We start from the raw sequence: 288,358 nt of genomic DNA, 5'->3' as shown, positions 1-288,358 counted from the left end.
CTAAAGTAACTCTGGCATCTCTGAATCACATAACTGAGCCCAAGAGGACCAATTCTGGTCTCAGAACCACAGCCAAATGTTAAGTAGCAAAGCAAAAGATATCTAGAATTGCTTGTTTGCTTTTGTTTTTTTAAATCAGATGTGCAGATTTTTTACTTCCTCAGTAAAAGCAAGCGATTGTTCACAGTTACTCATTCAAAAAACATTCACTCCAAACTATTTAGAGATGCTGCTCAGTGCCATCTCTGACAGACTTCAAAAACATTGGAAGTCTGAGAATCCAAATCCAGTTTTGGCTTTTTTTCCTAGTGAAGAGAAGAAACCCACACAATGTGCCCGAAAGGCAAAGTAGTTCTGCTGAGCATTATTTAATCCAAACTATAGTGGCCACCAAGGTACTGTCTCCACACAGCAAGCTGCCTGCTTAGACTCACTGCTGAGAGCCAGTAATTTCAAACAGAACCATGGAAGGCTGCTTCACTTTTGCTTGTTCTTTGTCACAAATTAAACTTCTTTCACCAAGTTTCACAGATTTGGCAAAATGGAAGGTTCTGTAGCAGCAGGCTTATAGCCACTCCCTCTTTGATTTTGTCCACACTACAACTTTTAATAGAACCAGTTAATGGCATGACTGACTCTAAACATGATTTGTGTCCTTACTATGCATGGTTAAAATTCAGTTAGTAACTGTAGCAGCTAACAGTGTTTCATGCCTGCCAGTTGCCTCATCCAGAATGATTGATTTCCTGTAAATGAAGAACCTTTTTTTCACTATGTAGACAGTACTCCTAAACTATGTCTGTTTAGTGATTAGGTAGTCCTCTTCCTTCCAGCTCTTTATCTGGTAGGACATCCTCCATTGCATGCTCCCCTTGCTGCTCTGTGTACATGTCCTGCCTATTGAGACAGTAAGGAATTGTTCCAGAATGCACTGATATAAATAAAACTGGGCAGTGTGGATGTCTGGGGGCATTGTTTGCAGACGATGTCTTATGCTTTTTGGACACGTTGCCAGAATGCTGCAAGACATTCTGGTGAACACAATTTTCTGGGTGGCTTGTGATATCCAGGATAAAATTCCACTAACTGAGGGGTGGAGGCGGTCCAGAGGGAGGCCCCCTATTATGTGTGTACATCAAGTCTGCTCTGACATTGGACTCTTGGCCCATCAAGCCCTTGCTACCACACAGGAATGGATCAAATGGCAAACAATCGCTATGGCCAACCATTCAGCTAAGCATGGAAGAACTGTGAATGTACAAGTGTGGCTGTGACACAAATGGAACCATATTTCTTGCAACTCATCAAGGGCACTGTATCTCTACCTGTTTATAACACCACAGTTGTGGTTGTGTGGACAAAGCCTTTGCACCTATGTGAGAGGGTATCAAATCTCATGGGCTGTTAAGTGTATAATATTTGACAATTAAAGGGAATGAATAGAAATGATACCGCCATCAACCATGGATGAAAAAAGTTGCCCAAATACTGCATTCATGTACATCTGTATAAACCCAGAGCAATTCCAGTGTTCTCAATGAGATGACTCCAGAATGACACTGAGAGCACAGACTCCAAAATGACATGTGAGAGCACAAGCTGACCTAATATTTTTAATGCCCTTTCCCTGGAATCACATGACTCAAAACCCAAAGAGCTTCTAACTGTAGTATTATTGTTGCAACCAAGCAACCTGAAATAAAAGGCTTTTGTCCAGTCATATAAAATATCTTTAGATAGAGAGAGAATTAGTTCACTCCTCTTTTTCCCTTTATCTTTTTTTTGTCCTAGTTCAAATATTTCTTTTTCTATAAATTTCTTACTCTCCTTGGGCCTGTATAGACATTCAGAATTATTGAAGATCCATAAAACAGGATAAAAATGTACAAGGGATATAAATCCATATACACAGGGCATAAACCAATCATTAATCAAAAGAAATTAGTCAGACTTTTCACCTACCAGAAGGTTATTCCAGAACTGTCCATTACAGAATTTCTTGCATCTTCTTCTGAAACATCTCTTACTGGCCAGTGTCAGAGACAAAATATCACACTAGATGAAACTACTGATTCGATACAGTCTGGCTGTTCCTATGTTAAGCACAGTCATAACATTTTTGCACAGTTCCTGTATCATAGAGGCATAGTATCCATTCATAATATTTTATGTTTATAAAATAATTCTAGAGGGATCACAAACTGCTTGATAATTAGTACACATACAGTAAGCACCTCTGAAAAGCTACCTCCATTAGGGAGCAAGACAACAGCTAACTGATGCTAGTAAATGGAGCACACTCCTTTACAATAAAAAGGAGGGGCAATTCTGGCCAAAAACGTGGGGCAAACTCTAACTCATACAAAAATGGACACCAGATTGTTAGTATTCATTCATAGTAGACGTCACTTCAGCTCTCGTCTGGGAGGCAGACCCCCTATACAGTAAACTGAAGGGGATGCAAGTTATCTACCTTTGAAGGATGAAAAGCTGAGTTTATAGCTAAAGGCATGTATCATAAACCTAGTCCCAGATTTGGACCTTAGCGTCCAAAATATGGGGGTTAGCATGAAAACCTTCAAGCTTAGTTACCAGCTTGGACCTGGTAAAGCTGCCACCACCCAAAAAATTAGAGTGTTTTAGGGCACTCTGGTCCCCCCAAACCTTCCCTGGGGACCCCAAGACCCAAATCCCTTGAGTCTCACAACAAAGGGAAATAAACCTTTTCCCTTCCCCCCTCCAGGTGTTCCTGGAGAGACACACAGAAGCAAGCTCCGTGAATCTAAACAGAGGGATTCCACCCTCCCCGTTTCCAGCCTTGGAAAACAGAAGTACCGAGACCTAATCTCTCTTTCCCCCTCACCCAGAGGGAATGCCAAGTCAGGCTAGTAAATCTAACACACACAGATTTTCCCCTGACTTCTTCCTCCCACCAATTCCCTGGTGAGCACAGACTCAATTCCCTGGAGTTCCCCACTAAAGAAAAACTCCAACAGGTCTTAAAAAGAAAGCTTTATGTAAAAAAAAAGAAAAATACATAAAAAATGGTTTCTCTGTATTAAGGTGACAAATACAGGGTCAATTACTTAAAAGAAATATGAATAAACAGCCTTATTCAAAAAGAATACAATTTAAAACACTTCAGCAACTATACCCAGGTAAATACAAAAGAAAACAATAGAAACCTTACTGCCTTACTATATTTGTACTTACAACTTGGAAACAGAAGATTAGAAAGCAGGAAACAGAAATCCTTTTATAGCCGAGAGAGAGAGAGACAGACAGAAGACCCCAGAACAAAAGACTCACACACAAACTTCCCTCCACCCAGATCTGAAGAAATCTGGTTTCCTGATTGGTCCTCCGGTCAGGTGTTTCAGGTACTTCTTTCCAGGTGTAAAAGACATTAATCCTTAGCTATCTGTTTATAACAGCATGTATTCACATCCTGAAGTCATGGAGAATTTGTGACTGCTGTAACAAAGCTGCTGCTGCTGCAACTGAGAGCTGGTGCAATAAGACTATAGCTGAAAGAAAGAGGAGTGTGGAGGGTATAAAATTGCAGAGCTAAGTTCAGATGTATTTGAGGATCAGATCTATCTTCTTATATCAGCGCCCATAAGATAGTATCTGCTCTTCCTGTTTAACCCCACGGAAGGCTCAAATACTTGCAATAGTATATTTAGTAAAGGAATGGTGGAAAGGATAACTTAAGCATTGGGCACTTTTAATGAACTGTTATTTGCTGGTTTGGGATTTGTTTGTTTGTTTGTTTGTTTGTTTGTTTGGCCAGAAATCAGGTGTTTATCACCAGCCTCAAGCCAAGTTACCCGAAAACAGCCAGAACTGCAATCTGGCTAGGATAACTTAATACAAAAACCTTACTCACAAGCCTTTTCTGTTTTACTACTGATTTTATGATTTTCCCTGCTTTCAAGCAGAGCAGGTAGAGTATTTAACTAGAGATGGATCTGAACCAACCTCCACTTCTGAACATTTCCAAATGTACTATTCACCCAACTATCCTTATCTGTATAATTGTTTTCAGGTTCTTGTTCAACTGTCATATCAATTATAATTCAACTCAGATCTGTCGTGTTCTGTCTCTCATCTTTGCTTCAGAACCCAATTGTAACATTTGACTAATTGTCTGAGGGGCCTAATTTTCAGAGACATCATGTCTACAGCACAATATATATGCTTGGAATTTACAGAATACATTGACGCTGAACAGTTTGCATTCTCCTTAAAATAATGTGATGCATAGGACAACAGTTTAGGCACAAGAAAGTGCAGAGACATTGTTGGTGAAGAGATCTCAGGGAGATTTTTTTTTCTTTGCAGACAAGGAGTGTTTTAAGGAGAGATTTGAAGGAGATGAATGGTATTTGTGGCCAGGAAGTGGAGTGGGCATGGAAGAAAGTGCAAAGTCACATGTGAGAAAAAAAGACAATTTAGCAGAGAACACATGGAGGAGCTCAGGGATGATGAGTCATATGGCTCACAAGTCTCAGTCTTTACTTCACTGGAGAGCTGTCATAGAAATCTCTTTGTCATATGGATAAGGGACTCCTACATTCAGCCTGCACAACTAACTTCTCTTCCTTCCCTCCCAATTTTCTGCCATGAAAATCTCAAATCCTCTCCCTTGCACAAAACCCAAATACATGAGCTTTGCACAGGGAAGTACTGCAGTGGGAAACTGCTGTACCTTCTCTTATATGTAGGGCCATTGGGGTTGGCCAGGATATCCATGCATTTATGTATTAATTGACCATATACCCTAGCAACCACCAACCTCTCTTGGCTACTATAGATGGAATCCCTGAAGAGTACAGATCCGGAGCACCTGGTGCAGGAGGGAATCGTATTCCCACTCACTGCATGGGCACACAGGGAATGTCCACACTGCAATTAAACACTCACAGCTGGCCCATGTCAGCTGACTCAGGCTTGTGCTATGGGGCTGTTTAATGGTGATATAGAGTTCAGGCTCAGGCTTGAGCCCAGGCTCTGGGACCCTGTGGGGGGTGGGAGGGTTCAGCCTAAACCCAAACATCTACACAGCAATTAAACAGCCCCATAGCCTGACCCAGCTGACATGGGATAGCTGCAGGTGTTTAAGTGCAGTGTAGACATACCTTCAGTGGCCAGCTCGGCATCCTCCCATGCACAATAGCCACAGTGATTCTGTTGCCTTTTAGACTTCATGTGCCCTTAGAGGTGTATCACATTTGGGTATTTAGAAAAAGAAGGTAAGGCAGTTGCAGTAGAGTTCTTAAATTAAACTTTGTACAGCCTGAAAACTTTGACATCTACCAGAATGCAGTGCTTGTTTATTCAACCTCTGTTTACATCTACTTCAGATCTAGCCATCTGCTACACTTCAGCTGTTGTGTTTTGATGCCAACCTTCTTGTAAGCAGTCTTACATTGATTAGATTCCATCCAGCATTCTAGCTCCCTTTCTGTGAAAGGTTACCTTACTGTTCCCTTACTTCCCCCATGTACACATAAGATTGCTATTCTTATCAGGAATCAAAGTGGCATTCCAATATCTATCAGTTGCCCATATCCATTCTGATGGATCCATTCGATCATAGAAAATTCATACTATATTCCTTCATCTTTCTATGCCAGTTACATTGCTTCAGAGTATCATGGTAGGAACATTCAATACGTGTATGTGTATAATAGATTTAGCAACTAGGAATGCAACCAATGTGTACTTTCTTGCGTCTTTCACTGGCATCCATTATAACCTATGTAGAGAAGTCATTTGGTAAATTAGGCCTTTATTATAGAATTACTTTTATTGTTTGTACAGAGTTAAAAATGAACTAATGAAGACATAGAAATGTGAATTGTTTTCATTTTTCCCCTTTGTTTTTTCAGCTCTAGTTCTTTTTATACAGAGAGATTTTAAACATGTTAAAAAGTCAGTAAATATATGGCCAGTCCAAGAACATTATTGTGTAGGCCATAAAAAAATCATGCAAAGAATTTGAATGAAGGGGAAGAAGAAAGGATAGAAGACTTGAAAGAGGAGATGGGTATAAGAAGAGAAGAGCTGTATGAGTGAAAATACATACTTTTGATATTCTCCATGAGAAAGGAATGATCCCTACAAACAAACACATTTTTCATTCATACAGTCATAAAAATTTCTTAAATACTCCTTGTAGTTTATATACATCACATAACAGAAACCATTCAGACATACCAGGTATTCTAGGACTGGAAATACATTCAGCTTTCTTTTATACACTTTATCCATCTCACCCCGTCAGCCATTTAATGTGTTCTTTGTCAGCTCTGCACTGCGGTGTGTGTGTGTTCTTAGCATTTAGCATTTTGTGGACCCATCCATAAAACAAGTAAATGGTACTAATGGGCCAGATTCGGCTACTGTTATTCACACTGAGTAGCACCTACTCATCAAGTTATGATTTCAATGGGCCTAAAACCCCAAACCTGCAAACACTTACGCACATGCTTAACTTTACTACTCTGAGAAGTCTCATTGAAATCAGTGGGGCTACCCACAGTTGTTAAACATTTGAATAAGTGTTTGCAGGATCAGGGCCTAGGTGAACAGAAAAATACTGCTCACTTGGCATAAAGGTGGCAGAATATGGGCCAATATGATGGTAATAGGCAGATCCACAGATGATTGATGTCAGAGTAAGAGAGTTTAGGGGAAAGGATGATGCCAGGATTAGAGATGTAAAGGGGGGCAATGGAGATGGGAGTTCTCGGTTACCAGCCTTCAGGCAGGATATGAATGAGGAGAGGTAATGGCCTTGTGGCAAAGGAACAACAAAGATAAGGAGCAATTGGCCTAAGCGGTGGGACCTCCCAACCCATTAAGGGGATGCTCACAGCTAGGAGGATTGGATATACAAAGGTCAATGCAGACTCAGGATTAATGAAGCTATTCGGTGGATTTCCTGGAGGGTCTGGGTGAGGGAGACAAAAATGAGCATCCCCCTGGCTCTTCCCTTCCCCCTCTCACCTTCTTGCACAGAAAGCCCAGACCCACCATGGGAGCTCCACAGTGTCTAGAGGCCAGCTGAGGTATGGTACTATTTGCAGTATTGGGACAAGTGGGTTTAGGCCTACTAAAAACTAAAGGCCTGACCCTCAGCTAAAGGGGAGGAACCACTAAGGCCAGGCCACATTTAAGTACTGGAGACAGTGGAGGAGAAAACAGGAACAGAAATGAGGTGGGGTGGGGCACGGTGCTTGGGGACTAAGAATATCTGCATGCAGAAGGTGACCTAAGCTCACAGAGCCTGGAGGAATAAATCCCCCTTCCCCCTATCCTTTGTATCTTCCCCCATAGTGCACATCCTGCGTTTCAGCTGAAGGACTGAGAGGAATGTAATGCAACATTGCAACTGATTCAGTGGGATTTACAGTTTCTCAAACAGATTCAAAACTGTAATCCCAGCAATTTTTCAGTTAGCACTCCCTGACTGCAAAAATCTATTGGCAGAGTTTTCACACAAACATTGCCTTTAAATGTCTACATCTAGACATAAAAAAGGCATTTTGCCAAAAAGAAATTGAAAATGGCCAAATTAGCATCGCGTGATCTTAGCTTTAAAATGACCTCAGTACTTCATAAACAAGATTATGCAAGTGTTCAGAGGTATGTGAAGCAGTTTAATAGTGCCATCTTGAGGGAGGCTCCTAAATGCTACATGTGATGTGAGAACAGAGTAGCTTTTTGAAGGTTTGCCCATAAACCTTGATTAAGTGGAAATTAACCACGGTGACATACCAAAAGAAACAGTAGATTCAGAAACACATTACAATGTCCCCTTATTTAGCAGAAAAACAAACCAAAATCAACACTAACAAACTTCCCTTACTATGGAAATTCTAGCAAGGAGAATAATACTGAAATAATGATCTGCACTTCTGTCAGTCTCAAAGCCATTTACAAATATTAATTTAAGCCTCACAAAACTTCTGTGATATAGGTTAGTATTGTTACCTTAATTTCACAGATGAGGAAACTAACCTCTGTGCCTTATGTCCAAAGGTCCCACAGGAATTCTCTGGCAGTTAGGAATAGAAGCCTGATATCCTGGCTCTTAGTCTGATGATTTAATCTTTCTCCCTTCACATCTGTACATTTTTGTAATCTGTATTCTCATCTGGTATGCTGAATTGGATCTGTTTACTCCTGTCTGATTTTCAGTACAATTTTAAACTGTAGCTTGCATTTGAACTAGGTTAGTTTACAATATAACAGATGAACAAGACAGGCAAAGAGCATCCTTACAATAAAATTACTATCAGCTTTATTTTCCACTGAGAAGCATTTTCCCTATAGAACTGGTCTGTATATGCTACACAACAATCAATAACTCATGGTCTGTAAATATCAAAAGTGACTTTCATCTTTCAGCTCAACCAGTTGGTGATAACTGGCATGACTTAGAGGTTATGCAGATTGCTTACTGGGAATGCACTTTGTTTACTTCACGGAATTCCCATCAGCACGAGGATCCCTTAGCAAAGCCACAGGTGGTGGCATGTCGTGGTTAGTAGTGTAGTTTCCTTTGAATTTCTTTATTTGGTTTCCTTCTTTTTGGGGCAAACAGATGGAATTTTCTTGCAATTACTATGAATTTGGGATAATAGCTCTTAAGTCAGCACTGAGGAGGTGAAAGACACAGTAACAAACACACAATCTGTAACAGTAACAAACACGCAATCTGTAACAGTCTGGACACTGATGTAGACATGTGACTTGACACATCTGACATGCAGAATGACCAGAACTGGCACATGATTTATTGATTATATCCTGTGATAAGATAGGCCAGTGAAATGGCTCATACTTTCAAAAACATTTTGACATTTTTTTAAGTATCAATAGTAATGTAGCAATATCCAACATGTGACTCTACAGCCAAATACAATTGCTCTGGGCTCTGTACCCTATTTCTTGTGGAATCCTAGTGCTCCCATGTGAGGCAGCATAGGCCACTGCCCTAAACATGTAAGTCCAAACCTCTGTGAGTTTTCAAGCAACCCAGGGGCATGAGCTCCAAGATGCTGACCATCTTCATCTTCAACTGACTTCAGTGGCAATTAAAGGCATTCAGGACCTTCCACAAGATGCTAAAACACCTAGCAGGATTGGGCCTCAGGAAGGAAAGAGAAATAGGGAAAGAGTGTGAGAAGAAACACCCTTTTCCCAAGAAACAAGGAAGGGGCAGACAAAGGAATGAATATGTTACTGAATGGCGTTGCTGATAGTCACAAAACAAATGCAGAGTGGTGTCCTGACACTGCATTGTGATATCCGTGTCACAGCACTGTGTTTATATGTTGTGACAGTGCAAATGCCATCTAAATGCAGTGACAGGACAGCTCTCTGATTAGTGTGTGTCTCTCTGAAGCTCCATTTGATAAGGTATGGCTCCTTAGCTCTGCATGGTAGGGTATATTATTATATCAATACAGCGTGTAATAAATCAGTCAGTAAATGATAAAGTATGTAATTATGTACTACACATGATCTGACTGTGAGTAAATAAATAAACATCAGATATTCATGAGTAAAAGAACATAAAACTAAAAACTGGAAAAAAAGATTAAAAACTGCTTGTAAGCTTGCATCAATGAATTTCCCTGGGAAAGCAGAATAATACTTTTGTGTAAAGCCTTCTGAGAGTTTGTACCAGGTATGCTGCACAAAAAACAGTTAGATTGTATTCCTGGAAGAATTAATTTTAAAGTAACTGCTGGACTGAGCCTTTAACTAAAACTTGCACACACAGGCCCAGATCCACAAAGGGATTTAGGCATTGTGACACACAGCATCTCAACACCTAACTTTTAGGCCTCGTCTACACTTAATAATTAGATCAACTTAGATATGTCACTCAGAGCTGTAAACATTTTGCAGTGTAGTTAGGCTGACCTAACCCCAACTGCAGACATGGCTAATCCTTCTGTCAACCTAGTTACTACCTCTTGGAGTGGTGGATTACCTACATCAATAACCCCTTCCGCTGATGTAAGAAGTGTCTAAAGCAGTGGTCCCCAACGTGGTGCCCAAGGGCATCATGGCGCCCACCAGGGCATTTATGTGCGCCCGCCTAGTGCCCAGCAGGGGAGAGAAGCCGCAGCCCCGAACCTGATGGGGATATAGAACTCAGACTGCGAGCATGGTGTTCTCTGTTCCCAGCAGACGTGGGGCCCCCTAGTGCCCAGCAGGGGAGACAAGCCGCTGCCCCGTGCCTGACAGGGACAGAGAACTCCAGGGCTGCAGGCTGTGGGCGCCAGTGTTATCTGTCCTCGCGGCTCTCCTCTGGCTTCTCTTTGGATTCATATATTATGTTATATTAAATATGATGTTTTTCGTATTATTTAATGTACAAATACAAAACAAGCCTTGAAAAATTGTTGGCGCCCGCCATACTCTTCTGAAAACATGAATGTGCTACTGGCCACAAAAAGGTTGGGGACCACTGGTCTACAGTACAGTGCTTCAGGAAAATAACAGAAACAATTGCAATCCACACAGCCTGAGTTATTGTATAGGAAGCCTAGTCTTCCTATACAATGAAGGGGGAGAAATGGGTGACTTAGCCCTGGTCTACATTATGGGGTTAGGTCGAATTTAGCTGTGTTAGGTTGATTTTAAAATGAATGCATCCACACAACCAACCCCATTCCGTCAACCTAAAGGGCTCTTAAAATCAGCTTCTGTACTCCTCCCTGGCAAGGGGAGTAGCACTAAATTTGACCTTGCTGGGTCGAATTTGGGGTAGTGCAGATTGATACAATTCAATGGTATTGGCCTCTGGGGGCTATCCCAGAGTGCTCCAATGTGACCGCTTTGGACAGCACTTTCAACTCCGATGCACTAGCCAGGTACACAGGAAAAGCCCCAGGAAATTTTGAATTTCATTTCCTGTTTGGTCAGCGTAGTGAGCTCAGCAGCACAGGTGACCATGTAGTCCCCCCAGAATTGCAAACGAGCTCCAGCATGGACTGAACACGACACACTGGATCTGGTTGCTGTATGGGGAGAAGAATCTGTGCAGGCCAAACTCCGATCAAAAAGAAGAAATGCTAATATATATGCCAAAATCGCACAGGGCATGGTGGAGAGAGGCTACAACAGGGACACGTAGCTGTGCTTCATGAAAGTAAAGGAGCTCAGGCAAGCCTACCAAAAGACAAAGGAGGCAAATTGTTGTTCCGGGTCAGAGCCCCATACATGTCACTTCTATGATCAGCTGCATGGCATTCTAGGTGGGACCCTACCACTACCCCACCACTGTCCCTGGACATCTGCAAGAGGGGAGTCTCACGCAACCGGGAGAAGGATTTTGTGGATGAGGAAGAGGAGGAGGAGGAGAATGAACAGCAAGCAACTGGTGAATCCGTTCTTCCTGGCAGCCAGGACCTTTTCATCACCCAGGAGCCAATACCCTCCCAAGGCAGGATCCCTGACCCTGAAGCCGGAGAAGGCACCTCTGGTGAGTGCACATGTGTAACTACAGTACAGGGTTTTAAATCAATAGTGTTTAATTTTGATTTGTCCTGAAGAATTGGGATGCATTTGTGGCCAGTACAGCTACTGGAAAAGTCTGTTAACGTGTCTGGGGATGGAGCGGGAATCCTCCAGGGACATATCTATGAAGCTCTCCTGGAGGTACTCTGAAAATCTTTGCAGAAGGTTTCTGGGGAGGGCTGCCTTATTTCGTCCTCTACAGTAGGACACTTTACCACGGCAAGCCAGTAGCAAGGAGTCTGGAATCATTGCAGCACAAAGCATGGCAGTGAATGGTCCTGGGTTTTGGTCGCACTCAAGCAACATTTGGCCTATATCTTTCTGTGTTAGCCTCAGGAGAGTGAGTTGAAAGCAGCTATCAAATCCCCCTTCATTCTTCTCTTATGCAGACTAAACAATCCCAGTTCCCTCAGCCTCTCCTCATAAGTCATGTGCTCCAGCCCCCTAATCATTTTTGTTGCCCTCCGCTGGACTCTTTCCAATTTTTCCACATCCTTCTTGTAGTGTGGGGCCCAAAACTGGACACAGTACTCCAGATGAGGCCTTACCAATGTCGAATAGAGGGGAATGATCACGTCCCTTGATCTACTGGCAATGCCCCTACTTATACAGCCTGTAGTGGGGTAGTTCCCTGCTCCTGCCGTGCGGGGCTTGAAACAGCCCAGGAGAGGGCTGTGGCTGGGGCAAGAAACCTGGGCTGATTGGGGAAAAGTAGGCTCAGCTGGGACTATGCCCCAATCAGGCCCAGCTGGCCCTCTATAAAAGGCTGTGAGCCAGAGGCCCAGACAGTCTCCCTCGGCCTGTAGAGGGAGAACAGCCTGGTTGCAAGGTGCCAAGCAGGGAACCTAGATTGGAGCAGGGCATAGCCCGATTGGGGTGATGGGCATGAGTGAGTGAGTGTGCGGAAAGGCCAAGGGAGCTGGGGAGCTCTTGCCTAGGAAAGCCCCAAGCTGCAGGCCTGGTAAGGCCTATTAGCTACTGGGTTGCAGGGTAAGCAGAGGCAGCAGGTCTGAACCCCCTTTGCCTATGATGAGTGGCATACACTGCAGTCCACCCCAGTGAGTGGGGGCAAGATGGGGACTGGAGGTAGCCTAACACTGAGGCGAAATGGGGATAGTGGGTGGGGGTTCCCCTGGGAGGGGGAGACCCTGAGGCTGTGAGGGGTTACTGCCAGAGGGTCAGTGCCCCAGGTAAAAGGGGAGCAGGGTCCTGGGAGGGACACAGGCCAGCGGTAATGCAGATCACTGGCCTGTAGAGGGCGCTCCGGACACTGGAAGAGCTAATTCCCCGAGACAACCAGCAGGAGGCGCTGCAGGGGTAAGTCCGCATTGCTACACAGCTCAAAATGCCATTGGCCTTCTTGGCTGTTGACTCATATCCAGCTTCTCATCCACTGTAATCCCTAGGTCCTTTTCTGCAGAACTGCTGCCTAGCCATTAGGTCTCTAGTCTGTAGCAGTGCATGGGATTCTTCCATCCTAAGTGCTGCACGTGTCCCTGTTGAACCTCATCAGGTTTCTTTTGGTCCAGTCCTCTAATTTTTCTAGGTCCCTCTGTATCCTATCTCTGCCCTCCAGCATATCTACCACTCCTCCCAGTTTAGTGTCATCTGCAAACTTGCTGAGAGTGCAGTCCACGCCATCCTCCAGATCATTAATGAAGATATTGAACAAAATCAGCCCCAGGACCGACCCTTTGGGCACTCCGCTTGATACCAGCTGCCAATTAGACATGGAGCCATTGATCACTACCCATTGGCCCGATGATCTAGCCAGCTTTCTATCCACCTTATAGGCCATTCATCCAGCCCATACTTCTTTAACTTGCCGGCAAAAATACTGTGGGAGACCATGTCAAGGTTCCTTCCCCACTCTGAACTTTAAGGTACAGATGTGGGGACCTGCATGGACACTTTTAAGCTTAATTACTAGCTTAGATTTGGTATCGCTGCCACCATCCAGAATTTTCAGTGTCTGGATCACTCCCCGTTCCCCCAAAACCTTCCCCTCCCTGGGTAGCCTTGAGAGACTCCTTCACCAATTCCCTGGTGAGTCCAGATCCAATCCCTTGGATCTTAAAACAAGAAGAAATTAACCATCCCCCCTCCTTTCTCCCGCCAATTCCTGGTGGATCCAGATCCAACCCCCTTGGATCTAAAAACAAGGAAAAAATCAATTAGCTATTAAGAAAAAGGCTTTTAATTAAAGAAAAGAAAGGTAAAAGAAAACTCTCTGGGAGAGATTAGCATACCAGCTACTCTCACAGATAACAGATTTCAAACACAGAGGATGTTCCCCTGGGCACAAATTTAGTTACACAAAAAAAATACCCAAATACACAATTTGATTCTACCTCTAATTGCATAAGACAAGTTACAAAGAAATAAACATAAACCTATTTATTCCTTTCTAAAACTTACTACTCTGATAAGAGGCTGGTTCCTTGATCTTTTTCACTCCGGCTGAAACTGAAACTCTAAACAAAGGAAAAACTTCCCTCCTTTCTTTTGAAACCCCCATTGGTTCCTCTGGTCAGGTGTTAGCTAGGCTAGGTAAACTTTTTAACCGTTTACAGGTAAAAGAGGCATTAACCCTTAACCATCTGTTTATGACAGACCGTATCAAAAGCTTTGCAAAAGTCAAGGAATAACACATCCACTGCTTTCCCCTCATCCACAGACCCAGTTAGCTCCTCATAGAAGGCAATTAGGTTAGTCAGGCATGACGTGCCCTTGGTGAATCCATGCTGACTGTTCCTGATCACTTTCCTCTCCTCTAAGTGCTTCAGAATTGATTCCTTGAGGACCTGCTCCATGATTTTTCCAGGGATTGAGGTGAGGCTGACTGGCTTTTAGTTCCCTGGATTCTCCTCCTTCCCTTTTTTAAAGGTGGGCACTACACTAACCTTTTTCCAGTCATCCAGGACCTCCCCCAATCGTGATGAGTTTTCAAAGATAATGGCCAATGGCTCTGCAATCACGTCTGCCAACTTCTTTAGCACTCTTGGGTGCAGCACATCTGGCCTCATGGATTTGTACTCATCCTGCTTTTCTAAATAGTCCTTAACCACTTCTTTCTCCACAGAGGGCTGGTCACCTCCTCCCCATGTTGTGCTGCCCAGTGCAGCAGTCTGGGAGCTGATCTTGTTCGTGAAGACAGGCAAAAAAAGCATTGAGTACACTAGCTTTTTCCACATCTTCTGTCACTAGGTTGCCTCCCTCATTCAGTAAGAGGCAGGGCCGGTGCAACCTATTAGGTGACCTAGGCGGTCGCCTAGGGCACTAGGATTGGGGGACAGCATTTTCTTCCCCAGCTACGGCTGCCCCAGTCACCGCCGGCATTTAAGCAGAGGGAGCTGGGGCAGGGGGCGTGGGGAGGGCTGCCTGTAGCAGTGGGGCGGGGGCAGCACTCAGGGGAACTCCCCGCCCCAGCTCACCCCTGCTCTGCCTCCTCCCTGGAGGATGGGGGGAGCTGCTGCAGGGGGGTGCCTCAGGGCAGGGGCTCGGGGACAGGGGAGGGCACAAGGTGGAAGTTTCGCCTAGAGCACGAAACATCCTTGCACCGGTCCTGGTAAGGGGCCCACACTTTCCTTGACTTTCTTCTTGTTGCTAACATACCTGAAGAAACTCTTCATGTTACTCTTAACATCTCTTGCTAGCTGCAACTCCAAATGTGATTTGGCCTTCCTGATTTCACTCCTGCATGCCTGAGCAATATCTTTATACTCCTCCCTGGTCATTTGTCCAATCTTCCTCTTCTTGTAACCTTCTTTTTTGTGTTTAAGATCAGCAAGGATTTCACTGTTAAGCCAAGTTGGTTGCCTGCCATATTTACTATTCTTTCTACAGACTGGGATGGTTTGTTCCTGCAATCTCAATAAGGATTCTTTAAAATACAGCCAGCTCTCCTGGACTCCTTTGCCTCTCATGTTATTCTCCCAGGGGATCCTGCCCATCAGTTCCCTGAGGGAGTCAAAGTCTGCTTTTCTGAAGTCCAGGGCCTGTATTCTGTTGCTCTCCTTTCTTCCTTGTGTCAGGATCCTGCACTCGACCATCTCATGGTCACTGCCTCCCAGGTTCCCATGGACTTTTGTTTCCCCTACTAATTCTTCCCGGTTTGTGAGCAGCAGGTCAAGAAGAGCTCTGCCCCTAGTTGGTTCCTCCAGCACTTGCACCAGGAAATTGTCCCCTACACTTTCCAAAAACTTCCAAAAACTGGGGGAAGATAGGTATTCTTCCGCCTAAGTCATGTGCAGAGTCTGAGCCAGTAAGCATGCTTAGATGCCACCTAACTCCACACAAAAAGTCAAGGTGAGGGGGAAGGAGGAGGATATTCCTTTAGCCCACTGGTTAGGGTACTCACCCGCGATGTGGGAGACCCCAGTTCAACTCCCACCCCCGCATACTGAGGAGAAAGGATTTGAACCCCTTTCAGGTTAGTGCTCTAACCGCTGTGTTATGGAGTGAGTTTCATTCTTTGTCTGGCCCAATATAATTATTTAAAGTGGAACGACATCAACAGGAGAGATTGAGGGAGATCCAAATCAGAATATCCTATAGTTCAGCACATGCCACCATGAGGAGAGGGGTTCCCACTTGAGGATTACTAGCAGAGATAGGTATCTATAGCCACAAGAGGGATGGAGCTAAGGACACATGCCTCCTATTGGTATCTTCCACTGGCTAGCTTAAATGGCTCTCCCACACAGTGTGCTGGCTTTTGTGCTTCCCATTCTGGGGCACCTCTCTCTCCCCATTCATTGTATAGGAGTATAGGCACATAATTTAGGCTTTGCAGTGTCACAGTATTGTTCCTATGATTTCCTAGGCTCCCAGAAATGAGGCACTGTGACACTCACCTTTGCAATGCCAAGTCGTTTTGCGGATCTGGACCTCTATGGGTATGTCTATACTGCAATTAGATACCTGCAGCTGGCCCGTGCCAGTTGGCTCGGGCTCACAGGGCTCAGGCTAAGGGGCTGTTTAGCTGCAGTGTAAACATTCAGGCTCGAGCTGCAGCCCAAGCTTTGGGCCCCTCCCATCTTGCAAGGTCTTAGAGTCTGGACTCTAGGCCAAGCCCAAATGTTGCCACCACAATTAAACAACCCCTTAGCACAAGTCCCATGAGTCTGAGTCAACTGGCATGGGCTAGCCACAGGCTTTTAATTGCAGTGTAGACATATCCTTAGGCTAAACTCAGACCTGCTGGGATAAACACAGTGGATTGCAGGGAAACTGCAAGCCTACACCCCAGTCTGGAGGAAGAGGGCTGCAGGTCCCCACCCATCGAGGTAATGGTTGGGAGCATGAAACCTAAATTGGCACCCTTAAGCAGACCACTGAGGGGACAGAGATACAGTTAACCCCAGAAATGTGACCGATCACAGTGCAGACCAGAAACTTCCCAGCACAGCTGTGAGAAATATCTGTAACAAACTCTGATTTTTTTTTGCTTTTCCATATGGAAATAAGTGTATCTGAGAAAAGTGTCATGAATGGTTCTCGGCTCTCTGCCCACAAAAGATGCTGCGTCCTTCAGCTGAAGCTAAGGCCGTTACATCCCGGTGACTAGCACCCCACCCCACCACCATCTGCCCATTCAGCCATGGCCTCCAGCTCTGAGTTCGCCTGCATCTACGCCGTGCTTATCCTGCATGACGATGAAGTCACCGTCACAGAGGACAAAATGAATGCAGTTATTAAAACAGCTGGAGTAAATGTTGAACCTTTCTGGCCAGGCCTGTTCGCCAAGGCTCCAGCTAACATTGACATTGGAAGCTTGATCTGTAATGTAGGAGCTGGTGGTGCTCCAGCTGCTGCTGCTCCTTCTGGGGGTTCTGCGCCTGATGGTGGGGCTGCCCCTGCTGAGGAGAGAAAAGAAAGAAGAATCTGAGGAATCTGATGATAACATGGGTTTTGGTCTCTTTGACTAAACTGACTTTTTGTATCATGAATATACATAATATTTCTGAGTCAAAATGAGTCCAGTTTTCAAGCAAAAATGGTTTTTGTCTTAAACGTGTGAAAATTCAAATGTTTCACACATTTTCATTCCAAAGACAAGTAGTTCCATCAAAAATGCAAACAGAACAACACTTGGGTTGGACAGGGAAATGTTTCAAAATAAAGTTAGAAATATTTTCATACAGAAATAAACAGAACAAAATTGTATGTTTTGAAAGAGCTATCCTTCAGTTTACATGGGTTCCTCCAACAACATCCCCCCCTTCCATACTGCCCTGTTGAAAATGAGCAACATTATACCCATTCATACTAACAAGAGACTAACACATTTGACTTTCATGTCAAATTTTCTTTTTCTTCCATTTCCAAATTTATCAGTCCATAGTTTAGCTGTTTCATTCTGCTACAGTTCTCAACCTCTCCAGCAAAGCTAGTAGTAGAAATAGATCTTACAAGAGCAGCAGGCTTTGTGTACATCAGCTCCCTAGGGGGGTCCTGTTTACCCTTCCATTATAATTTATTTGTAGTTTGAAAATTCCACTTACAAGAGCAGTGGTTGGAGCGTGAATGAGCAGCTCTTAGCCTCTGTAGACTGATTTCACATGAATTCAATAGCTAGTGTCTCAGAGTTCAATTGTGTGTCTGAGAGTTCACTTGTTAGTGGTTTAAAAACTGTCTGGGTCTCACTGACCCGCATGCCATAATCACTGCATGAATGCCAGTGGTCATGTGATTTATAATTTAGGTGCTACTAACACAGCACTATCTCTCAACCGCAAGTTCTGTAATTATTTTAATTTCTTTAGGCACCAAAATCTGCATTATTACATGAATAAATCATCTGAACAAAAAATAATCAGGCACTAATTCTATCGTAGAGAGAAATATTTTTAAGTCGAGGATTAATGCAGAAAAATCATTTCAGGCTAGATTCACCCTTAGTTTATGCCTGGGCTGTATTCCCAGTTCTGCTATAGATTTCCCATGTGACACCGCAGAAGTCACTATTTCTTTCCATGGCTCAATTCACCATCTGCAATATGGCTATAATAATACTTACCAAATTCACAGAGATGTTTTATGACTTAATTAATATTTATAACAAGCTCTGAGATCCTACTGTAGGATAGAAAGCATGATACAAGTATTGAACTGAACTGGCTTGTGTGAACGGGTACTGCTGCTCTTCTCTGGACAGCATCAGAAGAGCTCAGCTATATGTTTTAGGGCTTATATTGCTGCTAGAGATGATCTATTAGCCCAGATGGTAGGAGGATCTATTAGCTTCGGAAGTAGGAGGATCATCTCATAGAATCATAGACTTTAAGGTCAGAAGGGACCGTTATGATCATCTACTCTGACCTCCTGCACAATGCAGCCACAGAATCTCACCCACCCACTCCTGTATCAAACCAGTGTCTGAGCCACTGAAGTCCTCAAATCATGGTTTAAAGACTTCAAGGTGCACAGAATCTTTCAGCAAGTGACCCATGCCCAAGGCTGCAGAGGAAGGCAAAAAACTCCTAGGGCTTCTGCCAATCTGCCCTGGAGGAAAATTCCTTCCAAATATGGTGATCAGCTAATCCCTGAGCTTGTGGACAAGACTCACCAGCCAGACACCCAGAAGAGAATTCTCTGTAGTAACTCAGATCCCACCCCATCTGACATCCCATCACAAGCCATTGGGCATATTTACCGCTAGTAGTCAAAGACAAATTAATTGCCAAAATTAGGCTATCCTGTTATACCATCCCCTCCATAAATTTATCAAGCTTAGTCTTGAAACTAGATATGTCTTTTTCCCCCCATTACTCCCCTTGAAAGGCTGTTCCAGAACTTCATTACTCTGATGGTTAGAAATCTTCATCTAATTTCAAGTCTAAATTTCCTGATAGCCAGTTTATATCCACTTGTTCTTGTGTCCACATTGGTACTGAGCTTAAATAATTCCTCTCCCTCCATGGTATTTATCCCTCTGATATATTTATAGAGAGCAATCATATCTCCCCTCAGCCTTTTGGTTAGGCTAAACAAGTCAAGCTCTTTGAGTCTCCTTTCATATGACAGGTTTTCCGTTCCTCGGATCATCCTAGTAGCCCTTCTCTGTACCTGTTCCAGTTTGAATTCATCCTTCTTAAACATGGGACACCGGAACTGCACACAGTATTCCAGATGAGGTCTCACCAGTGTCTTGTATAATGATACTAACACCTCCTTATCTCTACTGGAAATACCTCGCCTGATGCATCCCAAGACTGCATTAGCTTTTTTAACAGCCATATCACATTGGCGGCTCATAGTCATTCTGTGATCAACCAATACTCCGAGGTCCTTCTCCTCCTCTGTTACTTCAAAGTGATGTGTACCCAATTTACAACTAAAATTCTTGTTATTAATCCCTAAATGCATGACCTTGCACTTCTCACTATTAAATTTCATCCTATTACTATTACTCCAGTTTACAAGGTCATCCAGATCTTCCTGTAGAATATCCCAGTTCATCTCTGTATTGGCAATACCGCCCAGCTTTGTGTCATCTGCCAACTTTATTAGCACATTCCCACTTTTTGTGCCAAAGTCAGTAATAAGAAGATTAAATAAGATTGGTCCCAAAACCAATCCCTGAGGAACTCCACTAGTAACCTCCCTCCAGCCTGACAATTCACCTTTCAGTATGACCCGTTGTAGTCTCCCCTTTAACCAGTTCCTTATCCACCTTTCAATTTTCATATTGATCCCCATCTTTTCCAATTTAGCTAATAATTCCCCATGTGGAACAGTATCAAATGCCTTACTGAAATCGAAGTAGATTAGATCCACTGCATTTCCTTTGTCTAAAAAATCTGTTACCTTCTCAAAGAAGGAGATCAGGTTGGTTTGGTACGATCTATCTTTTGTAAAACCATATTGTATTTTGTCACAATTACCATTGACCTCAATATCCTTGACTACTTTTTCCTTCAAATTTTTTTCCAAGACTTTGCATACTACAGATATTAAACTAACAGGCCTGTAGTTGCCTGGATCACCTTTTTCCCTTTCTTAAAAATAGGAACTATGTTAGCAATTCTCCAGTCATATGGTACAACCCCTGAGTTTACAGATTCATTAAAAATTCTTGCTAATGAGCTTGCAATTTCATGTGCCAGTTCCTGTAATATTCTTGGATGAAGATTATCTGGGCCCCCTGATTTCGCCCCATTAAGCTGTTCGAATCTGGCTTCTACCTTGGATGTGGTAATATCTACCTCCATATCCTCATTCCTATTTGTCATCCTACCATTATCCCTAAGCTCCTCGTTAGCCTCATTAAAGACTGAGGCAAAGTATTTGTTTAGATATTGGGCCATGCCTAGATTATCCTTAACCTCCACTCCATCCTTAGTGTTTAGAGGTCCCACTTGTTCCTTCTTTATTTTCTTCTTATTTATATGGCTATAGTACCTTTTACTATTGGTTTTAATTCCCTTTGCAAGGGAAAACTCTACATGGCTTTCTAACTTTATCCCTACATGTTCTGATCTCAATAAGGCAAATTTCCTTGCTGATCAGTCCCATCTTCCATTCCTTGTAGGCTTTCTGCTTTTTCTTAATCACCTCTCTGAGATGCTTGCTCACCCAGCTTCGTCTACAATTCCTGCGTATGATTTTTTCCCCCTTTCTTGGGATGCAGGCTTCTGATGGTTTCTGCAACTTTGACTTGAAGTAACTCCAGGCTTCCTCCATCTTTAGATCCCCAAGTTCTTCAGTCCAATCCACTTGCCTAATTAATTTCCTTAATTCTTTAAAATTAGCCCTTTTGAAATAAAAAATCCTAGTCAAAGATCTATTTTTGTTTATCTTTCCATTTAGTTTAAACTGAATTAGCTCACGATTGCTCGAACTAAGGTTGCCCCCTACAACCATTTCTTCTATGAGATCCTCACTACTCACCAAAACCAAATCTAAAATGGCATCCCCTTTTGTTGGTTCAGCAACTACTTGGTGAAGGAACCCATCAGCTATTGCATCCAGGAAAATCTGAGCCTGATTGTTATAACTTGCACTTGTCCTCCAGTCTATATCTGGGAAGTTAAAATCTCCCACGATTACACAATTCCCATTAGTATTTACTTCATTAAAAACATTAAAAAGGTCTTGATCCATATCCAGATCAGATCCTGGCGGTCTATAGTACACCCAAAGCACTATCTCAGGGGAGGCTCTAGTAGCTTTCTTCTCCAATGTGATTTATGCACAGACAGACTCTGTCTTATCCATTCCATCTCTTCTTATTTCTTTACAGTTTACCTCATCACTGATATACAATGCTACTCCACCAACTTTGCCTTTATTTCTGTCGTTCCTATACAGCACATAGCCTTCAATACCTGTATTCCAGTCATGACTACTACTCCACCATGTTTCTGTTTTGCCTCTAATATCTGGTTTCCCTTCCTGCACCAGTAACTCTAGTTCCTCTGTTTTGTTACCTAGGCTCCTCACATTGGTGTACAAACATCTTAATTCTTGCCATTTGGCTTCACTCACATTCTTTACCCAATTAGGCTCAGACATTCTACTGCCAGTATCACCTATTAGAATTGTATCTACACTACCCTTCCTCCGTATGTCCATTCTCCTACCCACAACAGTATCCTTTCTTGCTTTGTTTTCTTCCCTCTCAATGTTAAAATCCGGCATGGAGATTACCTGGACATCTCCCAACCATCTCTCTCCAATTCCTAGTTTAGAGCTCTCTTAATTAGTTGTGCCAGCCTCCATCCTAGAAGTCTATTTCCCTCCCTACTCAGGTGAAGTCCATCCCGAGAGAACAGTCTTCTGTCCATGAACGCCTCCCAGTGGCCACACATCCCAAAGCCTTCCTTATAGCACTACTGCCTGAGCCATCTGTTGATCGCCATAATCTTGTCACACCTTTGTTGTCCTTCTCTAGGAACAGGCAGAATCCCAATGAAGATCCCCTGAGCCTCTATTTCCTTAAGGGTCTTCCCCAGCCTGGCATAGTCTCCCTTGATACATTCCAGCGAGAATCTAGCCGTATCATTCGTTCCCACATGAAGGACAATCAGTGGATTCCTTCCTGCTCTCGTTAGGATCCTCTTCATCTTCAGGTCCACATCCAATATCTTAGCACTGGGCAGACAGCACATTCTTCTGTTCTCTGGATCAGCTCTGGTTACAGGCCTGTCTATTCTTCTCAGTCCCCAATCATGTAGACCTGCCTTTTCCTGGTGACGGTGCGATTCTCTGGTCTATACCCTGTTCCCTCTGGCTGAAAGTCCTCTCGATTACTGTTCACCCTTGCAATCCTCTGCAACCCATCCAATATCCTCCTGGGGCTCATGTTTGGTGTCATCTCCATTGACTCATCCCCTCTCCTTATAGGGCTAGCTGTTCTTCTCTTCTTCCTTGCCCTCTCACCTTCAGTGACCACCTGCTGTGCCCTTTCTTCATTTTCCAACTCCGCAAACCTGTTCCTGAGTTCTATTGCTCCTTCACTAGCCCGTCTTTTCCTCTGCCTTGTTCGTTTAGTCACATGCTTCCACTGTCCACTTTCCTAACCTAGCAGTCTCCCCTCAGAGTTCTTTGGTCCTGCTTCCATCTGCAAGTCTGAGCTTTTCCCTTCAGCCTCATCATGTCTTTGCTCCATCATCCGCTCAAACTCCCTTCTAAACTGGACCAGAGTTTCCACCTGCATCTCCAATCCTCGGATCTTTTCTTCCGTCAGCTCTATCAGACGGCACTTCATGCAGACAAAACTCTTTCCAGGTACCCCCTCCACATCTAGTCATCTTCATTGTGTCTTCCACTGCTTGGGTCACTACAACTGCTGCCTCTGTATCTGTCATAGGCTTCCCACCTAAATCCTGTAAATCTGAGAAACACAAACCACCCAAAACACCACCACCCACAGCAAAACAAACCCCCAACAAGCACCAGGACACTGCTTGCACACTCCCTTCGGTAGCCTGTGTGTTCCTCTGCCTGCCTCTCTTAGTCTTCTCCCAAACTCCCCTTGCAAACTCCCATTCAAACTCCCCTGTTTACAGCTCTCTTTGCTGGTTCCTGTGCCACTGCAGCTGTCTGTGATGTTCCAAGCAGCCAAGGTGTACATTGCTGTAACAGTCATAATGTTTCTACAGGTGACCTCAGATTTATTATTTTAACCAACCCTCCAAACTCTTTTTGTAATCTAGAAGAATTTTGTTATCTACAACAGAAAAAAGCTATTGTAAAGTTGTATTAGGACCTCCCTTTTCCTCCCAAAAGAGAACAGAATTCCAGCTAGCACTGTCAATCCGTGCATTTCCATTATTATTTTTTTGCCTATTGGGCAAAAATTCATGCTCAGTAAGCAGGAAATTCACTTCCTTGTGTTGTTGTGCATTGCAAATCATCACTGCAGTGTAATTCTGACTTTCCCCTAAGCCTAGATAGCAGATAGCTTGCTTTAGAATGTCTGTTTCCATAGAAGTCTAGTTTCCCCAGCCCTTGCCAGTACTGTGCTTTACAACCATTCAGAAAAAGAACTGGGAGCAGATTTCAGAACTGCACTGTAATCTGAACCCTGCTATGTACTTTGTTCCCAATGAAGTAAGCAGCACCTGAATGACCAGGACAACTTCTCAGGTCCTCACTTGTGTCACACTGTATCTGCAAAAAACACAAGCTTCAAAAGATTTTCTTTGTATCCCTAACAACATTTATGAAGAGACATCATGACTCACTGTAGGGAACATAGTCTACAATGGTGTATATAAATCTGAACAGCAAAATTACACCTGAAGACTGAAGACTTAATTAGACAGTGTTAACTATGTGTGAAATACAGTATGTATTTGATTTGTGACTGGATTTTAACATCAGTTATTTTTGACTCTACCTACATTAGAGCCTTACTCATTCATGACTGGTGGCAAACTGGTAAATGTCAATGTTGACTACTTTCACAAAATCTAAGAAAATGGTGCCATAGTCCTTATTTGCGCTTCTAGAGGCTACCATATGATGAATCATAATAGAAAGTTGTATTCTTTTATATCAGAGGGCACCAAGGTGTATTCAAGAGACAGAAAGGGGCGCATGGCAGAGAGCTGGTAATCTCCCCATCTGTGTCTTTTTTCATTTCCCTCTCAGCTGCTTTCAGAAGCAGAGGAGAGCATTTGTGAAGCGTGTGGCTAAGTAACTGGAAAGCTGCTTTGTATACCTGGGTAAAGTGAGTCACCTAGCCTGACTGCAGAGATACTCCCCACGTGTTAGTCCAAGCTGGCTGCTCCAACAGAAACACAAGACTGTGCTGTCACATGGAGACCTTAATGCAGATCCTCCACTGGTATAAATTGGCATCACTCCACTGGCTGCAGCGGCAGATCTGATCCCTTATATTTGCTCTTTTCTTTCTTTACTCTTTCCGTCTGTCTAAGTTGTCCAGACCGAAAGTAACTTGTTCTTTGATTATGGAATAAACAACAAATAGTACTATTTACCTTTGAAGACAAGGTCCTTCCTAGCTAATAGGATGCGGGTACCCAGATAAACTGAAGTGACAGGTTAGAATGCAAAAGATTGTTTTAAATGAAAAAGCCACCAGGCATCAAAACAAAGTTATAGCAAAATCCACACTACAATTCATTATTTTTTTGTGACAGACTGATTGGTATGTAACATGTGGATTTTGATCAATCCCCTCCTGGTAAATATTGACCTTAGACCTTGGTCAATATAGTTTCAGTTACTACATCTGGGAATTGACCAAAAAGTCCACATTAAATCATAGGCGTCAGAGTCAGAAAAGACCCAATAAGACCCATCCATTCTCATGCAAATGCAGGATTATTCCCTACTATCTATGATTAATCCATGCAATCTAGTTGTAACTGTCTCAGGCGAGTGGGCACTCGCCACTTTCTCCTGTTATAATTTTTTCATACTGCACATCATCTACCTCAGTTCATTAATTCAACCACATTTTCTCATCTCCCTTTTAAATCAAAATTGCAGCACTCATATGTCAAGCTGCATAAGTTATTTTTCTAACAGTAACATCTGTTTTTGAAAGGCACTATGGGCAGTTGGCAGCAGCTTAACAGTTCCCTGTCTATGTAAATGATCAAGCGCTGATGGCTACCAAAGCTATGTTTGCTAGGAAACAAAGTCACTTTTCCTTTACTTGATTTAACTGTAAGGATGTTTATGTCTACTTTGGGGAAACTTGCATGGTGAGCAAATTTACTTGTTTTCACTATGGTAGCTGGCACCGCTCCACCTGCCTTGCCCGCAAGAGGTAGGGAGTCCCAGAGGGGGCATTAGAGCATGAGCCTACTCCTGACTCACCCCACAGTAACTCTTGTCCCGAAGCTTCCCCCATGCCAGCCCATTGGCTCTCACCCAGGAAACAGGCAGGGTCCTTCTTCCAAAATGGTCTGCTCCTGACCCTGGGTTGGTTTTGTGTGTATGCGTGTGTGTTTGGAGGGGGGATGTTGGGTTTCTCCCAGTGGTTGGGAGCCCCCATGCAAGTGCACCAAGTGCACATTGGTTAATCTGGGCCTGTGCTCAGCCCTTCTCAGTATTCAGCCCTGAAGTCACAATAAGGCTGTCTGCATTCCCAGGATCAGCCCCTAAATGCTGTGATGTTTTACACCAGCATAGAAGGTAGCTGAGTGTGAAAGGTGGCAGGAGCATTTGTAGTTCTCCAATGAGCAACTCCAACAATTCTGTGATATGCTTTGGTTTCTTTGTTCACAAAATGCAAAAGCTGATCTATCACCAGAGTAGACCAGAATCCAGCCATCCCCAGTCTATGCAATTCAGAAAGCCACAGAGACATTATGCTGATTAGGAATCTAAAATGTAGTATTGTCACATTCACACTAAAAAATAAACGTCTTTTAAAAATTAGCTTTTTGGCAAGTTATTTTAAAATGTTATAATCACTTTGGTGAAGGGAGAAATATCAGTGTACAGGTAGTCTGAGTACTTTAAAAAAAATTAACAGGTCTGGCTTAAAAAAAAATCAAGCAATGTTTACTCCTAGGGGAATTCTGCACCACTGCACAATGCAGAATTTTGCAGAAATTAATGTTGTGCGCACAGCATTTCCATTCCTCCCACACACCCCCCACAGAAATGGGCTGCAGAATGTTGGCCACCACTAGGGGCCATTGGACCCGACAGAGCCCAGCTCACAAATAGAAGACAAGGCTGGGGGAAGGTGGAGGGAACTGTAGGGTTCCCGGTGGCTGTAGTTCCCAACATCCCCTGAAGGAAGGAGGCGGCAGCACATAGGAAACTCCATGCAAGCCTGGGACCCAGCGTCAGGCTGTTTCTCCCTCTGGATTCCTGGGCTCTGGGTGGGGAGGTAGAGGTTGTGAGTGTCTTGGCTAGGGGCCCTCCCCAACTGGCCTCTGAGGGGTAGGGAATGTGAGTATCTGGGCTGGAAGGGATCATGGCTGGGCTCTGATGGGAAGGTGGTGTGTGAGTGTCTGGGCTGGGGAGGTCATGGCTGGGCTCTGGGGAATGTGAGTGTCTGGTCCTTCGGCTGGGCCCTGGGGGCAGAGAAACAGGAACTGGATTGTCAAAGGGGTTTCTTTAACTGTCTACTCCTGGGGGAATTTTTGTGTGTCTCTATTGTTACAGACATATTTGCTGACAGGTATTTTGAAATAAATTAACAAAATAATATAAATTATTATATAGTGTTATTTTGACAAATACAATTTGCAGAATTTTAAAATATTGTGTGCAGAATTTTTAATTTTTGGTGCAGAATTGCCCCAGGAGTAAATGTTATTTAATAAACTAAATGATATATCAGTATGATATGACCACCAGAGTAATAGATGTTGGTAGTGATGGACTCAGACAAACAACAGAAACCACCAACCCAGCACTAAACTCTAGGTCAGAGTCCAGGCTCAGATTTGAGTTTGCAGCAAATGGTTCTCTAAAGAGGGCTAATTTGAACACCGTGAAATCTGGGAAAGTTCAGACCCTAATGTGGAATTAAAATCTTCAAGTGTGAGAGGATTTTGATCTGGAGTTTCAGCTTGCCCTACTATAAATATAGAAAATTTGGTCTGTATCTAGATCTCAGGTCTGGAGCTCTGTTTTGGCTCAGTCTAATTCTCAATTTCATATTCAGTCCCCAATGCACTAAATATGCAGAAAATAGGTTTGTTTGCTTGTTTTTGAAAACTGGTAAACTTCATTAAGGGAGAGCTCCTGCAAAATGCTGAGTGCCCTCAACTGTGAGGACTTCAGTGGGTGTTGAGGGTGCTCAACATCTCGCAGGATAGGGCCCTAAATATGTTTGCCATAATTAGTTCATCTCTTCAAATGAAGTGCTGCTAATTTCTCTCTTTTCCTTATAGCCTAGGAGAGCAGAGTGCCGCAGCTGTGCACATGGGGAGAATATTAACCATTGCAGTGGGAACTATTTCCACCTGTTTACATCACTGTTCCCCTCTTAATGCCATTTTAAACTATGCTGAACAATGGAGGGAACATGCTGTGCCTACTGTTGTGAGAAAGGAGAAAAGAATGAGCAGGAGGACAGGAGGAAGCTGAAGGATGTGTGAAAACCAGAATATGACTAAGTGACTTACCATTCAAATAGCCTTTCACCAAATGCACGTAATCAATTCAAGCGCAATGGGGGTGTTTATCATTACAAAGGGTCTAATCAGGGATTTGTCCAATATCATCTTTTCCAAGCAGTAGCCTGAGATGTCTGAAAATCATATTCATGAATTTAGTAACAAAGAGTTGAGGTTGGACCACTTTGTCTTTATAGAATGATGTGTATTCCAGATTTGAGGTGTCCCTGCCGTGGTGATTGGGTTCACAGGGAGCAAGTGACTTCTCAATACTGACAAAGCTATGCCTGTGAATTTGACCGAATACAGTACTTTGCCACAGCTGGGATAACGATACTAAATGAATGTCATGTTTTTTCATATTTGAGTTTTATACAGAATGTAAAACAATGATATTCTCAGTATGTTCCGAAAGGAAATAAAACAAAATTTGGAAAAGCCACTTTGAAAATACACTATTGCTTTTCAAATAAATTCATTTCCTTTGCAAACATGTATAGGAAAGGGAACTGCTTACATTTTTAGCAAAGAGGCCATACCTGCAGTGCTACCAGGTATTCCTGCACCCCTCCTATAGATTAATGGATTCCAAGGCCAGAAGGGACTATTGTGATTATCTAGTCTGATCTCCTTTGTAACACAGGCCACAGAACATCCCCAAAATTATATCCAGAGCATAATTTTTAGCAAAATATCCAAACTTGATTGAAAAGTTATCACTAATGGACAATTCTCCACAACCCTTGATAAATTATTCCAGTGGTTAATTTACCTCACTGTTAAAAATGTATGCCTTATTTCCAGTCTGAATTTGTCTAGCTTCAACTCCCAGCCAGTGGATCATGCTATACCTTTCTCTGCTAGACTGAAGAGCCTGTTACTAAATATTTGTTCCTCATGTAGGTACTGATAGACTGTAACCAAGTCACCCCTTAACCTTCTCTTTGTTAAGCTAAATAGATTGAGCTCCTTGAGTCTAACGCTATAATGCAGGTTTTCTAATTCTTTAATCATTCTTGTGGCTCTTCTCTGAACCCTCTTGTATTTATCAACATCATTCTTGAATTGTGGACCCACCATTCCAGCAGCAGCCATCCCAGTGCCAAATACAGAGATAAAACAAATGTTCTCTTCCTCCTTGAGATTCCCCAGTTTATGCTACCCAGGACATGGATGTATGGCCTGATTTTCAAAGGTGCTGAACACCTACAGCTCCCATCAACTTTAATGGGAGCTATAAGTGCCCATCATCCCTGAAAAAGAAACCATCAGGCTCTAGTAAACCAGTGCAGAAAACAAATTCTAGAACTGAGAGCCCTCCACAGAGGGCTTCTCCCACTAACCCACTCACAATCTAGGTATAATTAGCTGGGGTACCTTAGTTGGTGTAAGTGAGACAAGAATTAGGCCCTCGTAGCATAAAGTTCAAGACATCATCATACAAAGACATTTAGAGGAGAACCAAAAATATAAATGTGGTAGGTGTAGAACCAGAAAGAACTAACATAAGAACAAAAACAAGCCTAACAACAACCAAAGAAGCATGAGGATAGTGTCACAAAACCAACCTAATAATGTCAAGTGCAGGAAGTTGTTCAGTAATAGTAATGGAATAGGTGCAGGGATACAATCTGATCCTGGGTGAGCAGAGAGTTAATATCAGCTCAACTTTCCCCTCTCCTTGTTCTGGGGGAAGAATGATATGACTGAGAGATAGACAACAGATCCTTGGCAAATTCCCTGTCAATGACTAGCTGCCTTCTTCTGAGGAAGCTGATATAGAAGCAAACAAAAAACAGCCTCTGGCATCACCTGTTAGCTGCCAATATCCTAGATCCTTCTCACTCAGACTTCAGGACAAGGCATGGTACAGAAACAGCACTTGTTGCTTTGCTGGATGACCTCCTTCTGTCCACATGCAACAACTACTGTCATGAGCTGTCACTGGAGCTTGAATATGGGGCTTCCAGCACTAAAAGCATGAACCTCCACCAAACAAGTTAAAAGAACAAAAGCTTCCTAGTGGTAGCAGACATATTTTCTGTGGACCAGTCACTAGAAGGGATACATGTAACATTCACTGAAAATTTTTACAAATAAAACAAAAGTATAATTGTGCTTCCTGGTGACCAAAACGTAACCCAACAGGCTACAGTCCTTGACTAAGATGAGCAACCTTTCAGTGTCACCCAGTCCATATAGGTGGGGATCCACCATTCATGGACTGCAAAAAGCATTGACCTCTTTTTGCCCTCAGTGATGGATAAGAGCGGTTTTTTCCCCACATTCTTCTTATAGTCCAGTAAACCTTTGAAATGTGTTCTTCTGAAATGTATCCCCAGATAAAGTTCTTCTTTCCTGCTGTTTTTGCTCCAGTGAGCTGATGCCGGGCTGTTTTCTTATTCTCCCAATAACTTGCTTTTTCTGTTGACTTAAAATGCAAATGAAGCATCTTTTGTGTTGGTTTCACTATACTTGATTCACAACAGATATCTAGACATATCTAGGTAAATTGACATTCCTTGATGTGGGGAAGACTTGTTTATCAACCCTGCTTGGTTACATGGTTTCAAATGTATTTTAGTACTGTAACCCTGTAACCTCCGAGCAGAGCAACATATATTAGTGGCTTTCAGCTTCAAATTGCTGCCTCAAGGCATCCCTGATCCTTATGGCCCTGCAGTGCACCCATCCAATAGCCCTGGTCTCTGGCTGTTCAAATTCAGCCTCCAAGGGCTGAGCCTCAGTGGTCCATCCTTGAGTGAAGCTTTCACCCTTCTCTTCACAAATATTACGGAGTGTACAGCACATGGTTATAAGCATAGGAATATTGTCATCGGCCAGGTCCAGCTTCCTATAGAGGCAGCACCAGCAGGCCAGAAGCACACTTGCTCAGCCTGTTGTTGAACTGCTCCTTACTGCTATCAAGATGCCCGATGAGTGGTTTAATAAGCCACAGCATTAAGGGGTAGGTGGGGTCTCCCAGAATCACAGTGGGCATTTTGACTTCCCCTACAGTGATCTTCTGGTCTGGAAAGAAAGTCCCTGCTTGCAGCTTCCTGAACAGGTCAGCGTTCTGAAAGATGCATGCCTCATGCACCTTTCTGCAACCTCCTCTACTTTCCCACAACTCTTAGCAGCAGAAGAGGAAGAGATGCTCTGTGGGATAGAGCCCAGAGTGCACCGCTCCGAATACAGCTGCAAGTGCTGCAAGTGTGAACACGCTGTTGCACAGGCAGCTGTCAGTGTGAACACACAACAGCGGTTTCCCTTCAGTGCTCTCTGAGTGGCACTGTAACTGCTGGTGTTGTAACTCTGTCAATGTAGACATATCCTTAGACTCATCAATGATATCAGAGCCAAATAGCCACAGCAGCAAAAAAACACCCAAAATGCTGACTTCCATCTGTGATAGGACAGCTGATTGAACCATAGACCTGGAGATGGTAGACCATGCATTTGTGATTTCTACACTTGATTAAGTACCTAGTTAGACAGAACAGATGGAAGCCCTATAAGAAGATGGGATCCACACTAGAGCTGAACAAAAAATGTGGTATTGTTTTTTTAAAATAAAAAAAAAAGTGGACTTTTTGGTGTTTCAATGAAAAGAAAATTTTCTGCGGAAAGCAGAAGTTTTCTATGAAAATTTTTATTTAATCAAATCCCCAATTTTCCATTGGAAAACAGTTTCAATGTGAACATTTTCAACTGCGCACTCTTATCATGGGACTGTCTTGAATTCCTGCAACTGGAAGATTTTTGTATACTTTCTTATTACATTAACTTATTTGAATTCTACTCCTTGAAGAATAGACCTTGCAGACTGCATCTGTTCTTTTTCTGCTGCATCATTCCACCAACCTATTGGAGTTGAAAATGAGATAGGCAGGACTTGCCAAGCAATGAAAGAGCTGCATATGATCATTCTGCCTACTGATTGCTAAGTATGCAGAAGAAAAAGTGTTTTAGAAATAAGCTATTTTTTTTAATGCAAAAAGTAATGAGGTTGACTGGCCATAAAGAATATGTACATGGTAAAGGCTGATTTATATGAAACTTAAAATTTTAAAAATTTTTGCCCATGCACTCTGAATTAGACTCATTGGACTTTACATTTTATCAGCATCAGTCTAGATCAATTCCAATGAAGTTAATGGCATCAAAATGAGAGCAAAATTTGAGAGCAGTCTCCAGGATTGCTTCTGAGTTTCAGCACTTGCCACCAGCAATAAACTCAGTGATCACAGCTCTCTTACAACAGTTTAAAATAAATGCAGTGCAAACTCTTATTTGCAGTTGCCTTAATAATTTCCAAGAATGGGGAAAAAATTAAAAGGATCTTGAGCTCCTTTTATGTAACCCTAATATTACCCTTCCTTTCATTACCCTAAATATGCTACTTTCCATTGGTGCACTACAAAAGAAAACTTATTTAGACAGCTCACTGCTGACTACTTCCTTTATCTGTAGATGCACTCAATGACTTGTTCACATATCTTCTTTTTTTTTCCCCAAGAAAAATAATCTTATATAGTCTCAATGAACCTGACAGTGGAAAGCAGTAAAGCACGACTGCACAGGGTCAGATCACAGCTTATTGAGAAGCATACAGCCTCCAAGTGGAGATAAAATGCAGGCAGCACACAGGTCTAGGATGGCTCCTGCTTTAGTCCTGCCTGGAGGTAGCATCTCACAAGTACCCAATTCCTTTCCATTTCAGTAAGCTGCCTTTGTATAATATACTTTTTGTTTACTACCATCAAGTAATGCATGCAGCCCTCATCCCATTACTATTTTAGCCCCTGGTGAAGGCTTATTTTTCTTATCTACAAATAAGATATTAGGAAGCAGAATACATAACTCTCCATAGGTTTATTTTGTGTTAGCCCAACGCCCTGTCAATCATGCCATTTCTGTTTTGTTATCATATTTTTTAGTTTAGCTCCATCACCTCAGGCTGTGATCTCATCAGATCTCACAAGCTAAGTAAGGTCAGGCCAGGTCAGGATTTGGATGGGAAACTTCCAAGGAAAACTCAGATGGCTGCAGGAAGGGGTAGTACTTTTTCAGTAGGTGACATACTTTTCAGTCTCAGTCTATGGTACACAACTAATGCCCAAGAACAGGGTTGGGACTACTGCTCTGTCGTCTTTCAGATAAGATACAAAACTGTGAACCTGACAACTTGTAGTCAAATATTCCATGGCTGTTTGGGTAGGAACCGAAAAGTTAACCCCAATATCCTAGTTCTCATAGACTTTAGGGTCAGAAGGGACCAATATGATCATCTAGTCTGACCTCCTGCACAAAGCAGGCCACAGAACCCTACCCATCCACTTCTATAACAAACTCCTAACCTATGTCCGAGTTATTGAAGTCTTCAAATTGTGGTTTGAAGACCTCAAGCTGCAGAGAATCCACCAGCAAGTGACCCATGCCCCACGCTGCAGAGGAAGGCGAAAAACCTCCAGGGCCTCTGCCAATCTGCCCTGGAGGAAAATTCCTTCCCGACCCCAAATATGGCGATCAGTTAAACCCTGAGCATGTTGGCAAGACTCACCAGCCAGCACTCAGGAAAGAATTCTCTGCAGTAACTTAGATCCCATCCCATCCAACATCCCATCACAGACCACTGGGCATACTTATCCGCCGATAATCAAAGATCAATTGCCAAAATTAAGCTATCCCATCATACCATCCCTTCCATAAACTTATCAAGCTTAGCCTTAAAGCCAGATATGTCTTTTGCCTCCACTACTCGCCTTGGAAGGCTGTTCCAGAACTTCACTCCTCTATGGTTAGAAACCTTCGTCTAATTTCAAGTCTAAACTTCCTAGTGTCCAGTTTATACCCATTTGTTCTTGTGTCTACATTGGTACTAAGCTTAAATAATTCCTCTCCCTCCCTAATATTAATCCCTCTGATATATTTATAAAGAGCAAGCATATCCCCCCTCAGCCTTCTTTTGGCTAGGCTAAACAAGACAAGTTCTTTGAGTCTTCTTTCATAAGACAGGTTTTCCATTCCTCGGATAATCCTAATAGCCCTTCTCTGAACCTGTTCCAGTTTGAATTATTCCTTCTTAAACATGGGAGACCAGAACTGCACACAGTATTCCAGATGAGGTCTCACCAGTGCCTTATATAACGGTACTAACACCTCCTTATCTTTGTTGGAAATACCTCGCCTGATGCATCCTAAAACTGCATTAGCTTTTTTAAAGGCCACATCACATTGGCGGCTCATAGTCATCCTGTGATCAACCAATACTCCGAGGTCCTTCTCCTCCTCTGTTGCTTCCAACTGATGTGTCCCGAATGTATATCTAAAATTCTTATTATTAATCCCTAAATGCATGACCTTGCACTTTTCACTATTAAATTTCATCTTATTACTATTACTCCAGTTTACAAGGTCATCCAGATCTTCCTGTATGATATCCCGGTCCTTTGTGTTAGCAATACCCCCCAGCTTTGTGTCATCCGCACATTATTAGCACATTCCCGCTTTTTGTGCCAAGGTCAGTAATAAAAAGGTTAAATAAGATTGGTCCCAAAACTGATCCTTGAGGAACTCCACTAGTAACCTCCTTCCAGCCTGACTGTTCACCCTTCAGTATGACCCGTTGGACTCTCCCCTTTAACCAGTTCCTTATCCACCTTTCAATTTTCATATTGATCCCCATCTTTTCCAATTTAACTAATAATTCCCCATGTGGAAGCGTGTCAAATGCTTTACTGAAATCGAGGTAAATTAGATCTACTGCATTTCCTTTGTCTAAATAATCTGTCACCTTCTCAAAGAAGGAGATCAGGTTGGTTTGGCATGATCCACCTTTAGTAAAACCACGTTGTAATTTGTCCCAATTACCATTGACCTCAATGTCCTCAACTACTTTCTCCTTCAAAATTTTTTCCAAGACCTTACATATTACAGATGTCAAACTAACAGGCCTATAGTTACTTGGATCATTTTTTTCCCCTTTCTTAAAGATAGGAACTATGTTAGCAATTCTCCAGTCGTGCAGTACAACCCCTGAGTTTACCGATTCATTAAAAATTCTTGCTAATGGGCTTGCAATTTCATGCTCCAGTTCCTTTAATATTCTTGCATGAAGATTATCTGGGCCCTCCGATTTTGTCCCATTAAGCTGTTCAAGTTTGGCTTCTGCCTCAGATGTGGTAATATCCACCTCCATATCCTCATTCTCATTTGTCATCCTTCCATTATCCCTAAGCTCCTCATTAGCCTTATTAAAGACTGAGGCAAAATACTTATTTAGATATTGGGCCATGCCTAGGTTATCCTTAACCTCCATTCTCTCCTCAGTGTTTAGTGGACCCACTTCTTCTTTCTTTGTTTTCTTCTTATTTATATGGCTATAGAACCTTTTACTATTGGTTTTAATTCCCTTTGCAAGGTCCAACTCTACATGGCTTTTAGCCTTTCTCACTTTATCCCTACATGTTCTGATCTCACTAAGGTAGCTTTCCTTGCTAATCCCACCCTTCTTCCACTCCTTGTAGGCTTTCTGTTTTTTCTTAATCACCTCTCTGAGATGCTTGCTCATCCAGCTTGGTCTACAACTCCTGCCTTTGGTTTTTTTCCCTTTTCTTGGGATGCAGGCTTTTGATAGTTTCTGCAGCTGTGACTTAAAGTAATTCCAGGCCTCTTCCGCATTTAGATCCACAAGTTCTTCAGTCCAATCCACTTCCCTAACTAATTTCCTTAATTCTTTAAAGTTAGCCCTTGAGAAGTCAAAAACCCTAGTCCCAGATCTATTTTTGTTTATCCTTCCATCTAGTTTGAACTGAATTAGCTCATGATCACTCGAACCAAGGCTCCCCTACAACCATTTCTTCTATGAGGTCCTCACTACTCACCAAAACCAAATCTCAAATGGCATCCCCTCTTGTTGGTTCTTCAACTACTTGGTGAAGAAATCCATCTGCTATCACATCCAGAAAAATCGGAGCCCTATTATTCTTGCTGGCACTTGTCCTCCAGTCTATATCTGTGAAGTTAAAGTCTCCCATGATCACACAATTCCCATTAGTGTTTACTTCATTAAAAATATTAAAGAGGTCTCTATCCATATCCAAATCAGATCCGGCGGTCTGTAGCACACCCCAAGCACTATCTCAGGGGAGGCTCTAGTAGCTTTCTTTCCCAGTGTGATTTTTGCCCAGACAGACTCTGTCTTGTCCATTCCATCACTTCTTATTTCTTTACAGTTAACCTCATCATTGATATACAATGCTACTCCACCACCTTTGCCTTTATTTCTGTCTTTCCTAAACAGCACATAGCCTTCAATACCTGTACTCCAATTATGACTACTATTCCACCATGTTTCTGTTATCCCTATAATATCCGGTTTCACTTCCTGCACCAGTAGCTCTAGTTCCTCCATTTTGTTACCTAGGCTCCTCGCATTAGTGTACAGACATCTTAATTTTTGCCGTTTCTCTTCACTGACATTCTTTACCCTGTTAGGCACAGACATTCTACCACCAGCATCACCTGTTAGACTACCCTTCCTCCTTACGTCAATTCTTCTGTCCACGGCTGTATCCCCTCTTACTTTGTTTTCTTCCCTCTCAAGGTTAAATTCCGGCGTGGAGATCTCCTGGACATCTCCCAACCATCTTCCCCAAATTCCTAGTTTAAAGCTCTCTTAATCAGTTGGGCAAGCCTCCATCCTAGGAGTCTATTTCCCTTCTTACTCAGGTGAAGTCCATCCCGAGAGAACAGTCTTCTGTTCATAAATGCTTCCCAGTGGCCGTACATCCCAAAGCCGTACTTATAGCACCACTGCCTGAGCCATCTGTTGATCGCCATAATCTTGTCACACCTTTGTTGCCCTTCTCTAGGAAATGGCAGAATCCCACTGAAGATCACCTGAGCCTCAATTTCCTTAAGCGTCTTCCCCAGTCTGGCACAGTCTCCCTTGATACGTTCCAACGAGAATCTAGCCGTATCATTCGTTCTCACATGAAGGACAATCAACGGATTCTTTCCTGCTCCCACTAGGATCCTTTTCAGCCTCAGGTCCACATCCTGTATCTTAGCACCCGGCAGACAGCACACCCTTCTGTTCTCCCGATCAGCTCTAGTTACAGGCCTGTCTATTCTTCTCAGTAAGGAGTCTCCAATCACGTAGATCTGCCTTTTCCTGGTGACAGTGTGATTCTCCGGTCTATCCCCTGCACCCACTGGCTGCAAGTCCTCTCGATTCCTATTCACCCTTGCAATCCTCCTGGGGCTTCTATTTGGTGTTGCCTCCCTTGACTCCGCCCCTCCTCCTGTAGGACTAACAGCTCTTCTCTTTTTCCTTGCCCTCTCTCCTTCAGCAACCATTCTAGCAAAAACCACTGCTGTTATTTCAATGGGACATTTTATTCTTCACTTCCTGTCACTAACTAGTATTGCGTTGCTTTGAATTGTTAAACAGCTGCCAAGTCCCACCTCTGCAGTGTCTGCATTTCTATGGTAAAGAAAGTAATTCCCACAGAAGTACTCTGTAAAATAACTAAGTAGGGACCCTTCTGAATATAAGGCAAATACATTTTTATAGACATTAGTTTAACTGTAACACTTTTTGCTTTGTGACTGTAAGTTACTTTTCTCATCTATGTAATGTTTTACTAGGTGAGGGCCCCACTGCATGATTGAGTGAAATCAATAAATCATGTGCCTTTCCTGGGAATTACAAATATCAAACTCTATCTCTATATTTCACTCTTCTGGCTGTAACAGTGTTTGCTTCCTCAGCAGCAATAATTTAAGAGATGTTACGGTTTGGTCATTCTGTCTGAAGGAACCTATGGGGGAACCATGAGAAAATCACTAGTTAAACTGCTGCTGTTACACCATTTACAAGATTGCTAAGGCATCTTGTGAACAGGGAGCTTGGTCACAGAAAATCAACTGCCTTCACAGTTAGCACTCCACATGGCATATTGGCAAGGCCAGTCAGCTGACCAGATGACCAACTGAAAAGCTAAGGACATTGTTGACATTTTTAGCAGCAGGTTCTCTCTTTATATTACTCTCAAAGAGCAGTATTTTATTCTGCCAGTTATCCCACTGAAATCAATGGGAGTACTCAGGCAGTAAGATACTATTCAACATGAATAGGCCCTCATGTACATCAAAATTCCCAAAATCTTATAGGGTCATGCCACGGAACAGGGGTTGGCTGACCCTTAGTCCCTACTACCTTTAAAGAACACAGACCAGCCCTGTTACTTCTAGTGATTAGAACAGGGAACTGGGAGTCAAGACACTAGGGTTTTTTCTTGATTATTTAACCAGCTTCTTGTGTCTCCCTGGGTGAGTCACTAAGAGTCAGATTGTGAACCCTTTACTCCCATTGGTGATCAGTTACTCGCAAGTAGTCACTCATGAGTAATTGCGCACCAGTCAAATATACTACCAACCACTTGATCAGGATGGTGATGGTGACTGTGAAATGTTCAGGGAGATGAGAGAGGCTACAAAAACAGAAAATTCAATAATAATGGGGATTTCAGCTATCCCCATATTGATTAGGTATATGTCACTTCAGTACAGGAAGCACAGATAAAATTTCTAGACGCCATTAACAACTACTTCTTGGAGCAATGAGTCCTGGAACCCACGAGGGGAGAGGCAATTCTTGATTTAGTTGTAAGTGGCACACAGGATCTGGCCCATGAAGTGAATGTAATGGAACTACTCGGTAATAGCAACCAAAATGTAGTGGGGAAAATACCAAAGAAACGAACCACAGTAGAATTTAACTTCAAAAAGGGGTACTTCACACAGTGAGGAAGCTAGTTAAAAAGGAGATTAAAAAGGAACAGTCACAAGAGTGAAGTGCCTGCAAGCTGCATGGAAACAATTTTAAAAAACAACATAATAGAGGCTCAAATTAAATATATACCCCAAATTAAATAAAATAGTAATAATAATAATAAAAAACAGTAAGAGGACCAAAAATAAAAATTGCCACCAGGGCTACACAGCAGAGTAAAAGAGGTGGTTAGAGACAAAAAGAAATATATTAAAAACTGTAAGTTAAATCCAACAGAGGAAAACAAAAAGGAGCAAAAATTGTGGCAAGTCAAGTGTAAAAGTATAATTAGGCGGGCAAAAAAGAATTTAAAGAGCAACTAGCAAAAGACATAAAAACTAATAGGAAAGAAAAACCCATTAAGTTTTTCTGAGACAGGAAGCCTGCCAAATTATCAGTGGGGCCACTGGACAACTGAAGTGCTAAAGGAGCACTCAAGGAAGACAAGGCCATTGTTGAAAAGCTAAATGAATTCTTTGCATCAGTCTTCATTGCAGAGGATGTGAGGGAGATTCCCAAATCTGAGCCATTCTTCTTAGGTGACAAATCTGAGGAACTGTCCCAGATTAAGGTATCAATATAAGAGGCATTGGAACAAATTGATAAACTAAATTGATAGTCACCCATGAGTTCTGAAGGAACTTAAATATGAAACTACAAACTGTGGTATGTAATCTATTGCTTACATCAGCCACTGTACTGAGTGACTGGAGGATAGCTAGTATAACACTAAGTTTTTTAAAAGACTCCAGAGGCAATTGTGGCAATTACAGGCTGGTAAAGTTAACTTCAGTACCAGGCAAAATGGTTGAAACTATAGTAAAGAACAGAATTATCAGACACATAGATAAACATGATATGTTGGGGATGAGTCAACCTGGCTTTTATAAAATGCCTCATCAATCCTATTAGAATTCTTTGGGGGCATCAACTAACATGTGGACAAGGATGATCCAGTGGCTATAGTGTACTTGAACTCTCAGAAAACCTTTGACAAAGTCTCTCACCATGGGCTCTTAAGCAAAGTAAGCAGTCATAAGATAAGAGGATCAGAAACTTGTTATAAAATAGGAAACAAAGGGGAGGAATAAATTATCCATTTTCACGTGGAGAGAGGTAACTAGCAGGTTCCCCCAAGGATCTGGATTGGGACCAGTGCTGTTCAACATATTCATAAATGATCCGGAAAAAGGAGTAAACAGTGAGGTGACAAAGTTTGCAGATGATACAAAATTACTCAGGATAATTAAGTTCAAAGCAGACTGTGTAGAGTTGCCAAGGGATCTTACAAAACTGGATGACTAGGCAACAAAATGGCAGATGAAATTCAGTGTTCATAAGTGCAAAGTGATGCACATTGGCAAATATAATCCCAACTATACATATAAAATGATAGGGTCTAAGTTAGCTGTTACCACTCAAGAAAAATATCTTGGAGTCATTGCGGATAGTTCTCTGAAAACATCTGCTCAATGTACAGTGGCAGTCAAAAAAACCAGCATATGAGAAAATATTTAAAAAAGGATAGATAATTAGACTGTAAATATCATGCCACTAAATCAACTCATGATATGCCCCAAATTGAATACTGAGTACAGTTTTGGTCATCACATCTCAAAAAAAGATATATTAAAATTGTAAAAAGTACGGAGAGGGCAGCACAAATATTTATGGATATGGAACAGCTTCCATATGAGAAGAGATTAAAAAGACTGGACCTGTTTAGCTTAGAAAAGAGACATCTAATTGGGGGGGGGGGGATGATAGATGGCTATAAAATTATAAATGGCATGGAGAAAGTGAATAAGGTGGTGTTATTTACCCTGTCACATAACACAAGCCCAGGGGTCACCTGATGAAATTTATAGGTAGCAGGTTTAAAAACAAACATCAGGAAGTACTTCTTCACATAATGCCCAGGCAGCCTGTGGAACTCATTGCAAGGGGATGTTGTGAAGGCCAAAATTATAACTGGGTTCAAAAAAGAATTAGATAGGTTCCAGCTATCAATGGTTATTAGTCCAGATGGCCAGGGTCACAACGCCATGCTCTGGGAGTCATAGAATCATAGAATATCAGGGTTGGAAGGGACCTCAGGAAGTCATCTAGTCCAACCCCCTGCTCAGAGCAGGACCAATCCCCAGACAGATTTTTACCCCAGTTCCCTAAATGGCCCCCTCAAGAGTCCCTAAGTCTCTGACTGCCAGAAGCTGGGACTGGACAACAGGGAATGGATCACTTGATAATTGTCCTGTTCTGTTCTTTCTCTCTGATGCATCTGACACCAGCCACTGTCAGAAGACAGGATACTATACTGGGCTAGATGGACCATTGGTCTGACCCTGTATGGCTATTCTAATGTGCTTAGTGGGAGTAAGGGGTTCACTATCCGTGACAGTGATTGGGATGTGGGCAGTCATGTGTAGTGGTTAGATCACAAGTCACGTCAGGCATAGTGGTTCGATCAGGAGTCAGTAGCCAGGAATAGTAGCATAGGGTCAGAGCCAGAGTCAGGAGCCAGGCACCAGAGCCAAGGTTAACAGCTGGAGTCAAAAGTCAAGAATCAGCACCAAAGGTCACAGCCGGGTTATCTGGAGTGAGAGAAGGCAGGAGCAGGGCTGGGTCCAAGGCTGGGAACAAGCAGGCACAGGAGCTATCACAGCCATAAGCAAATATTTTGAATAGCCACTGAACTGCTGCTGCTGCTGGACTTAAGAGCCAGTCTGTTGACTCTTCCAGCCAATCAGGCGGCATAGCCAATCAGGCAGCCTGCTACATACCAGCTGCATTTGTGAGGTTGCCAAAGACTGGCTCTGCTGCATACCCTGATTCCTGCCATTCTGGCCCATAGGGCTCAATACTGTCACCTTTACTCATGAAGAGTAGTACTTCTATTGATTCAAGAGAGATATTAATGGGGTAACATAGCTACTCATTGTGAATAAGGGTGGCTGTCAAGGTTTTTTTCTCCACTTTGAACTTTAGCGTCCAAAAAGGGGGGACCTGCATGGACCCTTCTAAGCTTAATTCCTAGCTTAGATCTGGTAACGCTGCCACCAGCCAAAAATATAGTGTTTGGCACACTTTCTGTTCCCCCAAAGCCTTCCCGGGGGGAACACAAATCCAAACCCATTGGATCTGAACACAAGGAGAAATTAACCTTCCCTCTCTCCTTTCCCTCCACCAATCCCTTGTGAGTTCAAACTCAATCCCTTGGATTTTAAAACAAGGAAAAAATCAATCAGGTTCTTAAAAAAGAAAGCTTTTAATTAAAGAAAGAAAAAGTAAAAATTATCTCTGTAAAGTCAGGATGGAAAATGCTTTACAGGGTACTCAGATTTATATAGACTAGAGGGACCTCCCCCACAAGCCTTAGATTCAAAGTTACAGCAAACAGAGGTAAAAATCCTTCCAGCAAAAGGAAAAGCATTCACAAGTTGAAAGAAAACAAACATAAGACTAATCCGCCTTGCCTGGCTATACTTACAATTTTGAAACATGAAAGACTGATTCAGAAAGATTTAGAGAGCCTGGTTGTACGTCTGGTCCCTCTTTGTCCCAAGAGCAAACAACGAACAAAAACAAACAACACAAACAAAGACTTCCCTCCACCAAGATTTGAAAGTATCTTGTTCCCCCATTGGTCCTCTGGTCAGGTGTCAGCCAGGTTCATTGAGCTTCTTAACCCTTTACAGGTAAAAGAGACATTAACTCTTAACCATCTGTTTATGACAGTGGCAAAATCAGGCTCTTAAACTTTCTGTGCCTCAGTTACCCCCATCTATAAAATGAGGCTAACAAAACACCTTTGCAAAATGCTTTGAATTCCTCAGACTTCAGGTGCTATGTGGCCTGGTTTGTAAGTATATTATACCCTCGTTGAGTAGAATCTTATCCTTTGAACATCCTCGTTGATTTCAGCTGAAAGAAAGTGGGCTTCCATGCAGAGTAAGGTTCTATTTAAATGTGCAAAAATTAGACCAAAGAGATTAAGTAACTTGCTCAAGGTCACACAGAGTCAATGGCAGAGCTGGGAACAGAAGCAAGAGTTCCTTGATCTAAACACTAGACGCTCTCCTTTCCTTTGAAGTTCATTTGTTTGATTAATTTTCTTTTTCTTGACTGTGCAGTGAAGCTATATTGCTGAAGTTTCTTCAGTGTACAAATCCCACCTAAGATTTGGTAGCCTATTTACGATATGTTTTTGACCAAAATAATGGAACTTTGCAATACAAATGACAATAGCATTAAGAGACACAGAAAGAAATGCCTTGGTTGGGATTTACAACTATCATAAATTGTTAATTACAAGTCAGTTTCAGAATGAACATATCAACTTTTATCTATTAATAACTGTTGACTATTAAAAGGTGTCACAGCTGCTGGCAGCTTGCATGTTGCAAACATGCTTCCTCCTTTCACTGAGAAACTGTTCTAGATAAGAACATGTGGCAGATTACTCTGTTTCTCCTGTTCCTTCATCCTTTCTATTATTGATCTCAGTGTGTAACCTTCATCTCTTTACAGCATTTCATAAGATCCTCTATGTGATGCAGAATTCTCACTTTACATGGAATAAACTACCCCATGACAATCCTCGAGGGACAAAATTCTCATCAGTTGACAACACTTAAATGTGAGATGCAGAATGGAAAAACTAATACAGCTCCTGTCTTATTTTCACAGCTGGATTCTTATGATTTTTTGACCTTAGTGTGTTAGACTTTAACAGGACTGGTTTTTTATTCAGAGTTTAAGCTTCACTTTGACTTTTTATTCTCACTGCCTGATGACTACTATCTCTCATCACACTATGAAAGTTTACCAGTCGCAAATCTCCATAATATGGAACCTTTACAATGCTTTGATTTACATTAATCTGGTCTACCAACAAATGGACTCACCTGTTTTATTCTGACAAACCTGATTTATGTTGATTTTTGCACGGCATTTCCTTTATCAGGTGTCTGCCTTTGTGTCAGCTGGATGATGCTCTTTTGTGCGCTCTCTCTCTCTCTCTTCTTCTTTTTTTTCCCAGGGAGCTATTTCAGAGGGTATTTTTAAATTGGTGCCTACTCCTGCCCCACTGATGTTAATGGAAGATTTGCCCTTAACTTCATTAAGAACAGGATGAGATCCTTTATTATTTTTCTAAAATACTAATGGCTTAATTCTCCTCCCATTTATACTGGTGTAAATCAGTAATAACTCTACTGAACTAACTTATTAGAATTAAACCAGTGTAAAACTGGTGCATTAGAGAAAACCAGTGACTAATTATTCTAAAACATTTTGGGGGTAAACACAGGTGTTAAGTGGAGAGAAGAGTATTAGCACTCTACTCATAAACCACATTCACAATCCCAGCATGCCAGACCGGTCACACCCACCTTGTCAGGTCCTCTTATGCTTATTAGACACATAGCAAGTCTTGCAAACTGAACTTATGTAAGTAGTCCTATAGAAGACTAAGATGAGCAAGATTTGGACCATGGCATATTATGAAAACAAATAGTTGAACACAGCACACATTAATTTCAGACATGAAGTGGTGAGTGGAGAATGTATAGACCCGAAAGTATAAAATAAAGTTTTTTAAGCAATCAAATGCAGCAAATGAGTATTTATGGTAAAGAGTTCTACTGTTTTAAACATTACAACAGGATATGTAGAAGATAAAACTTTATACAAAGAGGGAAAATATAAATTGGTGCAACTGATATTCAGTGCCCATTGCTTGTAAATATAAAATAAAACATTTGCATTTGTTCAGCTTCTCTAAATATAGTCTTCCCTTCCTGTTTCCCACTATAGATATCCCTGAGCCTCTTCAACACTTTCGTGTGTCCTGTTGTCTGGCTCTGCTCCATGCACACAGTCCCCTCCCTTGCACAGTTCATACCCCATCTCGCCAGCCCTTCCCATATGCACATTGAAAACTAGCTTGATTCTGTTGAACATCTCACTCAGAAGTCATGTGGCATCACTGGTTGGTTAGTGTGAGTAAGGCCTGCGATACTGTGTACTGTCTGCTCCTCTTCCCCTCCATGGACATTTGTATATCCCCACCCACATCACCAGATGCCTTTCCTTGAATGGCTCATAATGACATAGTGCCTTGTTTTTTCTACACATTAGTTTATTCTCTATCCATCTCATTGCTCATCCCAACAGACAAACTCTTTCTCTTCTCAGTTGTGCAATTGTGGAAAGGTAGAATTATTCGTTGGTATCTTTTATATCAGAATAGAACTTGGTCTGTCAAGTAGATGTCACAGAATTGCTGCTGCAGTTAGATTATATTGTGCCTGGAGACAGCTGGCAAAGCCTATTTTCCTATGTGACCCTCTCTCCAAATTTCACTTTGGACCGTACCCTTCAATAACAGTAGCTCAGCATTTTATCACCGTTATTGAAATGTCCTCTGTTGACTATCTGACTCCTTTCTCTTTTCCCTGTGTCTCTTCGCCATATGGCATTTATCTGTCTAGGCATTCTTTATTTGAAGGCACTTAATACAGTGGAGTGATTAGTTGCTAGGTGCTCTTTCATAACACATTGCTGCCAGTTAGCAAAAGTATCAAATCCCTTCTCTTCTAGCCTGTTGCTGGCTGGATTTCAGCCAACTGGTGATGAAGATGTTTAGTTTCATCATCTTCCCAATTAATGTTATGATTCCTGCACTCTCCTTATTCCTGGAACACCCTCCTTATTCTGTGCCCCAAAGATCTTCCTTAAAATGCACTTCTGCAAAGCCTATCAGTGTGAATCCACTTCAGAACTGAAAGTTATGTGACATATATTAGAAAGACATTTACATCAGCAGGCTCATACTGGACTATTGGACAACGGGGCATTTGCTTGAAGGGCCTGTCTCAGGAATGTACTACAGAACTGGTGCTGAGCCCTTCTACATAAGGGCAACGGAAAGCTGCACCTCTGCTGGTACAGCACAGTACTCTAACAGCAGAGCAGGATCGTGTCTCAACTCTTCTTTCTCGTTAATGGTGAAACCAAAACCAACTGGGGTCCTCCTTCCCACCTCCTTGCCAACTGTGATGGCAACAAGCCTTGAGCAATTCCACCCCCCTGCCCCTCCTTCTGCTGCTGTAGCCACTGCTACTGGGAAATCCACCAGACTCAGCCCTGGAAGCCCTTTCAGCCTCATTTTCTGCTGCTGCTAGGGGAGAGGGCCAGGAGGATGGAGGGAGCACGAAAGGAAATGATATTAGAAACCTCAGATAGTTCTGTGCTATGTTAATAGCCCTTTAGCAATGGTAAGGCAGAGACATCACAGGGAGCTGTGCTCTAGCATTAGTGACCTACTCCTTGGTCTCAGCTGCCCAGCAAGGAAAGGTGCCTGAGGCAAGGTCCTTTAGAGGACCATGCCCCAATATTAGTCATACTGAGTAGAAGACTATGAAGAAAGCAGATCAGAGACCTGTACTCTGTCATCACCCAGGCAGCATGAAGTTGGTGTGGCAGAAACTTCATAGAGGCATGTATGCTGACATCAGCCCTGCAGGGAAGTGAATGCATGTTGCCAGGTTTTCGACTGGAAGTGGCGGCTCCGATCAGCACTGCCGACCACGCTGTAAAAGTCTGATCGGCAGGGCAGCAGGGCTAAGGCAGGCTCCCTGCCTGCCCTGATTCTGCGCAGCACTCTGAAAGAAGCCAGCATGTCCCTGCAGCGCCTAGACACAGGCACGATCAGGGAAGCTGTGCACGCTGCCCCTGCCCCCAGATCCAGCTCTGCAGCTCCTATTAGCCAGGAACCGTGGCCAATGGGAGCTGCAGGGACAATGCCTCCAGGCACAGGAAGTGCACACTGTGCAGAGCTGCCTGGCCACACCTCCACCTAGGGGCCGGACATGAAAACCACTTCTGGGAGAAGTGCAGAGCCAGGGCAGGCAGTGGGCCTGCCTTAGCCCCACTGCACCATCAACCAGGAGCTGTCTTTGATAAGTGCCACCAGGCTGAAGCCTGCACTCTAACTCCCTCCCAGCCACCATACCCAAACGCCCTACTCCAGCCCCTCACCCCCTCATGTACCCAAACTCCCTCCCGGAGCCTGCACCCCTTCCTGCACCCTAACCTCCCTGCCCCAGGTTAGAACCCCTTCCCGCACCCTAACTCCCTCTCAGCACTCACACCCTGTGTCATAAACAGATAGTGAAGGGTTAATGTCTCTCTTACCTGTAAAGGGTTAACAAACAGTGACCTGCAAACACCTGACCAGAGGACCAATCAGAAGACAAGATACTTTCAAATATCATGGGAGGGAAGCCTTTGTTTGTGGGGTTTGGGTTTGGCTTTGTTCTCTCTGACTCCTGGACCGGGCTAGAGGTGTAACCAGGTTTCTGACAATCTCCCTGCTACAGTCTCTTATCTGTTGAGAATTGTAAGTAGAAAAGGTGGCCATAGTCTTTTAATTTGTTTTCTTTTTCATTTCCATATGTGTACTTGCTGGAAGTAGCTTAAATTGTGTTTCTGCTGGAGAAAGTTTGTTTCTTTCTATTTTTTATAAGTTGAAAGACCCTGTAACTTTTTACCATCTAAAGTGCAGAGATAAACCTGTTACTTTTTTCTTTCTTTTTTTATTAAAAGCTTTGCTTTAAGACCTGTATGAGTGTTTTCTCCTAGTTAAGGCTCAAAGAAGCTTGAGTCTGTATTGCCTGAGGGAGGGAATGGTAAAGTTCCTCTTTGTGTTAGAGTCACGGAGTTGAATCAGGTGATCTCCTAGTGTTCCCAGGGTGGGAAGGAGCTGGGGAGGAAGGAGGGAGGGAGAAGGAAATGGTTTATTCCCCTTTGTTGTGAGACTCAGGGAATTTGGGTCTTGGGACCCCCAGGGAAGGTTTTTGGGGGAGACTAGAGTCGATCAGGCGCTCTACTCTAAGTCCTGATTGGTGGCAGCCTATCAGATCTAAGCTGGTAATTAAGCTTAGGGGAATTCATGCTAATACCCATATTTTGGACGCTAAGGTACAGAATTGGGAATTATATTATGACACCCTGCACCCAATCCCGCATCCTAACCCCCTACCCTAGCCCTGAGCCCCTTTCTGCACCACAAACCCCTCATCCTGAGCTCTGCCACACAGCCTGCACCTCCAGCTGGAGCCCTTACCCCCTCTGGTACCCCACCTCCCTGCTCCAGCTCTGACCCCTCTCCCGCACTCCAAAGCTCTTGAACCCAGCCAGGAGCCCCCTCCCGCACCCTGAACCCCTCATTTCTGGCCCCATCACAGAGCCCCCCCCCCAACTGCCTGCCCCAGCCTAGTGAAAGTAAGTAGGGGTGGGGAAGAGTGAGCAACAGCGGGAGGGCGGCTGGAGTGAGTGGGGGATGGGGCCTCAGAGAAGGGGTGGGATAGGGGCTGGGCAATCATAAGTGGATGAGGCACAAATACCACAAACGTGCATGGGTGCCTGATGCCAATGTAGAAGTGAGTGAGGCAAAGAACTGGCAGGGACCCTTTAGAATTAAGATAGGTGAGGGAGGAAGTTGACAGAAGCCTCTGTTCTCAATAGCATGGTGCACACATCTTCCTAGAGCTGGGTGACTGACTAGTGAAGTACAGAAAAAACTGAGTGCTTGTACTCTGTGATGGTAGAGGGAAGCTAATGTTGATGGCAGCAAAAGAAAAGGTGTTTTTCCAAAAACCTTGTGAGGGCTGTTGGAAGAACAGTTCATAGGCACTTTTCAGACACAGCCAACAAAGACTATGAACAAGTTTTCAATCAATGATTTATTGAGAAGCAACTTCGATTAAAAGGGTGGTACTGCACTTCAGGGAGACAGAAAAGACTGTTGTTCTGTCAAGTTATAATAAAGTTCTACCTACACGCAATTGGATAGTGAATAGGATAAATTTCTGCTTGGCAGAAAAAGATGGCCCAAGTTACATTTGTGGAAAAAAGAGCCGTTAACTGTGGCTAATGAAGAGGTGAGGGTGTTGTGGTCAGGTAGTCCTTCCCTCAGGCACCTAGAAGAACAAGTTAAACTTCTTCCAACACTGCATAGAGATGGTATAAGGTTTAAATTCACTAGACAGTGGTCCCCAAACTTTTTCTGTTGTGCCCCCGCTGACCTATAATGGAATCTGTCTATGCCCACCCCTATCCCGAGAGCTGTGGGCAGGAGCAGGGGCCAGGAGCAGAGCTGTGTCCAGGACTGGGCTCAGGAGCCAGAGCTGGGATCTGTAGCCAGGTTGGGGCCAGAGTTGGGAGCCAGGGTTGGGGCTGGGGCCAGCAGTGGGTCTGTGACTGGAAGCGAAGCCAGGGCTGGGAGCCAAAGCTGTGACTGGGGTTGCAGCTAGAGCCATGAGCGGAGCTGAGGCAAGGAGTCAAGGGCTGGGGCTGGAGCAGAGCTGGGGACAAAGTGGGGCTGGGTAGTGCTTCCTCCCTATCCCACATGAGGGCTTGTTCTTTTTTCAGACACTTGTTCTTGTTTCCCTTTACTGGGTTAGTGACCCCTTATTCCTAGGGACATAGCAGAGACCCACTTACAATTTGTTTGCATTTGGATGGGAAGGTTGGAAGTTTTGGCTTAGCACCTTGAGTAAAATCCTTCTGCAGTGTAGTCAGTGGTCTGGGCTCCCCTCCTGGGGGAAAAGGGATGTGCAGCAAAATGAAGAAGAAATGATAGTCACAACTCATAGGACTAAGAAAATATTATCAGAAAGAGTATAACACATCAGGACAAAATGCTACCATTTTAGGTGACTGTTTCTTTATGCATTTTAGATTTTGAGATATTTTGGAGATTTTCCAGTGTGCTAAATTTTCAGGAAAATAACAAGCCTTGTGAAGGTTTCAGAGCAGAGATTTTAAAACCAAAGTACATAAGTGTAACAAATACTACTTTTATTAGGGTGATCCCACCTTTTATCTATAACACTACCTATGCTGTTCATCATAAAACTGCTTCAAACAAAAGAAAGAACAGCTCATAAATCAGAGAGCGTAGAGAACCTAAAACATGTATAAAACATAGGCTGCAATTCTGAGGGTAAGTGTGCCATCTAGTGTTTGAAACTGTTATTAAGGGGGAAAAAACATAAAATATAACTTTAAAAACATTACTAATGAAGTATTTATCAGCCTATGTCTGTTAGGCATGTTATTGTTTGACTGATTATATTAGTCACTAACATTAGACACAGGACTAAATTCAACCATCATTTCCCCCATCCTAAACCAGTATCCAACGCTCTCAACAATGGAAAGTCAGGGGAAGTTTATATCTCCACAAAACTGCCAGTGAAGGAAGGGGAATGCTCTGCAAAAGAGGAGCACTAGTCAACAGGTAAGTGACACTGCACAAGAAAGAGATGTTGCCAGGACAGACACTCTGAAGCCTCCTTTGGTGGGGTTCCTAATATTTTCCATGTTGTTTCCCTTTAAGGCTCTTAGGCTGATTTAATAGTTAGCCTTCCCCACTAGTGAGAGCATCATTTATATTGTCAGGGAGAATTGCGTGGACCTAAACATCTAAGTTAGAACTGAAGTCTTTGCTAAAGCTAGATTTTCTTCTGCCCTCATCTTTCCCTCCCACCCTCCCAGGTAGAACATGCAGGAGTGGGCTAAGGGAAAGGAAATCTCTGTAATGCTTCTTGGGGCTCCATGGAGCCAGTGGGGAACTGTGCATCCCCAGTTTTGTCAATTCTATCTTATCACTAGTCTTGCAACTTTTCAGTGTCCTTCTTAAAGCACCAGCTCAGTTCCTGGAATCAATAGATTGTTAGAGGATTTTGACTTTCATTTAAAAAAAAAAAAGCAAGTTTCTACTCTTGATGTTTCAGAGAAAACTTGAAAATGTGAAACAAGCACAACCCAAAGGCTTAGAAACCAGGAGGCAACAATAAAGAACCCACAATTTATTACCTTTTAAAAATCTCATGACTTTTAACACAGCCTTATAATTTGGGAGGACTGACATGATTTTTGAATGCTTAGGGTTGACATTACTGCATCCGCCACTAATCCTACCCACACTTAACAGGCCACCAACTCCCTGCCCTGCCCCTGCCAAACTCCTCCCTTTGGATTCTAACCCCATGAAATAGTCTCTGCAGGGTCCTATGGAGCAGCACAGATAATGCCATGGAGACAGCTGTCTCACACATCCCACCGCACCTCTTTTCCACACAGGAGGGGTAAGATCTGAACACAGAGGGTTTGCAATGGATTGGGTAGGGGAGAATGATCTGGCACTCAGTTATTAATTGTGTGCCAAGGGGAGTTTTGCGTAAAGGACCAAATAAAGACTTTGGGATTTGCCCCTGTATGACAGCTGCAACTTTTACTTAACACAGAGTTCTGTTTGCCATGTTTAAAAGAAGTGTTCATTCATGAAAGTTTGTTTCCCTTGTTCGATTGCACATTTATCTGTACAATGCTTTTTAAGCTTATTATATATTATATCATTGACAACTAGAGCTCGCTGAATAGCCAAAATATGGATTAGCAAATATTTTCATAGATAAAAGTGACATTCATTTCATTATGTGTAGTAGTGTGGTGTGAGCAGTACCCCTTTTGGGCCTTTCTAGGTATCTTGACAGGGGTTGGGTAAAGAAATCTCTATCTTCAGTGGCCACTCTACAGGGCTCCAGCCCACCAGCTAATTGTCCCTTCAGTCTTATCCCCATTTGAGGGGGTTGTAGGTGCTCAGCCTCAAAAAGCCCCAAAACAAAAAGCAAACCCAACTAGATACTTGGGTCATCCTCCCTCGCCCCCACCCAGTCTTCCAATGGGGTGCCCATTCATTCCATTCAGGCTTGTCTCCCAAACAGTCTCTCACACGTGAGTTGATCATTCCTGGAATCTAACTGCTCCTCCTGTCCCCATGGGCTGCTCCAGTCTGTGCAACTCTGCAAATAAATTTCCCATCAGGCAGAGAGGAAGAGTTCACCCTCCTTCTTGGCCAGCCAGCCCTCAAATGAACCATGCTCTCTCCTTTTATTTCCCCTCAAGTATAGCAGGACAGGGCTAACTGTGCCTATAGGCTCTCCTTAACCCCTTTCTCTGACGGCCTGAGGCCATCACACTATGGTTCATGGAATCATGTTCTTGTAGCACATTTGGGTAGGCACAAAAATATTCATAAGTCCTGAATGTTTCACAGATTTTAGCACGAATGATTATTCATCTGAAAATTTGCATTCAGAGTTCACTATTCATTAAGCTATCTAAAAATTTCAGTCAACCAGTCAGGGAGCAGAGGAGACATAATGTAACTTAAGGTGAGAAACTACAACGAGTGAACAGTGTAATTGAACAATTTATGAAGAACTCACTGAAAATTATTCATCCAAAATATTGGCTAGACACACACACAAGACCAACCAACCAAACAAAAAACCATTCTAAGAACTTTAGGCTTAGTTTACAAGCAATTTACTAACCCATAAAGGAACTTAAATAATGATGAATACTTCAATTAAATCTGGTCAAAACTTACCATAGCAAACAAACCTTTTTTCAAAAAGGTTGTTTTAAAAAAGTTTTTCTCAAGTTTTCTGATATTAGGCTATTTTTCCATTTCACTTTTGCAGCTTGCTGGTCTGACCTCTTAGACATCATTCCAACTCACCACTGACAGAGGTGTTTTCATTTTGACCACTCTCCAGTACAAGATATATTTCCATTAATGCCAATTTTGGAATATTTCGAAGCTTGACACATTCAGAACTTAATTCTAATTCAGTAAACTAAAATACCTCCTACTGTGGCTGCAAATAATTAGTTCTAGCTTTTTTCTACTTCTCACTTTCTCCTTACACAGATTTAGATTTTCTTCCTGAATGTGCCAGTGTTGATTTCAGATAGGAATAAGCAACAGTAATAAAGATGCAGTTCTCTTACAGTATGTACTTGATTCTCCTCTTACAGTAATGCAAATCAGGAGTAACTCAACTGAAGTCAGTGGAACTGCTCTGGTGGAAAACTGGTGAAAATGTGAAGAGAATCAGGTCTTTTTTCATTATACTCCCATCTCTACACTATTATCCATGTTGTCCGCCTCATATCCAATGTCTTCACTATCTTTGTTGACTCAGGCACCAGTTTCAGCTCATTTAAATCCCTCCTTAAAGACTCGCCCCTTTTATGTTATCCATAAGAAGTGAATTATCTTATTTAAAATGAAATGATAAATGTAATGGAAACAACAAGATGTGCACATACCAAAAGTGAATAACTATGATACTATCATTGTAACTCCTGATCTCTACCCATTCCCCATCTATTGTATGTTACTTTTTTTGTTGCATCATATCTAAAAGTAGATTGTAAATTCTGGGGGCCATGGTCTATGTCATGTTTTTCAGTTTGTTCTGTATAGTACCTAGCACATTTCTGTCCCCTAATAATGCAGGAAAGTGTGACATTTGAGCAGGACAGAAAGCAAGACAGGTATTCAGTAATCACAGACATAAAAGAGGCTGTCCATAAAAAACATACTGACAGTATTACCACAGGCACTTCTAATGCTCTCATCATTTGGATATGGATGTACTTACCAAAAATAGAAATTAAAACTAAAGCTGGTTGCAACATGGGAAGGTGGAGAAATTAATGAATATTTTATCACAACTTATCCTGTTTGTTGTTTTGTTTTAATTTTGAAGTTCAAAATGTTGTTGAAATTTTAAAAATTTTTTACTAGGTCTAATTAGGACCTTGCATCAAGTTTGTTCAAAAAGTCTTTGCTTTTGACCAGGCCTATGTTTACATGCTTTTAAGTGATTTCCTGTCACCATCACCTTTTTTCCCATCCTGCATTATTGTGGGAAGGCTTTCATGGAGAGCAGTTTCTTACTGTGCCCTGAAAATTGTCCTGTTAGAGTTCACTTAGATTTCCTCACTGGGGATTTGTAGTGAATGCCTTGCACTGAGAATTTGAGACAGGGCCCTTGCCAGCTTTAGTAATCCCATTGAGGCCCATTGGCCCGGGGGGCATAGATCAAATGTGTACTGCCCTTAATTAAAAAAAGAACAGGATGTAACCAGAGGTTTTGAAGATTATTCTTATATTTTAGCCATTCAAAAATTGGCTGACAATCCTTGGGTGACGATAGGGGCAGTTAATCAACTCTTTGATCATAGGACCTAACCACATCAGCCACACCATCAGGGGCTCGTTCACCTGCACATCTACCAATGTGATATATGCCATCATGTGCTAGCATTGCCCCTCTGCCATGTACATTGGCCAAATTGGACAGTCTCTACGCAAAAGAATAAATGGACACAAACCTGACATCAGGAATTATAACATTCAAAAACCAGTAGGCAAACACTTCAGTCTCCCTGGTCACTCAATAACAGACCTAAAAGTGGCAATTCTTCAACAAAAAAACTTCAAAAATAGACTCCAAAGTGAAATTGCAGAACAGGAATTAATTTGCAAACTGGACACCATCAAATTAGGCCTGAATAAAGACTGGGAGTGGTTGGGTCATTACAAAACCTAAACCTAATTTCCCCCATACTAATTTTCCTCTACTGTTACTCACACCGTCTTGTCAACTCTTTGAAATGGGTCATTCTCATTACCACTGCAAAAGTTATTTTTCCTCCCTTGGTATCCTACTGTTAAGTGAATTGTCTCGCTAGACTGACCTCACACTAGACTGAACTCCCATCTTTTCATGTATTTATACTGCTCCTGTATTTTCCACACTATGCATCTGATGAAGTGGGTTCTAGTCCACAAAAGCTTGTGCCCAAATACATTTGTTAGTCTCTAAGGTGCCGCAAGGACTCCTCATTGTTTTTCCTTTGATTCTGTAGATACGTGGCTGATTTTAGGTTCTACTAGTGTTGAATAAGGTTTAAAATTGTACAGATTTTTATGAGTTTATTAGAATAAGCCTTATCAGCCTTCCTTTTATTACGTCACTGCATAAGGCTCTGACCAAACTCAGGAAAAAATGCTTTCAGTGGCCCAGAAATTCAGGTTCTAGCCTCAGCTCTGCTACTCACTTGCTATGTGACCATCATCCAGTTATTCAGGCCTAGATTTTTTTTTTAAGAAATATGTGCTTAAAGATATCCTCCTAAACCCATCATTTCAAAATGACTGAAATACATGGGATTTCTAGCAGTAGGAGGACTTGAGTGCTCAGCACTTTTAAAAACTGGAGCACTTAAATAAATGCCTGTAGCCTAGTGCAGTCCCAGAGCATGCCCTGTCATGGCATATTGTGGCAGTCCTTCCTGGTTCCCTCAGTAAGTCATTCACAGCACAGAGAACATAAATAGCATTAAATAGCATCTCCCCTTTGGGATCTAATTATGACTTTAAAGAATGCAGTCATCCTTGGCCTTTCAGGCCCAAACTCTTCCTTCTTAGGGTTTCTAATTCACCCTTGTTCCAGGACTTCAGGTCCTAGCTCTCCCCCAATCCCCTTGTTCCCTCTGAGTCAGAATACTCTGCCAGTAGTCCTCCTAAACTCTCTGGACAGTCCTTTCTATAGGCCTCCTTCTGCCTTAATCCCTGACCTTGCAAACTTCTTCCCTTTGATTCAGGGACCATAAAGGCCTTCTTCCTGGGGTGAGGCTGTGGTTAAGGCAGGTTTCTCTAGCTTACCAGCATCCAGGTTCTGGTTCTGCTCCATTCTCCCAGAACACAGCTCCTTCTAAACAAGTGAGTTCTGCCAGTCACACTGCAGCCCCTGGCCTTTCCTGAGGGTCCTTTCTTTAGGTCTCCTAAACTCCTTTCCCATGGTTCAGGGGCTCCACAACCCTCCTTCCTGGGACTGTTTACAATTCAGGTAGCTTTTCCACTCTCTCAAGCATCCAGGTTCTGATACCACTCCAAGGCGCCTGCCTTGCTCTATCGGGTCACAAACTACTGCCGTTTAGCTCTGGGACTGTGCTGTAATTCATAGCAAGCTTCCTCAACAACCAGCATCTGATCCTCATCCCAGGGAACCTCTCTCCTAACTCTACTTCCTACAGCTTTCACTCTCCAGCCCATTGGCCTAGGAGTCACTTTAACTGCTGGATTCCTTTCCCCGTTCTAGGATCTATCACAGAAGCCTATGAGAGTTGCCAAACATGGGCATGGAAGACTAGCTTTAGGCAGTTATTTAAAAAAAAATCTTGGCATTAAGCCTTTTTGTGCCTCAGTATGCCCATCTGTAAAATGAGCATAACAACAACAAGAGGGTTTGTGAAATAAAATTTACTTGCAAAGTGCTTTGAAATTCTAAAATACAGGACACTATGTGAGAACAAAGTGTTAGTGAATGGATATCAGATATATGACTTAAACAAGCCTAAAAGTTTGTACCAGGACAGTAAAAATGTAATTTGACCTATCAGTACTAACATAATATCCATGTTTCAAATCAAGAGAGAAAAGAGAGACATTGTTTTGAACACACAGGCAATACACTTTGAAATGAAAAGGCTCATTTTGTTCAATTAAAATCAAAGCAGAGACATTTAAACTTTAATTGTCTCACTACAAAACATTTTTTTGTTCATTTTAATATGTGAGTAACTTTGTCACAGCCTGCAGAATGATATTTTTTAACATAGCATTTGGAGAATAGTGCAGTGCTTGTCTTGCGAGGCGGTTTCTCCAATGTAGAGCAAAAAAATGTTGACTTTCTATTTAAGGTTGTTCTCAGAACTACTCATAAGACTGCATCTGAGGCTGAATGTAATTGGAAACACTGGGAGGCACTGAGTTTGCAATGAGACCCTCTTGATTCCAAAAAATACTTCTTTAAGGTAAGCTAGGAAAGCAGCTACACTAATGGAAATAGTCAACCCCATTCTCCTACTGGAGGGGAGCCCAAATTGGTTCCTGAGTGGATTGGAAGTTTCCGTGTATCCATTTCTCAGCAGTGGTCCAGTTCTGAGTTCAGTTCTTTCAACAAGCCTGAATGCTAAGGTCATGTAGTTGGTGCAGAACAATTTGCAATGTACTCCCAGCAAACATTTTTTGAAGCAAGCTACAGCAGGACAGTTCCTAGAGCAGCATACCTCCTGTAGAAAGCAGGCTTTGCAGAGTTTGAGGTACAATAGGTCATTCCTCGTATTTCCATATCTCCTCTCCCCACCTCCTCCGTGCCTCAATTTCACTACCACTAATCACAGGAATAATTCAGAGTGCAAACAGAAAATCCATTTGCACTGGATATTAATGTAGGTGTAACAGATATAACCTACCAGGAGCAGTTTTCTTAAAATGAAGCTGTAAGGGGGAAGATCTTGGAAATAAATCAAGTCTAACTGCACAGCTTCATGCATTCTGCTGAATAGGTGACTTGGAAAGATGTAGCTGAGGATACCAAAAGAAAATATGTGACTCTTCCCTTTTATGAATTTGGGGTTTGTGAAAGATGCTAGATTGACTGAAGTCTGAAACCCTCTTTTTATCCGAAGAATAGGTACAGTATAAGATCAGAACAAGACTCTTCAGAGTGCCTTGTCAACATCCCTTAACATTTTATTGGAGGGACCATGTCAAGTTTTAGAAAGTAGTTCCTTCTCCATGCCATTCAGCAGCTGCAAGCAAGGCTTCCAGTTGCTGCAAAATATAGCCATGTATTTTGTAGTGGGACTTGTCCACTAGACATAAGACTAAGACCATGTAACAGCTATCTGATGGTAGTAACCAAAGGTTATCATAGACATATGCCTATAGAGAATTTGGCCCTAACTCTGTTGAAATCCTGGAGTTCTGTGAGCAGAGAATTTTACTGATAGACTGGATTCACAGTGATCTAAAAGTAAAAGGCTTTATAAAGCCCATTACCAATTCTCTGTATCATTTAGCTTTTCCACAAATTTTTTTTTGATCAAACATGTGACTACCTGAGCTAGATTTATTCACTATTTGAATTTTCATTTAATGAACCTTGTTCATGCAACAAACGTTTCATTGTAACTGACATTTCAAAATCACATAAATACCCAGAAGCTCATCTGGTTGCCATTTTATGTATGGATCCTTTAAGAAGCATAATCCACTTTTTCCTGTCAAAAAACTCTGAAGCTCCCTTTCTTTCATTTGTTCTATTTTGATGAGTGCTTCATGTCCACTCGATTACAGTCATGCTTAATGGCATTGCAATGAAAGAAATGACACCTTACAGAATTAGGACCCAGAGTAGCATCCCTTGGAGGCTGAGTTTCAGATCATTATTTCTACTGACACTGTGCAGCTGTTGCTGAATTTTTCTCTAGGAGCAACTTCGATTTCTATTTTTTTAATTTTTTTGCACCACAGAAGTCTTTAGTGGGAATAGGAAGGCATGGCTTGTTTGAGCTGTGATGTAACACCCGTTGACAGGTGGGTTTCAGGGAACTCTCTAGGGCCATGGCCTCTTTAGTGGTTTCACCACTCTAAACTCAATTACAGTGGAGTTTCACGCTCCATAGCAAACTCCAGTCCTTTTTTGATAAAAACTCTACAAAGTAAATAAGTCATGACGATGATATGGGTCTACCATTTAATATTCATTGAAGTACATATGTTTGGAAATTGGAAGCAGAGTTTAATCCATTTTCATATTTATATCAACATGAAGCTTTAAAAAGGATATCTCCCCTTTTCTCAGAGAATCTTGTCAATTTCTCCTCTGACAAGATAAATAAAGATGTATACGTCTGACTCTGAATATAAGGAGAGGACCCAAGGAGATTTGAAACAAATATTGAAGTATGCATCCTGAATCTGTGTATTTTCATGTGGGGAGCAGGTTTCTTGCTTCTGGTTGTAGTTTGTGTGTTACTGGAATATCACAAAGTACTTTTAAGACTTGGTAATTCTTTATAGTATTTGTGCAATTTGATTTTACCTATCTATCTTACTGGATACTGCATTGGTGGAAGAACATAATATGTTAAAAAGACAGCCTTTGAAGAACGGCTGTCAAATTAAGGACCAATTCTGCTCTCATTTACACTGGTATTAAACTAGCATAACTTCCTCATTTTCAGCTGAGTAACTCAGTATTTACTTTAGTGTAACTGATCAGACTTTGGCCCTAAGTAAAAGTATAACAGCCAAAAGACTGTGTAAATTGACGACACCATCTAAACAAATTTACACACACACACGCGCGCACGCACCCCAACCTCCTTCCCAGGTACTTTCACAAAATAACTAAAACAAAATGGTAAGGTAATTTCTGTCGGTTATGTTATTTAAAAACCTCTCTAATTTAGAAAAGCTCATAAAGCATTAAATTTAGATCATCATATTATAATATCAGGCAGTAAAGTGACAAATAAGATACAGCAAAGTTTTCTTTGTCCCTGAGAGTTCTATTTCAGATCACTAAAACATAAATGAACCTGGTAAAAAAGAGTTAACATAATGATGTAGTCTTTTATTTGACTGAATGCTTAAGCATGGTGGTATGGCTGATGGCATCTTGTTTAATAATGCAGCACACAGCTTCCTAAGGGGACAGGGCTTGATTTGAAAACTGAATATGGTGCACTCTAATTTTCTTCCCTGAGGAAGGCTGACTAACTGATAAGTGCCATGAGCTAGCATGGGGACTGATTCTGTCAAATCAAGCTCAAATAGAAGGCACAATGTAGAATCTTCTCAAGTCTTACTGAGGTAATCTGAGCAGACATTTGTGACATTAGACAGTGCATCAGCTATGGAATGCTGTAAAAGTTCACTGTCTTACTACAAGGTGGTCTTTAGATGACAGGATAAAGAAATCAGTGCAAATTTGTTAATGTAACAACTTGGAAAAGCATGCTAAAAATGTCACTCTATTGGGATATGTGGTAAAATGTGTAAGGAAGCAATGGCCATTTGTGTACGCTTGTGAAACCTTTATTCGAATTTCATGTAAAGGGTATAACAAAAACAGAAGGGGAACATAAAAAACACAATTTCTAGTTTTTGCATTAAATTAATATCACCTGATAGCAGTTAACCCCCTACCCTGATTTTTCCTGAGCTAGACAAATCCAGTAGACAGCTGGAGCAGGCTTAAAGTCTCAAGACTCTTCCTTCCTAACATGTGATTCCTCTAATCCCATTATTTAGCTATTTATTTTCATTTGTTTTTCTGTTGCGGATTAAGGAGTAATTCTTTAGGAACTACAGTTCTAATCTTGAGCCCCAAACCTGTCCTGAAGTCACTGGACAGTTCATCTGAAAATTGATAGAGGATCAGGCTCTTCATTGAGAACATAGGATGAGGGCATATGAATCTTTCATTTTAATAGTTTTAATCAACATATTAATCATGTTGCATAACTGGAATATCATGCCAGGTTTTAGGGCCAGAGGTGGTGAAGTGCTAAAGTCAAAATTTCAACAAGAGTTAAACTAGTCACTTAGCACCTTGCAGAAGCAGCTCAGAACATTGCAGGATCAGACCCTTCATTTCTAGTTCATTTCCTTTGGTTTAGGCACATGTTCTGACACTTTTCTTGGTACTATTAATGTTGAATTGAATTTGGCTCAGAAAACGGAACTTACATCTCTGAGCTTAGCTTCGTCCCTCCACACAGTGATATTTTTATGAGTGAAGAAACATGTTTATCTATCTCTTCTTGAACAACTCACATTTATCTTTTCATTTATAGCTCATTTTATCTGTGGGTGTGTGGAGTTCTTTAACACCATTTTTACAGGCGAGGCCTCTGAGAGAAAGTGGCATGACGATACAATCAGCGTATGGGGATAGGAGTGTGGGTTGGGAGCCCAGTAGATTAGACACTTTAAGATGCCTTCTAGCACTCCATTTCTATGATTCTAGGTAAGACTATTGGCACAGTACTTTAATAATCTTACATTTAAAAACTGTGGTTGGGAATTTCAAAAGCACCCATCACTTACTCTGCTTACTCTGTTGTCAGCGGTACTGTATTACTTTTCATCTCCCAAAAGCCTAGGGCCAGATCCTCAGGCCCTTTGTGCTGTAGGAGTGGCACAAAGAGGCAGGAATGCTGCCATAGTGGGGCACTTTGGGACTCTTCTTCCACAGGGCCATCTCAAGTCTTAACTCTTGGAACTGTAAAACTTTTACAAACCTGTGCCATGCAACAATATCTATTTCTCACCCCTCTAATACTTCTGATTTACCAAGGAAAAGAATGACAAGATCGCACATTTCCTTTGAGCCCTGGTTCCAGTCCACCAATTTAGCCATTATCTTAGCAGCAGCTAGTTACCTTGGTGTACTGCCACATTCATTCAAATATGCTAAAAAAAAAAAAAGGAGTGATCAGCTAGTTGAGTAAGGCCATTAAAAATCTAGCCTGAAAAGCCTTCAGTACTGATGTTCCTAGATAGCAAATTGACATGCAAGGAGAGTAGTTTAATGAACCCAGATAAAGTGAGTCTCTTCAGATAAAGAAATCTATATTAATGATGAACTGCAAAACACTTTTTGTTACTTATATATATATTCCTTTGCTTTCATTTCATGAGAAGAGTTCAGTTGTCAAAGCATTTTCAAGATTCCCGTGGATTCAGCAAATACCGTGATTGAATTATTGCTCTTAGAAAACTACAATTAAAATACCTTAATCATCATAACAAAAGACCCTTATTGAAACTGATAAAGATAATTAAATCTGATAAATAATTAGCCTTGTTAATCTTTAAAGAGAATTAAACTGCTAACAAGTTAAAACATGATCTTCAAAATAAGTCTTGTTAATAGTGAGTCAGTTTTCTTTGCTCTCAAAGTTTATTCTCTTAATGAAATATTTGCGAAAGGGTAGGAGCACGGAAGTGCAGCAGCAGGTAATCAAAATACCATATCCTATTTAAGGACAGTTCAAGCAAATATGGGACATCTACAAATCCATGGCAAGGGTCACTAGTGCAAGGGTCACTAGACTGTGGATTCTTTTGTTATGGATTTTGGTCTAGCTCTCTTGTTGAAACCAGTCCATGTTAATTAAATATTAATTCAGCCAGAGACTGAGTCTCTAGTCCAGTGGTTAGGACACTCACCTGAGAAGTGGGAGATCCCTGTTCAAACCCTTCTCAGCTGGTAGAGGGAGGAATTGAATCACAGTCTTTCACATCCTGAGTTAGTACACTAATTACTGAGCTCAAACTCCTACCTCCACCCCTGGCCAGGGCTGGCTCCAGGCCCCAATGTGCCAAGTGCGTGCTTGGGGCTGCATGCCACGGGGGGCGCTCTGCCGGTTGCCAGGAGGGCAGCAGGCAGCTCCGGTGGACCTCCCGCAGGCGTGCCTGCAGAGGGTCCGCTGGTCCCGCGGCTCCGGTGGAGCATCCGCAGGGACGCCTGCGGGAGGTCCACCGGAGCCGCGGGACCGGCGAGCGGCAGAGCGCTCCCCGTGGCGGGCCTCCGTGCTTGGGGCGGCAAAATGGCTAGAGCCGGCCCTGCTCCTGGCAGGCTAGTGCATGGAGTTAGGTGGCTTCTTAGTAAGCCTATCAGATCAGGCCCTGCAGGCAAGATAGGTCATGGAAACGCCCTTCCCCTGGTTTCAGGATCCCACTGGGGGATAGACGTAACATAGGCTAAGCCCCAGGCACCTAGAGTTAGGCAACAAAGCACATGCCCAGAGTAAAACACTCAGAGACCTTCTACAGTGAAAATTTAGGCCCCAAGTGCATTAGAGGCCTACAGAATGAGGCTGCAATGAAGAGAGGGTTTTGTGGATTGCAGTGGCACCTAAAACTGGGACTTAGGCACCTAAGTATCTTTGTGGTTCTGGCCTTATTCAACACCATGAGATTCTGGATCATGAGCAGGGAATACCACTACAGCCTTTCAACATCTCACTGATGGGGTGGGGATCCCATGCCCATATTCTGCAATGGCCCAGTGTTTAAGACCACACATTTTCCTATACCTGAAAGGCTGGTGGAGTAAATGATTAAATGGACATTGACCTTATTTTTAAGACTATAGAAACCAATGCTCTGTAAAATGTATTCTGATAAGCAGGGAAAGTTTGGAAGTAAGTCAGACCTGATTGTAAACAGGCCCCTATTCATGGTTGATTTTTTTAAATTCATTGTCTCCGAATAATGCATAACACGGTGTTGATGCATGAGGAGTTCAATGCTAATGTTCAAATTTAAAGATAAACATGGCATTTAAGGTTGGTCATTCAGATTTACAGCTCCAATGAAAAATAAAGCACTATATTACCAGAGTGCTGCAAGACAGAAAATAGATCATCCCATTACCTTATATCTGAGCTTCCAATGTCTTTTAGTGACATTAGAAAGTTCACAGTGGGACAGTGATATTGTTAGTGTTCCATTTGGGAAGTCTACATGTAAATATTTCTTTGTAAATGGACTACTTTGTCCCACTGGAAATAAAACATGTCTAGCTCAAATAAGTGACATTATAAATTATGAAAAATATGAATTATTAAACCATAAAATAAGCAATCATGGCACAATAAGGCACATTTGTAAAAGACACATTTATCATTTGTTTGGGACAATTGCAGAATATATTAAATATGAAGATGAAGGAAAAAAACCCTGTTATGCTTGTAGAGTAGAAAATCCCATATAGTTCAGGTAGAATTTTAAAGCTCCAAAGTGTAAGCGCTAAATACTTTACATACAATGGCTAGATTCACCCCTTTGGATACCATTCCCATAGGTGTAGCTGTGCCAGAGCAGGAATACACCGTTAGGATATGGCAAGCAATGCTGCCAATGCTGCCCTTCAAGAGGGAAGGGCTGCTTTGAACTTTGGCTACTTCAAATTCTATTCTGGCCGATTCTGGTTTTGCTCGAGCACAGAATTACAGGTTCCCGATGCTGCTGTGATTCAGGCTATGCCTAAGGCTACGTTTTAGTCACAGGTATTTTTAGTAAAAGTCATCACATGTAGTAAACAAAAATTCATGGCCTGTGAGCTGTCCATGATTTGTACTATATACCCCTGACTAAATCTTGGGTGCTCTGGGGCACAAGGGGGGCAGCCGAGGAGTGCTGCGAGTGCTCCGGGGTGGGTGCAGTGGAGCACAGCCTGAGATTCCCACTGGTGCTGGGGTGGGGGTGTGTGATGCAGTAGGGACTGTCTGTGTGGGGGATGGGAGAGCAGGGGATGTCTTTAGGTGAGGGACAGGATCTAAGCCTGTAACCTGAGCCAAGTAGAGGGGGAGGGGTGTCAGCACCTTTGCCCCGGAAGCTGGACAAAGGAAGGGGCCGGCTGGAGGGAGTTCAGTTCAGTTTCAGTTTTGGGCTGGGTGATTGGAATTCAGGGAATCCGAAGCTGGGGACTAAGCTTCCTGAACCCCCAGAAGGACTTGATTGAGGGGTCCTGGTTGAGCCTCCAAGCTCTGCTGTAACCTGCATTCCTGTTGTCCAATAAACCTTCTGTTTTACTGGCTGGCTGAGAGTCACTGTGAGTCCCAGGAAGAGGGGTGCAGGACTGGACTCCCCCATACTCTGTGACAGGGTGGCAGTGCATTCCCCAGGACCCCCACTGGTGCTAGGGGGAAGGGGCAGCATGCAACAGTGCATGGCCAGCGACCTCTGTTGCTGCTGGGGGGATACAGGGGACGTGGTGGCCCGAGACCCCCGCTACTACTGGGGGGGGGGCGGGGTAGTGTGTGGCCTGAGACTGCCCCAGCAGTGGCTGGTGCGGCTGGCCCAGGGGCTGCCCAAGCTGCCTGGGCAGCCCCGGGCCAGACTCAGTAGCTGCTGCAGAAATCACGCTGTGACTTCTGTGACCTCCATGACAGACTCGCAGCCATAGCTATGCCTACATTTAAAGTGCTACTGTAGCATAGCTGCAGCACTGCAGCTATGCACTTCAGTGTAGACCCCACAATGATGGGAGGGGATCTCCCCTCGCTGAAGGTAATCTACCTCCCTGAAGGGTGGGAGTTAGGTTGCTGTGTACACCAGGGGCTGGTGCAGCTTAACTATGTCTCTCAGGGGTGTAGATTTTTCACAGCTGAGGGCTGTAGCTATGTGTGACATAGCGTTTAAGCATAGACCAGCTCTTAGCTTTGTGAGGAATTTCCTTCACAGGAGACCTGGATAGAAGCCGATAGAACCTAGGCGATGAATGTATGATCCTGCACGCTGAGCTAAATGTGTAGATATCCATTGAAGTTTACAGGGCTCCACGTGGATCTAGGAATCTGTCCACACAGATCAGCTGCCAAGTTTAGGGCCTAACCATCTCAGATCTGTGAGATATTGTTTATAGTGGATTATACTATGAGGTTCCTTTCTCTTCTGAGGACTGTTTATTGTTCAGACAGATTGTAAGGCCTTTTAATATCTCACAAATTATCTTTCCTCACCTTTTGTTTCTGTCCACTTATATTAACACAACTGAAGACTAACAGTAAGGAGAAAATATTTGTATTGCTTTTCATCTATCACACTAACATTATTTTGTAAGTATAAGAATATATGTTGTTTTTTTAAACAGTGCTCTGACCGGTTATGATAATACATACAAGGCGTAATTTTTTACACGTGGATGCAGATTTTTAACAGTGAGGGTAATTAGCCATTTGAACAGATTAAATTCACCATAACTTGTAGCCTTTTAATTGAGATTGGATGACTTTCTAAAATATATGCTTTAGTTCAACTACAAGTTATGAGCATGATGCGCTGTGTGAAATTCTGTGGCCTGTGTTATGCAGGATGTTAGATCAGACAGTCATAATGATCCCTTCTGGCCTTAGACTTTATGAAACCTGAAGTGAGATTTTTGGAAGATGTCCTAAATGTCCACCTAGACTGCTGAACTATAGTGTTTCTATCACATCTCAAACATAGGAGGAGGCTGCAGCAGTTACATTAGCCGTGTAATAACTTTTTCCTGTTGCTTTCAGCTACTGATTTGATGACACTGTGGGTGGTTTTAGGGAATTCTCAAATTGGGCACTGAAGAGTTGAGGCATACCAAAATAAAAATAAGAATCTATGATTCCTCTTGAAAATCTGACATTATTATCTCTGTGCTTCAGTTTTCCCATTTATAAAATGTGGACAATACTTGCTTACATTACCAAGATATTGTGAAGCTAAATGTATTATTGTTTGTAAAGTGCATTTGGAGCCTCAAATGGAAAGGGCTATAGAAATGCAAATCAGAAGTGCAAGAGTCTCCTGTAGCTACTATCCTCAGACAATTGTTCATCTGGGAAGTCTGATGTACTGCTCTTGCATTTATATAAAGAGGAATACTGATTTTAAAAAAATACAAAGAAAACTGCTTATGGCCATTAACCACTAAATAATATGATGCCCTCACAAAAGTCAGTTTTTGCAAACAAACAATAAGAAATTAAATTGAAACAACAACAGTTACAACTACAGTGGGCCTCTACTAAGATGTGCCTGCACAGAATACTTTCATCACATTGACATCTGTTACTTTATCACAGGACCACATGTTGTCTACTCTTCTTGGCAGTAAAATATGTATAAGCTTTTAAAGGGTTTTATAAAAATGCACAAGTTACAGCAAAGAACAAAACAGCACAAGACATTATCTGCTGGCTTTTTATTTCTGATATCTGGGTTTGAATTCTTTACAGAATCATAGATATGTAGGGTTGGAAGAGACTTTGAGAAGTCATTTAGTCCAGGCCCCTGTCCTGAGCCAGGACCAAGTAAACCTAAACCATCCCTGACAGGTGATTGTGCAACCTGTTCTTAAAAACTTCCAATGATTGGGATACTTTACAACCTCTCTTGGAAGCCTATTCCAGAGTTTAACTACCCTTATAGTTAGAAAGTTTTTCCTAATATATAACTTAAAGCTCCCTTGCTGCATACTTATTACCTCTGGTTCTAGCCAGGGCCGGCTCCAGGCCACAGCACGCCAAGTGCCTTCTTGGGGCGGCATGCCGCGAGGGGCGCTCTGCCGGTTGCTGGGAGGGCAGCAGGCAGCTCCGGTGGAGCTCTCGCAGGCATGCCTGCGGAGGGTCCGCTGGTCCCGCGGCTCCGGTGGAGCATCCACAGGCATGCCTGCAGGAGGTCCACTGGAGCCACGGGACCACCGGACCCCCCACAGGGAAGCCTGCAGGAGGTGCACCGGAGCCGAGGGACCGGCGAGCGGCAGAGCGCCCCCCGCGGCGTGCTGCTGTGCTTGGGGCGGCAAAATTGCTAGAGCCGGCCCTGGTTCTAGCTCAGTGAATGTGGAGAACAATGGATCCCCCACCTCCTTATAATAGTCCTTAACATTTTTGAAGACTTATCAGGTCCTCCCTCAGTTTTTTTTCCTCTCAAGATTCAACATGCCCAGTTTTTTTAATCTTTCCTCACAGGTCAGGTTTTCTAACTCTTTCATCATTTTTGTTGCCTCTGCTGGACTCTCTCTAATTTGCACACATCTTTCCTAAACTCTGGCACCCAGAATTGGACACAGTACTCCAGTTGAGGCCTTACCACTGCTAAGTTCAGGGGATAATTACCCTCCATGTCTTATGACACTCCTGTTAATACACCCCAGAATAACATTAGCCTTTGGTGCAACCATATCCCATTGTTGACTCATACTCCATTTGTGATCCACTATTACCCCAACATCCTTTTCAGTAGTACTGCCACCTAGATAGTTATTCCTTATTTTGTATTTGTGCATTTGATTTTTCTTTTGTAAGTGAGGTATTTTGTACTTGCCTTTTTGAATTTCATCTTATTGATTTCAGACCAATTCTCCAATTTGTTACGGTCATTCTGAATTCTAATCCCAGCCTCAAAGGGCTTGCAATGCCTCCCAGCTTGCTGTCATCTGCACATTTAATAAGCATCATATCTACTCCATTATCCAAGTCATTAATGAAAACACTGAACAGAATCAGACTCAGGAATGACCCATGGGACCTCACTAGATACATCCTCCTCATTTGACAGTGAACTATTGATAACTACTCTTTGATTACAGTATTTCAACCAGCTGTGTACTCCCATAGTAATTTCAGCTAGACCACATTTCCCTATTTTGTTTATGAGAATGTCATGTGGGACTGTGTCAAAAGCCTAATTAACATCAAGATATAGCATGTCTACTGCTTCCTCCATCCACTATGCCAATGTAACTTGCATTGGCAATAGTCTGTAGAGTAGACATGGCCTTTGTCTATTCCTAACTATTCCTTCTTTCACATTACCCTGCACACCTGTCAACCTTTTCATTAATGTTCACCAAGTGCCTTCACTCTGTTTCAAAAAGTCTCTTGAAGAACCATCTGTTCCAGAAAGTATACCAGTGTAGACCCCACTTTTTTGTGTGTTCTGTACTGTACTGACTCATACCAACAGGATTTATGACCTCTGGGGCAGGAACACTGTATGCTTCTGTCCATTATACCACACCATGAACTTCCTTAATGCTATATAAATAAATAATTATGCTCTAGTGCATAATAACATACTAAAGCTAAGCCATATCTAGCTATTGCTGTTTGAAGTAAAGAAAGAAAAACAATATACTTAAACTCAAAGATTAATCATCTTAATGATCCGATATTTATTGAAATGACCTACAATACTATTCATTATTGACAAGAGGATTGGATAACTCAGAGTCTGTTACCCATTACCTATCACCTCTGGATTACTGCGTAAGATCTGGTCCAGGTTTAATATGGACTAGAAATGGGTCTAAGTCATAGTGTTGCTATCTGGACTTGAATTCACATTTAAAATTTTGGGGTGTTCCAGTTCAGGCTCCCTGTAGAGCAACATTAGGACCAAACTGAAAAGTTCACATCCAGACTAGGTCAGGATCCAGACCTAGAGCTTCCCCATGGTTCAGAGCTGGTGGTTTTGGATCCAATGTTCCAAGCCAGGCTTTTCTCTAGGTATAACCAAAATATTTTAGTAGCCCTGGTACATTTCCATCTGGGCACGTATCTATGCCATAAGAAAGAAGCCTGTCTCCTCTCCGCATGCCTCTTCTTCCCTCAATTTGGTGCCTACCTTGGCAAACTGAGAAAAGCCACAAACTAGCATAGAGGCTGAAATAACTCTTTCCCCTTAGAAATGGTGTCTCCAGAGCAAGAGGTACATTGACAGATAAACTTACTCTAAGGGCCAACTTTGAGAAACATAGATCATATATGCACTTACCAGATTTGCAAATGCAGGGCCATAGTTTCATATGCAGCTGACTGCACAAGCAGATACATATTTTGATGCAAAACTCTGAAGTCATTTTTTGAAAATTCGGCCCTTTAAAACAATTTAAAAATTATAACAGTTTCTGTACCTAATTTAAGTCAAAGTCTTGTCTTCATCAGATTCCTTAATATTCTGTAGAACTTCTAAATGATACATTTTGCTTGAATAAAATCAATGAACTATACAAAGTATAATACTGAAAAAGCACTCTATCACATTAATTGTTGACATGTGATTTGTAAGTAAAAAGAGGAGATATTTTTCCTGCAACTGCACTGATTTGTTCCCCCCTTTGGCAAAGAAGCTAATCATAGAAAGTTCACAAGCTGATGTAAGGAGTCAGGATGAGCTTTACCCTGACATCTGGTGGTGAATTGTGGCAAATTGTGGAAAAGAACTTCAGGGGCTGATCTTCTTTGCATCGGCACCCCCACCCCGCCTAGCATGAGCCCAAATGGTCACTTTGGCTGCTGTGGGATCCCCAGTTTCTCTGTTATTGGGACAGGAAGAATAAAGTGTTTCCACCCTGATTATGTGAATTAAGGACAATGAAACTGTTTTATGACAGAGGGAATCATCATCAACTAAGTAGCACTCACTAGACAAGGAACATGGGTTCCAAAACCTAGTGAATTGAGAGAGAGGCTGGGGACAGGTATTCGTACCTGATAGTATGGGCCCTTTTTGAGGGCCTGAAATACCAATTACTGCCCCCTCCCCTGTGGAATATCAGAGCTAATTTTAATTCCATTAGGAGTCTAGTTACAGGCTGCTGGGCTGAATTCTCTTTGGACCAATGATGTACCAGAACTGAGGCTCCCCTACAACAAGCTGAAAACACTAAAGAGTTAAAATTACTGAGAGTTGAAATCACTGAGTGCTGGGGGCAGGGGCTGAAGATATATTGCTGAGCAGCTGGCGGAGCAGAGCAGTTTGCGGGATGACTGGAGTGGCTTGTGGACAGATAGGGGTGGGTCTTTTGCTCATGGTTTGTGTTATGAATCCTGTTTGTGGTGTTTCCCCAACATAATGCAGCATTGTTTCCCTCCTTTATTAAAAGGATTTTGCTACACTCAGACTCCATGCTTGTGGAAGGGGAAAGTATTGCCTCTTAGAGGCACCCAGGGGGTGGTATGTAATTGCCCCAGGTCACTGGATGGGGACTCGAGCCGGTTTTGCATTGCGTTATTGAAATGGAACCCCTAGATACTGAACCTGGCCCTTGTTGCTGCCAACTCAGACGCGCAGAAGGGTTACACTTGCAATTTGCCCCCTAGGTTTGCTGTCCTGTGGGGGTCTGAACATAGCTATTAGGCTTGCAAATGAACCCGGGGGAGATGGGGAAAGAAAACAAACCTTGGAAATTGCACAACTGGAAATTCAATCTTTTTTAAGGCCAGTAAGCAGCAGTGGTGCTGAAATGACAACAGGGAAATTGACTAAGTCCCAAAGTAACCTCATTTTAAAAAACAACAACAGTGGACTAAAGGCCACAGAGCCCATATATATACCACTCTGAATAGCATAGTTAATGTTTAACAGGATGAGCAGAAAGCCTATGCTGTTGATCTGATGGTATTCTTCTCTACTTGCCACACAAGTATCCATTTTTCTAGATCTAAAACTTTTGCTCACTCATCTGTCCAGAAGGGAGGAAGGCAATCAAAAGTTGAAATTTACACCCAAGTCTTCAGTTACTTGTCTGAACAACCCAGACCAATTTAGTGAGCATGAATTAATGTGAATAACGTGTTTATGAATTTGCATAAATCCTGATCTAGATTGGGCCTCTAGATGCTACTATAATACAAATAATAAAGAATAATATAAAAGCTGTCTCGCTGCATGTATTTAGTTTATTGTTATATGTACATAAGAACATAAGAATGGCCATACTAGGTCAAACTAATGGTCCATCTGGCCTAGTATCCTGTCTTTTGACAGTGGTCAATGCCAGATGCTTCAGAAGGAATGAACAGAACAAGTAAACATCAAGTGATCCATCCCATCACCCATTCCCAGCTTCTAGCAAACAGAAGCTAGGGACACCATCCCTGCCCATCCTGGCTAGTAGCCATTGGTGGTCCTATCCTCCATGAATTTATCTAGTTCTTTTTTAATCTTGGGCCTCACAACATCCTCTGGCAAGGAGTTACATAGGTTGACTGGCGTTGTGTGAAGAAATACTTCCTTTTGTTTGTTTTAAACCTGATGCCTATTAATTTCACTTGGTGACTCCTAGTTCTTGTGTTGTAGGCAGGAGAAAATAACACTTCCTCATTTACTTTCTCCACACCAGTCATGATTGGACCATAATCATTTCTGCATCTTTTCCAATTCCAATATATCTTTTTTGAGACGGGGTGACCACATCTGCACGCAGTATTCAAAACGTAGGCATACCATAGATTTACATAGAGGCAATATGGTATTTTCTGTCTTATTATCTATCCTTTTCCTAATGATTCCCCCAACATTTTGTTAGCATTTTTGACTGCTGCTGCGCATTGAGTGAATGTTTTCAGAGCACTATCCATAATGACTCCAAGATCTCTTTCTTGAGTGATAAGAGCTAATGTAGACCTCATCATTTCATATGTCTAGTATTGTTTTATATGTATATGTACAAATCAATTATTCACAAAAAAAAAAGTACTACTCTGGGCCATAATTTCTAAGACTGAGTCTATAAACTTATGAATGTCTTACTTTAATCTATATATGTATTTTTAATTTAGATATAAATATATAAGATATAAATACATATTAAAAATCTTCATTTTACTTATTTCTTAAGTGAGCATCATAGGATGGAAATACTATAGAATGTTCTGAACTCTGTGCTATAGAAAGAAGATGGCTACGCTGTTTGAATCTATCCATTTCATTCAAATACTGTTACAGTAAAAGCTTTGTTCTCCAGCATGTTGGGGAAATGGGGAGTGCTGGTAAGTGAAAAATTCCAGTTAACTAAGAGGGAGGGGGTCTGGATGTGGGAGGGGGCTCAGGGCTGGAGGTTGAGGCATTGGAGGGGGTGCAGGGCACAGGTTCTGGGAGGGAGAGACTTGGGGCAGGGGGTTGGAGTGTGGGATCCGGCTGCCGCTCACCTCGGGCAGCTCCCCCCAAGCAGCGACATGTCAGCCCCCAGGTGCCACACCCACAGCTCTCATTATATAAAAATTAGATCAACCTAACTACATTACTCAGGGTTGTGAAAAACTATCAGTGGAAGAATTCTTCCATCAAGATAACTACCATCTCTCGGAGAGATGGAGATTAACTACATCAACAGAAAAGACCCTTCCATCAATGTAGGAAGAGATTACACTACAGAGCTACAACAGCACAGCTGCAGTGCTGTAGTTGTGCGGTTGGAGCTGCTGTAGTATAGATGTACCCAGAGAGAGGCTTTTATTGGCTACTGAAACGGCTTAAGAAATCAACATCTACTGATGAATAGGGTGGCAAGGGTGATAATTTAATTCAATAATAGCTGTTCTGTTCATGTTCTTATATTATGCCCATTACCAAGGGGTGTGCAGGAGTGTGTCCTTTTCTCTCCCCTCTATTGAGAGGCCACTTAAATGAGCTGGCAGCAAAAGTACCAAAAAATTAATGTGTGATAGATGGAATTCTTTCTGATTGATACTGCAGATATGTCCTCTCCAGAGTCCTCCATTTCAGGAATTAGTACGGAAGCCAATAGAAAAATCAGAAGAAAAATGAGAGTGGCACCCAGAGGCCAAAACACACTGTACAAACATGTAGTGAGATCAGTCCTTTCCCCGAAGAGCTTACATTTTAAATAGAAAAGACTGACAGGAGGTGGGAAGGGAAAACTAGCTCTGGCTCAAGGACTTCACTAGCTGAGTTGAGAAAGATTCTTTAGTTCTCTCTCTTTGCTATAACTGATCACTTCCAGTTCTCTGACATCCCAGCTCTCACTCATCCACTAAAATCTGGCTAGCCAGCAAGTCCAAAATCAAACACCTTTCCAAAATTCACACTTATATTTGTGTCAATGAAGACCCATCTGCAGAGTACATTCAGTACCAGCTGTGTTACTTATGACACGTTTGGGAAGGGGAGTCCTTTAAAGAGAGAGGTGCTGAACACCAATTAAAGAAATCTAGTTTTCTTTTGTTGTTTTGCTCTCCAATAAATCTCTTCTATAGTCCTCATTTTTGTGTGGCATGGTTGGGCAATAAAGGCTGATGAAACCTTATATGGTCCAACCGCAGGCCCTCATTTTTGCATAATTAACTTGGCACCATACCAGTACTTAAGAGCCTTAGTGTTCTTGAGGCCTAAATAAAAGGCCAGGAAATGGCAATAATAGCCAAAATGTTTGTGGTTTTGGTTTTGTCTGTGTTAATATTCGCACTTCCTCTCTCTTTCCCTCCCCCATGCTGTTTAGGTTACATTTCTCTTGGCCATGGGAAAGAAGATTATGTCTGAGCTGGGAACTGAAGGGAATACAGTAAAGTATTCTAAAAGGGAAGGGAGAATATTTACGTCCCTGCTGGTTAAAGCAAGCAGCAATTGACCAAACATGCTTGTCATCTATACTCAGCTGTTACAGGATGGGTGAAAGACCCTTGATCCTCCTCTCTTGCCTCATTGCATTTCCCACATGACATTCCCTTTCCTTCACAGATTCTATCCCTTGCCTTAATTATGACTGTCATCTGGTCCCTCAGGCTGCTCTCCGGACTACATCCAATTGATCGACTACTTGTTTTTCTTTTCTTTCTGGCTGCTCTGCTGTTGTATTTTTCTTCGCACTATTAATCCTATGGAGGGTTCACAAAATATCAACCTAAGTTCAGGAAAAGTTAAATTAATAAAAAATTACCATTGCAAACTAGGTGAATTTTTCCAGAATTTCTCAGCTTTACTTTTAGTCTACTTTAATGTTATTAAGCATTACGTCTCTCTTTTTTCCCCCAGTAGCGCTGGATGACAGTGACTTTCAACCTCAGTGGCATCTGCTGCAAAGAGTAAGTCAGGTAGCAACTGGTTTCAGCTGCAGTCTACAGTGATTCCTGCTGGCATTGCAAAGCTTCCTTTAATTCACATGGGGCTTAAAAAGCACTGAGATGGCAGAGATTGTTGTGGCAGAAACAACTGGAAAATGTCCTGAGACTGAAACACAGACATATTAACATCACCCTTGTGGATGCTAATGACTTGCACTTTAAAATGCCAGAGGCTCATACTGCCAGCTAAAACAAAGAAAAAACACATTTTTAGTCTCCAAAGACCTTAGATCTTTCCAAACTCTCAGGGCAAATTCAGCCATAATGTATTTTTGCAGTAGAACAGGGCAGCTCATGCATGCCACTGGGGGAATCATTGCCCAGAGTTGCTGTAGGCAGTGTATTCGGTATAGCTAAATAAAACAGCAGCTGAAAACCTTTGAGAGGTTAAACTAGTAATGATGCATTCTATAATGCAATGCAATCAAATCTAAACAGTTTCAAGGCAGGAAGCTTATCTTACTGACATTAGGCAACCCTCATCTTTCTCACTGTAACGTATTTAAGTGGTCAAATCAACAAAAGGATTTCCAAGGGAGCTTTGCAATTTACATTGACAGATAATTAGAAAAATAATTTTAATCTGTTGATAAATTAATAGTGTCTCATATGGAGACTTCCAGAAGAGAAATTAAAAGAAAGAGGCATAGTGGTAGCAGCACATTGGAGGCTTTCTAAAATTGTAAAAATGTAAAGAGCACAGAAGAGAAACAGGAAGAGGTAAAGGGAGGTAGGAGAGGAAGAAAGAAGAAAGCAGAGAATGTAAAGAAGAGCAGTGTAAGAATTGGAAGCAAATTTATGGAGCAAAAGGAAAGAGATTGGATTGAGTGGGAATAGAGAATTAGGGGTGGGGAATACACATAGACCAAATTCATCCCTGGTGCAAATCCCGTGAAATTTAAATGTGATTGTCAAAGGTTAGAAAATGTGAGTTTGTGCCCTTTTTTGCTTCTTGATAATGTATAAAAAGAGGCCTACAAGGATTTAAAAAATAAAATTAACATGGCTGCTTGGTATTTTATATTAAAAATGCAAGTCACAACAACTCTGTTCTTCCTGAAAGACACTATGGATGACTGGAGAACTTGCAGGATTATATCAGTTACCATTCAGGTGAAATCTGATTAATTTAGAAAGGGGAAATGATTTACATTCAGAGTGTTTAAAACAATTTGTTTTTTTGTTAGCACTTATTCAATATGGAGGCCTGAGGAATACGTAGGAGAAAAGATTTTACATTTCATTCATCAAATTCAAGGGATGGGAAAATTTGCAATCCACATTTGAGACCTCCACAAGGAGACCGCTATAAAAATAATAAATACATGATTTGATGCTCCTGACCCTTCTGTGAGGAAAGGGGGAAGAAATAGGAAAAACACCTCCTTAAAAACTAAAAAAACATAAAAACAAAAAGAACTCTCCCACACAAATAGACACTACCACAAAACAAAAATAATAATAAAAATAAAAAAACACCAAACACCCAAAGCCCTTTCAGATATTCTTTACCATAAAGAAGTAAAAAAAAAAAAAAAAAAAGTCCAAACTCATAATTTTTCTTTACACTTAAGGCACATGGTCCTTTGATAGAATGTGTATGCAGTCAAGTGGGAAGAGATGGTAAAAACAAAGGGGCACAGAAGATAAAAATGGAGAGAGATCTAGGAAAATGTGTTATATAAAGTTTGTCTGTCTGCAAATATTCATAAATAAAGTAGGTTTTTTAATAAGGCAAAGGAAGTTACTCAAGGAACATCTAGGCTTTTATCCTACAAACATTTATACGTATGTTTAACTTTATACACTTGAGTAGTGCTGGTACAGTTAAGCACAAGTATGTCTGCAGGATAGTCACCAAAATTATCAAGAGGCTGGGCAGAAGAGAGGAAAATGCCATATAAAGTTTATAGTCAAATGTTAGAATGCCCCTCCAGCCCCCGCCCCAAAACTACTAAAATAACATATTGAACATGTTAAAGGATAAAAAGAAAAAAACCTAACTCTTCTTGACACATATGCAAGTAGCAAACAGACAGACAAGGAGACAGTAGGGCTGCTGAAGGCTGATATTTGGAAAATAAATGAAAAAGATGACTTTGCTGGGACCATAACTGCAATATGCTGGCTGGGTTCTTCTGCTGATCTATCCCATTATGGTATTGGAACCTGTGACATTGCTCTCTATATGATTTTAAGAAAGTATGCTGATAAGCGTGAATATAATGTAACTAAAATATGCTTCGTGCAAAAGGTCTCTTGTAAGGTATCATTACAGAGCTTATAATCTACTGAGTGTGGTCATCCTATTTGTATAAATGTACCACTCTTGTATCTGAAACTAGAAATATTAAATATAACTCTGAGAGCCTATTGTAATTATGCAAATATGGGCTGTTAATGGTGGTTTGGAATCTTAATGGCTCCCATTAACCAGGACAATTGACTGTAGATGGCTCTGTTTTACTCATAAGTTTTCCTGTACATGTGTGTGTGCTGGCAAGTGGGTAATGAAGTCTTACAGTGACATGTGTACCTGGTACATTTTCATTGAGGACGGCTGAGAACCCAGAAGAACAAAGGATTCCTGCCTTATGCAAAAGATATATAAGTGGGTGGAACAGAATAAAAGGGGTGGCCATCATGAGAAATCCCCTGGCTACCACCTGATCTGGAACAAGGGCTTTACCAGGGGAAAGGATTGTGGCCAGACTAGGAAGGCATCCAGTCTGTGATAGAAACTTATTGAAACATCTCTGAGGGTGAGATTTTATCTGTATTCAGTTTTATTACTGTACTAGGTTTAGACTTGCATGTTTTATTTTATTTTGCTTGGTAATTCACTTAGTTCTGTCTATTACTATTTGGAACCACTTAAATCCTACTTTCTGTATTTAATAAAATCACTTTTTACTTATTAATTAACCAAGAGTGTGTATTAATACCTGGGGGGGGGGGTAAGCAGCTGTGCATGTCTATCAGTGTTATAGAGGGCAAACAATTTATGAGTTAATCCTGTATAACAGTGTTTCTCAAACTGGGGTCGCCTCTTGTGTAGAGAAAGCCCCTGGCGGGCCAGGCCGGTTTGTTTACCTCCCCGATCGCAGCTCCCACTGGCTGCGATTCGCTGCTGCAGGCCAATGGGAGCTGCTGGAAGTGGTGGCCAGTATGTCCCTTGGCCTGCGCCGCTTCCAGCACCTCCCATTGGCTTGGAACAGCAAACCGCGGCCAGTGGGAGCCGCGATTGGCCAGACCTGTGGACAGGGCAGGTAAACAAACTGGCCCGGCCCGTCAGGGGCTTTCCCTATACAAGCGGTGACCCCAGTTTGAGAAACAGGGTAAAACGGATTTATTTGGGGTTTGCACCCCATTGGGGGTTGGGCATCTGAGTGTTAAAGACAGGAACACTTCTTAAGTTGCTTTCAGTTAACCTTGCAGCTTGTGGGGGATGTGGTCCAGACCCTGGGTCTGTGTTGGAGCAGACTGGCATGTCTGGCTCAACAGGACAGAGTGCTGGAGTCCCAAGCTGGCAGGGAAAGCAGGAGCAGAACTAGTCTTGGCACATGGGTTGGCAGCCCCAGGGGGACTTCTGTGATCCAACCCATCACAGAACCCTACTGGGAAATCCTAATTTATTCCTGTTGATTCAGTGTGAGAGTTGTAGCTGAACTCCACTCTGCATGTAAAAGGAGTGGAAATGTCCCTCTAAGTAGAAGGAAGTAGTTACTCTTAAGGGAAGGATAACTGCTAAGTCAGCAAAGGTGAGTTGAGTTGGAATTTGCTTCATGTATAAATAGGTTGTTAATTAGGTCAAATTCCAGGAAAAGGGTGAGTTCTGACTATACAATGGGTGCTATGGTTCAATTAGGATGGAAACACCATGTGTTCACACAAATATCATTTCTATTTGTCTTCAAATAAGAAATATACCCTGCTATCCAAGACTGAAATACATCTTTGCTGGACAAAATTAAATACTGTATGATTTTACTATTGAACTGGAGCAAGTGTACTAGTTTAGACAACTGTAAATATTAATAACCTGATCCCTGTATTCCTTGCATACCCTGAACTACCCACTGACTTTATCTTCAAGTCAAAGCAGATCAACATGTGCCCAAAACACAGCACTAGGCCCAAACATAAGAGCTTGTCTACACATGAAAGTTTTTCCATAATAAAGACAGGGTACAAATTTAAAGTGGAATAGCTTTTCTGGAATCATTCCGAGTGTGGACATTAATTCTGGAATCAAAGTGCCTTTTTTCCAGTTTAGTTTAATTCACTTCCAACAACTATTCCAGAATAACTCATATAGACAAGCCCTAATGTACCAGTCTCAAATGAATTGCATTCCAGATTCTGTAGGAAGTAGAATAAAGAATTAGCTATTGGCAAAGATTTTGATGGGTCACTAAGAGTATGTCTATGCTGCAGCTGGGAGCAAGCCTCCCAGCCCAGATAGATAGACTCATACTAGTTCTACTCGAGCTAGCATGCTACAAATAGCAGTGTGGATATTGCAGCTTGGGCATTCAAGCCTACCTGATGCACTGGATCTGAATTCAGGTGGCTAGCCTGAGCTGTCTCCCAAGCCGCTACATCTACACTCCTATTTTTAAAGTGCTGGCTTGAGCAGAGCTAGCTTAAGTCAGTCTACCCATGCTGAGAGACTTGCCTCTAGCTGCATGCAGGCAAAAACTAAAGGAATAGGCAGTTGTTATCCCTTTTCAACCTGCGTGGCTAGTCAAAGTTTGGGGCCCAAGGGATGTTCCGGTTGGGAGTAGGCATTGATGTTGGAGGCTGATATTTTCTTTGATGCAATCTTGTTTATTTACAAGGAATGTATGAAGTTCTGCTTCTCCGAATGCAGAAGGAGCCAAAGGAAAAGGGAGTGAGGCCTAGAACCGCAAAAATATTTAGGCTCCTTTCAAGGGAAGTTAGGAGCCTAAATATCTTTGTGGATCTGGACTTAGTTTCTTAGCTTACAGGCCCAACCTTCCTTGCAGCCAGCACTCCTGATCTAGAACCTCTCTAAATTTCTCTCAGGGTCACATCCTGTTTACAGACTTTTGCTTTTTCTCTCTCTGGTCTCTCTCATCCCCTCCCCCTTCCGCTTTCCCAAACAATATTCAGCAAAAACCTCTCCTCAACACATTGTCCAATACTCCCGGGCAGGTTCACACAAAATAATCCTTTTGTGTTTGGTGGGGGACTGCAATTAATTTATCCTTCCTGTTCACACCCATCAATCTCAAAGAGATTTTAACTAGAGATGTCAATTAATTGCAGTTAATTCACGCGATTAACTCAAAAAATTGTGATTAAAAATTAATTGTGATTAATCACACTGTTAAATAATAGAATATGAAGTGAAATTTATTAAATATTTTTGGATGTTTTTCTACATTTTCAAATATATTGATTTCTGCTACAACACAGAATATGAAGTGTACAGTGCTCACTTTATATTATTTTTATTACAAATATTTGTACTGTATAAATGATAAACAAAAGAAATAGTATTTTTCAATTAACCTCATACAAGTACTCTAGTGCAATCTCTTTAACGTGAAAGCGTAACTTACAGATGCAGATTTTTTTTTGTTACATAACTGCTCTCAAAACCAAAACAATGTAAAACTTTAGAGCCTACAAGTCCACTCAGTCCTACTTCTTGTTCAGCTTATCGCTTAAACAAAAAAGTTTGTTTACACTTACAGGAGATGCTGCTGCCTGCTTCTTATTTACAACGTCACCTGAAAGTGAGAACAGACGTTTGCATGGCTCTTTTGTAGCCAGCATTGCAAGGTATTTACATGACAGATATGCTAAACATTTGTATGCCCCGTCATGCTTCGGCCACCATTCCAGAGGACATGCTTCCATGCTGATTATGCTTGTTAAAAAATAATGCGTTAATTAAATTTGTGACTGAACTCCTTGAGGGAGAACTGTATGTCTTCGGCTCTAATTTACCTGCATTCTGTCATATATTTCATGTTATAGCAGTCTTGGATGATGACCCAATACATGTTCGTTTTAAGAACACTTTCACAGCAGATTTGACAAAATACAAAGATACCAATATGAGATTTCTAAAACAGTTGTAGCACTCGACCCAAGGTTTAAGAATCAGAATGCTTTCCAAAATCTGAGAGGGACGAGGTATGGAGCATTCTTCAGAAGTCTTAAAACAGCAACACTCAGACACGGAAACTATAGAACCTGAACTACCACAAAAGAAAATCAACCTTCTCCTCGTGGCATCTGACTCAGATGATGAAAATGAACATGCATTGGTTCGCTCTGCTTTGGATCGTTATCGAGCAGAACCCATCATCAGCATGGATGCATGTCCTCTGGAATGGTGGTTGAAGATGAAGGGACATATGAATCTTTACTGCATTTGGCACATAAATATCTTATGATGCTGGCTACAACAATGCCATGCGCACACCTGTTCTCACTTTCAGGTGACATTGTAAACAAGACGTGGGCAGCATTATCTCCTATAAATTATAACCAAATTTGGTTGTCTGAGCGATTGGCTGAAGTAGGACTGAGTGTACTTGTAGGCTCTGAAGTTTTACATTGTTTTATTTTTCAATGCAGTTATTGTTTGTACATAATTCTACATTTGTAAGTTCAATTTTCAGGATAAAGAGATTGCACTACAGTACCTGTATGAGGTGAATTGAAAAATACTATTTATTTTGGTCTTTAAAATGGGCAAATATTTGTAATAAAAAATAAATATAGAATGAGTGCTGTACACTTTTGTATTCTATTATAATTGAAATAAATATATTTGAAAATGTAGAAAACATCCAAAATATTTAAATAAATGGTATTCTCTTATTGTATAACAGCACAATTAATTGCTCGATTAATTACGATTAATTTTTTTAATCGCTTGTCAGCCCTACTTATTTTTAAAAGACAGCATCCCACAAGGTTTTATTCAGTGTACAAAATAATAATATTTTGTAGTGCATCATATAATCTTTTGTTTGATTTACTGCTGAAATATAGGATTTGAATAGGCACCAAATAAGCAGCATTTTCTCTGATGCCTCATATCCCTGATCAAGTCACATTTTATCCCGTATTTCAGCAATAATAAAGGATCCTACAGTGTGTCATACTATCTTTGTGCTTACTTCTGATTTTGATTAACCTATTTTTTAACGTCATGGCCTAATCACGGGCAGCTCCAGGCACCAGCGCAGCAAGCGCATGCATGGGGCGACCTGCCAGTCACTGTGAGGGTGGCAGGCGGGCGGCTTTTGGCGGCGCACCTGCAGGAGGTCCGCCAATCCCCCGGCTTTGGCGGCGGGGATGCCGATGGCGTGGCACCAGCGGACCGCCCACAGCCATGCCGCCAAATCTGCGTGACCAGGGGACCGCCTGCAGGCACACCACCAAAAGCTGCCAGCCTGCTGTGCTTGGGGAGGCAAAAAACATAGAGCCATCCCTGGGCCTAATGATAAAAAAAAATTAAGTATACCCTTGTGTCTTTAATTGGCATAAAATACTGTATTAAAATACTTTTGTAGTAGTTTATTCAGCAGGTTGAAAAACAAAAACAACATTTTCCCTCTCTGCTTTCCTAGGATAACTTGAGAAGGGCATTGGAAATCAAATTATGTTTGGCTGCTATTTTATCTTGATTTATCTGGACACAATCTGCCCTATAGGAAACACTTAAACTTCCCAGCCTTCACACATTGCAGCATGGGGAAAATACCAGCAACACAACTCATGTTTCTGGAACAGGTGATTCTCTCAAGTCTGATGACACCCACTCTTGTCTTTCACTAGAAAGCTGGAGATTGTGAGCTTATGAAAGAATGGTTTGATAGGTCACTGCAGTGTTTAACAATCACTTGTCTTACAATAAATTCATGCTTAACTGGTAATAAGAATCTGAAGGATACACAGAAACCAAAAAAGAGCCTGATCTGCTTGTTTAGAGAGTTTAGAATTCCACACAGTTAAACTTGATGTAAAAAATACAATCACAGAAGGTGTAAGACTGATTCATCAGACATGCTTTTTTGAGAAGACACATACGCAGCCTGATTTAAAATTAAACATGAAAATCAAAGCTTTAAAAAAAAAAATCATGGCTCTGACACAAACTGAGAAAGGCCAGGAAATTGAAAGTTAAGGCTGACACCCTGCCCCTAAATGATATTGTTGTGTGTGTGGTTTGGGGGCAGGGCACAAACAGGAAAGGACCACCACTACTACTCTTCTAGAAAGACAAACAGTTTTTCATGGAAGAGTATGAAAATCATATATATTCAGAGCAACAAGGAGAAAGCCATTCCAGAGCCTACTGTATGGTAAATACATCTTCTATTTATTTCTCTGACTTGACAGCCCTGGGGGCTGGATAAAAGGAAACTCCAAGGAACAGTTCTGGGCAGCAGCAATGCAAGCTTTCCCCCATATTATCCTACTACTAGGCCTACACTTCGAAGGACAAACTCTAGTTCTGGGATGATTGCTCCATTTCTGTAAACACTCTTTATGGGTGTAATTCACACACATAGACTCATAGACTTTAAGGTCAGAAGGGACCATTATGATCTTCCAGTCTGACCTCCTGCACAACGCAGGCCACAGAATCTCACCCACCCATTCCTGTAACAAATCCCTGACCTATATCTAAGCTACTGAAGTCCTCAACTTGTGGTTTAAATACTTCAAGGTGCAGAGAATTTTCCAGCAAGTGACCCGTGCCCCATGCTGCAGAGGAAGGCAAAACCTCCCCAGGGCTTCTGCCAATCTGCCCTGGAGGAAAATTCCTTCCCGACCCCAAATATGACAATCGGCTAAACCCTGAGCATGTGGGCAAGACTCACCAGCCAGACACCCAGGAGAGAATTCTCTGTAGTAACTCAGATCCCACCTCGTCTAGTGTCCCATCACAGGCCATTGGGCATATTTACCACTAATAGTCAAAGATCAATTAAATGCCAAAATTAGGCTATCCCATCATACCATCCCTTCCATAAACTTATCCAGCTTAGTCTTGAAGCCAGATATGTCTTTTGCCTCCACTTCTCCCCTTGGAAGGCTATTCCAGAACTTCACTTCTCTGATGGTGAGAAACCTTCGTTTAATTTCAAGTCTAAACTTCCTGATGGCCAGTTTATATCCACTTGTTCTTGTGTCCATATTGGTATTGAGCTTAAATAATTCCTCTCCCTCCATAGTATTTATCCCTCTGATATATTTATAGAAAACAAACATATCTCCCCTCAACCTTCTTTTGGTTAGGCTAAACAAGCCAAGCTCTTTGAGTCTCCTTTCATAAGACAGGTTTTCCATTTCTCGGATCATCCTATAGCCCTTCTCTGTACCTATTCCAGTTTGAATTCATCCTTTTTAAACATGGGAGACCAGAACTGCACACAATATTCCAGATGAGGTCTCACCAGTGCCTTGTATAATGGTACTAACACCTGCTTATCTCTACTGGAAATACCTCGCTTGATGCTTCCCAAGACCGCATTCGCTTTTTTCACAGCCATATAACATTGGCAGCTCATAGTCATCCTGTGATCAACCAATACTCCGAGGTTCTTCTCCTCCTCTGTTACTTCAAAGTGATGTGTCCCCAATTTATAACTAAAATTCTTGTTATTAATCCCTATATGCATGACCTTGCACTTTTCACTATTAAATTTCATCCTATTACTATTACTTCAGTTTACAAGGTCATCCAGATCTTCCTGTAGAATATCCCAGTCCCTCTCTGTATTGGCAATACCTCCCAGTTTTGTGTCATCTGTAAACTTTATTAGCACATTCCCACTTTTTATGCCAAGGTAGTAATAAAAAGATTAAATAAGATTGGTCCCAAAACCAATCCCTGAGGAACTCCACTAGTAACCTCCTTCCAGCCTGACAGTTCCCCTTTCAGTATGACCCATTGTAGTCTCCCCTTTAACCAGTTCCTTATCCACCTTACAATTTTCATACTGATCCCCATCTTTTCCAATTTAGCTAATAATTCCCCATGTGGAATCATATCAAATGCTTTACTGAAATTGAAGTAAATGAGATCCACTGTGTTTCCTTTATCTAAAAAATCTGTTACCTTCTCAAAGAAGGAGATCAGGTTGGTTTGGCATGATCTACCTTTTGTAAAAGCATGTTGTATTTTGTCCCAATTACCATTGACCTCAATGTCCTTCACTACTTTTCCCTTCAATTTTTTTTCCAAGACCTTGCATACTACAGATGTCAAACTAACAGGCCTGCAGTTACCTGGATCATCTTTTTTTCCTTTCTTAAAAACAGAAACGATGTTAGTAATTCTCCAATCATATGGTACAACCCCTGAGTTTACAGATTCATGAAAAATTCTTGCTAATGGGCTTGCAATTTCATGTGCCAGTTCCTGTAATATTCTTGGATGAAGATTATCTGGGCTCCCCAATTTAGTCCCATTAAGCTGCTCGAGTTGGCTTCTACCTCGGATGTGGTAATATCTACCTCCATATCCTCATTCCCATTTGTCATCCTACCATAATCCCTAAGCTCCTAGTTAGCCTCATTAAAGACCGAGGCAAAGTATTTGTTTAGATATTGGGCCATGCCTAAATTATCCTTAGCCTCCACTCCCTCCTCAGTGTTTAGTGGCCCCATTTCTTCTTTCTTTCTTTGTTTTCTTCTTATTTATATGGCTATAGAACCTTTTATTATTGGGTTGAATTCCTTTTGCAAGGTCCAACTCTATATGGCTTTTGGCTTTTCTCACTTTATCCCTATATATTCTGACCTCAGTAAGATAGCTTTCCTTGCTGATCCCTCCCATCTTCCATTTCTTATAGGCTCTCTGAGATGCTTGCTTATCCACCTTGGTCTACAATTCCTGCCTATGAGTTTTTTCCCCTTTCTTGGGATGCAGGCTTCTGAAACCTTGACTTGAAGTAAATCCAGACCTCCTCTGCCTTTAGATCCACAAGTTCTTCAGTCCAATCTACTTCCCTAACTAATTTCCTTAATTTTTTTAAAGTTAGCCCTTTTGAAATAAAAAACCCAGTCACAGATCTATTTTTTAATTATCCTTCCATTTAGTTTGAACTGAATTAGCTTATGATCGCTCGAACCAAGGTTGCCCCTACAACCATTTCTACTATGAGGTCCTCACTGCTCACCAAAACCAAATCTAAAATGGCATCCCGTCTTGCTGGTTCAGCAACTACTTGGTGAAGGAATCCATCAGCTATCGCATCAAGGAAAATCTGAGCCCTATTATTACTACTAGCACTTGTCCTCCAATCTATATCTGGGAAGTTAAAGTCTCCCATGATCACACAATTCCCATTAGTATTTACTTCATTAAAAACATTAACGAGGTCTCTATCCATATCCGAATCGGATCCTGGCGGTCTGTAGCACACCCCAAGCATTACCTCAGGGAAGGCTCTAGTAGCTTTCTTCCACAATGTGATTTTTACACAGACAGACTCTGTCTTATCCATTCCATCCCTTCTTATTTCTTTACTGTCTACCTCATCACTGACATACAATGCTACTCTACACCTTTGCCTTTATTTTTATCTTTCCTAAACAGCACATAGCCTTCAATACCTGTACTCCAGTCATGACTACTATTCCACCATGTTTCTGTTATCCCTAAAATATCTGGTTTCACTTCCTGCACCAATAGCTCTAGTTCCTCCATTTTGTTACCTAGGCTCCTTGCATTAGTGTAAAAACATCTTAATTTTTGCCGTTTGGCTTCCCTCACATTATTTACCCAATTAGGCACAGACATTCTACCTCCAGTATCACCTTTTAAACTGGTATCTACACCACCCTTCCTCCATATGTCCATTCTCCTACCCACGGTTGTATCCTTTCTTACTTCATTTTCTTCCCTCTCAATGTTAAAATCTGGCATGGAGATTACCTGGACATCTCCCAACCATCTCCCCCAAATTCCTAATTTAAAGCTCTTTTAATCAGTTGTGCCAGCCTTCATTCTAGAAGTCTATTTTCCTTCCTAATCAGGTGAAGTCCATCCCAAAAGAACAGTCCTCTGTCCATGAATGCCTCCCAAAGCCCTCCTTATAGCACCACTGCCTGAGCCATCGGCTGATTATCACAATCTTGTCACACTTTTGTTGTCCTTCTCTAGGAATAGGCAGAATCCCACTGAAGATCACCTGAGCCTCGATTTCCTTAAGCACTGATATGTGTAACCATATAAAGCAAAAGTAAGCTGAATTTGTGCAGAGGAACTACATAGAGCTATATTGATCATAGTTAAGCTGTATGAGCATTCACACAGCAGCCCTGGACTGTGCATTGTACCTAAATTAAGACTCAGATCCATAAAAGGACTTAGGGGACCTAACTCCATACTTTAGGCACCTTAGTCCAAAATGTAGGCACCACCAAATCCTCCAAACCCCTGCTTAGTTGCCACCTAATCCTGTATGTGGCTAAAATTCCTCTGCACCTACATTTTTGCTGTAAAAGCGAGTTTTAACTAGATCCGCTAAATCGCCCCCCGCTGGATCAATTGCAGCAGCGTCGATCCATGGTAAATGTAAACATGCCCAAAGTGTCCAGATGCCTATCTCACAATTAAGTCCCAGTGGGATCCTCAAACTAGGTGGAAATAGACATTCTCCTGCCTATCTTAACTGAGGGGCCAGATCCAGTAGGCTGGAGGAGGATGGGGTGGGAGGTGGTTAAAGTGGGGAATTAGGCACCTACATCCTTTTATGGATCTGTGCTTTAGTATCTATTTTGACTCCAGTGGGCTTTGGATCAGGTTGATACAAAGCATTTATCACTGCAATATCTGAATGCCTAAAATAAATTTTCAAGTGGGCTATGTTTGAATCTGTGTTAACTAGAGAGGTGTTAAACAATTTGAATGATAGCCTTAAACTTGAGGTTCCAAGTTATCTCTAGGTTTGTCTTAAATCCAAACTTTTTAACAGGCCTTCATGGCTACAGGGGAACACATATTTGGCAGAAAAAATCTGCTGGAGTGCTGGTTGAGTGTAGACATATCAACATATTAGAACTATTGCCCCAGAGCAAATGCAAGTTTGCAAATCAGTTTAAGTTATAATTCTTTTTCTTGCTAAACTCACAATTTTCCAATTTTATTTTCCTTTGGGTCTGAAATATTCTGTGCTTGATCTCTGCAAAAAGGGGAAGGGTGTGTTAAAGCTTGAAGAAAATCTATTACCTGTTGAATTACAGATGGCTGAGAAAAAGGTTTTGAAACTGGTAAAACTATATCATCTTACTATTGCTAGACAAATTGTTGGACTTTGAAACATGGCACTCCTCCTAGTAAAGCATATCCACAATTAAGTTTGTAAAACAATAGCAGGATAATAGAAAAGTAATGTGATCAGAAATCTCTTCCAAGCATGATCAATAAACATAGCACAAAACTCTTAGGAGAACTGAAACTTCAAAACGGGGTAGTGCTTTGTATAGACATCCAGTTTTAAAAAGTGAATGAAGTTCATATTCTGCCCAGTTTGGTAAACCAAGGGCTGCTTCTCTTGGATGACACAGGCACAATGAGAATAAAGGTAGTTGTAAATGTCTCACTGAAACACACAAAGCATAGCCCTCCCAAATTCCACTGCATTATCTTCATAAGCAGGTACAAATTGTGGATGTAAAAATTGTGGATTGTGTGATTACTGGGGAGTAGGTAGGGGGGAGTCAACTTTTGGTTTGTGTAATGTTCTGTATGTCGATCTTTCACTTAAGAAAAGATTTCCACTTCACTTAAGAAAACTTTCCAGTTCGGTTGCTATTGACATCAATGAATTGCATGAGTGTGTATTTGGCTCTTACTTCCAAGGTCGTGCAAATTGATAGTTACAATTTCAAAAGATCCATTTATTTGAATGCTCACATTTTTCTATTTCAAATTAAAATATTAAATACTTCAGATTATTCTTTATTTAAAAGGAATAGCTTCAAGCCACTGCAGGGATGCTGTACAATTACTGACTTGCAGCTGCACAGTAGTTTTTAGTAACAGTACAATATATAAATCCCCAAACTTTGATTAACTACTGCTCTAAGAATACTATCCAACAAAAATGTCCACCTAAACAACTCATTTTATCCAACTGAGAGAAAAGGAAAAAATTCAAACGTGACCCAGTTATGTCACAAAAAAATTTACATTTTCATTCTTTTCTGAAAAGTAACTACGTAAAAATGGAGATTTCTTAGGCATATATGTCACTCCCAGTGGGAATCCAGAATCATATCTGCTTACTTAGTCATATAAAATCACTTTACAGCCCCCCCCCCTTTTAAAGTATTTGTGTTAGCCCTGCAAAGCTAACATCTGAGAGAGAGATTTTACTGAATTTTCAACTGAATTGTTCACTAAATTACAATCAGCAAACCCACTGAAGTCACAAAGGTGCTCACGTGTACCTGAAGCTATAATCTAAAGATCTGGGGGTTGAACAAGTGGAACTGAGAGCCTAAATTGGGACTCCACAACCTTAATTGCTGGTGGTGATATATGAGAAGGAAGAAACACAACTTCTCTTTCATTAGCAACTAAATTGTGGTTACAGGGCTGGCAGCCAGAAAACAAAAACATGTGTTTATGCTTAAACTGAGCACTCTTGATATGGAAATCACAGAGAATCTCGAATGGCTTTTTCAGCTCAAAACTGCACTCGCACATTGGATATTGCTCACCTTTATGCCCTCCCTGGGGTTTGCCTTTTATTTTGAACTTAACCAAGAAGAAACCTAGAACTTTGCTTAAGTTTTCTCCTACAGTTAGCTGTTCCTGTGCTTTTTGCTGATAAGCTCCTTTCTGGTATCACTTATCTGACTGTATCTCTGTACAGGAACTTAGAATACAGAAAGACAATCTGCAATATTGCCAAACCCAAAGCATTCAAAAATCAGCATTAACATCATGAAACCTTCAAAATCAATAATACGTTTGTAGAGTTTTTCCTTTAGCATTTGGAGATGGTTTGAGCCTTTAGCAGGAAGCTATGCATCCCTAGTGTGTGAGCCTCTGAAGTTCAAAATTCAACCTTAAATATGCATGAAAAAGTTTTGGACCTTTTTACTTGTTCCTTGGAAGGGGATTCCTCTTACTTTTCTCTTATGTCTGGGATGGGGAGTTGCCATTTTGTCCTTAACCATTCCCCTCTTTTTACACCCCCATTTGGTCTCCTCCTCACGTTCCCCTTCGTCACCTCTGATCCCACACATTTCCTTTGTCTCTCTTTTGTGCCCTACATTCTTCTGCCTTTTTCCTTGAGCTCTCTGCTGCACCTCTTCAGCCTCTCATTTGCTCCATACCTTGTATACTATCTAATCTACTAAACTCACCTTCCCAGAGGGAACCTGGCTTCAGTCTCATTGAACGTAAGGGTAACTGCAGGGTATCTTGGGAAAACTGTGTTCTGTGCTGTGGGGAGGGGGATATCACAAGGGGTCACAGACCCACCCAAAAAAATAAACCAAACTGGATTGTTTAGGGGCACCCTTTAGGTATCATCTTACCAAAGCTGCTGCTGCTGCTCCACATCCCAGTTTCCACTCCAGCATGGGCACTGGCCTGGTCACCTCAACATCATATACATAGAGGAGGAACTGCACCACTACCCAACCCCACCCATCTCTCTTTGCTACCTCTCTGCCCACAGCCAGAGGGAGGGCTGCAAGCCTAGTCAGAATCTGATTGGCTGGTTATTTGGGAGCAGGCTAGACTGGGCTCAAATTGTAGGGGTTTCAGTCCTGGGGAAGGGTTAGTGGGCTGACAAGGGTGTGTCCCTAAGGTCAGGGAGAAGCACCCACCTCTGTCAGACAAGAGCAGGGGCAAGGAGGATCAGTGCTTAATGCAGGGGTTCTGACAACAAAATTGTTGGTGGCCTCAGAGTGTGGTATGAACTCTTGCTAGTGGATCTCTGACAAATTTTCCTAAAATACTTAAATAACTTTAGGAAAAACAAATACATATGCACATATACATGTCCAAATCACTGTAATGTATTTATGTAGATTTTTATTTTCCCCCAGACTCAATGATAAAAGTAATGTACAATTGTATTTTGGTGCCCCTGGCCCTTGCTGCCTCCCTCTCCCCCCCCCCACCTATTCCCTGTAGTCTCCGTTGCCTCCTGCTGCCTCCCCTGGCCCCCCATGGATCTCCTGGCCCCCCACTGCGTTCCCCAGCCCCCCGATGCCTCCCCCAACCTCCCACTGCCCCTCTGGGCTCCACAACACCTCCCAAGCCCTGTTCCTTGCCTCTTGACCATGGTGCCTGGTAAGGCTGGCCCTGCTGAAATCCTGCCGCCCTGGGATGAAGCCAACAGCCAGAGCCCCATGGCTGGAGCTGGGGGTGCGGGGGGAAGGGCCTGAAGCCCAGAGCCCTGCCATCATGGGGGTTGAAGTCTAGAGCCCTGAGCCCCTGAGCCCTGAGCTGAAGCTGGGGGAGCAGGGGGCTGAAGCCCACTGCTGGAGCCCTACAACTGAAGTGGAGGGGGCAGAGGGTGAGCCTATAGTTGAAGCCGGGGGTGGGGGGTGACAGGCAGGTGAAGCCCACTGTCAGAGCCAGGGGCGGCTCTAGGTATTTTGCCACTCCAAGCACGGCAGGAGGTCCCCGGTCCCATGGATTCGGTGGCATGCCTGCGGGAGGTCGGCCGAAGCCGTGGGACCAGCGGACCCTCTGCTGGCATGCCGCCGAAGGCAACCTGCCTGCCGCCCTCGGGGTGACCGGCAGAGCACCCCCCATGGCTTGGCACCCCAGGTACGCGCTTGGCATGCTGGTGCCTGGAGCCGCCCCTGGTCAGAGCCTCTGACTGAACCAGGCAAGGGGGGCTGAAGCCCACCTCCAGAGCCCTGCAGCTGAAGTGGGGGGGAGGAGCTGAAGCCAGCCCCCCCAGAGTGTCCATCTCAATCAGGGGATGGGGCTGGAGTCCTGGCAACTGAGGATTGGGGTCGGGGATGAAACCCTCCCACAGAGCCCTTGGGTGCTGTAGGGAGGGGCCGCTTCTTTGCCTCTTTCCCTCTCTCTCCCCAGGAGGCTGTCCTGGCTGCAGGAAAACCCCTGTTGGCCATATGCAGGCACAGTGGCTGCATTTAAGAAATGCTGACTTAAAGCATGTGGGGTTGAAGACCTGGGGAAAAAATTCTAAGATTGGTGCCAGGACACAATCGATGTGGGGAATAGGATTGTTTTGGGGGTAGAATTAATTGCTGGCCAGCAGGCAAGCAGATGTAGGAGTAATGAACTTCTTTCAGGCTACCTGAAGCAGCAGCTGCCTACCGCCTGTGGAGAGACATTGGCCATCTTGCCAGGCTTCAGACACAGTGAAATAGTGGGAGATGGTGACCATTTGGGATTCAGGAAATTTTGCAAGAAGGCAGGAATAGGGGAATTGCAATATGGCTAACCTCAAGCATTCAGAAAACATTAGTTAGACTGTAAAAACATGATTCTATCTTAAGTAAATCACTGTTAAGAAATGAATGTTCGCGGTTTTTCATTTGTCGGGGTTTTTTTTGGCCTTATAGTGTCTGAGTCTTTAGGGGACAGATCAGGTTTTCAAGCTTTTCTCTGCAAGTAAATGGGCTAGAAACTTTAAAACATTAAAAAAAAATTAGGCTGGGATTGTCACATTCACATGACTCCAGGAGCTTCGGATCATCATCACAAGTTTTATTATAAAATTTTGAGATTTGGCAACAAGACCCTGCTATGAGTCCTTTACAGCTAAATGCTTTTGTCGCAGTAAAACCCATGGGGTGGAGGAGGGGTGTTAAAAGTGGACAGAAAACTCAGCAAGTGAAAATCTGCAGAGTTAGGGCCAGATTCTCTCTTCTGAAAATAAGGGGGACTAGGATTATATATCTATTTAGGAAGACATCTGCACCAATTTTAATTCCTGGTCTTCACTACCCTTAGCAGCACATACCCCTCCTGAACTTTGTTACTACTGGCCCTTTTACTACGGTTGAGCTTCATCCTAATCCTAGCAGGGTCAAGGTAAGGAACAAAAGTTAATGCTGCAGAGGTACTTCTACCAGATGAATCTCTATCAGTTTTGGAGGGGAATAAGTAATGTAACAGGGCACTTCCTTGCTGCCCTGTCATGTCCTCTGCAGACTCATTGAGCCACACCAAGCATGCAATAATGTCACAAAACATCTGTGAACTCCTTAAGTAAGTGAAGCATGTAGCACAGCTGTTGCTCTTTCACTTCCTGTTGGTTTTGGGCAGGACAGGATTAACTTTTTGTGGGCCCGGCACCAAACATATTTGTGGGCCCCCATTGGGGAAATGGGGCATGTGATGGGAGGCAGCCCACAGAGCAAGGGGCCGGTTGGGGGCAATGAGGCACAGTGGGAGTGACCCCACTCAGCCCAGCACAAGGGCACTGTTTACAAACCCAGAACTGCTAGATGCACACTGGTCCACCCAGCCCTGTGCTGCCAGCGTGCCCCTTCCACTCTGCCCCCATGCCCAGTGTCCTGCCCTTATGCCAGCGCCCCCTCACCCAGAGACTTCCCCCACAGATCCCTATGCCCAGCACCCCCTGCCTAGAGACCCCTCCTGCTCACTTCCCACCACAACTGCACAGCACCCTGCACACCATATCCCCTGCCCAGCTGCCCCACCCACAGACCCCCTACTGTCCAGCACCCCCTTCACACTCCCACTATCGCAAGTGTACAGTGCCCCATATTCCTAAGGGAATTCTGCATCACATTCTGTGCATAATATTTTAAAATTCTAAATTTTTTTTATAATAAATGTGGAAGCTCCACCATGGCTGGGAGGAGCACAGGCCACTGGCTGCATGGAGGCAGCAGAATACCCTGCTGCCTCCCCTGCCCACCTGGGACAGGGACTTGGAAGTGAGACTGAACCTGACCCTGACACCGCACAAGAGCCGGGCCTGCCACAGAAACACCCTGGGGCCCTGCCCCTTTTGCACCAGGCACACCAGATGTGGGCAGGGAGGCTCAGCCCAGCAGCAGTATCCAAGTGCAGAGGGACTTAGTGTGGGGGTATCCAGATGGGGCTGAGAGAGTTCTGTGGGGGGCAGTCTGGGTGCAGGCAGCTCAGTGGGGGATCTGGATGCACACGAAGGTGCCAGGAGCAGGGGCAACGGGAGTCTGCAAGGGGGACCAAGTGAAAGTGGTTGGAGCTCAGTGGCGCGGGGGAGTCTGGGTGCAGGGGAGGTGGGGTTGTTTACTTAAAGTACTGCACGGGATCTTTTCAGGGGGAATAAGGCAAACGCCACATTCATTGGTAATACATGCATCAATCAACACTGAATCATATGCATATGATCTATATAGCACTCGCATACACACAAACACACTCTGTCTTGTTGTTACCAACTAGTTGCTCCCCTTAACTTCACTGGACAGGTGAGTTAGATAGGGGATGGGTGGACCCGCGCTTCTGCTAATCCAGCTCAATGGTCCGATGTTGACAAGACAAGACCCGGGGTCCTCTGCAAGACACCTCAGATTTATAGCAGCTTCCCTCTGTATCAGATTCAAAATCTGTGTCTGGCCATGTCTACATCTAAAATTTTGCAGCGCTGGTTGTTACAGCTGTATTAGTACAGCTGTATAGGGCCAGCACTGCAGAGTGGCCACACTTACAGCAACCAGCGCTGCAAGTGGTGTTAGATGTGGCCACACTGCAGCGCTGTTGGGCAGCTTCAAGGGGGGTTCGGGGAACGCGAGAGCAAACCGGGAAAGGAGACCAGCTTCGCCGCGGTTTGCTCTCGCGTTCCCCGAACCACCCTGCAAACCGCAGGGAAGGAGACCTGCTTGCTCGGGGGTTCCGGGAACGCGAGAGCAAACCGGAAAAGGAGACCAGCTTCGCCGCGGTTTGCTCTCGCGTTCCCGGAACCACCCAGCAAACCGCAGGGAAGGAGACCTGCTTGCTCGGGGTTCGGGGAACGAGAGAGCAAACCGGGGAAGGAGACCAGCTTCGCCGCGGTTTGCTCTCGCGTTCCCCGAACCACCCTGCAAACCGTAGGGAAGGAGACCTGCTTGTTCGGGGAACGCGATAGCAAACCGGGGAAGGAGACCAGCTTCGCCGCGGTTTGCTCTCGCGTTCCCGGAACCACCCTGCAAACCGTAGGGAAGGAGACCTGCTTGTTCAGGGAACGCGATAGCAAACTGGGGAAGGAGACCAGCTTCGCCGCGGTTTGCTCTCGCGTTCCCGGAACCACCCAGCAAACCTCAGGGAAGGAGACCTGCTTGCTCGGGGTTCGGGGAACGCGAGAGCAAGCTGGGGAAGGAGACCAGTTTGATTACCAGAGGCTTCCTTGGTGATGCTGGGATACCTGCTTATTCCACGGAGGTCAAGAAAAGCGCTGGTAAGTGTCTATACTTGATTACCAGCGCTGGATCCTCTACACCCGAGACAAAACGGGAGTACGGCCAGCGCTGCAAACAGGGAGTTGCAGCGCTGGTGATGCCCTGCAGATGTGTACACCTCCTAAGTTGCAGCGCTGTAACTCCCTCACCAGCGCTGCAACTTTCTGATGTAGACAAGCCCTCTGTGTCAGTTGGCCTTTATGCTGCTTCCTTCTGGGTGTTGTCCCACTGCTGTTCAAAGGGGGTGTTTCCAAAAGAAGGTGTTTGCTTCTAACCCCTCCTCCCCTGAGGTCGTCAATATGTCTGCTCTTCTTTAGTGAGTCCACTTGACAAGTTTTATTGTCCTTGGGTCTGGCTTCCATCCCCTCTCCAACTAGCTGTCTGGGGGTGCTTGCCTTCCATGCCTTGCTCATTCACACCTCATTCATTCAACAGGGCAACTGATTAAGGTGGGGAGAGAGAGAGATCTTATTCTACTCCTAGCACAAAGACATATTTTTTCTACTTTAACTATCCTTAAGGGCTATACCATTATACCAAGGCTTAACACAAAGTTTTCTATAAGTTTTTCTACATAGGGATCTGATACAAAGTTCCTATATCAAAGGACTTGATACCAAGTTGTATGAAAATAGCTTAACACAGGGTTATATGAAGAGGCATAATACAAAGTAATATGAAAGTTAGAGGTTATATATGGATAGGCTGAATACAAGGTTATATGAAGAGGCATAATACAAAGTCATATGAAGGTTATGTGAAGATGCTTAATACAGAGATTTATCTACAGGGTTCATTTGGGTGGGGGTCTAGGTGTAGGTGGTTGGGGCTCAGTAGGGAGGGTGTCGGGGGCTCATCGGGGTGGTACAGATGCAGGGGAGGTGGGGCTTGTCAGAGTGAGGGTTTGATGGGCCTGATTAACAGGGGAGCCCCAGCTGCTGCCAAGGGGCTACACATGCTGGGCCCCCGTTTCCCCTATCCCAGGGATCGGCAGCCTTCTGCAAGTGGCCCACCGGGGTAAGCCCCCTGGCAGGCCGGTCCAGTTTGTTTACTTGCCGCATCTGCAGGTTTGGCCAATCGCAGCTCCCACTGGCTGTGGTTTGCTGCTCCAGGTCAATGGGGGCTGCAAGAAGCCGCGGCCAGCACATCCCTCATCCTGCAGCCCCCCATTGGCCTGGAGCGGCGAACCGTGGTCAGTGGGAGCCAGCCGCGTTCAGCCGAACCTGGAGACGTGGTAGGTGAACAAACTGTCCTAGCCCACCAGGGAGCTTACCCTGGCAGGCCGCATGCCAAAGGTTGCAGATCCCTGCCCTATCCTCTTTTCATGCCCCTTCCCCACCACTTCATCTCCTCCCCATCCCACCCCCTTCTTTCCCCACTGTCTCTTTCTCCCTGCCCCTGCTTCCCCTATCCCCTTCTCTTCCCCATCCCAGGCCCCTTCCCCACCACTCCATCTCCTTCCCATCCCACCCCTTCCTTCCCCACTGCCTCTGTCCCCCTGCTCTGCCTGCCCCACCACAGGCACTCACTGTTGTACAAGATGAAGGATGGCTCCCAGCACTCAGAAGGGAGCTCAACCAGTGCTAGAACCCAGAAGGTGGTGTCCAGCTGAGCAGCACCTTCTTTTTTCAGCCTGGCTGTGCAGTTCTGCAGTTAGAGTAGGTGTGCTCATTCCACCCTCCTCCCCAAGGCCCCACCCTGCATCTTCTCTGTCTCCTCTCCCCAGGTGAGCATGCTGTGGCCGGCCCTCCTGCCGGCAAACAAACAGCTGATCAGCTGCAGAGAGGTGGAGGGCGGGAAAAGAGCAAGCTGTGAGAGAAGACAGATGAGGAGGAGTCTGGCTGACCTACTGCAGCAGGAGCCTCAATGCCAGGAGCACCAAGCTTCTGCCCCCCACAGGAGAGAGTGGGACGCGGAGAAGAGTGGCCCTGGCTGGGTTCCCCCTGGAGTCTGGGCCCGGCGCCAAGAGGCTAGTGGTTCCATGGCAAATCTGTTGCTGGTTTTGGGGTGTTTATGACATAACTTACATTCATTGGCTCCACAATTTTTCCAGTGTTTGGTTTGGGGGGAAGATTTAAAGTTGAACTTTATATTTGGAATTTTCAGGCTCTCCAAACATTAGGGTTTTTGTTTTTTAGTTTTAAGTTTCTCCAAAAGTTCTGTTACATCTGCTGAACTCAAATTCCAGCTTTGGAAGTTTCCAGGTCATAAATTACTTTAAGTTTTAAAGAATCATTAAGAATGGCTTATTGATAAGACTACCTGTGGAATTTCCAGTGACTCCAGCAGAGCTTGCAAAACCACATAAAATGGACTCCTCCAAGTGTGTGTATAGCTCTTTCAGTACCCCCTTATTTGGGTCTCAGTTCTGATCCATTTACCCCCAGCACTGCTCCTCAGATGCCCTGCTAAATCTGAGAAATATGCATTTTTTTAGGCTAAATCCCAGGAAGAGTGTTAGAAATCTAGCTGGCAGTGAAGAGGCAATCAAGTGCAGTTAAATCTAGTCTGGCTAAGAACAAAAGATGGTTTGGGTTTTCCTCAGGTGAGGGAGAAACAGGGGTTTGATTATATTTTGCTTACGATAGGTCCTTCTACAATTCTTCTCTCAAGCTACCTTTGTCATGCCACAATCATGTTTCGCCAGACTGCTTCCTTTCTCCCATTTTTTTGTCTCCTGTGTGCACTCTCGGGGGAATTTTGCAACAAAAAAATAAAAATTCTGCACAAAACATTTTAAAATTCTGCATATTTTATTTGTCAAAAAAAACACAATATGATCACACCAGTTTCAATTATTCTTGGTCATTTATTTCAAAATACCTGTCAGCAAGTATGTTTGTAACACTACAGACAACAAAAAAAGATGCAGGAAATATTTTTTGACAAACAGATTCTTTACTAGGCATATTAATACAGAACTCTGAGTAATAAGTCATTTAAACTACAATACAGAACCATATTTCCCACACTCCTCAGAAGCAGTGCAAAGGCTTGGGGAAGTCAGGGGTAATGGAGGAGCCGAGGGAGAGGGAATTAAATTGCTGGGAAGGAGCCTGCATGTGAACTTGGAGGGTTGTTGGATATGGATGTAAAAAGTATGGAAGACACTATTGGGGGGGGGGCAGGGAGGGATTGTTAGGGAGCTTCCCCATGCAGACCGTGGCTGAACCTAGCCTCTCCCATTCAGTCAGGAACATCTGCCCCTTTCCCCATGTGTTCCTGCACCCCCATGTGTCCTTGCATCCACTGTCCCTCCACACACACTCAGACACCCACTGCCCCCATCCCCATGCCGCTCTGCACCACCTCCCCATCTCTATGTGGCTCTGTACCTAAGTTCTCTGTCAGCTGTGTGGCTGGGCAGCTGCCCAACAGGCTATCAAGTGCCTCACAGTTCAGGTATACCTTCCCCCCTACTGCTGTGTTGCTCCTGCCCTGTGCCTTGGAGCTGCTCCCAGGAGCTTCCTGCTTGCTGTGCAGAGCAGGGGGAAGAGTGGTGCTGATGTCAGGGTGTCCTCCCCTGCACCCCATCTCCACAGAGCAGGAGAGACAGGACAGGACAGGGCTCAGGACAGAGGGAGCTTGCTGGCAGCTGCTGCTGTCTCAGAACTTGCTGATCTACTTAAAAAGGCAGTGCACTTAAAGTGGGGTCAGTGTATTTAAAAGGGCAATGCACCTCTCAATCTGTCTCTCTCTCACACACACAGTATGTGTCTCTGTCTCTCACACACACACACACAGTCTTTCACACTCACCTCACATACTTTGTATTGTTGTTACTTCTTGATACTTCTTTCAAAGTGTGTTATTTTAGTTTTTTTTTAAAATATATATTATATCTCGGTTTTTGGTTTCTATTGGTGGCACATATCCACACTACCTTGATATGGTGCATATAACAAAATTCATTCCACACACTGAAGGGTTAAAATTCATGTGCATTTTATATAACAAGCTGGTATATGGATTGTGCCAGCTCTTTTCCAGACCAAGGTCCAGAGTATGGTCAAAAGACCAGAGGCCTAGCAAACAGTGATTAGCTAAGAGAAAAGCAGAATAAACAAGGTAACATTGCCTTTGCTAAAGATATGGTTGGTCAGTAGAAATGCCACATGTTGAAGCAACAGCTGAATAATTATATTTCAAACTAAACAAAGGATCCCTGTTCCTATTGTGTTAGTCTCTTCTGTAGGGAGATGTTCTTCCCACAGATCCAACCTTGAGTTTATGGAAAATTGGCACATGTCAGTTAAGACATGGCATCCTTCCACCTCCCTTCCTAGAGACCAATGCCCTCCTGCCTTAAGACAAAGGAGACAATCTTTATTGCCATATATTTTCCACTGTTTCTTTGCTTTAACCCTAGGAATGTACCTGTTGGACAATCAAAGGAGTTGCTCCATTCCTATGGACGCCAAATCAGAATTCAACATATATATTTTCTACTAATAACATTTTATCAAAGTATTAATTGAATGTGAACTTGCTAACTTGAGATCATGGGTGGACACATTATGTAACCTGTTAACCACTGGCTAATGTGCTATTTTGTCTTGCTGCAAAACCTATCCCGAGGGGTGGAACTGCCTACCCCTGTCACTTTCCCCAGCCCATGCAAAATCTATATATTCTATTGCAATCAATTGATTGACAGTGTCTCTGAGCCTAATAAGCAAGGTGACACTCTGCCAGAGCTGTGTGTAATAAACTCCTAAGCTTGACCTCTACATGGTGTGGATTTATGTCCTTCACACATGGATGGAAAAAATTAGAGGCAACTCTTCTCTGTACTCCCACCCCCTGTCCCCATATGTCTATGTGCCCCCACCCTGCCACACCTTGTCCCTGTATAGCTCTGCAACCCCTCCCTATCCCCATGAGCCTCTGCACCTCCCTCCCCCATGACCCTCTGCCTCCACTCCCATTCAGCCCCTGCCCCAGTCTGTCCTCCCACACTAGCTCTTATGAGCTCCTGTATGACACCCCCCAGCATCCCATGCTGTCTGTCTCCCCATAGTCCCTGTCTCCTGACCTGGACCTCTGCGCAGAAGGCAGCTTTCTCTCTTCCCTCGCTGGCCAGGAGCTGATGCTTTGTTCTATCGCCACAACGCCATCTGGTGGGAAAAGGGGGGAACTGTAGAAGTTATTTTCTACTCGGAGCTGCAGCTATTCTTGCACCACAGCATCCTCTGGTGGGCAAACAGCAGAACTGCAGCAACATTTTGGCAGAAACTTTTATTCTGCACAAAAAATTTAAAATATGTGGGGCTCGTTAATTATGCACGCACGCAATAGCGCACAATTCCACCAGGAGTGTGTGACTCTTTCCTGCACCTCCTATACTGGCCCACCTTCCTCCCTCTCTGACCACATGGTTCCCTACCTGCAGCTCCAATCCATTATCATCTAGGCTATACAGACTTTGAAATACTAGAAAACTGTTGTTAACAAGTAAACAGTTCTCTTTCCCACACCAAAATCAGTCTTTGGTATCAAACAACACATTAAAATAAAAGTACAGTCCCCAGACCATGCAATTTTGAAGATGTGACAAACCAAAAAATGTCCTGGAAGCAAAACCTACCTCATTGTTTGACCTGTCATAACACCCAAAAAGCTTGTCTGCTTTGCCCCAAGCTTTCAATAAAAACTGTACTGGGTTCTATGACTCTGCATGTGACATTTCTGGCAGATCACTTTGGTTTTTGGTAAATTTAATGGGTGAGGGGAGGGCCTGAAACTGGTCTTATGAAGGAAAGTTTTGTAGAAACTAGAAAATCTATGTAATACAAACTTTGGTTGTGCAAAACCAACTCTGTATGAGAATGAGAGTCAAGTCATCCCATGCTGAACTTATTGAGTGTGTTGCTATATACTTCAGTAGGAATAGGATTATGCCTCCAATTATATTTTCTGATAAAAATAGTTGTGGGCAACGTTTTAGTTGGATGTGATTTGCTATAGATAACTATATTTAGTGGACAATATCAGTTTCACACACAATCACACTGGCCTGGATCCATAAAGGGACTTGGACATTTCAATGATGGGCAATGGAAAGCCTAACTTTTAGATATCTTGACAGCTACTGTAATCCACAAAGCCTGGGTGAGGTGCTATGACAGGATCCTTGGGGTACAACCTGGAACTGGGGTACCACTGTGCTCCCTTAACTCTGTAGCTTGGGCTGTCTCTCACAAAGCTTTGCTAGGGACAAGCAGTAAACCCCTCCAGACACTCAGACCACTCGATACAACAGCATGTAGAGCCTGACACCCAGCTAATTTGAATGCATGTTCTCTGAGACACTCACAAATCACACAGAGAAAGGTGCCTGCAAATCTCCAAAGCCCTCAGCCTTGCACTCCCAGAATATACCAATATATGTCTAACCAGTATAAGTTATTGCCCAGTCTGCCCCTCCCTTGATGTGGAGAGGACACACATTAGCCTTTGTAAACTGAGCTGTGATTTCCCAAGCACTTCAAGCAAAACACACTGTTTTAGGTGAAATAAAAAAGAGATTTATTAACTACAGAAAGATAGATTTTAAGTTACTATATGTGGTAGGCACAAAAGGTCGGAAATAGTTACCAAAGAAAATAAAAGGTAAGTGCAAAGTCTAAATCTTAAACCTTATTACACTAGGCAGTATTTGGATCAAGCAGTTTTTCTCACCCCACTGGATGTTGTAGTTAGGTTAAAGTTCCTAATACACAGGCTTCCCCCTTTAAGCTTGGGATCAGTCTCCTCAGTTCAAGACTGTCTTCACAGCATTCTTGTTGATTCCAGCATCAGTGGGGGAGGAGAAAGGCCAGAGAATGACACCACTGTCCCCTATTTTATATCCCCAGTCCACGTTCCTGGAAAACACTAGCCCAGACAGGTCCTGTTGGGCTTTGCTGGGTCACAGGGTTGAGCAATCCCCCACTGTGTGGTGCTTCTCTTACAGAATTGTAAATCCCTTGTTTATGATTCCCCTTTTGGTCACTTAAAACTCTCCTGGGAGTGGAGGGTATCACTGGGGAACTAGCAGTAGAGATTCTCAAATTTAAAACTTATTTCAGTGACAAGCATACAGCAAAACCTCATAACTTCATACACACTAACAATATACATATTTGAACTGAACAATAGGCATCAGCAGATCAAGACTTTTAATATATTTTATATGGCATGTTTTGTATGAAATATAACTATATGACAGGTGTGAATATGGGGGTTCCAGGGTGCTGCTTTGAGGTACAGAGTGCCACAGGTTCCTAAGCTCCCTATATAATGAATGGAGAGAGATGAGTGCCTGAGAATGGGATCCACAAAAGGTGGGTGGGAAGGTGCTAGGTGGGAAGATGCTTAAGCTAGTCAATGGGAGATGCTGATAAGGGTACATCTACACAGGGACAGAGGACTCGCAGCTGGACTGGATCAACTGCAGAGATAAAAATTGTTGAGGCTGGAACCCGAGCATCTACACATAGATTTTTCAGTCCTGCAATCCAAGCCACGTGTGCCTAAGTCAGCTGACCCAGGCCAGCTCCAGGCTTTTTATTCCTGTGTAGACACAGCATAAGTAGGGTTGCCAACTGTCTAATTGCACAAACCCAGACACACTTGCCCCACCGCCTTCCCTGAGGCCATGCTCCTTCCTCACCCTGTCTCCGAGGCACTGCCCCTGCAGCTCCCATTGGCACAGTTCCCAGCCAATGGGAGCTGTGGAGTTGTCCATCACATGCAGAGACTCTCTGGCCGCCGTGCTCCTAGGAGCCAGAGAGACATGCTGGTCACTTCCAGGAGCCGTTCAGAGCCAGGGCAGGTAGGGAGCCTGCCTTAGCCCCACTGCGCCAGTGGCTGGACTTTTAGCAACCTATTAAAATCTCCTGGATTGCTTTCAAGAGCCCCTGGGAGATTGATTGTGATTCCAGGAGACTCCACGCCAATCCAGGAGAGTTGGCAACCCTAAAAAGGTTCCAAACTCTGTCTCTCTCTCAGAGGAGTTAGGCACCTAAGTCCAGGTTGCAGGGAAGCACCGTACTCAGCTTGTGATTTACAGCTGAGTACCCCTCTTCTGCAGTAAGGTGACTAAACTATTTGTGCAGCAGATGCTGATGCCTCCCTTGTATCTTTTAGTCCAGTGGTTAGAGCACTGACCTGGGATGCGGGAGACCCAGCTTCAGTCCTCCTCTCTGCCTCATGGAAAAGATCTGAATGAGGATCTTGTACTTAACAGCAGAATATCCTAACTACTGGGCTATGGGATATTCTGATGTGAGACTCTCTGAAGTTGAAGCTATTCCATATTGGATAACTTATAGTGGCGCAGCAGCGCCACTTTAGTTACAGTCGTATCACAACATCTATTTAAAGGTAGACCTTTCTACATCTTCTAAAATTGATATACTTAGTTACATTTTGTTGAAATCTGATGCGCCTTATTAGGGTGAAGGATATGGGTTAGTCACCCAGATCTGGAGTCCTTTGAGAGGTTCTGGCCATATAAGCCCTGAAAAAAAGAGTCATTTTTTAAAAAAAAGTTTCCAGGTGGGCTTTTTCGGTTGTTTTGTTTGTTTGGAGTATTTTGCACAGAGATAGAGATTAAACTATTGATGTTATGGGGGTCAAAATGGTCTCAGCCTATCAAGTTTTACCCAAGGTAGTGCATGGCACCTACTAAATCTTTGGGGGACTCAAACTGAGAACAATATTTAAGAAAATGTACATTTTTACACTGTACATGCACCAATATAGAAAAATGCCAGTGTACCTCAATCCCTCTGCATCCCATAGCTCTGCCAATACCCTGAAACCTTCCTGCACCCCATAGCTCTGACAATGCACCCAAACCCCCATGCACCCCTCAGCTCTGCAAGTGAACCTCAACCCCCTGTACCACACCGCTCTGCCAGTGCATCTCAACCCCCCTGCACCGCATAGCTCTGCCAATGCACTGAACCCCCCTGCACCCTATAGCTCTGCCAATGCACTGAAACCCCCTGCACCCTATAGCTCTGCCAATGCACTGAAACCTCCCTGCATCCCATAGCTCTGACAATGAACCCCAATGCCTGTGCACCCCACATCTCTGCCAGTGAACCTCAACCCCCGTACCACACAGCTCCGCCAGTGCACCTCAACCCCCCTGCACCCCATAGCTCTGCCAATGCACTGAAACCCCCTGCACCCATTAGCTCTGCCAATGCACTGAAACCTCCCTGCATCCCATAGCTCTGACAATGCACCCCAATGCCTGTGCACCCCACATCTCTGCCAGTGAACCTCAACCCCCGTACCACACAGCTCCGCCAGTGCACCTCAACCCCCCTGCACCCCGTAGCTCTGCCAATACCCTGAAACCCTCCTGCACCCCATAGCTCTGACAATGCACCCCAACACCCATGCACCCCTCAGCTCTGCAAGTGTATCCCAAACCTCCTTCACCCTCCAAAGTCTTTGGGGGGCAATCAGATATGTGAATTCTTCCTAGGAAAGGAGACACGTTAGGGCCTGGAGGAGTATAGGGAGAGGAGTTTGGGGCTTCAGTGAGTGGAGGGGTAAATAGGGATGGGCAGCAGGGGATGGGAGGCAGCTTGAGGGCTTAGGTGAGGGAGGCTGGGGGGTGTAGGGAGACATGGGGTGAATGGAAGGGAACTAGGAAGAAGGCTTGGGGGTGTAGGGAGACATGGGGTGAATGGAAGGGAACTAGGAAGGAGGGAAACATGTTAGCCCCACATTCTTCCCTCTTGTATGTGTATGCCTCGAGCTTGGGCACTATAGCTCCTTTTGGAGGGGAGAGGGTCTGAACCACCCTCCCTGCCCCTTTTATATGAGCTAGGCTGTGGGGGCCTTACCCCTCTGGAGCTGTCAGAGCTCATCTCACTACCCCTGTGATCTGGGAAGCCATGACCACCTGCAGACACTGGACCTTCTCCTGCTCATGTGTGCCAAGCTTGCTCTTTTGGGAGGGCCTGAGACTCCCTTCTTTCCCCCCATGTGAGCCAGGATCTGGGGAAGTCCTGCCCCTTTGGGTGGGGAGCTGATAATGGTATACTTCATGCATAGCATAAGCTCTAAACGCACTCAGGAGGGGGGGATGGGAACAGCCCTTGAGATGAGTGGAGTATATCTCAGAGCAATTTTTCACACTGCATTCATCTCCATGGGTTGAAATTCAATGTTGATAAATGCAAAGTAATGCACATTGGAAAACATAATTCCAACTATACAAACAATATGATGGGGTCTAAATTAGTTGTTACCATTCTAGAAAAAGAGATCTTGGTGTCATTGAAAACATCTGCTCAATGTGCAGCGACAGTCAAAAATGCTAACAGAATGTTATGCACTGTTAGGAAAGGGATAGATAATAAGACAGAAAACATCATGCCAGTATATAAATCTATGGTACTCCTACACTTTGAATACAACGTGCAGTTATAGTCGCCTCATCTCAAAAGAATTGGAAAAAGTACAGAGAAGGGCAACAAAAATGGTTAGGGGTACGGAAAAGCTTCCATTTCAGAAGAGATTAAAAAGACTGGACCGTTCATCTTGGAAAAGATACAGTTAAGTGAGGATACGACAGATTTATAAAATAATGAGTGGCGTGAAGAAAGGTAATAAGGAATCATAGAATATCAGGGTTGGAAGGGACCTCAGGAGGTCACCTAGTCCAACCCCCTGCTCAAAGCACGGCCAATCCCCAGACAGATTTGTACCCCAGTTCCCTAAAGGGCCCCCTCAAGGATTAAATTTACAACCCTGGGGTTAGCAAGCCAAGTGTTATTTACCCTTCACATGACAAGAACCAGGGGTCACCCAATGAAATTAATAGGCAGCAGCTTTAAAACAATCAAAAGGAAGTACTTCTTCACGCAATGCACAATCAACCCATGAAACTTGTTGCAGGGGGTGTTGTAAAGGCCAAAAGTATAACTGTGTTCAAAAAAGAATTAGGTAAGTTCATGGAGGATAGGTCCATCCAGGGATATTAGCCAAAATGGTCAGGGATGCAATCCCATGCTCTAGGTGTCCCTAAGCATCTGACTGCCAGATGCTGGGACTGGACAACAGGGTATAGATCATTTGATGACTGCCTTCTGTTCATTCCCTTTGAGGCATCTGGCATTAGCCACTATCAGTAGAAAATGAACTGGACTAGATGGACGGTTGGTCTGACTCAGTATGGCCATTCTTATGCTCTCAGTCAGTTGAGAACATCAAATTGAAATAAATTAGCCATTTCATACTTTTCAGAGCCTCCTGTACTGTAAATGGATATGTAGAGGAGGAGCCCTTTTCCTCCACCATCCCTCTATCCTTCTTGTTTAAAGGATGATGCTTCTAAGTGCTCTAACATCCACATGCTTACATGGAGTTTCTTGCAATTGGCTATGCTCGGTGGGTGTACGGAGTAGGGTTAGTGACCCACATTTGGGGTCATTTGAGCCAGAGACTCCAGAAATAAAAGCTCTAAAAAAAATAGTTTTCCAAAGTTTCTAGGTGATTTTTTCTGTGATGTGGGTCAAAATGATCTCAGTCAATTTTTACCTCAAACAGTGCACAGTTCACACTAAATCTTAAGGGTACCCAAATTGCGAATGGTATTTCAGAACTTTTTCACTTGTGTCGACGTGCAGTCTAAAAGGGTTACTGTGCACATGCACCACTAAAGAAAAACAAAGAAACCAGGAGATGGTTTCTATACAACAACTTTATGATTGCCTGGGTAGTTCCAGGGAAAAGTGTCAAAGCCATAGCCCCTTGTAAACATCCTGCCCCTGATATTTCTAGTCTGAACTTTGTAAACCTATCCAATAAAGATTTAATAACCGATTGCTACAAGTTGTCTCTGTTATACTATAACATTTTATTTTACAGGAACATCTACTGTAAACAGAATAGTCAGCAGCTCATCTAACCAAAATGTTTGTCATACTGGGTGGGGATGATCTGGAGACAGCAGACGTGCGTGTGTGTGGGCGAGATGTGGGGACAAGGAGAGAGGGATTCAGCAATGCAGATGGGTAGTAAGCAAGCCTTGCATTGGCTGTTTGAGAAAATATGTATTTCACTAGCACTGGGCAAGGTGGGGGCATGGGAAGTGGCTACTTCCTGACCTTTGGGCAGATTAATGTGGTGTTTCCAAAGACAGGCAGCACGTAAGGAACTGGCACTGTCATTTCCAAACCTGACTGCTGAGGGGAAAGAAATATGTGCATTGCCAGGGTTGCCAATGTGTAGGCTTCTGGGCCATTCCTAGACCATGAAATTGCAGAAGTTTATGGGAGAGTAAGAAGTATACCACGACACAGAGATTGCTGACTCCAGTCTGGTTCGGTATGTTAAGTGTAGGACATGATGTGTATGGCTGCCTAAATGACTACTAACATAACACCTTTTCCTGTTAAAAGTACTAGGAAATTCAATGGCAAAAAAACTACATTAACACAGAGCTAGGGTTGCTTGGTTGTAGGTCATCCTTTTCCAGAATGCTGAACAAAACCCAAACTTCAGAAAACCAGGGCGTGCAGAGTTAAGGTCGCCCAGGCAAACTTAACTGCACTCTTTCAGCAGTGCCCCACTATGCCCCATTAACACACATGCCTTTACTCTGCCAACCCTACACTTGCTAAAATGTGCAAGCCTTTCACCTCCTTTTACAACCCATCCACTCTCATCTATAGGATTCCATCTAATGGTATTGAAGGTCAATGACTCTTTTGTCTGGTGGTTAGAGCACCCATGTCTGCGATGGGAGACCCAGGGTCCAGGCCCCCTGTTCCAATCACTGCTTCATTAAACCATAATGGAACTACTTCGACAGGAAAGACTGAGGAGCCCTCTTCAGAATATCCCATAGCCCAGAGGTTAGTGCACTCTCTTAAGTGGTGGGGGGCTCCTGTTCAAATTATTTCTCCCGCTCTGGTAGAGAAGGGAGAATTGAATCTGGGTCTCCCACATTCCAGGTGCGTGCTCCAACTACTGGGCTAAAAGTTACAAGGTGCGAGGTAGTGGTGATTCCTCTTACTGTCATTTTGGGTGAAGCAAAGAAAGCACCTAACTCATTCCTGCAAGAAAGGCCTTAGGCACCCAAACGACCTGAGTCCAGATGGTTGGTTCCCATTTGTGGATTGCTAAGAAGAGACAGTCACTTATGTTGGTGAGGGGCAGGACTCAGGCCACATCCCTCTTGTCAGCAGCTCCCATTGTCTACCTGAGCTTTTGTGGATTCCATTCTTAGCTGCCTATTGCTCCCTATTCATTGTATAGGAAGTGTAGCTTGACTTTATGGATTGCAGTGTTGTTCCTGTGACTTTCCAGGCACCTAAAAGTTAGGCACTGTGACGCTCAGCATTGCAAAGCCTAAGCCGCTTCATGGATCTTGTCATAACTATAAAGGGAAGGGAACTTATTACTGTACAGCATAACAGATAATGGCTGATTGTTAATCAAAAGACAGGATTGTAATTGATTTGATAAATTCAATCTGCCCCCGGAGTCGTTACAACACATGACACATGGTGAAGATAATTATAAGTATTTCTATGAAAATAGTCATTTAAACTTAGTTAGACGTGTACTTTCTTGTCTAAGTCGGTAGTTTATAGTTAAATCCCAGAACTAGCTTTAACATGCAAAACTATAATACAGGAAGTGCAATGTATTAGATGCAAAATTATACCATGGAACAGAAGCCTAGTTACAATCTTTTTCAACTGTTCTAGGTTTTTGCAGGAGTCAGGAGTGGTTTGGTAGGTCATCCTAGATGCTATCAGGTTTTGCTACTGCATCCTGGAATCCCAGATGGTTCCTACTGGAGCAGGGATTGTGATTTGTTTGTACAGCCTAGCATAGGAGTGGGCAAACTTTTTGGCCTGGGGGCCACATCTGGGTAGGGAAATTGCATTCAGGGCCATGAATGTAGGGCTGGGGTAGGGGTGCAGGAGAGGGCTCAGGGCAAGAGGTTGGGGTGCGAGAGGGGATACGGCATGGGGATCAGGGCAGGGGGTTGGAGTGTGGGGTGCAGGAGGGGTTTGGGTGAGGGCTCCAGCCCCTTCTGCCCTGGCCCCATGCCACTCCCAGAAGTGGCCAGCACCACATCCCTACAGCCCCTGGGGGGGGGCAGAGGGGTCCACGCACTGCCCTTGCCTGTGAGTACCTCCCCCAAAGCTCCCAATGGCCGCAGCTCCCCATTCCCAGCCAATGGGAGCTGTGGGGGGTTAGTGCCTGCAGGCAAGGGCAGCACACAGAGCCCCCCACGGGCTGCAGGGACGTGGTGCCGGCTGCTTTCAGGAGCGGCATGAGGCCTGCGATGCCACAAGGGTGGCAATCCCACAGGCCGGATCCAAAGCCCTGATGGGCCAGATCCAGTCTGTGGGCTGTAGTTTGCCCACCACTGCCCTAACACACTTCAGGTACTATCAAAATAATTAATGAATACAACCCTTGAAGAGCCAGATCCTGATCTCACACCATTCTTGGAGAAGTGAAACTTTTCTATTGTCTTTGGAGTTACTCCTGATTTAACTATGTTCAGTACCAGGCCATAAATGAAAACCTTTAAAAATCAAAACAAACTATCTACAGCAGAACCTCAGAGTTACAAACACCAGAGTTACGGACTGGTCAACCACACACTTGGAACTGGAAGTATGCAATCAGGCAGCAGCAGAGATAAAAAAAAAAAAGCAAATACAGTACAGTACTGTATTAAATGAACTACAAAAGGAAAGCTTAAGAAAAAGATTTGACAAGGTAAGGCAACTGTTTCTTTGCTTATGTTAAAGTAAGAGGGTTAAAAGCAGCATTTTTCTTCTGCCTAGTAAAGACATAAAGCTGTGTTAAGTCAATGTTCAATTGTAAACTTTTGAAAGAACCGCTATAACTTTTGGTTCAGCATTACAAACCTCCATTCCCAAGGTGTTGGTAATGCTGAGGTTCTACTGTACGATTTTGCTCTACTCAGTCCACACACGCTGGACCACACTGTGTTATGTAACATGGTTTGACCACAGTGGACTCTAACAACAGGTTTCCAAGTTGGCAACTTTTCTAGACAGACTCCTTTAAACATAGGAGGAAATATTTTTAAGCAGAATCTGTGCCACAGCCAGGGCAGATAATTCTTTGGGGGGAGGGCGCACAAGAGGAGCGCATTTTAATCTTTTAAAAATTACCTTGACTGATCTATCCTAGCTCATGCCTGCAAGAATGTGCACTAGTTTCCCAGACCCGAAGGGGGCTGTGTAAACGCAAAGCCGCCTCTCTCTCAACCTCCCGCCGCATTGCTCTGCTGCTCTGGCACTGGCAGGGCTCCCACACCGCTGCCTGTAACTCTCATTAGTCTGAGCCACCACCCGGGCTCCCGCGGGCCGCTCACACGGAGTCGCGCGCTCGGGGGGGGGCGGGGCAGTGACAGCTCCGGGTCCCGCGCACAGTCCGGGCCCACGCCTCGGTGAGACTTCTCTGCACGCGCCCGGCGCCGCGGGGTCTCCGAGCCCCGCCCTCAGCCACGCGCCTACCGCCAAGCTCCGCCCAGCGGGGGGCGGGGGCCGAGAGAGCCGCGCTGATGGGCGAGACCGCTGGCTCGCGTAGTGTTGGCGGATCAGGCTACAGACACGTGACGTCCTTTCTCAGGCGCGCGAGGACAGACCGAGACTGGGGCCTGGTCCCGCTATGGGCCGACCACCAATCGTCCCGAAATCAACTGCGGAGGCTGAGGGAGCGTCCGTCCGCCCGCCCAGCGCGGCGCGTTCTCCCTCGGCATCCCGTTCTCCTCTTGCCCTCGCCAGGGTCTCTGCTTGCCTTTCGCCGCTGGGCCTTGGCTCAGAAAACTTCGGGCTTGTTTCTGGCCGGCCCGGCGAACTATTCTAACCCAGGGTTAAGGTGTACCGCGCGCCGCCGTGCTGGGGCTGTGCCATTTGGGAGGAGGGGGGAGCAGGCTCGACCAACAGAAAATTGACACCATGGGAGCCAATTATAGAGAGCCTGACACGGTCACGCCCCTGAGGTTAGTGGTTTCTCCTTGCGGGATGGGTTGGCCCGAGGGGCGTGCCCTCTTCCACCCCCCCCACCGCCGGCTCAGCGTGGTTGAGTCTGGAGTGGTCACGTGCCCCTCCTGTCCGCTGCGTGTGTGAGGATAATGGCTGCGCTGTTGAACTCGGCCTGCCGGCTCCGGCCTCTTTGCTCCCACCTCCTCCTGCGGCTGCCGCGGGGAGCCGCCGCCCACCACCACTCCGCGCCCCGCGCCGCAGGGCTGGTGGGAGCCCCTGGCAGGTGAGTGCCCGGGCTCGGCGCGGCCCGCGGGGGAGCGCGTGGGCCCGGTCAGACCTGCAGCTCTGCCCCCTTCTCTGCCTATCCCTGGGCCTTGGGACCGCGACCCCGGTTCCCTCCACGCCGGGCCCTGCGGCAGCCCAGCCCCTTCCCCCGGGCAGCGCTGTCGAGCCCCTGTGCCCGCTCCTCGTCCCTTCCTTCGGGCAGGGCAGCCCTTGTCTCGCCCTGCATGGGCGCTGCCGCATGGGGTTCCCCGAGCCCCCGCAAGCCCCTTTGTGGTTGTAAAGAGCTGGTCAAGGACGGAGGGACCAGCCACGTTCTGCATGGTGACCTTCCTCAGAGCCAAGCTTATGACCCGCGGGCCTGATCAGGGCTGCTTGGCTTGTCCCACGCGGACAGTAAACTAGGTCTGCTGCTGCTGGCACAGCTCACTTCCTCTTACAGTAGCAGTGGTAGGGCCCCCGAGATACGGCTCTGTTGTGCTGGGAGCTGCACAGAGGAGGGGGCAGCTTCTCTACCAGAGAGCTTATTTATAGCCTGACAAAGAGAAAACTGGCAGGGAGAGGTGAAGTGATTCGTCCAAGGTCATGCAGCAGGTCAGGGCTAGGAGTAGAACGCAGGTTGGCTTTCCCCCTTTTCATTCTTAACCATAAGACCACATTGCCTCTGTTCTGATTCTCTTGGGGATATTTTAATTCCCTTGGGGTAGTTCCAGGTTCCACTGCTTGGTGGGATGGTCACTTATCCCAGTTCAACTTTCATTATTTTTTGGAACACACTAAAATGTAGGTACTATACAGAAACAAGTAGAGAGATAGGACTAGATTCACAAAAGGAGTTAGGTGCCTAAGTCAGCATTTACGTACTACATACCTGCCAAACCCCAGTTCAGCCTCCATCTTTCACTGGGGGTGCCTGAAGCCCTTAAATTTCCACTGATAAAGCCCTCAAGGTGCCCAAGTTTGTGCTAGTGAGCATGCATGCAGCCATCTCAATCTAGATGCCTGGGAACCTCTCATATCTAAGTTCCAGTGGGGCCTCAATGAGGTCTTCCCTATAGGAGGTGTTCTGAGCATGCCTAATCCCATGCAAAATGGCTGTTAAGAGGGTGGTACCCTTACCATTTTTAGCCTAATGGTTAGGACACTCCACTGGGATGTTGGGGGAACTGTGTCCAGACCTCCCTCTTTCTGGTATGCAAAAGGGATTTGAATTTAGGGGTCTCCCCTTTCAGATCGGTATCCCAGTCTCTGGGATTTAGAGTATTCTGATGTGGCTCTCGCAGTCTTTCTTGTTGGAGCTGTTCCATTTTGTATGACTGATTAAATATACATTGGCTAGAGAGAGCATGTGTGACTCTGGTCCAGTGGTTAGAGTACTCATCTGAGAGGTGGGAAAATCAAATCTCATCACAAAGAAAGGGGAATGCTGAGTGAGTGCCCTAATCACTGAGCTAAAGGCTATGTGGGTGCTGCCACTTTGCCCTCTGGTGTTTCTGGCAACAAATGACTGAGGTGCGCACCCCGGCCCCAGCCCAGTTCTGGACCGGCTCGGGGAGATGTGCCCCTTCCTCAGCTGTAGCCCTGCCCTGGACCTGCCGTGGACAGGGGAGGGGCACCTCTCCCGGGGGGGAGTCTTCTCACCGTAGCCCTGGGGCAGCCTGAACCCCAAACCCTTCATTGCTGGCCCGGCCCCAGAGCCTGCACCCCCAGCTGGAGCCCTCACCCTCCCACTCCAACCCTCTGCTTGAGCCCCATATCGCTGGCCCACACCCCCAGCCGGAGGCCTCACCCCCACACCCAATTCTCTGTCCTAGCCCAACCTTGGACCTGCCGGAGAGGAGAGGCGCTCATCTTGTGGCCCTAGCTGCGGAGCTGCTGCTGTGGGGAGAGTCACTTCTTTCCTCCCCAGCTCAGGTGCTGTTGGGGGGAGAGAGATCTGAGGGGAGTCCTCTCTCTACACTGTAGCCCTGGGGTAGTCTGCCCCCCAAGCCTTCATCCCCAGCCTCATGCTGGAGCCCTTATCCTCCCACCCCGATCCTCTGCCCCAGCCCCGAACCCCTCATTCCTGGCCCCAGCCCTGAGCCTCTCATCACCGGCCCACATCCCCAGCCGGAGCACTCAGATCCTTGCACTCATAGACTTTAAGGTCAGAAGGGACCGTTATGATCATCTAGTCTGACCTCCTGCACAATGCAGGCCACAGAATCTCACCCACCCACTCCTGTAACAAACCCCTAACCTATGTCTGATTTATTGAAGTCTTCAGATTGTAGTTTGAAGACCTTAAGTTGCAAAGAATGTTCCAGCAAGTGACCCGTGCCCCATGCTGCAGAGGAAGGCGAAAAACCTCCAGGGTCTCTGCCAATCTGCCCTGAAGGAAAATTCCTTCCCAACCCCAAATATGGCAGTTGGTTAAACCCTGAGCATGTGGGCAAGACCTACCAGCCAGCACTCAGGAAAGAATTCTCTGTAGTAACTCAGATCCCACCCTGTCTAACATCCCATCACAGAACACTGGGCATACTTACCTGCTGATAATCAAAGATCAGTTGCCAAATTAATTGCCAAAATTAGGTTATCCCATCATACCATTTCCTCCATAAACTTATCAAGCTTAGTCTTGAAGCCAGATATGTTTTGCCCCGCTATTCCCCTTGGAAGACTGTTCCAGAACTTCACTCCTCTAATGGTTAGAAACCTTTGTCTAATTTCAAGTCTAAACTTCCTAGTGTCCAGTTTATATCCATTTGTTCCCCAACCCTTTGCCCTAGCCCTGAGCCTCTCATCACAGGCCCACACCCCCAGCTGAAGCACTCACCCCTGCACCCAGCCCTGAGCCCCTTCCCACACTCTGAACCCCTGAGCCCCACCCCCACTACATGAATTTTGTTATGTGCATCAATAGGGAGGTGATGTGTCAAACATCACCTCCATATTGGTGCACGTAACAAAATTCATTCTGCACGTGGGTGGGAAAAAATAGGGAACACTGGTGCTGACCTGCAGAAGAGGGTTCATGACTGGGAATTCCAACCAGAGTTAGGTGCCTAACTCCCTGTGGGATGAGGCATAAGCATTTCCTATTGCCTTGCTTAGGCAGCTCGGCAGTTAGCATGCTGGCTTTTGTGGAACATGTTTTTTGGCACCTAACTCTTCTCGTGCATTGGATAGGGAGCCAAGATTCCCATTACAGGGCTGTGGATTCCACTAGAGGCAAGGTGCCTAAAGAATATGCATGACAACAGCTAAGTCCCTTTGAGGATGTGGCTTACAGATGCATTCCTTAAGAGTTTTCAGTATATAACAGTACAAATGATCATAAATAAATACTGAATGGGGAAAACAAGAGATGCAAGACAAGGTACTCTTCTCATGTGGCTATTCAGTAAGGCACATTCATATTCTCATGCCTCCATGAGACCCATGCAGCATGTTGCACTTGCATTAGAAAATAACTTTTTGCATCAGAAAGTAATTTTGCAACTTTTAGACATTTTGATTTTTTTCTCTTAGGCAGCAAACAAGCCATTATCTCTGCTATGAAGGTACAGCTTTGGACATCAGCAAGTTTCAGTGCTGATATAAATAGTCCATAGAAACTTTGATCTCAGTATGTCGTGCTCAGCATGATGTGTGAACTGAATCGCTATTAAAAGTTGAGGGGAACTGCAGTTTTCTCTATTGTATGGGAAGAGTAGCTTTCCTTAAGTTGGCCTCAATTATTTTAGTCAAGAAGGGGAGCAGCTTTGCGCAGGTAAAGAGAGCTATATCTAATGGTGTTGGATGGTGTCAGTCACTACGAAACATGGTTTCAACAGAGGGGTTTATTAGCAAAACAACACTTCTAGATTTTATCAGTGGCAAGGAATAATGTACCATCTGCAGACTCTTTGACCGTTTAAGAAGTGGGGAAGAGGGATCCATTCACAAGTTTCCTTCTCTGATTCTGTTTTAGGCACAGGATGAGTCTGATCACTTTCCAGTCAGATCTAATTTCTTTGAGTTTGTAGAGCGTTGAGCTGGAAACATGAGGTGAAGGCTAAAACATGTCTGGTCCTCTCATTGTTTCAAAGACTTTGGAATTGTAAACTCTTCAGCAGAATTGAAAGCTTTCTTGTTTTATTTCCCTAAAAGGCATGGATTGGGCATTATATTTCTTACAGCTGCTCAGGGATGGCCTTTGTGAAACTCACGGAGGATCCAGACCAGTGTGCTGTGGTGGGGGGAGAGCGCCATGATGCTACTGATGACGGTGTTTGTGCAGCTGCCATCTCTCTCATCTAACTTCCTGAAGTCAGCTTTAGCGATGGCTCATAGAAACCATCTTCAAGTCCCAACAGGGGAATATGACAGAAGTCTATAAAATCATGAATGTGGAGAAAGTAAATGAAGTGTTACAGGATGCTGAACTAGATAGATGAATGGTCTGACTCAGTATGGCTGTTCTTATGTTGTTGTATAAACATAGGCATAATCACATTAAAATCATACTTCTCTGGAATATTCAGAGGCACTTCTTAGTGATGGCTACTTCTACCTCAACCGCAATTCATCCCTGACCATCCTGCATAATAGCCTTTGATGGACCATGAGTTTATTTAGTTCTTGTTTTGAACTGTGTTAAACCTGCTGATTATGTTATGAGGAATAACATTTCTTTATTTACTTTCTCCCCACCATTCATGATTTTATAAACCTCTATCATATCCCCCTTAGTTATCTCTTTTCCAAGCTGAACAGTCCCAGTCCCCAGTCTCTTCTCCCCCCTACATCAAAGATGAATATATATATATGTAGTACTAAGTTGTATTACTATTTTTTTGTGTGAAAAACTATCTGAAATTAAAAACTAAACTGAAGTTGGAAAAAAATAAACTGACAAGCCATTTAGAAATGTATTATTCCTTTTGTTGTGTTTACTACTTGATTGGCTAAATTCAGTCACTTGGATTGTGAATACTCTATTTAGCTTTTCATTTAAGGAATCATTAGTTGCCACATGACTTCATGTCCTGAAACAAATGTCTGCATTTCTGCTGAAATGTTTATTTTCTTATTGTCACTGTTGTAAAAGCATTCAGCATTCCCAGTATATATATATATATGTGTGTGTGTGTGTGTGTGTGTATATGTATATAAGGTACAAGAGTAAAGGTGTAAAACTGAGGGGCCATTTAGGTTCCTAAATGTTCTTACATCTTTGGCAATGCTCTGGATTAGTTTTGAGCGAAGGCATAGCTCATGCTTGGGTTGTGAACTGTACAAGCCTTAACTTTTGGAAATGGCCTCTTTTGGTAAGAAAATTGTGTAGTTTTACACCACACAGGTGACGAGTACTCATCTTAAACTTGTTTGGGTCCTAAGTCTTTAATTTAAACTCGCAGTAACCTCACAGGGAGATCTAGTATAGTATGGAATATATTCCAAAGAATATTGATGCAACTGTATTGCTTGGGATAGCTAAAGATAGGACATAAGTCTAGCAAACACACAATAAGCAATATTCTGTGCTAGCAGGGGCATAGAAGAGATGACTTCTTTTCTCTCATATGCTTACTGAATTTTTTAAAAGAATGACATGCTATATAACATCTTAGCCTATGACGCCAATTTAAAATTCACATGTTGCCTTAAACATCCCTTAATTCATGCATTTCTAAGATTCTCATTACTACAGTATCTGGGCACCATATAAACACTAGAAAGGGGGAAAAAAACTACCTACGGGTACCAGGTGTGGATGACTGGCAAAATTTGAATCATCATGTAAAAAGAGAGCCTTCAGGCCGACTTCAGATTGTTGAGGAGGTGGGTGTTGGGGAAGCAGAATGAGCCAGTATGACTGACTGGGAGTCCAGATTTGCAAGCCACTTTGGTAAGAGGTAGATGCACTCCAGCACTAGCTGGAGTAGTCACAAATCCCTGTCAATTTCTCTAGTTTCTTCTTCCTGGCAACCAGCATTGCCAGACTTTATAAGCATGCTAATGGCTGTGTGATCCCAAAGAATTAGCACTCTATTCTAATAGCCTCAAATGTGCGCTGACCAGGAGTGGTGGTATAATGGAATCTTGTGAGACCACATGATAAGGTTGTAAGGAATGAACAAGCGGTTACACAAAACCTTTCAACGGAAGGAACAGTGCCACTGAAACAATCTCATCCATTCCTGCCAGAGCCTGTCAGAGCGTAAACAATGCCTCATGGTCCACTGTCAAACTGTTGATCCATATAATAAAATAAGTATCCATACTTGATGACTTTACTGTTGATCTCCTGACAATGGACAGATACTAATGCAGTCTATGTTCTATACCTACACATGAATCATGATACAACTGGAGCGGCACCATTGTGACCTTTTAAATGACCTTTTCCGTAAAGTATCAGAGGGGTAGCCGTGTTAGTCTGGATCTGTAAAAGCAGCAGAGTCTCCTGTGGCATGGTATAGACTAACAGACATATTGGAGCATGAGCTTTCATGGGTGAATCCGACAAAGTGGGTATTCACCCACAAAAGCTCATGCTCCAATACGTCTGTTAGTCTGTAAGATGCCACAGGACTCTTTGCTGCTTTTCCTTAAAATGTGTCTTAAATTCTATAAACAAGTGCCTAGCTGGTATTGTGATATAAGCTCTGTAAAGCAAAACATAAATGGGGAAGGTTTATGGCTATGATGGTTGGTAGGGTTATCAAGGTGGTGGTTTGTGTGGTGTTCTTGAAGAAGGCCCTAATTAGTGCTTGTTTGAGTGTTGGCACTCGGAGGAGGCATTGACCATTGATAAAGGAATCAGTTTTCCTGGTGCTGTTTTTTTGTCTTCAAGCTGACATCAAAACGGTCCAAGCAGCTTACTCCACTACTTGTATGAAATGGTTACAAAAAAGTACCTGTAGTGCAGCTTTCTTTCCAAGATTATTTGAATGTCTAGAGCAGGGATCGGCAACCTCGTCAAGGAAATGCGGACTGCTGGAAGTGGCATGGGCTGAGGGATGTACTGGCTGCCACTTCCCGCAGCCCCCTCGGCCAGTGGGAGCTGCAATCTGCCAAACCACGAACGCTGCAAGTAAACAAAACATCCCTGTCTGCCAGCAGATTTTCCTGACAGACTGCATGCCAAAGGTTGCTGATCCCTGGTCTAGAGACTTGGATCAATTGTGTTCACCATCTTGGAGGACTGATCTTGCTGTCCTTTTGCATGCAAAACTTGTATTGGATTCAGTGCTCTTTTTCCTTGAGAAATGACTGGACAGTGGATTAATCCCAGGATGCACAGTAAGCAAGTACAAGGAAACAATTTCACATTCAGTGTATGGCAAATACATTGTGATTTCCTTTTTCCCAGCCAATATATAGCAAAAGCCAGTATTGGCAAAACATAGACTATTTTTTTACATTTTGTCTCAATTTTGCTTTGTAAATTGTGCTGTGACGGGCCATTTTGTGTTTGTTTAATGCCCACAGTGAGGTTTCAATCCTGAATATAGTCTTTAGCTGCAACTATAATATAAATAAATAATTTACATTTTCTCGTACTTCCGTATTTAAGCTGTATCTATAAATTGTGTAGCTATGGTTGTAAGTGAATGCCAACAGTAACTATTTACTGGGATTTCATATTGACAAGATTGCCAATTATAATACAGTTCAGTAGAATTTTTGTTCTAATTGAAGTATATACTCAACACTTTTAATTGTATTTGTGAACCATTTGGCTAAACACTAGTACTTACAGTAACGTCAAGGGGTACAACGTTTGGTTTTCTGTAGTTAATTAAAAATGTCTTTTTGGATTGGCAGAACGAATACAACTCTTAATGCAGGAATGGATGCTAATTCCATTAGCTTTAGTATTTTATTTTTAAGAAAAAGTGCTATTACTTTCCAAAGAGCGTTATAAACCTCAATGACACACACTTCTTGTATGGAAGTGCTTGTATTTTATGGGAGGCAAACATAAAACAAGGCTAGACCAACATTCAGGAAGGAGGATGTAGGGTTTGTTGAAGAAGAGAGGCAGAAGAGTTGTGCATTTTAGCAGAAATGTGGAGGAGAACAGTAGGTTCCTCATGGTGTAAGTTATCAAAGCTGTTCCAAGCATTTGTGACAGCACGAAAGAGGCATGTAGCCAAAACTGAAGTAAAGAGAAGCCAAGGGAGCAATAAAAAAAGGGGGACTAGGGAAAGAGAACAAGAGAGCAAACATTTTGAAGGCAGAGGGTCTTGCAGATGAGAATCTTGTATTTTTATATTAAGAGACAGAACTATTGAAGGATTCGGAGGAGTAGGGGTGGTGATAGGGTCAGATTGGTGGAAAAACACTTTGGAACAAAACTAATTTCTGCCTTTTCAAGCATTTTAATTGAAGGTGTGTACACTAATGCACCTGTTTTATGCTGTAGAGCAGTTATGAGAATTGCAGGAAAAAATCAGTAATAGTGCATCTGAAGAGTTCAAGCTGAATAAGTTTAATGTTGACAAGTTACACTTTTATCAAATCTAGGACAAACATGTCCCTCTCACCCACCCAGTAGTGGTATTTGAAATAAATGTAGCCATATGCTTTCAAAAATACCCCATCCCACTTATTCCCTGCAATTATTATGGAATAAACGGAATAAATTGATGGTGAATCAAGAGAACCATTTTAGATCTACAAAAAACTGTAACCCTCAGCAACTCCTTTTATAGTGCAAATGTATACTTTTTTGGAGAACTTAAAAATCGCACATTACTGTAGAAAGCAAATATGGTTGTAAGTTAGATAACATGAAAGTTCAAAACACTAAGAAACGCTTTCAGGTGAAAAAAAGGTCTGGATGGCTTTCGAAAGAAGTTCTGTATTGTCTTCTTCAGGAGCTTAGTGTGTCAAATCCTTCAAAATCTTCTCTTATTATATCCTTGAATGGGGAAAATTGGCCAGTTCCAGTTTTGGAGGCCAGCATAACTGTATGTACAAATGATTAAAAATCAAGACGATCATAGAATGTACTGGTCAATATCCTTTATCTAGTCAAACTATTAGTTTAGTTACTACCAGTTCACACCAATTTGGCTCTGTCCCAGGAACAGACACAAATCATAAGAGGTGGAACACTAATATATCTTTAAACCAAAGGATAAAAGTAACCTGCTAGCATTAGATGGAGAGAAGGCATTCAGTATGATTGTTTTAATATTACTGGAGAAACTTAATTTCAAACTTTAATGTATAGCTGGCACTAAACTGTCCTGCTATTCTTCATGTGCATTTTTTATTTTCATGTCATCTTATCAGAGTCTTTGTTCTTTTACAGGAATAATGATGTCCTTTGTCACTTTGTCCCCAACACTTTGAACAGCATGTGTTGGGTTGTCATCGATAATCGAACAAAACTTGTGGTAGCTTTCGGATATTCTGCCTGAAATTTAAAGCATCACAATCCATAATAAAGAATATAAAATTGCTCTCTTTGCAGGTAGAATACTGCCTTATCTAAGTGAAATACAAACCTCCCTCCAGAGGCACATCTCTGTAGTGTGTGGAAAAAGCTTATCTTAATTCTGGCTGAACCACTAATATCCCAATTAGGTTTGAATTTCACGTATCACATTTCTATCTTACTGGCATTATGTATTGATATTTATAATGAAGATTAGTTGAGTGCACAGGAAGTAGGGCTATCTAGTGATTTTAAAAAAATGAATCGCAGTTAATTACAAGATTTTTGAAAAATCACGGTTAATTGCATATTTAATCACACTGTTAATATTAGAATACCATTTATTAAGTATTTTTGGATGCTTTCTACATTTTCAAATATATTGATTTCAGTTACAACACAGAATACGAAGTGTACAGTGGTCATTTTATATTATATTTGATTATAAATATTGACACTGTAAAAAAGATAAAAGACATAGTATTTTTCAATTCACTTCATGCAAGTACTGTAGTGCAATCTCTTTATTGTTCGCATGGCACTGTTGTAGATGGAGTTGCAAGGTATTTACGTGCCAGATATGCTGAACATTTGTATACCCCTGCATGATTTGGCCACCATTCCAGAGGACATGCTTCCATGCTGATGATGGGTTGTGTTCAATAACAATCCAAAGCAGTGCAGATTGACGCACATTCATTTTCTTCATCTGAATCAGGTGCCACCAACAGAAGGTTTATTTTATTTTTTGTTGGTTTGGGCTTTGTAGTTCTGCATCCGAGTGTTGCTCTTTTAAGACTTCCAACAGCATGTTCCACACCTTGTCCCTTTCAAATTTTGGAAGGCACCTCATTTTCTTAAACCTTGGGTCAAGTGCTGTAGTTAACTTTAGAAATCTCACATTGGTACCTTCTTTACATTTTGTTGAATTGTGCTGAAATTGTTCTTAATTGAACAGCATGTGTTGGGTGTCATTGAAGACGGCTGTAACATGAAATATATGGCAGAATGCAGGTAAAACACAGAGCTATAGACATACAATTCTCCCCCAAGGAGTTCGGCTCACAATTTAATCAAGACTTTTTCAACGAGCATCATCAGCATGGAAGCATGTCCTCTGGAATGGTGGCTGAAGAATGAAGGGGCACAGGAATGTTTAGCATATCTGGAATGTAAATGCCAGCTACAATGGTGCCATACAAACACCTGTTCTCACTTTCAAGTGACATTGTAAATAAGAAGCAGGCAGTATTATCTTCCATAAATATAAACAAACTTGTTTGTCTTAGCAATTGGCTAAACAAGACATAGGGTTGAGTGGATCTGTAGGTTCTAAAATTTTACATTGTTTTGTTTTTGAGTGCAGTTATATAACAAAAATATGGATTTGTAAGTTGCACTTTCACCATAATGAGGTTGCACTACAGTACTTGTATGAGGTAAATTGAAAAATGCTATTTTGTTTCTTTTTTACAGTGCAAATATTTATCAAAATAATATAAAGTGAGCACTGAATACTTTGTGTTCTGTATTGAAATCAATATATTTGAAAATGTAGAAAAACTCAAAAATATTTATAATAAATTTAAATTAGTATTCTATTATACTGTGTGATTACAACTGTGATTAATCGCGATTAAGTAGATTTAAAAATTAATTTGTTTTGAGTTAATCACTTGAGTTAACTGTGATTGACAGCCCTAGAAGGAAGGTTTATTAAGAATTTGTAATCACTGTGCTAAATATTAACTTGTAAAAAGATCAAACTAAACTTTCCTGTGTAGTGTGTTTATAATTTAGTGAGTTTTAATTTTATTTATCTGTGATAACATTTGACAGACTCTGATTCCTGTGTAACTGTTCCTCTGTCTATGATCTCAAATGCAATAATTAAAAAAAAAACAACCTGATATAGTTAGCCCAGTGTAAGAATACTTTATCTGAGGTGAATGGGTTACTCCTGGGAAATTCTGTGCCAAAAATTTTAAAGTTCTGCACAAAAATATTAAAAATTCTGTGAACAGTATTTTGCAAAATTCTGCATATTTTGTTGTCAAAATTAATGCAGTCTAATCCAGCTAGTTTCAGTTATTCTGGTAATTTATTTAAACTATAATACACTGCATGTAGAACAGGAGTGGGGAGCATTAGAGGAAATCCCCAAACTCCCTCTGGGTAATAGTAATGTAGCTAGTATTGACCCTTCTAATTATTAGTCAACAAGTAATATGCAGCCATATGCTCAGCGTTACATCATAAACAACTGAAGAGCAAATGAGGGCTGAGGACTCAAATTCACAATTTATACTGGCTACTGACCATCTCCAAAAAGGTCAGTAGCAGATAGTTCATGGAGCACATTTTGATAGGACATTTTTTCAGTCCAAAAATTTAGACCAGTTCTAATCACTTAAGCTGAAAAGAATAAACTAGAATAGAATAGAATGATAGGCAGTGGTTCTAATCACTAATGCACCATAAACATTTATAAGGACATGCTGTCCTTTACAAAAGGCTTGTTTACATCACTCTGACAATGTAAAGGAGCCTTAAAATTTTATAGTGTTTAATACTCCTGTGAGAATTCAGGAAGCAGGCAGGCTGCTACATTCTCCTCTGCCTGAGGGAACAGAGGCTGTTTCACGCCTACCTCTTCAGAAATACCCCAAAGCCCTGCCCCTCCATGCTGACTGTTCTGCAATAGCGAGCGAAAGGGACAGTCTCACTCTCACACACACACACACACCCTCCCTCCCCTGGCGGTGATTTACATCTGTACCAGCTGCTCTGGGTGCCCAAACCGAGGAGTCTGCACTGCCAGGGCATGGGCACATGGCCGCTCTTTTGGCTTCCCTTTGCTTTCCTGTCAAAGTCATTTTCTGTGGGTAAGCAAAGAAATGGATGGGGGGCCATGGAATTCTGCACACAGTGACGCAAAATTCCCTGAGGAGTAACGGGTTTCTATCCTCTGCTGACTAACTGTTTAAAGTGTGCAATTTTTAAATTGGTGAGTTAATGTCTGAACGTGGCTATCAATAAATACTTTGATTTTTTGCAGTGTTTATAAGCCTGTGTGTGTCAGCCAAATGTACTAATTGCTTTCTTCCTGACTACAGAAGCAAAGTATTCTGCTTTATACTTGGTCAGACTTGTGCCAAGTCTTGACTTTTCCCCTATTTAAAAAATGGACCACCAGGCTAAATTTTGAGCAAGGATAGTTTAGTAACAAATGATATACTTCATTTTATGGCAGATCTGAGGTCTGAATTTGACAGTTGGTAGTATGCAAAACTCTACTGTAGATGTGTCTAGTTTAATCTTCCTTGATGCTATAGAAGCTTTAAACTGCTAGCTGCGTTTTAAATGCAAGGATCCTTGATAAGATTGTTTTGCAAAGGCAGTGTATAAACCAGAGGACTCTAAACTCTGGGGCGCAGCCCTGTTCAGGGGGTTGGGGTGGGAGTGCCACCTAGCCCTGCTCCACTCCCAACCATTTCCCTGACTTCCAGTCCCATGCCTGGCCCCAGCTGCGGTACCCTTGTCCCTGTCCACATTTTCCCCTCTCCCCTGGTTTCTGACCCCCAGCTCTTGGGAGAGGGAATGTGACCATGAAAAGTTTGGGGACCACTCGTATAAACTGTAGATATGAAATGTGGATGCAAAATATTTGCAGGCATGGATGAGCTGTCTGGCATAGGAGTTAATGTATTTAACTTTTCAGTATATGTACTGTTAGGTCAGTATCCTTGCAGAATGATGACCGGATTTTATTAGCATTGAAACTAAGATTTATGTTTTTATATCGAGGAACAGAGACATAGGCTTTGTCTACCCTGGAACTTCATCAGCAAAATTTTTGTTGTTCGGGGTACTAAAAAACCACATGCTCGAACGACAAACGTTTACGAAAAGCGCTGGGGTGAACAGCTCTATGTTGGCAGGGGTGCTCTCCTGCCGACAAAGCTGCTGCCGCTCATTGGGAGTGGAAGTTTTTTTGTCAGCGGGAGAGCTGTCTCCCACTGACAAACAGCAGCTAGGCGGCACGCCTTTTAGCAGCACGGCTGTAATGGCACAGCTGTGTCCATTAATGCTAATGGAAGTTGCAAGCATAAATCCTTGTGCATTCAGATGATAGTATACTCATATGTTGCTGCGTGTGAAGAGTATGGTCACTCATGATATCAACCTTGACTTGAAGTAGTGTGTCAAACTTTCAAGTAGCATTCCAAGCTACTAGTGCATACCATTTTCCTTTGTTGTTTGTGTCCTTATGTACAGGTAGATATGGAGAAGAGCTAGGGTGAGAATAAAAATATAATGGATTATAATTATCTGGCAAATAGGTCACTGATAAATAAGCTGCCTGGGCAGAAAACTGTGCTCCTCGGATGATTAGTCATTTTAAGGGTTGAAATAACAAACAAACAAATAAAACCAAAACAACAACAACAACAAGCAGCTTTATTGTACTAGCAGCAAAGAATCCTGTGGCACCTTATAGACTAACAGACGTTTTGGAGCATGAGCTTTCATGGGTGAATGCCCACTTCCTCAGATGCATGTAATGGAAATATCCAGGGGCAGGTATATATATGTGTGCTAGCAAGCAAGCTAGAGATAACGAGGTCAGTTCAATCAGGGAGGATGAGGCCCTGTTCTAGCAGTTGAGGTGTGAAAACCAAGAGAGGAGAAACTGGTTCTGTAATTGGCAAGCCATTCACAGTCTTTGTTCAATCCTGAGCTGATGGTGTCAAATTTGCAGATGAACTGAAGCTCATTACATGCATCTGAGGAAGTGGGCATTCACCCACGAAAGCTCATGCTCCAAAACGTCTGTTAGTCTATGAGGTGCCACAGGATTCTTTGCTGCTTTTACAGATCCAGACTAACACGGCTACCCTCTGATACTTTATTGTACTGTTATTCCTCTTGTCTAACTCTGAAAATATTTTGCAATGTTATTTCTCCCAAACTCGACTGACTTTAGTTAGTTTTAAATCAGTGAAATCTATATATGGTAACAAATGCATAGGACCTTTTTTCCTTTTAGCTCAAAAGAATTGATTTCAGATATTTCTTTTGACTGTATGCAAATGTCATTACTAAGATGGTGTGAATTGATATAGCACTAATTGCATTGTGGCCTCATCAACTGTATAAAACTGTGCAGTCTGGTGGTAGAGGACAACTTTAAGAGCTTCACCTCCCAAACACTGATGAATTTAACAATTGTTTTTCTGTGTGGATTTAAAAGTAAATGCTTTCTTGACAGTCTTTCCTTCCCCCTGTCCCCACTCCAATTTGTAGTATTAAATCATCCCGCCTGTGAAAAAATCTGCAGGTGGGTGCTCAAGAGAGATTCCTCACACTGTCCCCTTTTGTTGGGTGGAATTTTTCATGGAGGATGACCACAGACCTGGTGGAACTGTACTGTCCCTTGCTCCTCAAATGTTGTTTACAATCAAGCTGGCCTTCCAAAGTCTTTCAGGTTGCCACTAAGATCCCTTTGTGGAGGGGCACATCAAAAAAGATATTGCCCCTCTATCTGTGTTGCCTCTTTCACCTAAAGTTCTTGGTGTGCCTGGCCTGCCCAGTTATCACTGTGGACCCAAGAGTATGTTTTGCAGGTTTTAGAGGGAGGGGCCAGAGTTGTAGATGCCAATGAGCCCTTCTTCTCTCAGTATGCAGAATCTGCTTTTTCCCTCTGTGCAAGGGATCTAGAAGAGGATGATCTGGGCCAATATGGGTAGCTGCAAGAATGACCTCAGCACATGCTTCAGAAAACATATGCACACAATGAGGACCTGCTGAGTACAGTTCAGTGCATACTTTTGTCTGTATAGTGACTGTGGACCACACCAATTTAATTAGGGCCCTACCAAATTCACAGACCATTTTTATCAACTCTATGGTCATGGTTTTTTAAAAATAGTAAACTTCATGATTCCAGTTATTTAAATCTGAAGTTTCATGGTGTTGTAATTATAGGGGTCCTGACCCAAAAAGGACGTGTGTGGGGTCGCAAGGTTATTTTGGGGAGGGGATGCGGTACTGCTACCCTTTCTCCTGTGCTTCTGCTGACAGTGGTGCTGCCTTCAGAGCTGGGCAGCTGGAGAGTGGCGGCTGCGGGCCAGGAGCCAAGCTCTGGAGGCAGAGCCGCCGCCAGCAGCAGTGCAGAAGTAAGGATGACATAATATTGCCACCCTTATTTCTGCACTGCAGCTAGTGGGGTGCTGCCTTCAGAGCTGGGTGTCTGGGCCCTCAGTTCTGAAGGCAACACAGAAGTAAAAGTGGAAATACCGAGACTCCCCTAAAATAACCTTGCGACCCCCCTGCAACTCCCTTTTGGGTCAAGACCCTCACTTTGAGAAACGGTGCTCTTCCTTGTGATGTCTGTGCACTATAGGGTAAAAGCACACAAGACCAGATTTATCAGTCTGTGACATGTTTTTCATGGCTGTGAAATTGGTAAGACCCTAACGATAATTCAGGGTTTATCTACACTTGAAAATTGGTGTGGATTAAGGTAGGGTGTGAATTTAAAGCATAATAGCTATTCCTGATTAACTGTGTGGACCATTCTAATTCCAGAACAAGAATTTCTAACAGTTAAGAAATTTTATGAAGAATTTTTTATATTGTCATATTTTCCTAGTCCTTAGTGCTGTGGAAATAAATTTTTAAAAATCTTTGATGGTTGCTACAATGTGTTTTAAAACAGCATAGTAAGTCTTTTTTATATCCATTTATCTCTGATGTAATGGTGTAATGGTATAAGATGAAAAAATATCTTCGAAGTTTATAATCTTTACATTGTTCAGCCCTCTTTGTTAATACTTTAAACTGGTTATAAAAATGATTGTTGCTCGCTGTCTCATTTATTGCTCTTCAGAAGAGTTGTCTACACCTATTCATGGGGAAATCATATTCCTTGCTTCAAAACTTGTTTGTTCTACAAAAATACCATGCAAACCATTTTTAGGCAAAGCTATTATCAGTTTAGCCTGACGCCCCAAATAAGCAAACATTTGACAATATGAGAAATATACAATTTTATACATTTCTTAGTTGACTTCTCCCCAACCTTTCCCCAACGATACAGTAGTCTGAGTTGCCTGCATTGGTTTAAATCAGCATTGAATGTCATCTGTACAGGTCTGTTGCACCTTACACACAATTAAAATGCGCGATTTCAGCTTTACGCGGTTGGCAAAAACAAAAAAGAGAGAAATAACAATTTTAATACTGTACCTGTAGTGTGGGTGATTCCGCCCGCCATTACACTCAATGTAATTTTGACTATACGCAATTTTCGTTTTACGCGCAGACTGCGGAACGTAACCCCAGCATAAGATGCGACAGACCTGTAAAAGGTTTTGGCTTTTTTTGGGTGGAGTGAGGGATGTTGGTATAGGGGAATTAAAAACCTCCTTCCACAAAATGTTAAGTGTCAATAGATCCTTTGCTCATTAACAGCCATAACTGGCTTTTGTTTTTTGTTTAGCACACATCTGATCTACCAAGCAAGGCTCTTTGCAATTGCACCTCATCAGAAGGGGAAAGTTCAAGAAGAACCTGTTTTGAGTGTTCAGAATAAGCAAGCACAGCATTTTGACTGGGCCTTAAATAAACTGGATAGCTCTGTCAGAAGAACTGGCCGCATTACTAGAACTCTTCTACTAACAATCTTCCATGACATGTGCAGAACAGGTAAATCTGCTTTTCATTGTATGCTAAGTTGACATTTCATTTTAAAGTTGAAATGACATATATGAAACTGATTTGTTGGTTTTGTTTTTTGGGTATTACTAAACCTACCGCACACCTTGACTCAAAAACTTACAGGCAATTGCGGAAGTTTAGCTTTACAGTAACTCCTCACTTAAAGTCGTTCCACTTACTGATCAGTTAGGGAACATGCTCATTTAAAGTTGTACAATGCTCCCTTCTAACGTCTGGCAGCCGCTTGCTTTGTCCACTGCTTGCAGGAAGAGCAACCTGTTGCAGCTAGCTGGTGGGGGCTTGGAACCAGGGTGGACCGGCAGCCCCTCATCAGCTCCCCGCACCCCTAAGTCCCCTGTGCAGCAGCTGCCAGCAGGCTAGCAATTGCAGCTATCCCTACCCCCACTGCCATGTGCTGATCCTGCCCTCTGCCTTGGAGCTGCTCCCCGAGCCTCCTGATTGCTTTGCTGGGGGGAGGGGGATGTCAGGGTGTCCCCCCTCTCCTACACCCTGCTTACCCCTTCTTCTCCATATAGAGCAGAGTGGGGACAGGGACAGAGAGAGCCTGGGGCAGCAGCTGCTGTCTCAACTTCCTGATCCACATAAAAAAACAATGCACTTAAGAGTGAGTCAGCTTACTTAAGGGGGAAGTATGCATTTCTCTCTCTCCCCCCCACACACAACGTCTGTGTCTGTCTCTGTCTGCTATGCTGTCTTCCCTCCCTCCTGTTCGTGTTGCCTTGATGAGAGGCTACATTAACAACGTGTTAACCCTTGAGGGCTCAGTCGAGTGTTACTTCATCATTTAGCAGCAGGGCATTCCCTGGGAAATATCCCACCCTCTTCCACCCTCTAACTTTACCACCTGAACCAAGCTTCACAATCATGATAGCTGTGAACAGTATTAAATTATTTGTTTAAAATGTATTGTTTGTGTGTGTATCTTATCTATCGAGAGAGAGAGAGAATATAATTTTTTGTCTGGTGAAAAAAGTTTCCTTGTAACCTAACCCCCTTATTTACATTAATTCTTATGGGGAAATTGGATTCGCCTAACATCATTTTGCTTAAAGTCGCATTTTTCAGTACCATAACTACAACGTTAAGTGAGGAGTTACTGTATTAACTTGTATGTAAGAGACCAGTGACCATGATAAAGCACCAAACCTTCACTCTTCCACTATTGTGGTAGAACAGGGTTGCAGAAAAATCTGGTGCTAGTTCAGGCTGATGTTCAGTGTGCTTTTATCATCTGCTAATGAGTTGCCTGTACTATTTTACGTACATCAGAGCAACAAGCTATCTTTCCCTTTGCTGAACATCATCTTTCACTGTGTCATAGCTAAGTTTGGTTATAAAACTGGAACAGGGATTGTCTTTTTTTTCTCTGTACAGCACATGTAAAAATTGTAGCTATAAGGAACGACACTGTATTTTTAAGATGCTGGTTATTGCTGAAGGTGAACTGAAAAGGAAAAAGAGAGAGATTATCCCAGATTCCCCTGTAACTAGATTATTTATGTGGTGAATGCTCCAAACAAGTTAAGTTTCAAAAGTTTTCTTCATCCTCCTTTCCCAAAAGTGGATTTTATTTTATTTTAAAGTTAAACTGATTTCACTGTTGAATGCTCCCACAGGAAGTTTTTGAGGATATCGAACATGCATGGTTTTGCAGATAACTGTTAACATACTTAGGGGCTCAATTCTTTTCCTTCTCTCATTAATATTTTTGAGGTATCTTTCTTGAGTAATTTTTTTTTTTTTTTTTTGGTCGGAGCTTTAATTTTGTCTTTTCTCTGGGTGTCCCCTCTCTTCTTGAAAAGTCATGTTATTGCAGTAATTAAGTGGCTGTGGCCAGTTTAGGAATTGTCCCTTTCAGTTCTGTCAGAAACTCAGATATTATCATTGGTTTCTATAGGGTCCACTCCTCTCAATTGAAGTGAATGCAGAATCCTCCTTGATTCTTCTTGAACAAGATCCAGCCTATTATTCATTCAAGGTTAGGGTCAGAGCAGCCTTATCAAGAAAGATCTTCCCCACAAGAAGAGTACTGTTTTTCAGTCAAGGGTTTTAAGTCCTCGGACTCAAGCACAAGTTATTCCTTTTTGATCATTGATTAGTTATACCAGGGATCGGCAACCTTTCAGAGATGGTGTGCCAAATCTTCATTTATTCACTCTAATTTAAGGTTTTGCGTGCCAGTAATACATTTTAACGTTTTAGAAGGTCTCTTTCTATAAGTCTATAATATATAATTAAACTATTGTTGCATGTAAAGTAAATAAGGCTTTTAAAATGTCTAAGAAGCTTCATTTAAAATGAAATTAAAATGCAGAGTCCCCCAGGCCAGGACCCAGGTAGTGTGACTGCCACTGAAAATCAGCTTGCATGCCGCCTTTGGCACCCATGCCATAGGTTGCCTACCCCTGGGTTATACTAATGAGCAGTGTAGAGGAGCAGACTTGCCTCTGCAGCGCCTCCTGCTGGTGACTTCTGGGAATTAGATCGGTTCCAGCTCCGGAGCGCCCTCTGCAGGCCAGTGATCCGCCTGTCTTCTGGCCCCTGTGTCCCTCCCTGGACCCGGTGCCCTTTTACCTGGGGTGCTGCCCCCTGGAATTAACTCCTCAATCTTAGGGTCTCCCCTCCTTGGAGGACCCCCACCCACTATCCTTACCATGCCTCAGTATACGGCTACTGCCAGTCATCATCTAGCCCCCCTTCCCTGGGGCAGACTGCAGTATCAGCCTACTCATCACTGGCAAGGAGGGTTTGGACCTGCTGCCTTGGCCTACCCCTGGGCTGCCCTCTGCAACCCCCAGTACCTATTAGCCCAATGCTAGGCCGCAGCCTGGGGCTTTCCAGGCTGGAGCTCCCCAGCTCCTCAACCTTTCCCCAGCCCTGCTTCATTCAGGTACCCTGCAGCCAGGCCCATTTCCCTCTACAGCTAGAGAGAGACTGTTTGGGCTTCTGGCTCACAACCTCTTATAGGGGCCAGCTGGGCCTGATTGGGGCATGGCCCTAGCTGAGCCTACTTTCCCCAATCAGCCCAGGCTTCTTGCCCCAGCCACAGCCCTCTCCTGGGCTGTTTTAAGCCCTTCAGTGCAGGAGCAGGGGACCCCCCTGCTACAAGCAGATTAATTACAGATTCAAACTGAGGGTTTTAGTTTGGCTGTGTAAATAAGTTCCCCATTTCTAATACCTTTAAACTTTCATTATTTGTCCTGCAACATCAAAGATACTCCTTTGATAGAAAGAATAGCTTGAAAGTTGGCATGAAGTAGCTGGAGCCACTCGTTTACACTTGAATTGCGCTGGTGCAGTTTGCCCCAGTTTTTATAAGAGAATTGACTAGGATTTGAAACTAGTCAAGATTTGAACTAATGTCAGACATCTCCATCTGGGAGTTGCGTTGGTGCATTATCTTCTCCTGTGTTTGATTTTATGCCTGCTTTCTCTTTCTTTGTCTTCTGTCTTCTCTTTCCAGTTCACATTTCTGCCTTTTATTAATATTGGACTTTCATTCTCATTTTCCCTTTCTCCTCACCTCTTTTCCATTCTCCCTTCCTGCCTGTCTTGATTCTCTGTCCTCTTTTCCTTCCTGTGAATAGCTTGTCTGCATTAGTGTTCATTTCCCATAGACATTGTTTGCAGTCCGTAGTGATGTAGCATCTTGTACCCATGGACACTTTTTAAAAAAAATCTCTCAAGGTGTGGGTTTAGACTCCATCCATCTAAAAGGGATTTCTTCTTATGCTGCAAGAGATTAATTGTTTTACCTTGTAGTTATTTTATTCTATTTTATACTTGCTTTTTTACAGTTCCTGTGCATAATTCTTGGTAACTAATTTACATTATAAAGCCTTAATAGCATTTTTGTGAGTTGCATGAGTAGCTCAAGAATTTGGTTATTCTTCACATTGTCTAGTAGTGGCCTGCTTCTGTTTGACAGTATAGGCGAGTCTCATCTTACGCGCATTTAACATACGCGAATTCAGCTTTGCGCAGTCAGCAAAAACAAAAAAAGAGAAAAATAACAATTTAAATACTGTACCTGTCTGTAGTGCGGGCAATTCCATCTGTCATTACACTCAATGTAATTTTGACTATATGCGATTTTTGCTTTACACGCTGACAGCACAACATAACCCCAGTGTAAGATGACTCACTTGAATTAACAAAACCATAGTGTAACCCATGCACACCAAAAAACCTAGCCCATCGTGAACTGCAGTTATTGTCTCTCCTAAATTTGATATTCTGTATCTGATGCTCTAATGCAGCACTTATTTTCTGTCACAGGAGTAGTCCATCTGATGTAATGAGGCCTCTCTGTTAAGGTGGTACACTAGGAAAGGGGTATAGGTACATGCTGCTTTACAGTAGGTAGACTTTTCAAAGAGACTTGAAGATTTCTTGAAAAATTAGTTTGCAGTTTGCTTGCTTGTGAAGTCCTGAGTGCACTGTACCCCTTCCCTCTCTTTATCCTTCTCTTGCAGGGGTCCTGCTACAACCTGCCCCACTGGTCCACACAAGAAAGCCAGACCGGCTGTGGTTATTTTTCTCTGGTACCCCTGGGGCTGAGTATTAGAGTTGGAGGAACTCTAGAGGTAGACCTTGTCACAAGCTCCGTTCCCAAACTGTAGACTGATGTACAGAGTAATCACCATATTCATACTTAGATGATACTTGAGTAACCTTATTAACAAGATAATAACTCTGTTTTGGGACAAATGGATGCTGAGGGTGAAAAACCAAGTGTTAATTATCTCAGGATATATTGGTTGTTCAAGTTGGTATGATTCATAGATTCATAGACTCTAGGACTGGAAGGGACCTCAAGAGGTCATCGAGTCCAGTCCTCTGCCCTCATGGCAGGACCAAATACTATCTAGACCATCCCTGATAGACATTTATCTAACCTACTCTTAAATATCTCCAGAGATGGAGACTCCACAACCTCCCTAAGCAATTTATTCCAGTGTTTAAACTTAATAAGCGTACTTTCTATGCCAACATCTAAATCGTTGATGAAGATATTGAACAGAGCCGGTCCCAAAACAGACCCCTGCGGAACCCCACTTGTTATACCTTTCCAACAGGATTGGGAGCCATTAATAACTGCTCTCTGAGTACGGTTATCCAGCCAGTTATGCACCCACCTTATAGTAGCCCCATCTAAATTGTATTTGCCTAGTTTATCGATAAGGATATCATGCGAGACCGTATCAAATGCCTTACTAAAGTCTAGGTATACCACATCCACCGCTTCTCCCTTATCCACAAGACTCGTTATTCTATCAAAGAAAGTTATCGGATTGGTTTGACACGATTTCTTTGCAAATCCATGCTGGCTATTCCCTATCACCTTCCAAGTGTTTGCAGATGATTTCTTTAATTACTTGCTCCATTATCTCCCCTGGCACAGAAGTTAAACTAACTGGTCTGTAGTTTCCTGGGTTGTTTTTATTTCCTTTTTTATAAATAGGCATTATATTTGCCCTTTTCCAGTCTTCTGGAATCTCTCCCGTCTTCCATGACTTTCCAAAGATAATAGCTAGAGGCTCAGATACCTCTTCTATTAACTCCTTGAGTATTCTAGGATGCATTTCATCAGGCCCTGGTGACTTGCAGGCATCTAACTTTTCTAAGTGATTTTTAACTTGCTCTTTTTTTATTTCATATTCTAAACCTACCCCCTTCCCATAAGCATTCACTATGTTAGACATTCCTTCAGAGTTCTCAGTGAAGACCGAAACAAAGAAGTCATTAAGCATCTCTGCCATTTCCAAGTTTCCTGTTACTGTTTCTCCTTCCTCACTGAGCAGTGGGCCTACCCTGTCTTTGGTCTTCCTCTTGCTTCTAATGTATTGATAAAAAGTCTTCTTGTTTCCCTTTATTCCCATAGCTAGTTTGAGCTCATTTTGTGCCTTTGCCTTTCTAATCTTGCCCTTGCATTCCTGTGTTATTTGCCTATATTCATCCTTTGTAATCTGACCTAGTTTCCATTTTTTATATGACTCCTTTTTATTTTGTAGGTCATGCAAGATCTCGTGGTTAAGCCAAGGTGGTCCTTTGCCACATTTTCTATCTTTTCCTAATGCTGTCAGCTCATTCTGAAGTATCTTGCTAATATTCTCCAACCATGTCTCAAAAATATTTGTCCAATTTTTTTTTCTCCATCAGCATTATACAATGAGAAGATGAAGTGGCAATGTTGGTGGATGTATGGATGGAAGAATTCAGGGCAGTAGTCAGTCTGAGTTCAGGGACTTGTATACCTTACATTACTGAAACTACCAGATGATGGACTTGGTAACTGTACAGCATCCTTGCATTCTGGTGAAAATCATTATTTTTCAGTGTAATTTGAAATACTTATACTAATTTTTCCTAGATATCCTGTTTAACAAAAAACAAAATTGTGACAGAAGTTTCATGTGTGTATTTCAAAAGTACACTGTCAAGATTTTTAGGTTCTAGATTACATTTATTGTAGCTTTAGAAAGTTTTAGCTGTACATATTTTTGACTTAAATTGAACATTTCCCCCTAAATCTTCACTTTTCAATTAATAATAATAATAGCATAATTTAGTGTGGCATGAGTCATTCAGACATATGCTTAGTGAATAAGAATCCGTATTTGTCAGCATTGTCAATTTATACAGCCATAAACTTCATTCAGCATGCTTTATGAACAAAAATTGGAGATTAAGTCGTTTAAACAATAACATAGCAACAAAATAACAAACTGAGTAAATCAAAAGGCAAACTCAGAAAGATTATAGATTCCCCCCCACCTCCAAGTGAATGTAATGCTGACGCAAGGTAGTAGATCATCGCTGCTAAAAATGAAATTCTCTGTGAAAAAAATGCCTACATTAGAGGCAACTGCATTGTGAGATTCTACATGCTGCTTTTGCCTATAAGCTTCAACCCTGACTTGGAATGATAACTTTTAGAAGGTGGCAGATAATTGTCTTCATTCTTTTTCAGTTGTTGACCTCTTTTATGAGAATGGAAACATGAGTGCTAGCTGGGATGGTGGACTCTCCATGGCATGGATACTTGTTCACTAGCAATACATTTTGCAAAAGCCACTAAAAAGGAAAGATTTCTATTTTAAGATTTTGGGGCATTATTAGAAAGAATATTGGTCAATGTTTTTGAAAGTGGTTACACTTACTTAGGAGTCTAAATATGGATTTAGGAGCCTAACTTTAAGCATCTGAGTTTGAAAATGGTAGCAGTTGTGTTTAAAAATTATTACACCGCTACCTCAATATAACGCCACCTGATATAACACGAAGTTGGATGTAACACGGTAAAGCAGTGCTCTAGGGGGCAGGCTGCGCACTCTGGTGGATCAAAGCAAGTTGAATATAATGCAGTTTCACCTATAAAGCAGTAAGATCTTTTAGCTCCTGAGGACAGCGTTATATCGAGGTAGAGGTGTATATTTAAAATCTAAAATCATTTTTTATGTTGATAGATCAGGGGGCAGTGGAACAATGGAATGTACTCATTCTTCTTTTAACATTTTTTCCCAGAGACTCCCTCATATAGCTTTCACTCATGGTGCACAGTTTCTTTTGTATATTTTTTTGTAATGAACATTTTTGTTTGACTAGCATTTTATCTCTAAGTGCAGTGTTGTTTTATTGCAGGGTATCCAAGCAGTAACCAGGCTCTGCTTCTGTTGCGAAGTTGTGGTTCCTTGTTACCTGAGGTCCCATTATGTGAAAGAACAGAACTAGCCCACATGATATGGGGCAAGTTGAAAGACTTGGGTATGTCTTTTCATATGTTTGACTACAATTAAGCATATACGTATTATAGCAGTATATTCTACTTGCTTTCTTGGAAACAAAAAGTAGATTGCATTTTAGTAATGTTAAATGCTGAATTGTTATGTTTTACTGCAGGAATTTTTCTTTAAACATTGGAAAATATAACCTTATATTTTCCACCCAGTTTTTTTGAGGCTAGAGACCTGTTTGCCATTCTGAGAGTTATACTGACATCTAGGGGTACTAACAGTGAACCTGAGGTTTTTCTTCCCCATTGCTTATATCAGATAGTTCCTTTAGTTTGTTATTGTGACAGATTATAGTTCTTTAATATTGTAAACACTGAATCTTGTATTGCTAAATTATTAGTTATAAATTATTTGTCTTAACAGCTGGCAGTCCCAGTGTTCTAGTGTTAAAAACTATATATAGCCAAATTGCTATTTCATTCTGAGAACCATTAGAATGAGAATTTATTATCCATTAATGTCCATTTTCTGAAATATATGTGTGATACCATGTTCTTAAAAGTTAATATTGGGTAGGGGTTGAAGGAAGTCACATTATTTTTCAGAATTTAGCAATTCATATATAGAATGCAGAATAGCACACAGGATAGCATTGATGTTTCTGTACATTTAACATTTTAATTATAAATAAATGCACACTTTATAGAGTTACTCTGCTCTGTTAAACAATTGTGACATATACCACAGAGATGGATAAAATTAATTGATCTGTTTGTACCGTAGTTTCTTTTGCATAATAAAGTTGATACATGAAAATTCCTTGGATTTCTTTATATAACACTTAAAGATATTTAACTTGTTGAACTTGAAGCAAGCTGCTTTATTTCAATCACTTTGTAACATCTTGTTTAGGTGCTGTGTATGATGCAAGTCATTATAATGCTTTGCTTAAAGTCTACCTTCAAAATGACCATAAATTCTCTCCAACTGAATTCTTGTCGAAAATGGAGGAAGCTAATGTGCAGCCCAATCGAGTAGGTACTATTTGATGGCATCCTTTCCACCTTCTAATTCTACTATTGAATAAATCCAGGCTCTTAATTTTATTTTTTTCCCCCACAGGTTACATACCAAAGATTGATTGCTGCATATTGCAACAAGGGCGATATCGAAGGTGCTAGGTATTACTTTGCACTTTAAACATTTTTTTGCTACAAGTGATTTAAATACATGTGATTCTTATCCCTCCTCCCCCCCCATTAATATAAAACCTACTTCAAGTTAATTTAAATTTTGGAGCAAAAAGGAGTAGATGATGGTCCAGTTTAGTATGTATGTTCAAATGTGTTGCCTTCTCACTGGTGTAGAAGTAGTAGATTGTCTTGTCAGTTCAATGGTCATTGACAAAGAACATAAGATTATGAAGGAAGAGGTGTTACTATGCAGGAAAAGTGCTCAGCCACTGGGGAAGGAGCATATATGTTTTTTCTCCCCCTGTATAGTGCTTATTGTTAGCTGATCCATGTAATGTGAGTTCTTTTTAATTCCAGAAGAAATTGCCTTTGGTAAGTTGTGACAGTGTGATTCCTGGGCACAAGAGGAATATACATGTATGGGAGTGAGAGGAAACTGAAAAAACTTGTAACAAATGTTAAACAGAATTATGTTTATATTTTAAATAACTAAGATACAGCATTGGAGACAAGGTTGGGGAGGTAATGTCTTTCATTGGACCAGCTTCTGTTGGAAAAAGAGACAAACATCCAAGCTCTACAGAGTTCTCACCAACAGAAGTTTGTCTGATGAAAGATATTACTTCACCCACCTTGTCCCTATAATACTTTGGGACACACAGGGGTACAAAAAACACTGCAAACAACATAAGCATTTCAAGAGTAACATCATTGTTTAAATGATTAATATTATGTTCCACATCCCAAAATCTGATCATTCAAATGTATCTTTCTGTGTTCTGGCTGATGATCTAGTGCTTAATGTGCAGAACAACCATAGTTCACCAGTTTCTATATAAGGAAAACATAAATGTAGTTATTATTTTGTATCTTACAGTAAGATTCTTGGATTTATGAAGATGAAAGAACTCCCAGTCACCGAGGCAGTATTCAGTAGCCTTGTGACAGGCCATGCAAGAACTGGGTAACAATATACCAATGTTGTTTGTTGTTTGTTTTTAAATCTTCTTCTACTTACCCTGTACATTGATAATTAGCTGCTACAAAATGGGGGGCAACTACAATCGTGAATTACTGCATATTAAGACACTATTCATTCTGGAAATATAAATATATTTTGGTATTATGGGACACTGGAAGTGATGAAAGGAAGCCCATTTACCACTACTTCCAGTAAGCTTAATTTTAAGACAGATGTTGTTGGAATGAGAAGTAGTTGGTTCAAAAGTTTTTCTTCCGTTGAAGTAAAACCAGCTGTCCTAAATTATGTGAATAATGTGAATCTATTAGTCAATATGGTTTCTCTTTAAATATCTCTGTATTTATGACTTAGACATTTACTTCTCGGTATTAAGTTAACAATAGGTGTAAAAGGTCAGTTTTCAATATAGATTTTGCCGTGTGCTTTATCTAAAATATTGGAAAAAAACCCAAAATTATAGTTGTTATTATATTGGATGATTGTAGTTAAATCCACTGATTTTTTTTTAAACATCTGCAGAGATATGGAGAATGCAGAAAATATCTTTTCAGTGATGAGAGATGCAGGAATTGAACCTGGTCCAGACACCTACTTAGCATTACTGAATGCATATGCCGAGAAGGGTGACATTAACAATGTTAAACAGGTATTAATATTTCATGCATAGGTAAAGCTTTTCCTAAAACTGTTTGTTTAAAATGGATTGCATGATCTGTTTAATATTAGCTGATTTATTTAATACTGAAATTCCCTTTTTTCCTCACACACACAAATATACCAGTTGGTCTCTCTAAAATAATTCCCGAGTGGTCAGCAGTAATTAAGGAGAATATTTTTTTCCAGCTGAATAATTGTATATTTAATTGAAACTTGTCTTGCTAGTATTATACTTTTTATAAAACTCTATTTTATCTTTCGATAGGTGCCTTTTATTGTACATTGTATATGTAGAAATGGTGAATAATGCGTGCTGATTTATTCAGTCTCATCATAAATGTAACTTTTTGAAAGTCAGATGAAAAGAGTATTGCACAGTATTTTATTTTCATCAGTGGAAAGAGAACTTTTTTAGGACCTGATCTTGCTCCCTTTGAAGTCAATGAGTTTTTGCCATTAAGACCCTAATTTTTATAAGAGCTCCATGGATTTAAACCTCTGTGCCCAGAAGGAGCTCTACTTATTTCATAAGAAGTTACATCCTGGTGCAGGGGTCCAGCCACATTGAGTGTCCTTTGCGAAATTGGGGCCTGTGCTATCTGCCTGTGTCATAAGGTCAATAAATAAATACTCTCCATGTAGGAGAAAGGAAGTAAGGACACTTTTATTGTAAGACTAGGGTTTTGGTGTCGGGGATAATAGAGGGGACTCGTAGGGGTGTGGACTGTGGGGAGGGGAGTTTAATTTGTTTAACTTAAACCATAAAAACAAAACTCACCTCGCTCCCATTCCCAAACGATCAAATAAATATATAACTGATAAGATACATGTCATCACTCTTATCACTTTGGGCCAGATTCTGCAATCCTTTTTTCAGTATTATTTTATGTTGCAAGTTTGAATCTAACGGCAGTACTTACAGCATAAGATATTACTGAGCAGGAAGAAAGGGTGTCAGAATCTGATTATTGTATATTGTATCACTCTCTTTTCCTCCCTTGCCTTCATCTGACTCTTAAGAATTTAAGCTTTATGGAGCAGAAACTGCATCTGTGCTTGTGTTTAGGAAATATGTAGCAAATTGGAGTGATACGTCAATGTAAATAGTTTTGAGGTTTTTAATGTTTGAGTTAGAGTGTAGACTTTTCATTAACATTACACTTATTCTCTGGTTTATGGTTTTGACTTACAGATCCTGGAAAAGATTGAGAAGATGGAAGGCTATTTTATGGACAGGGATTTGATGCAGGTTATTTATAGCCTTGCTAAGGCTGGATATCCTCAGTATGTCCAAGATATTTTGTCGCAGATGAGATATGAAACGGGATATATTCCAGGTAGTGCTTTCAGTCATGTGTCCAAATTTGGGTTATTGTAGCTGTGCTTTGAAATAGTACTGTTATTGAAGGTTAAGAAGGAATGCATTTTCAGTAGGTTGCAATGAAAGAAAAAGATTTGTTACTTAGTGTGATATTGTGTATAAGGCTTTGTGAAATCCTTCTGAGGCAAAATAATGCTGTGCGTTAATTAATTTTGCTTTCTAAAGATAGCAGATGTGGATTAGTCTGGGTCATATTTTAAACCTAAGAGTTTTCAGAATTTAAAAGCAGATGTAAGCATTTTTTTTTTGTATTTGCGTTACCACAAACTTCTAAAGTTTACTTTTTGTCCTTAAATCCTTGATAATCTAGCATTTTTCTTAAAGAAAAAAAGATTTTGTGTAACTTCTGTAGTAGTAGATATGTAAGAATACAGTGAAGAGAGGTTATAAACATTGAATATGACTTTCTGTAACAATGGTTGGAGGCAATTTTGAATCCTGATGTTACACCTATTTGACAGTACTTCTAGATATACTTCAGTAGCCTTTCTCCATTAGCCTGTCTCAAAGATTTCTTTCAGCTGTAGTATTTGGGATGTTCCTGGACCACTATGAAGGTGATACTTCTAAATATGTGGCATGAGTTTTTCAGTTGTAAAGGAGATACTCATAGCTCTATATAAACTATGCAAATAAAAAGTTTCAAGTCTGAGTTCTGTAGCAGTTAGTCCCACAAACAAACTATATTATAAGATACTTGTAAAACAATTTGTTTTCTTTCCATAGATACAAAGACAGGGATCATGCTAATTTGTTTTCCTTTGTAGTCTAATGCCAAAATAGTTTGTTCCAAACTCTTAATAAATATTTGTCTTTGGTGTTTTAAATCTCTAGATGCAATGAACTTGTCTCTGAATTTGATAACTCAAGGTTTGGAAGATACAGCTTTCCAAGTTTTCAAATCGTTTCCTACCTTGCCATCTGAAAATCACAGTGAAAGCAGTATGGACTATGGTAACTTCTTCTTACGACACTGTGTAACTATGGATAAGGTATGCAAGATGTTATCTTTTTACCAGATTTACAGCTATATGGTTGGTGAACTTAAGGGAGTTATGAAAATGGGGAAATTGTAGTTTTGTTCATGCACTTATAGTTAGAGTAAAGATGGAATGCATTAAGGTAATCACTTTAATATTTCACCTACCAATTTACACAGTAAGTGGAATGTGTATGAGCAAAAACGCTTGTTGGTGTCTGTAATAACTACTTTATGGGTGTAAGAAGGATCTTTAATTGCTAGAAAGGAGTTCAGAAATTGAGAAGCATTATGTGTTCATTACAATTTATTATTATATACATTAATTCTTCAATTTCTTTCCAGCCCTTGAGCAAGCTGAAACAGTTCTGTGATGAGTTAAAAGAAGCCAATATGCACTCAAGTCCCCTCCAGTTTACTTTGTATTGTGCGTTGGAGTCTAAAAAAGCAGGTACTTATTCGTTTGCTTATTTTAAACATCAGTTTATTTGAACTGTTCTGTCGTTGTCTTATTAATAGTCAACTGCCTTGTGGATGTTTTCAGCTTTGGCAATTAACCTGATGAAGACAATGAAAGAGGAAGGCTTGCCTCTCAGACCTCATTATTCCTGGCCACTGCTTGTTGAGTATCAGAAGGAGAAGAATGTTCAAGGTTAGCTTTCTGATACATATTTTTGTTGCCTTATTCATAACTGAATGTACAGACTGACATTTAAACCTTATCTAGAAATGTGCTTGAAGGTGAGTGGAGGCCCAAAGGTGTGTAGTTCTTGCCATCACAGAGATTTCTACAATTTTTTCAGAAATGCTTTTCACTCGTTTCCCATTTAATTGTGACAGTCTTGTTAGTTTAAATAAAGAATTCAGTTTTTAATAGAAAGCAGAGTGAAAAACACTATTTGAATGGAATTTTTAACTCTTTGGATTCCTGGCTCTACAAAGTTTTTCTGCTGCTCTGTATCCCATACAGTAGTTCTCTGATCTTTTACTCTATGGAAGTAGGAAGCCTTTAAAAGTAAGGTTGAATGGTAATGACTCACTATAACTACTGAAAAGCTGAATCTTTCTTTTTTGACCTTTTTTTTTTTTTAAATTTCTATTCACTGTTAAGTTAAATGTGAGCTAACTTACAATAATCAGAGAGGCAAGAAAACTTCCATTGCTGAATGAGTGATCATGACCTGACAGCATACTGATTGAAGGACAGAAATGTTCCATCTTTTGGATTCTTAAGTAGGCTTAAGCATTTAGCACACTTTCCCCTGTTACACATGGGGATGTCTATAGGATATGAATAAGAATTGAACAAATATTAAATTTTAGAGTACAGTATCTAATTCTTGGGTTTGCGTTATTGGTAATTCAGAAAGAGTGGTCTCATAAAAAGATGCTTTTAGCAGAAGTACTTCCCCCTTGGGAAACAAAAAACTGTCTTTTTCATCTTATCTCACAGTATAATGTGCTTTAGAATGAGATGCAGAGTTGTTAGTGTGACATTGGGTGACAAACAAAATGCACAAACAAAAAAAAAGTGCTTTTAGCAGACTGTTCATATTGCAATTTTATTTTAAATATACAGTCACATTCCAGTTTGGAAGAAATGCTGAAACAAGTATTCCCTAATTGTTTCTGGCTATAAAAGTGTCTCAATCCTTTTTAGAAAAGCCTTTATGAAAACAATATTCAGTTTTTATTAACTCTTTAGATCCAGGCTGGTGCTAGAGCACATGGCAAGTTGCCTGCAACACGCACTTTCTGAATACTGGAAAGTTTTCACGATCGCATAAAAACTCTTGAAACCTACTAAACAGGGCAGGACTACTATATGATTCTAGTTACTCCTGCTCAAAACTGTCATCCATGCTTGTGTACGTGTATAATATAATACTGCTGTGTTGCTTTATCAAAACTTGGCTCTACCTACATAATAACAAAATATGCTAGAAGTATGCTGTATTGCAAAGACTCCTGCATATTTCTAGAGCTGTATTAAGTTGTTGTACCTAATTGTTGTGAGAAGAGTAACATTTATGATTTGAACTGTTTTGGCTTAATTTGAAATTGTAGAGTCTTCAGAAATCTGTAATACTTCTACTTGGCTGTCAGTAAGAGCTGATAGTAAGCTTAAGAATGAAGTCATGCCTTTTCTGCCCACAGAGACATCAGAGGGTGACCTTCTCATTGGTTCTGTGGTAATAGTTTGCATTCACAAAGTTATTTTGTGAACCCAGATTAGCATCTGGTCCTTCACAGTTATGAGTTCTTAAGTTTAGTGTGAAGATTCCGTGTGTATGTGTGTGTACGTACTTATAACAGCCAGTATGTGAGTAAATTCAGAACTCTTAAAGTTAAACTTCAAATTAAAGGAAGATTTTTGAGCGTTTCCTTTTGGCACTGAATTATCACTATAAATATGTTTGCTGTAGGTAGATGGAATATATGTTCTTGCCCTTTACCATGTGAAATCTCTCCTGCATTTAGACTTTTTGTTTTTTGGAGGGGGAGGGGGGAGAATAAGAGAGAGATTCAACATTATATTAGCTTCGTTTTTTTACATGTGAGGAAAAATAATTTTTTCAGAAAGAATATTTATTTGTGATAGACAATAGGGAAAGTAGTAGTGCTGAAAAGAACCTAAAGGTGACAGTGGACAGTAAATTATCTGAGTTCTCCATGTTTCCTAGTAACAAAAAAAAATTAATTGGGATGTATCAAATAAAGGTGGATATAGATAAAGTACAACATCGCATACTAGAGTGGAGATAATGGTTCCATTCTCCACAGTAGTCAGATGTGGCATACTGCATACACTTCTAGGACTATCGCCATACCAGAAAAGTATTGACAAATTTAATAGACTTTGGAGAAGAGGCAAAACATATATTGAGAGGATGGACTTCGAGGGAGATTAAAGGTTAAATAACAACTTGGAAAGAGGTGATGTGTATTATTATAACTGCCTACCAGTATTTGAAGGGTGTAAATGCGAAGGGGGAAAGGAATTATATAGGGTGGCCCAAAGGGGTATAACTAGTAGAAGGGAAATAAAAAACTGAACATTGAGGAGAACGTCTTATTACTGACATTAGTTGTTCTACGGACTAGTCTTCCAAAGAAAGTGAGGACGCCCCATTGTTTGAGTCGTATAAAACTAGAGTGGACAAATGGTTGAATATGCTGTAGACAAGTGTCTGGATTACAAGAGTGGAGCAGCAGATTTCTACAATTTTATTAAATGTGCTTATTACAGATTAGACATGTTTTTATTCTGTGTGCTGATAAAGCTAAAAGCAAGTTCAGGCTTTTTATTTTAATATTTTCCTATGGTTAAGTAAATGCAAAGTTACCCTTTTTCAAGAAGAGAGTATGCTGCGAGGGTTAAGAAAAAAACAGACTTTGGAGGGTTGCAAATATGAAGACCATTGGGACACATTGTGTCAATAGACCATACAATAAAATATTTTTGGAAGTGAAGGATGGTTTTGGGTGATGTTTTGCATATATCAAAGTTGTATAGCCATATTAGGTTTTTGCTGAGCATCATTTAGCTGCTTTATTGAAGCTTATTTTTAAAAATACTTAGCTGTGCTTTTTATTTTTGCTTTTTATAGAATACTGCAGTATCACATCAGCAGTTACTTACCAAGTACAGTATGCAAGGTTCCCTTTGCTAGTAGAGAATATTTTCAGTTTTCACATTGACCCAGTATAAAAAAGCTTAATAAATGAGCTAAATACAAGGTAATTTTTTGGTTTCCTTGAGGTGGGTAATGGTGTTCCCCAGGAAAAGTTGAAAATACTAATTTAAAACATTTGTCAGAATTTTGTCTTTAAGGTATATTACTCCACTAGAAATTTTTGGAGTGCACCTTTAAGTTCAAATTTTGACTGTACATTTAGCAGCATTACACCATTCTCCTGAATATAACCTCATCTTTCAAAATGAAAACCTCATTATTCGATATCTGACCTAAATAAATACTTAAATCCATTTTCAGCTGCCCTTATGCATAATTGTACCTACCTCAACAAGAAGTTTAATTGATTTCAGTGGGGCTACTTGAGGAATAAGTACTGCTCAGTGTGAGAATAAGTGGTAGAATCTGTCCCTTAGAAGAAGAGGAGCTGGTTTCAGCCAGATGTGGGGAGGGGAACAGAAGCTGTGGCTCTATCCACTCCCTGTCCCTCTCCATCCTCTCAGGCAGTTCCTACTAGCTCAGTCATATGAATTAGGGAGAGGGCAGAAGCTGGACACCCAGTGTCTGAATCCAGGAGCCCAAGGGCCCTGTAAGATCAGGCATAGAAATGGTTGGCGGCGTCTTACTCCTCTGCACAGCTATGTGAGACCAACAAACAATTTTGTCTAGGGAGTATATTTAAAAAAAAGGGAGGGAGGGGTGTTTAAAACTTGTTTTAGACTTAACTTTCAGGGTTGCAGAATCTCCATTTAGGGCACACGGTTATTTCTTCAGTGTGTGCTGCCATTTTGAAGAGGGTTTGAGTCTCCAAAGTAGAGCTTGAAAAATTACTAGTTTTGTGGGGGAAGGGGCACACTTTCAGATTAGGGGACTTGCTGCTTTACACTAAACTTAATAGAGAGAGAACTTTTTTTTAATGGAAAAAAGCTGGTTCAGTTAATCTTCTGCAGCAGATTGTCCATATGTTGAATAGTTTCCTGTTTAACATGAATTCTTAATAAAACATGATTTTTATTTGCTTATTTATTGTGATTTTCCCCCCTACACTCCCCAGTAATTAGAAATAATGATTAGGATATATTTTAAAGTGTGCTGGAATTTTTGTTTAAAACATTCATCCTGTTTCAGTTGGGACAGTTAAAACCTACCAGACTTCTGCTGAAGAATAAGAATTGCCAGGATTAAGTCTGACTTCTATGCATTGTTTGTACACAATATATTACGAATGTTATATGTGTAAATTGTGTCTCAAAGGTCTATTTATGGGCCAGTCCTGAGGCAGGGGAGTGGAATGGTCTAGCATGCTTTTGGGCATGTCAAAATAATTAACAGAAATATCAATAACTTGCTATATTTCACTGAGTTTGATTGCACTGTAAATGTGCATTCTGTCTTAAATAAAACATATACATTTAAATTTGTTCTGATTTAAAATTAATGCATTTAAAATACATCAGCCTATTTTAAATAGTGAAATTATATTTAAAATCTCAATTGAATTTAAAAAAAAACATGCTCACCTTTTATTATGCTTCAAGACACCTCATTCTTCAAATACTTATGCACGTGCTTAACTATAAGCATGTGAGTAGTCTTGTAGATGTCACTGGAGCTACTTACCTGTTTAAAGTTAAGTGAGTGTAATTTTTTTTGAAGATTGGGGACTAAGAATGATTACTAAAAAGGATTACTAAAAACGAAAGAGCTTTAAACTAGTTTGCTGTTCACTTTATAGGCTGTCTGACTTTTTTGCATTTTTCTCAATTTAGGAAATTAAAACCAACTAGCTCATTTTCATTTATAGTAAGTTTCTAGTAGTTCATTTTCACATTCTCAGGAATCTCAAAAATACTCAGAGGAATCTTGCGTAGTAAAGGGCTTTTTCTTTTTTTACTAGGTTCTTAAAGCCTAAATTTTGGACAAAATTTGACATGACAGCATCCTTCTAAATGTGTTTTGTCTTGTAACAAAAGTTATTCATTTAAGAAACTCAGTCAGAAAACTAAGAGCATGCTTTCTTAACAAATGTTGCTTACATGATATGTAAAATACTGGTACACAAGCTTCTTTATGAAGAACATGTTCATTGTAAAATACTACTTTTGGGACAATGCAATAGAATGACTTTTTTGTATTAGCAAGTTTCACTCTTACTAAACACACATGATTGCATTCTGTGTGTCTTGACTTCTGGTTGTTTTTATGCCCATTGGTTAGGTTTGAGAGAGATAAAAGGCTGAACAGTACTGATATCCTTGTGATGTCCAAAGAAATTCTAAAGGCCACCATAAGATGCAGAAATACTGGTCTTAATATATTTGCTTTTGATTTTCACATTTTAAAGTGTTACATAAGTGACGGTATCTTGTAACTTCATATTGAGAAAACATTAGTATACTAATTAATAAAGCTGTGTGTCATGGAACAAAACTTAAAAAGGTAAAACTGGACTTCTATTGTGATGATAAATTAGTGATTTTCTGGTTTTTGCTTTGCAAATATTGACTTGACAGTGAAAGCTTTTAAAGAAAACCAAATGAAAATGAATACGAAAGATGAGACATATTTTGGGGTTTTAAAAACTGGGGCAGGGAGGGGGAAGTGGGAGAACTTCATGACAGTGAGTGTTAATACCAATAATAGTGACCAGACATAGGGCAACAGATATCATGGAAGCTTTCTCACTCCTTTCTGCCAGTTAACCTTAATCTTCATCTGCAGCACCCTGTTCTAATACTTACGCTTCCTTGTCTCTTCTCAAGAATTGTGCCAAACTGAGTGGTGGTTTTGTGGCAGATGTCTACTAGGGATTTGGGAGAGCCAAATAAACTCATTTTCGACTCTGACCTAAATTAGAATTTGAACCCAAGTCTCCTGCAGCTAGAGTACATAATTCACTGTGGTAGGTAGCTCCCTGTTGAAAACAGCTATTACTAGTAATTGACTCGAACTCTTACATTGGAACAGTCTTTCTGAAAAGTAACATTAGCTGGGCTCTATATTAACATTTTCTACATCTTGCAAAAATAAAATAGAAAGTTGGTGTCAAAATCTGAAAGGTATCAAGCAAGATTTACTGTAATTAATTCTTTGTTCACAATTTTGCAGATTCTCAGCCAAAATCAGACAGAGTTTTGTTTAAGGCAGACTTGAGCAGATGATGCGACTTTAATTTAGTGTGACTTGCCTGCATGTATTTTTAAGTGCTCAAAGGGAATTCACATTTGATTATTTGCACCATAGTGCACTGCATAAAATATTCATGGAAGTGTCACTTTTCCATAGGTGGCACTCCGGGGCAAAGACAGGGTCTTTGGGAAACTTTACATTTTTAAAGTAACAAATATGAGAGGCAAGTTGAGAAAAACATATGCTACTTGGATCTGGTGTCCTGCAGCATCTGACAAATCATTTTTTGCCAGCAAAAATTCCAGTACCTGTATTGCTTGTGACATGAATGCAGAGTTAGCTAACTGGACCTGATATAAGGAAATTCAGGAAATTCTTGCAAATTTGAAAGAAAAGCTGTTAAAGCACTGAAATGCCATCGTTAGAATAAATACTGAGTGTGGTAAAGATTTCAAAATTCAGTGGAATAATATCAGTTTTTTATTATTAATGTTTGTATAATAGCAATAGTATTTCTTTCTCTTTAGAAAAAAATAAAAGAACAGCTGATATATTGGTGTAATAGCTGTGTGGTCAATTTTAAGAAAATGTTAAATGTTTCTTAAAATTAAATTTTTACTATATTTAGCTTGTGTTGGTATTGGTGATATATTTTCAAATAGATGTCTAATGCTGAAAATTTAGGACTTGATCTTGTGAGGTGCTGAGAGACTCATTGAAGTGCAGAGTGATTTCAGTGGGTGTTGTGGGAACTTCACACCTTGCAAAATTGGGCCCATTATCCATGTACAAACTGGGCCTACTCACTAGGATGCCTAAGCACCCAGTTTGAACATGTAAATATTTATTCAGCCTTATGCAAGGTTAAATACCTGTTTTGAAAGTCTGGACCTTGGCAGTAGAGTTGGTCGCGAGGACCAGAGCTAAGTGTGTTTCTTAACACACGATCACAAATGTCTTGAAGCTGACTATATGCATTTATTTATGCGGTTCAAATTAGTTTCCGTATTCAGCGCATCAGATATATGGACATCTTCAATGTACAGTCTTAAAATATTTATAACGAAGTAAAAATAGTAAATTGAACCACAATTCTGTGCTGGAGTCTCATCTAGTTATAGGTGCTAGTTCTTTAATTATAATCCCAGTGAAGCAGCTCATCTTCACTAAACCAAAAATATGCTTTACTAACACTACAGATGCAGGGTGAACTAAGAGTTTTCAGTCTTTGTCAGTTTACTGTGGGATAAGATAGGCATAAGAATGCTTTATCTGTTTTTGATTTCAGAATTAAGAACTTGATTATTGAAGTAAAAAAAACATGCCCAGCTTCTGTGCAGCAGGAACTAGAAAGAGTAAAAAATGTACGAATAAGCATGGAGATTAATGTTTATATCTTTCCTTTTATAAAAAGAATTGAGCTTTTAGTTATCTGAAATTGTTCAGCATTCTAATATTGCTTCTTTAGGTACTATTGGGGTCCTTAAAGCAATGCATGAGCTGGGGGTGGAACCTGATGTGGAAACATACACAAACTATGTTTTTACAAATTTTGATGACGTTCAGACTTGTCGTGCTCTGCTACAGGTGAGTTTAAATGAACCATTTTGCTATGTTATGGCCCAATTCTGCAGCTGCTCTTTGTGTAGGACTCTCATTGAATCCAGTGGTGGTCTGGGGCATGCAGTTGCCACACAGAGAAGCCCATTAATTGTTCTATGGACTATTTTTTTAAAGTTATTTTCCATTGTTTGCCCACCTTTTCCTCTCCCCGTTCACCAAAGAGGATTTTAAAATCGCTATACTATGTGATGTTTTTCATTAATGCATTTTTCCATTTCTGGAAATAAAAGATTTTAAGTAATACCACGTAGTTGATTTCAGTAGCTTTATATTATTATTTTCCAATTATGTTAAAAATTTTGGGTTCTAATTCTTTTTCCCAGGAATTTTCTTTCCTACTGATGGTGAGGCATGCTCAGTCTTTGTAGAGGGATTGTACCTTTAGTGGTCAAGAGTGGCTCCTTTGGCCAGCTAATTTGTAGCACCGATGGGAAGCATGTCATTCTGTCCTTTTGACAAGAAGAATGGTGTCTACAATTTGGGGCTCCAAAGTATTTGTAGAAAGGGGATGTTGTTAAGCAGAGACATGGGGAGGGCAGTGTTTAAAAATATTGTTGAGTATCAGGTTCCGTGTGTGTGTGTGTAGTGTAATGCTTTTTATCCGTAGGAAAATGGCTGTCCATTTGAAACTGAAGGACTCTCTGTAGCAGAATTAAGACATGAAGCAATATATGGAACACTGGAAAATGTTTTATCATTATGTAAGTATCTTCAATGTATTTAGTAGATGTCTTTTTAACAGATGCAGATATGGAGTACTTAGGTTGATGTGTGTGTTTGTAACTATTCAGACATGCATTTTAAGAGTAATTTAGATAGTGGTTGGGGTTATTATAAAGTTTGTACCATATGGGGGCATTGTGGCATTTGTGGAAAGGATCTCAAGGATATCTTCTGAAGCTGCCAGTTTTTGGCAATGGGTTTTTTACGTTTGTTATAAACTGCTTTTTTAATATGGACATGCCTTATGGGCTTTGCGTACATGTTTTTATTCCTTCATATTACATTTATAAAAAAATTATAAACGTGGTACAAAAATGACAAAGTTAATTTTATGTCCTCCATCAGTCCCTTTGTCAATAGGAGCTGCAAGTATGTAACTAATGGGATAAGCAGGCCTCCAGGTTTACAGTAGTGCAAGTAAAGTATTTTTTTTTTTTAAGGACTAGATTTTTGTCAGAAGACTTTGCAGTACTCAACAGCTCCTCATTTGGTATTAGTTACGTTTTTGATCAGTATCCTTGTAAAATTAAAGATTGACAGTGTTTTGTTCAAGTTTATTTAATGTGTAATGCTTATATAGTTGTTAAATTGCTAACCTGATAGATTATGGTACTTCTTGAATATATGTACTTAATTATCTCATAAGCAATTATTGATTCTATAAAATGCACTCTGAATTCTGCCATCTTTTGTTCCTGTTAACCCAGTCAATAACACCATGAAAATATAATACTTAGCTCTTCTTTCAGATAACAGAGTAGTAGTGCCTGGCTGGAGCAATGGTAGCTGTGCTGGAAATGAAACATTTTGTAAGGTTTCCATTACTTGAAGAAGCAAAACTAAGTGTCCTTTTTTTTTACTTTGGCTAGAGTGACCAACTTTTGGTATATCCAGTAACAGTGGTTTTGTATTGTCACTCTTGATGTAGTCTTAAATAGTAGATGATTTAGCCAGAGACAAATTCATTACATGAGCAACCATCGTTTGTAGTAGTATTCCATATATTAAGGTTTGTAATTGAAGAAAGCATGCAAATGTTTGTCTTACAAACACTAATTTAAAAGGAAATTACTTTTGTAAAATTAATGCTGGCCCAGTGTTCATTAATGCTGGTTAATCTCGTCAGCGCTCAAAAGATAATAAGGCACAGACTGTAAAAAGTATAAATTTGTTAATGCAGTTTTATAGGGAAAAAACTTTGATTGTCTCACCAGTGCAGTCAGTGGAGGTGAAGCATTAATGTTGGCTGCTATCAAGGTCTATTGATTCTGCTTCTTATCCCCTATAATGTATAGATTTCTGTTACTCACAAGGTGAAAACTGTGAAGCATCAGTTGAGGAATCTGAGCACATAAGGCAGCATAGATGAAAGCTATTTTCCCCTTTATCATGCCATTCCATTCCACTTCATTGTCAGCTTCTTTTGATTTTCTCAGACTTGTTTGTTGCTAAGGAAACCAGGTTGCTGATTGTCAGCAGCCGCTGAGCATACCGAGGTGTTTTATGCTAGTCTTTTTTTTTGAGCAGAAAGTTTAATATGCCACTGGAAAAATGTTTTTTGCTTGGGGATTTTGTAAAATCAACTGTTTAGGTTCTCTTAAAAACTAAACAAACATTTCAGATTTTGGATTGTGTGTGTAATAATTTCTGCTCAGGTCAGCATTCCTGTTCTCACATCTTCTACCTACCTATATCTTATAGCCCTTCTAATGGTGACACCCTAGCCCTCATTGAACAGCAGTGATGCATTCAGCTTTGCATGGGGTTAATTTCATTATAATGTCAACCATACACCATTTGAATAGGTTATTTAAAAAAAACCCCAGCATATAAGAGAGCATGTATTGGAAAACTGAACTTTCTTCATATGAAGTCTAAATGCATCATTGCGGTTCAGTGATTGCAGGGGTGTTATGCTGGAGCGGGAGCTAGCATTCTGGAAAGATTTAAATGCAGGAGTGCTCAGCTAAGGACTCAGAAAACAAGGAGTTGTGGGGAATAAATTAGAATTTTAAATGAGTTTTAAGGGATACTTAATTTCACAATTTTCCTTGAATTTTTTACCACATATTGATAAAAGTAACACTTAAGATCGCTATAGCTGAATGTTATTAAAGCAAAAGTATTTTCCTATGTCACATTCTGTTGGTTTACTTAGTTCATTGGATGGCACTTGAGAGATAATTAGTTTCACTTTTTTCCTGTATATATATTTAGTTTCCTTTGTTTGTGGGTAATTTACTCAGGAACAGTGGAAAGAGGAAAAAAATTAAAAAATAAGAAAATGTGATTGTAAAACCACCAGAATATGGCAAGCATACTTTAGGACCTGAAACAACTTTTAACTTGTATTAAATGTACTGAATTTCAAGCTCTTTCCCCTGAAGCTTGTGTTCTCTTTTGTAACAAATGCCACAATCCTAAATTTTTTAATCTTGTTATATTTTTTCACAAGAGTGCTAACTTCTATAACGCTTGGGCGTATCTCCCCTATATTGTCTTGTGTACAGGACTAGCATGTAAATTGTTAGCATTAATGAGATTTAACTAAGTTAAAATCTCACTGTCACTTATGGAAGAGTAGACCCCTTTGAAAAGATGGCAAATTCAAACAGAAATACCTTTTTCACATAGGATATAATGAGACCACAGAACTCATTGCACTGGGATACCAATGAGTCTGAAAACTTATCAAGATTCAAAAGGGATTGGATGTTTATGGGTAACAAGAATATCCAGAGTTGTCAAATAACAGCCATAGGAAGAAAAAAATTGGATGAGGTCTTAAACATATAATGCTTTGTAGGGCTTAGGCCTTGTCTACACTACAGAATTTTGTCAACACAAGTTATGCTGATAATGAAAAAACGATATAATTACATAGTTTGTGCATGTTCACACTATGGTCCTTCTGTTGGCAGAGCACGTTCACACTTGGTACTCTAGCATCGACAGTGAGAGCAGTGCACTGTGGGTAGCTATCCCACTGTGCTACACACTGTCTTCTACAGCTAGGAGTTGTGGGAAGACAGAGTGGATTGCAGTGCATCATGGGGGTGGGCTCAGTGTCCCATGATGCAGTTCTTTCCATCCCAGTATTCCGTGGGCTTCCAACTGCATTTCATGGCATTTTTCAACAGCCTCTGTTTACTGTGCATCCACCATCTCTGTCTGAAATGATGGATCCTGCGCTGCTCTCTACTGCTGTGGTCACTGTTATGCACACCTCGTGGATGGTCATGCAGAATATCATGAGCTCCCAATCTGAACAGGAATTAGAGTTGCCTGACCTGCTGTGTGCCATGGAAAGAAACAACACCAGATTTCTTTTGGCATTTACTGAGCAGCTGAACGTGGTAGACTGTTACTTTTGGGCTAGGGAAACAAGCACTGAATGATGGGATTGCCTCATTATGTAGTCCTGGGATGATGAGCAATGGCTGTAGAACTTTCGGATGCAGAAAGCCACCTTTCTGGAACTGCGTGCGGAGCTTGCCCCCAGCACTGTTGGTGTAATGACATAAAAATGAGAGCTGCGGTCTCAGTGGAGAAGCACGTGGCGATAGTGTTGTGGAAGCTGGCAACTCCAGGACTGCTACTGGTTGGTCGCGAATCAGTGTAGAGTCAGGAAATCGACCGTTGTGGGCTGTGGTAATGCAAGTGTGCAGGGCCATTAATCACATCCTGCTACGAAGGACTGAGAGTTTTGGCAATGTGCATGAAATAGTGGATGGCTTTGTGGCCGTGGGATTTCCTAACTGTGGACAACTGATAGATGGCATTCATATTCCAATTTTGGCCCCGGACCATCTTGCGACAGAGCACATCAATAGGAAGGGGTACTTCTAAGATATTGCAGGAGCTTGTGGAATGCAGTGTGGTTTGGGAAGGTGCGTGACAATGCATCTTCAGGAACACTGGCTTGTACAGAAAGCTCTAAGCAGAGACTTTGTTTCCAGACCAGAAGATTCCAGTGGGGGGGATGTTGAAATGCCCATAGTGATCCTTGGAGATCCAGCGTATCCCTTACTCCCATGGCTCATGAAGCCTTACATGGGAAATCTGGACAGCAGTAAGGAATACTACACCAATAGGCTGAGCAAGTGCAGAATGACTGTGGAATGTGCCTTTGGCAAATTAAAAGCACACTGGTGCTGCCTTTTTGGCAGGTTAGACCTAAATGAGGAAAACATTCTGTAGTTATAGCAGCCTGCTTTGTGAGGCTAAGGCTGAAAAGTTTTCCCAGGGTGGATCGCCTGGCTGCTGAATTTGAGCAACCAGAGACCAGGGCTGTTAGAGGGGCACAACAAGGGGCAATTTGAATCAGGGAGGCTTTGAGGCAACATTTTGATAATGAGCACCAGTAATATGTTTTTCTATACAGCACTCTGCCATGCTTTGTTAACTTGCCACCTTGCATGAAAATTGTGAAGATTCTTGACTGGGATTTGTAGTCAACAAATGGTCAAACTGCCACTGTGTATTACTGTCAGCAGCAAACATCATGTGTAGGGGACAAATAAAGACTGCTTATCTTTCAGAGATTTTATTTTTATTAAACCAATTAACAGTACACACAAAAGGCTTGATAGGAATGGAGATAAGAGTGCAGAGCAGTGTAGTGTCTCATAGCTGTGTGTAAGTTCAGCTATCATTTTGGAAGCTGTCAAAAGGGGTAGAGTGAACTGAGTAATGAGATGTTCTGAAGAGTTGCAAGGAATATGTGGGGGAAGTTTTGGGACGGCAAGAAAAGCAGTTCTGTATTGGTGGTGGGGATGGAGTTGAGGGGGAGAGCATGCATGTATTCTGCCTGGAGCATGAGTAGGGACTTCAACATCTTTATTAGCTCCTCCATCACTTTTATCATCCATTCCTGGACCTTTACAGTGTGCTCCTCACTCTTCTTTTTGTCCTGCCTATCTATTTTAAATTTTTCCTTCAGGATCTCCCTCCCCCACCTTCTTTTTTTTTTTTCAGCCTCTGAGGATTGGAGAATTTCTCAGAACATGTCCTCCTTGCTCCACCTTGGTCATCTAGTGGGAGGTGCTTTGTTAGTTTGTAGAGGGTTCCTATGAAGGACACATCTGCAGAAGCACAAGCAACAATACAGAGCAGCATGATTTAGTTCATGCACAGCATTGAATCATTCTAGTCACATGCACCTCTTTTAACACACAAATCACTTTCTCACTCCCTTTGCAAGCACACCTCTCAGCAAATGTACTCAACATGGTGAGTTCAGCCTGGGTGAGTGTTGGGCATTCAAGATGGGGCAAAGAGTATTAAGTGTGTGTTTGGGGTTTTTTTGTTTAAGGGGATCAGTGCAGATGACTAGAGACAGTATTGTAAATTCTGCCCCTATTTTCCACAGGCGTGGGAGTCATTGAAGCTGATATCTGACTCCTGAGGGATATGCAAGGGTCCATCTCCTGCTTGCTTGTGGGTTCAGACCCAGTGCCTATATTGCTCACCTGTCTTCTGTTTTGGTCCCTGCATAAGTGATTGCCAAGTGGAGCAGGAAAGTTTCCTACAATGGGGGAAGGAACAAAGCAGTTCTGCCATGGAACCTTTAGCAGAGGATTGGCAAGTACCTCCAGGACCGTTTCCTTGAAATCTCTCCGGAGGATTCCCATGAAATCTCTGTGTGCGTTAACACACTGTTCCACTGCACTGCTTAGCAGCAGAGGGGAATGTGGAGCACACTCAAACATAGCTAGTCTGGTACATTTCTATCCCCTCACCCACTTGTACAGTATACGGCACAAAGGACAGCTCTACCTCATATAACCCAGCAGCATCAACTCAAAAAGATCACTTATCAGGGTTCTTCTCTCCTGCATCGTGCGCATTACAGACAGAGTGCTAGGACTGGCTAGACTCCTCTGGAGTGGAAAAGAATTCCTGGCTCACCATGTCACTGGATGACCCTGCTGTGTTTGCCATGTCATCCTCCAACTCGACTTCCTCATCCACAACTTTTGTCCTCAGGATTAGGTCCACTGTTCACCGCCTCTAACGTTGCTGAAGTATCCCTGGGGCTCTTGGTGGTGGAGGTGGGGTTGCTGCCAAGGATGGCGTCCATCTTAAAGTTGTGGCAGGTCTTCAGCGTAGCACAAGAGTGATGGTTTGCCTCCCTTGTCTTTTGCTACACCTGCCTCAGTTCCTTTTTCTTTGCACGCTACTGCTGCATGTCCCATTCATAGCCCTTATCCAACAAGTCATGAGAAATCTGCCTATGGGTATCAAAAGTCCTACGGCTGGAGCAGAGATGGGACTGCTCAGCCTCCTTTCCCCATATAGTCTTCAGATCCAACAGCTCCGGTGTGCTCTTAAGTGGGAAAGCGTTTGCTGCATGGAGCCGCCATGGTTAGCTGGGAAGATGTGATGTGAGCTCTCCATGCCGAGCTAACAGGAAGTGGAATTTCAAAAATTCCCAGACCTTTGAAGACGGAATGGCAGATGCCTGTTTACCTAAGTGCAGGGCCGCAGAGTTCCAGCTGCTGACCAGAGTGGTCAGGATGGCATTGTGGGATACCTCCTGGAGGCCATTTACAGCAGTATAACCACGCGTTGTATCTACACTGACACTTTGTCAATATGACTTTGCGAAAAGCTTTATGCCTCTCGTCGATGTGGTTTTGTTTTGTTGGCAGGAAGAGTATTGTGGTGTGTACGCCTCCACTGTTTTGTCAACGAAACCTGACTTTTTTGTTGATACAACTGTGTAGTGTAGACAAGGCCTTGGACCAGTCTCACTATTAAACACCAGGATGGGACCTAATATGGAGGACAGATTATCCAACATCTGTCTACAGCAGGATTCTTACTAACTAGTACTTGCCAGGGACAGGATATTGGGCTTAGATGGACCTTGCTTTTGGATTAAGTGTGTGGCAATTCCTGTGTTTCTAATGGTGATTTACAAAGATGATTAATACTTACTAGATAAGAAAAAAGCATCACTTCCATTAGGTCCTGTTCTAGTTGAGCAGATAACATTTTTTTTAAAAGAGAGATTCTTTTAAATATTTATTATTTTTTACAGTGTCTTCACCAAGTATGCCCTCTGCGGATTTGTTTCATTTTAAAGGCTGTCTCATTTTTGGCTTTAAAAGGTAAGATTTCATAAAGTAAACTTCCCTCCCCTCTGTAACTGGTCGAATATCCCCTCCTGCACCTCACCCATATGTAATTTTTCCCTGTGGTGATTAAATCTGAAAACTAAAATTTAAAAGAAGTTGGTTTCCATGGACAGGTCAAAAAGTCCAGAGCACTCCTGCCCCGTCTCTGCACCTTCCTCCATTAAAGTGACTAGATTGCTGTAACACCCCCTCATCTACGCCAGTCCCCAGCCTAGTAGCAATAACACTAGCTGTATGATGCTGGAAGAGTGTAAAATTGACCTGAGACCATGACCACGGCTATTTTATTTCTAGTCACTCTTTTGCATTTCTCCTGGTATTGAAATAGAAAATATAGGTGTGTAGGAGCAAAGGAAGGTTGACAGCCCTCTCTATCATTTACTTACTTTGGTGGGAGGAAATTGAGTTTTAAACTTGATGAAATTATGGCTTAATGTAATAAAAGAAAATTTCTTATTTCGTTTCAAATTATTCAGAAAGTGAGCTAAAAATGTTAGGTGTCATCCTATGTGCTATATTTGTGTTTGTGATTATTGAAGACAGAACTGTTAGGCTGCTAGCCACAGTCATTTAGCTGGGAGGCAACATGATTCAGTGAATTGAGCACTGGAACGGGAGAAAGGAAGCCGGGCCGGGGTTCTTTTCCCAGTTCTTCCTTTGATTTGCTGTGTGAATGCACAAGTCACTTATCCTCTGTGTGCCTTGTTTTCCCTTCTGTAGTATGAGGATAATTATATTCACTAAATTGTAAAGTACTCTTAATTCTACGAAGTAAAAGCAGTATATGAGTGCTAAGTATTTATATGGTGTGCTGTAGAAATAAAATGCCAACGTTTGGTGTTCCTTCTCTCTTTTTTCAAGCAACTGTTGTTTCAAGAAATGTATTGTTGCTTTATTTTGTTCTGTCTTTGTACTCTGTGTTGGAAATAAGAAATTGTTCAAAATCTTCAGACATCACACACACAAATTTCCCCCTTTTTAAACTTTATTTGACTCAAAGAGGAGGTTTGGTTCTTCGGGCTGGGTCAAGGACAAATTCATCCAGTGGTAGTTGGAACCATAGCTGGATTTCTGGTTATGTACTATTTGAGATGGAGCATGGGGCAAATGCTTTGTAAAAGGAGGCTTGATGTCTCAAAATAGGAGCTGTGTTATACGTTCGTGGTTTTTTGTGGGGTGGGGGATGGGGTTGTGTCTGTCCTTTGAGACTGGTATCTCAAATTCAGGGGATCTATTGCTTTTGTGAAAGGCACTTAATCTCAAAATTGTGGGTGAATCTTTCCAAGTGTAAGGTCTGGCTTTTGTGAAGTAAAGAATTCACCTCTAGTGGCCACTTACTCCTTCCTGAGAACCTGCTGCTTTGAAGGCAGTGGCCATCAGCCTCATCACAACATCTCTTCTTCAGATGCCCCTTCTGTTCTTTCCTTCTGGGCTTTTGGGTCCCAGGGTCAGATTGGCGGTTGGGGATGGTATGTTCTAGGCACCATCCGCTCTAAGCGCCAAAATGAGCCTTAAGCAGATTGTTCGGATCTTTATAATAATACTGTCAGCCACGAAACAGTTATTGGTGTTGACATTTAAATTATCTTTGGAGAACTCGGTTCACTACCCATTGAGGTGTGGGGCAGTTCACAATGGAGAGTATTGTTTCAGGGTATCTCCAAATTGGGACAGACGTCGCTATGCTATTTACACTCAATTCATGTATTAAGGTTTTGTTCGCAACTGTCATGGCTAGAATTTTTTTTATGAAATTTGAGAAGCCATCAAACTCTAATGAAGAAGTTCCAGATCAGCAACCTGATCAGTGTGCCGATTTCAAGTCCTGCACCCCACAGAAGACTTTGGAGCTAAATGTCCAATTTGAATCTTTACATGAGTAGATTTTAGGACTAGAATCTTCATACAACACTCTCCCCACCCCCCAGCCCTGATACATAATAGATTTTATGTAAAAGAACCCCCAGATGATTAGCTTGGACATTATTTTGAGAGTATGTGTGTGTATGTATGTGTACACACACACACACACACACACACACACACACACACACACACACACACACACACACACACACACACACACACACACACACACACCCAAAATAATGTCCAGGCTAATCCATGTATATACATACACCTCTACCCTGATATAACACGAATTTGGATATAACATGGTAAAGCAGCACCCCCCCGGGAGAGGAGGGGGGTGCTGCGCATTCCGGCAGATCAAAGCAAGTTTGATATAACACAGTTTCACCTATAACGCGGTAAGATTTTTTGGCTCCCGAGGACAGTGTTATATCAGGGTAGAGGTAGGTTGTGTGTGTGTGTGTGTGTGTGTAGTTGTTTTTTGTTGCTCTTTTTTGGGAAGAGTCAAATGATCTGAGAATATCAATTGGTTGACATCACTAAGAAGTGACATGGTAGGTCAGTTATTAGTCTGGAAAGCTCACTAAAGCTCAGAGAAAGCATTTTGTTTTCTCTATAAACTTGTGTGTGACTCATTTTTAATTTAACCTTTTTGTACCACTGTCAGTCTAAGTGAAATACAAGTTGAATGTGCTTAAAAAAAAAAACAAACCACCATGAATTTTTCTGAATGATTTATAATAGTTTCCATGTTCCTATTTAGGCTGAAAGCTTGATATCTTTTTATGGCGGGGGGGGGGTGGTGGTGGTTAAGAGTACAAAATACAGTTTACACCTTGGCTCTTTGGGCATATCAAAATTACTGCTGTTGTGATGTCTGATAGTTTTGATGCGGTGTTGGTGATGGGTGTTTTGAGCTCTACTTTCTATATAGTGTTTTTATGTTGTATAAAACATAGGAACTTAGGGTTTGCTATAACCAGTTTGAATAACTGATTTGCAGTCTGGCAGCCTGCTCCCATTTTTGGCCTATGTCCAATACTTGATGCTGCAAAGGAAAAAATGACCCCCCTCACCCCCTCAGTGCAATTATACCATACTATTTGTGGGAAGGGAGAAAACTCTTTTTCGCAACCTGCATATAATCAGATTTACAACTGGAGCATGAGATTCAATTACTTCCTTTTTTGCGTGTATAATTGCAAATGTTGTTCACAAAAATTATTCACTCCTTTTTAAATTCTAGTTTTAGTGTTTGACTCTCTGGACTTTGCTGTAGTTAATTCCACATGCAACTGCATGAAATGTGACCTATTCTATATTTGCCTGAAATTGATGTGAATGAAATACTGAATAGATTGAAGTACAAAATATAAGTACAGTTATCACCTGATAGAATAATAAATTTGTAAATCTCACTCTAGTTTTAATGGTAACTGTAAGTATAGTGAGTCAGTTTTAAACAACATGGCAAACAAATGAATATGCTTGTCAGAAACAGAAATATTGATGTGAAATGTATATCTGTTATGTGAAAACATAGTATCTTATGTAAATTAAAAAAAAATCTGATAAATAACCCAGAGTAAGATGAATATATACTGTGCACAGACGCTGGGTGCTTGTTAGCAGTAATACTCTTTGCTTTTTAAAAAATTATCTTACTGCTGTTAATTTTTTATCCTCTGCTGCCCTCTTCAGGTCCAACGATATAGATCTTTGGAGCAAGGTAAGTGAAGATGGTAAAACTGAAATTATAAATAGAACTATTCGGAATGCATTCAGAAACAAAATCTCTAACCACTATATGTGTAAAATGCATTACTGTGAATTTGAGCTGCTGGTTACAGGCAGCCCTGACAGTAACTTCTGATAATTACATTTGTCATTAAGAAATTGCGACACTTAATCTGGTCATGCATAGTAGTAGTAGTAGGTTTGTATGGTAGGCATATTGAAGAAAAAACTGATGTTAGTGCCAATTTATTTAGTTTTATACATGATACTACTATGAAGTCTCAGTATAACAAGTACAACAACTTTTTTATTGCTTATACAGTCACTAAACCTAATACACGGTTTTATGTAGATTCAGGAGCCAATTTGTATGACTCTGTTCCCTTCAAATGTTTGCTAGGACTTAAAAACAAAGCTTAAGGTGAAAAAAAATTGCACCGTGTTACTACTATGTTATAGTAATATGGAGGATCTGATGTAAATTAACAAAAGCAAGGAAATTCCAGATGAAGGCAGTCACCCAGCTCAAGTCACAAACAGAAATCACTGTGATCATCTTGTCCTCCCAAGTGTGGTCCACGCTGCATACCACCCCACAATGTAACACATTTGGTAATACATGCAGAGTACTGGATAGTGAAGTTGCTGTTAGATCAGGACTGAGATGCATTAATTGAGCTGTGAGTAAGAAGCTTTCACTACGTTGAGTTCAACACCTTGCCTTCAGGAGTTTACTTAGTTTTGTTTTTAAAGTTACTGTCCTGTACTTGTTTCACTGTGCCATGCTGAAGTATTGCATGGATCATAGCGTGTTTTCATGATGATCTTGTGTACTTCAATCTGCTTGTGAGGAAAACTGAGGACAAAGTAGAAAACTTAGAACGTCATTTATTTGGGTTTAAGTCAGCTAATATAAACAAGAACTGTGAAGCAAAAGTAGATTGTTCTTGTGCTTCATTGCCTCTTTCAAATGTGGAGGGAAAGTCTTAAACTTTTTTTAGATGGAAATTTTTGGTGTGTTTTGGTTTTTTGTTTTTTTGTTTTTATTTTGCTTGCTCTTTTACATTTGAACTATCAGGAATGTCACACAGGAAATTCCCTCGCATTGCTGGAGGAGCCTGACAAGATCTTTGGATATAACAAATAGTGATGTCACAAGCATGAGGCTGTAACCTGAGCTGCTGCAGCTCTTTCCCACAACTGAGAAAGAGAGGATGAAGTTTCCTTTGTGACAGTAGCTGAGCTGAAGTTGTTTGCTAGATTTACAAGTAGATACATTTTTTTCTTAAGGCATCCAATTTTAGAAAAAAGCTATCTTGCAATTCAGAGGTCAAGTATTGCAATTGAAAAATATTATAATGAACAAAGGTTGCACCTCCAAAGAATCTCAATTTACAAGACTTTTTACTTTTTTTAAAAAGTGAACATTGTAACAGTCACTCTTTTTTTGTTATTTCCTCTCATCCATTCCTCTCATGCCATTCTGGGATTTGATTTCTGGAGCAGTGGGCTGTATGTTTTTGTGACTTCTGATACATTTTCAAGTACGAGTAAGAAAGCGGGACAAGGGAAGCTGTAGTTTAACTGTCCACATTGTGTTTTCTTGGTGGAACTGAATGTGATGTAGGCATCCCAGAGCAGGACAGGTGTCTGGCTTTGTTTGTTCCTTTCTATTAGTAAGTGAAGATGCGTGGTTCCCTCTCCCCTTCCCGCCCCCCCACCCCCTCCGTTCCATTACTTAAAATAGAGCTTTATTCCGTCAGTATATAGGTAACAACGTAAATACCTTTCTCAGCCATTTGGTTTAGCTTTGATACTAGCATCATGGTAGAAAAAACCCAAATGTAGAACAATGACTGACTTGACAGAGAATAAAATTAGAACTTTTTGTAATGGCTGTATCTTTGTATTAAGAAAAAACAAAGATGTTTTAAAAGTTTTTTTTGTATTTAGGGTAAGCATTTATCATATCAGTTTAGAGAGGGGAGAATACCTTTTCTAAAATAAAATATTAGCTACTCTTTCAGTTTTATAAGACTGATTGGACCAAAGTCAAATTGGTTAGCCTTTATACACTTATATTTAAGACTAAAGAACTAAATGTTGGTGCTTTCTATGTATGTGCAAAGTGTCATTAAAAGTGAATTTACTCATTTTCAAGCAAAGTTGCAACAGATGTGGAACATCTAAATTGTAGAAATTTTAAAATTACCATTGTGGGCCATATAACTTTTTCTGCACAGCTTCACTTGTTTCAAACTGTAAGAAAATAAAAGCTCTATGGGCCGTTTTTCAGCAAATTGGAACGTAATTTTAACAACTCCAGGAGTGACATTGGTTAATGAGTGCTGTAAGCAATGTCTTATTTATGATCACTTACTTGGTAGAATGATATGTAAACAGAATAGAATAGAGTCTAATTGCTATACCTCAGAAAACATTTCAGTTTACAATATATTTTTTTTAAGAAAAACGTATTATTTACCAAAAAAACCTTCCTTGTATTTTATCTTTTCCTAGTGAATTACTGTGATGTGGTATAGAATAATACCTTAGTGGAGAGGTACTTTATTATTTGGAGAATTCAATTTTAGATACTATTTGTCCTTGCTTGCTGCTGTTGACTGCAATGTGCGATTACTCTGTCTTACCAGATAACTGAACTGTTGTACAAGGATGCACGTTATTGCCAGACGCCTCCAGGACCAACTGGTAGAGTTTCAATTTCTATGATTGTAACTTATCCACAAATCCGTTCTTCTGTGTAATGATGGGCTTGAGGGATTACAACAGTAAACACTGATTGCTTCTTTTTGAAAGTGAAATTTGAAAACATGTTGGCTAAAATCTTTATCCTGATCATCACAGCAAATTTTATGAGATCTAATGTGATCTTTCATTACTCTTTCTTATTTAAAAATATATTTCATATTTAGAAAAATGAGCAGTTTTTAAAGCAAGATAGAGATTTCAAATAAATCAGTTTGTCAATATTATTCATATAGTGAAAATGTTTAAGTAGAATCTTTTCCAACTAATCTTCATTTTGATAACCTTTTCTAATTTTATAGAAGAAAATGGTGCATATCAATCCAAATACATTATTTTGGAACAAATTGACTCTGTTTTCATTTAATCTGGATAAATACATTGTCTATTTTTTGTTTTAATTCCTATTTTTCTGAGTATAAGTTTCGTACAGGAAACAGAACCTTTTGAAAAGTCCTTAGCTCCTTCTTCAGGCTTGAGTACAAGGCCATATAAATTTTTATGCTTGAATGCATAAGAAAATTAGTGCTGTTAGCTAAACCATCTTTGTTAATCTTGATTTTCATTGGCTAATAGGCAGCTCTTCACAGGATTATTGGATCTACTTGTTAAAATCATTTAATATTCTTTACTCTGTATTTATGTTCCACTAGCTGGCTATAAAAAGCATTTTAATATAAAAAAGTGTAAAAGATACAGAATAAAATATGCAAAGCTTTAGGAAGCTATTTTTTCTTTTGAGCAATGACAAAATATTTGTGGCAACTATTTGGGGCGGTGGGTAGGAAAGGGGGGGAAGGCCTTGGGCAGTACTACTTCTGTCACACAGTGGTGGAAAGAATAGATTGAAGTAAGATTCTGTACTGAAAAGCTGTCACTGGGTCTGAAAATAATTAATATTCCTTTCACTCACCAGTTAGATATGTGCTCCCAAACCACATAATCTCTATGCCTCAGTGATCATTGTTGCCATTTCAGAGCCTCTCATCAGGGTGACATCTCACACCAAAATGATTTCCTATAAATTAATCTTGATAACATGACAGTCTCAGTAATTTTAGTGGAATGCTTTCTCTTGTTTTTTTCCACAGAAGCTGTTGGCTATTTTCTTTATAACTTGATTGACAGCATGAGTGACTCAGAGGTACAGGCCAAGGAGGAGCATTTGAGACAATACTTCCATCAGCTGAAGAAGATGGTACCATTTCATTTTTTGCTACATAATGCCTGTCCTGCCTGACATGTATCTATTAGATTTGAAATTGCTGCTTTTAAGTACAACCAGACCACTTCTCAATGCCATGCAAAAGCTGGAGACTTAAATTATGTCTGAGATAATTTGTGTTAGACAAATTTCAGTTTGGTTGTGTTTCAAAACTCATGTAATTTTCCCCCCACCTCTTGATACAGAATGTAGTAATCCCTACAAATATCTACAGAGGCATTCGTAAACTGCTGGACGCCTGTCATGTTCCTGAATTAATTAAGGTCTGTGGTTATATAGTAACTATTTTATTTCATTAAAATATAAAATATATATGGTGTGTGTTCCAGGAATATAATCTTGCCAAAATAGATATATTTGTTTCACTGAGTAAACACTTCATCTTTTCCCTAAATCTTCTTTGCTCTTGAAACCCAATTTTATTTTAGGATATTTATGAAGAGCTATGTTTAATGAAAGTATTTTAAAGATTCAGTCTTTCCTTTTAGTAAATCTAATAACACTAGAAAAAAAGCTTTTGTACTTGCCACAACATTTTTAGCATTTTAAGCTCATTTTATTCATATAGTTTGTTCTTTTTATTTACTGCTATTTTTATGTCTTATTAAATTTTAGGATATAACTTTAGTGACTGATAGAGAAAAGTTGTCAGTAGCAGACATTCCAAAAGTAAGTCAATTCACTAATAGTTGGATTTCTCTGTGGCATAGTAATCAATTGGGGGGGGGCGGCATGGGGTAATAATGCATGAAGATATTAACTAGTTCTCAATGATATAGTTATGTAGGGGAGGAGTTTGGGGGCCATGCAGAAGGAAGCACAGTCTAGTAATTAATACACAAGATTGGGAGTCAGAATATGTAGGTTCTTCCTCAGACTTCCTGGTTGAGTTTGGCAATTCATTTAGGTTCCATGCCTCAGTTTCCCCATTTGTAAAATTCAGGTCATAGTGGTGGTGGGAGGCTTAATCAGCTTATGCACTCTGAACTCCTTGAATGACAGGAGTATAAATCCAGTATGGTGGTGATTGTGTGGCATCAAGTCTTTTTTTTAATCTTCAATATGCCTAGGTATAGAGGTAAAGAAACAAACCGCTTCTCTCTACTTCTACCACTAAAAAAATGAGCCTGAGAGAAGCACGTTTCCTCACTGTAAAAATGTTAGACTTCAGAGCTCCCATGGCTTCAGTTTTTATTATGTCATTGTTTCAAGTTTTTAACTGGCATCAGCTCCTTAATTAGCTACAGCATTCTTAATTGTTACAAATTTTTCTTTTGAATTAGGAGTAAACAGGTTTCATCTTCCTTTGGCAAAGTGACCTATTAATTTTTTATTTTTATTTTTTTTTTTAACTTTTTTGTTTTCTTTTTATCACCTGTTTTTAGAACACTGAACTTGAAGTGTCTGCTTTGGAGGAAGAACTGGAAAAGCTAAAAGCTGAAAAGCAACCTATTGGAAATGTCCTAAAACAGCTTATAGTTGCTCTCTGTGCAGAAGAGGTAACTTGAGCAAGGCAGAGATAATTGCAAAGACTGAGCTATATTTAAAAGGAATGTAGATGACTATATTATGGATAGATGTAGTTAAGCAAGGACAAGCGCAGTGCTTGAGGTTTCAAGGTTTGATGCTTATAAATCAAACATAAGTGCAAAAAAGCAATTAAAGAGAAAGGTTAACTAATTTCAGCTACACCTTGAATGGCATGTTTTGGGGTTGCTGAAGTTTGTTTACGATAATCTGCAAAGTGAATGATAGTAACAGCTGTGATAGGTTTATCATACATGCCAAATGTCCTTTCAAGCCATGGCTCCGGTCTCTTATATCTAGATTGTCAAGCAACTGATACATGCAGTAGTCATTTGCAAGTCAAATATTACTAGGTTGTTAATGCAGGGATTGAAATTCCATTTTCCTGCTGGAGGAAAGCTCTTTCTGAGATAAAGAGGCTCTTGCCTTCATTTGGCTAGCGTCCAGCTGTAGCTCATATTCAGTTTAGTGTGTCTGCTATTTGTGGGATATCATCAGACTTTTGTCCAATTTCTTGTTCAGTATGATTTTGTCATATACCCATGGTTTTACAAAGAGCCATAACTGTGTTGAATATTATCGCACATTTTTCAGTATTGCTGTAAATCCAGCTTTTGGAGAGATTCTATTTCTCAAATAACTGTCTGTTATAATGCTGTACCTGAGACTATAAGAATAGTCTGATAAGTCATAAGCTTTAATATGGCACCCATTAAATTGCATAAACAACAACGCAAACTACATTATTTTAAAAGATTATGGCAAATGCTGAAGCAGCCTGTTCATTGATTAGATTATGAACTGGTTTCTTGTCTTAAAGTTTTTTCAATTTTGTGTTTCGGATATTGGTGCCTGATAAAATTAAAGCATGGCATTGTACATAAATATTAGTCCATGTTCCATAGTAAATCATGTTTGTAGTGCTGTGTGTGTCAACAATCAGTCTGTCATAAAACATTGTAGAAACTGCTATTAAAACTGGTAGACTAATGCCTAAAATACACCTTTCACTTAAGTTAAACTGAAACATTTTGGGAACAGGTGAATTTATTTTTTAAAATAACTTTTGTTATTAAAATTAAATACCAGCTTTGTTTCATGAACATGTTTTTTTAGTATTAAAACACTAAAACTTTTCATACAGCTACATACTGAACCCTAGCATTCATAATGTCGTATTGACTTTTTCCATGGTTCACATCTTTGCTCTGTTCCTCTTTTTTAGAATATGCAAAAAGCTCTTGAAGTGAAAGCCAAATACGAACCGGACATGGTTGTTGGTGGTTATGCAGCCTTGATAAATTTGTGCTGTCGACATGATAATGTGGAAGATGCAATGAACCTGAAAGAAGAAGTGTAAGTACACCGGCACTGAAACATGTCACAGAGATTTATGCTGATACACAGACCTTGTTGAATTAAGTAGGTTGAATATTAACCCCTTCATACATTTTTAATTAGTTTTCCCCCATGTGTATAATTCTTAAGAAAGATCAAGAATTTTTAAAACAAGCAATCCTTCTCAGATTATCACACTTCTGAAAGTGTGTGTGTGTGTGTGTGTGTGTGTGATCTTAAATAAGCAAATGATTATGTTTTTGTCAACAGCCTTTAGCCTTTAAATTCAGGTTTGTTTTTGAAAAGTGGTAATATAACTACATTTATATTGCATCAGAATAGCAATACTTTTAAGTGACATTATATTTTAAGACCTGTCAGCAAGCATTTCCTTTTTAAACCTCCACTTTCAGAGATTATATCTTGGTTGTGAAAATTAGCTCCCAGCTAAAATGTGTTACGCGTGGTTTGTCTGGGAGCAAATTGTCTTACAGAGCATTCTCCTTTCTTGTCCCTTTCCCGCCTCACCCCCCAAAAAATTAAAATTCAATTTTAATGTCGTAGTGAATCATGATAGTTATATATAGCTTTTGCATGCTTTTGATTCTCCTCCTTCCCTTGCTAAAATTTACTTTTACAGTGGAATTCAAGTCAGGTATCCATAATGTGAAGGGAGCTCTGTCAGTGTTGAGAGAGACACAAAATGGCTCACTTGTTAGGACTGGGAAACTTGCTATTGTGTATATGTAGTAACTCTTTCCATACTGTTTTTTTTTATGTAAATATCTCAGTAAGTAAGAGTCTGAGTTTTATAGTAGTGCTTCAAAGGTAGGTCAAGGTTCATCAATCTGCTGTGAGCTTATTATGGAGCTGCCAACAAATGCCTTAAAAAGCACCTTCCTCCCTTCCTCCTTCAATGCTCTTGGGAAAGTGACTAAATTAAAGAAACAATACTATGAATAGTAGAAATTGAAGGGGCTACAAAAGGTGGATGACTTTTTATGTTGAGTGCTATTTGTACTGTAATACTCAAAGACGGCGTGTTTGCAGGAAGAAGTTTCTGTCTTAAATATGGGAGCGGTGTGCCTTGTTCTTCCCTACTGTCAAATTGATAAAGACATCCCTTTTTATAATTCTCTGAAAAAGTTTATTTGCTGCCTATTATCCTTTTTTAAAGAGAAAAAATGTACTTCAATGGCAAACTTTGACTGTCAGATTCTCTCTGAAATATTTTAATCTAACTACTATGTAACTAATTCCATATCTTTGTTGCTTTGTCTTTAAGAATAACCCATCATTCTATATACTTTAAAAACTGAACTTCTATTAATGCAGTTTTTAATATATTCTAATTTTTAGCTTCCGTAAAGATTCATCTGTTGCTCTTGACACAAACAAGTACTTAGCTTTGGTGAAAGTCTTAGGAAAGCATGGCAGACTAGAAGGTAAGCCATTTGCTTTTAGTATAAGTTACTGCTGTATAATAAAGGTATCTTGCCAGTGGACTAAAAATGTGAGTTGATATTAATGGTATATCATGTCCTGCAAAGTGCTCGAACATTTTGCATACAAATTTGCATGTGAATTCAACCAGAGATGCTTGGACAGTACAGGCCATTAGTTTTAATGGATTGGCAAGCTTGTCATTTACATTTGCACAGCTCAGTGCTTTTTGCATTTCTGCAGCTAGTTTTTATTAGCATTGCTGTTTGGATTGAGTTTGAAGATCATGACTTATGGCACAAATTGCGTATGTGCCTAGACTAATGGCTTTGTTTTTGCTTAAGAAGGTCTGAAGGCTGAACATGGAACCTATAAACATAACCTTCTTGTAAGGGTCCAAACACTGCAGTAAAAATCCAGTAACTTGTTTTATGAAGTACTTCAATATTTTTTAATGTTGGTATTCATTTATATTTTATTTACATTACAGTTTAAAGTCTGTGTGATAGATTGATTTGTAATTTTGGCTTTTAATGAGTATATTGCATTCGATACCCCAACTGGATTCCTAGGTCTTTGCTGTAAATTATATGGACTTCATGCCTAATAATGTAAGAAGTTCTTAGGCTGATTGTTGTAACCTACAGGCTATTGCCAATTGTTTTAAAGAAGCGCTACAAAATCTAGCCAACCTAACTCAATCGTTCAGTTTTTAATCTTACATTATGGCTATTTTTTTTGTTAATGTAAAATTGCACCTTTTTTTCCTCATCAGATGTTTTCATTGAAATTTCACTTGACCACTTATTAGAATTATATTCAAAACCCTGCCCCCTTCCAAGTGACAATAAATTATATTCTGGTCTCCTCTACAGTGAAGAAGTATGGCTACATTTTCTGAGTAGCATTATTTTCTGTGGTACATTTGTGATCTGCAAAGTTCTTTTAAAACATTAGGCTGCTTTTATGTAAAGTGGTCAAAACATTTTGCCTGTGCAATAATTAAGAAAATTATAAAAATGCACTTATTCCATATCCCAAAATGTTTGTTTCTGCCTTCCTAATGAAGCTTAATGAACCTAATGTTTTAACATGCAGTCTGTTAGAAAGCTTTCATTGGCTCTCCTTGGCTAATTAGTATCGACACAGCAAACAGGCCCTATCGGTATCAGACCATTAGTCTGGCTGTATATTCAGTGTAAACACATCTTTATTATCTGGCCTCGTGACAAGCCATCTGCTAAAGAAACAATGGTGTGATTTAGCAGATGTTAGCATTGAACGATAAAAGCATCCATTTAGTGGGATCTTGCAGCTATAGGGCAGACTGTACAGGGTTATGTAGTGCAAAGTGGGCACACAGTTCCTATCTATAATTTGTAGTCAAAGTTGCAGTGAATGATAAAGCCATGCTATTCTGGATTTATAATTGTAGTCTCGTTTAGAAATACAAGTAGTAATTAACTTGAAATCGGCATTATACACCAAAATTTACATTCCTGCTGGGTTTGAAATGCTGTTTTAATAGCAGTTTGTTTTCCCTACATGAAATTACCTAAGGGTCTTTTGTGTTGTTTCATTGTAGATGCTATTAACATTCTAAAGGAGATGAAAGAGAAGAATATTCCTATCAAAGATACAACAGTCACATCCTTTTTCCACATCCTTAATGCTGCAGCCATGCGAGGTGAAGTTGAAACAGTGAATCGATTACATGAGTCCATTCTGACACTGGGCTTAGCAAAGCCTTCTACTAACCTCTGTGCCCCTCTGATTACTGTTCACCTTGAAAAGTAAGTTTTCTGAGGCTTGATATTAAGGGTAGGGTATGAGCTAATATTTGTTGATGTTACATGATTTATTTATTATATACATACACACAAACACAAGTGAAGATGTAGTATATTAAAGTAAAACTTTTTTGAGACTGTTTTAGATGGAACACTTTGAAAAACAGACCAATAGCTTTTTTTGTTAATTATATTTCATTTCATGGTGCCTACATGAGAGCTATGACTATGTCGCATAGACAAATTTAACACAATCAAAATTTGCTCACAGATTGGTTGTTTCAGATTTTAAGCCTTGCAATTGTGTTTGAATAAGGGATATTTGGTCATAGTATGCTACATACATCCCTAAGTTATTGAGACAAAAAGCATGTGTTCCCCACCCAAAAGATGTGCATATATTTCATTTTCACTGCCCATATCAATAACACTTATGTGGATTGAAATTAGGTTTCCTTGTCCACTAAGTAATTAGGCGAAAAGTTAAGAAATCTGATAGTACTCCCAAAGTATCACCATATAGTCTGGGTGCTCCAGTCCAAATATTTCCCATTACTTTTCCATTTGTACCAGTAGTATAATTCAACAGGAGAATGAACTCCATGCATTTGTTCTGGCAGGAACTAATTTTCATGCACTATGTGGCATATGTCCTTACATAGTCTTCTTAATATGAGAGACAGTTACTTGAGGAAGATTCCACATTTGAACTGTGTATAATTGGTCTTTATCACAGGAGTGTCAAGAATTAGGTCCCCCCCATCCCTCCAGCACACAGTCTCAAGTGTTCAATCTATTTCAAGTGTTCAGGCCTTTTCTTCTATCCATTGGTGCTGGAACTAGGGGTGCTGGAGGTGCGGCAGCACTCCCTGTCTTGAAGTGGTTTCCATCAAATGCAGGGTTTATGGTTTGGTTCAACGGCTCTCAGCACTCCCACTATACAAAGGACCCAGGACCCCTGCTTCTATCCATTTTGGATTCTGTCTCAATTAGTCAACAGTCTCTTCCAATTTGGTCACTGATTTAATATAAATATGTTCTTTTGTTTTTTTTTAAATAAGCCCTATGTAAAATATTACTGATGTATTCAGAATGCTATCTATTGAACAGTCAGTCAGCTTTCAAGAATATGTGCTTGCTAACACTGGAACATCCAGTTGTTGCAATATTAACTACCAGTGTTTGCTCTTATATGTGGGAAAAATCTTTCTCTATGACCTCATACGTATGTGCATGGTTTTGTAATATTTAATTTTATTATTTTGTATATTTTAAAAATTTGTCAAAATGGCCCAGTTATCTTTGTAGACCGTATGAAAGTTCTCTTCATAAAAATAAATATTCCAATACGTTTGCCAGCAGTCATGTGCTACACCCTTCTCAATCAGCAGCACAGGCTTTCTTTGGTGCAATTCACAGGATGGGACAGTTAATTATGATATTAGCTGCAATCATATATGTATAATACCAGTAAATATTTACTATTACATTTTTATACTGTATAGGAAGAACAATTTTCTGCATACTTTTTATATAATGACTTTCACAGCCTGTGGCATCCACAGACTTGTACACATTGTTACAATATCCTACATGTGTAGAGAAGATTGTATATAGTTGTTTCAAACAGTGTATGATCATGTAATTAAAGACCTTCATGTATATACAAAAAGGGGCAGAGTAAAGGTTGTATGTATAGCTTTAACTTTGTCATTTCCCAACTTTTTGTGATTTTGAGTGCTTGCACAATGACACTAATGAAAGATTAACTTAGTCTTTTAATAGAATTAGGTTCTTTTTTAAAAGTGAGAGATACACATTCCATAATGTGGAAATATTTGGCTAGAAAGCAGTGGAATGCACTATCCCAAATAAGTTAAAAGGTCTGCAAGAGTTAGCTCCTTCCCTGCTCCTCTCAGGAAGACTATGACAGAGTTTTTTCCCTTATTATGATAGGAAAAGCCTTGTTACTCCATCCTGACTTTTCTTCTTAAAAAGGAAGGAACAGTTTCTACTCAGACTTCCCAAAAAGTTCACATTCAGGAAGTGTTCAAGCCTGAGAAATTTGTTCCCAGAAGGTTGAAAAGTTTTGGAAAGTTATGATTGAACTGAGCATAGTGTTAGAATGGGTATAATTATACATGTCCTCTATAACATTTGCTCATCACTGTGGTTCCCAAGTGATTTGCTACTTGCCATGATATAGCTTCATGGCAGCACAGATGCAGGTGGTGAACTGCTGGAGTTAAGTTGCTGGTACAGTTTTGTAACTTCAGAAGTTTGGCAAGCCAGTGGGATGAGCTGCAGGATTTTCTAATGTTCCATGGAACTGGCTCTGCTGGTGCCATTTTTTACAAAAAATTATTAATTCCTGACATTGGTAGGATGGAAAGGAAAACCCTGTGACTGTTATGGAAGATTTAAACAACCGTAGTTTTAAAATGCTTACTCTTGCCTTATCAGTCTTTTTGGATTTACAACTAAGTTTTTACATCTTCCAAATCCGTTTCAGAGACTTGTTCCTCCTACAGACAGCATGCAAGATAGGAAAGATCTTCAGACCCTTCACATTCTTAACACTTTTTAAGGTGACAGTTCCCAATAAAATATTTTCTTAACAAAATCTGATGAATTAAAAAAGAGGTGTTCATTAAAGGGACAAATGTGGAGCAGTTGGACTCCTGTGATTGGTACAGCAGGGAGCCAGCCCCCCATTCTTATAGCCCACTTTAACCCTCCTACGAGGGGAATTTGGATGGTAAGTTCCCAGCAATGGATTTGTTGGAGGGACCTGGAGTGAAAAAGAGAGAGAGCTGATAAAAGCCCCCTAGGTAATTACAGAATAAATATGAGGTTACCTGCACTGTACATTAACTACCGGGTAGTCCCAGACATTTAATAATAAAGTTGCAACCTGATTAAACCCATGTCAAATATCTCCTGTCCTTCTTTTAGCATAGCAGACAACCCATTTTCTCTACCTCTCCACCCCCGGTCCTTTTATGGGTAGACAGGGAGGAAATTTTACTAACTAGTTCAAAAATAGATGATCATAGAAATAAATTTAACTTAAATAATAAAGACAGGTTTTTTTGTTTTTCCCAAGATAAAGCAATTATCTCAATTAAAGTAAAAATCCTTTAAAGTGATCTTAAAATGTATTAGCTTTATTCTTGGTGTGAGCAGTGTATTAGCTCAAGAAATGTAAATTCAGGAAATATTGCAAAAAACTACATATCTAATCTTCAATCCCTCATTCAAGATAATTCTTCTTTGAAGAGTATGGCAAAATATCCTAATCAGGATATTGACTTTGGATGTTTTTAATTTTGAGCAACCTGTCAAAATCTTCCATAGGAATATAATAAGTTGAAGATTGGGCTTAAAACTTATCTTATTTTTGAACTGATTCTTCCAGTTGCTGATAATGGGGAGAGGTTAATGCTGTGACTGTGTGTGTTACCTGTATAATATGAAAATCCTTGAGGATTTAGTGGGTAACTTTTTGGGTTATTCTTTGCTCTCCTCTATCAACTGTCAAAAGAAACCTGCTCAAACACTAACAGATTTACAAAACTGTAAAGAGGTTTGTGAAGCTAATATACTTCTGTGCTATACGGTGCTTTACAGGAGAGGAAGTAAACATCTACCACATCTGATGATTTTACTCGTACAAGATAGCTACTGCACAAGCAAACTTTTAAAATATAAATGTGAATGTTGTGTAAGGTAGAAACTCAGTTTCATTTGATTTATAAAGTTTCTCTAAAAATGGAATTATTTCAGATCTCAGTTTATATTTTATCTTCCCAGATTTAAAGAATAATATACTGCTAGTTAATTTATACATCCTGGATAAATACATACTTGAAACCCTTATCACATTTGCTACGAAAATTTCCGGGTAACTAAATATAAAATGTGCATTAAATCTGAATTATGTGGGCAAAATATGTAACTATTTTGTTAGTAGAGATCAGTGAACACAACCTGTTTAACTGGTAGAGTCATTTGAAAATACAGTCCAGTTACACCTTCTGGATATTTGTTTAAAAATGATCAAAATAGCAGTTTTAATTCATGCTGTTCACTAAAGGGCCTTGTGGGTTAATTTGTTCTGCAGTCTGTGTGAACACACATGCATTTCATTGGTGTTTCATATACCAGGTGTGTAGATGCAATCTGAATCCTCTGTTTGTCCGTAGTTCTTATCTAGGTTTCATAGACTTAAATACATGTATGGTTTTATGGACTAGAGATGATTCCTTGGTAAATACAGGACGTTTCATGACCTTTTAACTCATTAATTTTAAAAATAGGTAATATTTTAAAATATTGCTTACTTTAATCAATGACAGTTTTTTTTCTTATTTTCAACATCTTTAATCCAAATATTTATATTATTTCCGTATTTTTTTTCCTCCTAGTTTAAAACTCTTAAGTGCTGCAAGGAAATTAAGGAGGTTCGGCTCTTTTACTCCATTATTGCAATTAGGAATTTAGCATCATCAGTGCCAGAGGACAAAAGTGGTTCATTTGCCCTAGGGGGACAGGACAGTGATAAGATGATTTTTCGTCAAGGATCATTGGGTCGTAATTAAGTTACATTCATGGCTATTGCTTTTTGAAGGATGATTGGTAAATGACAGGCTTCATGTGCTTAATACGGACAGTGTTCACTAGGGTTTTTTTTCCCTCTGTCAGAAAATCCTGTTGAGCCTGATAATGTAAATGTGGCATTTTATTCTGAACAAAAGAGCAGGGAAATGAGCTATCTTGTCTAATCATTCAGTTGTTTAACACCGACTTCCAGTTTAGACTCAATTGGCTGGAAAGCACTTGACATGTGAAGTTAGTGCTGTTCGGAACGCATGTTTGAGTAAATTTTAAAGTAAGTGACAGCTAAATTGTACCTAGGGAAATTACAAAGCCTTCAACACAGTTAATTTTTTGGGGAGGATTAGTTGTAATTGCAACACCAGTCTCCTTGAAGATTCCTTGCTGTAGCTGATGAAGAGAAAAAAAAACATTTAGTTATTTCAAGAGCCCGTTTTAACAGAATAATTTTTGTAAAGCTGATTGTACCTTACTGATTTGATTTCTCTCCACGCTAACATCTGCTTCAGATTTGCAGCGAAGGATTTGTTTTAAGAGTTTTTGTTTTGTTTTGTTTTTTTTCCCCTTCCAGAGTCCCTTTTTTCTTTCTCCTTCTCTAGTGATTTCAGGTTTGAGAGCTTTTCAATCAGTAAACCCCTTAGGTAAATTGCCACTTCACTAAAGCTTTATGCATAACGTTGTAGCACTTCATTCCAATTAAAATCAATATTTGGAGTCTTTTTATCAAGCAGACTCTCTGCTTTGGAAAGTTGTTAGGTTTAGAGCTACATGCTGTAAGAGGGGAATGATTTATATAATTTTGAAATAGGAATGAGAGAAGAATTAGATGGTGGTCAGTCTTGTTACAGAGCCTTATCCTACAAACAGTTATTCTTGTCTGTAACTTTATTTATGGAAGTAGTCCTACTTAGTTCAGTGGTATTACATGTATAAGTGAAATTACCCACATGGTGTTTTTTCAGGATTGAAGAATTCACAAGTGCACCAGACAAAAGTAACTTGCCTCAGATTCTTACAAATAGAACAGTCTAAATTGCAGAGCAATGTCGAGTTAGAGCTGTCTTGTATTTGTGTGAGAGTCAAACATAATATGCTTAGGCTGCTTCTGTCATATAGGTTATGATAGCATACCTCCTTTTTTTAAATGAAGAGATTGCAATGAGAGAAGTAATATCTGAAATGCTTATGTGAAGTGTTTTTAAAAGAGAAATAGGAGTTTGCCCTTTAAAAAGAAGCATATATGGCATTTGTTGATACTAATAAAAAGTAAAATTTTAATAGTAGTTCACCCATAAAAACAAAACTCCCATTCTTTTCAATGATCCATGGATCATGTGAATTTATATTTAAAAACTTAGACCCCTACCTTGCATTGATGACCCCATGGAGACACAAGTTTGCTAACCTGGTTGTGAATGCTGCATCAGGGCTTTACTCTTTTGAGGTCTGATCCAAAGCCTGCTGAAGTCATTGAACACATTAATTAAAATGTGTTTGGGATCAGACACTTTATCCATTATATGAACCTTTGAGATGTAAATTTGGATACTGATGAATATATAAATTGTATAGGAAGATTGTGTCCAATAAGATTTTTAGACATTAACTTGGACCTGTCTGGTTATTTGCGCACACATTTTGTTCTAAATGTAACTTACAAAAAATAATATTCATACAGTTCAATTAAAATGCAGAACTGTTGTAAGATTTAGCAATATGTGCATTCAGAACATTAACATAATCTTAAAAATAAATTCAATTTTAAGGCTGTTTAGTAAGTTCTTGTTTTGTCAGTGGCTTTTTTCTGCTGAATTATTAACAACTACTCCTCACAAAAATACTTGCTCGTCGGAAAAAAAAATCCTCTTGAAACAATTGCATTTTGTATAACAATTAAGACACTATGATTTATTCTTCAAATTATAGTAACCCAAGCACAAAGCCATTTAAGCCTGACAGGTTTAGTTTTTGCAATTCCAGTAGCGTTAAGTTCCATTTGTATTATAAACGTGTATTCTGGAGCTATGTTTATTTTCCTTTATTTTGCATTTTATAATCGTTGACATCCAATCCTATACATTTACCTTATAAATGTTGTCTTACAGTAAATTGTGGTTGGGTAGCCTTATAAAACAAAAGCTCGCCTGCAGTGTTGTTCTAAGGAAATTTGAGACAGATATAGTAGATTTTTATCACTTTAAACTGAAGTTATAATGCACTGGTCTCATTATTGAGCTTAAACTTATTTTGGGGGCCTGAGTCTGGAAACATTTTGTATGTTGTATCAGCAGGAAACACCATAACATGTATATTGTTTCCATTTTCTTTTTATTGGCTTTTTTTTATTCTGCACACACAGTATAAATAGCTTCAGAATCATACATTTAGAGACCAAAAACTATTAATGTGTCTGATTGACATTCCAGTTATTCATTCATTTACCAATAGCTTTGACCTAAAAGAGTCACTTTAATGCTGTGGGTATACAGCTGAGACAATACTATTGCAGTTTCAGAATCAATCTGAGCTGAATTTACAACTGAAAATTTTAATTTATATGTGTAAGTGCTGTTGTGCCTCACAAGAATTTGAGTAGTTTTTAATAAAAACTGATTTTAAAGGTATTAAACTGAACTTGAATCTAAAGCAGAAGAAAATACTGATTATATGAAGCTTTATATCCATCTATATTTCATCCATAGTATTTCTCTTGTATGACAGTAATCTAGTCTGCAACATCTACTTGCAGTTTTGAAATTAACCTGTAATTTAGTCTTCACCCCAAATGACAAAAATTCAAATGACTCTGTGGGGTGCCAGAAGATGCACTGTAAACAGGGCTTAGTAAGGGGATAAGGTAGAGATCTGTCAAGTTAGGCTCATTTTCACAGTGTCAGTAATATTACAATAACATTAACATTTCTTCTGCATTTATATTTTACTTTTTAATACATTTCAAAAGATTAATATAGATGAAATAGTAATAAAATCAAGGGCAATGTAAAATTTTGATTAACTAGAATGATACAAAACTAACACATACCATATTAAATGGATTAAAAACTGGCTAACTGATAGGTCTCAACATGTAATGTAAACAGGGAATAATTACTTAGCAGGTATGTTTCTAGTGCGATTTCCCAGAGGTTAGGTTTTAGCTCTGTGCGATTTAATGTTTATCAGTGGCCTGGAGGACAACATAAAATCATCACTAATACAGTTTGCAGATGACAAATATTGAGATGGGGTAAATAATGAAGAGACCAAATCACTGATGCAGAGTAATCTGGATCAGTTAGTAAGATGGACAGAATAAAACCATACATTTTAATACAGCCAACTGTGAAGTTATACATCTAGAATCAAAGAATACAGGCTATATTTACAGAATGGGAGGCTCAATCCTGGGGAGCAGTAACTTGGAAAAAAGCTTGGGGTAACATGGATAATCAGCTGCATGTGAACTTCCTGTGCTATCCTGTGGCCACTCAGGCAGTGTGAGTACCACTGAAAGTCAGCTTGCGTGCCACAGGTTGCCTACCCCTAGGCTAATGCAATCCTTGGGTGCATAATCAGGCGAATCTCAAGTAGGAGTAAGGAGGTTACCTATGTATTTGTGATGGGTGTGATCTCTACTGGAATATTGTGTCCCGTTCTGGTGTCCACAGTTTCAAGAAGGATGTTGATAAATTGAAGGGGATTCAGAGAAGAGCCATGAGAATGATTAAAGGACGAAAACATCCCCTATAGTGGAAAAACTCAAGGCGATCAGACTACTTATCTTTTGAAAGAGAAGTTTAAGGGGTAGTTTGATCACATGTATCTACATGGGGAACAGAAATTCGAAATTAAAAGCGCCTTTACCCTATCAGACTAGGGTATAACAAGGTCCAGTGGCTGGAAGTTGAAACTAGACAAATTCCGATTAGAAATCAAGTGCAAATTTTTAACAGTGAGAGTAACAAACCTTCGGAACAACTTACCAAATGATACATTGATTCTCCATCACAGGAAATTTCAAAATCAAGATTGGATGTTTTTCTAAAAGACATTCCCAAGTTCAAACAAAAAATAATTCAGGGAAGTCCTAGGGCCTGTCTTAGGCAAGAGGTCAGTGTAGATGATCAGTGGTCTCTTCTGGCCTTATTGGTGAACATTTGTGCAAGAGAAAAAATATGAACAATTTTTGGAAGTGAATTAACTTTAAATGACAATATCATTTCCTTAATTCGGGCTTATGAAATACTGTTGAGGAAGTGCTCAATAGAAGTTGCTTCAAAAATTATTTTTACTGTGTCAGGTCTACAGTATGGATTTACCACCTGCTGTAAACAGACTTCAGACATACATGTTTCTTAGCCACCTAGTCCTTCCCATTTTTACTAGCCTTTATCTGGTTGCCTTGCAAAATATACAAAGGATCAAGTATCACACACAACAAATGTTGATTTTTTTTGCTCCACGGATTATTTTTACATATTTTTCCCATACCAACCCTCTGCACTCCAAACTGTTTCTTTCAACCTCCTATTTCCATATGACTTTGCTACACTGGTCTCTCTAAGCACTGATTTCTCCTCACCCTCTGCTCTATTTCAGCTGTTGTCCTGTGCTTTGTATGTTTGATTGTAAGCTCTTTAGAAGACAGACTGTTTGATCTGATTTGCATTCTCTTTTAAAAAATGCTATTTACCTTTACAGTGCTATACAGATTCTTAATTATTTTAAAACTCTTCTTGTTGAGTATATTTTAAAAAAATATTGGTGTTTGAAGTTACTATGACTTGCATAAAAACTTTGCATACATAGGGCTATGGCTATAGTGTAATTCTGCTTGGAATCTGTCCTTTTTGCACAAGGATACTAAAAATAAAAGTTTTAATTTAAAAGAGAGCTTCTAGTCCTCAAAATTGTGAGGATAACTTTGAAAATGTAAACCAGTTCAGTGATTTGTACCCAAATGTGCAAGCGATGCGGTCTGAGGTGAAGCTCTAGTCACATGATCAATATTTCTATAGGATGTTTGTCCATCTGTGGAGAAATTCAGTCTGTATTGCCAAAATAGGACAGTCTATCATTAAATATGTTAATTTGAAAACTTCTGTACCTGTTAACTTTTAAAATATATATTAGGTCTGTAAAATGATTTTAAAAAATGAATTGCGATTAATCACACAATTAAAAAAAGTAATCTCGATTAATTGCGCAATTAATCACACTGTTAAACAGTAATAGAATGCCATTTATTTAAATATTTTTTGATGTTTTCTACATTTTCAAATATATTGATTTCAGTTACAACACAGAATACAATGTGTACAGTGGTCACTTTATATTTATTTATTACTAGTATTTGCGCTGTAAAAAAACACAAGGAAGTGTTTTTCAATTCACCTGATACATACCCTACTGCAATCTCTTTATCATGAAAGTTGAACTTACTAATGTAGAGTTATCTACAAAAAAAAAACAAAACTGCATTCAAAATTAAAACACCGTAAAATTTTAGAGCCTACACAGCCACTCAGTTCTACTTCAGTCAAACCCTCAAACAAATTTGGTTACAATTTGCAGGAGATAATGCTGCCCACTTCATTTTTACAGTGTCACCAGAGTGTTAGAACAGGCGTTTGTATGACACTTTTGTAACCGGCATTGCATGGCACTTTTGTAGCCAGCATTGCAAAATATTTACATGCCAGCTAAACATTTGTATGCCCCTTCATGCTTTGGCCACCATTCCAAAGGACATGCTTCCATGCTGATGATGCTCATTGAAAAAAATAAGCATTAATTAAATTTCTGATAGAGCTCCTTGGGGCAGAATTGTATGTCCCCTGCACTGTTTTACCCTCATTCTACCATATATTTCCTGTTATAGCAGTCTCCGATGATGGCCCAGTACATGTTGTTCATTTTAAGAACACTTTCACTGTAGATTTGACAAAATGCAAAGAAGGTACCAAGGTGAGATTTCTAAAGATAGCTGCAGCCCTTGACCCAAAGTTTAAGAATCTGAAGTGCCTCCCAAAATCTGAGAGGGATGAAGTGTGGAGCTTGCTTTTAGAGGTCTTAAAAGAGCAGCACTCCAGTGCGGAAACTACAGAACCCAAACCACCAAAAAACAAAATCAGCCTTCTGCTGGTGGCATCTGACTCAGATAATGAGAATGAATATGCATCAGTCTGCACTGCTTTGGATTTTTATCGAGCAGAACCCATCATCAGCATGAACGCATGTCCTCTGGAATGGTGGTGAAGCATGAATCTTTAGTGCATCTGGCAGGTAAATATGTTGCAACACCAGCTACAACAATGCCACGAGAACGCCTGTTCTCACTTTCAGGTGACATTATAAACAAGAAGCAGGCAGCATTATCTCCTGCAAATGTAAACAAACTTGTTTGAGCGATTGGATGAACGAGAAATAAGACTGCGTGGACTTGCAGGCTCTAAAATGTTACATTGTTTTATTTTTGAATGCAGGTTTTTTTAATCAATACTTCTACATTTGTAAGTTCAACTTCCATGATAAAGAGATTGCATTATAGTACGTGTATTAGGTGAATTAAAAATACTATTTCTTTTGGTTTTTGCAGTGCAAATACTTGTAATAAAAAATAAATATAAAGTGAGCACTGTACACTTTGTTCTGTGTTGTAATTGAAATTAATATATCTGAAAATGTAGAAAACATCCAAAATATTTAATAAATCTAAATTAGTTTTCCATTGTTTAACAGTGCGAATAATCATGATTTATTTTTTTGAGTTAATCGCATGAATTAACTGTGATTATTTGTCGGCCCTAATATAAATATAAAATTCAAACTGACTCTGGGATGTGGAAAATTTTCTGAATGGACAGTGTTTCTTAATGGCCTGTTATTAAGGAGTCTGTGTAAAAATCCTTATGCTATCAGATGAATTTTAGTTGAAACCCTAAGCCATACTGTACTGTTATTGTGCAAACTTTTCTTATAGGCTGTTATCATTTTAACTTAAATTGTGTACCTTTTTTTCATAAGGGATGACGTACCTTCTGCTCTGGAAGCTACCATTGACTGTTGTAAAAAGTATGGCAAGATGCCTAGGCTCCATGACATCTTGTGCAGGCTAATAGAACAAGGAAATACTGATCTTCTCCAGAAAGGTTAGTTGGATATAGTCAAATATTGTTGGTTGGGTTATTTTGGATTCTTTATGGAGGTGGTGGTTTAGTTTAGTTTAGTTTTTGGTTATCTTTACATCAGGCTGTGCAGACAGTGGGAGGATGCATAGAATATATGTGCATAACTTTAAAGCTTTCAGCAACATCCAGGTGTCCTTTTTGCAAATTGAAAAAATTAAGTTTATTTTAAGTATGAAGGAACCTAATGTTTCCACAACCGAATGCCTAGCTATTAACAGAAGGCTGCTATAATGGAATATATGTCAGTCTGTTGGTGTTGACACACCCTAACTTTTTCTATGTCTCTCCCTCAACATTTTTAAGAAATCCTAAATCCTTGTCATCTGCAGCAATATAGAATGCCAATTTATAATCTGTTAATGCTGCTAAATTTAATTATTATTAACTATAATGCAGATTAGCAAGAGTACTTGAAGTATATTTAACCTTGAGCTGCAATTGTCCTCATTCTTAGTAACTCTTTCCAGAAAATTATTTCCCCATCCTTTATTTTGTGTTTTGTCAGGTGTGAGAGATCTTATTTGTTAGATTATTTCTGACATCTGTTTTTAAAATGCTTCCCAGTTATTAAACAGACAATGAAATGAGTTTTCTTTTCTCTATAGCCATGGACTTTGTGAGTCAAGAACGAGGTGAAATGACGATGCTCTATGATATCTTCTTTGCCTTCCTGAATACAGGAAAATACAAAGAGGCCAAGAAGATTATTGAGGTGGGTTTTTAACTACAGTACTCTAATCATGCAGCTATTTAGACTCTGAATGAGAATACATTTAAAAAATTTAACCTTTAATTAGTCTTGTTCTGATTCATGTTAATAAAATTCAATCCCAATAATGAAGGGGGGAAAAAACAGAGAACTCGGCCAGCTTCTTTATTATGTATAATTACAGTTCAGAAGAGAGAGAGTCTGATTGTATATTGAAATTGTTTCCTTCCTTTATCAAATTCATGTTACATATCAAAATGATATTTGCGTATTAAATCTCGGATTGTGGAACAATTAAATTAAACTGGCATTCCTGGGTGTAAAGTTACTAATCCTCTTTCCCAAGGAATTCTTTGTTCTTAAAAGCACTGGAATTTAATTTGCTGCAGACCATACTCAGATTTATTTGTAATGCTTGTCTACAAGTTAATCAGCCAAATAAGTACTGTCTGCTACTGTTTGGCATTTAATTTAGAATTTTTTTTAAACCATGGTAAGCAGCTTATAGAAAGTGGTAGGTGACAAACTTGGTCTATTTAGGATTAGTATATTTTATCTAGACTTGATTGAAATTTTGCTTACTGACATTGATAAGTCAAAAGGGCAACTGCAGAGCCTGCCCAGATTGTGATTTTTTTTTTTCCTTAGCGGGGGGTGTGGGTGTGTGTGTGTGTGTGTGTGTGTGTGTGTGTGTGTGTGTGTGTGTGTGTAAACTCTGCATTACTTGTCCGGTTTACATTGTAAGGGGAGAGTCTTCAGAAAATGAAACTTTTGTTGTCGTCTTTCATTGAACTTTCTTTTGTGAAATACCTTTTTTCCTTTAGGGGTTATCTCCTGAAGAAAAAAATACATGAGATAACAGAAATCCTCATCTGAATCATTAGACATAAAAATCTTGCATACAAATTATGTTAACTGGTTTTTTCTTTAGTCCTCTGATGGTAGGACGAAACTGTATCTTTTTAGCAAATTTTGTAGAAAAGCAGTAGTCCTAAATGTAGTGAGCTTTTGATGCTTTAATAGCTTTATTATGATAAAATACAGAAAAGAATACAATTCAGTTATTAACAAGGGCTGAAGAGGGGTTTATTATAAGGGTGTGACTGAAATACAAGAGAAAATAAAAAAGGAATAAGAAGGATCAAACTTGTTGTGGGATGTTTAGAAGTGAAATGAATGCCAAAGGAAATATAAGACATTTTGCCATTTTCTGTGTTTTTACTAGCTGTTTCTTTGGATTTAATAGACTTTTCTTTCAGAGTTTTTTCGAATGTGTTCTTGAATTTTTTGTGCACTGATGGTAATTTCTTTATCTTAAAAAAATACTTTGTTCAGAGACTATTTCAATCACATTTGAAATTAACCAGACAGTAAACAAATTATCTTGTTTGATTTGGTTTGAAAACCTACTTCTCTGTATAAATTAGCTGTTACCAATTTACCTCTCCTGTTTCTTTGAGAATTAAGAAGAAATGAGTAAGTTAACTTTGTGGTGATTGACCATGAAATGTTAAAAACCAGCAAGAATCAGAGATTCTGGCATAAACCCCAATACTGTTATCAAAAGATCAGATGGACATCTGGCTGTCTTGCTTGTCTTTTTGTGGTCATTGGATTAGGATTTCCAAGTCTTGTGTAACCTTTACAAAGTCTGATTTGGTCCTTTTGTATATGTGGGTTACATTTTTTCTAAACAAAGGTTTGTTTTAGTAAATACTGAACTATTCCTTGTTTTGTATATAATAACAAAGGTAAATTCTAAACATCTCCGTTTATAATGAAACAGATAATCAGGGCTATTTAGTGTTCCCTCGCTAAAGATGTTGACTGAAACTGAAGGTTACCATACAGAGCTATTGCCTTGGGAACTGAGAAAGTGATGATCAGAGAGAATATAATGCCTCAAGCTATTATTGCCCAGTGGAGATCACTACTTCAGCCTAGTGTTGTGTTATTTAGAGAGCCCACATGTGTGGTGGACACTTTACAGACTAATAAAAAATATAGTCATGGCCACCTTGAAAAACTTGCAACCCAGGACCCCGATCCTACAACGAGTTTGGGGTCTAAACCTTCAGCAATATAGGTGAATAACAATAGTGGGGAAGGAGTGAGGGGAGGGGTGGAGATGAGAAGGGATACAAGAAGTCAGATCATGGAGTTGCAAATGTTTATGTGCAGGTATTGGTGGTTAGAAATATAATTACTTTTTAAATGTAGGTTGCTTGATTATTAACCAAACTAGTTTAATTTTGTGGTAGACAGAGATGAAATGATGGTTAGAGGATGGAGGGCAGTTAGAGGGCATTTAGTAGCAGGAGAGATTGGAGGGGCAGCAAGACTGAGATAGGAATGGTAGGCTAATGGTAGATAGAAAAAGGCAGAGGTAAAGATCAATTGCAACAAAACAAGAACAAAAGTGGAGGGCAAAGTAAGGCAGTGCAGAGGCAAAACTGACCAGTGGCATTACAATAGATACATCTGAGGAAGTGGTAGCAGAGTCTTTTTTAATGATTGCTGGAGGATTCTGGTGATGGTGTTCTGCTGAAGTGTGCTGAGCAATAGAGTACAGGTTCTGATCTTGAGAGGGTTGAAATGTGGTCCAGTAGTTTGGTTTGTAGTTCCTTTGGGACTTGGTGGTGCCAGGTGAGACAGTTTTGACACACAGGGGCAGGAGAGTTGGAAGGCCTAATTTAGTCGAGCCTTTCCCACTGCTGTTGCTTGTGGTCTTCGGGGAAGCAGGACTCTGAAGCTGTGTCGCAGACAGGTTGTTACTGAAATCAGTTGTCTTTAGGCAGGGAATTCTGGGGAAGGAGGAGGAAGACTGTAGTTGCTGTAGTGCAGGCCTAATATTGCTCCAGGGTTCAGTCTTTTGCTGTGCACCCACTGACAACAGCCAGGTTCCTCACAGTATTGTCAGAGGAGGGGTTCACAACATGTTTAAGTGACCAGATGTTTAGACAGGTACCTTTCTCTCACTTCCTTTTCTCCAGGGTGCCAAACAGTGAATTTCCCCAGTAAATCACCAAGTTCAGTTCAGGTTGCCTTAGGGAAAAGAACATTGTTGGAGAAAATAAAGGCAATTAGAATCAAAATAAATATTAAGTGGAGTTTAAACACACTAAAACTAAAGATTAAAAACATATAAGTGTAATGAACTAGCCCCAAAACTTAAGATATACTTATTAAATGGGGTGAAAAAATATACATCTTAGAAAATCCTTTTGCTTAACTCTTGTCTTTAATAATAATAATAATAATAATAATAATTAATAAACCATGTTGTCCAGCTTCAGTCTGTGTGTCTAATCAAAATCTCATTCACACAGAGGTCTCTTAGGTAGTCTCTTGTTTCTCTCCAGAGTTGTTAGATACAATGTTTGGTTTTAGAATGTGGTGTGGTCATTTTGTGCTGCATTACTGGTATACTCTGACTGGTAACTCAGTGTAACTAGTAAGAGGAGGATCACCCTGTGTAGGAATCCTTCAGTGACAGAGGGCTATTGCAGCCTCTATTGCAAGGGTCCCCAACGTGGTGCCTCTGGATGGCGCTGCTTGTCAGCGGCAACGCCTATTGATGTTGCCGCTTGTCGGCAGCATTTCAGCGGATGCTCATCCACCGCCACAGTCCTCCATGGCTCGTCATCTGGTGCCCGCCAGATGAAAAAGGTTGGGGACCACTGCTCAGTAGCATCACTTCTCTCTGTTGCCAACATAGCAGATGTGACTAGAGCAAAGGATGCATGTTTGGAGTTTTGTTACATTCTGCCAACCCCTGGTTGCCATTTTGGTCATTGTCAGTTGGCATAACAGCATCCTTTAGACTATGCAAAATTATGTTTGGGGACTAGACTGCCACACAGTTGACTTAGGACCAGGGGAATGGAGGAGGGAACTTTATAACACTTGGATATTTCTCCTCTCCGCTCATCCTTCAACACATCATCATACCACATGTGCTCCGTGGTTATAATATATAGGGGCTTATTCTTTAACAATTCTGTTATTGTAGTGCTGTTACATCACCTCTGTGTAGTTTGAATACACTTGCTTTGACTGCTGCTTCGTTCTAGCCCCTAACTTAACTTGTTAGGCCATCTCCTCTTAGTTCTTCATGTGCAGTCCTGCATACACAGCAATTAATCTGAACAGTTACATTTTCAGACTGGCCTTTTCCCTCTTATAATCATGCTCAATGCTGTCATTAGAAATGTGTGGTGAAGCAGCGTCTAGCTACTCCACTTATTTGGTCTAGTTTAAATTGCGGCTGAAACTATAGTTATGTGCAAGTGTACACCAAGACAAACTTTCTTCACCGCTGGTTCAAAAAACAGTGGTTGAAATCTACTCAGAGCAAGTCTTAACCATATTTTTCTGGAACAGAGATGAACAATGTGTTGTAGACTCTACCTACAGCTAAGCCATGTGCAGCTGTGAACCAGTGCTAAATCTATTATCATCAGCAGTGTGTGCTGTTTCTAATACAAAAAAGTTAAGTGAAGTCACCACTACAAATTATTCATGCAGGGACTTCCTTGGTTCAAAATTATAAGATAAACTGTTCACATATGATAATTGCTTTGAAGAAAATCAGAGCCCAAAAGGTAAATGTCCATAGCTCATTGAGAAAATGAGTTTCTGCTGCAACATACATGTTGGAAGATGTGCAAGGGAAGGGGAAAGAAATGGGTTGCTAAATGAAAGTGCAATGTTATCAAGTGAAGCAGCTTAGTCCATTGCTCTTTGGTCAGTCATTGCAAAGCAGAAACAGTTGGAACAGCTAGGAGAATAATGATGCAAACCTTTCCAAGCTAATTGAAGGGTATAATAAAATGAATGTGAAGATTAAAAGTGTAGGTACACACTTATTTTAGGATATGTACTTGGATAAAATTAGGTCTTCGAAGATACGGAATACTATTTTCAAAAGTGCCCAAGTCCCATTTTCAAATGTTGAAAGTTAGTGGGACTTAGGCTCCCAGTGCCTTAGTCACTTCTGAAAATGAGACTTAAATTCCTAAATCAGCTAGCTCTTCTGAAAAAATTACTTGTACATGGTCAGGAAAATATTAAGTGATGTTTGAAAGTGCTAGCTGAAACTTATTTGAAAGAGAACCTCTTCAAGTTGATGTGAATTCATCTCATGTTTGAGTGCTCTGAAAAAAACCACCGCTTGAAAGATAGAGGTAACTGAGCACAGATGAGAAAAACTTATTAACTACCTCCTCCCAAGTGAAAAACATGGAGCTGTGCCATTTGTAATCTGACCTTTTGTACTCATTTTTACATTATTTGTAAACACTTGCAATTGCTAAGGTAGATAAGTGCAAGAGAGTGAAAGCTTGATTTCATACATACAAGGAATATGTAAACTCAGCTGTACTAAAAAGAGAATAATTGTTTCATAGGAAGACTTAATAGAGACATGCTGGTAAATTTCTTTCTTGCTAAAGTCAATTTATTTCTCCCAGAAAAAGATTTACTAAAACACAGAAAACTATATATAAAACAAAACAAAAAAACAGATTGATAACTTGTACATTGCTGTTGTAAATGAAATAGAAGTAGTAGGAGCCATTCCTTACTAAAGTTCAGTGCAGTTAGCATGTGTTTAAGTTAACTGAAGTTCTTATTTCTTAAGTTCTTGTCTTTGTTTTTTATAAAAGTACAGCGGCAGCTAGGAACTGAAGTGCTTTGTCATGGCAGTGTGTAATGCACAATGTAAATAAAGCAGTACTGCAATTTTAGTGTTACAGGGACAGGTAGCAATGGCTGTAGTTAAAGTAGTTTTGATACTTGTCATTAGAAGACCTTGTTTTCAGTGGCTTATGGCTTTGCCAAACTCTAATTGTCCGGACTGAAATTTTCCATGCATTACCTATCTGAGGCTGACTTTTTAAAAAAAGTTTTTCAACAAAAATATATCATCCATTTCTGAAAACAAGATTACAGGAAAATGTTCTGTTAAAAATCTTGGTTTCATTGGTAAGCACTAGCATCTCCTACATAAAACAACCTTGACTTGCTCCCAGAACACAATCTATCTCATACACTGAATGAGACATAAGGCCCTGTTGAATAAATAGTATATATTCATGTAGTTAAAGACTGTATCACAGTACATATGCATACGAGGGCTGAATTAAAAGTGTACAGACAACCATAATTCTGGCATTTTCTAGTTTTGAATGCTTGGTTTTACAACGTTAACGTTCTTTTGCTAGTTTTTTGGATGTCATTGTAGATACAATATTAATAAATTTCCTAAACCATGGACTAGAAGGATTATCAAAACCCATAAGATACCATTGTAAGTTAGATGGATTTATGTACAAGTAAATCATGTTTATTAGGGCTGTCAGTTAATCCTACTTAACTTACGCGATTTACTCTGAAAATTAATCGCAATTAAAAAATTGTGATTAGTCGCAGTTTTAATCAGACTGTTAAACAATAGAATACTAATTGAAATTTACTAAATATTTTTGGATGTTTTTCTACAATTTCAAATATATTGATTTAAATTACAACACAGAATACAAAGTGTACAGTGCTCACTTTATAGTATTATTTTTATTACAAATATTTGCACTGTAAAAATAAGTTTTTTCAATTCACATCATACAAATATTGTAGTGCAATCTCTTTATTGTGAAAGTGCAACTAACAGATGTAGATATTTTTTGTTACATAACTGCACTCTAAAACAAAACAATGCAAAACTTTAGAGCCAATAAGTTCACTCAGTGTTAATTCTTGTTCAGCCAATTGTTAAGACAAACAAGTTTGTTTACATTTACAGGAGATAATGCTGCCAACTTCTTATTTACAATGTCACCAGAAAATGAGAGTTTGCATAAGACTTTTGTAGCTGGCATTGCAAAGTATTTACATGCCAGATATGCTAACATTCGTATGCCCCTTCAGGCTTAGGCCACCATTCCAGAGGACATGCTTCCAGGCTGATGATGCTCATTTAAAAAAAATGCATTAATTGAAGTTGTGACTGAACTCTTCAGGGGAGAATTATACCTCTCTGGCTCTATTTTCCCCGCATTCTGTCATATATTTCATGTTATATTAGTCTTGGATGATGATTCAGCACATGTTCATTTTAAGAACTGATTTCACAAAATGCAAATAAGGTACCAATGTGAGATTTCTAAAGATAGCTACAAAAACAACGAGGAGTCCGGTGGCACCTTAAAGACTAACAGATTTATTTGGGCATAAGCTTTTGTGGGTAAAAAACCCCACTTCTTCAGATGCATGGCACTCAACCCAAGGTTTAATAATCTGAAGTGCCTTCCAAAATCTGAGAAGGGTGAGGTGTGGAGCATGCTTTCAGAAGTCTTAAAAGAGCAACATTCCTACGCGGAAACTACAGAATCTGAACCACCAAAATAGAAAATCAACCTTCTGCTGGTGGCCTCTGACTCATGATGATGAAAATGAACGTGCGTTGGTCCACACTGCTTTGGGTTTTTATCAAGCAGAACCTGTCATCAGCATGGACGCATGTCCTCTGGAATGGTGGTGGAAGCATGAAGGGACATATGAATCTTTAGTGCATCTGGGATGTAAATATCTTGCAACTCCGTCTACAACTATGCAAAATCCATGTCTCACTTTCAGGCAGCATTATCTCCTGCAAATGTAAACAAATTTGTTTGTCTAAGCCACTGGCTGAACAAGAAATACGACTGAGTGTACTTGTAGGCTTTAAAGTTTTATATTGTTTTATTTTTGAATGCAGCTTTTTGTACATAATTCTACATTTGTAAGTTCAGCTTTCATGATAGAGATTTCATTACAGTACTTGTATTAGGTGGAGTGAAAAATACTATTTCTTGTGTTTTTATAGTGAAAATATTTTTAATCAAAAATAAATAAAGTGAGGACTGTACACTTTGTATTCTGTGTTGTAATTGAAATCAATAGTTTTGAAAATGTAGAAAACATCCAAAAATATTTAAATTATATTGTATTCTATTATTAATAACAGCACTAATATTTTTATATTTCTTCAGTATTGTTGCCTCCACTCTTTTGTCCCTCCTTCTTCCCCTCTTCTTCTTTATATTTTCCCCTCCACCCCCCCAAATAATGCCACAATGTATGTCAGCAATTTAAATTAGATACAACCTCAAGACAGGAGCCTGTTGTTCTTCGAGTGCTTGCTCATGGAGATTCCATTTTAGGTATGTGCACACCCACATGCACAGTTGTCGCAGTTTCTGCCTTAGCAGTATCCATAGGGCTGGTTGTGGCACCCTTTAGAGTCCCATGCTCATGTGGCAGTATATCAGGTGCCGCCAACCCTACACCCTCTCAATTCTTTCTTATTGCCCGTGATGATTGGTTGGAGTGCCTTGTCTTGCATTGCAAGAGCAGTAGCAGTTTTCTTTCATTGTCTTCTTCATAGAATTGGTTCTATTGTTTGCATATATAGTTCTTAGTAGTTAATTATAGAGTTAAGTTAGTTAAGTAGAGTCCCAGTTGGGACTTTGCCTTGGTAGGACATGCCCCACTCTCTTGGCTTCAAGTCCTATTCGGCATGCAGCAGGCCGATGCCTATCAGTGATCCCCATGACAGTTGTCTCAAGTGTCTGGGAGAAAGTCACAGCAAGTACAGGTGTAGCATCTGCAATATCTTTCACCCTTGGACCCAGAAGAAGCGGAATATCGACTTGAGGGCCTCCTGATGGAGGCTACTTTGTGCTCCGCGTCAGAGCCCTTCACCATGGTACATTGGCTTTGGTGTGTGGTGCAATGCCGCCACCGGACTTGGCCCGGCACCGCTCCCTTTCACCAGTGCCATGGAAGCGGCAGAAGAAATGGAGTCACTCGGCACCAAAGAACAGAGGGGCGACGGGTAAAAGACCTGTGTCAGGCCATGCACCCACTTCGGGGCTTCACGGGGTACTGCTGAGGTCAGACCCCCCCCCCAGCCCAGGCAGGGGCCCACCCGCCACCCTAGGCAGTGGCAGGGGCTCCCAGCCTATCGTGGGGCCTTCAGTGCCTGAAGCAGTCCCGGCAGCTAAAGAGCAAGGCCAACTGGCTCTGCAGCTGCCGCGTCAGGTGACCAAAGCGGCTCCAGCCCTGGCACCAAATGGCAAGCCCATCGGGGTGCGGCAGAATGGACTGACGGAACACCCCTGGTTGCCAGACTGCACACGCAGGTCTCCATAGTTGTGACGTGAGCCCCTAGCACCACACTCCATCTCTCCAACCAGAAGGGTTAGGTCCCCAATGAGATCCACATACTAGGCATGGGACTCCAGACTCGAGGTGCTGTTCCCAATACCGGCGAACATCCGGCCATGGGTTACCCAGGCACTGGTCACCCTCGCCACGTCACCTACTCCTCAACGTAGGTTGCCATCCAGGAGGAGTCGTTCAGGATCTCGGCACAGGGTCTCGTTCGCCCTGATACCATTCCTTGGGCAGGCTACACTATTCACAATCAACCTGCCAATCGTCCACCCAAGTGAGCAAACAGACAGAGCCCTTTCCTGACGAGGAAGAGGACAACACCATCACCATAGGTGGTGCAATCATCGTCCCCAGAAAATGAGGTCACTGAGCCATCCCACTGTAGCAGTCCCCTGAATGACTTTAATGAGCACCAGATCCTCTTGAAATGGGTGGCTGAAAACTGTGGCCTACAAATTCAGGAGGTCACCGAGGAGGCTGACAACTTCTTCAATGTCATCTCAGCCACCACCCCAGCTTGGGTGGCATTGCCTGTTCACCCTGGAGTCCTCAAAATAGCCAAATCATTGTGACACTCCCCCTTCTCCGAGGGCTTTGAGTATTTGTACACTCATCCCCCTGTGACGTAACTGATTGAGTCCACAGTAAACGAGCGGAACACCGAAAAATAAGGACCCCAAAAGACTGGACTTGTTTGGCAGGAAAGTTTACTCAACAGCCAGCTTACAGTTCAGGGTTTCTAATCACCAGGCTCTTCTGGGATGTTATAATTTCAACCTGTGGGACTCCCTCAATAAGTTCAGAGAGGCCTTCCCTCAGGATCGTGCACAAGAATTCACTGCATTAGTGAATAAAGGCACGACAGTGGTCAAGGGAGTCCTCCAGATGGCCTGGGACACCACGGACTCAGCTGCCAGGGTGATTGCATCACCAGTGGCTATGAGGTGCAGCTCATGGTTGCAGGCCTCTGAACTGTCTGCAGAGATGCAGGCCATGATCCAGGACCTCCCCTTTCCAGGTATAGGACTCTTTTTTTTCCAAGCTAGTTGATTCGAGGCTCCATGGGCTTAAGGACTCCCTAACCACTCTCTGCTCCTGGCGGCTGCACACTTCTCAACAGTCCAGGAAGCCATTCTGTCCTCCACCTCTTCTTCCTCCACCACAGTTGAGGTCCTGAGGGGCTCCCAGGTTGGGCTCCTACAGGAGGAAGAACAAGGAGAAGGGGCCTAAGAGATGCTATCTATCATCTTTCTGCCCGGCGACTCAGCCTGACCCTCCCAGAAATCAGGGAGGCCAAAAGCAGCTGTTTTTAGGTTATGCCCAAGTACAACGGTCCAGCCAATTCACCAGATCCGTCCCTGTTCTTTCTCAGTCACCTCCGCTTTCCAGTCAGCCTGGTCCTGTATCACATTAGACCGTTGAGTGCTTGATACAGTTTATTCAGACTACACCCTGCAATTTATAGCCTACCAACTCTCCCACCTCCCTTCAGGATCCTTTCTCATAAGCATCTCCTTGTTCATGACCTCTAAAACCATCTGCGCCTGGAGGCAGTGAAAGAAGTTCCTCGGAACATGAAAGGAAGAGGATTCTACTCCCACCACTTCCTAATTCCAAAGGCAAAAGGGGGCCTCAGACCTATCCTAGACCTGCATCACCTCAACAAGTCTCTCAAGAAGTTGAAGTTTCGCATGGTCTCCCTGGCCTCCCTCATTCTCTCCATGGATCCAGGAGACTGGTACACGGCTCTTGATTTGAAGGACACATACTTCCATATTTCTATCTTTACGGAGCACTGGCATGTCCTACATTTCGTGTTGGGCCAACGCCACTTTCAGTTCACAGCAATGTCCTTTGGTCTCTCATCAGCCCTGAGAGTGTGCACAAAGTGTATAGCGCCAGTGGCCACTTACCTGCGACGTCGGGGAGTCCAAATTTACTCTTACCTTGATGACTGGTTGGTAAGGGGCTGGTTCCCAGATCAGGTGTGGAGGCATCTTGATCTGGTCTGTTCCACCTGTCGCGATCTGGGGCTAATAATAAACAAGAAAAAGTCAACCTTAACCCCAGTACAATGCATAGAATTCATCGAAGCGGTTCTCGACTCCACTCAGGCCACAACCTTCCTCCCCGAGACTCGGTTCCAAGCCACGGGTGACCTCATCTTGGGCCTGTGAACCCACCCTCTCACCACTACCCACACGTGCCTGAGACAGTTGGGTCACATGGTAGCATGTACTTACATGGTCCAGAATGCACGGCTCCGCCTCAGACTTCTGCAGGTATGGCTGGCATCTGTCTATGTTCCCAGCCGGTACAGCATGGATAGCGTGGTTAGGATTTCGGACAGCGTACTGGTGTCTCATCTAGTGCCAGGATCCCAGATCAGTGCAGGAAGGAGTTCCCTTTGTAGGCCCGGCATCATCAATGACCCTTGTCTCTGATGCTTCGGACCTAGGATGAGGAGCCCACCTGGGCAATCTCAGCACTCAAGGTTGTTGGTCCAGTCACAATCGTTCCCTGCACATCAATGTCAGGGAACTCAGGGCAGTTCGACTAGCCTGCCCAGCCTTTCTACCTCATATACAAAGCATGGTGGTCCAGGTCCTGCTGGACAACCCGGCTAGTCTTCTATATCAACCGGCAGAGGGGAGCCAGGTTGTCTAACCTTTGTCAGGAAGCACTCCAGCTCTGGGATTTCTGCCTGCAGCATGACATCAGTCTTGTTGCCGCTCACCTCCCAGGAGCCAGGATCACTTTGGCAGATTGCCTCAGCAGAACATTCTCATCTCGCCATGAGTGGTCCCTTCATCTGCAGGTAGTCAGTTCCATCTTCAACAGGTGGGAACTCCCCGGGTCGATCTGTTTGCTTCTAGGCAGAACAGAAAATGACACGTTTTCTGCTTGATTGTGGACATAGACAGAGGATCCCTGTTGGAAGTCTTTCTGCTCCCGTGGTCGGGGGCTCTGATATACACCTCTCCTTCAGCTCCGTTGCTGCCACGGGTCCTCATGAAGATCGAACAGGACAGGGCGAAGGTAATCCTCATAGCGCTGGCTTGGCAACGCCAGCACTGGCTCAGCACTTTGCTGCACCTCTCGGTGGCGACCCCATTCCAGCTGCGACTCAGGTCAGACATGTTTTCCCAGAACCACAGCAGTCTTCTGCACTCAAACCTGGCAGTGCTACATCTGATGGCTTGGCTACTGCATGTCTAAATGCACAGGAGCAGCAGTGCTCAGCCGAGGTGACCGCCCACTCAACCAGAGTGCAGGCCTCTTTGGCAGCCTTTCTGGCCCAAATGTCTATCCAGGACGTCTGTAGAGGGGCTGCCTGGTCGTCTATCCATATCTTTACGTCCCACTATGCACTGACCCAGCAGGCCCAGACAGTGCTAGCTTTGGTAGGGCAGTACTGCAAGCCTCTAAGCTGTCAATTCCAAGCCCACCTCCATAGATACTGCTTGTGAGTCACCTAAAATGGAATTGACATGAGCAAGCACTTGAAGAAGAAAAATGTTACCTACCTTTTCATAATTATTGTTTTTAGAGATGTGTTGCTCGCCCTTCTGCACCTCTGTTGGAGTTGCCGGCAAGAAGGAATTGAGGGCATAGGGCCAGTGGTGCCTGATATACTGCTGCATGAAAGTGCCACTCCAGAGTGCCACAGCCAGCCCAAGGATACTACAAAGGCAGAAATCTCCAACTGTGCAAGTCGGCGCGCAAACACTTCAAATGGAAGGGACATAAGCAACTCATCTAGAAGAATAACAGTTACAAAAAGGTAAGTAACTTTTTTTTTCTTTAAAGCTCCATGCACACCAATGGTACTGAATAAATAAAATGCTTTCAGTCACCCCACACAAGCATTTCACATTTGATAATTATGAAGAAAAAAAGATAATCTAAAAAAAACTTGTAAATATTCTCTGTAGTATCTGTATTCTTCTAGTTCTTGGGTTTATGGTAGTAAATGTGTTGGTGAGTCTTCTTTTGAAGATGAAAACAATGTGAATTGTTTACATGAAATCTAGTTTGTTTCTCAAGATCTAGTTTACGTCTAACTAACAAGATGGGTTTTCATGCATCATACTTGATGAGACATAAAAGACCAATGAAATTGTAGAATTTGAGTTTTGATGTAGATTACCTCATGATTCCTATTCTCTGCTGTTCTCTCCCTTGAACAGGGAAAACAGCAGGAATGCTTAGTGCTCACTCAAACTGTCCCTGGCTCTGGTTTCCCTCAATTTAGTTATCCCTTCTTCCAAAGTCAGCATTTAAAAAATCTGAAGTCAGAACCAATAAATATTCCCTTGGAGGAGAGATTGTACAACCTAGTCTGACTCTCTCTCGGTCCTCTGTGAAATCTCTTGCTTTGTGGCAGCAGTTAAACAATTCTGAGGCCTACACTACAGCTAGAGTGGAGCTGCATTAACACCAGAAGAACTTCAGACCCATGGAGGATCTAAGACTCTAAAATGGAAATTGCCCTTGAAGACATCTCTTCTTTATTCCCAAATTTATTTCCTTTGGGCCAGGCTTTTTATAGTGGCCAAAGAACAATTAGATAATACTATTTCCATTTCTGAATCACCTAAGAAACCACTTGTACTTTGAAACCTACGACAATAGTGGGTTTTTTTTGAGTAGCAGCCGTGTTAGTCTGTCTAGTGTAGATAGTAATGTAGTCTCCACCCTCTTACTTGAAAATATCTTTAATGTTATGACTCAGACTTCAGATGAGTCATTTCAGGGAGTTTCACCTTCTGCTTCCTTAGGTCTTGTCTACACTGCTACTTGAGATGCTGGTTACATTTTAAGGACTTTTTTTCTTGTTTTATTCCAAAACATCACTGATTTCTGCAGCTAAATTCTGCCTTCTTAAAAGAAGTCAAAGATACTTCACTCAAGTTTTGATAAAATGACTGAGTCTCTCCCTTTTTCATCCAACTGTTTAAAAAATAAAATAATAATAATAAAAAAGCTAATTAAGGATAATACCTGGACTACTTTTGGATCTTCTTTCACCCTCTTGTTCCAGTTCCTGACATTTCTACATGTTTCTACATTACCACAGAAAAGATAAAAACAAAGATTTCCATTCCCAGTGGGATTCTTCTGTTGCCTAATGCTCCAGAAAATCCTCTCTGGCAGTAGAAGGCGACAGTGTCATTGCCTGGAGAAATTGACCAAGTACATGGATAACTTTAAGAGATCTTATGAAGCACTTAGCACTATCTACTTAGAAACTTTAGACCACCGGCACTCTTGTAGAATTGCTCAGTTAACTTCTCCATCAGATCACTGGCTGTTCTAACTAGCTTGCAGTCAGAGGGGGAATTATCAAAGAAATGTTTGACTTCTTTAGCTAGCAAATGCTTCTTGGGGGCCTCCTGTACCTTAAAAATAAAACTCAATTTCTTTTATAAAAAAGGTGAAAGGTTTCACTTCTAGTGCATATTTCTGCCTCCAAACTAACCATTCTTCAGGTGCTTGCTCATGTCAATTCCATTCTAGGTGTGCGCAAGCCCACATGTGTGGTTGTTGGAGAGTTTTGCTTTAGGGTCAGCAGTGGCGCCCCCTTGAGTGTCATGCTCATGCGCCACTGTATCAGGTGCTGACAGCCCTGTGTCCTCTCAGTTCCTTCTTATTGCCCATGGTGGTTAGTCGAACACCTTTCCTTGCATTGCAAGGGCTAGCAGTTTCATTTCTACTGACTTCGAGCCTCAAGGCCTTGTAAATAGTTTGTGTATAGCAGTTAGTGTTTAGTAGTTGTTAAGTGTAGTTAGAAGAGTCCCAGCAGGGACTTCTCCCCAGGCGGGGCATGCCCCAGTCTCTTGGGCTTAAGCCCTGCGCGGACTGTAACAGGCCTATGCCTGTAAGTGACCACCATAGCAATTCCCTCAAGTGCTTGAGGGAATCACATGTGAAAGACAAGTGCCATATTTGTAAAAACTTTTGGCCCAGGACTCAGAAGGAGAGAGATATTCATCGGTAGGCTTTCCTCGTGGAGTCTGCCCTTCGCCCAGCTTCCGAGCCGTCCCGCCAAGACTCGCCTAGTACCTCAGCCTTGGTGTGCAGTGCATCCCATCACTGGGCTCCACCCGGCATGGCTCCCTGTTGCTGGTGCCCAAAAAGAAAACTAGGCAGCATGGATCCCCAGCTCCAGGCAAGAAGGGCCATGGGCCTTTGAGCAAGGGACCCAGTTCGGGCCACCTGGAGCCACATGTGCATGCCTCCCTGCTTGGGGGCCCTTAGCCTCTTAAGTTCTACCACCAACTCCTGGAGCAATATGGGACCCAAACCCCTGACGGCACCAACACCTTCCCAAGCTCCCCCAACACCAAGAGAGCAGAGGCTCGCACAGAGGTCGAGGCAGAGGAGCCTGTACCCACCCCTAAACCTCCCTTCCCCACAGTGGGCAGTGCTTCAGGGCTTCCCCCAGTGGTAAAGTTGTCATCTTTGTCACTGGACAAGGCGGTTGCAGGACCCTGAAGGGCCAGCCTCACGGGCGCTTCTAAAGAACACCAGGCCCTGCTTCAGCAGGTGGCTGAGAATTTGGGCTTAGAAGTGGAGGAGATGGCCGAGCAGGCAAGACACCTTGTTTAACGTCCTCTCACCCTCCATTCCAAGGCAGGTCGGTCTTCATTCATGGCATGACAGCCTGGTTTTTTAAAGGTCTGCAGTGTCTCTACCCCTCACATCCAGGACCCTATCTCTCTCTGGAACTTGAATCTCATGCTGTTGAGGCTCATGGGGCCTCCCTTTGAACGTCTGCGTTCCTGCTCTCTTCTTTCCTGGAAGGTTTCATTCCTGGTTGCAGTAACATTTGCCTGCAGGGTGTCTGAGATCAGGAAGCTTAATTCTATACAGTATTCTACAAGGCTACAGTCCTGCTGCTGCCACACCCAGCATTTCTGCCCAAGGTAGTTTCCCAGATTTATACCAGTCAGGAGATATACTTATCTGCAGGTTGCACGCCTTGGACATCAGGAGAGCATCAGCCTTCTACATCAACAGGAGAAAGCTGTTTTCCAAGTCAATGCAGCTGTTTGTTGGGGTGGCAGACAGGATGAAATGTCGCCCAGTGTCTGCTCAGAGGATTTCGTCCTGGATCACGGTCTGCATCTGCTACTTACCATGAACTGACGAAAGTGCCTCCACCGGCAGTAGTCAAGGCACCTCAACTAGAGCACAAGCATCAGCAGCAGCCTTCCTGGCTCAGGTGCTGATCTAAGAGATCTGTAGAGTTGCTACTTGGTTGTCTGTGCACACATTTACGTCCCATTATGCACTTACCTAGCAGGCCCAGGACGATGCTGATTTCGGCAGAGCAGTGCTGCACGCCACAAGTCCATGAACTCCGAGCCCAGCTCTGTTGACACTGCTTATGAGTCACTTAGAATAGAACTGACATGAGCAAGCACTCGCGGAAGAAAACAGTTACCTACCTTTTCGTAACTTGTTCTTCAAGATGTTGCTTATGTCCATTCCGTTACCCGCCCTTTTATCCCTCTGTCGGAGTTGCCAGCAAGAATGAACTGAAAGGGCATAGGCCCAGCGGCGCCTGATATACCGCCGCATGAGCGTGGCACTCAAAGGGGTGCCCCTGTCAACCCTATGGATACTGCTAAGGCATAAAATCTCTGACAACCATGGATGTGGGCGTGCACACACCTAGAATGGAATGGACATGAGGAACACATCTCGAAGAACAACAGCTAGGAAAAGGTAGGTAACTGTTTTTTCATAATCTTCCATTAAACCAAGGCGAAGAGGGCCTTACAAGAAAACGGGAAGAGAAAACCTCAAAATTTGGGACAGGGACTCATCCTTTTAGAAAATCTTACTGTTAGTAGAGATACAGGGAACACCTAGTAAAAGAGATTCTACTGTTGAAAATTTCAATGTATAATACATAGCTTTTTTAAAAAATCTTTTTTTAAACAAGCTTGAATTATATTGTATGAACACTCTTATCTTCAGGCCTTGGTAAATCTCATGAACTAAAATATTTTTTCATATTTTGGGAAGGGATGCTTTTTCTGCAGTGCATAAGTTGTACTAGGACGTGAAGAAATGCTTGAAAATGCAGTAACCAACAAAATTCAAGATGTAACAAATGAACTATTTTGGGTTAGTATGTAATCAAAAAAGTTTAGCATGCAGAATAGATGTATCAACAGATGCCTAGTGAAATTGTAGTAGTAAATTGATTAAAGCACAGAATTGTGACATGCTTTACATTGTGAACAGACTTCAAGATACCAGTTGCCACTGGTTTTAGATATTTTTAATCTACCATAAAAACATTGAAAATATTTCTGTTTTTGAGATTGAGAGATTACAACCCTCTTTCATCCAGATTGCTTTTTGTATGAATCTACATTATAAAATCAACATGAAACTCAATTTTGTGTTGGACACAAAAGTATTGGAGAAAGATGTTCCTTGATTTGTATCGGTGTAATTTGCCATTTTTAATATAGATGGTGCAAGAATGATTCTCTGTATCTGGCATTAGAAACTTAGCTCCCTAGATTAATGTTGTGACCTGCTGAGCAGATTCTTGCAGCTTGTGTGACAGTGGGAACAAAAACAAAAATAAAAAATAAAAATAAAACTATGACATTGTTGGCATTACTGAAACTTGGTGGGATAATACACACGATTGGAATGTTGGTGTGGATGGGTATAGTTTGCTCAGGAAGGATAGACAGGGGAAAAAGGGAGGTGTTCCTTTATATATTAAAAATGTACACACTTGGACTGAGGTGGAGATGGACATAGGAGATGGAAGTGTTGAGAGTCTCTGTGTTAGGCTAAAAGGGGTAAAAAACACGGGTGATGTCGTGCTGGGAGTCTACTACAGGCCACCTAATCAGGCAGAAGAGGTGGATGAGGCTTTTTTCAAACAACTAACAAAATCATCCAAAGCCCAAGATTTGGTGGTGATGATGGGGGACTTCAACTATCCAGATATATGTTGGGAAAATAACACCGCGGGGCACAGACTATCCAATAAGTTCCTGGACTGCATTGCAGACAACTTTTTATTTCAGAAAGTTGAAAAAGCTACTAGGGGGGAAGCTGTTCTAGATTTGATTTTAACAAATAGGGAGGAACTCGTTGAGAATTTGGAAGTAGAAGGAAGCTTGGGTGAAAGTGATCATGAAATCATAGAGTTTGCAATTCTAAGGAAGGGTAGAAGGGAGTACAGCAAAATAGAGACAGTGGATTTCAGGAAGGCGGATTTTGGTAAGCTCAGAGAGCTGATAGGTAAGGTCCCATGGGAATCAAGACTGAGGGGAAAAACAACTGAGGAGAGTTGGCAGTTTTTCAAAGGGACGCTATTAAGGGCCCAAAAGCAAGTTATTCCGATGGTTAGGAAAGATAGAAAATGTGGCAAAAGACCATCATGGCTTAACCACGAGATCTTGCGTGACCTACAAAATAAAAAGGCGTCATATAAAAAATGGAAACTAGGTCAGATTACAAAGGACGAATATAGGCAAATAACACAGGAATGCAGAGACAAGATTAGAAAGGCAAAGGCACAAAATGAGCTCAAATTAGCTATGGGAATAAAGGGAAACAAGAAGACTTTTTATCAATACATTAGAAGCAAGAGGAAGACCAAGGACAGGGTAGGCCCACTGCTCAGTGAGGAGGGGGAAAGAGTAACGGGAGACTTGGAAATGGCAGAGATGCTTAATGACTTCTTTGTTTCGGTCTTCACTGAGAAGTCTGAAGGAATGTCTAATACAGTGAATGCTTACGGGAAGAGGGTAGGTTTAGAATATGAAATAAAAAAAGAGCAAGTAAAAAATCACTTAGAAAAGTTAGATGCCTGCAAGTCACTAGGGCCTGATGAAATGCATCCTAGAATACTCAAGGAGTTAATAGAGGAGGTATCTGAGCCTCTAGCTATTATCTTTGGGAAATCATGGGAGATGGGGGACATTCCAGAAGCCTGGAAAAGGGCAAATATAATGCCCATCTATAAAAAGGAAAATAAAAACAACCCAGGAAACAACAGACCAGTTAGTTTAACTTCTGTGCCAGGGAAGATAATGGAGCAAGTAATTAAAGAAATCATCTGCAAACACTTGGAAGGTGGTAAGGTGATAGGGAATAGCCAGCATGGATTTGTAAAGAACAAATCGTGTCAAACTAATCTGATAGCATTCTTTGATAGGATAACAAGCCTTGTGGATAAGGGAGAAGCGGTGGATGTGATATACCTAGACTTTAGTAAGGCATTTGGTATGGTCTCGCATGATATTCTTATAGATAAACTAGGAAAGTACAATTTAGATGGGGCTACTATAAGGTGGGTGCATAACTGGCTGGATAACTGTACTCTGAGAGTAGTTATTAATGGCTCCCAATCCTGTTGGAAAGGTATAACAAGTGGAGTTCTGCAGGGGTCTGTTTTGGGACCGGTTCTGTTCAATATCTTCATCAACGATTTAGATGTTGGCATAGAAAGTACGCTTATTAAGTTTGCGGACGATACCAAACTGGGAGGGATTGCAACTGCTTTGGAGGACAGGGTCAAAATTCAAAATGTTCTGGACAAACTGGAGAAATGGTCTGAGGTAAACAGGATGAAGTTCAATAAAGATAAATGCAAAGTGCTCCACTTAGGAAAGAACAATCAGTTTCACACATACAGAATGGGAAGAGACTATCTAGGAAGGAGTATGGCAGAAAGAGATCTAAGGGTCATAGTGGACCACAAGCTTAATATGAGTCAACAGTGTGATACTGTTGCAAAAAAAGCAAATGTGATTCTAGGATGCATTAACAGGTGTGTTGTAAACAAGACATGAGAAGTCATTCTTCCGCTTTACTCTGCGCTGGTTAGGCCTCAACTGGGGTATTGTGTCCAGTTCTGGGCACTGCATTTCAAGAAAGATGTGGAGAAATTGGAGAGGGTCCAGAGAAGAGCAACAAGAATGATTAAAGGTCTTGAGAACATGACCTATGAAGGAAGGCTGAAACAATTGGGTTTGTTTAGTTTGGAAAAGAGAAGACTGAGAGGGGACATGATAGCAGTTTTCAGGTATCTAAAAGAGTGTCATCAGGAGGAGGGAGAAAACTTGTTCACCTTAGCCTCCAATGATAGAACAAGAAGCAATGGGCTTAAACTGCAGCAAGGGAGATTTAGGTTGGACATTAGGAAAAAGTTCCTAACTGTCAGGGTAGTTAAACACTGGAATAGATTGCCTAGGGAAGTTGTGGAATCTCCATCTCTGGAGATATTTAAGAGTAGGTTAGATAAATGTCTTTTAGGGATGGTCTAGGCAGTATTTAGTCCTGTCATGAGGGCAGGGGACTGGATTCGATGACCTCTCGAGGTCCCTTCCAGTCCTAGAGTCTATGAGTCTGGGTACTTGCTTAAATACATTTTGTGTGTGTGTGTGTGCGCGCGCGCGCGCATGCTTACCTACTAGGCCAGGACACACTATTGTCATGTTGTAATATTGGTCACTTTTAAAAAGTAAAATGATATCTTTCAAATATAGCAATCCCCAGTAATTTTTAATTAGCTGCTGCTAATACAAAAATGAGTAAGATAATACTGGACTGTAGTTTTTTTTATAATGTAGTACACTGGATACTGTACGTAGTGGAAACAATAAAATTTGAACATAAAAGTTTGCTTCTTCTCTTAGCACAAAACTACAATCTTGAGGGTCAAGGCTGTTTCTCTCCTCCCTCCCTCACCCTTTTTTATTGTTAAGTATGCTTGGAGGGGGTTGGTTCCTGTCTCTCTTGAACTTGTAGATTATTAGTTACTTGAAAGGGAGGTTTTCATTAATTTTGAATAACGTTTCACTTTTGTCACAAGGTGGTGGTGGTAGTTTCCTATGGGTAATGTATAGGGAAGCAGTTATTCCCACATTTGTATGTTTGGTAGATTGGTATTAGTTTACAAGGATAAGATATTATCAAAACTCATTTTTGTTCATTTTGAATGGTTATTAGTACACTTGGTATATTTTCTTTCACTTTACAGTACTTTCTTAATTTGTTTTTTCCCTTACTCCCTCTCAAGTGATTTTTTTCCGCTAAGGTGTGACTTCTTAAGGTGTATAAAATTATTAATGTTGTTGGATCAGTATCCCAACTTCTGATATGGAAAATAACTATTCTAGATGCCAAAGTCTCCTAGATTGCTACTCATAATGTCGTCTTTGGCTATCCCTTGATGCTAGGATGATGTCTGCCAAGGTAGTTCATTGATTGGCTTCCAAGTGTCCGAGATGCCCAATTCGTGCCCTGCAAATTTTCTCACAGAAGTGACAGGTGTAATCTTGGAGTAGACATAGTTGTTGGCTGGACTGTTGTGCCCTTTCTTTTCTTCTTTGTCGCTTCTCTGACTCATGAGCACGTCTGTCCTCCTCAAACTGAGCTGTGGCTTGGTGTACGGTGTGGCGCAACTGTGTTCTGTTCCATACCAATTCCTCCCAGTTTGTTGGGTTGATGCCTCTCTTTTTAAGATGTACTTTCAATATGTCTTTGGAGTGCTTTCACTGCCCTCTGTGAGCCCTTCTTCCCTAACTTAACTGAGAGAAGAGCACTTGCTTTGGGAGACAAGTGTCAGGCATACGTACACATAGGCCAGCTCAGCAGAGTTGGTGTTTCATGACCTGTGCTTCTATACTGCTGATGTTGGCTGTAGAAAGAATGCTGCTGTTAGTGCGTTGGTCTTCCCAACTCATCCTGAGAATCCTTCTGAGGCAGCGCTGTTGGAAACATTCAAGCTGCTTGAGATGTCGTCTATATGTTACCCAGGTCTCACACCCATAGAGAAGGGTGGGGATGACAGCAGCCTTATAAACCAAGATCTTGGTGCCTGTTTACAGATCCCTATCATTGATGATTCATTTGAATAGTCTTCCAAAGGAAATGCTGGCACAGCAAATCCTGTATTCAGTTTCTGTGTCAATGCTGGCTTTTTGGGAGAGGCAGCTGCCAAGGCAAGGAAAAAGGTCCACATTTTCCAGGGATTCTCCGCTGATGGTGATTTGTGGAGTACGGAGAGTACCGTAGTTTGTGCAGGTGATGGCTGGTATAATACCTTGGTTTCCCAGTGTTGAGAGAGAGACCCAGGCTGTGATAGGCATCTGGAAAAAGATTTAGTATACTTTGCAGGTCAGCCTCTGCGTGAGCAAGGAGGACACAGTCATCTGCATAATGGACAGTGATGCCAATTCTCGTGATCTTAGATTTTGTTTGGAGACATTGGAGATTGAGGAGTTAGCCAACCATACGATACTCAATCCCAATTCCATCAGGAAGATGGTCATGGATGAGAGTCAGGATCATGGCAAGGTAAATGGGAAGAGTGTTGGGGCATGACACAGCCCTGCTTGACAGTACAAATTGCAGTGCGAATGATGAATGGTTTGGTCTCTGAGCCGTTGCACAGAATGATGGCAGTCATCCCATGATGGAGTAGTCTGATGATGGAAATTATTTTCTGTGGCCAGCCAGACCTACACAACACCTTCCATAGGGGATCATGATTGATAGAGTCAAAGGGCTTGGTTAGGTTGACAAATGCCACAAACAGTTCCTGAATCTGTCGTGCCACGAAGATCATGCCTCAGGATGGCCTGAAGCCACACTATGATTCAGGGAGGATACAGGCAAGGATCTTCCCTACAATGGCAAGGAGGGCAGCACCTCTGTAGTTCCCTCACAGAGATCTGTCCCCTTTTTTGAATATTGAAACAATGTTTGCATTCTTAAAGTCAGGTGGAATTTCTTTGCAGGTCCAGATTTTGTCAAGGAGTTGGCAAAGTTTGTGCTGGAGCATTATCCCACCAGCTTTAAAAACCTCAGCTGGGATGCCGGCTGGGCCTGGTGCCTTTTGATTTTTTTTGTCTGGGTGGTGGCACCCTGGACTTCATCAGAAGATGGGAGATGAGCGAAGTGTTCCATTGCTGAGCATTGTGGAATAGACTCACCATATATTCATTGTACTGAAGATGTCAAGAATCATCAAAAAGTTGAAGGTTTGAAAACTACTCTCCCTTGTCTGAAAGCAGGGTGACTAAAGTGAACTCAGCATTTCTTGTTGTTCATTTTTATCTGACTGTAATTTGCTGTTACTAGCAACAGAACTACTTTGTCTGCTTCATTGGTCTCATTGCATCCAGAATCTTCAGTTGTCCAGCTATCCTGACAGAAGGACAGGAGACATTTGATATGGATTTAATCACACCTCAACTTTATTATTAGATGTCTGGGACTTCCCGACAGATAAAAGCGTACAGTACAGGTAACCCCATGTTTATTCCATAATTACCTCGGGGGCTTTTATCCCAGTCCCCTCAGCCAATCCATTGCTGGTACCTTACCATCCCACCCACTTCCCTGCCCTTGTAGGAGGGTTAAGGTGGGCTATAAGAAAGGGGGGTTGGCTCTCTGCTGTACTAATCATAGGAGTCGTCACCACCCATTCCATTCCTTTAGCAAACACTTCCTTTTAAAAATCCGTTTCCAATCCATTTATCTGGTATATCTTCCCTATGGCTTACCTGCACTGGACATTCGCCACATTCATAGGTAGTTGCTACAGCCTACTGACCTTCATGCCGTGCTTGAACAGAGCCCTTCCTGAACCTGTTGTGAGGAAGGCAAAAAAAAAACTCACTTCACCTAGGCCAATTTGGTGGTAAGGGAAAAATTTCTTCCTAACCTCCCATAACAAGGAGCGGCTCGCGCAAGGCCCACAGCAGGTCTTGGCCAAACCTGGTATTTCACCACCTAAAGGGGAGGGAGGGTAAGTGCTGCCTCAGTCTGCTCCGTGTAAAAGGGGGTGTCGTGCACAGGGTTACCCCTTTTAAATCCTTCCGCCCACTCAGTTCCCAGGGGATGAGTTAGCATTGCCAGGCTGGCGCCTTGTCCCTTTTTGCAGCAGTCCCATTTCCCCCTGCTCCCAACTATAAAGCACTGTTTCCTTCATTTGGCCAACCAGACAAATTCCCCCCTCCTCCTCCCTGCTTAAAGGTGCGGTCATTCACCAATACTTCCAGTCTCACAAGCTCTTAGTGACTTGTCTCTTCATGAGGTGCTCTTACCTCACTGGACTTCTGTGGATCTAGTTGTTCTTCCACAATTTTATTTCCAGTTTCATAATGGTTTCAGATACTGGTAGTTGTCTTAACATATCTTAAATATGGTTCATCCCAGTTGCAGTACAGATTAACTCTTTGGCATCACTGCTCTGTGTTTCAGTGTTAACACTTGGTTATGTACTCACTTAACTCTTTTGGCAGAGTCCTCAATGTATTCCTCAGTAGAGCAGGGTAAAATCTTTTGGGCAAATGTTAGAGGAAAGTAGGAATTCCAAGTGGTCCTCTCTCAGAGTTTTGTCTAATCACTTGGTGGTGGCAGTGTTACCTAATCCAAAGTACAAGGGAGAATTTGTGCCTTGGGGAGTTTTTAACCTAAGCTGGTAGAAATAAGCTTAGGGGGTCTTTCATGCAGGTTCCCACGTCTGTATCGTAGAGTTCAGAGTGGGGAGGGAACCCTGTCAGAGAGCCAATCAGGTTCTGGCCAATCTCCACCCTCCTCCCAGCAGTGGGTGAGGGTAGGGCACATCTCCACCAACTGGGAAGAAGTAACCAGTGCTGGGTGGCATGGGATGGAGACTGAGCCTATGCTGATGGGGGAACCTGGTGCATGGGCTCCCTACATGGCTAAACCTGTGCCCTTGGGGGAGCAGAGTGAACACAGAGACCGGGAGCAGCAGGACCCTGTGTGTCAGGTTGCAATGCCTCTCAAATTTGGCCAAGCTTCCCCTCTGTCATGCCAGGAGGGAAGGGGCTCCACTGCTACAGCACCCACCTCTAATTACTGCCTCCCCATTGGCGGAGATGTGCCCTGTCCCACCTACATTCAGGGGCTGGGCTGGCCACAGTTATATTGGCTGTAGGAGATGGGAGCCAATGGGAAGGCAGTAACCAGAGTTGGGTGACTTGGGACAGAGCTCCTCCCCTGCATGAATGACTCAGAGGTGCTTGGGCCAGTGGTATGACCCAGTACTTAGACTCCTGCTACCAATCCCATGCTCTGTGCCATACTAGCCACGATTCCCCTTGCTGTAAGCACTGTGCCTGCTGTCCAGATTTGGATGAGCCAGAGTGGTCATTGGGTGGACTGTGGCCCACTCAGGCCCAGCCATGGTTACACCCCTGCAGCTTATGGGCAGGCCAAGTAAAATGAACTGGTAGGTGGATGTGGCCTGTGGGCTGCCATTTGCCCATCCCTGGCATGGACAGAACTTGGGTAATCTCTACCGCAATCTTGTCAAAAGCTACTCTTGCTGAAATGCAGGAAACTCTTGTTCATTTATATAAAAAGATCCTCTCCCAAATTGGCCGATATTTCATAAGATAGGTAATTTTCTTCTTACCATATTATGCATGGAGGCTAAGCCAGCTAGAAAATGCAACTCTTGGAGAAAGAATTGCCTGAATTATCTTTTTGAAGGGCTTTTTCATTTTGTGAGGAAAAACAGATATCCAAAGGCTGTTTTCAGTGACTGCTACCTATCACTGCCATGTTTTCAATGCACCTTTAGCAGAATTTGACTTATGATACAGAAGATGTTCCTGAGGAAGCTTTTTATTTTCTTCTGCTAGTCTTTCTCATTCAAGTCATCTTTCTTTACATACATACACATAATTAGTGAGTGAATGTCCATAGCATTTCAGTAATTCTTTGTTTGGGTTTCAGGTAACTTATTTCTAAACAGCCTTTTCCACTCCCAGCATGTAAAACAGGTGTGAGGATATACAAAAGCACATAGCCTAGCCTTAAAAAGCTTTTTAAAAATATGGGGCTAATGAGAAATATGTCCTGCTAACATAGTGCATTCACTTTTTCTACACTGAAAAGTCAGGAGTAAACTGAATTATTTTTACTATTGCTTGGATTTCCAACAGTAAAACTTCAGGAAAATGGCTCTATTAGAATTATGAATTGTTTATTTGGGGTGTAAGTTGCTTGACACTGACCCTCTTTAATGCAGAAGATTTCTTAAAAGAACAAAGAGCAATATAAAAGGTGATATTCTTAACCAGAAAAAACATATGAAACCCAAGATAGCATAATCTCTTATAGATGTCTTTATTTTTGTGTGTGTACTGTAAATTACAAGAGAATTAATGGTGACCTGTTGAGTATTGTACCTGGGAATGGGGATAGCTATTCAGGCTAGTGGATATTTTAATAAACTTAGTACTAGGTTTCTGTGTTTTCGTTTGCTGCATTGTAGAATGTTTCCTTCTAGATACATGGTTTAAAATTCAGTAAGATGGTAAGAGATAAGCCACAAATATGAACTATCGTGCAAGCCCTAGAGATTTCGTTAATCTGACCTAGATGTTCTTTTGATGATTGAGACCTGCTGTATGTGAAAACACTTCTCAATTTCAAAATGAAACATAAGAATATCTGTGGTATAACTCAGCTGTCCTTGTAGTGACAGGCACATCAATCATTGCTGAACAGGAAAGGATTTACTATATAAAGTTTGCAGCTTTGGAGTATTTAGATCGTTGGTGTTGAGATCAGTAATGATATTGGAAGTTGTAAGTGAATGCAGCATTTGTATTTTGCCATGTCACAAAGAGGATTAACTACGGATGAAAGTAACATACTTTTTTTCTTTTTAATTTTCAAGAGCTTGTTGTATAAGATGTTAATTCTTATTGATTCAGTTTTCAGTGTATTTTGCATGAAACAGAAGCATATATGAACAGAGGCATATAAATCCCAATAATTATTACTGTTACAGCATAGTTTTATTGTGTACACCTGCACTAGGTACATTGAAATCTATAAAGAGACCTGTTTTTGCGTAACCTCTTGCCTTGAGACCATCCTACAGTATCACCAAACATCTTGAGAACAATAGTGCTTTATCTCTTTTGGAAGACTACCTCTGTGAAGCAACTGGTTTTTAATTCATCCTTGTGAATAGTCACATTAAACAGTTTGCATTATTGGCGGGGCTGGAAGCACTGCCTGTTGGTAAAGTTGCCTCAGACCCCATTGTTAGACCCTTTTTCAGTTGTTTATAAATTTGTCAAACATTTTTGGTTTTGAAATTTTTTTTACCAATTGTTTTCTCTGAACAGTACTTGAGCCCCTGTAGAATGGAATAAGAACTTTACATGTGTCGTACAGTTGGCCTTTTTATCATGATGTGCCTTTTGTCATTGTTAAAATCTGCCCAAATTGGGCCAAATTACAAGTCTTTGAAAAATGAGTTTGCACATTCTCAGTAAAGACTTCCTAGATTTTAGCTGCTAAACTCTGTAGAATCTGTCTATACATGGCATGTTCCATCTTGAGGCTGAATGGGACGTTCCCTGCAGTTGCAGCTCTGGGCTGCTGCAGGCTGAACTAGGGCTGTGCCCCTAAACTGAGAGCAAAGAGAATCTCTCTCCTGTCACCTCAATGGCCTCCAGCTGGGCCCAGGAGGAGGAATCTGCCTGATTCAAATGTGGAGGGGGCAAGGAGTCAGGTAGGGATGGGGAAATAGAGACAAGGAATATGGGAGGGAGGAGACTGAAGGAAGAAGGGGCGAAGGAAACTAGGACTGGTGTGGGAGACTGGGATTGACTAGGAAAGGAGACTAGGACTGTGAACCATTGGGGTGGGGAGAAGAAGTTGAAAGAGGAGACAGATCTGATAATGAACTGAGGTGCAGGGGAAAAATTGAAACTGGCTGGGAATAGAGACTGGGACAGAGCTGATGGGTTGGGGAAACAGAACACTGAGATTGGATGAAGAGCCCAGTAAAGGAGATTGGGATTAGGAGTCACTAGGAGCAGGGAAAATGAGTGGAAGGAACAGGCAGTGGAGACCAATGTGGAAGAGAGAGAGGCTGGTTGGATGAGGAGCCAGGGGGTGGGATGGGGACTGGGAATGGCTGAGCAAGGAAATTGGGACTGGGACATGTTGGAGATTATGGGGCAGAAGGGGTCAAGCTTGAAGGAAGTGGGCAGAAGTCTGTGCCCACTTGAGAACACCCCCCATCTGAGCAGAAATAGAACCCAAGGTTCCTGAATCTCTCTGACCATTCCTCTGCTGTAAGCAAATATCTGTGACATACCCACTGGCTAAGTATCCCATCCCCCTTAATGCTTGTTCCTCATAAAAGATAACAATCTTCTCCTGCCATCAATTATTTCATTAAGTCAAATGGCAGAGGTCTTTGTGGTGGATCTAAAAGCTCCATCCCTGCTGATAAACCCTGCAGGTGTCAATATGATGCCACATGATGAAATTTCAGGTTTGTTTTTTTTTTTTCATTTTTTTGCTTAAAAAAAAAAAAGCCCTAGGAAATTACACACAAACAGTCTGTGTTAAAAGAGCGTTAAGGTTGCAAAGTTGAGCACTAAAGAGTCATATTTTACAGAAGCTTGAAGGTAAGGGGGGAATTCCTTCCTAACTCCAAATTTGTCATTCGTTTAATCCCTTTTATACCCAAGATACCACTGATGCCTAAGTAAGTGGCCATTCTTCTTTAAGTGCTGATCCCTATGTGTATTGCGGTGTGGGTGTGTGAACGTGGCAGGAGTCAGAGAATTTTTGCAAGCAGTGTTCGTTGGGTCTGCTCTTGTGCCCTTGCCTTCCTCAGGTTTCCAACTGACGGCATAAAGAGTGGAGCAGACAACTGCTTCTCCAGTTCCTTACAGCTACATGGCTTGGGTCGGAACTTCCAGTGTCCGGAGCTTTTCTTTGATTTCTTGAATCTGTAACTATTTCAGAGTTTCCCTTTAGTGCCTTTTGTACGTAGTTCTTTGTAGTTTAGGGCTTGTCTACATCACAAAGTTGCAGCGCTGGTGAGGGGGTTACAGCGCTGCAACTTAGGAGGTGTACACATCTGCAGGGCATCACCAGCGCTGCAACTCCCTGTTTGCAGCGCTGGCCGTACTCCCGTTTTGTCTCGGGTGTAGAGGATCCAGCGCTGGTGATCCAGCGCTGGTAATCAAGTGTAGACACTTACCAGCGCTTTTCTTGACCTCCGTGGAATAAGCAGGTATCCCAGCATACCTGAGGAAGCCTCTCTGGTAATCAAGCAGGTATCCTTCCCCACGGTTTGCTCCGGTGTTCTCCGAATCCCCCCCCAAGCGGGTCTCCTTCCCAGCGGTTTGCAGGGGGGTTCGGGGAACGCGAGAGCAAACCGCGGGGAAGTAGGTCTCCTTCCCCGCACCCCCGAGCAAGCAGGTCTCCTTCCACGCCGTTTGCAGGGGGGTTCGGGGAACGCGAGAGCAAACCGCGGGGAAGGAGATCTGCTTGCTCGGGGGTTCGGGGAACGCGAGAGCAAACTGCGGGGAAGGAGATCTGCTTTCTCGGGGGTTCGGGGAACGCGAGAGAAAACCGCGGGGAAGGAGATCTGCTTGCACGGGGGTTCGGGGAACGCGAGAGCAAACCGCGCGGAAGGAGATCTGCTTGCTTGGGGATTCGGGGAATGCGCGAGCAAACCGCAGGGAAGGAGACCTGCTTGCTCGGGGGTTCCGGGAACACTGGAGCAAAACCGGGGAAGGAGACCTGCTTTCCCGCGGTTTGCTCTCGCTTTCCCCGAACCCCCCTTGAAGCCGCCCAACAGCGCTGCAGTGTGGCCACATCTAACACCACTTGCAGCGCTGGTTGCTGTAAGTGTGGCCACTCTGCAGCGCTGGACCTATACAGCTGTACTAATACAGCTGTAACAACCAGCGCTACAAAATTGTAGATGTAGACATACCCTTAGTTTTTTTAGCTTTTTAGCAAAGTTTTCTAGATGAATATATTCTTCCCCTCAGAGACCCCTCCTCCCCCAAAATAACCATTTACAGATACTGCAGTGTGCCCCGAACTCTAGCCTTCAACAGTTGTGTGTCCTGCCCCATTCCTTCTTGGTCAGTGGCGATCACCAGTGCTGTTTGTACAGTCTTAAGGAGGCACGTGTTGCCGCTAGGTGTAATGTATGCCACGTTTTCCTGGCTATACCTGTGAGGTGAGGGAACTCCGTCTTAGAAAATGCCTTATGGAGAAGGCCGTGGGGCCGCACTTGGCCTAGGCATCTCCCCCATATATCATCCAGAGTCTAGATTGAGCACACTTCCTGTTCTTCAAGTGGTGGTCCCTGTTATATTCCACTGAGGGTTATGCGCCTGGAACCGGAGCTTTTTGAAGTAGTAGCATCTGTCGATCTGTGCATGCTCCCTTGTATTGCCTCGTGGTTTTACCTGAGACGATAAAGGGTGGGGCAGACTGACCTCATCTTCAGTTCCTTCTCACTGCTACATGGTCAAAGTTGGAGCTTCTACCTTCTCTCTCATCCTTCATGGTGCACTTTCCAGCAAAACTGTTTTTTTTCTTGTATCTAGTTCAGATTTTACTGATTTTTATTTTGGTAGTAGTAGTTTTAGTGTTCACAGTAATTTTTGTAGGATTAAGGATTTTGGAATGCTGCTTTGGTGGCTTCCTGCCATCCCCTTGTCCCCCAGCGCCCATGTCTGGGTACTGGATTATGCTAAAAACACCAGGATTCACAGTCTGCAATTCCTGCCCTTGTTTGGTTTTGTTCAGCTAAGAACACCTACGTTGTCTATACTGCTTTGTGGGGGAGCCCACATCACATCCAGGTGCAGTATCTGTCTCTCCTTCCCTGTCCTTACCTGGGAAGGCTGGGCCCTAATCCTTAAGAAGCACCTTGTGGAGGTTCCCATGGGGCCGCAGTCGGATCCTGGCTGGGGAATGGGGGGTGGGGGAGTTCATGAGCCAGAGCAGTCTAGTGCACCTCCTACCACAGTGTCCAATTCCAGACCTGCCAGAACCAGCGCAATGTACCCCACACTGGGGCCTAGCCATTAAACATGGAAGCATGCACATAAGAATGACAGTATGTCTTCCTTCAGATTCAGGAAAGAGGCAGCACCATTTACGAGTTCTGGCCATGGAGGCGGGGGCATGTTCCAAGGCTCACAAAAGCAAGAAGAATCATAGAATTGTAGGACTGGAAGGACCCTCTAAAGGTCATCTAGTCCAGTTCCCTGCACTCATGGCAGGACTAAGTATTATCTAGACCAGTGGTAGGCAACCTATGGCACGTGTGCCAAAGGCGACACGCAAACTGATTTTCAGTGGCACTCACACTGCTCTGGTCCTGGCCACCAATCCGGGGGGCTCTGCATTTTAATTTAATTTTAAATGAAGCTTCTTAAACATTCTAAAAGACTTATTTACTTTACATACAACAATAGTTTAGTTATGTATTATAGACTTATAGAAAGAGACCTTCTAAAAACGTTAAAATGTATTACTGGCACATGAAACCTTAAATTAGAGTGAATAAATGAAGACTCGGCACACCACTTCTGAAAGGTTGCCTGATCTAGACCATCCCTGACAGGTGTTTGTCTAGCCTGCTCTGAAAAATCTCCATTGATGGAAATTCCACAAACTCCTTGGGCAGTTTATTCCAGTACTTAATCACCATGACAGTTAGGAAGTTTTTCTTACTTTTTGCAAGTGTTACACTGTTGACTTATATTTAGCTTGTGATCCACTGTGGCCCCCAGATCCCTTTCTGAAGTAGTCCTTCCTAGACAGTCATTTCCTATTTTATATTTGTGCAACTGATTGTTTGTACAGGCCTCCAGTTCCTCTGAGTCTGAGGATTGAGACACTATGTATGCTGTTCCAAAGGTATGCTTACCAGAGGGTTTTGACGGCATCGTCTTGCTCTACCCATGAGGTGCAAGACAGTTGGACCCATCTACTTGACATCTTGCATGCATCATTACCGGTCACAGTTGTCTTACTGATCAATGATGCCATTCTCTAACCGGCATGCACCATGTGGCAGTCTTAACCATGTGCATCCTTACCCCAAAGGGAGTGGAAAGAAGTACTGTGTCCACCCCAAGGAATCTTAGTTTCTGTTCTCCCACCCTCCGCCTAATTCCTTGGTGATCCAGTCTACTATTGAGATTTCAGGGCAGCAGCATCCATGTTCCACCCCCTCTGACAAGGAGGGCAAAAGGTTAGACCTGATGGATAGAAAGTTCTTTTCCTCAGCCAACCTCCAGTTCCATATCTCGAACCACATAGGAATGATGGCCAAATATAACTTTTTGAACTATGGGCAGATGGTGGGTTTTGCAGATAAACAATCTCAGAAAGATTGTACCCACTTCCAGGCTATTTTGGAGGAGGTCAAGTTGGTCTCCAGGACCATACTTCAGGCTGCAGTTGATTACGTAAACAATGGCGACTGGAATCATCATGAGAGGAAATCCTGGTTACATTCCTCAGGCTTCCTTAGAGAGTTTCAGAGCACAACTGAGGAACTTCCTTATTTGATGAATCACACTTCTTCAACCAGAAGACGGATGATTTTTTACAGTCACTGAAGGACTCTAGAACCACCTTATGATCCAGCACCGAAACGAAACATTTTACCATCCACCACCTACACAATGCTATTGAACTCCCCAATTGTACCACCAATGAGCCTACGAATCTCCGCAGAAGCACCTGAAGATCCACAGGTATGGTCCACCTGATCCGCTAGTGCAGCCCACCGCACAGCACACCTAATCTTTGTGTAAGCATTATTTCTGAGTACATCCCAATACTTTTTGTTGACCACTCCCTTTGAAGGCTGTATAAAACTTTCTACCAGCATGGAGCGCAATAATGGAGAAGTGGGTTCTACGACACTTCCAGTACAGGACTCACCACTGCTCCACAAGTCTTCACATTTTTTTTTCCATGATAGCAGCTTACCTCCAACCGCAAGGCGTCCTCATCTACCCTTACTTGGTCAACTGGCTACTGGCAGCGGAATCCAGAAAGGAAGCTCAGGAATCAATATCCCTACTCCTTTTACTCCTCTCTTCCCTAGGGGTGAGTGAATATTGAAAAATCAGCTTTTTATCCCACAAGGTCCCTGGAGTTCATCGGCAAATGCATCAATGCAGTCTCCAGATGTGCTTACCTGCTGAAAGACACCCTGGAGTCTACTGGACCTGATTTGCTTCGGTGTCATCCAACCCCTCAGTCTCAGCCAGAACTGTTCTTTGCCTCCTCAGCCACAGGGCAGCATGTACGTATGTCACAGCGTTTGTTTGCCTGCGCTTCTGCTTCCTATAACTATGGCTGCAACCAACCTATGGATGCCATTCTCACCATCCCATCAGAGATCATCACTTCCCTCCGATAGTGGACAGACCCATTCCAAGTCTGCTTCAGAATGCCCTTCCTCCCATCCTCACCGAGCATGTCTATCCTAACAGATTAATGGCTGTGGAACACAGATGGGATATTGCATGATGCAAGGAAATTGGACTACTTGAGAAACCAGGATGCACATCAGTATCCTGGAACTCTGAGCAGTACTCAAGGCATGCCGCACGCTTTTGCTGTCCATCCATTCTCGTCATGTTCTCATCATGTCGGACAACACCACTAGGGTTTACTACATAAACAAGCAAGCAGGCACAAGTTCCCTAGCACTGTGTGTGGAAGCCATGTGCCTCTGGAAATGCTGCATTGTACACTGTATCCTCTTGTCAATGGCCTACCTTCCAGGGATGCAGAATGCCAACGCACTCAGCAGGAACTTGACAACCAACCATGAATGAGAACTGCATGACATGGTAATAGCAGATGTTTTTGGTCAATGGGGAACTCCAATCAAGGACCTCTTTGCATCTCACACCAATGCCATGTACATTCAGTACTGCTCAAGGGGAGGACTCTGTCCATTTGCAGGGTGATGCGCTGGTCGTCACCTAGTTGGACTGGGTCAGCTGTGTCTTCCCTCTCTTACCACTTGGGCCATCCATTCTTCAAAAACTCTGAAGGGAGAGGGTGATCAGTCATCCTGATCGCTCCATTCTGGCCTCACCAGTTCTGGTTTCCTCTGCTTCTCCATATTTCAAAACATCCTCCATTCCTGCTCCTGATGTTCCTGGAACTGCTCACACAATACAATGGCAGACTCCACGATCCATAGACACTTCACCTGACAGACTGGTCTTTGCATGGACACCTCTGCTAGCATGAGAGTGTTCGTTGGCAGTACGAGAGGTCCTCTCCAATATCAGGAAGGACTCTACAAGATGATCCTGCTGGGCTAAGTGGGCACATTTCACATCCTGGGCCCAACAGAAACGAGGCTGTTGGCATCCAATGTTCTTGAACTATTTCCTCTATCTAAAGGCATAGAACTTGCTCTCAACTCCGTCAGGGTGCACTCAGCAGCTATCAGTGCTTCCCACCCTCCGGTGGAGGGTCATTCTGTTTTTACCCACCCTTTGACTGCCTGGTGACTGAGCACTGAGGAAAAAAGTGAATCTAACTGTCCACTAAATGCTGGAAATGCACAAAGTAAATTGAGAGGCAAGATAAATGTTTTATCTCTAATCTATATTGTAGTAATCTTAGTTTTACTCCTAGAGGAATTCTGCACCACTGCGCATGCACAGAATTTATGTCCCCTGCAGATTTCTTTGTTTCCCTGCAGAAAAATGACTTTCTAGTGGGGAAGCAAAGGGAAGCCATGCGTGGTCATGTGATCCTTCCCAGAAGTATGGTTTGGGTGACCAAGGCAGCCAGCGAAGAGGGGAAGCAGGCAAGATGGGGGAAGACCTAGCTGGTGGTTTCTACCCTGTGCCAGGCTCAGCTTCTAGTCTTGGGTGGGCTGGGGAGGATAGGACTTCCTCTTCCCTTGCACGGCATCCGGGGCTGGGTGAGACCCACCTTCAGATTTCTCCCCCAGCTATAGGAAGCTTTGCAAACTCCTCCCGGCACTTCCTGCACCCATCGCTTCTCAGGTGCAGGAGGTACAGGAAGCTGCTCCCCCATCCACCCAACCCACGTGCATCCAGACCCCCTCATACCCAGACCCTCCTCCTGCACCCAGAAAACCCCCTCCCCCCGATGAGCCCCACTCCCCGTGCACCTGGACCCACCCCAATGAGCCACCTGCACCTGGATCCCCACCCTACTGAGCCCCAACCAGCTACACCTGGATCCCCACCCTATTGAGCCCCACTTCCCCCAGCATCTGGACCCCTCACTCTGCCCACCACCCCAATACCCCTCGATGAGCTATACCCCCCCGCTGATCACCTTCCCCCCTGCAGAGTCCCATTACCATTGCATCCAGAATCCCCCAACAAGCCCCTGTGCTGATCGCACCTGGATCCCCTACTGAGCCGCCCACACCCAGATTGCCCCACACAGAACTGTCTTAACCCACAACTGGATTCCCCCATACTAAGCCCCTCCACATTTGGATCCTGCTTTGCTGAGCCTGCCTGTCCATGCCTGGCGCACTTGGCATGGTGCGGCAGGGCCTTGGGGTGTTTCTGGGGAAGGCCTGGTCCTTGCGCTGTGTCAGGGTTGGGTGCAGCCTCACTGCTGAGTCTGTGTCCCGGGAGGAGCTGCACAATGATCTCCCACCTCTGTGCAGCCATTGGCCTGTGCTCCCCAGTGCTGTGCTGGAGCCTCCACACATATTTGACAAATAAAATTTGCAGAATTTTAAAATATTCTGTGTAGAACAATTTTTTTATTTTTGGCACAGAATGCCCTCAGGAGTATTAGTTGTTGCAGTGTGAAAACAGTAGGTCCACAATTTTCAGATTTAGATGTGATATTTTTTTCTTCACTTAGCGATGTCCCTTTAATTGTTTTAAACGTACTTTGATTCTGTTCTGAACTATTTCTGGTTCAAAATGATCCATATTAAGACTGTAGAATCTTAAGCAGCTAAATTTTTAGCAAAGTCAGGAAATGTAAAGGTTAATGAAGTGATAATTTATCACAATATTGCACAAAATTGAATATTTTATGCTCTATACTTTACAACTGTAAAAGGAATGTATTAAAGTAATTAACTAAAAAATGCATAAAAATAATACATGCATAATGTCTAAATTAACACTGCTGTTGGAACCTTAAATTTTGTATTTCCTTACTTACGGGGGGGGGGGCGGGAAGATGAGGAAGATAGAAATTCAAAAGCTCTTCGATTTTTGGAGTTGGTAAGCTGTTTGTTGTATAGCTTATACAGCTTGCAGAGCTTATGAAATTTACCAGTGGAACTTTGTCCTTGAACCATGTTTTTCAGACATAGTGTGTGCATGTAGATATGAGCAAATCTTCAGCAGAATGTTCTTGGTATGCAGTTTTTGAACACTTCCTTACTTTAAATCAACTTTTTTCCAACCAAACAAGGGCAATATAACAAAACAAAAAAATTAGTTGGAATTTTTTTTTATATTCCCATAACTCAAAAAAATTGAACAGATTTGACTCAGACTTAGAAAGAAAGAAAGAAAGAAAGAGGGGGAAAAAAGCCACATGGACTAAGTATAGAAAATCTCACCTGAAAAGGGAGAAGGGTTATCACATTATAAGGAAGTGAAAGCAGAGTTATAATGTAAATTGTTTTGCAACCTTAACTGTACCCTCAATCGCTGGTATTCTGTGATTCCATGCCCACCGACTTCAGTCCTTATTACAGAATAGTACTGCAGAATCTCAGCTTTATTTTAAACAGTATATCTAGACTTCAAGATTTTGAAGAGGATCCTGAAAACATGCAATGGTATCTTCCTCCTGAGTGTGCAGAGAGCCTGAAAAAATAGCTGTAAGATGAATTTGTAGTGGAATTTATGCTATGGTGTATAGAATAGAGTGGTTGCTGCCTGCAACTGCTATAATGTACACTGGATTAAGCGTGTCTTCTGGTGAGAGTATTGTAGTTGGGACAGAAGCTGGCACTAAAAACAGTGGAATATAGTAGGAAAATTTCTGGTACTAGATGTTGATGGAGTAGGGATGTAAATAGATGCTGCAGTTGGAAAAAAGAGTCAGAGTCCTGGTGTTTCAGTTAGTGAGTAATTGCTACTATTCTGGGTGACTATTTCATGAAGACAACAATTTGTGAACATTTGGCATTCTTCTGAAGGAGTGAGAGAGATGGCTAATTTGTATCTGTAGTCTAAAATATAAGTATTTTGTAATGGGAAGGAATGGAATCAGCAGGGTGGTATGTTATTTGTGATGCTCTATCAGAATATATAGCGCTCTGGTCGTCTGTAGTTGTGTGTGTTCGTAGATTCACGTTGAGCGTGTGTTTGAAAATGATGGCAGGAAAAGTAAAGTTGTGTTGCATACTCAATTTTCAATTGCTTTTACTTACATTATGAACCTTATTTCTTCAAATATCAAAAGCTCTTGACAATAAAAAATCAAGGTAGGCTGTGGTCTTCGAAACAAACCATTCTTGAACTATGTGATGAAGTTTTTTTTTTTTTAAATGCATTCTTGTTTCAAAATGTGTCACTTTTTCACTATTACCTACCCAAATGGCTCAACTAATGTCTGAGACTTCAAAAAAAAAATCCATTCAATCAGAGAAACAGCATAGCAATTTTCAGTCCAAAAGTACTGTTGAATTGCAATATATTTAGAATGAAACATGGTTATTGCTTCTGCAGAGTCGCCAATACAACCTTTGCATTTTTTAACTCACTTAGGATAAATGTTTAGAATTGTGAGAAGTCTTCTTCGAATCAATCATAAAATACTTCATTATGACAACATATAATTACTTTTACCTTTTAAGAAAATACTTTGGCTAAGTAAACTGACATTTTTTTTTGTGCGGAAATACTATTTTACAGACACCAGGCTTGAGAGCTCGTCCTGGGAGGCTGCAGTGGTTTGCCGAGAAGTGTATTGCAACTAACCAGGTACATTTGTTGCACGATGTCTCCTGTCTGTTTGTGATTAATACTTCAATGGTAATACACAAATAAGTTGTGAAGTATTTCGTGCATATCAAAATTTACATAAACAGTAATGATGTAAATTGATACTTTATATTTAGTGAAAAAATATATAGTCTTATTTACATTTCCAAATTTTTTGACTGAACATGTGTGTATGTACATATTTGTGAGCTGCATATGTGATTATACATATAAAAATTAAATTAAGCCATAGTCTGATGTACAGATATTTTATATTATATAACTTTTTTCTTGTTCTCCCTCCCTCCGTCCGCTCCAAGATGGAAACTTTAGAAAATATGGTGGAAATGACTCAAAAACTATTTGAGTGTGATAGAGATCAGATGTACTACTACCTCCTAAAATTATGCAGTAAGTTAACTGAAAATCTTTTCTTTTGCTCTGTTAGAAACTGTTATTCCAGTGATAGCTTTGTGGGAATTTTTAATTGTTTTAATAGTGGAAGCCTTAAACTGTGTAATGGGAACAAAATGTAAGTTTTTGAACTGGTTTTGGATTTTCAATTAACCAATTAAAACTATATTTCTCAAAAGGACCATTCTCGGTGTTGATAGTAATGATGTGTAGCACAGCTCTTGATGGGAATTTTCTGACTTAGGTTTGCTTTGCAGTCTACCAATTCTGTTTAGGCTGCTCAAACAGTAAACTCTGCATTTTTGCAATGAATTTCTTCTCTGAAACCCAGAAAATTTTCCTTTGATCCTTAACATGATCTTTTGTCACAGATCATGGAGAGATTTTTTCCTGGCTTGTGAGGTGGCCTGAAAAGTGCCTTTTGTCCCTACTTTCACTGAACCATTTGCTTTATCATCTCTCCTAGTTTCTTTTTACATCCCAAGAAAATACCAGTGTTGCCATGTTTCAAAACTCTTATTCTGCTTCATTTGTCTGAAGTTACATCCATAGTTGTAGCCAAAATAGAACCCATAAAAGTTAAAACTTGTTGGCGTTTAAATTTTTCAATTTATTCCATGTTTATAAATCAAGTAAAATACTTGAGAAACGCCTTAGGTTTTATTTATCATGGACTCTATGTATTTGTAACATGCTCCAAAGTTTTACCCATAACTTGTTTGTTGCTGTGGCTGTGATTTGTGCTTTTGGATGAGTGTTTTGTTGTGGAGGCTTTTTTGGGTGGGAGGGAAGGGAAAATGGTTTCAAATATAGAATTAGTTATGTGATTGCTCTAACCATTTAATTTTGGGGCCACTTTCTGTAGCAGAGATTAGATTCCCATTTTCTTTATATTTCACAGCATTAATAAAAATTAGCCAGAAATATGTAGACTGCCTGCAAGCAATTATAACTGGGTGAGATCCATTCCAGTCACATAAAGTGGTTCAGGCTCTGTATGGGTGTGTTGGGAGGGATAAAATACAACTCTCTACTGCAGCCCAGGGCTAGGGTTGCTGCAGAAACCTGCCTGCCAGAGATTTCTAGCCATGAGCCATAATAGCCATTGCACTTCCACTGTAACTGTTGCTGAGTTTTCTGTGTCCACTGGATCTGCAGACCCTATGTTACTCCACCTTCATGCCCAACTATGTGGGATCAGCCTGGAGACCATTTCTATAACACACAGGGGTGTAGAGCCACTCCACCAGCATAGCCTCCACACAGTAACTATGTAGGGCTTTAGTGATGAAGAAGGCCTCGTACTGACCCTCCATCCCATGAGTAAATTTTATCCAGTGTGATTGGCCTGTGTACCAGTTGGTCAATTTACTACCTTTTGGTTTTAAAATAATTTGAAGAGGGAAAACCCCTGCTAATTTCTGTTACAATTCTTTGTAGTTGGTATTGTATGAAGATTCTGTAGCTAGATTTGTTTGGCTGAAAGGTTATAAAAATTTCCATTATCCCTTAAACAGTCTCTGTGCCCTGAGCACCCTCCCTGAACCCCAACCCCCGCTGCACCCCAACTCCCTGCCCTGAGCCCCCTGCCGCATGCCACACCCCTCCTGCACCCTGAGCCCCCTGCCTGCACCCCAACCCCCTGCTGCACCTCATCTCCCTGCCATGAGCCCCCACCACATCCCTCATGCACCCTCTGGGTGCAGGGAGGCAGGAGGAGTTGGGGTGGGGACTTCAGGGAAGGGGTGGGAAAAGGCGGGGCCTCATGGAAGGGGTGGAGTGGGGCCAGAGCTGGGGGCAGGGAGGGGTGTATGTGTCAGTGGTGCGGCCCTCAGGCCAATGAACTAGCCCTCATGGTCATTTGAGTTTGAGACCCATGTTGTAAAGGCGCGGAACTCACCCCCGTGGCACCTCCTGCAGGTTGTCTCTAGGAATTAGCTCGTCCAGCCTCCAGAGCACCCTCTGCAGGCTGGTGTCCCTCCCAGGACGCAGTGCCTCTTGTCTTTGGGCACTGCCCCCTGGCAATACCTCTGCAGTCTTAGGGTCTCCCCACCCAGGAGAACCCCCAACCTTCTATCCCCAGCCTGCCTTAGTCGTGGGCTACTGCTAGTCACCAACTAGCCTCCATTCCCTGGGGTAGACTGCAGTATAAGCCACTCATCATTGTCAAGGAGGGTTTGGACCTGCTGCCTCTGCCTACCCCTGGGCTTCCCTCTGCAACCCCCCGTACCCGTTGGTCTTCTGCTAGGCCGCAGCTTGGGGCTTTCCAGGCTGGAGCCTCCCCAGCTCCTCCGCCTTTCTCCAGCTCTGTTTCACTCAGGTACTCTGCCCAGGTCCTTGCAGCCAGGTCCATCTCCCTCTACAGCTGGAGAGAGAGTGCTGAGCTCCTGGTTCCCAGCCTCCTATATAGGGCCAGCTGAGGCCTGACTGGGGCTTGGCCCAGTTGTGGCTGCTTCCCCAATCAACCTGTTAGCTGTTTTCCCTGCCACAGCCCTCTCCCAGGGCTGTTTTAAGCCCTTTAGGGCAGGAGTGGGTTAACCATCCCCGTACAATATTCTTGCTACAACTGTTGTAAGATGTAGTATGTATAATTTCTTAATAGTTGGCTCTGAAATAAGATTTTCAGGAATGATTTATCTTAACATTGATTTTGCTATTCTGTGCAGGAAAGATTATCATTGCCAGAAACTATATCATATACTTTCAAAAATGCTGCTCATTCTGGTTATCCGGAAGCTTGGGGTACCTGTTTTTCATGTTCTAGAGATTAGATACTGAACAATGTGTTTGTATTAGGACATTAGAAAGTATTATAAAAATCAGCAAAAAACTTCAAGAAAGGTCAAATAAAATCTGTTGGCATGGATATTTATCAAGAAACCTTTACAACACTTAGTTCTAATTGTGCAAGGGAAAACTTATCATTAAAGCCTGAAGTAGTATGACACATTTTTTAACAAATGTGCAGCGTTTCCCCCCGCCCCTCCCAAGAATGTAATCTACATCTTAACAATTCTATATGCCAAAGAATATTTAGCCCAGAGCAATCCAGTGACTTCAAAGCATAAACGTCTGAGAAGATAACCACAATATATCCTTCTATTATTAGAACTAGAGATGGTGAGTTATTACTCAGATTCAGTAGTGCTTTTTCTGCAAACTATTAGAAAACTGCCTTTTCACGTCATAGAACGTAGGATGTTTCCTGTCCTGATTAAACTTCATGCAAGCAGAAGACATGAATAATGCAACAAAAAATGGCTACAAACCTATTGTAAATCTTTCCTTCATGCCTTTAATACCTTTCACTTTCTCAGCAGCCTCAAAAAGCTTTAAAACCAAGCTATATTTGTATTTCCATTCTGGCTTTATAAATGTTGGTTCATCATAATAAAACAACTGGGCCTAAAATGTAATCTTGCTTCACCAGGAGGTAGTCCTCCTACTTCCGAACAAGCAACCTGTCCTCTCCAACAGTTACTAAGTCTGACAGCATGTCTGCTGAGAGTAGAAATCTAAACAGATATAATTTATCAAACTCTACCACACAAATTCTTCAGTCTACAAGAAAAGTCACAACAAATTCCATCTACTCAAATAAATGGGAAAGTTTTGCAACTTTCTGTCACCATAAAAGACAAAAGCTATGCACTTGCCTGCTTTCAACCATTGAAGACTAAGTATCAAAACTATTCCACACAGGAGTATAATTGAGAGTTCTCATGGAATACCTAGGCCATAGTTCTCTATCTGCTTTCAAATTTTAAGTGGAGCAAAATTAATAGCCTTCAATCGAATCTAAAATGTGATCCTGGGTATAAAAAACTAACCCATAATTATGTAGAACCAAGAGAGGACAAAGCTCTTAGATGTTTAAGAAATCTTCTTTTATCTGAACTTCTGAAATAATCTAGCCCGTAAATTTTATCTTCAGCTTTTGACAATTTCAAATAACAGATATCATGTGTATGTAAGACATTCAAAATCAAAGATGCTTTTGCCACTGAGTAATCCCTCTCTTGGTTCATAAGACTATATCGCCTTTATTGGGAGATGAAAGTTGCTTGGAACCATGAGCTCACCAGAAGTTGATCGTGAAGAAGGAAGCTGTTCTAACTTGTGTTGCTCAAGCTGAGGGACCACAGAGAGTTCTAGGGCATCTGCCTCAGGTTTTATATCCTTGGAAAAATGCATGCAGGTTACCTTTTATCCAGAAGAGGGAATTAATCTAAAAACACACCATATCCTGGTCAAATACTTATCTTTGAACGTCCCTACCAGTTGGCAGGTAACCTCCAAAGACTGATATTGACAAGAAGTTGACATCAGGAAGTTGACTCTATCTCTGAAGACTAGTACTACCTCTCCCCAGATGCAAGGAAAATGGCACAAAGAGGCAGACATGACCTCTCTTTGTGGGAAAACTAGACATCAGCCTTCCAGGGAAAAAACCACTCAGGGGCTAGCGATGCTGGATTGGCCTCAAGCTTGGTGCTGAAGAAACAAGGCTTTGCACCAGACTTGATGTTGGCTGCAGTGCTGGTGTCCATGTTGGCACCATCTACAGAATTGCTTATGGCACTTAATGTTTCTTTAATGGAGGAGTCTACCAAGGATGTCATTGGCTGATACAGAGACCTTTTTTGACACTGGTACAAGATTCCCATATATGTCAGTTCTGTCCCCGATGAGGCCTATTCATCATCTTTTTCAACAGGGTATACCTTCTCACTGATGTACAGCAGGGAGCCTTCTCCCCTGTGATCAGAAGGCAATCCTATGGAGCACACCAGAGGAGACCATCACATGGATAGCAGTGACTTGGCCAACCCCAACAAATCTAGACATATCAGTATTGTGCGCCACTGTGACCCTACTGGAGTTATTGGGGTACACCATCTCACATCTCCAGGAGCCAGTCGCATTACCACTATGCTAGGAAGCAGTCATTTGTGCTATCTTTAGACCTCCAACACATGACAGAGAGGAGCAGGAACAGGGAGGTGAGGAGGAAAGGGCACCAGAACAGGAGTATCACCACATCTCTTCCTATCTCTGCATCTTTGATACCTTTGCCCCATGACTTCAGTGCATTCCAAGAGCTGTTTACCAAAATTGCTTGTTACAATTTCTGTTCTTCAAATAATGTCCCTCTTTGGTGCTCTACCTCAGGTGCATATGTGCTTCTCAAGCCCTTGATCAGAGATTTTCCATTAGTAGGGTATGGTCGGCACATGCATGTGCTCTATACAACCTTGTGCTGAAGTCTGAGAGCATATAGGGCTCTCCTCAGTTCCTTCTGTACTGCCTCTTCCTGAGATGGAGCTCTAGTATGTCCACCTGATGTGTGCTTCAACATGTGTTGCAGTTTAGTTAGTGTAGTATTATTTGTTGTTTAGTATTGAATTAGTTAGATAGTTTGGGAAATTCTAGTTTTTTCCTCTTCCCTTTTTTTTCTTGTCCATTTTTTCCTAAGGAGCATATATAGCCTAGCAGGGCATGCCTAGCTCTTCAGGTTTCAAACACGGTCTTTTTTGTTGGAGGTGACAGCGACTGTAAGTGTGTCCATTGCATGGGAAAGTCCCATATCTCCCAAAAGAGTAACGTTTGCCTAACTCTAAAATCTAGAACTCAGAAGAATCAAGAGACCAAACTGAAGCTGCTGATGATGGAGTGCTCCCTTTGACCTGCTTCTGAGTCAGGTCAGGGAGATTGCCCCCCCTCCTTCCGACATCTGTCTCAGGTCAGATCCAGTGATCCTTCAGCTAAGGTCACGCCTAAGAAGGGGAAGATCTTGGAGGACTCAGGGAAGGCTCTGAAGAAAAGAAGCTGTGTCTTCCACCACAAGGAGACATCTCTCAAGCAGTCCTGAACTCCTGCTAGTTTTTGACTTGGTACCATGAAGGCAAAAGACTCTACCTCTGGTACCAATGGAGCAGGGAGATCTCAAAGCACTTTGGAGAAACAGCGGTGGCAGGGCTCTGGTACCGTCCACCTCCAAATCAGCACCGTCCATTTCAGACTCGCTAACGGTACCTTGCCTGTCTCCATCAGTACTGACAAAATCAAAGCACACACTTCAGCTCCAGTGCCTATGCACTCCAAACCAATGGTACTACCCAAGTCAACTGCAGCGTCGGTACCAATCCACTTTATATCATAGGAATTCCATTATTCCAGGGACTTGTTAGTATGAGATGAGTCTCCTCTGCTTATGGGAACCAAATGACCCTCTGATACCAAGAATCTGCTCTCTGGATTACCGTTGCAGAATTCTCCGCCCTTTTCTACTGGGGCACCTGCACTGGGGGATGTTGAGGCAGAGTCTCCTCCTTATCAGTACAGGGTTCCCCTCCTCATCATTACAGAAACCCATACTTTGTCAGAGACCCGTAGCCACGTCAGGGATAGTGGGTCCTGGGTACCACCCCCTGTCCTGTATGTGCTTTGGCAATGGCCATACTGAGATCCTCGGGCAGCATATTGGGAGCAATTTGCCAGACCTCCCTCTCCATTACATCAGGAAACTAGGGGGTTACAGTCTCCTCCACCAAACCCCCAACATGAGGAGACTTTTGAGGAACAGAGACTAGGGCAGATAGAGAGGCTACGCCTCAAACCTCTAATTCATCTGCGAATGAAGCAGTTATGCCTCCTCCACTACCACTGATGGCTGATAACTTTTATCAGTTCCACGACCATGTGAATGAGATGGCGGATGCTCTCCAGATAACTTTTGAGGAGTTTAAAGACTCAAGTCACAAGCTTCTGGACATTTTGCAGCTGGCAACACCTACCTGAGTTGTCCTACCCATTAATGAAGTACTCCTGGAGGTTTTTTAGCAAACTTCTGCCACCATACTGCCAACTTGTAAACTGACAGATAAGAATTATGCTCCCCCAGAGGCTTAGAATTTTTCTTTTCCCGTCCCTGTCCTAATTCCCTGATGATAGATGCTGCAAATAAGGAAGGTAGGTGGCATTGTTTCAGGTGTACTACCAGGAAGCAGGGACTAGAAAAGTTTAGACCTTTTTGTATGGAAGGCCTGCTAATTGGCAACCCTCCATTTTCAGATCACAAACGGGTGATCATGACCAAGTATGACTACGCAAATTATAAGTTTGCATCCTTTATTGAACATCTTCCACGGAAGCATAGAGAACAATTCCAGGCATTATTTAGGACTGTCAGTTATTAGCCGGAACCTCTCTGCAGGATCTGCAAGGAGTTAAAGCCCTGTGCCAAGAAGAACAGGGATCAACGGCTCTATTCCTTCTGATGGGGGCAGCTCTGCATCCCCCATCAGAGCTGAGCCATGCTGACTCAGCACTGAGCACCTCAACATTGGTGAGAAGTGCTCCAGCTTCTCTGAGGGTCAGACAGTGATGTGATGCCTGTCATTTCTAGCACTGAGGAAGGATGCCTCTTCTGCATCCCAGGACTCTTGGCACTGTCAGGCATTTCTGGTACAGAGGAGGTCCACACCTTAACAGGACTCTCGGCACTGGTGCCGTGGAAGAGTGGCTGGGCGCTCACCAACTCTGAGGTCCGCTGCTCACAGGGAAGCCAGAGTGTGTGACCCATGCCGGGCCAATCAGATTCAACAGCTGCCAGCATAGTACCATTGACTCTAGCCCTGAGAAGGGACCCACTGAGTCTGCTACCGTTGGACTCTCCTTGGCACTACCATCTATTCTAGAGACGTTCGAGGCAGCAAGGGAGCTATCATCATTCCGGGTATCGCCATCCCCGGGTGCAAATGGCCTGGCCAGCAAAGTGGTAAATGCCAGTGCAGTGGCCCTTTTAGAACCCCTGGGCATTTCAACCAGTCCAGAAGTCACAGTTGAGGAGATTGTACTCTGTTGTTTTGGAGTTAGCGCTCCCCCACCACCTTGCTCAGTGCAGAAACCTCAAGCTGATACCGAACCTAGCACCAAACCCCAGGACTTGGTACCGCAGGATCCTTCCAGGGCTGAGAGAGAAGAACAGGGCCCTGTACGCATAGAGGCATCTTCATCTTCCTCACCTGATGAGACTGTAGCAGGGACGTTGGTTGCAGCCTTTCAGGACAATTACTGGGCTCATCAGGAGTGTTGCTCAAAGCCTGAGGGTTCAGGCAAAGGAAACATCTGAATCTTCTCATACCTTGGTGGACATCTTGATCTCTTCTGGTCCGTCATGAGCGGCATTGCCCCTGAACATTGCCCTTCTAGAGCCCATTAAGGCCCTCCAGCAGACTCCAGCCTCACTGTAACTCTCCTCTAAGAGGATGGAGAAAAAGTACTTTGTCTCTACAAAAAGGTTTGAATTTTTATATACCCATCCTCTGCTGCTACGAGTTCAACTCTTGGGGGCATGATGTCCAGATTCAAAGAGCTGTTGCCACAGGCATCCAATGTCAAATTCTTAGCTCTAGTCAGGGAAGGGAGAGTGGTGGCAAAAGCATCCCTTCAGGCAGCTTTAGACGTAGCAGACTCTGCGGCTCAAACCATGGCTTCCACTGTGGTCATGAGAAGAAGCACATGGCTTCAGGCCTCGGTCCTCTCCTACAAGGTCCAGCAGACTATCCAGGACCTCCCTTTCGAGGACACATTGCTCTTTTCAGAGCAAACAGATTCAAAGCCCTACAGCTTGAATGACTCTAGGGCAGTGGTGGGCAACCTGTGGCCCATCAGGGTAATCTGCTCATGGGCTACCAGACAATGTGTTTACATTTGCACGGCCACCTGCAGCTCCCAGTGGCCAGGGTTCACCATTCATGGTCAATGGGAACTGCGGGAAGCAGCACAGGCCGCAGGGACTTGCTGGCTGCTGCTTCCCACAGTTCCCATTGTCTGGGAATGGCAAACCACAGCCACTGGGATCTGCAGCTGGCCATGCAAATGTAAACGAACTGTCTGGCAGCCCGCCAGTGGATTACCCTGGTGGGCCGCATGCAGCCCGCAGGTTGCCCACCACTGCTGGAGGGCCACTCTAAAATCCCTTGTGTTCCACATCCCGGTTCCTATAAGGAAGTATTTTAAGCCCCAACCATTGCCCTGTTTCTGCCAGCCTCAGTCAAGGTAGGACTACAGTAAGAGGTGGGGCAGGAGCTATAAGAAGAGGCCTCGTCCCCAGTTCTTGTTGACCCCGGACCTGGCCCTGCCAGACAAGCGTGGGTTCTAAACAAACTTTTTGAGGATACACTTGAGGATGGCATACCAGGCCAGTGTGTGGATCCACCTTCCCCAATTAATGTGGACCAATTATCACACTTCTGTTGAATACAGGCCCAAATCACTTCAGATTGTGGGTGCTACACACAATAGGTCTGGGATACACCCTGCCATTCAGTTCTTCCCTTCCTTCCTTTGCTCCCTCCTCCTCTTTTCCCTCCCTCCCGGACTCTTCTCACAAGCAACTTCTAATCGAGGAGGTGCAAACACTCCTGCAAGTGGGAGCAGTAGAGGAGGTTCCTCCGGAGCTGGAGCAGGGGTTCTACTCCTGCTATGGCCTAATCCCAAAGGCCAGTGGTGGTTGTGACAGGTTGGATCACAGAACTCCCCATGGGAGCTGCCACCTGATGTGCCAAGTCTACTTCTGCCCCTGCTTTCCTGCCCTGTCAGTTTACGACTGCAGTGCCCTTCCTTGTTTGAGCCAGACCTGCTACAAACCCAGACCCAGGTCTGAATCACGTCCCCTAACCACTGCAGGCTTACCTGAAAGCAGCTAGCAGAAGTGTTTTTGTCTTTAACACTCAGATGCCCAATTCCCAATGAGGTCTAAACCCAAATAAATCTGTTTAACTCATCAATTATTTACCCTCTATTACAGTGATAGACGGAGATGCACAGCTGTTTGCCCACCCAGGTATTAACACATACTCTGAGTTAATTAATGAGTAAAAAGTGATTTTCTTAAATACAGAAATTAGGATTTAAGTGGTTCCAACTAGTAACAGACACAACAAAGTAAGTCACCAAGCAAACTAAAATAAAACATGCAAATCTATGTCTAATCAAACTGGATACAGATAATCTCACCCTTAGAGATGCTTCAGTAAGATTTTCCTCAGACTGGACACCTTCCGGGCCTGAGCACAGTTTTTTCCCCTGGTACAGCTCTTGTTCCAGCTAGGGTATTTTTCACGGTAGCTTCTCCCCCTTTGTTCCATTTCACCTATTTATATATCTTTTGCATAAGTCTTTTACATGTCACTGCAAGACTTCATTACCCAATTGCCAGCACACAGATATTGAGGAAGACTTACAGGTAAAACAGAGCCATCTGCAGTCAATTGTCCTGGTTAATGGGAGTTGTCAAGATTCCAAACCACCATTAATGGCCCACACTTTATATAATTAAAATAGGCTCTCAGAGTTATAGTTCATATTTCTAATTTCAGATACAAGTGTTACATTTATACAAATAGGATGATCACACTCAGTAGATTATAAGCTTTGTAATGATACCTTACAAGAGACCTTTTGCATGATGCATATTCCAGTTACATTATAGTCACTCATTAGCATATTTTTATAAAATCGTATAGACTGCAAGGTCACAGTGGTCTCAGACTCATCCTGGACCTGCGAAACCTCAAACCTGCGAAGAAGCTGAAGTTCCACATGGTCTCCTTGGCCTCCATTGTCCCCTCCCAGATTCCAGAGGAATGGTATGCTGCCCTTGCCTTGAAGGATTCTTACTTTCATATCTCAGTCTCCCAAGATCAGAAAAAATTCCTCTGATTCATTGTGAACCAGGTACACTACCAGTTTACCTTGCTCCCGTTCAGCCTGTCAGCAGCGCCTTGGGTATTTACAAAGTGCATGGCAGTTGTCACGGCCTTCTCGAGTAAGCAAAGGTATAGATTTATCGTTAACTCGATGACTGGCTGATCAAGGCGCAGGTGCAGGCAAATGTAAGATAAATACTGTCAAGCTTCAAGAAGTTAGGCCTGTTGATAAATATGCAGAAATCGACGCTCTCTCCAGTTCAAAGATTAAAATTTATAGGGGCGGTCCTTGACTCCGTCCAAGCCAGAGCCTGCCTTCCAAAAACCTAGTTCCAGCCCCTAGGCATGTTCACTGAGAGCCTCAGAAACCACCCCACCACTATGGCAAGAAACTGCCTAAAACTCCAATGGCACATGGCCTCATACACTTACGTGGTACAGCATGCAAGAGTATGACTCAGACCTCTTCAGACTTAGCTAGCATCAGTGTACAGGCCGGAATTGCTTGGACATGGTTGTCACTCTTCCCCCTTCAGTGATCACCACTGTCCTTTGATGGTTGGACGTGAGGACAGTAAGTGCAGGTGTCCCATTGTCAAGAACACATCCGTCAATATCTGTAGTTACCAACTGCACCTGCACTGGGTTGGGTGGCTCATCTGGAGGTACTCAGAATCCAGGGCCTCTGATCCCAGGCGGGAACTCTCTCCATACATCAATGTGAGGGAACTCAGAGCAGTGCACCTTGTCTGCCAAGTGTACCGGTTCCATCTGGAAGGCAAGTTCGAGCTGGTACTTACAAACAACACAACAGCAGTGTTTTATATAAACAGACAGGGTGGGGTACACTCCTCTCACCTATACCATGAAGCTCTTTGCCTGTGGGATTTCTGCATAACCTACTCAATACACCTTAAAGCTTCCTATCTTCCAGGGGCACAGAACTCATTAGCTGATCGTCTCAGCAGATCCTTCTTTAGTCACAAGTGGTCCATTCACCCAGATGTTGTGAAGGACATTTTCCAGATAGACATGTTTGCGACAAGGCACAAGTGGAAGAGTGTGCAATTCTGCTCCTTCTTGAATCACAGCCTGGGCTCGCTCATAGACATGTTTCTTCTCCCTTAGAAGGACCATCTCATTTATGGATTCCCTCCCATTCTGCTTATACAAGGTCCTGTTGAAGGTTGGAAGGGAAGGATGGAGATTGATCATGATAGCCCCAGCCTGGTTCACCACCCTTCTGGACCTCTCAGCGGAAACACCAGTCAGCCTGCCTCCATTTCCAGATCTGAACTCACAGGACCACAGCCACCTACATCATCCAAACCTCGAGTCCCTTCATCTGATGGCCTGGAAGCTCCATGGCTGAACTCCTTGGAGCTAGCGTGCTGCAGACCAGTTCGAGAGGTCCTTTCAGGGAGCAGGAAACCATTCACTAGAGCTATGTACCTGGTAAAGTGGAAAAGGTTCTCGATCTGGTCAGCACAAAGAGGTGTTTCACCCATTCATTCTGGACTACTTACTTCACCTGAAGCAGCAAGAGCTAACTGTGTCATCGATTAGAGTCCAACTTGCTGCGATTTTGGCTTTTCACCCATGAGTAAATGGCCAGTCCGTCTTCACCGGCTCGATCTGTAGTCATTTCCTCAAAGGCCTGGACAGGCCTTATCTCCAAGTATGACAGTCAATCCCACCTTGGGATTTCAACCTAGTATTATCCAGGTTCCTGGGTCCCCCATTTGAACCCTTGGCAACATGCGCTGTCATCTACTTCTCCTGGAAGATGGCCTTTCTGGTGGCCATTACTTCGTCTAGAAGGTCTCAGATTAGGCCCCTTGCTTCAGAACCTCTTTACATGGTATTTTTCAAGGACAAGGTCCAGCTGTACCCTCACCCAGCCTTCCTCCCAAAGTTTCAGAATTCCGTAGTAACCAGGGCATTTTCCTGCCAGTCTTCTATCCGAAATCACATGCCAATAGCCAGGAAAAGAGACTTCACTCACTAGATGTCAGACATGTGCCTGCCTTCTAATAGAAAGGACTAAATCATTTTGGGAAATTATTTAAGTTTTTGTGGTGGTAGCGGTCACGATAAAAGGTCTTCCAGTATTAGCCCAGAGAATCGCATCGTGGATCACTTCTTGTAGCCACACATGCTACGACCTAGCAACGGTCCCGGCCCTAATGGTACATTCCACAGGGCCTAAGCATCTTTAGCTGCGTTCCTGGCACAGGTCTCAATCTAGGACATCTGTAGAGCATGATACTTATTCAGTTCACACTTTTGCATCACACTATGCCATCATTTAGCGGGCTAGAGACAATGCTGGATTTGGCAGAGCTATGTTAGTCTGCTCGTTAATGAACTCCAAACCCTTCTCCTACATCTGCTTGGGAGTCATTTACATTGGAATGGACATGAGCAAGCTCTCGAAGAAGAAAAGTGGTTACTAACCTATTCTTTGAGATGTTTCTCGTGTCCATTCCAAACCTCTTTCCCCCCCCAACCCCCTTCAGAGTTAGCTAGCAAGAAGGAACTGAGGGGGCAGTAGGGCCCTATATACTGGCTCTATGAAGACCCGACTCAAGGAGGCACCAGAGCTGACCTCACAGATACCACTGAGGGAAAACTTTCTGGTGGCAGTGCACGTGCCACGTGCATACCTGTGTTGGAATGGACATAAACAAAACATCTAGAAGAACAGTGGTTATGGAAGGTTTGTAACCATTTTTTCTGGGATTAGTTCCATCTTGTCTCTAACAGCACTGCTGCTGTTGTGAGGAAAAGGTTATTCTTATAGCTGCAGAAATCCTTCTGTTCAAGGTAAGTTTCGCTTTCCACAGTTCCTGGGAAATAGTTTTCCCATCATTTTGTTCTAACCCTTAGCACTCCTTTGGAAGGCTGTTGCATACATGGGCATTCCTAGCACTCTGGGGTCCTAGTCAGGACTGGCTTCAGGCAGCAGCATTCCAAGCAGATGCTTGAGGTGACAGTCTGCAAGGGGCGGCAGTCCGTGTGCTTTTGTCCCCAAGTTCAGCTGTCCACGGCAGCACAGCTTCTGTCTTCCGGCTGAAGACAGAAGCTGCTACCAAATTGCCACTGCCACGGAAACGCGCATGCCGCCCTAATGGCACACTGACTGCCCCCACCGTTCATGGCAGCAATTCAGCGTGCTGCTTGGGGCAGTAAAAACAATAGAGCTGGCCCTGGTCCTAGTCCAGTAAATGGAGCATGCCCACCAGTTGTAGCCTGTTCGTTTCATACCTCAAAAGTACCAAAGCCTTAGGGCCGCAAAGTTGCTGCAGACAAGATGTTAAAATGCTGCACCAGATGGCATCTTAGGCACCTGAAAAACTATTCACAGAAGTCCCTGAGGGCATTGGGGAAAAAGTATGAGTCTCACCTGAGGAATATTTATAAAGTAAGTTTCTATTCCTCTGCAGAGTCATTCTCAGTTTATAAAGTTCTTGTTTTATTGGGGGAGGAGGGCAAGACTTTCAATTCCTGCTGATTTTTCTACTAACAATAATTAAGCTCTTCTCATCATTCCCCCCTCCCATTTCTGTGATTCACTAATCACTACTTCACATTAGTGGTGAATGAGGGAGAAGCTACTAACAAAGAAATTATCAGGTAAGAAATTTCTTATTTGTTAACAGCTTCTCACCTCATTCAACCCACCCTAGTAGTCTGGTAAATGATCAGAATACAAATTTATGTCTTTCTCTAAAGGGAGACTTGGGTATAACTGACTTAAGGTTAATTAATATATTAATGCTAATAATTGGTTGCTGAAGGGTTTCTAAAGCTTTGGAAAAACTCTTCTGGTGGCCTAAGCTGGAGCCCCTGGCAACAACACTGGACTGCCTCCAAATTACATGGGGTAGGGGGTGGGTCTAACTTGTTAGTGATGAATGAGGAGAGAAGCTGCTAGCAGAAAATTATAAGGTAAGAAATTTCTCATTCATTCAGTTCCATTCTTGCAGCAGTCTACATATTTTCCACTTGTTCAGTCTTCTCACATCCCACGGCATCTAGATTCCTGAAAGGATTATTGCATACTTGCCCACCTGTCAAACCTCCTATAACTTTCTCTCAAGCTACTTTCAGAATGGTGCTTGCACTATCTTACCCTCAAGGTGGGCTGTCTTAGTCATCATCACATGGAGATAATTGACCTTTATAGCCTAAGCTCTAACCCCCTCTTTCCCCATACAGTATTCCACGGAGATATGGTGGTGTTGAGACCTTATCTGAAGTTTATTCCTAAAGTGGTCTTGAAATTTCTTGAACCAGTCCTTCAGTTTATTCTTGTTCTTCCCTAACCCTTGTTCTGTTCCAGAGAAGAAAAACTCCACACTCTGTTTCAGGAGCCTTATACTACATTGATAGTCTGAAGGGCTTATTCTGTCGTCTTGTCTCTTCCTGGCTATCTTTGGTGCTTCGAAGGAGTAAACCCTCTCCTTTGAGAGCATGTTAAAACAGATCACACTGTGCATATCGGCCTGCTACCAAATGGCTGATGCATCTTTCCTTCCACATATTACGGCTTACTCCACTAGAGCACAAGCTACAGCTACTCTGCTTTAGGAACGTACCCATATCTGGAAACTTTAGCCTCCTGACTTTCTTTAAGAACTATGCCTTTGATCTAGTTGAAAGGTCAAATGCCAATTTCAGAATAATTGTTGAGTTAAATCAAGACTTCTCAGTCCCACCTTCCAGATTGGACACTACTTATCAGTCATCTAGAGTGAGATCCACACTGACTCATACTCAAGAAAGAACATTACGTACCTTACAATAACCGAGGTTCTTTGCAATGTTATCATCAGTGTGGAGGATTCCATGACGCTCTCCCCATTCCCACTTTTCAAAGTCCTCCACATCTGATATTCTGCATTAGTTAGGGAACTGTGGCTTTTGTGCCTTTTTATGCCCTCGCCAGAGCAAACAGGATGATAGACATAGCCCGACATAATTCTATACCAGTTTCCCACACATGAGGTGCAGGCATACGTAAAGTGGGATCCACACACTGCTGACACCATCTTGAAGAACCACAGTTCATATACGGGTAATTAAGTTTGGTTTTTGGGTTTTTTTTAAGAAGTGGGATTTAGAGAGAGAGGATTTTTTTTTCCATTTGAATGTGCTAACATTTTTGTATAGTCATGTGAAAATGCTAGACACTCATTCCCTGTCCCAAATGAGAGCAATTGCACAGAACTATAAGTTGGGTAGAAAATTTTTGGATTTGTTCCTTTTTGAGAATGTAACCTCTGAGAGTTGCTTTGAGTCTGTAGAGATATGCATGTCTTCTTAAGGAGCTCTTAATTTATTGACATAGCAGCTTCAAAGCTTCTGAATTCCTTTGGGGCGACCTCAACAAGACCTTAAGTAGCTTGGAAGTTCCTATGAGACAGTTTAAAAGTTCTCTGAACAAAGTTGTTTTTTTATGCATTAGAATCTGCACGAAATTTTAAATAGAGCAAATTCGTGAGAGAACTGTTTGTCAGTCTTCAGAGAGATGATTAATACCGCAGAATTTGTAGTGAGGATTAAAGGGAAAACATCAGTGTAAAAATCACACTTCTGTCAGAACCTGTTTTACATACTGTTGTTTCTTTTTGGTTTGCTTACTTTATGCATGTAAGAACTTTTTGTGTGGTCAGTTTGTGTTCCTGTATATGCTCAGTTTCCAATATTTTCTGTGTTGCCACAGTGAAAAAGAACATTTTTTAATATGGGGGAATGTGATTAAAAAGTTACAAAAACTGGTGCAGGGTCTCAGAAGCTCATGAAACACTTGCATTTATATCAACATAATTATCCAACCTTGATGTGATATTTCCAGACAAGTCTTTTAAGAGTTATTTTGGGAACTATATTATGTAAACAAAAAGGAGCTGAATGTGGAAGTTAAAAAATGATTAGAAGTCAAGAAGTCATTTTATGTCAATATTTGCCTTAAAGAGAAATTGTTCTTGGTTCTTAACCTTTTGTCACTTGAGGTTTCCCAGTTTTTCATGGCTAAAATCTAAGGCCTGGGTGCTTCAAACACTTAAGGCAGGTCTACACTACGGGGGAAAAGTTGATCTAAGCTATGCAATTTGAGTTGTTAGTAGCATAACTCAAGTCGACATAGCTTAGATCTGCTTACCGTGGGGTCCATACTACGCTATGGTGAGGTGAGACGCTCTCCCGTCGACACCCATTACTCTTCTCATTCTGGTGCTTCTAAAAAGAACAGAACTATCTTATATTTAATTTTTGATTTTGCGTACTTTTTCATTATACAATTTTTCACTGAAAATGTAGGATTCATATCTGGATATGTATTAGATGTGAAGACTGAATCTTGTCTTTCAGAGATCAGTAATGACTGGCGAAAAGCTGATGCAACTTGGACTAAAATGCAGGAAGAAAATGTTATTCCTCGTGAGACAACTTTAAGGTTATTGGCTGATACTCTTAAGAACAATGGTCAAGAAGTACCATTTGATGTGCCTGAGGTAATTTGCGTTTAACTTTACATACAAGTGCAACATTGTGTTCTTTTTGTTTGAATCATGCTTTTTTTTTTTCCATGTGTCTCTTCATGTTGTATGTTTTTTAATTAAACTATTGCTTTGTTTTAAAGATTTGGTATGAAGACCATGTAGAATCAGCTTCTGTTTCAGAAAATAACCCTGAGAAGAAAGTGTTGATGCTCTGCAAGAAGGGCAGTGTCCAAGGTAAACTGAAAACTGGTCTTTTTTTCTTTGGCTTTAAAGAAGCAAGGTTCTGTCAATCAACAAAAGTAACCAGTGCTCTCAAAAACCTAATGCAATACCTGAGTCTAGAATGCAGGGTTTAAAATTACAGTAGTATTTTTGGAATCTGTCAGACAAGTGTGTGCTGGGTGCAGCATCCAGTTCTGCAGTATCCTTTGTGTAACTTACATTTCTGAGTTTTGTCAGTTGCATTGATCGAATATCAACGGGTAATGTCTGTCAAGATCAGTGTTAAAGACCACTGTGAGGCCACTCAGCACTGATAGCTGTCCAAACATATAGGTTTATTTTAAAAGAAATTCTCCTGTCCTGTACTTTTTATCAGTAATCAGTTGAACACATTGTATTATTGTAGGTTTTTCATTTTCATATATTCTGTATCTAGTCCTTGGATGCAGAAGCAATGAAATACCAAGTATGAGTAGGGAGACAGTAGTATCTGTTTATACAGCATTGGTGAGGCCATTACTGGACTATGGTGACCATTTCTGGTGTTCACACTTCGAAAAAAATGTTGAAAAATTGAAAGGGCTTAAAAGATCGACAAGAATCATTTGAGATCTGGAAAACATGCCTTACAGTCAGAGATTTAAAGAGCACAGTCTGTTTAGTTTATCCAAGAGAAAGTAAAAAGGTGATATGATCATGGTGTACAAGTACCTACTTGAGGAAGAGATTTGATAGTTGACAGCTCTTCCATATAGCAGCAAAAAGCAAAATGAGATGCACTAGTTTGAAGCTGAATCTAGACAAATTCAGACTAGAAAATAAGGTGCAGGTTTTTAACAGTGAGAGTAACTAGAAAAACTTTGAAAAATCTCCACCACTTAAGTCTATAAATCAATTCTGAGATGTCTTTTTAAAAGATATGTTATAGTTAGGGCCCTGCCACATTCATGGTCCAGTTTGGTCAATTTCATAGCTATAGTATTTTAAAAATAATAAATTTTCATGATTTCAGATATTTCACCATGTTGTAACTATAAGGGTCCTGACCCAAAAGGCGGCAGGACGGGGGAGAGTGGAGGGATGGTGCAAGGTTATTGTAGGGGGGTCATGGTATTCTCACCCTTATTTCTGCACTACTACTGGCAGCCAGAGAGCAGTGGCTGCTGGCGGGAGCCCAGCTCTGAAGGCAGTGCTGCCACTAACAGCAGTAAGGGTAGAATAGTATGGTATTGCCACCCTTAATTCTGTGCTGCTTCTGGCGGGGCACTGCCTTGAGAGCTGGGTGTCTGGATAGCAACCACCACTCTCCAGCCACCGAAGGGTCGCAATACTGCAACCACCGCTACAGTAACCTTGCTACCCTTCCATGACCCCCTTTTCAGTCAGAACCGCAGTTTGAAAAAGCTGGTGAAGTCTCTATAGTCTAGGGTAAAAGTACACAAAAGACCAAATTTCATGGTCCATGGCATGTTTTTCACAGCTGTGAATTTGGTAGGCCCTAGCTATCGTTCAAACAGTAATTGTGGTCTTAATGCAGAAGTTAATAGGTGAGATTATTTGGCCTATGTTATGCTGGAAATTGGACTAGGTTATCACAATGATCCCTTCTGGCCCGAAAGTCTTTGAACCCATTTCACTGTAATGCTGCAAGATAACTTGCCACTGAAAAAAGATCACATCTGTCTCTTGGCTGTAAACAAAATAAGCCCTGTAAAATCACAAATTCCTGCATAGAGTTCTTTGAAGACTTTTTTTTCCATTTCCCCCCATTTAGTTAGAACTAAGAACACTTTTAACCTCCAACATACTAACTGTAAGTAAATCACCTTGAGTAACTGCCATTTTAATTGATAACAAAGCACCCCAGTTAAAACCAATGTGTGATACAAAGTTAAGAAATCTCTTTTACTTTAAAGGTAGAGAACGTATATTCAGTTTTATGGCATTTTAGTTAATCTGAGGCTGAGCACTTTTCTTATCTTGTATCCAACAATGAATTTTACTTTATTGGTGCAACTGAGAATGGATGTGCATTTTTGTTATCAACCATGACGAGTGGTCATTTACACTCCAGTCCAATACCTTTCACTTCCCTAGCTCTGAGGGCATTTCTTCTACAGCACTCACCTGGAATGCATCGTCATCATCATTATTATTTTTGTGTTTACGTAAAGCTTCTAAATTCAGCATTTCTCCACAGTGCTCATTGCTTTGCGGGATCAGGCACTTAAAGTAGGAGTCAAGCCTCAAGTCTGCCACATCACAAACTTAAAAGGCCTATCACTTGGCCTCAGAATGTTCCAGAAGTTAGTTAGAAAGCGTTTCTAAAATATTGTTCAACTTGTATCTTTTTTTTTAAGGCAGAATGTTAGAACAGAAATTACCTCCATCAAAGCAGAGATAGAGCCAGTAATGAAGATTCATAGATAATTTTTAAAGATGCTGGCAAGATGAAAATGTTTGCTAAAATAATTTCAGATTCCATTTTAACCTTACTCCTAGAGAAATGTCTTTTTATAGACTCATAGACTCTAGGACTGGAAGGGACCTCGAGAGGTCATCGAGTCCAGTCCCCTGCCCTCATGGCAGGACCAAATACTGTCTAGACCATCCCTGATAGACATTTATCTAACCTACTCTTAAATATCTCCAGCGATGGAGATTCCACAACTTCCCTAGGCAATCTATTTTTGTGTAATCTCTGAAATTTTTTCTCTGATTATCCCTTAACATTTCAAAAAAGATGTTTCAGTATACTGGGGAGAAACATATTTCTTCTTTTCATGTAAAAGAGCTCTCTCCTTAGATGAAAATAAGACTTTGTTAGCTGGAGTGGGAGTAAGACGAGGGAGACACAGATTTCTCCCTCCTATTCCCATGTATTAGTAATGATATGTCATAGCATTTTAAAAAAACAATGCTTCGCCTCTGTTGTAAGGGTAAATTGTACCCTTCTACAGAAGTACCTGACACGAGAGAAAGCCAAAGGAGCAGTTTCCCTATCAATGATCTGCAGGGATGGAAATTCCTAGTCCCATGGAGGGTTCTCTCTCCCTTCCCTCCTCCCCAGCTGATCTTATACTTTCTTCTTTCCAGTATTGGTGCTGTCAATAGACAGGTATATTTCCCACCTATGCAAAAGCCCATTCTCTGCTGCAAAACAGCATTAATTTATGCTTGGATATCTGTTTCCATATGTGGAAATGAGGAATGGAACTAAGTATGGTTATTCCATCCCTGCCATTCCCTTCAGAGGCGTGTCTGAAGAATCCCAAGCAGTGGGGACAGTGAAACCAAACTATCCCTCTCCTTTTCATCCTCTTCAATGCTCTTCAGGGAAAACATGCATGATACAGGGTTGTTGGTCATTAAAGCAGAGGGGAGATTGGGCCTTAGCTTTTGAAGACCATTTGCATTCCTTCTTTTCGTTGCCTAAACACACGACTGGTAGTCATCTGACACGGACTGATTAGAAAATCGAATTGGTTGGGTGAAAGATGCCAGCTCCATTTAGTGTATAATTTGTTGGATGATTGTTCTCTTGGAGGTCTATGCCAGCATTAAGCTGTGCAGGCTGGAACTGCAGACACCTACGCCTTTTCAGTGTCTCAGAAGTGAGACAGCATACACTATAATCTGCCACAGAATTGTTTTGCTGTTACTAGAGAAACTGGTGTTAAAGCACCATCAGACTCCCAGAGCCCTGATTGAGAGATTATGCATAAGTCTGCATGTACTGTGTATGCATATGTAAGCATATATCATATATAGTAGAAGCACGCTCATATTTTGTATGCATATCACTTTAATGGTAATCTCTGTATTATGACAGATTGAAGAACTTCCTCAGAATGTTAATTTTCATACCAGTAAATTTGGGGGATCAAAAGGCAGGCTTGAAAATGGATGTACCTTAGAAGGATCTGGTTCTGAAAACAGAACTAATTAATTTTTCTTTGGAAAGTGTTAAGGACTAGGTAATATTGATTTAATGTCCTTGAATATCATAAATGATAGGATTGAAGTAGGGAGGGAACCAAAATCATAAACATTTTACACCTATATATGAATATGGTTTGAATACCAAAGTAATTTCCTGAGTAATTTCTAAGTAATTTCTAAGATTTAAAGTTAAAATAAACATACAAAAATTGCACCAATTTATTACTGATAGTCCTGGCACCTTGAGACTGAATTTACTGATAGATTGCTATTGCACATCCTACAGTTATTTTCTGTAGTGATCCTGATAGATGATCCAGACCTGCCAGATATTAAGAATGAAAATTTTGTAGGAAAATATTTTACTGAAAATACTGTGAAATGTGCTGCATGCATGTGTGTCTAAAATCCTAGAAAAATTAACTTGTCAGCTTCATGTAAACAATGTAGTGTAATTTTGATATGAGTACAATAGGCTATTGTAATAAATTCTGTATCAATGCAACTTTTTTATAGAAGAAAGTGAACTTAATCAGTTTAGAATATTAGTTATAATATTAGATTAATTCCTTGGCAGGATGCTGTTTTAAACATACATTCTTTGAGGTTTTTTATTTATGAAAAACAATATATTCATTTTACTGACTTGATTCTGCATTGTTATAAGTTGGCCTTTTGGGTAGTGTGTGCATGTGTCCAAGCAGTGGAAATTGCTGAACCAAATGTGACTGTGTTGTGAGAATTGAGATTTTATGTTGGCAAGTTGTCACATTTCTAACAGCTCTCTCTTAAAGTGGTAATACAACATATGATTTTTATGCCAGAAACTCTTTTGAATGCTAATATATTTGAGTACAGCATCTCACAAAAAGATAGCGATTTGAGAAATAGTAAACTAATAATCCCTGTTTGGGGGTATGGTCTCCATTTGAGAGCCCTTTAGTCAGCTTCAGACATGCAACTCAAGTGGAGTTGATGTAAGATAATGCCAGTTTATTTTCAAAAGTTAGGTGGTGGAGACAGTTATGAAATATTTTGCCATTTAGGAGGAAAAAAATAAAATATTATAGCAGAGATGGCCAAACTTACTAACCCTCCAAGCTGCCTATGACAACCTTCAGAAGTTCGAGAACCGAGATGCGCTAGATAGGGCTCAGGGCTTCCACCCTGTGGCGGGGGGTGGGGCTAGGCACGAGACCTCCCTCCCTACTGGAGGATTGGGGCAGGGGAGGTTGGCAGGGGTGCAAGCTCCAGGCGACCCTTACCTCAAGCAGCTCCTGGAAGCAGCAGCATGTCCTGCTGCGCGGCCAGGTGGCCCCACAGCTTTTCATGGTGCACAGTTCTCAGCCAATGGGAACTGTAGAGCCTATGCCTAGTAGTTGGAGGAGGGACATTCCACTGCTTCTGGGAGCTGTGCGGAGCCATGGCAGACAGGAAGCCTGCCTTAGCCCCGCTACGCTGCCAACCAGACTTTGAACGGCCCGATCAGCGGTGCTGAGTTGAGCCACTAGGGTCCCTTTTCAACACATGGCAATTCTATTTCAAGCGGGCCAGGAGTTTATCCATAATCTGTTGCATGTACATTTAATACCTTTTGGCAACCACTTTTAGGCAACAAAAGATCTTATGGTGCATCTAACATCTCATTCAAAAGGTTTGAATTTGACAGTAAAAGCAAGCATATTTGCATCATATTCTTGAATTAATTCAGATTGAAGAAAAAGAGATTAAACTTTTTTTTTTTTTACTCTGCTCACTTTAAATTCTTGTTTGGTATTTGAATAATTTGTATGTTTGTTTGTTTGTTCACATGATTAACCTTTAAAACTCCTCTTGCCAAACTTTAATTTTTGTGATGAGGAAAACAGATCCTGCAGTGAGTGTTTGCATTTATGATTTGCCATAGAAATCTTGGGAAAGTGGGGAGCATTCTTTTAGTAGTTTCCTGTTCAGAACTTTACTGTGCAAAAACCCACCTGCAGTGCCAGTTGGTTGAATGAAGGAATCTGAATTTCTTTTGCCTTCAGTCGAATAGCATAAGGAAAAGCACAGTGAAATGTTTTCTTTGCATTACAGTGACATTTATAGTTAGCAACTGTACTGTAAACACAACTATTGTACTTGAAGTAGGGCAGAGGAAAAGTAGATCCCCTCTTCTGATGTGTGCCAGAGCTGCTCAATGCAAGAATGTGCTCGTAAGTGTTTTCAAACGCTAGTCAGAGTTTGTTGCACTTATGTATTGAACGATTCTTCATTATCATAGGTAAGCAACCTTATTTCATGGAATGATATTTACTGGTCTAGTGGTGATTTAGTCACTTTCACAGTTGAAAAACTTTATTGGAAAAAAAAATTTCCACAAACTTTTCAGTGAAGTGAACACCTTTTGTAAATGCTAGCAATTAAAATTTGTTTGGCACAGTAGTGGGCAAGAGAACTCTGAAAATTGTGACAGGAAGCACAGTATGTCTGGCCAGTTAGATTATTTTAAAATCCTACCACATGCTACTTGCCTATTTTTTCCCCTCTCCTTTTATTTGAGTATTGATCCAGAGAGTGGTGTTGTAATTAAGTAATGTTATTTCAGATTTACGTCAGAACAACACACACAGTGGCTGTTTGAATTTTTGCCATAGGATCTTCTTTTATGTCGGTGTTGATATACATGTGCTGTGCAGTGTCTGTGTAAAGATGTTAGATAACTATACGGCAGTATTCTTACAATATACTACACATTCACAATTTGTGCATGCCTGTTTAGACACACATTCATGCATATATGAATACATTTTTTTAAAAGTCCCAATATATACTCTTAAAGTTTGTCTACACAGGAAAAATTGTGCACAGGCCAGCCTACCTGAGCTAGCCTGAATCCGACTAGCACAGGTAGCAATAACAGTAAAGTACAGTACAGCTTCAGTGTAGATAGTACAAGCCCAGCATAGGCCTTGGACACACAATCTGCCGTCTAGCTGATTCTGAAGCCTGCGCTGCACTGTCTTCAATACTATTGTTACCCACACTAACTAGATTCAAGCTAGCTTGGATAGGCAAGCCCATGCACAACTTTTGCTGGGTAGACATGCCCTTAAACTCAAGCCATACCATGGTTCTGACAAGATGATACAGTAACACTTTGTCTTGAGAATGTGCGTCAAAAATTTGTCTGCCAGGGTGTGCCCTGAAGTTTCATTTGTTCATATTGTATTTCCTTTGAGGTTAAAATTCAAATGCAAATTATTTTCCCCTTCACACCAAAGGTATGAGCCAAATGTTTACATCTGCATAATCTTGTTTCAAAAAGTAAATGATTGAAAAGTGTGGTTATCTTTTTTGCCTTTTTTTTTTTTTGGGTAACGTCTTTTCATACACTGACAGTTATTGTGAATGTGTGAAATAAAACTGCTAATCAGTCAAACAAATGCCGCTTAGTTTACTTGTTAAATATCTGTATATTTGTAAATTGTATGTTTTTATATAAATCTTGTCGTAGCCAAACAGTTTAATCTCCCAATACTGGAATCACTGCCTATATTTGCTGAATGCTGTTGTGATGATGCGCCAAACATTGTAACCATCTACCCCGGAATTAGGTGTTACTTCAAAAATCATTAGTTCTCCTTTTCTCGTGAACAGAAGTATGGTGGAGGTTTTTATTTTAAATGAACTATGGGAAGGGAATTCAAACAGTTTTTTGGAGTTAGCTTATCTGATTCTGTTTTTTTGAGAGTGGGAAGAAATGTAACTTACCTGGACTTTAGAAGAAACAACAGTTTATATATACATTTTAAAAACCCTACAACTTTTGGCTCCGTGTATAGGAGCATTCATTCAAACCTGGGCAAACCAACAATTTTCTAAAATATAGCTTTAGACTAAAAGATTTAAGAAAAGGAGGAATAGATTTATGTTTAAGATGCAGTCTTTTTAAATAAAAAGAGATGTGAATGCTCTTTATATGCCACTTCAATGCAATGTGACATCTCAATTGGTTTTTTTTAAATTCTCTTTGTAGAGGCATACAATATTTTACTGGAAGCACAAAAGAAGGATATTACGTTTCCTCCCTCTGCTTATTCCACTCTTATAAAAGCATTGCTGGCTGAGGGTTGCCTTGAGGAAGCCATGAAAGTGAAAAACATGTAAGTTTGTATTTGCTTTTTACACCTGTGGCTCTGTTCTAAAACTGCACTCATAACCTTGCATGAAATTATCATGAGCATTCCTTTAAGGTAAAGTCCCATCTTCCTAACAAAAAGTAGGCCCTAATTGGAAACATCATGATATAGTGAGTAATGCATTGGTCTTTCATAAATCAAATCAAAAGAAGTGTGCACGGTGTCAATATATTATTCACCTTTCAAGGCTAGCTGGTCCAGGAATATGACATTAATGAATCAAGTTGTAATATGTCTTTTTCTATAGTGTGTATTAGTAAAATATTTGGGATTGGGTTTGGTTGGATTGGGTTTAACTTTAGTGAATCATGTGGTTGTACCATGTGTTTTGGCTGCTGCATGTAAAACGTGTCCCAGGATCATGTGCCAGTGATTCATATACTGAAATAGGGTAAAATCTTAAAGCCCCTAAATCCCATTTTCAAAAGTGGCTTAGGCACTCTAGTGACTAAAAGTATAGACCAGCTCGCAGTGTCACCGATGTAAATCAGTTGGGTTGTTAAACATTTTGGCAATCTGATTGTGATGATTACTATCCGTTTTACGTTGGTAAAAAAAAAGTTGCATAAATGGTTGAAATATTTGGGCGAAAAGCTGTCATGTAGTAAGGAGAACTGATTTTAAAATTCTTTTTACTGGGAAGTAGGAAGGGAGTATCTTCATTTTAATGGGTTATGTACTGTAATAAAACCCAACTAGTCATCAAAGGAAGATTGAGGAGAGTGGAAGTTTAAAAACAAAGAACAATCGAGAGAAGTGCAGCATGTCTATTCAAAAGAAAATTATGAACTGGATACATATAATACCTGTATGTGATTTTAAACAATGTGTAGGTCACCACAAAACTTAGTTTCTAGTGTTTTGTGAAAATATACTATATTGCTCCCAAATAAAATAATTTTCATGATTATGCCTTCTTAAAAACTTCTTGGCTTTAGGGAAGATGGAAGAAGGATCTAGCCAGAAGCTCCATTCTTATTGGTCAGTCATCTAAACCTAAAATAATAAAAACTACATTGTTTGGCAGGGCAGTTCAGAAAACCATCCAGTTCAGAAATATCACATGATGGCACTCTAATGAACCCATGCTAGTTAACTCTTGCTGGTTTTTCTTTACAAGGTAATAGAGACTACACTTGATATCATCAGTACTCATGACTTTGACAGTATATGAGTCTTTCAATAACGAATAAAATTATAAGTACTCAGACTTCAAAAACATTTTTATGGAAGCAAACTTTCTTCTAAAAATGCCTAGATAGTGTATTGAAATAATGAATGGAATCGAAAGAGTATCTGTGGTGTGAACAATTTAGAACAAGTAAATTTGTTCATGCTTGACAAATTTCTGTATTCTGGAAACTTTGTGCTATATAGGAGTCAATCTTACCAACCTCATTTACTGAGAGACTACTTCTTGAAACCTAAGTATGTGCAGTGGCCTGAAACTTACATCTCTCCTAATATTTACAGTAAAAGATATGAAAGGTAGTTTCACTTGTGTAGGCTTACATATTTTTCTTTTGTTCTCTGTTTAAAGCCAGATTTGAAATTTAAATCATATTTAGAGAATCTTACAGTGTTTGTGTTGCAATAGTTTTTTTAACCTAAAAAGACTAGTTTATTTTTAAAATTAATATCTTGGTATCGGGTCTGGAAAGAACTAATGTTGAATTGAGATGATGATGGAGGGAAGCAGCATGCCAGCTGAGACTCTGGAAAAGTCCAGGAGTTTTCTGATATCTTGGTCAGACCAAAGTGCTGCTGCCTTCTGATTCTAATGAATTTTAGGTATGTTTATTGCACTTAGTTCAAGAGTTTTAAAATAGAAATTTAGTAGTATTGGAATGAGGGATTAGTTCTGTAATAATGGCTAACATCTATTTAATCACACTAAAGATTGGAAGATTGGAGAAAGTAAATCCTTTGTTATATGTAATTTACAGTCTCATGCATGAATTGTTGACTTAAGGGCTTTGACAGATGGGACAAAGGGAAAAAAACGGAACTGAGCAATGGGTGCTTAGGCAGGGATTAAGAGGATTGGTTGGAAGAGTAAGAAAATCCTGAGTCCAGTGACTGCATTTGTGAGCCCTGGAGGCTGAAAGTGACTGAGAGGATAGTCATATTGTGTACTCTATGAAGGATTTTCTTGGGATTGATGAGAATAATTTGGCAATGACCCTGCTTACCTCCCAATCCGCTCAGCTCATAAATTCAAGTAGGTAGGCTGCTCAGTTGTTTGCCACAAGATGATCAGTGAGGTTTATCTTGATTGCTGATATGGCAAATGGCAAGGCCCCTTTTTTGTGTGGGGAGATTTTGTAATCTAGAAATGAACCTTTGTAAAGTTATCCTTACGTATTAAAAATGTGCCTAAATTTCATTAGAAATAGGGGCATTTTGCAAGTATAAAATAGATGTGATTGCTGGTTAGTCTGCATTAAAAGCATACATGTTCATTTCTTAAAAGCAGTATTATTAAAGCAAAGTTCTCTTTGCTGTAGATGTGTGACTTTTTTGCATTGCAAGGGATGCAGAATTGGTAAAGGAAATTTAATTTTAACATGGCAAAGGCAGCAAATGAAGTATGTTCAGTTTTAAAAACTGTATACATCTAGATGACAGAAATTTGAAAATTAATCAACCAAATAATATGGTTTTAGTTCATAATATGCTTTAGTTTATATTTAAAATATACAGTGCTGAAAATAAATGTTTCATTTTTATTGCTGAAAGAATAGTTTTACATTTTATAATTATGGTGACTTAGAAGAAGAAGAAAAAGTATCCAGCTTAGGATACAACAGAACAATGCAGGGCATGCAGTTATTTTAGTCATCTAATATGTCAGCATTCAAGAATCTGAACCGATTGTTTAAAAAAAATCTTGTACTTTGTTTCTTTTGTTGCTCATTTCCAACTTTGTCATCTGTCAGAATGCAAAAAAAATTATCCTTCTATAACCATTGACAGGATAACACAAAAGCTGTCTCCAGGTCGATATTTTGCAGCAATATTTTTAACATACGAACAGTAGTTTTTATAATTTCACCTTGGTGCTCAACCATTTATTATCGTATCAGAAGCATGTCAGTAATTCCTTTCTAAATGTCTGCTTCTTTTAGCGCTGAGACCCACATCAAGGGCTTCACACTGAACGATGCTGCCAGCAGCCTCCTCATCATAACGCAAGTTAGGCGGGATTATTTGAAAGGTATGTCACAATGCTTGACCTTTACGTCACATTAATGCCTCTGCAGATTTTTCTTGTAACGCCCTTCGAATACTTGGATAAAGGAGTCCATTTAGCAAATTACCTGCTTATCAAGAGCCTTTTGTGGTAGCTGAGAGACGTAAATTACTGTACATGCATTTATAATACAGCTTGAATATGAATGTACTTGTCATTTGACCACTTAGTCCAGTTTCCATTCCATTTAACACAAGATGGGTTTTCTTAAGATGAATCACAGCTCTTCAGACATGCAAAATTTGTGCTCCAGAACGAGAGAAAGTACAGGCTTTCAAGTGCGTTAAAATTCACAGCACAAGTCATTTTGCTTTAGAAATTAACATACTTTAGAGCATCTGAAACAATTCCCAGCAGTTGCTTCTTTCATATTGTGTTGGTTGTGTGAGATATCAGATGAGTTAAATTGAGTGTTAAATGTACATGATTGTGAACTAAATAATTATAATATTGATTTAAAAAACTAATTTAATACTTTTTAATAGTTCACAATACCAATAGTATTGAAATATACATCGTATTTTTCTTTCCTGTTTAATTTAATATTATAACATAACAGAAATGGTGGCTGAGGGAAGCACATGCATGGGACAAGATGGTGGAAAACTGTTATGCAACTTTCAGCTCTTCAGGATCATTTGTTTTGCAGTTTGATGTCTTTGTTTTGTTGGTATTGGGAATAATGGAAAGTGGGTGATGCATCAGGACTGAACAATGCTAGTAAAGTTAGAGCTTCCAGTCTTTCTCTGAGCACTTTGGAAAATCTGGCCCTATGAGTGTGTGTGTACATCCTCACATGAAAATTTTTATCAGAGTTTTATTTACTTGGTTGCCAAACTCTTCTACTAAGAGTTCATTATTTGGGACTGGAAAACCCTGCACAAACAGGGTATTGAGTCAGTGCAATTGCCTATACAGCAGAAATATTTTACTCTAAAACACAAGAGAAACTAAATGTAAACAAAAATAGCAAAATGGGGAACAGTTTGATTTTTAATCTGAGAAAGCAAGGAAATTCAGATTTGTAACTGCCATATCATCCTTAAATTAATTCACTTCACTGTGCTCTGATATTGTACCATATATGTGTGTAGCATTGCCTATGTTAAAATGTTTCTGCAATAAGTGAGATACATCATTTCACTGTGTTTTCTGTTGCCAGTTTCAAATTCCTTGATTATTTTCCCCATGCAAGGACCCTAACACCGACTCAGACTCAGCATGGTGAAGTGGAGCTCCTTTTCTCTTCCCCATCTCCAATTAATCTCTCACTGTTGACAGTACGCTATTTTTCCAGTTAGACAGGCCTGCAACTTGTCATATTTGATTTCTCTCTCCCTTCTGCTTTGTCCTCAGTCCAGCATGGTCCAGGTTTTGCAAGTTCTTTCTTTAAACTATCACCCGATACTTTCTTTCCTCATAACCCACTACTGAATCCTTGGCCAATACTCTAGTCATTTCTTGGTTTGACTATTGTAACTTCTTTCCCTCGGCATTCCAGATTCTCTCATTGCACCACCTCAATTCTGTCCAACATATGCTGAAAAAATCCCTCCTCCTTGCATGCCTCTCTCTCTTTGCTTGAGATCTGCATTGCTTTCCAAGAATGACCCCCATTATGCTTGGAATATCCTCCCTGATCTTGTCCGTTATACAATTTCTGTCCTTCAAAACTCACTGCTTTCAGTCACTGAAACCATAGCCATAGATCTTCCTTTGCCCTGATTTTGGTAACCTGTAAAGTATCAGAGGGGTAGCCGTGTTAGTCTGGATCTGTAAAAAGCGGCGAAGAGTCCTGTGGCACCTGATAGACTAACAGAAGTATTGGAGCATAAGTTTTCGTGGGTGAATACCCACTTCGTCAGACGCATATTCTTAAATATAAAGAAGTGCAGCTTCCATCAACAGCAACAAAAATGGTTTCTACCCCTTTCCCTGCAGAGAGGACCTTGAAATAGTAAACTGATAAGCTTTCCATCATAGTTATCATTTAGTATAGGTGTGCCTGAAAAATGTTTCACAGACCATCCCCAAAATGCAGAGGCTTCTTTCTGTTTTTGCCCCCTCCCCTAAAGTCCTGTTTCTAATTTCCACTCTGGCCTGCTTCCTGGATGCTTCCCTCGAATTTAAATATTCTAAGTAATTCAAAAAAAAAAAAAGGACTAAAAAGAGCTAATAAGATGTGTGAGTAACAAAGTGTATTGTGATTTTTCACTGTTGTAAACTTTGTTCCAAGTATCTTTCCATCCTTTAACTGTCATACCTTTCTGTGTGACATGCCATGTACACTTGCAGTGCTGTATAAAAAGATTTGCATCCTTTGGAGAGCTTAACCCTTCCTAAAAGATGTATCACATATTTTTGGTAAGAACTAGTTTGTATTAGATAAAAAGTTTTAGAGCTTTATTTTGGGATTGCTGTAGAGAAAAACATGATCAAACATGAAGGTAAACATTGGTTTATGACAAACATTCTAAAAATTTAAAATTCTTACTAGTCCTAATGTGAATTTACAAGTTTTTATAGGTGGTATACTAAGAAGGACATACCGAATGCGTTTGTTGTTGCCTTTAGTAGTTTTTTACAATGTTACTGGGTTTGTGTAATGTTGTATAAGACTCTTCCTATAGTGTCCTGTTCCTGAGAAGGCCAATCAAGCAACATCTGAACTGCTTACGGGCAACACTTGGGATAGGGAGGAAAATTTGAAAGTGGCAGGTAATTCAGTTTAGTTTTCAGGTTATAGGAATCTTGTCCTGCATGTCTTTGCTTAAGACTGTCAAAACAAGATGGAAAACTAAACCAGGGTTGGGAGTTTGCTGTGGGGATTAGGCATACTGTACAGTATTTTCTTGTCATTCTATACAAAATAATGTTTGGATTGTGGGGTGGCGGCCTGTACCTGTATAGCAGGGATTAGCAACCTTTGGCACTTACCCTGGCGAGTCGGGCCGGTTTGTTTACCTGCCGCATCCGCACGTTTGTCCAATCGCAGCTCCCGCTGGCCATAGTTTGCCGCTCCAGGCCACTGGAGGTGGTGGGAAGCGGTGGCCAGCACATCCTCTGGCCTGCGTGGCTTCCCACAGCTCCCGTTGGCCTGGGATGGCGAACTGCAGCCAGTGGGAGCCCTGATCGGCCAAACCTGCGGATGCGGCAGGTAAACAAACTGGCCCGGCTGGCCAGGATGCTTGCCCTGGAGGGCCGCATGCCAAAGGTTGCCGATCCCTGCTGTATAGAGAACCTAAATGTTAACACTACAGAGTTCATGAATGTGTGTGGGTTGTGGTTTGGTATTATAATTATTACCTTTGATTAATCCTACCTGTGCTGGTAAGCAATGAGAGGTTTTTACAGGAGGGGTATGTCTTTCTTTTTATGCTTGCTTGTGTATAATGTAAATTGAGAACAATCATAGTTTAGAGGATGTTTAGTGGAGAGGGGTTTTTTTGTTTTTGTTATTTTAAATTAGTGTGAGAAAGGATTGATATTGAAGCATGTTGTTAATATGGTTTTACTGCTTTATAGGTTGGCAAGATTGCTCTTCAGTTTTCACAAATAACTGATGTGTAGTTTTTATACTTGTGTGTAAATTCATATCGTGTAGTTTTATCCAATATTGTATTTTTTCTAAAGCCTATTGAAAAGAAAATTAGTGTGATTCCTGGATTCCAGCGATTTTACTTATTTGATTCACTTTATTTTAAAAAAAAAATCTTTGCTAGGATATCCAGTATCTCCAATGGCAAAGGCTTCATAACAAGGAAAACTGGGTTACAGTCTGTTTTAGAACAATAAGTTAAAAACTTCCAGGCTTCAGTGAGGAGTAATGAGGCGGGAAATATTCGTAATATGGCTGCTTTCCTTGGGTGTGATGTGTCAAAAATATTGTTTAGGAATACTGTCAAGGTTTTCCAGCGAACAAGATTTGGAGGATTTTATCTTCCTGTGCCTAATTGTTAAAAACATGAAAAAATCCTGCTGAGACCTTCATTTATATACTTGTTTAATATTTTATTTAATTGCAGCTATTTTAGGGCTACTTTTCTGTGTGTGTGTGTGTGTGTGTGTGTGTGTGTGTGTGTGTGTGTGTGTGTGTGTGTGTGTGTGTGTGTGTGTGTGTGTGTGTGTGTGTGTGTGTGTAGAACAAGTAAGGCTAATAATAAGGTCTGCTTCTGAACTAAAATCTTAATTTTCTTTCTCCCTTTTCATCCTGACTAGATGCTATGTCTACTCTAAAAACAGTCCTTGAAAGTGACATGGTGCCTATGCCACTAGCTGTGACTCGGCTTATTCAGGCTCTGGCTATGAAAGGTGATCTGGAGAGCATATGCACAGTTGAGAAGATGGTAGAAAACCTGGCGGCTTCAATTGGTTTATCTCGCATGCTTTTTGTCAATAACACTGTATTGGCTCACATCAAGAAGTAAGTACTTGCAAGATTGGTATGGCTCTTTTTGTACAAGGAGGAAGAAGTGCTCTGTTGCACCTCACTTCTGTTGTTTTCCTTCATTAAGACTGAATGGATACTAGATTTCTGGCTAAGCTGGCTGCTGTTCAAGTTTCTTTTACATGTGCAATGTAACCTGGAGATCATTTAATGAAACATAGGGGCTGACTTGCAGCTACTAGCTGGGAGAACTTTGAATGACATCATGATGTAAAAAATCTATGTACTTACCAAACCCTGCCTACCTAAATTCACCCCATAGCTTCAGCTGATTGTAATACTTCCTGTCCTCAACTGTTGTGCATATTATAGTGCTCATTTAAGGCCTGATGCAAAGTTTATTAAAGTCTGAATGCTGAAAATTAGGGACTTAATCAGTTACGGTTTTGCCAGAGTTAGGTGTAGTGTGTGTGCAATAGGACTTGAAAGCTTACCAGACACCTATAGCTCTAACTGGAGAACTGAAACTACTAGCCATTTCAGAGGTAGTTATGAAATGTAGAGGTTGAGTGTGTACTTTCCAAAGGTATTAGTTAAATAACTTGCCTCTCGGGTGGCTACTAATCTATTTTTCATGAACGTAAAAGCTATAAGAAGAGTATTTTTAAAAAAATCCATTTGCCATACTACTATATGATCACAATTTCCATTGTGTTACTTGTCCCCTAAAGTCATCCATACACTTTGACTCAGATTTATAGCTCCATGGTCTGGCATTTTTATTTTAACTTTCATGTTGGTTCTTTGCTCACTCATCCTGTTTATGTAACTTCAATAGGTTTCTGTGAATTGACTTGGATTTATATTTTTCTTTTAAACTTTGAGCTTCTGAAACTACCTCAGTTGGAAATAGTCCTCAGGAATCCCACATTCTGTTATTTTCTTATTTATTTGTATTTTTTATTTCAAACCACTCTCGTAAGATAGAGCTAACTCTGTCCCTAATTCAGCAGGAGAGCTGTAGAAATATGTAATACATAGCAGATATTTATGATTGCCTCAGGCATTCAGGCCCAGAAAAAATACCCAACTCAGGTATTTGGAACTGCAAGATGATTTAAATTGGGTGGGGAGAGCCAAGCAGGCCTGTTAGTATGATATCTAGTGACTGAAAATAATCTTACTTTAAGGACCCAATCCTGCAAGATGTGAATTGATTATTTGCATAAGAAATGGGAACTTGTGTGAGTACGGTTTTGTGGGATCGGTCTCTTAAATAGGATATTGTACTATATTTCCATGTTCTATCCATGGAAGAGTGTCAAAGCCCTGTCATGTATTTATCCTAAATTGAAGTGATTACAGGAACTAGATAGATCAGATTATACAGAGGTATTTACTGCATAAAACAGTGTAATCAGTTTTCTTTCTCTTATCACAACTAACTTCATGTTAACCTAGCAGGCTACATGCAAAGATTTCAGATTTTCAATAGCAAAAACCTCGTGCCCTTTGCTTTTAAAAAAAAAATTAGTTAGCAAGTTGTGGCATTCAGCAACAACAGACATGCATGGATATTTAAATATCTATTATGGATCAGAAAATATTCTTTTGTGAGATGGATTTCAAAGTAAGTGTTTTCAGTGGCTTATAAATGCTGAAATGTGCTGTATTTCTAATTGACTAAACATTTGTTTTGTTCAAATTGAAGAGTCCTTTCAGTTCTATTATTATAATTATTTTTAGAATGGATTGAGGCAAGGTATGGTCATTTAAACTTTTAGAACACTAAATGTAGACTTGGAATTTTATGAATACTGTACCTTACGCCCATGATTTTATTAGAGCATGCTACAGTGTACTCCTTGCTAAGTTAAAACAGACCATAGACAAAGCTGCTAAAGAAATTAAATTTAATATCATTTTACACATCCAGAAAGACATCTATGAAAAATTCAGGTAAATATTAAATATTATAAAGAAAATACTCTTGAGTTTTTTATTAATTATTCAAATACCATCCCTTAATGTTTTATTTTTACCTTTTAGGTTTGCAGAACACCCTTTTTAAGTAGCTAACCAGCAGTCATCTTTGTTTAATACTTAAATAATTTTAAAAAAAATTATGTCACAGTTTCTTTAGCTTTGTACAGGTCAAAGTTCATTCCAGAAAAAAATTGTTACTGGTGATTTTATCCATTCATCCATAAATTTGTTTCACTTTGTGTTGTTACAATATCTGCATGAATGGAGTCATAGGTTCTTTTAACATTGCTACTGTGTGTAATATTAATGTAGAAAAATAAAACATTCATGTACCTGCTTCTTTTAGTTTGAGTTCTAATGTTAGGAACTATGCCAATGCACTTTTTTTTTTTTTTTTTTTTAAGCAATAACCTTGATATGGCGGTGGAATATATTGAGCCTTTGTTTATCTCTGGAATGCAAAATCCTGATTCACCAATCACAAGTATGTCCTATGTGTTTAGAAAGGTGATTGAGGAAAGACTGGAGCCAGCTTTGGAAAAACGTAAGTTATTTGTAGTGAAATAAATATGCTGGTTAAATAGAAACATTATTAAACATAATTGCATATAAATCCTGCCTTATTCAAGAAAAATCATGCCAGTAAAGTTTCTAAAAGTGACTTTTAAAATGAAATACATTTCTTACATACCTGTCATTTTGCAGTAAGTGCCATGGCAGAGCGATTGGTCAATCAATTTGGAGTTTACAAACCTGCCACAGATCTTTTCCTTCAGTATGTGGATACAGGAAGAGTGGATGATGCCAGATTTCTACTACAGGTAATAATATACCAGGAGAGAAATAGTAGTGTTCCGAGCTTGTCATAAGTAAATTGAGAAATTATCAAACGTCGATGTGTGTTAGAGTGCAGTACACGGAGTGTGCTGATGCTAGTGCACCTAAATTACAATGTGAATTGCAGTAGCATGGCCTGGGTAGATAGTCCCAAATTATAGACTAGTAGTTTTATAGGTTCCAGCGTGGGAAAAGAATAATGGTTTGTTTTCCTCTAATGTGAAATGCCCTGAAACAAGAGAAGGAGAACTCGTATCTCACTTGAACTTGTGTCCTAGGCAAGTGGTTCTGCACGAATGCTCAGTTATATAGCAATCTCTTCTTGCAAAAGAACAATTTCCCTTTGATTTCTCTAATTTCTGTAATACTTTAAATACCATGCATCTCTATAGCTACACAGTTTGCAAATAAAAAGTGGGCAATATTTCCTTTTTAAGTGCATCTCACTTGAATACGCAAACATTCTGTGTGGTTTATTCAAGGTTTATTAAGAACTGAATTTGCTTTCTATTCACTTGTGCGTCACAGACGCATTAAATGACAAATGCAGGTCTCTGTGGCCTACAGTCTCAGTTAAATTAGCAATCTTCAGTGAATGAGACAACTGCATTCATGCCATTTTAACAGTGCTAAATATAAAGCTGAGCCAAATGCAGAAAGAACTGTGGGTGATAAGAGCTGCCACTGGCAGTATACACAAACAGGCTCAGACAGGGAGTCTCTTCCCAGCAGGTGGCAGTCAAACAATCACAGTGATCTTGCAGATTGCTGTGTTTGTGTAGACTCCGTGTCAAATTGAGGCCTGTTACCAATTTCTGATAGTAAACAGGACTATTTTCACTTAGGTTTTTACCAGCTGCTAAGTACTTTAAACAGTAAAAGGAATGGAAAACCTCCACTTTATTCATTCTCTCTCTTTATATTTTTTAATTTTTTTTAAACATTCAGGAACAATTTATTTTATTAACAGGAATGAAGATAGTGAAATTTCATTAGTGACAGTTGTTGCTATAGGAGTAAGCATATTATTTACACATTACACACTGTGGAAGCATCTTTTTTTTTTATTGTTTGCACAGATATATTGGGTATCTGGGCATTATTTAAAATGGGCATGGTCAACTTAAAAATCACATCATAAGCAAACCGATTTCTTCACTTGTATTAATCATAACATCATAGACAGTTAAAATGGAAAGAATTTTAAACATCCATTTTACATTTCACTATTTAATTATTAGCATTTCTCTTGGATTGAACAATGCAAATCAGTTGTTAGTTTAACCTTCAGGTTCCCACGCTGGATTGCAAATACAGCAAGAGAGTGTTGATTTAAAAAACAGAAATTATTTGGAATTTTCCAGAAGTCATAGTAATACTTCCATCTGTACTTTAGGTGTAAAATCTTATTACTGCAAAATTGGACCATATTGTCCTGTATATTAGAAATAGCTTGTTGGATAGATTTTGGTGATGTATCACAAAATGTTTTAGGGTGTTGGGGGACGTTAAATGTGGACATTATCAGGTAGTTTAGACCTTAAATTTAGTGTGTGAAAGAGAAAATACTCTTTAGGGGTAGAGGAAATGTCAGTGGAAACCATTTATACTTTAAACACTCCTATACAATGCTGTAGCTCAAGTAGTGTACTAATATTTGGAAAGAAGAAAGTGATATTTACCAGCTTCTTTACATTATCCAAACTGTATGGAATGCAAAAAATAACTCAACAGCATAAATTTTGAATCTTTTTCAGGTAATAATCTAAAATGATATTAGGAACACATGTGAGGACATAATTTTTAAACATGGTCTTCACTGACCTCTTTTTAAAAAGTGTAGTTTTTATGGTGGTACAACATAAATTATATGCTATGAGAAGCTTTTTACTGTAATTTTTACATTTACCATTTTGCAAGTGAAGGTGATCCTTACCTTTTAAAAAATATAAAACTTTTGAAAAAGATAGATATTTGTGTTGATATCTTAGCCTGTGAAGGGGATATGCAAATATATTCCCACTATGTTCTATTCCTCTTAAAAGAACTGAGTTTCCAGAGTGACAGTAGGTGAAGATGGCATGTACCAGTAGCAATAATATTGTAAGTTTCCCCACAAAATGCTTTGACACTGTCATCATAAAGCAAATATTTGACAGAACACTTGGGCTATATGGATTTCAGCGTTCCATCAGTTTGCCTTTCCTTGATAGAATGATGTGTCAAACAATAACCTTTTCACCTGGACCTTCAAGAACTTGTCAAACAATATTATATACATAGTATATTCTTAATGCAGTGGAGAATTATTTATTGGTCACGCATGTCTAAAATATCAGTTTATATTATAAATTCATTTTATGTGTGCATGTATGTACACTCCCCAAAGTGTGTTTGTTCCTAATGTGCATTTTAGTATTTGTAGTATGATTTAAATGTTATAAAAAGCAATATGTATTTTAAAATGTATAATAATGACACTTACAATGAGCATAAACTAAAATATTGTCTTGCATATTTGATTTTACTGTAGTTTCTAAGATGGTATAGACACTTGATTTATCTGGTCTGTCACATAAACTTTTTTTAAGTTTAACTTTTGTCTTTCTCAAGCACTGGCTGTCTGTTGCAATGAAAGCCTTTTATAAAATAGAGAGATTGAAATCAGTCCTTTTGTATGCATAAGTGTAGGTAATTATATTTTAAAGAGAACTTGCTTTGTACGTTTTAATTTTTATAAAGAAACGAGCAGTTATCTCCCTGACACCTTATTAAATGTATAATTAACCTTATGATCCCTAGCTCACTTGTGAATGCTTGGCAGTATAATTGGAGAGGAATAGTGTTTCTTTTTTCCCCTTTTTCTTTTGCAGACCTAAGCCTCATTTCTGTGGGATGTTAAGGCATTTAATTTTTTCTCCTTTTTCTTTTAAATAAACTTCATGCTTACTATGCCAAGGACAGCATTTACAAAAGCTTGGCATGGCATACACTTGTTTTCATTTGGGGAGTATTTTTTAATTAATGGTCTTTTATTAGGCCTTACTGCTAGCTAATGATATATTACTGTATTATTGTGAACCTTTTTAATTCGAAATATTCACCTTAGCCAGTTTGTTTATCAAGAAGGTACACTCACTGATGCTGTTTTAATTTTTCCTTTCTTTTTTTTTTTTTTTAAAGAGGTGTGGTGGAATAGCTGAACAAAAGAGAATTCTGATGGCTTTCATTGCTAGATCTTCACAAAAACCAGGACAGGTATATTTGCATGAATGTAATTAAATATATTAACAGCATTCTTATTTAATCAGTTCTGGATAACAACTTTTGGATGAGTCTGGAATTTAGAACACTTGTTTGTTAATGTGTCGCAAGAAGGTTTGTGAGCTCAGCAATAAAGTTGAGCCAAAGCATACTAACAAGGTTAATTACTGTGATGTTCAAAGCTAGCTTTGATCAGACATTGCTTTTTCTTTTTCCCATCCAAAATATCAACAATTTTAACATTAACTTCAGAGTACATCATTAATCTATAGAACTCGCATCAGGAACCCAATTTATTTTATTGTGAATACTAAATGTGCCTGGATGTTTATAGAATACTATAATTCTGTTTCTTGTTTAGTTCAACAATTCCTCTGTTCTCAATACGTTAATGGGGAGTCCAAACTTCACACATTTTTATGCAACTTCCTCTTACTCAGTCCACTATAACTGTCTGTTTTCTGTACTACAGTAAGCATGCACATATTTTCCATTGTGAAAATCTGACCTTATTTGTTAGCTTCATTGTAAGATCACAAACCAATTGACCAGGCCAATCACTGTATAATGAGGTTTGTGTTAGAGGGCACGTTTCAAATTAGGGCATATCAGTTTTATGCACATATACATGATTTGCATATGTGTGCAGATTCTTGCATACACCCTGATTCTACATAATTTGAATTCTGTCCACATATTAAAAAAACATGAGGAAAGAAACTACTTCATTGGTTTTAGATATAGATTTTATTTAATTTGTATCATTATTTTGTACTTGCAGGGCAAGAGTTTCAAAAATTAGAAACTATAGTTAGTTTCTTAAATTCATATTTAGGTAGCTTAATTAATGACCTGTTTTTTAAAAAAGAAAAAAGGGGGTCTGGGGGGGAGGGCAACTGACCAACAGCTAGTACTAGGGCCAATGGGAGCTGATGGTTGCTCTGCATTTTTGAACATGGAGGAGTGAAATCCCGGCTCCATCAAAGGCATTGGCAACACTCCCACTGACTTGAAAAGCCTAATAATGGATTTGGGAAACTATTTTTAATATTTTGTCCCCCATTTTTCATGCGCATGTGAAATCATGAAAAGAAATGTGAAGATCAGCAGTCAAATTGAATAGTCCAGTCCTCTTATAAATTTCATCTGAAAGACTCAGACATACTTGGGTACTTATGTTTCCATTAAGCCCTGTTTTTTAAGACCTATTGTAAGCATTGTTATATGTATTTAATTTCCTAGGGGCAGAAAATCAAGACACTGCTAGATCTGGTTCCTGACTTCCCAGATATGGAAATTGTATACTCTTACCTCCTGAAATGTTACGGTAACTTATTACATTTGAAGTTTCTGTTTAGTAAGGCGTGTATCTTGAGGTCTTCAGAAGGGTCATGGAAAGACTCAAAAGCAGTTAGCTCAAGAAAGTTCTGCTTTGCAGGAGGGGCAGGGTGTCCTAGACACTGAGGAGAGCCACTTAGGAGGAGTTCACTTCCTCCTCATGCATTAATGTGTAGTGTAGCACAGTAGTTGGCAAATGGCATGGATAGGGGAGTGGCTAGTGGATCTCTGGCCAGAACTCTGCTGGGGAAATGGCAGATACTGCAGTAGTATTGTTTCCATGGCCTGAAAGGGAAGAGAACTTTCGCATTAACTCCAGCAACAGTTTGCAACACTTAAATGATCTCATTAGTTGGAAACACACCATGAACACGGTGAATGTTGTTTTAAAATTTGTATATATGGGTGCTAAAGTCAGGCTCTTGGGAGCCGAAGTATGTCTATAACTGATTTTCAGAGATGCTGAATAACTCTTCCTTTTGTAGAAGTCAGTGGGGAACAACAAGTGCTTTGGCACTTATTTGGATGCCTGACTGCAGCATACCCAAAGTTGAAATGCCAGGACATGCAACCCCTCTGACAGCACACAGCTAGACTCTTACATGCCTCTGTGTCCTGAGCCTAGCTTACTGTGACATGGAGCTCCAGTTTTATTTAAAGAGAGATAATGGAATCTTCTCCATGAGTATACAGTACAAGCAAAAAGGAATAAACCTCTCAGCAAAATGTGTCAAAAATGGAAAATCAAAAGACAAACAACCACCATTCTCCCTACCAGATCATACTATAATGTTTTTTAAAAAATCAGAAAACCTTTATTGAGAGGAACTGTAGAGGTTCTCACGCAGGAAATATGCCACATATCGCTGCAACACTAGTAACCTCATATAATTCAAAACAATGTAGTTACTAACAAAACAAACCCCTCAATGATTCTTCAATTCAGTGGCCTCCTTCACTGGTTGGTAGACCTTATCATGTCCCCATCCAGAACTCTGCTGCCTTCTGTTCACTGAAGGTCACCGAACTCTGGCAAGACACCAGTGAAAGTAAGCTCCATAAGTGAATGACAACCTGCTTGAAAATTCCCTGCCTTTTGTCCTATGAGGTGGTATTCCAGGAATAGACAGCAGATGCGTTTTAATCAACCTAAACTGTTGTCACCTATACATAAGGGAAGAGTCAAAAATAATGGTCCCATAACCAACACCATAGTTCTTGGAAACAAATGGGTAGCCACTGCAGAGCTTGGAGCAAAGATGATGTTCTTCGAGTGGTTGTTCATGTCCATTCAAAGTAGGTATGGGCGCACTGCGTGCATGCCAGCTGGAAAATTTTCCCTAGCAGCGTCCGTAGGGTCGGCCCGGGCGCCCCCTGTAGTGGCGCCATGACGGCGCCCTATAAAGGGGCCTGCCCGCACTCCACCCCCTCAGTTCCTTCTTACCGCCAGTGATGGCTACCTGTAACTTCTCTTGCGTAGCAAGTTGGCAGTGTCCTATCCTTACTGTTTAGTCCAAGTATTCAGTTACATTATAGTTAGTTAGGTAGATCTTCGTATATAGTTTTCGTAGTTGGGGGGATCCCCCCCACCGAGTCTTTGTCGCTCGCTGGGGCATGCCTGGGTCCACCGGGTTCAAACTCTGCAAGGACTGTGGGAAATTCATGCCCAAGAGTGACCCGCACTCTGCGTGTTTGCAGTGCCTCGGAGAGAGCCACCAAAAGGACCGGTGCTCTATCTGTAGAGGCTTCCACCCGCGAACTCTTAAGGACAGGGCTCAAGGACTTAGAGTCCTCCTGATGGAGGCGGCCCTGCGGCCATGCTCGGACCCAGAACCGGCCGAGGCGGTGCCCAGCACGTCATCCTCAGTGCGGAGCGCCCCGGCACCGGCATCAGGACTTAGGGCCCAACCCAAGTCATCAAAAACCCGGCACCGGATGGAGTCGGGTCATAGGAAGTTGGCCTCAGTGCAGCACCACTCGTCTTCGCCGGTGCCCACCAAGAGAAGGAAGCTGGTGAGGGATCGGTCACCCCACCAGGATCCGAGGCTGACGCCGTCCGCTGGTGCAAGCGGACAGGCTGGGCTACAGCCCTTGACGGTTCCATCGACTCCTGCACCGCCTAATTCCCCGGACCTCAGCAGAGACATACGCCCCCCGTCGATGCCGGAGGCGTTCGAGGTGGCCTCAGACCTAATGGGTCTCCCGGCGCCGGACTCCCTGCATTGTAGGGAGTTGCCTACTGTGGTCCATGCCCCGGTACAATCTAGAGGCAAGCCGGCCATGCTGTCGTCTCCCTCCTTGCACCGCGCTGTGAAGGCGGCACCGGACCAGATGAGAGGCTCCCCGCCGCCTCCGCACTGCTCTCTATTGGCACCGGGCGCTGCTTCCCCCAAGTCCTTATACTCAGAGACCTCAGACTCAGAGGCAGACTCCTATCGCTCCAGCTGGTCGCGGAGCAGGAGATCGGTTTCGGGGGTGAGCCACCAACGTTACTCGCAGTGGCAGTAACAATGGCAGCCACCCTCGCAGCACCCATTTTGGACTCCCTGGGTCTACTATCAGTTGGTAGGCCAGGCGTTTGGTTCTCGATCACGGTTGGCTTCGGTGTCTTGGACATCGGTGGCCCCAGCGCAGCTGCCCCCCCACCGGCACCGTCGCCAGGCAGGGGTATGCCATTGTCAAGTTCAGCACCCCCTAACCGGGCAGCGGCACCAGCAGTAGCTTCAGTTCAGGCTCCGCCGGCACTGCATGATACACCAAGCCACTCACTGGCAACCCCGGTACCGGCCACTGTGTCGCATTTAGACTCGGAACCGGCACTGCAACCTCAATTTCATGTGCTGCAGCACCCCGAGGGGCCACATGCACCGGAGGAAGGGCCACTCCATGTAATCTACTCGTCGTCCTCCCCGGACGAGGCGGTCTCGGGCACGGCTGCTACACTCATCCTGGGAGGACACTCGAATCCTCCAACAACTGCTTCGGCGAGCAGCTCAGAGCCTCGCAATCCAAGCGGAGGAAATCAAGGTGGATGCGGACCCTGTAGTGGACATTCTGGCTCTCTCAGGGCCATCCAGGGTGGCCCTCCCACTGATAAGGTCTATAGCGGATATGTTTCGCACCCTATGGCAAACACCAGCCTCACTGGCCCCTACACGAACACTTGTACACCCACCCTCCCCCGGACTCCCTGGTAGTAGATGCAGCTAACCAGCGGGAGCGTCAAGGGTTTCAGGGGTCAACACCGAAGAGCAGGGACGCAAAAAGACTTGAGCTCTTTGGTAGAAAGGTGTACTCCACGGGGGGGACTACAACTCCGCATTGCCAACCAACAGGCAATAGTAAGTCGATATGGCCACAACACGTATTCGGCCATGTCATAGGTTGCGGAGCTCCTTCCCCAGGACTCGAGATCAGAGTTTTCAGCCCTAGTGGAGGAGGGCAAACTGATCTCTCGAGTCTCTCTCCAGGCCACTTTAGATGCGGCGGACTCAGCCTCGCGCACCTTGGCCACGAGCCTGGTCATGCTGCGGGGAGTCTGGCTCCAGGTCTCGGGCCTGCCCTATGAGGTCCAGCAGACAATTTAAGACCTCCCCTTCGAGGGGCAGATGCTGTTTTTGGAGAAAACAGACAAATGTCTCCATAGCTTAAAGGACTCGAGGGCCACGCTTCGCTCACTGGGCTTGCATACCCCTGCGACCCAGCGCAGACAGTTTAGGCCGCAGGTGGCCCCTCGCTCATACCAGCCATAGACTTGCCAGGAGCTGGGGCACAGGCAGGGCAGAAATGGCAGGAGGTGTCACCAGCGCCACCCCTCCGGCCAGGCGTCTGGTCAGTCGAGAACACCATCAGGTCCTAGGCCCCCTATTTGATGGTAAGGTTGAGGGCGACCTACCAGTGGAGACTCTCTGGATCTTTCCACCCCTACCTTTGAGTCACGTCTGTCCCGCTTCTGCCGTGCCTGGTCCCGAATCACGTCGGACAGATGGGTGCTCCGCACGGTAGACAGGGGATATTCTATCTAGTTCTCCCTTCTGCCCCACCAACCCCCCTTCCTGTCCCTCTTCAGGGACCCATCTCATGAGCAACTTCTAATTCAAGAAATGAAGTCCCTCACGGAGGCAGGGGCAGTAGAAGAAGTCCCGCGGGAGCTCAGGGGCGAAGGCTTCTACTCCCGGTATTTCCTAATACCGAAGGCGAAAGGGGGCCTGAGACCCATCCTAGACTTGCGGCGGCTGAACAAATTTGTGCGAAAACTCAAGTTCCGCATGGTCTTCCTGTCCTCAATTATCCCTTCCCTGGATCCAGGAGATTGGTATGCCGTCCACGACTTAAAGGACGCCTATTTCCACATTGCCATAATTCCACGGCACCGTCGGTACCTCAGGTTCGTCATGGCCGATGCCCATCTGCAGTTCACGGTGCTCCCATTCGGCCTGTCAGCTGCTCCCGGGGTCTTCACGAAGTGCATGGTGGTCGTGGCGGCCTTCCTGCGCAGATGGGGCATCCAGGTATTCCCCTACCTGGATGACTGGCTCATAAAGGGCTGCTCCAAGGAGCTGGTAGAGACCCAGATAGTGTTCATCTGGTGGACCTTTCTCGATCTTGGCCTCTTCTTGAATGAAGCCAAATCCACCCTGTCTCCGACGCAACAAATAGAGTTCATAAGAGCGGTTCTGGACTCCACCCAAGCCAAAGCGTACCTGCCGGAGTCCAGGTTCCGTGCAATTTCCGAGCTCATCCTTGGGCTGCACCGTGCCCCGGTTACCACAGCGCGAGTTTGCCTCCGGCTTCACCCGCTGCAGTACTGGTTGGCAACAGTTTATCGCCCAGTCAGGGACCTCCTGGACTCAGTGGTATCCGTTCCCCGCTTGGTGCTGAGCTCACTGCAGTGGTGGCTCGAGCCACGGGAAGTCTGCATGGGTGTCCGCTTTGCTGCCCCGCAGCCCTCCCTCTCCCGGGTGACGAATGCCTCGAATTGAGGTTGGGGAGCGCACCTGGGACGTCTCAGGACGCAGGGCTTGTGGTCACTGAAGGGTCTCGAGTTGCATATCAATGTCAGGGAGCTGAGAGCGATCCGCTTGGCGTGTTTGACCTTCCGGTCTCACCTGGCCGGCAGGTGTGTTTCAGTCCTTTCAGACAACATGGCAGCAGTTTTTTATATCAACAAACGGGGGTTCACGCTCCTCTCCCCTATGCAGGGAAGCCCTCACACTGTGGGATTTCTGCGTTCACAATGCCACTCACCTGATGGTGTTCTACCTTCCTGGGGAGCAGAACGGTTTGGCGGACATGCTCAGCCGCTCGTTCCAGGGTCACGAGTGGTCCCTCCGATGGGATGAGATGCGCTCAATTTTCCAGGTCTGGGGCTTTCCGCGGTTAGACCTGTTTGCTTCAAGGGAAAACAGGAAGTGCTGACGGTTCTGCTCCCTCCTGGGCCGCATTCGGGGGTCTCTGTTGGACACCTTCCTACAACCGTGGGAGGACGGTCTGCTGTACGCCTTCCCTTCGATCCCCCTGATATACAGGGTGCTTTTAAAGATTCACAGGGATCACGCCAGAGTAATCCTGATAGATCCGGCGTGGCTGTGCCAGCACTGATACACGTCGCTCCTACACATGTCTGTTCAGGCGCCCCTGACGCTGCCCCTCCTCTTGGACCTGATCACGCAGGACCGGGGCTTCCTCCACCATCCGAACCTCGAGTCCCTTCACCTCACAGCCTGGATGCTCCATGGCTGAATCCAGTGGAGTTGCAGTGCTCCCAGAAGGTGAGGCAGGTGCTGCTAGGTAGCAGAAAACCGTCAACTAGGGCCACCTACCTGGCCAAATGGAGGCGCTTCTCCATATCGTCAGGTCAGCGGGGTCACGACCCGCTGGGGGTACCAATTCCCGCTGTCCTCGACTATTTGCTTCACCTAAGACAACTGGGCCTCTCCCTTTCCTCCATTCGAGTTCACTTGGTGGCCATATCCGCTTTTCATCCAGGAGAGGGGGGTGCCTTGGTGTTTGCGAACCCGCTGGTTGGGCTTTTCCTCAAGGGTATGGACAGGCTCTTCCCGCATGTGCGTCAGCAGACCCCTGCTTGGGACCTGAATCTGGTCCTCTCCGTCCTCTCGGGGCCTCCCTCTGAGCCTCTGGCTTCGTGCTCCCTGCTGTACCTGTCGTACAAAACCGCCTTCCTGGTGGCGATCACCTCGGCCAGACTGGTGTCGGAGTTTCCAGCATTAACGTCTGAGCCCCCGTACACAGTCTTCTACAAGGACACGGTCCAACTTAGACCTCATCCGGCTTTCCTACCCAAGGTCGTTTCACAGTTCCACGTGGGCCAAGATATCTTTCTCCCGGTATTTTATCCGAAACCACATTCCTCCAGCGAAGAGCAGAGGCTACACTCCCTGGATGTCCGCAGGGCCTTGGCTTTTTACATAGAGCATACCAAATCGTTCAGACGCTCGACCCAGCTCTTCGTCGCAGTGGCAGAAAGGATGAAGGGGCTCCCGGTCTCCTCTCAGCGAATTTCTTCGTGGATCGCGACCTGCATCCAGGAATAGCTAAGACCCGTGTCCCTCTGGTCACAGCCCACTTCACTAGGGCGCAGGCCTCCTCTGCGGCATTCCTGGCTCAGGTTCCGATCAGGAGATTTGTAGAGCGGCCACGTGGTCTTCCATCCACACGTTCTCGTCTCACTATGCCATCACGCACCAGGCAAGGGATGACGCAGCCTTCGGGCGTGCAGGTCTACAGTCAGCAGTGATCTCCGACCCCACCTCCTAAGGTTAGGCTTGTGAGTCACCTACTTTGAATGGACATGAACAACCACTCGAAGAAGAAAAAACGGTTACCCACCATTTAGTAACTGTTGTTCTTCGAGATGTGGTGTTCATGTCCATTCCAACACCCACCCTCCTGCCCCTCTGTCAGAGCACCAGCAAGAAGGAACTGAGGGAGTGGAGGGTCGGCAGGCCCCTTTACAGGGCGCCGTGGTGGCACCATTCCAGGGAGCGCCCGGGCCGACCCTACGGATGCTGCTAGGGAAAATCTTCCGGCTGGCGTGCACGCAGCATGCACACACCTACTTTGAATGGACATGAACAACACATCTCAAAGAACAACGGTTACTAAAAGGTGGGTAACCGTTTTTTCTGTGCTCACAGTAACCTGCCTTGCTCTGAAGGTAGCATTATGAACCAGCATTGTGAGGTTTTTTTGTTCTTTTTAAACAACTATTCGCTGTCCTGTTTTCCCAAATAAAAATCCCATCAGATAGTGAACTTGGTATGGCTATCTGTTTGTCTTCCTTTAGGACTTCATGTAGTTGCCTAGTTCTGTTTACCAGTTTTAGCAGATTCCTGGTACACTTCCCCATCTGATCTACTGGATATCTATTGGGACTTTAGAGGTGAGGGGAAGAGAGAAGTGTGGGTGCACATGCCCTCTCCCCAAATACATACACATATATATGTTAAGGGCTGTTATAAAGAGGACAGTGATCATTCATTTCATCTGGAAGACTGTGTTTGTAAATACAAGGACTATAAACATGACTTTTTTAAAAAAAATGAAAGCTTAGATTCTTCACATTTGTGCAGCAACCTTAAAAAATAGCAATAATTTAGCCAGGTTTTAGTCACATAATTTTGTTATAAATGAGGTCATCTTCTAAGATAACACAGAATTACCTACAAAAGCCATGGCAGGGTCTTTTGGCATGAATATGGCAGCTAAATCTCACTTCTAAATGTTCAAAGATTTTTTAACAAGTAAGTCACATCCAGATGGTGACTTCTTACATGTAATCTAAAAGATCTGAATTCTTTGTCCTACAAAATGTCCTTTTTTGTTTGTCTGGGTATCTACCTTTCTTTTTAGGGACCCTTTTGACAAATCATTCTGCAGAAGGTGGTTCAAACTTTGCTGAATTTGACCTTAACATTATTGACATTCTCTAGCCTTCCCTGAATCCGAATTGCTCATCCATCTGTAGGCAGAGTAATTGTTTATTGGGCAAATAAAATATCATTAGCTTTCTGTTACTGGCGGTCATCATGATAAATTGTGGGCAAGTCAATTTTGTACTAAGGCAAATACTTTCCTGAGAGTTTTGCAGGCTTGTGGTAGGAACACAGACCACGTCTTCCCACAGAGGAATTATTTTCTATTCTGAAAGGAAAGTGAGGATTGACTATTGCAGACATCTCCAACTGTGAACAAGTAAGGGGGCGTTCACTCTTTTGTTATCTGAAATGTGATCCTCCTCTGGGACTGGATTCTTGAATGTGGCAAAAAAATTCCTTCAAACTGCTTTTCTTTCAAGAATGGAGAATTATCAAGTGAAATCTCAGTTGTGTGGTCCATTGAACATAATCCAGGTTTTAGATCTTTCTCATTTTTGTTTTTCATACAATAGATACTTCTAGTTTAAAGAAATGAGAAGTTAACAATTCTATTATACTTTCATTAAACCGTCACATTGTGCAGGTTCTGTAGCCTCCCACTCACCAGGTGTAAGTGGGAAGTTTTTCCGTGGTGAATGTAGGGTCTAAACTATCAGATTCTACAGAACTTAAGATTTCTTTTTTTTTTTTAAATGAGGTTTGTAACATTTATGATTCTTAAGATAACTTCCAAAGGTGAACAAAATTTAACCACTACAGCAAGGTCTTCCTGAGCCTACAGAAAGGCCAGCTGCAATTCTTCTGCTGCTTCTGCGTTCACCAACCAGCAGCAAAATTAACATAACAGAACTGGACAGTTTTACTGCTATTAGAACCCTGTTGACAGCAGCAGAATTGTCAAGGATCATTTCAACTTCATGCTGCCTGGGGAAGGCTTTGGATAGTAGCAAAGTTAATCATGGGCAGGAGGACGGAGGTGGACCCAAAGATGTAGGCTGCGGGAGGAGCAAATGAGCAGAGACCACTTTCTTTCTGCTTCTACTTGTATTTTGGAAGGAAGCTATTTCCTTCCATTAGCAAGAGGTGAGTGGAGTTTCATGTTTGTAAGAAATCTGTTAGCTAGAGGCTGAGCAGATGATGAGCCATGTATTCTATACACCTCTACCCGATATAATGCTGTCCTCAGGAGCCAAAAAATCTTACTACGTTATAGGTGATACCGTGTTATATTGAACTTGCTGAGATCCACCAGTGTGTGCAGCCCCCCGCCCCGAGCACTGCTTTACTGCATTATATGCAAATTCATGTTATATCAGGTCACATTATATTGGGGTAGAGGTGTATCTAGAGAAATATTGACAATCTCCACAACAGTTAGGCTTTAAATCAGTCTCTTTCTTGAAGGTTAACATCTCAAGAAGAGATTTGCTCCTGGTTGGTAAGATGGAATGGACCTACATTGAAGGAAAAACCTGTTTGGAAAAAATATAGAGAAATGTATTGGGGATATTGTGGAATGGGAGTGTTCCAACAAGTTTTCTAAAAGTTCTGTGTTCTCCTTACACCAACACACACTATCTGTTGTGCTAATGAATCATTCCCTTCTAATGACTGACCCACAGAAGAAAAACATTGCTGCTGCTATGATGACAGCAAATGGAGAGTCTCCTTTAGTTAGAGCTATAGAGATTTGTATCTTTGGAGCTGAAGAGACTGGAGTTTATCCCTCTTTGCAGATGGTACCGCTTTAACATCTGAACGTGACGTGATGCCCGTGTGAATACAGATTTTTGTGCATTTTGTGCAAAAGGGATTTCCAAGTAGGTAATTTTCAAAGTGAGCAACAAGCTCAGCACAGAGTTCTGGATCATGCCATGATTATTTGAAAGGGAAAATGAGTCTGCAGTCCACAGACCTAGGATTCACTGATCTGAACTGCAATACAATTGGTCTCTATCATTGACTCCAGTAAGAGGTCATTGGCTCTATGGCTACATCTATGCTATGAGGTAGGGGTATAATTGCTAGCTTGTGTAGACATGCACTGGCTGTCCTCAAGCTAGCATGCTAAACATAGTGTAGCTGGGATAGCATGAGCAGTGTCGGCATGCACTAGTTGTGCTGAGTATGCACCCACAGGGTTCAGGTGGGTTTGTAAGCGGGATGGCCATATTACTCTGGCTACTCTACTATTTTTAGCATGTCAGCTCAAGGAGATCTGGCACAGGTATGCCTACCCAAGCCGGGAATCACACCCTTTAGCTTATAATGTAGATGTAGCCTAAACATCTCAGGCCTTAGAATGTTTTCCTTCTCAATGTGCAGCTCCTATCTCTATCTAGCAAACGCCAAAGGAATCTGTCATCCAGCCTCATTGCGAAAGAGAAAAGAAAATTGCTTTGTGGACTGGATTTGTTTTTTTATCAGTATTGTGATGATCGAATTGGCCTTAAGAGTTAAAGGAAACTAGAAGTCTATTTGTCATGAAGTGTACAGCTGAAGAGAGACTGTTTAGACATCTGCTGTAACTTTTATTTTTTTCCCTTAGCATTAGACAACGATGTTGTTTCTGCGAAAACTCTGTTTGAGAAAATGAAGGCTGAGAATATTCACACAGATGAGATATTTCTAAAACGTTTGGCAGTTCTGCTGAAGAATGCAGGAGAGCCTGTCCCGTTCACTGAACCCCCTGTGAGTGTTTTTTCTGATTAAAAAGAAATAGCTCCACAGACTTGTATATGTTCCATGTTAATAAAAGAAGTTGCATACTTAAATACATAGGGATTATATCTCCATGGAGAACCCTCAAAGGAGTCAATGTATGAAGTGCTGAGTTTTGTAGGTACAGTATTAATCTACATCGGGTTTGATTTATGGGAGAAGAGAACCTTCTGAGGCTTTTTGTATTTAAAGTACAGGATCCTTATCGGCATTCATCTACAGGTGTGAGTTTATCAAATATCCTAGGGGCATTTACCTCAGTGTTTCAATTTAAAATTATTTTTAGAATGTGTATTGCAATAGCAATTAAAGGATTTTAGTGTCCGGTAATTGCTTTATTTCTAATGTACGTTATTTTATATTGCAATAGTATGATGGGATTTTAAAGCTGTAGAATTAATTTTCCCATTGCAGCTTAACTCTTACTGGCTTTACTAATAAAAATACGTAGTTTTGCCCCTTTATAAATGCCTCTTTCTTGAGGGCAACAGATGCATGAAACTGTTTTGGGGAGAGTGAAAATGTTTCCTCCAGTGCATTCTTTTGCCAGACAGTCTACGACAGGCTTGGGGGACCTTTTTTCTGTCACAGGCCAATGACCCGCAATAAAAATCAATCACTGGCCACACACAGCCCCACAGGAGGGAGTTGGCACTTACGGTTCTAGCCCCGCGGGTGAGGGGCGAGTCTTGGGACTTCCTTCCCATGGCTGGGAGCCGGTGCTTGCGGCTCCAACCACACAGGTGGGGAGCGCCGAAGTCCAGGGCTTGCCACCTGCAGTGAGGCAAACCAATGGTGCAGCCCTGTAGGAGGGCACCCAGGCTTGGGGTTTCCGGCCCACGGCGTCAAGACTTACCGTGGGCTGAATAAAATTAAGCAATGGGCCATATCCCCACGCATGGTGTACAAATACCAGAGTCTGAAGAATTAAGATGCTTTCCATCCCTTGATCTATGCTGCTTAGAGTACATATTTTTGATTAGTTGCTGTTTCCAGCCATTTTTTTTAATCCATTTTTTCTGCCTTTTTTATAAGACTTTGGTACATACAATTTCTCTGTATGTTTTTCTTTACAGTATGTAGTAATAAGAAACTGTTTTCTCCTTCCTTTTTCAGTTTTGTAAACTGGATTAAGGGCTAAATGCTGCCTCGAGATACTTGCACTAAACTGCCCTAGAGGTTCAAAGGAAGATGTGCATTTTCTAGGAGCAGTTTTACATAGCTTACTGTAGTTTAAACCTCATTTGGGGTTCTTTAGTTTAATTTTAACACATGATATCGCTTAATACCTTTTTTTAACCTCCTTACGAGCAGTGAAGATGGGGGGCGGTTCCTCTCAAGCTAGTGGAATTCCTATTTCAGTGTTCCTCCCCTCTATTTTCTTATTTGTTTTCTCATTTAATATGACTTGATGCTTCTGAGATGCTTTCTTTATTTTATTCATTTATTCTCAAACACACAGTTGCAGGTTGAGGTTGGGAAATATCTTGATTTTTATATAAGTGAACATTTTTGATGGTATTTTCTTAAGCATTTCATGCAAAAATTTTCTTTACTCTTTTACTCAACATAAGTATTTTCCTTAAATTATTCTATAAACCTTGACTTAGGATAACTAGTGCATAGCATATAACAATAAATAGATTTGGCTTTTCGCAGGAAGTGTGGGGGTTTATTTACAATTAGTAACTTTCAGTGCAAGAATATTGATTTTTTTCTCCCTCTCCTCTATTTATAGGAGTCCTTCCATTTCTACGCCAATAAATTGAAACAAGAAAGGCAAGAAATCTCCTCACATGCTGAATAAATATTTTCATGCTTTGGTTGTTTGTGACTATGAAAGATGTTGAATGTATTTAATATTGTTAGAAAAAATAAAACAGAATTGAATATGTAATTACTTCATGTAATATAATTTACTCAAGCATAGTTTGTGTTTAAATCCGGCCTTCAGAGACTAAACTGTAACTGAGACATGCATTTATTAGTGGAAATACTGTTTACTCCTATAGAGCTGCTGACTCAACAGTAGAACAGTCACTTATCGCTGTCATTTTTTTATGTTTTACCTGGTGAAAGCTGACTACACTCTGGCTCCTGGGTCCACTGAAGTTTACTGTAAATACCCTATATGTAACTCACCTTTCAGTATGGCCCTGATCCAAAGCCCAGGGAGATCAGTGAGCCTTTCCATTGACTTCAGTGAGCTTTGGATCAGGCTGAAAGAAATTGTCATTCTGATGTCCACTGCAGTGTGAAGCTGTACATCAAAGTTCACAAATATATTCTTTAGTAAATATACACTCTATACATTTGTGGAAAGGTAGAAGCTGCTTGGTAATACCTACCTATAACTGCTCTATGGTGCCTTTTCCTTCCTTTGCTGGGTCTCTGGACAATGTTCTGTGAATTTTTTTTATTTTTGTTTTTTTAAGTCCACTTTATTTTCAGTTAATTTGTACCTACTGTGTAGATCAAATAAAACTGCACACATTTCAGTTTTGTTTCTCCTTAAGTATGTTCTACATGCCTTAAATATTCCTCTTCATGCTAACCACTCGGGTGGTAGAGGTAGAGGTGGGGTCAATATTTCTACCTCTTACACTGGTGAATGAGCCATGTTGTGCTGCAAGCCATTTCATAACTACATGTTGCTACTGCTACTAGTCCACTTAATTCCATGCTGTGTGAAAATTAAGGACAGAGATGTCTAATAAAGCAATGGAGGGGAGTGGCCGTCACTTCCAGTGCAAGGGTGATATTGGTAACTTGCCAGAAGACTGAGGTATGTGTTTTATTTGCATAAGTGTTTGTAGCAATTTGCACATCCAAATCTCATGGTTAACAGTGCAAAATCCCAAGATGTTAAAAATAAGCATTGTGTTGTTAGCTACTAAAGGGAAAGAAGGCATAGAGAATAAAACATACCTTTTACCGTTGTGAATAAGCAAAGAAAAACCAAAAATTTCTGCCTGTGAGTATTCCATATGGCACAAAGTGTGTCTGTGTACAGAATGGAATAGCTCTCAATGGATGACTGATGGCATATGGGTGAGTCTTTTTTATTTTCCAAATACCACTAGCAAATGCACTTCAGATAGAAAACAATACTGGTGTAAAGTAAAATACATAGTGGCCTCCGTATGGCCTCAGAGTTAAGGCCTGGAACTGACAGGCTTGACATATGGGCTGCCAATGACTTACTGAGAAATCTTAGACAAGTCACTAAACCCCCCTAGTGCCTCAGTTCTCAATTTGGTGTGATGAAGGTTACACCTCTTTGAGAAAAGAGAGGATAGTGTAAAGCTGAATTCATAGTTAAACATTTCGGGATCTTTGGCTGGAAGGTGCTATAGAAGTGCAAGAAGAAAAAGACAATGCAAAACTATATGTCTGATGGGCCTTATCCCAAGCAATCTTTAAAAATGTAGAATTATTATGCCATTGTTTTAAATACCCATATCGAGTTAACAAAGCACATTTGCTAACAAATAGAAATAGAGCTTCTATCTTGAAGCTGGAGCGAGATCTATTTAACCTTTGTCCATAAATATTGTAAAATGCAGATTCCCAGTGCAAGGTTTATTCGTAGCATTAAAAATAATCATCCAGTAATAAATGAACAATCTCTCTCTTTGACTGTTAGGGATATATAACATGATAACATCTTGCACCAAGGTTGTGCATAGTATCAGCTGATGGGGTGAGGCTACTATCAGGTAACTGCTGTTTAAAATACAGACACCATTGTGCCAATGGATGAAATTGAATGTTAGATACATTAGGTTCCCCCCATAGTGTTACTATAGGGCAAATGATTCTAATTATATCAAGTACGAACTTTAGACAGTTAAAAACGAGTAGTAATTTACGTATACCAGTATGCTCTGGAGCAGTACAAAGCAGTTGGCGCATATGGGACCATTAAGCTGTGCTTACAGTGCTTTGCATTGCCAGAGCAGTGTAAAACCACAGTGTACACACCTGAGTTCATCTCTACAGCCTGTCCTCCAAATTCCTCATTTCTTGCACATCCCCCTGTATGTGGCATGCACCAGTCCCCCTCTCCCTCACCACATGCGTAGGCATCCCTCTTCTTCAGTAGATCTGGTGCAACAGGTTTACTTTACAGCAGAGGTTGATGCAATTCAGAATTGACTGCCATCTCTCGTTGATCTCGGGATCAAGACCAACACTATCTTCATTTTAAGGTGCCCTTTTACAAAAGGGCACTGCCTCCGATTATTTCCAGTGAAAATGAGGCCAGCACCCGTCTGTGTTAAAGAGCAGCCTGTGGCCTCAGTCCTACTGAGAACAAATGGTCATCTCAAACTGCCCACCTAACTGTGGGTAAAGTATGACCTCAGTCTTATTGATGATAAAGGAGAGGCAGTCATTTTGAAAGAGGGTAATTCTATGTGGAATTTTCTGAAGTACAATATTGATCAGTCTCACTGAAGAAGAAACTTACGTGAATGAAAAATAATGGGAAAGTGAACATTAATCATAAAAAATTGCTTAAATGTATCTTATGGAAAAGGTTTTGGTGAGTTCTAACTTTAAGACACCTTGCGCGCCTGCATTAATATTTAGATTATTCAGGAGAAAAGTCTGACATTCAAATTCTGTAAAGGATAAATTTTTAATTAATTTTAACTCAAACTAATCAATTTAATTGTAAACTCACAGAAAATTCATCCTATACTCAAAGCATAAATTGCGGAAGGATAAGCTGTAATGCATTATATAATTTTGGGGGAGTATAACGTGCATTCTTCATGCACAAAATGGGTGAATATGTGCTTCAAGTGCAAAACTCAACTTGATTTCATTGTGGAAATGGTACTTCCATAGTTAATTTTCTTTGTTTATACTTCGAATTTATAGATAAAAGAATACTATGCTGGGAAAGCTAACGTCATGAATGTGATTAAAATAAGCATTGTGTTATACCTGGCAAGATTAATAAGTTTCTTTTGCTGGCAGTGTGCATTTATGATATCGTTAATTATTCATTTCCTAGATTTTAAGTGCAAAGTAATATGATAGGGAAGTATATTTTTTGCAGAATTAGCTGGTTTTCTTCTTTTTAACCAAGTTTTTTTATTTCGGGATTCTGCAAGTAATTGTATAGGCTTTTAAGGACATTTGTGCTGTTTGGATAGGGAGGGGATAGATTCTGGCAACCAGATTGTGATGGATGTAGAGGGCCTCATGTTGGAAACAGACAGAATATACAGTTCAATATACTATACCCAGTTAGTTCTAAGTATCTGGCAGCTAGTGCTTGTGTATCATCAAGATAACTGCATTAATAGCTGAAATTTCAATCACAGCTCAATGGTTGGGTGCCTGTCTGCAAGCAAGGCTAAGTATTTAGTTTATCTCATTTTAAAATGAAGACATTTTTCATTTCTAAAGCTACAGCTACAGTAAATATATGTCAGTATAATATCAACATAATTGAAGACTCGGTCTGCTAGTTTGCAACCCTTTCTGTAATGCCACAGCTCTTATTTTAGAGGTCATCTTACAAACCTCCCTCAATTTCATAGTTTTGTGTTCCAGCAAGTGAAGTCATAACAGCATAAATGAAGGATAAACCTGTACATTTTGAAGTCTGGGCCATCATTTGAAGCAAGCTGAACACACCCACAGAGCAAGCTGCTACACACCCAGCTGCTGGAGTTGATGGAGAAAGTGACAGTGATGTTCAGCTGTAGACAGAGGTGGTGGAACCCACACTTGGCTCACAGGTCCCAGATCCTTCCTGGAATTGGACCCTCAATCAATCTGGTAGTTTAAATCTCATGGAATGGTAAGACTCCCCTTAATTCTCTGTTCCACTGAACCAATTTTCTTTCAACAGGGGCTTAGAACATCTCATTGGGTAGGGTTTAGAATTAACTGGTACTAATTCTGTATTTGTATGTACAGGTCAAACATTTCCATGACTTGATAGCATCACTTGGGTCCCTGTACATTGTAACATACCATTCTCTGCTTTACGATCACAACTGGAGATGGCCAGCCTATAGGCCATCTGTTAGCAAAGCATATAGTTTAGTGTACTCAAAGTAAGAGGTCCTCCAGCTCTGAAACTGTCTCTGCATTTGGGGTAGCTGCAGATTGGTATGGCCCAATCAGCTCATGACTGGCGGCTGCATTTTGGTGGTGAGCCAATTCAACATTCGAGAGAGCCACAGCGTGAGCATTAGGGGAGGAAACAATACTAGGATTTTTGTGACATCAGTACCAGGTCGGTAGACCAAGGCCGATGTTGCTCAGTCAGGGTGAGGTGTGCAGGGGGCTCTAGAGCCTCTTGACCCACAGTAGCCCATTGCAGAACCTGGAGGACTGAAAAGAGGGATCATTAAGAACAGGCAGGCCCAGGCCCACTGCTTCTAATGATTGTTGTTACGAAATTTTGGTTTTCCTTCCAAGTAAACGTAGTGGGTGCAATTAAGGAATTATTACTCAGAGGAATTTGATGTTTTTCTATCTGGTGTGGATGTCATCTTCTCAATCCAAATCAGTGTTGTGCTCGAAAGGTTCAGCTTTCCTACAGTATGCATGAAATTACAAAGCAGTTCATCTTTGTGTTGGTTTTACATATATATGCCTAAGAAACAACCATTTGAAGCATAAAGAAATACAGGTTAGAAAATTTAAATTTCTTTGCGAAATATGTTGGCAGTTTCATTAGTTTTGTATATTCAAAATGAAATACCTACAAAATGATGAAATACAGAATGGCAACCTTGCCAGGTTAATTTACCAGTCCAGACATAAAACTTACTCTGTCACACTGACCATAACATTTTACTTACTCATTCAAAATGGAAAAGAATATAACTTGCCTGAGGCGACTGGGTCACTGGAATTCTGCAAGATTTTAGTACAAGTACAATATACTGTAAGTGTCCATAGATCTCTTCTGCAGGGGCTCCATGGAAAACTGAGGAAAGACTGATATGAAAAGATCTGACATTGTTACTGTAGAAAGCAAATTGTGAGTACATTTATCAATATGCATAACATTATACCTTGACTGGAGTTGAGATGTCTGATAGAAAAACTGCTGTCTGAGTAGAGGAGATGACTGACAGTGACCTTCCATGCTATAAACCACATACACTACCCACCGGATTGTGATAAATTGATCCCCGAGTGCTCTCCCATCAACTCCTGTACTCCACTGCTGCGAGAGGTGCAGGTGGAGTCGATGGGCAGCAGCAGCAGTCCACTCACCACGGTGAAGACACCATGATGAATAATGTAGCTGAAGTCGACATACTTAGATCAATTTCCCCCACACACTCCACCCCTAGTGAAGACCAGGCCTTAGTGTGGTTAGTTTTTAAGCTTACTGGCAAAAAGGTTTCCCTGTAGACTAAAACTTCTAGTTTGTATGTGTGTGGACCTAGGTGTACTGTAGCTTCAGTCACCCTCTACTGAGACATCTCTAGCTCTTTGTATCTGGGGTCACTCTTCAAAAAGAAGGCAGCCATCTTGAATTCATGTAAATGAACCATATTACATTTTTGTCTCCAATCTTTAACACTTAATTTGGATGAAATATCCTGCTGCACTCCTGGAACTACTTAGTGTTTTGTTAATTTATTTTTGACCTATTCGTATTTTTCTGCCTCACCCATCCTAAGCCCATCTCACACCCCTTCCAAGCACATACTCAATATTTGCATCCCAGTGTTGCCGAGAAGCTTAAAAAGCAGCAACAAAATGTGACCCAAATCTTGCCTAATGCTCTACAGCTGGTGAGTGTCCTCTGGATGAAGAACTTGTGCTGTTCTCCTGAACAAGGAGAAGGGCAGAATTTGGTGGAGCAGGAGATAAATACCCCATGAACTGCCTGGAACTCTACTCTGTGACAGTTTCATAGGGGCAGGTGTGGATGGGATGTGGGGCTACTGCATTTTTCCTCACTTCATCTCCTCATAAAGAGGGAGCATTAAGGCTGCAGTAGTAGCCAAGAGCGACTCTGCAGCCTGGGGAGGGAAGATTTTCCCACTTCTTGTCTAAACCAGTCCAGGGATATACACATGCAATGATTTTGCTCTAAATGTGTTGCTTGTATTGAGACTTCTCTTAAAACTGTCCAGACCAACGGTGAGCCTGTGTATGTGAAAAAAGGGGAACAATGGATGGTGGGGGGAGTACTCGGATGGTGGGCCTTGTGAGAGGAAGGAAGAGAAGGGGTTTCTCTGAACTCATCTTTCATGCAGGGGCTTCTATTCCAAGCCCCTGCAAACCAACCACCAGGAATCTGTGTGCAAAGTCCATTACGAAGTGACCCCTTCAGGATGCCTTAAGCTTCTGCTGAGCCTGTCAATAGTTTTTGATGTCAGAAACCACAATGCACTCTGTCTTAGTGACCCCATTGAGATAATGGGGTGGTACCTGACTTCAAGAACTTCACACTTTGGTCTCATGTACAATTAGATAAGGTGCTGAGTTTCTCCATTAAGTACGGAAGTAAGGTGATTAAGAATTGAAGCTTGGTTTCTTCCACTCTTTGCTGTAAGTATCAAAAGCAGTGAAGCGTAAATGTGTCTATACAGCACTTAGTACAATAGGGCTCCACCTTGGCTGGTGCTGTTAGGTACAACTTTTAATTCAATGGTACTTGTGTAGCCCCTATTACCGTAGCAACTGAGGAACTCTCAATCGTTAATATATTCATCCTCCGAACAGCCCTGTGGATTAGGACAGTATTATTATTTACAATATTATACTGTTTTACAGATGGGTAACTGCGGGACAGGGAGAGTAAATGACTTGCCTAAGGTCACACAGGAAATCTGTTCCAGGCTCAGCCTCTCAGATCTTTTAGAACAACTCTAATCAAATACCTTCTTATAGCTGCTTATCGTGCTTTTGGCATTGCACATATTACAAAGCAGCTATAATAATAAGGTACAAGAAACATAACTAAGAATTGTTTTAAGGTCAGAAGCTGAGCTTGGAACACCCTTTAGCTGTGCAGTTGCATGATTTGTGCAGGGAATTGCTGACATTTAACTTTCTTTTTCAAGTTGTAGGGATTACAAAAATGATTTGCCTCCAAATCTATTATTGAGAATGCACATACTCTGAAAAACTAGCCAGTTTAGCCCAAAATAAATAGGGTTACCCTTAGTATCTGTGGTATTGGCTCATGATTCACGACATGTATTATGGAAAATACCTTGAATACCTCAAATACTGAGGTTAGCTTATCTTTAAATCTTCAGCTATCTAAAGTAATTATCAATTTTTTTAAAATAGCACAATGGATACAGTAAAAACTCACAATCTGATTAGAAATGTCTCTGCTAACTGCACACTCCCTTATGAGCTGTACATCTGCAAGTTTTACGTACGCACAGTTTTTTTTCCTTTGATGTTATTGACCTAGCTTATACAGCAAATATTAAAATGTTCATAGCAAGATCGCTAGTAATATTTCATGTTACACCTGATTGTTACATTCCATTGTCAAAAATTAACAGCTTTAGTTTAATAGTCAAATATACATTAAGATATTAGATACATAAAAATTAACTGGAGTTGTTTCTTTCCTTATATTTTTTAATGACAGTCATAGTCTTTGTGTCTATATTATAAATACTTCAGGGAGCACAGTATCTCATGCCTAGAAATACAGTGTCTGCATTTGTATGTCTTTCTAGCAGACACCAATAACATTCTAAATTTGTCTACATTCAGTAAATGAAAACAAGGTTGAAAAACTGTGTTGTACTACTAGCTGCAGGGGGCATAAAAATTATGGTAATTTATAGCTTTACTATTGTTAGTCATGCACATTAATGTTTTCAGTGGTAATTTATCATGCTTCTGGCACTGAACATATTACAAAGCAGCAATAATGCACTCTTATAATATGGAAGCATTGATGAATTCCCTATGAAATGCACAAAGCTAAATATTCATATCCTTTTATTTTATTCTATTTATTTTCTAAAAGGACAAGTGTTAGCCATGTACATCCAAAACGTTTTACAGTATTGAGACCTATTTTAATCAGAAATATGCTGTTCTCAATAAAGATAACACTTAGCCAAACTATCACAGCAAATGATTACAAGAAGGGGATGCTTTGTTCATTCTGAAGGCAGGGGAGCGGTTATAATATGCTGTGATCCAAAAGGCCACTGTCATTTTGCTCAGAATATAACAAATGGCGTGAAATATTGGCATTCTTAATCATTGCAAGTCGCCTCAAATTCCCCTGCAGAGCTCAGAGGCCTAGACTTGGGCCGGTGTGGTTAGGAATTTAAGTGTATTACTTTTTGTATTTTATTATTATTGATTTATATTAATTTATTATATTAAACATACATTATAAGAGAGACAATATGATTCCCTTGTGGTGATAACTACCATGCTTTTGCCTTCATGAATTATCATCTCCTGAATCCAATTATTGTCTTGTGTAACAGACAAGCAATCATATCGCTCTTAATTAGAACAGCAAATGCCCTGTGTTTCAAAGTTTGTTGTTCGTGAACAGCCTGTTATCTTTGTCTCTAGCCTGGTTGTCATGCTATTGGGCCTTAGAAGGCATTCCAAACAGCTGCTTGCATTTTACATCGGGGTAGGCAACCTATGGCACATGTGCCGAAGATGGCACGCAAGCTGATTTTCAGTGACACTCATGCTGCCCAGGTCCTGGCCACTGGTCTGGGGGGCTCTGCATTTTAATTTGAATTTTAAATGAAGCTTCTTAAACATTTTAAAAACCTTATTTACTTTACATACAACAATAGTTTAGTTATATATTATAGACTTATAGAAAGAGACTGTCTAAAAATGTTAAAATGTATTACTGGCACATGAAACCTTAAATTAGAGTGAATAAATGAAGACTCAGCACACCACTTCTGAAAGGTTGCTGCCCCTGTTTTACATATATCTGTGGACTAGCTGATAACACAGTTAATGAAATGACTGCTTATTTTTAAGAGTACAGTATATTACTAAAAGTGATCATTTTAAGCTACGAAAAGGAACCATAAGTGATTATTTTCAGAGTGGTAGCCGTGTTAGTCTCTATCAGCAAAAAGAACGAGGAGTACTTGTGGCACTACAAGTACTCTCTGTTCTTTTTAAGTGATCATGGTTTTAATGGCTCTCACTTTCTCTAGGTCATTGGTTTTGGCACCAGGGCTTGCGTTACTAGCTAGAAGATCCAACTTTAGACTAGGACACACTACATGATCTAGTCTCACCTCTACTATATCACAGACAATTACTTGTGGACGCCAGACCGGGATTCAGTATTCCAGCATCAGTCTTACCAGAGCTTTGTATAGAGCTAAAATCACGTCCCAATTCCTCCTCACTGCTCTCTTGTTTATATAATCCATGCTGAGGCCGAACTGGTCACACAAAGGTGATATATTTTGCTTCAGCACCCTCTCCCAGAGGAAGCATGGAACACTATTGATTTTAGCTCAAACTATGAATAGCTTAGAAAACATTTTCCCCCCAAAACACAGTATAGTGGAGATAAAATTGTGGAGAACAAAACTAGTGACTTGAGAAATGCTAAAGAGCATGTCCCAAAATGGCTGGCATGTAATGAGCATCCTGGATATTGCTGTCAGGCATTGGCCAGATGAGGTAGCAAGTGTCTTATCAGACAGTGCTAGCACAGACATTAGAAAAGAGTGTAGCAAATAATTCATAGCAGATAATTTGTTCAGATAATTTAGGCTGTATCTATTTGTGAATTGCCATGGCTTTACAGTTTTTGTGATTAAGTCTTCATCCGTGGATTGTTTATAAGCAGGTCATTGAGAGTCTTCTCTGCATAAAATTTGAGCTCTCTTGGTCATGTGGCATTGTTTCTGTTTCCTCATTGGATGAGTATAACCCTTACAGTTAGATTTCTGGTTTCTATTCTTATGTTGATTCCCTGAACATTCCTGCCAGTAAACTCATTCACAAGAAAATCTGTGGAAAGTGAAAGCACAAATGAGGCACAAAGGATGCTGATGTGAATTAACTCTTATTCAAGCAAATATTCATGGAAAAATATTTAAGGTGCAAATCATGATGGTAGGAATGGCTTTGGTGAGATGAGATAAATGCAGCTAAAGGTGCTGGGGAAATCTTATATGCATATACATAGATACATTTTTTGTAAAATCTATTAAAGTTCAGTTTCTTGTCAGGAGGAACCAAAAACTAAAATGTGCTATGAACATGCAAGTCAAATAACTTCAAGCTGAGCTGCAGCCCAAAGTAAATATGTAAGAGTTGTATTTATTGGTGAAACCCACAAAGATAAATTGCTTTGCTTTGTCAGCAACGACATTTAAGATTAATTTGTGTGTGATTCTTTCGAATTGCAGTTTGGCTCCATATTTCATAATATAAACTATTAAGATGTAATAGAAATTTATGTGGATGCAAGAAAGATACCTTTTTAAAGCTGGTTAGGCCTGGAAAGGGTTAAGGGATTTAAACAAAAAACAAAAAAAAACCTCAACCCACAGCTTAAACATTATTGCCTTAATCAGTAGCTACCAATGCTGTGTGAACTGTTTATCTTTGGCTTTCAGGTAAAAAACAAAAATACAGCATGTCACAGCTGTGTGTGTTTTATTGTTTCTTGTCTGCTGCAGTCTAAAGGAATCACTATGGCTGAAGCCTAAAACATTTGTCATCTCCAGTACAAGTTGCCTGATGAGCATCTTTAATTTTCTTTCTATAGTGCACTGCATAAAGGCTGCCATCTGCAAGAAACTATTTAAGTTTTGTAATAAACTGAGAATTTGATAGCTTTTAAACATTTTTTTACTGAGTTAGCACCATTAATACTTAAGCATTTTTCACAATGCATAAATATAGCATGGCATTTATTACAGACATTTATTAAAGCGACTGTCAACCTGAAATCAAATGAGTTAAAAGTAGTTGTAAGAGACTGTCTCTGCCCCAAGTCTGAAAATTGCTGAAAATCACACTCTCCTATTTTTAAAAAAATGTTTGTCTTCCCCGTTTGCTGTGTGAAAGATCCACAAAAACAGGGAAAACTGCCTATACGCAAATACACACAATAAACAACAAAAAATATAATTTCTTTCTTCCAGTGATAGTGATCTTAGATGGTGCTTGTAACAACACAGGAAAATTTCATACAAGATATTTTTAAGTGTCACTTTAATTAACAAAGCTTTCTTGCTTCTAGGCTTTGATATCTATTTTGTTTATGGTCAGTTATTGGTGGTCCATGTATTTTGTGCCATGCTTCTTGAAACTCTCACACCCTGAGTTGTTCCTGAAATAGTGTGGTATAAACTGAAACATGAAAGCAGTTTGCAATTAGCTCATCCACTAGCCAATTCCAGTGTCTGCAAAATGTCTCACTAGGAGCTCGGCAGCCACTTACATGTTATGTCATTTCAAACACTGTCAGTGATATGGAGCTATTCAAAGCATGCATTTAACAAGTGGGTGCTTTAATCGGGAAATACAAATTAATAAAAGGTGCTCTGGTACCATAGTTACGAGTGTTGTGAAAGAACCAGAATAGATTGGAGGGTGGGGGAAAGATAAGCAAGCAAATCTCTTTGGAATAATAGCAATGTCCAATCTCTAGGTGCTGAAGTAGAAGCTGCCTTCACAAGTTTCAAAGCTGTGAATGAATTAAGAAGAGCCATTGTTGTCATATATAGTGTATTACAAATTGGATCACAGCACTTGCACGGTATACAATATACATCACTTGTGTTACATGAAGCTTTTCTAACTTACTAAAATCGTGGGGTGGGGACTAAGAATTACATGCATTTTTCGAAATCCACTAAATTGCCTTTTTCTGACTGCAAGACATTTTTCCATCTTTCTCCAGCACCACCATAACGTGTGAAACCTGTCCACTTGTGGACAGCTAGGGTTAAATGGCAAAAGACGTTAAAGACAATAAAGGGCTTAAATAATTAGAGCTTTAGCCGAATGAAGATGCACATTCTCTGCTTATCCTGGACAGTTACCTGATGCAGTGGGAGATCTCATAGTGGACAGTCCTGCATTTAGAAATGCAGCTTGAGCATAATCTGCTCCCAGGTTCACAGGCTGGATCTGACTCTGATATTCTACTCTACATATGTACGTGTGTAACACCCAGTGATGTCAGTGGAAGTTTTGCTTGTTGTTCATTCTTGTAATCAAATTAGAAGGTACCTCAACACTGTGGTGAGGAGGGCCGTATAAGGAATTCTGTGCGTAGAGGAAGAACAGACTATCAAATCTGAAATCCATTGCATGGACGTTGCCCTTGATCCACCTAAGCCAAATGTAATTCTGCTTTTTTAGAAATTTATTCCCTCTGTTAATTTGTAGTGAGTTTAATGCCTTATAGAACAGGATGCAAGCTATAATGCAGCTACCCATATATTCACTACCCCATGCAATGAAAGCCTCCCTGGGTTCCATTATCCTTCCTATAATAAAATCTGCTGAATAGTGGTGAAAGACAGAATCTGCAGGAGGTTTCCCAATTGCTCATTACAGCTAGTAGGGAAGTGAATGTTTGCCTCCCCTCTTTCTGCTCTGTAAAGGCCACAAGAGACACCCACAAACCCTGTGGATCTGGAGGGGCCAATGAAGCATGTCTGCAAAAGAGGCTTTATGCCCCTGCCAGATCCCTGCACAGAAAGGGCCTATAAGACAAATAATTCTAGCGCTGTACTATCTTTCCACTTCGATCTCCGTAGGGCTAGGCTGCGTCATCCACCCACCTTTTCCCCTGGCCTGCCCTTTCTCCTCTTTTCTGCACAGATTCAGGGGGTGGGATTGCTGGCAATGAAAGGTAAGTGGTGTCAGTCCAAGACTACTTTTTTGTTTTGGGGGGGAGGGTGAGGGTGCTGTAGTCTGTAACAACAGTCACAGATTATTTCCCCCTTTTAGTATCTCCAGGCATTAAGGTCCCATTTCTCGAGGAAACAAGATTTGATCATATATAATCCACTAATGTAATTGCAGTATATAGAATGTGAGCCTTTTTAATGTAAACATACATGCTGGCTACCTCCTGTGATTGCTCTCTTCCAACATTCCATAAGGCAGCTGCTCCTAGGCTCACAATTAGAGTCCCATTATGTATACATCTGCCCTTGTCATAACACTACCTCTACAACACTCACATTGCTTGGTCCCCATACATACTGTTAAGAGGGTGGAATTTAAAATGAAAAAGACTGTTTAAATAATGTCAACAGCCTGCCTAATTTCACAAAAGGAAGGAAATTCAAAGTTAAGGCTATGGGTATATTCTTATCTAG

General features: G+C 41.5%; 1 protein-coding gene and 1 pseudogene across 1 annotated transcript; both read left to right on the top strand.

The window, feature by feature from the left end:
• Positions 1–15,906: 15,906 nt before the first annotated feature.
• Positions 15,907–17,474, top strand: LOC115647585 (annotated as a pseudogene).
• Positions 17,475–110,585: 93,111 nt separating this feature from the next.
• LRPPRC (leucine rich pentatricopeptide repeat containing) lies at positions 110,586–275,542 on the top strand. Its single transcript, XM_030557665.1, has 38 exons — positions 110,586–110,748; positions 127,670–127,875; positions 135,553–135,675; positions 136,557–136,678; positions 136,767–136,825; positions 137,715–137,801; positions 138,339–138,465; positions 139,669–139,813; positions 140,692–140,849; positions 141,182–141,287; positions 141,381–141,488; positions 149,132–149,250; positions 149,894–149,987; positions 157,055–157,124; positions 160,725–160,752; positions 163,415–163,472; positions 164,621–164,727; positions 164,940–165,017; positions 165,370–165,423; positions 166,140–166,253; positions 167,507–167,637; positions 168,979–169,064; positions 170,648–170,855; positions 182,496–182,620; positions 183,265–183,371; positions 221,312–221,380; positions 221,701–221,791; positions 238,885–239,027; positions 239,156–239,249; positions 247,198–247,324; positions 250,489–250,577; positions 254,832–255,036; positions 257,391–257,530; positions 257,692–257,807; positions 261,007–261,081; positions 262,330–262,414; positions 272,872–273,014; positions 274,783–275,542. Exons 1-38 carry the CDS (start codon positions 110,615–110,617, stop codon positions 274,849–274,851), a joined length of 4,200 nt encoding a protein of 1,399 aa, XP_030413525.1. The 5' UTR covers positions 110,586–110,614; the 3' UTR covers positions 274,852–275,542.
• The last annotated feature ends 12,816 nt before the right edge of the window (positions 275,543–288,358 follow it).

This window comes from Gopherus evgoodei, chromosome 3, assembly GCF_007399415.2.
Source record: "Gopherus evgoodei ecotype Sinaloan lineage chromosome 3, rGopEvg1_v1.p, whole genome shotgun sequence".
Classification (NCBI taxonomy): domain Eukaryota; kingdom Metazoa; phylum Chordata; order Testudines; family Testudinidae; genus Gopherus; species Gopherus evgoodei.
Note: the sequence above shows the minus strand (reverse complement) of the source record. Positions and strands in the feature narration are given on the sequence as shown.

Bases quoted from the DNA above. Each gene is read 5' to 3' on its own strand.
- LRPPRC (XM_030557665.1), top strand. From the start codon at position 110,615: ATGGCTGCGCTGTTGAACTCGGCCTGCCGGCTCCGGCCTCTTTGCTCC. The intron at 239,250-247,197 runs GTAAACTGAAAA...TTCTCTTTGTAG, and splicing joins CAAGAAGGGCAGTGTCCAAG to AGGCATACAATATTTTACTG. The intron at 261,082-262,329 runs GTATATTTGCAT...TTAATTTCCTAG, and splicing joins CTTCACAAAAACCAGGACAG to GGGCAGAAAATCAAGACACT.